Source organism: Phoca vitulina, unplaced genomic scaffold (assembly GCF_004348235.1).
Source record: "Phoca vitulina isolate PV1807 unplaced genomic scaffold, GSC_HSeal_1.0 scaffold3, whole genome shotgun sequence".
NCBI classification, from domain to species: domain Eukaryota; kingdom Metazoa; phylum Chordata; class Mammalia; order Carnivora; family Phocidae; genus Phoca; species Phoca vitulina.
In genome coordinates this window covers 42,604,702-42,893,059 of record NW_022589706.1, presented here as the reverse complement: position 1 = coordinate 42,893,059, position 288,358 = coordinate 42,604,702, and the positions used below count along the sequence as shown (strand labels likewise).

The 288,358-nt window shown below is 34.4% G+C and overlaps 1 non-coding gene and 1 pseudogene across 1 annotated transcript; both read left to right on the top strand.

Annotated features, from left to right (window-relative positions):
* Positions 1-128,873: 128,873 nt before the first annotated feature.
* On the top strand, positions 128,874-128,989 carry LOC116630392. Its single transcript, XR_004298969.1, has one exon. It is a non-coding gene; the product is annotated as a U5 spliceosomal RNA (small nuclear RNA).
* A 7,091-nt stretch (positions 128,990-136,080) lies between these two features.
* On the top strand, positions 136,081-140,110 carry LOC116629069 (annotated as a pseudogene).
* Positions 140,111-288,358: the final 148,248 nt, after the last annotated feature.

Sequence of the window (288,358 nt, the reverse complement as noted above, 5' to 3'; positions counted from 1 at the left end):
AGGTGGTTAACTCAAGTCATAGCAACAGTAAGATTCACATTAGTTTTATAACATTAGTTTTACAATTATGTACATGTGCATACAGATAGACTGAGAGAAAGAGAGAAAAGGAATATATTTTTAGATGAATAAAAGTACACTGTTAATAATCAATAATGATAAGTGCTTATAATTATGATTTTCCATAGACTTACCATAGAGCACTCTTAAGCAGTATTAGAGTAAGATGATTAATGTACATGACTAGATGGTTTTCTTTTTAATGCAGGAATTGTTGAAATACCTTGGAAAAGTTTTACTAGTTTTCTTGGATTATGAGAAATATCTATTTTATGTTTTCATAGTCATGTATGTTTTTTTTTCTCTCAATTTTCTCAGTCACAAATTTCTTCCCTTTTGTATAAATATTTGAATGATATCTCCCCACCCCCCAGTTCTAAGAAGGCAGAAAAAAAGTGTCTGTTTCTGATCCACATTGAATCCCTGCAGTCAGCACCTGTCTGGTACCTAATAACTGCTCAGTAATTGACTGATGAATGAATGAGTTAGGCTGTGAAATTTCTTTTTTTTTTTTTTAAAGATTTTATTTATTTGTTTGACAGAGAGAGACACAGCGAGAGAGGGAACACAAGCAGGGGGAGTGGGAGAAGGAGAAGCAGGCTTCCCGCTGAGCAGGGAGCCCGATGCGGGGCTTGATCCCAGGACCTGGGATCGTGACCTGAGCCGAAGGCAGACGCTTAACAACTGAGCCACCCAGGCGCCCCTAGGCTGTGAAATTTCTTATGGATGAAACTTGGGCACAAGCATTGCATTATCAGCACTCAAGCTCACTTTGATTAATTAAGGAGAATGTTGTAGGCACATATAATAGACATTTTATAAAAAATGATTCTGAAACAAAACTGGAGGGATGCCATGCAAATAACCACTGCAATTGCTTCTTATTTCACTAAGAATATCAATGATGATTCTGAAATAAATTTTTTTTTTCTGAAAGATATTTTTGTTGGTAAATTTGTTTTACTTTGAAAAAATTGTGTATTTTAAATTTTATAATACATCTATATAAATCATAATCTCCTGCCCAAGGGCTCTTTTATATAAACCATTCATTCTCCCTACAACCTAATCTCTAACACTGAATATCAATGTGAAGAGCTTAAATCTTTCTATGGAAGGGAATTACTTAAAGGGTAGGATCGGAGGCTTACATTACCATCTGATTGCCCCTAGGCTCTTGCCTCAAGCTAGTGATTTCTGACAGAGACCTGAACTTTATAACCTTACAAGAAATGGAGAAACTGAGATCAACCAGGGTAAAGTAGATCTTCCACTACTAGGACACACTTGCCGAGAATCATCCAAGGTCCTGGCCTGCCAACTTTTAATATTGTATTAGGAACATTTACTTTTTTAACATATCAAACCAATTCTTCTTTTAGGTTCAGGTGACCTCTGGAGCGTTATCTCCAAATAGTAAGAAATCTGTACCTGTTTTACACTTGAAGGATGTTAAATAATAAGTGGGAGTTTTCTTCTATTTCCACTGTTTTATCATACCATTGTTCCAGTACTTTTCTCTCCTAAAACATGAAATAAAGTCAGTTGAATACTCCAATTCATAACTTGTCATATTTTTTTTTTTTTTACTCAATAACAGAGTGTCTCCCTTCTTTTCTCTTAAATTTTTAAGGAGACAAAAACAAAACAATACATATCTGAAAGTAAGTAATAAGTGGACAAGTAGTCAAATAATGCTAGATATGTTGTCTTCATTTACTTTCACATGCATAATTATTTATCGGGTTTTTGCGTGCTGGGGCCAGTGGTGGTGTTAGATAGGTAGGGGGTTGTACATAAAAAACACATTGTTACCAAACATTTACACTCAATTAGATGAAAAAAGCTATTTATTTAAATATCTATTATAGCAGTGTGCAAATGGTATATGTCTTAAGAAGAATAAGAAATATTTAAGCACTACATACTAACTAATTAGGTATTGTTCTAAGTTCTTTGTGTGTACTGGTTTGTTAAGTCTAACATAAGCTCTATGTGATAAGTGGACATTATTCCCCCCCCACTTTACAGATGAGAAAGCTGAAATGCAGGGAATGTAAACATTTTATTCAAGGCCACACTACCAAGTAAGGAGCCAGGATTGGACAAGAGAGATGGACTCCAGAATCTGGGTACTTAGTAACATTTGGATTGTTTTTAGCATGTTGATAGGATATAGTGAATATTTGATCTCTTGTATTTTGTGTCTTACACAGCCTCATAGTTATATGACATTTAAGACCATGATTGTATAGAACTATTTCCTCATCTGCAAAGGTAGTTCTCCTATATCCAGATGCAGAAAGTAAGAAAGAGTAGACGTGGTAGACATGGAGGAGGCAAGTGCTTTCTAGAAGATGACTGAGAGGTAATCTTTGAATAAAAATAAATTTAGATATTGAAGCCAAGATTTTGAATGAATAAGCATTTCATAGGTTTTAAAATCTTCTTTTTAAGGAGATGTTTTTTAAGGTAATGGTTACAGTTAAAGGCCATGAGTTATCTGAATTCAAATTCTGGTTAGCTAATGGCCCTCTTATTAGCTATGTGGCCTTGGACAAGTTGATTAACCTCTCTGACAGCAACAGTACATACTATTGTGAGGACTAAATAAAAAATATTTGTAATGTGATTAGAGCATTTTCCAGCACCAGTAAAATAATAATAAACTCTTCTCAAATATAACACAAGACTGAATATAAAGGGAAAAAATGAAAACAGACTGAATAAAAAAACATATTCCAAACATGGCTACTTGTGTTTACACTAAATAGGGATCTGTAATCTTTTTTTTAAATTTTTTAAAGATTTTATGTATGTATGTATGTATGTATGTATCTGAGAGAGAGAGAAACAGAGAGAGAGAGAGTGCAAATTGGGGGAGGGAAAAGGAGAAGCAGACTCCACACGGAGCATGGAGCCCAATGTGGGGCTCCATCTTACCACCCTGAGATCCTGACCTGAGCCAAAATTAAGAGTCGGAGGTTTAACTAACTGAGCCACCCAGGCACCCCAACTATTTGTAATCTTCTACCTTAAAATTCTTACATCGCAAATTGTTCAGTTTTTTTGTTTTGTTTTTTACCAACTAAAGGAACCAGTAATTCCTATTTTATATAAATTGTACCAGCAATGAGATAAAAAGAGAAAAATGCTTAATATTCTTATGAGACTAACATATTCATGATATAAATAATGTCATCATAGAGAAATATTATAGGTTGAATTTATGAACATAAATTTAAAATGTCTGAAGAAAATATTAATTGAATCTTAAAACTTATTAAAAATGAATTCTAATCAAGTGTTGCTTATCCTATAAATGTAAGAAGAGTTTTAAGCTACAATATACAGCAATGCAGTATATCATATTAATAAAACAACAAAGTCTTATAATTAAAGAGATTGAACTAATTCATAATGACTCCATTCAACCCTATTTATGGCTAAACAAAAACAAACAAACAAAAAACCTTCTCAGGCAAAAAGAAATAAAATAAAAATATTTTCATGCCTAATGGAGAATCCTTATGTATATTATCTTGAAGAACAAATATATGTTAGCGATGTTTACCATTGTGTCTACCTTTTAGTTCAGTATAAGAGGTTGTGACCAATGCTAAAATAAAAACATCAGATATGTAAATATAAGAAAGGAAGGGGAAAATGTTATTATATGTTGATTATATAATCATTCCTTTAACACAATAGAATGAGGGAACAAAATCTTGTAACCAAGATCAGCAAGTCTGACTAAATTCTTACACGTTTTAGGAAAACAAAACTTTTTTCTTATATTTCATAGTTGTTTTTTTTTTCTTTTTTTTTTAGCTGGTCTAAGAATAAAATTGACATGAGACAGATTAACAGGAGAAAATCAGATTTAATTATGTATTTATGGGGGCTCCATAACAATATGAAACCCACAGGTTGTGACACAATTACATGTCATCCAGACTTAAGAAGAAGGTGGTGGGTGTCTAGAACATCAAAAGGAAGGAAGACAATTCACAGATGACAAAGAGTAACTGTTTTGCAAGCAAAAGTTTACCAGGCCATAGAGAAACAATGGGACTTACAGAGGAATTTTAACAGACTTTGCTAAATTCCTCCCTATCTACCACATCTACTTCATAAGATCCTGTAGTTATCTTTGGTGATAGTTCTTTTCCTGGAGCAAGAGTGCAGTCCCTCAGCTCCCTACATGATTTTTTTGAAAACAGAAATGCACAAAAGCTGCCATAAAAGAATTTATTCCCTAAATAGGATACATTACTCAATACTTTCCTAGCACAACACTACTGCAAATTAATAATAATAACTAATAATAATAATGCAAGCATTCATTGAAAACTTACTAAGTCCATTTTACCTATATATAAAGTGTAAACTGTAATTCCCACTATTTATTGCATATAAAATATTCCAGTTTCCACAGATAATATTATGGTGCATTCATCTCAGTTTAGTCTATAAGTAGAGAGTGATCTTCCAATCAGAAAATGATATGTTTTCTTAATTGCAAACAACAGCAGAAAATGCTAATCTTGCAGACAAAATGCAGCCAGCAGAAAGAACAAATGCACTGAACACTCAGGATATAAAAAAATGAGGAATTGTATCACTGATTAGCCATTTCATTACTCAATAAACAGGTGGCAATTTGAAGAATGCAATCACAGAAAACAAAATCATACATAGAAATAAACTGATAGTACTCTGATACTTAAAGACAAGTCGGGGCACCTGGGTGGCTCAGTGGGTTAAGTGTCAGACTCTTGCTTTTGGCTCAGGTCCTGGTCTCAGGGTCTTGGGATGAAGCCCTGCCTTGGGCTCCGGGTTCTGTGGGGAGTGTGTTTGAGGATTCTCTCCTTCTTCCTCTGCCCCTTCTCTGCTCTCTCTCTTAATCTCTCTCTCAAATAAATAAATCTTAAAACAACAACAACAACAACAAGAATTTAGCAGTCCTATGCAATGACCATGATTAGTGATAAGTGTTGGAAGTAAAAACCCATGCATCAAGCACAGAGCACTATCCTCAGAAGAATATCCAGACAAGGAATGTTTCTTTACACACACTAATTACAGCTTATTTTCTCCTCTAATAGGGAGATACCGAAAGAATTGTATCAGAGAACAGCTTTATATCTTTTTTAAAGTCTGTAATTATACTCATGTCTGCTGCATATTTTACTACAATTTTGATAACTCTGATATTAATTTATCTGTCAGATACACAAAATATTATTTTTAAACTGAGTTTTTGACAATCCTACATAGTTTTTAAAAATTTTAATATATTCCTACATTTATAAGAACTTTAATATATTGTTAAAAAGAAAACCACAGGCCCAAAATGGTGTCAGTTAGGCCAAGTCACTAAACCAAAGCTTAATACCTAATCTCACTGCAATTTCAACCCCCTCCAGAATTTTAAATTTTAACTGGTAAGCCAAGAATTTTCTGATTAGTGTCAAGGAGGTAATCTGTCACATGGGCCTGCTCTATCCCCAGGTCCCAAAGATGAGGAAATCTTCATGATAAGACCCCCTTTTTTTCCCCCTAAGGGAAAGTGACCTTGCCTGGAGCAATTCTTTTCTTTTGTTGAATAAAACTTTCCTGCCTACCTTCCTTCCTATAAAAACCTTCTATCTTGTACAACTGGGAGATGCTCTCTACTTGTTAGATAGGATGCTGCCCAATTCATGAATCATTTAATAAAACCAATTAGATCTTCAAATTACTCTGTTGAATTTTGTTTTTTAACAGTATGTAAAATTACCTCATTCCATGGAAAATAACATCTTGTTTTTGTGTCTCATTTTCCACATTTGCTTTACATTCTATCATTTATATACCTTTGTATTTATTTCTGCATGGCTAAATTTCTTCTTAGTCATTTTCCACATCAAGAAGCTCAGCTGTATGATTCTGGTCAGCTGTGAAGTTGAAGGAGAGCAGAATTTGCCACCTCAAAATATGCCTTTTTGGCATAAGGATTATTTTAAGTTGATTATTTTTAAGAAACAGCAACCACGGTAGACGCTCTGAAAACTGAGAAGTTACCCTTTTGTATTTACATTTATAGGGGAAAGCTTTATTTGTGAGAGTGTCTTCTTGGCTGTACCAGGAAGAGGGGAATGACTAAATCCCTAAACCTCATCAATGGAGAAGACAGAGATTTAAATCTGCATAAATAGCCCCACGCTGCTTTACCATGCTTTGCTTGGAAACCTCCCATAATTGGCCCCCATGCCCCTGCCAACATCTTATTTTGTCTTTAACTGGAGATGTTATTTAAGGTGATGGTTTGGGCCATTTGGGGGAATTACTTTTTTCCTAGGTATCCTTCATGTATACAGAAAGTACACATATTATTAAACTTATGTTTTTCTACTATTACCTCTCTCTCTCTCTTTTATTACAGTGGTGTCTCAGCCAAGAATCTAGAAGGGTAGAAGGAAAATTAGATTTCCTCCCCGACAGTGTTTTGCTATACAGAATTTATCTGGAATCAGACTTGATTCCAGAAAACTTATATTGTTTAACTTTTGGATATCCTAATCTGAGTGCTTGTGTTGCTTTATTTATATTATATATGCTATTTATTGTGTACTTAATATCATTTTGTATAATTTTACCATTTTATATCATTATGAAATTTAAAGTGTCCCAGTTTAGAAGTTCTCACAAGTAAAAAATGTTGAAAAATCTTCTGAAAAATAAATATTTCTAGGAAATTTATATAATTGAAATGAGTTTTTTATTTTTCCTAGGTACATTTATAATGAACTTTAATCAGAACATCTCTTTCTCAGATATTTCTTGGTATTTTACCTCAAGTTCCTTTCACTCTGTTTTATGATTAAATATGTTTATCATATTTTTCTTGGAACAAGTTCATTTCTTCAAACCTTTCCTCATAAAACAGACTTTCTATCCCTGATAAATCTCATAGCTCTCCTGTATACTCTCTTAGGAATTTGAATCATTGTTCTTCATTAGAATCTAAAACTGGATGTAATATTTCAAGCCTGGTCTTATGAGGGCTTTGAGTAATGGAAATACTGTCTCCCCTGATTTATTTCTGACTCTTATACTTCTATAAAATAGGAACCTGCAAGGTGTTCACATTGCTGACTTGCATAGAGGACTCTTCATGTTCTCCCTTCCACCAGAATCATTTTCATCTTTTTAAAATGCAAATTGAGCATCCTAACAACATGTTAATGAGAAACCAAAGCAAGTGTTGGCAGTCCTCTTTCACAACACTGTAATGTAGGAAAATGGAGTTTCCTTTTAGCAAGCAATTCCCTTGATAAGTCTAAATCTCAACCTTCACTGAAGCTGATGTGGAAATAGATCAACTAAATGACATCTTTACTTCTTTAACAAATTTGTTATATTTATTTTTTTAATTTATTTTTTTTAAGATTTTTTATTTATTTATTTGAGAGAGAGAGAATGAGAGAGAGAGCACATGAGAGGGGGGAGGGTCAGAGGGAGAAGCAGACTCCCTGCCGAGCAGGGAGCCCAATGCGGGACTTGATCCAGGGACTCCAGGATCATGACCTGAGCCGAAGGCAGTCGCTTAACCAACTGAGCCACCCAGGCACCCAACAAATTTGTTATATTTAAAAACAATGATTGGGAGTACTCATTTGTTTTTTTTTTTTTCTCTCTTGCTAAAATGTCAGATTGTAAAATCTAACAATAAGATATATTTTATTAGTTGATAATTTTCTATAACAAGAGTCTAACCTAGAAAACTTTTTGTCAGTACCGCTTCTAGTTACAAGTCCAAACTCTTTTTGATTATAATAATCATTTTCTATCTCACTAGAAACCCATTGATGTCTATAGACTCTCTTTTTTATGACTCCCTAGCAATTTCTCTAACAAAAGTAATGAAGTATGGAGTATCATTATCAGTTATTAGACACTTAACTGCTAAGTTGACAAATACCATTATATTTTTAAAATGAAAATCTGGAATACAATTTGTTGCAAAGTTTGCTATTTTGTAACCAAACTAACATGAATTCCCTCCTTGATGAATCACAGATAGGGACTACACCAGATAGAGTTGTCCCAACAAAAGAAACTTTATTTTCAGCAAATAAGAAGACCACAGGAATAACTTCCAAAGCTGGGACTCTCCAGGCAAGGGTGAATGAATTCCTTCTATTCAGGGTTAGGATGAATATTTAGATAGGGGAGCCTTGCCATTGTATGTGGAGGAGGGCATAAGGTTACACAAGCACCTTAAGGAAACATACCCATGCAAATATTGTATGTTATGTAAATGAAGTTTGCACTCCTCTTTGGGCAGATATTGTAGTATAATAACAAGGTAAAGGCAATTGTCTTTACTCCATGGGTCACTCCATGGTCCATCTATGCAGGTGTGATTTGGGGGTTAAGCTCAAAACGGTCTGGGTGGTCTGGGTTGGCCAGAGCTCTTCCTCAGAGTAGTCACTATTGTGTGAGGATTCATTTTGATTTCCATCACAAGATGTTATGACCATTGGGTGTTTTGCCTGAGTTAAGAGATAAGTTGGAAAGAAGAGCTTAAGGAAAAATGTGGGACAAAAGGTGATGGGCACAAGCAGGTGGGAAGTAAAGGTCAGGTCTTGGGGTCTAGCTGATGACAATTTCAAATGAAATTTTTTTTTTTTATTTACTGGGTAAAAACATGTTCAACAAATAAAAATTGTAATGTGGATTTTTCTGTATTATATCATTATTATTTAGAATATTTGAAAATTTTATTTAAATTTATTGTGCTAGGAAATTTTGAGAACATTCAGATTCTGAGTGATAATTATTTTGACCAATAATGTTCACCATAAAATAAGAGTGCTTTTGAAATATATAAATTCTACTATTAGGGTAAACAATAACAATGTTGAGTGGGTGATCATATTTTTCAATGATGCTATCTGGGAGCGTATGAGGGCTGAGGAATACTAAATTCTTCATATGCTATTTATAAATACTTATTTTTTTGTTCACAATAGACAAATATAATTTGTAAATCCACAATTCATATATGCATTTTATTTTATCTCTATCTCATATCAAGAAAATAAAACAGTTTTAGGTTTAACATACAGAAAACACTTGATAAAGGATTCCAGTGGAATTACTAGTCATATTTAAGAGTCAAATCAGTAAGGTCTTCTGGGGCAAAGGTCATTATTCTATTTAACAATACTGACCTGGATAAAATAAGGTAGAAAGAAACACATAGATTATCTAGCTCAACCACCTTATTTCACAGATAAGAAAGCTGTTAGCTGAGACTTACCGAGGTTAGTTTATCTGACAGAAGTTGTTTGGTTATTTATTGGCAGAATTACATTGCAAACCTAAGTTTTCTGAATTTCAATCCAGTATTCTGTCCACTATGTCATGCTGGACTTCAATATAATAAAAAAATATAATATTAATTTTTTAAAACCCTCTAATAAAACTTTTAAAAATATTTGGCTTGTTATGTTAAAATAATTACAATGATATTTTATTTACATAATATAGATTTGTAAATAACTTCATTTAATGAATAGTATCAGATATTTGTCATTTTCAAGTAAAGTTCCTGGTTAATTTTAAGTGAATATTTGAAATACCAACCAAAGGTAAAAGGAAAAAAAAGTATGTTCTCTGATTTTTAAGAAACCAAATAAATTTTCTTCATTTTTTTTTTTTTTTGTGCACATGATATTCAGTAGGGACTGCAAAAGAGAAAGGACAATGAAGCCAGAGAGATAAGTGAGGTTTATGCCATAAGTGGTTTTGTGAATTATACTAGGGAGATTAAAATTTTCCTAAAAACTATGAGGTGCCATTTTATGCAGGAGCATAATAAAGGCCAGTTAAAGCAAGAAAATAGGTGGAATTAACAACTAGAGAATTAACATGGAAGTTTATAAGAAGTCATGTGTGAATAACAAAGCAATAATGGTGGAAACAGAAAGAAAAGAAAGGTTCAAGAGATATGAAATGAATAAAATGCTAGATTTCAATGAGTAAAGGAGAAAATGAGAAGGAAAAATCATCAAGAACGAATTCCTGATGCCTGGCTTTAACTTGTGGATAGCAGTACACTCAGGAAGAGAGAAAATAAAGAAGGAGAATTAAGCATAATTGGAAGTAAAAATAAGTTTCATTTTAGACATTGAGTTTGAGGTACCTGTGAGTCATTCAAATGTTGATAACAAGTAAGTACAATTTACAAATATGGATCTAGAAAAATAAAGTTTTGGTAACTATTAGCATATAAGGGGTAGCAGGAATTTTAGATATAGATGAGACCTCTTAGGATTTAGATATAAATCAAGAATAACATAAAGCTAAGATAAGAATGAAACTCTGCTCTACATTTATTTTTAAGTGTCAGATGGATGAATGGTAACTTGAAAATGAAAGTAACTGAAATAGCAATAAGCAAGGAAGCAGTGATGTGGGCATATTCCAAACCCTAGGTGCAGCTCAAAGTTCCTCTTTATGGATATATTGCCATTAAAGTTGGGGCAAAGGGAAATGTTATTTTTCTGCACAAGATATGGGCACAGTCTCTTCTTTAGGATTTGTTTCTTCGAGTTTTCTTTTAATTTCCCAGGAATATGGTTTTAGAGCTAAACTGCTATCTATCAGCCAAAAAGGGTTGGAGTATATGATACCCACATGAGCTCTAGGCATTAAGGCAAACCAATCTCCACTCCCCACCCCACCTTTGTTCCCATAACTTCCAACACCATGGCTTTCTTGGAGTGATTTGTGAACCACTTGTACTTTAATTACTTAATCCAAATACTAATCTATGGAATCAGAATGAGGTGAGTGGGTGGTGTCCTGGTAAACTGCATTGACAACAAGTACCCTTTTTGATTGTTAGATTTCATAAAATTTAGAACAATTATTTTGAGTGTGAAGTGTAAACATGGGCTTAAGAACACAGGGCCATGAAATCCATAGTCTAACTTTTCCCCATTCAATATGGTAGCTAATAGCCACTACCTAATGTAGCTATTGAATACTAAAATTATGTCTGATGTGATGAACAGAATTTGCAATTTTATATAATTATCATGAACTATTTTTTCTTTTTTTTTAATTGAAATATATTTGACATAGAATAGTATATTAGTTTTGGTTGTACAATAGTGATTCAATATTTATATAAATTATAAAATGTTCACCAAATAATTAACTTAAAATTTTTCCTAACTTAAATTTAAATTTAAAAACTAATACAAAACTTTTAGGTATATTTTATAAAACTTAAATAAGGAGTTACCATTTATGATAAAGGTATAGTATCTGAATTGACATGCTATGTATGAGTACACACTGGATTTGAAATTCTGATATAAAAAATGTATATATATATGACATTAATAATATTTATATTGATTACATATTGAAATGATAATATTTTGACTATGTTAGGTAAAATAAAATATAAATACATAATACATGAATAATACTAAGTATATGATATATATTTACTATTATAATCAGATTAGATCGATTTATATAATATCTAATATGCTATATAAGCATATATAACAACATAAATATATAATATATAAATGAAATGTATTGCTAAAATTAATTTTTCCTCTTTTTATTATTTTTAAAATAACATATGTAGCTGGAATTTTATTTCTCCTGAACAGCACTTGTCTAAGCAAAGGTATATCACATGTTAGTTTTCCGTAGCTGCATAGCGAATTACCAGAAACTTAGTGCTTAAAACAAAGCAGGTTTATTTTCTCTCCATTTCCATGGGTCAGAGTGGAGGCGCAAATTAGCTGTGTCCTTTGCTCAGGGTCTCACAATCATGGTGATAATCCCATCTGGAGGCTCAACGGTAGAAGAATCCCTTCCCAAGCTCATTCCAGTTGTTATCAGAATGTATGTCCTTGTGGCAGAAAGACTGTAAGCTCTGATAGGTGGCCTACAGTTCTTTGCCATGGAGGGCTCTGCATAGGCTGTTCACAACCTGTCTGCTTGCTTCTTCAGAGGCAGCAGAGAGCAAGAGTAAATTTAATGAGATGGAGATTCATGTAACATCATCACAGGAGTGACATCCTATCACTTTTGCCATAAAATGTGACCTAATCATAAGCGAGGAATCCATTGCTCTATTCTATGCGTTAAGAGCAAGTCACAGAACCCAATTTGATTGCACTAGCATGAACATCAGAAGGCAGATGTCATTGAGGGTCATGTAGAGTTTGTCTGCCACATATCTGTGGTGTCGCATGTCCAATTTATGTCCCTAGGAGAGCACATTGTCAGCCAGCACATGGAATTCTCTTGTCACTGAGTTTTCATTCTATTAATTATATTTAACGTAAGCAATCTCATTGAAACAACTCTATATTACATAGAGTTATGAATGGAAATTAATTAATACTAAATATGCAGAGAAAAAAATGAAGTTATTTCCAGCTATTTCACTTGTTGGTTCACAACACTCTCAGGAGCTTCCTGGGTGTAATTTAAAACTGCCCCCAACATGGAGGGGAAGGAGGGACCAAAGAAAGAGGCAGACCACTCTAGGTTGGTAGGTGGCAGTTTTCATAAGCAAACGAAACTTACATATGAGGCTTTCTTGGGCAGCAAGACCAATGGATCCCCACTCCTGCCTGCCAAATCTTAAAATTTTATAAAGAGATCTTAACTGGGTTATACTGTGCAGCTGTTCTCAATACCACATCACCATCTCAAAGCTATGTCCTTGGAGCAGCCTCTGGGAGCAGGAAAGGCAGGGGAACCACAGTCCAAGGACAGGGGAGGGAATGAGGAGCCTCTGAGTGCTGTGGTCCAACTCACAGGTCAACCAGCGGTCACATCTTCTCAATTATATTTCCCAACACTTGTTCATAAAATGACATTCACTGCTAAAGACCATAAAGGTAAATATGAATATGTAAGAGGTTCTGAACTTAAAATCATATTGCTATTGACAAAAAACTAAAGGCCATGTCTCTTTGGCAAAACTAAGTCAACTCAAATAATGGATATATTTAAATTGTATTGCTACTCACTTTCACTCACTGTTTAGCTACTCTAAACTTAAACAGAACCATAGGAAAATTTTGTAGAAAAATTAATTTTGGTATTAAGTTAAACCATCTATGTCTTTAACCCCCTTTTGCTAATAGCTATTTTGTGCTAATATAAATTTCCTAAGAGCAAAATTATATTATTCTAAAAGAACCATGCATAATAAATAAAATGATTTTACATGTAAATAGATCATATTTGTTTAGGAAAGATGAACAAATAATCTCACTACCTGAAATTATATTATGGTACAGTATAGTACAGTGCATAATATAATTTTATTTTATGCTGTTATAAAACATTATATTAGAAAGCAAGCATACCTCGGAGATATTGTGGGTTTGGTTGCGGGCCACTGCAATAAAGAATATCACAATAAAGTGAGTCAAATAATTTTTATTTGTTTCCTACTGCATACAAATTTATGTTTGCCCCATACTGTAGTCTATTAAGTGTGCAATAGCATTGTGTCTAAAAAAATGTACATACCCTAATTTAAAAAAATACGTTATTGCTAAGAAGCGCTAACCATCATCTGAGCTTTTAAGGAGTCATAATCACTGATTACAGGTCACCGTAACAAATATAATAATAATAAAAAAGCTTGACATATTGCAAAAATTACCAAAATGCAACACGGAGACACAAAGTGAGTAAATGCTGTTAAAAAAAATGGTGCCTTTAGACTTGTTTCATGCAAGATTGCTACAAACCTTCAATTAGTAAAAAAAAAAAAAATGCAATATCCGCAAAGCACAATAAAGTGAAGTGCAATAAAATGAGGTCTGCCTATACAGTTTTACTGTTGCCTTTATTTCTGTGTAACTAACCATCCCCCGTCTGCTCACTCAGAATATAAATTCCACAAAGGAGTAACAATTACTGTTCTATAAATTTTTGTTTACAACGTAAGTAGCATTGTTGTGGCACATGATATTTGCTACGTAAATATTTACTGCATGAAGAAATGACAAGAAAACATCCTAAGTTCATGTTAAGTGAAAAAAAAAAGATAAAACTGAATGAGCGGAATGAACATTGCCTATGTGTGTGCGTGCATGTGTGTGCGTGCGCATGTGCGTAGGGAAAGTCTGGAAGAAGAATCACCAGAGTATTACTCTTACTCTTACTCTTTGGATAATGGTATTATTTGGTGAATTTTTTTTATTTCTAGTTTTCCATTTGTTTAAAAAACTAAATATGGATACTTATATAAAATGTGTTATATAACAGCAATTTAAAAACAATTAGAATTTAATATTTTTGTCCTTAAATAATTTTCTTATAATAAGATTAGAATTTTGGTCTCATATTGCTCATACTTTAGGTATTTTGTATGCCAAATGAGTCTGAATTCTAAATTCCCATGGCGTATTTTCACTTAAACCTTTTATTTTTCTAAAGCATACAAGTAACTCACTCTATGGTTTTATGTAAATTAAAGCTAATTAGGTTTGATCAATATATTAGTTTTCTTTGGGGATGCATTCAAGTAATTGTATAAACCATAGAGAAAATTAATACCCACATTGCCCTTGGCATAACACTTTCTCCTTTTGCTATTTAGTAGAAATGGATCACGTAAATGTTAAATTTGTGCTGTTCTGCTGACAGTAAAACTTAACGAAAGCCCCCATGCTATTAAGCTAAAGTTAAAAGAGTAGAGCTAAAGAAATTTCTCTATTGTAAGAGAAATGTGAGCTTTGCAGAAAGTAAATTGGCTAGGAGAAATTCAATGAGGTGCCATCTAAAATGAGTAGATAAAGTAAAGAGAGTGCTTTGTAGAACCTGTGAGAAAGCAATTTAGATATTCCTAGTGATAGCTCAGATGCCTGGATGCCTAGAAGCAATCTAAATCTGCAACTACTTGGAGGATATTGAACAAGAACACTCTGTCTTGTATCATTTTTGTGTTTATCTTTGCCTGTTGATCCGCCATCACTGTTAACCATTCATTATTTATCGTATCATTCCATTAAAAAGGGTAGTAGAACAAAGACTTAAAACTCCAAAGCCCAAAGTCGCTTTCACGCACGAGAAGTTTATATACCCCAGTATTCATGGGCACTGCTTCATTTGCCATTCTGTTCTAAATGGGACTGCAAACAATTTAACGAAATTACTTTCAAGCCTGATTCATATATGTTTTGACATTATGTATGTCTTGACTGTCCAAAGAATTAAATTTCTACATTTAAGTAAGTTTTTGGTAAATTATATATATTTTTTGGTCCATACATGTGTGATCTACATATACTTATGTACATTCTTATTATGTATGAACCCATAAATCCACCTCCTTATTATTTATTGTATACTATCATGCTAAACCACTTATATGCATTACTAATTAATCTCTATAAACACCTAAGAGTTGGAAACTATCAACATCCTTTTAAAAGTGAGGTAGTGAGCCTCAAACAACACTGAACTTGTCCAGACTTTGAATGAATAATGGACAAAGCTGGTATTTGAAACCAGTTTTCCTTAGGCTGAAAGCTAAATGAGTAAATAATTTAAATGTTAAAAATAAGATCATAAATGTATTAGAAGATAGATAAATGTTTCAAATTTGGGGGTTTAAAATGGCTTTCTAAAGCACGAAACATTGCAATAAAATGTAATGATGGATTTGACTGCAAAAATATTTTTAAATGATTGGCAAAAAAAGCAAAACAATAAAATCAGTGTCATATGAGGCAAATAGCAACATTTTTCAGGTATAGGAAACCAATTTTACCAGCTTAAAAAAACACTCAATGGGAACAGGGATAGAGATATGTAAAAGACATTTGCAAGAGAGGAAATACAAAAGAAACATTGATCTATAAAAGGATGTTGAAATGCCTAGTAATTCAGTATGGAAGTTGCTTTAAACTTAAAAAAATAATTTTTTTAAGGGGACTTCTCCCTCTGACCCTCCCGCCTCTCATGTGCTCTCTCTGTCTCATTCTCTCTCTCAAATAAATAAATAAAATCTTTAAAAAATAAATAAATAAATAAATAAATAAATAAATACAACTTCTTCATGTCACTCTCTTTTTAAATTTTTATTTATTTATTTTATTATTTTATTTTTTATTTTACAGAGGGATGGAGGGTGGGGAGGGGCAGAGAAAGAAGGAGAGAGAGAATCTTAAACAGGCTCCATGCCCAGAAGCTGGATCTCACAATCCTGAGATCATGACCTGAGACGAAATCAAGAGTTAGACGTTTAATCAACTGAGCCACCCAGGTGCCCCCTACACATCACTCTTAGAGAGAGGAGTTAAATAAATTTTGGCATTATTTTAAGAAGAATGAGTTTTACTGAATCAAAATTATAATTTCAGTCTCCTGACTGTAAAAAAATACAAAGTCATCAAAACATGTTGATCATAGTTTTAAAAATATTTATACATCAATATAGATATGAAAGCCTATACACCAAATGGTAATCATAATTAATACTGGATAATCTTTTTTTGACTATTTTATATTAAACATTTATTTCTTAAACATAAAGGAATAAAAAATTGATTCCAAAAATATTTTGTTAGAAGCGTGATGATAGATTGAAATAACACAAGATTAGACAATATAATCTTGCTAAAATTTTATTCTCTAAGTTTAAATAATGAAATTTATAATTTCCAAGTATTCCTTATTTTATTCAAATCATTGTTCAAAAATTTCAGACTTAAAATGAGAGTATATCCTTTAAAAGTTAAATAATTTTTGCCAAAATTCCTTCTTTTGAAAATAAAGTGTTAAAACTTCAAATTTTTCTTATGCTTCATAAAATATGCTGTTTTGCTTCTTGTCAGCCTAATAAGAAGAACAATAATAATAGTTTTTTAAGCATTAGTTTCTCTTTTTATGCTTACAGAAAAAAACAGTGAATTGGCATGCAAAAAATTGCAGGTTTTTAACAAACAATATCCTACATTTACCATCAGAAGTAGGAAAAGTGAAGCTAAAATGCTTAATAGGACTTGAGCAATATTTTATTACAGCAGAAACATCCTATATGACAGCATGAGGACAGGTTCTTCTAATAGTCTTTCAAGAATAATCAATAATCATATGCTTTCACTCTGCTCTACTCTGCAAATTCCTTCCTCTCCAGCTGTCCAGATATTTTTTGTTGTTTATATTCACTTAACCTTCCTGGACAAATAAAGGCATTGTGCCATAATAGTAAAAATGAAACACATCTTTTTATAAAAATACTTTAAATTTCCTTGTCCTTTTATTTTCTGTATTATGTTCCTAAAATCATAGACACACCAAAAAGAAACTAATTATAATCTTTCTGAACGTTGTTAGTGATGGGTAGCTAATATTAATATGTTTTCTGATTGCTAGCTTTCCAAATCTGCTGCTTATTTTTCCAAAATAGTTAATGTTGATATAGTACATTTAGCTGTCCAAACCAGAAAGACTGGAGTGCCCCAGGATATAAGTCTAACTCATCCCTCCAGTAGATCATCAAAACATTTCCCATTGGGTTTCCTTTTATTTCAACTATCATGTCATTAGTTGAGAACCTCTTCACTTCACACTGAAATTTTGTAATAACATCATAACCCATGTATATGTGTCTGTATATATATATATATATATATATATATATATATATATACACACATTTGTTTTTCAAGCATGTAAATCTGATCTCATCACTTCCCTATTTAAAAACCCCTTTATGCCACTGGAAAGTGAAATACTTACTCTTTTAAAAATTTTATTTATTTATTTATTTATTTATATTGAAGTATAGTTGGCACACAATGTTACATTAGTTTCAGGTGTACAACATGGTGATTCAATAAGTTTACATGTTATACTGTGCTCACCACAAGTGGAATTACCATTTGTCACTGTGAGTAAGGGACAGGAGGGGCTAGGTAGGGAGAGACAGATAGAGGGCTCTGTGATCAGGCTCACAGAAATCCCCAAACTGCTGAGGTGTGGGGAAGCCAGAGATAAGGGAACAAACTGGACCACCCTGCCCTAGGCATGGGGGGTGGGTGTCTTTTTTTATGATAATCGCCTGTGACCAACAAGGAATAACCAGACCCTAAAATGGAAGTAAGCCACTGAAGGTGTTATCGCTAGTCCTTACTCAATGGTGATATCAATAGAAATGTTAAAAGAATTTAAGTTCCCTGGCTAGCTTTCTATAAAAGACCGACCCTAGAGCTTTTTCTGTATCTTCACTTAATAAACTTCTATCACTTTACTCACTCTCTGCTGTCTATGAGAGATTCATTTTTCAACTCCGTGAGACCAGAATCTATCTCTCCCGCATCAACTGTACTATGCTATTACAATACTGTTGATTATATTCCTTATTCTGTACCTTTTATTCCCTTGACTAATTCATTCCACAGTTAGAAGGCTGTATTCCTCAATTCCCTTCACCTATTTTTGCCATTTCTCCCACCCCATACCCTCTGGCAACTATCAGTTTGTTCTTTGTATTTATGGGTCTGGTTCCGCATTTTGCTTGTGTATTTGTTTTGTTTTTTAGATTCCACATATAAGTAAGACCACATGTATTTGTCTTTTTCTGTCTGACTTTTTTCACTTAACATTATACCTTCTAGGTCCATCCATGTTGCTGTGAATGGCAAGATCTCAACCTTTTTTTATGGCTGAGTAAATTCTTATGTGTGTGTGTGTGTGTGTGTACCACATCTTCTTTATTCACTCATCTATTGATGGACAATTGGGTTTCTATCATATCTCAGCTATTTTAAATAACGTTGCAATAAACAAGGGTGCGTATATCTTTTCAAATTAGTATTTTTATTTTCTTTGGGTAAATACCTAGTAGTGGATGCACTTTTTTGTTCTAATTCAAATATCTTATTCCCTTCCCTCAAACTCTCTATCCAATAGATCATTATTTTACTGTTAATGGTATCTTTTAAATATTACTCCAGTTCCCCTCCTTTATCTATTCCCTTTACCATTATCTCAGATCAGTGTTCTAAAGGCGAGGAGGGAGTGGAGGAAGAAGGTGTTTGCCCCAGGGGACATTTGACAAAAAGACTAGAGATATTTTTGGTTATCACAACAGTGGTGTGAATGATTGAATGATTCTAGCATCTAATCCATAGTAGTCATGGATGCTGCTAAACATCCTACAAAGCACAGGACAGCCCCTACAGCAAAGAATTATCCAGCTCAAAATATCAATAGCGCTGAGGTTGAGAAACTCTGCCTTAGATCAAACCATAATTAACTGTCACCTCGATAACTGCAACAACATGATAATTGATCTCTCTCCATCAATCTAGCTCCCATTCACATTTTCTAAATGGCAACCAAAATGGTCTCTCTACAACTTAAATATGAGCCTGTATTTTGTACTCAATATTTCAACTTATGTTCCTGATCATAAAGTCTAAAACGTCTTACAAGATTCTTTATGATTTGTTTTCTGATTAGCTCTAGTTTCTTCTGTCATCCTTTTCCTTTCTCCTACAAGGCTTCAGTCCTAGTGAAGTACTTTCTATTCTTTGAACAGGCCACCTTCTCTCTTTTCATTGTCTGGCTTCCAGCATTTTAGCATGTTGTTCCTTTGGTCTGATACTATGACATTCAAGTGTCAAGCCTTGTTCCTTTAGGACAGGTGTCTGCCTCTAAGGATAAATGGAATGTAGTAAAAAATATTGTATCACTGGAATTTCTAAGAGAATGATTTGAACTACTTTGAAACCTAAAACAGTCCATTTTCTACTTTAAGTGTTCAATAAATGTTCATTTTCATTGTTATTGCTGCTACTATTACTGCTTTATTTAACATGCTCTAAGAATTTTGAGGATGGGGCGCCTGGGTGGCTCAGTCGTTGATCGTAGGACTCTTAATTTCCACTCAGGCTGTGATCTCAGCGCAGAGTCTGCTTGTCCCTCTCCCTCTGCTCCTCCCCCGACTTGCTCTGTCTCTCTTTCTAATAATTAATTAATTAATTAATTAATTAAAATCTTAAAAAAAATTTTTGGGGTGCCTGTGTGGCCTAGTCGTTAAGTGTCTGCCTTCGGCTCAGTCATGATCCCGGGGTCCTGGGATTGAGCCCTGCATCAGGCTCCCTGCTCAGCGGGGAGCCTGCTTCTCCCTCTCCCATTCCCCCTGCTTGTGTTCCCTCTCTCACTGTGTCTCTCTCTGTCAGATAAATAAATGAAATCTTTAACAAAAAAATTTTTTTGAGGACAAAGATTTCTCTCCTTTTGTTTTCGCCTCGGAACCTGGTGTTATCCCATCAAGGCAGAGCAGCTAGAAAAATGTACTTCCCTTTATTTGCAGACTCCTTGGGATCAGTATGCCATCCTGCATGTATATATTGGGTCATGGGTGCATTCTATTTATTTAATAGCCAGGAAGTCACAAAAAAATAGAGAAAAAGATGGCAGGTCTTGAGACATCCAGGAATTCCTCCTGCAAACTTAAGGGGCAGAGGGAGAAGCAGACTCCCCACTGAGCAGGGAGCCTTATGCCGGGGCTCCATCCTGGGATTCAGAAATTATGACCTGAGCCGAAGGCAGACACTTAACTGACTGAGCCACCCAGGCACCCCACCTCCTGCAAACTTTGAGCCAGAGGGAAACATCAATAGGAACAAGATTTGTGGTGATATTAACTGGTATAGAAAGGGTAGGTAATAATGTTTTTCCTTTTACCTTGTTTTCATGATACTGGGATGAGAAACAAGTCACTTAAATATCAATGTTTCTATTTTACATTTTTAAGTATTTTTATGACAAAGAAAAATCAACTATTTTGCTAATCTCAAAGACAGGGTTTTGTTATTAAGAATAAAAACATTTCACTGACTACACAAATCGAACCCACATTTGTCTTATATCATACTACTTGATTTTTTTTTGACACTACTGCCACCTTCTCTTAGATTATTTATAAATCCTCTTATCCAGTCTATGCAAGTAAATTCACAGCAGGTTGGACACATTTTTGTTTTCCTTTTATGGTACTATGGAAACAAAGATCATGAAAATATACATCAGCAATATCCATGAAATTTTTTAAAATAATTACCATTTTCATGTTTAATTTCTAAAAAAAGAAAACTCAAACAGATGTTATTCCTTATAAAAAGACTTCACACATTGGAAATTTGAATTTCTATGATTCTGCTGTTTCTTTCAGTTATCCACAGTAAAAATAGTCATTTCCAGAGGGGAGAAAAAAATAAGCTTTTATCTTACTGACATATTGAAAAGAGAAAATAAAATGAGTTCACGTTTGATAAAAAAAGTCATTTTCAGAAAATGTGTAAGTTTAGTTCTTCTAAACACTAAAACCAAGCATTTCTAAATGATTGCACTTAACTCTTTTATCTTTTAAAATTATTCCCTAGATAAAAGTAGGCACTTGCAAAGCACTCCCCAAATCCACAGAAGCATAATTTCTCACTTATAAAACTCAAGTACTTTGTATTTCTTTTCTTTCTCTTTATTTTTTTTTCATTGCCTATTAGAGAAGGATGGGGATATTAGCTTTGAGAAAAAAGGAACTATTAGGTATATGTTATGTGCAGTAGAAGTATTTAAAATTGTATTTCTGCTTGTCTTTAAAAAACTGCCAATTTAAAAAAGTACCAAGTGAACTTCATTCTAATTGTATCCTATTTAAGCAGAAATTTATTCAAGGATATTCAGAAATGATCTATCTAATGGATGATTATATTGGTTAAGAAATAGAGTATATTACAGGGAAAATCAGGTTTTTTTTAAAGGTGTGTGTACTTGCAATGTGGAATTACAGAAAAAGAGTGCATTGTCAGAAAAGTATACATAATAAAAGAAGAATATGATAGATTTGATCTTAGATATGATACTAAGTAAATATAATTATCATCATGAAGGAGTTCATAACATAAGGAAGATGTCAATTGTGAAAACTGAGAGAAGATGTGCTAAATTTTATAATGAAAGCTTTTATGAAAGATGGTGGTATGCAGATTAAAGAAGCTATTACTTCCGTTAGGATGGGAAAAGAATGGTGATACTGAAGAAACTTTTTCCAGTGATATAGAATTAAAGCCATCACTTAAACAAGGTAGAGGCATTATGTAGGCAATACTGGCAGAAGGTAAGCATGAGCAGGGGCGGGGGACAGTGGAATTCGGCAGGGGGAGGGGAAGGAATTAATGAAAGAAGCATAAGGTATACTCTAAGTGGAAATGTGGTGGGACAGAATTTGTTACTTGGGAGAAGCTGGAAGTTTATTTGAGATCATGTTTGATGGGTTTTGAGGGCCATACAAGTATTTTGGACCTTCTGACACGAATAATAGAGTGCCCTGTTGCCTTTTAAAATAGGGTGTAGAATGACTAAACATTTGTTTTAGAAATGAACTCTCTTGAGATGGGGGGGATGGGCTACTGGGCAGAGAAGCTAATATCAAGGATAACAGGTAGGAGACAGTCACTGTTATTTAGACTAGAAATAGGAGGAGGACAGGCTGGAAGCCCTAGCAATGATAATAAAAGGAGAACATATTTGGGAAGCAGAATAAACAAAACGTTGGCTTATTAATGTAAAAGACAGATGAGAGAAAGCAAAGAAGGAGTTACAAATGTCACTAAATGGTCCAGGTATTTTTGACATCTGATCCTGGAGAACTACATATTCTAATCTCAGATAGTTCCTCTGAAGAAAGTTACATGACTTCACTTTCTTTACAAACAATTCAATTCCTCCTTCTTCTGGGTTATGTCTATACCTTATAGATGATTCAGTTGTCCTAAACACATTGCATCGCATCCCTCTCAGGAGGGATGGAGGTAAGAATAAGTCAAAATAACCAAAATTCCTGAAGAAGTCAAAGTGAAATTATCTAAACTATTATTAAGTAAGAAATTACTTAATAATAGAGACAATTCTTCAGCAACCAAACTCAACGTCATGGAAGATTGGAAGCCAACTGACAGAGAATTCAAATAGGTCTTACGAAAGAAATTCAGTGAGCTACAAGAATACTCAGAGAGACGATTCAACGAACTTAGGAATAAAATTAATGAATAGAAGGAGTGCTTTATAAAGAAATTGAAATCTTAAAAAGGATCCTAAACAAATTCTGAGGCTGAAGAACTCGATAAGTGAGATGAAATATGCATTAGAAAGCACTGGGAATATAGCCAATCAGATGGAAGAGAAAATTAGTGATCTGAAAGATAAAAATCTAGAAATTATTGAAATGGAAGAAAAGGGATTACTAAGATTTAAAAATGTGAAGAATCCCTATGAGAGCTAACAACTCCTTTAGGAGAACCAACATAACAATAATGGGTATCCCAGAAGAAGAGAAAGAGAAGGGGGCAGAGAGGTTATTTAAAGAGATAAGAGCTGAGAACTTCCCAAACCTGGGGAAAGAACTAGACATAAAATCTGTGAAGCTAATAGATCACCATAGTATCACAGTGCAAGAAGATACTCTCCAAGACACATTATAATGAAGTTGTCAAAAGTCAATGATAAATAAAGAATCATAAAGGCAGCCAGGGAAAATAAAAGAAAATAACCTATGAACAGATTTCTCAGCAGAAATCTACAGACCAGGAGAGAGTAGAAGGATGCCTTCAAAGTACTGAAAGATTAAAAATTGCCAGCCAAGAATATACTACCCAGCAAAGTTAATTTTTTCAGATAGGAAGGAAAAATAAAAGCTTTCCCAGACAAACTAAGGCTGAGGGCATTTATCACCATTAAACCTGTATTACAAGATATGTTGAAAGAAGCTCTTGTACCTGAAACAAAAAGATAAAAGTACATGAAACTTTGAATAAGCTGATAAGCAGCCAGAATTAGAAAACTGTAACTGTATTTTAGAATAGGATGTTGAATACACAGGTATAGCATAAAGGTTGAAGGAAAAGAGCATTAAAAATAAATATAGCAGGGCTCCTGGGTGGCTCAGTAGTTTAAGCGGCCAACTCTTGGTTTAGGCTCAGGTCGTGATCTCAGGGTCATGAGATTGAGCCCTGTGTCAGGCTCTGTGCTCAGCGGGGAGTCTGCTTCTCTCCTTCTCTGTCTCTCTGGCTCCTTCTGCCCCTCCCCCCAATCACATGAGCGTGTGCACACACATTCTCTCTCTAAAATAAATAAATAACTCTTTAAAAAAATAACGATAGCTATTATAATTTGGTAACAAACTTAAAACATAAAAAGGAGTAATTTGTGACAAAAATATAAAAGGGAAGAGGAAAATGACAGAACCTGTAAAGGCAAATGGAGATACATTGCTATCAATGGAAAAAAGGACTATTTTATGTATGAAATGTTTTATACAAACCTCATGGTAGCCACAAAACAAATACGTAGGATAAAGACACAAAATCATAAAAAAAGAGAAAACCGAGCAAATCATCATAGAAAATCATGGAACACTACATCAAAAACTAATGATGTAATGTATGGTGATTAACATAACATAATAATAATAATAAAAAAAAAAGAAAATCACCAACGTAAAATAGTAACAGAAACACACAGAAAAAGAAACAATGGAGATACAAAGCAACCAGAAAACAAAAGTAGTAGTAAGTAGTAAGTCCTTACACATCAATAATCACCCTAAATGTAAATAGATTGAATTCACCAATCAAAAGGCAGGGAGTATCTGGATGGATTAAAAAACAAGACCCAACTATATGCTGCTTGTAGGAGACTCATCTCAGTTATAAAGTAAGGTATAAAATCAAAGTAAAGGGATGGAATATGATACTCCAAGCATATGGTAACCAAAAGAGAGTGGGTTAGCGATACTTATATCGGATAAAGTTGACTTCAAGCCAAAAATGGTAACGAGAGACAAAGAAGGTCATCATATAATAATAAAGTGGTGTGTTGGATAGATGGAGTTTTCTGCAATGGACTACTCTGACCTGCATGGTACACAGGCAGGCTAAAGAATGTTGTTTGTGAGACTTGTGCTGCATAAGTGACTTTGGGAGCCTGGTTAGTTGACATTAGCTGGCCTCCAGATCAGAATTGGCCCTTTTGGTCTGGACGCCAAGAGCTGTCAATCTTGTCTTACATCCCCTCTGGCTCCAGGCTGGGCTGGCCCCCAGAAAGGAATACGGGAGGGGAGGCAAGCACACCTTGCCCAGGCTCCTTGAATATGTAAAGACATGGTAACATAGAAATGCAGCTCGCTCCAAACTGCACATAGGCCAACAGATGTTAACTTCAGACCCTGTCATTTGCCCTATAAATATGGCCCTTAGGGGGATGGTCAGGTGGAAGTCTCACCTGAGTGGGGAATGCTGTGCCCAGGCCTCTCCATTGGGAGTCCATCCTGGTTGTCTCCATGGGGCTTCCCCAGCTAACGAGGTTGGATGCTGTAAGTACCCGATTTGATGTAACTCTGTCTTATTTTCCTTTACTGCTTACTATTGCCCTCATCTATGCATAGATTTTTCCCTTTCTTCTTTCTGTTTCTATTAGATTTTTCTAATACCAGTGAAGTGTTTTTTAACCCTCAAAACTGAGAGTACGGCTGCTGTGAATCTTTTCTTCAGAACAAGTGGTCAATACATCAAGAAGATATAACAATCATAAATATATGTACTCCCAATATCTTACCAAAATATATTAAGCAAATACTAATAGATCTTAAGGGAGAAATAGACAACATTACAACAATACAATAATATTAGGGAATTTCAATACCCCCTATCAGCAATAGATAGATTGTTCAGACAGAAAATTAATGAGGAAATGATGGAATTGAACCACACTGTAGAACAAATGGACTTAATAGTTATATATACAACATTCCATCCCAAAAGAAGCAGAGTATGCATTCTTCTCAAGTATGCATGGAACGTTACCCAGGGTAGATCATATGATAGGCCACAAAACCACTCTGCAAATTTAAGAAGACTGAAATCATACCAACTATCTTCACTGACCAAAATGGCATGAAATTAGAAATCAACAAGAGGAAAGTAGATCTTCAAATATATGGAAATTAAACAAAAACTCTAAACAATCAATAGGTCCAAAAAGAAGTCAAAAGGGAGACAAAAAATTATCTTGAAACAAATGAAAATGAGAATACAACATATCAAATTTTGATGCAGCAAAAGCAGTTCTGAGGGGAAAGTTTATAGCAATAAATACATATATTAAAATATCAGAAAGATCTCAGATAAACAACCTAACTTTACATTCAAGAAACTAAAATAAATAAATAAATAAATAAATAAATAAATAAATAAATAAGGAACTAGCCCAAAATTAAGCAGAAGGAAGGAAATAATAAAAATCAGAGCAGAAATAAATGAAATAGAGAAAAAATAAATAAATAAAAAGAATCAGCAAAACTAAAAGCTGATTCATCAAAAAGATAAACAGGGCGCCTGGGTGGCTCAGTTGGTTAGGCGACTGCCTTCGGCTCAGGTCATGATCCTGGAGTCCCTGGATCGAGTCCCGCATCGGGCTCCCTGCTCGGCAGGGAGCCTGCTTCTCCCTCTGACCCTCCCCCCCTCTCATGTGTTCTCTCTCTCTCATTCTCTCTGTCTCAAATGAATAAATAAAATCTTTAAAAAAAAAAAATAAAATAAAAAAAATAAAAAAAAAAAGATAAACAAAATTGACAAACCTTTAGCTAGTTCAAATAAGAAAACTGGGACAAGAATCAAAGAATATTAGAACTGAAAGAGGAAACAGTACAAAAATACAGAGAATTATAAGAGACTTCTATGAACAATTATATGCCAACAAATTACATAACCTACAAAAAACAGATACATTTCTAGAAACACACAACCTACTAAAATTAAATCAGGAAAAAATAGAAAATCCAAACATACCAATAACAAATCAAGAGACTGAGTCATTAATAAAAAACTCCCAACACAGAAAACTCCAGGCACGGTTTCATTGATAAATACTACCAAACCTTTAAAGAATTAATACCAGTCATCCTCAAACTCTTCCAAAATTTTGAAGAAGGAACACTTTTCAATTCATTCAATGAAGTCAGCATTGCCTTGATATCAAAATCCTTAAGGATATCACAGGAAAGCAACAGACCAATATCCCTAATGAATATAGATGCAAAAACTCTTAACAAAATATTAGCAAACGAAATTCAAGAACACACTGAAAGGATTATACATCATGACAAGTGGGACTTATCCCTGGGATACTGCAGAAATAAGACATTGCCCACACTCACCATTTCTATTCAATATAGTACTAGAAGTCCTCACTAGAGCAATTAGGCAAGATAAAGAAATACAAGGCATCTAGATTGAGAAGAAAGAAATAAAATTGTCACTATTTACTGGTGATATGATGTTATGTATGGGAAATCTCAGAGTCGATCAAAAAGCAGTTGGAATTAAACAATGATTTCAGTAAAGTAGCAGGTTAAAAATCAATTTACAGAAATCAGCAGTATTCTTTTACACTAGTGATCAGAAAAACTATCCCAATCACAATAGCACAAAAATGATAAAACATGTGGGAACAAATTTAACCAAGGAAATTAAAGATCTGTACAATGAAAACTACACGATTTGGCTGAAAGAAATCAAAGAAGTGCAAAGACATCTTGTGTTCATGGATGGAGAATAGTATTGTTAAAATAGTCATACTATCCAAAGTCATCCACACATTCAGTGCAATCACCATCAAAATACCCAAAACACTCATCACAAAAATAAAAGAAACAATCCAAAAATTTGTGTGATACCACAAAAGACCCCAAATAGCCAAAGTGATCCTGAGGGGGGAAAAAAACAAAACAAAACAAAAAACCAAAAACAACAACAACAAGAAAAAAACAAAGCCAGAGATATCACACTTCTTGATTTAAACTATACTACAAAACCATAGTAATAAAAACAGTATGGTAGTGGCACAAAAATAGAAACATAGACTAATGGAACAGAACAGAGAGCCCAGAATTAAATTCTGGCATATACAGTCAACTAATATTTGACAAGGCAACCAAGAACCCAACAGGGGAAGGATAGTCTCTTTAACAAATGGTGCTGTGAAAATTGGAGAAACATCCAAAACAATGAAATTGGACTCCTATGCCATACCACTTACAAAAATTAACTCAAAATGGATCAAAAACTTAAATGTAAGACCTAATACCCTAAAATTCCTAGAAGAACGCGTAGGAAAGAAGCTCATCAATAGTGGGCTTAGCCATGATTTTTTGGACATGACTTCAAAAGCACAACAAAAGAAAAATCAACAAATGGAATACATCAAATGCAAAAGCTTCTGCACAGCAAAATAAACAATTAACAAAATGAAATGGTAAATTACAGAATGGGAGATATTTGCAAACCATACGTCAGATAAGGGGTTAATATTTAAAATATATGACGAACTAATGTGGGGCTCCCAGGTGCCTCAGTCGGTTAAGCATCAGATTCTTGATTTTGACTCAGGTCATGATCTCAGGGTCTGGGATTGGGCCCCATGTTGCTCTCTGTGCTCAGTGGTGAGTCTGCTCGAGATTATTTCGCTCTGCCCTTCCCTGTGCTCACTCTTGCTCTCACTCTCTCTCTCTCTAACATAGATAAATAAATCTTTAAAAAAATTAAAGAACTAATGAGATATAATAAAAAAAATGTGATTAAAAATGGCAGAAGAACTAAATAGACATTTTTCAAAAGAGGACATCAAAATAGCCAATAGGTACATGAAAAGATGCTGAGTGTCATTAATCATCAGGGAGATGCAAATAAATACCACAATTAGATATCACCTCACGCTTTTTAGAATGGCTATTAACAAAAAGACAAGAGACAATTGCTGGCGAGGATGTGGTGAAAAGGGAGCCCTTACACACTGTTAGTGGGAATGTAAATTAGTCCAACCACTAGTGAAAACGATATGAAGTTTCCTCAAAAAATTAAAAATAGATTTACCTTATAAGCTAGCAATTCCACTTCTTTGGTACCTAGCCAAAAGGAATGAAATCAGAACTTTGACAGGACATATAAAATCCCATATTTATTTCAATATTATTCATAATAGCCAAGATACGGAAACAACCCAAATGCCCATCAATGGATGAATGGCTAAAATAGATGTGGTATATATGTATATACACAGTAGGATATCATTTAACCACAAGAAAGGAGGCTATCTTGCTATTTGTGACAACGTGGATGTACTTTGAGCACATTATGCTAAACAGCATAAATGAGGCAAAGACAAGTACTGCATGATATCACTTAAATGTGGGATCTAAAAAGGTTAAGCTTGCAAAAAAAAACCCAGAAAACAAAATATTGGTTACTAGAGGATGGGTAATGGAGAGATAAGACTCATGGTATTTAAGGGTATAAACTTGTAACAAGTTCTAAATAAGCCATAGAGATCTAATGCACAGGATAATGAATATAGACTATAATATTGTACTATGATATAATGTGCTAAATATTGCCTCAATGGCAATCAGATCACAATATATAAATGTATCAAAGTAACATGGTGTATACCTTAAATTTACAAAATGCAACATCAAATTTATCAAATAAAATATTTAAAAATTTTACTATGGAGGCTTTTAAATTAGAAATTAAAGGCTAGATTTATATATGACATTCAGTTTCTAAGTCTATAACGCATAAGGAACTAGAAAGAATTAGCAGTAGGAATTTGATTTTTATCAGGAATATTATGGATATGAAAAATATTTTGTATTCAATGCTATCAGTTGAATGTTCAGAGATTAAATACTCGTGAAACTATTTTTCTTTCTTAAAATACAATGCTTATGTTTATAATTATAAAATTATAATTTATAATTATAAAATACAATGTTTATGTTTATAATTATAAAAATTATAAAATAATAATACATACTTATAGAAAATTTAAAAAATATATATATATAAAGGAAAATAGAATTTAACATATAATCCCACCACAATAGCCATTAACATTGCATTACTAATTCTTATTGATCTCTCTCTATATTTATATTACCTGTCTTCTTGTATATGTGTATATGTATGTATGCATATATGTATTTATAATATATATATGTCTTCTTTTATATATATATATATATATATATATATATATACATATATATGTCTCTTTATTGATTGATTAATTACTGAGAAGAATTTGTCTACCATCTAGGGGTAGATGCCAGTAAAATAGTGTCTCATAAGATTCTACGTTTTGTTACAGAGTATGTTTGATTTAGAAATTTCTTAGTTAAAAAAAAAGTGTTTACAGACAGAAGTGCCACAAATACAGGGACTATTTATGGTGAGGCTTTTTGTTAGAATCTATACTTTATACTTTTTTTGTGGGGGTAATATTTATAACATATACAGATAAGAATTGGGGATCCACACTTAAAAGTTAATTTGGGTAATGGAAATATTTCAAGACTTTGAAAGTTAGTGAAATGTCAATTTAACATTTATTAAAATATTTAAAGGTTGTGATGTCTAGATTGAAAAATAAAAGACCCAAAAATGGATGTGTGCAATTTCCAAATTGTTCTGATAAGTGGGAAAATTGACATTAAAATTTATAGACGAGGATTGGTTCCCTGGAGAGAGGCTCTTATAATTAGAGCTCTTTTCTCTTTAACAAGCTGAGCAAGAAATGATACCATTAGTACATAATATTTTATTATTATTATTGTTGTTGTTTTCAGAAATTTGGGGAATGTAACAATATTTAACTTTTTGCAGCAATTCTATTAAAATTTTTAGTATTATAGATTTGAATTGTTGGAAAAATGAACAATAATATAATCATTACTTAGCTCATGATCAAAAAGTAAAGAATGCTCGGGATTTTATCCCCCCATCTAGTTTTCCTCCACAGTCAACTTTAAGCTAATTGAATTCTTCAAAAGTGTTGAATGGTATTATTTATATTATGTTTAATTATATAATTAAATTTAATTATACATAAATTGCTATTTTATTTTTATTATTTTTAAACCTCTCACTTATTATTGCTATTAGACTAATTTCAGTGTTAACAGCACTAGCAAGTCATATATGAGAAATGTCAGGTATCAAGTTGGTTTAAAAAAAAATGGTGTGGGGAGAGAAAATTGCCTTTACCGTGAAATTTCTAAATAGAACCTACCACCTTGTGCTTTAATTAAATTGCAAATGTGTTTTTCCTTTGAATACTAAGTATTAATAGCTGGTGAGTTGTTGGATTAGTAGAGCTATATATGGTAGGGGGAGAGGGAAGTTAGCCATTTTTCCATAATGTCTCATTAATTTTCAATACTTCTTAGGTCATTTAACATACATGCACATAAACATATGTATATGCCATGTACTCGTATGCTCCTCTTTTTATTGGAACAGGAGTACTAGATATTCATTTTGAAGTTTTGCCCAGAGCTATATCTCCTGTAGAAAATGGCCAATAATTTGTGGGACCTCCCTGAGGCTTTTATTAACACACTGCTAGATCTCTATAACTGCATAGGGAGATGTTGCTGGTGGTCCAGCTGGCCAATTTATTGAAACCAGGACAAAACCCCAGTTTCTATTTAATTATCTGTGACATTGCTACAACCCTAAGAAATTGGGTTGCCTGGTAATTTTGCTGCATTGCTGAATCTGTTACAAGGTGAAAATGGTAAGTTCAAGAAATTCATTGAGTTAGTTACAGGCCTGGAATGAAACTTTAATGCCTACTTCATTCATCTCCCCACCTTAATCCTAGGTCTGCAGTAAAGTAATCCCAAGAAGGTAGACATCTTATTTTTATCTTTAAGGAATGAGAATCTGCAATCTTATTGGGAACTCAAGTCTCACATCTCTCCATCATCCCAGCCAGAAAGTTCTTTCAGGCATCTGTATAAGGTTTAGCCAAATCATGATTTGTTACTTCTCATTGAAAATAGATTGAACTTTCCCTGGTACAACATCCAGCAGACTTAATGTCTATTACCAGAATAAAGGCTAATGTGTCTATTAAGTTTTTCTTATAGTCTTGCTGTTTAAACTCCTATATTAGTGATGTGGGAAAGTTCCAAATTCCATCGATTCTTTCCTGAACACTGGGTTTTAGCAGAAACCCCTTTGTTGTCGAGATAGAGAATTATGTGCATAATCTAGATTGCATCCCAGTGCTATCTTGTCTTTTCTTAAAACACTACCAAATGATTCTGTGGTTGAAAGGTTGTTTTACCTAATTGAAATACCAGTCATAATTATATCTACCTTTTTAATTCATCAAACTATTTGAACTTCAATTGAATTCTCTTAAGTGTCGATTACCCTGCCCAAATTTGGCTCAATTCATAAATACAGTGAGCACATCTATTTAAGTCCATTTAAAAAGTATTGTTATGTTTTGCATTGAATTGAGATGTGAAATTTGAATTGAAAAGCCAGAGCACTTAATAATAGCTACTACTCTCTATTTTGTAGAACAGGGGACTAAAACTCAAGAGTGATTAAGTAAATTGCTGAATGGCTGTATCAGAGAACAAAATCCTTCTTTTACCTTTATATCACAATAATGTGTTCTAAAATTTGGAAATGTAATGAAAAATACCATTCTAATTAAAGCAGTCTTTATTTCACCTTTTGAACATACAGGTTCCCCTCACTATCCGAAAGTAGAGTGATTCTATGAAAAATTTCACGAGCCAAAACGGTGTAGAGAAGCAGTTATCAGTAATTTATACTAAAATTTCTTAGCATTCCTAGATCCCCCCAAAATAACATAGGCTTTTCTGATACCTCAGGACACATCTTGCTAATAGATTCACAAAATAAATCAAGATAAAACACATAGGCTCACAGACGCAGTTCCAAACTCTGGCAGCTTGATGCTGAATTCCCCGGGAAGGACCTGGTTCCACTCTCCCTGCTCAGGTAAGCATGCCTCTATAACTGCTCACTGCCAAACAAACCCTGAACACTATTTTTGGTTTTCACCTTTTTTTCTTTTTTCCACCAGTGAAACTTCTCTACGGATTTCTTTGTTTAGTGAAAACAGATACTAATAAGGCCTTTTGTAAAAGCAAAGTGTCATAATGTGAACTTTCAGAAAGTGAAGTATGCTTGTACTTGGGTTTAGTAAGAAGAAACCCCCTTTGTCCCCAGGAGGCACATACACAATGACATGCATTAAAAAATTCTCTTTGGTGGAACAGATTTAGTTGTATCATTGGCTTCCCTGGCCATGAAAATTAAAAATGTGTAGAATCCACAACAATGTACTAGGCTAAAATAATAGCAACAACAAAAGCAACGTGAAATAATGAACCAAAACCAGAGAAATGAAAATGAAAATGGTGACTTGGCCTGTACGTATGGGTAGCACAGTTACCTCCTCCCACACTACTGAATACGGGTCAAGGAGTCAAACTGGATCCAGAGAGGAGCCTGAGATGCTCGCAACTACTGTGAGGGAAAGCACGCAGGTTCCTGATGTTTAGTTTAACCAGTGTTTGCTCCATTGTTGTTCAGTTCCGTCTAAACTCTAGAATGTTGCAAAGAGGGGACCTTTCTAGGAAGTCAGAAATAAAGATGGAGAGTCACTAATTACTGAAAAAAAACATTGGGTGCAAACTCTGCTTTCCTGCCCATCCATAAGAAGGCAGCTATGTGGACACAGAGTTAGAGCCAACAAGTGAAGAGTCCAATGTTTATAAATATTCTCTTTAACAGAAGCAGGTAGAAGAAATTGTCTACATAAGTTTTTGAACGGAATTGTAAGTTCTGAAGGGAGGGGAATGATAGGGATCAATGGTGTTCTTAGAAAACTAAGCTTTTCAGCCTAGGCAAGACCCTGACTTGTACGGAAGGTATCAAGGACAATTGCACAGTCTTTACTAGAGAATCTGGGGTTTGGGTCAAAGAAATGGTGATGAGATATTCTGTATCAACTGGCTGCTCTGTGGGGCCACTGCATGGATGCTAAATTTCTGTATCTTTGGCTAAATTAATTGAGAATATATAATTTAGGACATACTCTTTTTAACCAGTCTACAGAACAACAACGCTATCCCTACCAAATGAAAATCTACATAGATGTATACACACACTGAATATCAATGATAATATAACAGAGAAAATGTAAAATGAACATTTTAAACATTAAGAAATATATGCCAGTCCTGTGTATGTACTTAAGACAGTGTACCTAAAACTAAAATCCAATGCTAAAGATGGAAAATCATTTGATGTGAGAAACTGTGTGTGACAGATTTGTGAATTCCTTGAAGAAAAAGCATAAATTTCTTATAATTGTAAGGAAGTTATTTTATAATATTAGCCATTTTTCTTTTTGTTCAATTTATACTTTTTAAAAGTTTACTAAAATAGTTTGACCTGATAGGTTATACCTTTGGCATTAGTAGTGAATTTAATAAATACTATAAAGATAAAAGAGACTCATTTAGCTATTATATCAAATGCCTTTATAAAAGTGCAAACAATACTCAAAATTGTCATCACCAGTATTTATATTGCACTTCCCTAGATGGCTTAATCATTAACTTACTTAATTCTAACTACAACCCTGTTGGAGGAGGTCATCAAGATGACATGACCTCCGGTGACCTAAGAGCTGGATCCATGCAATAGGAGGCTCTTCACCCTTCCCATGTTCTTGGAATGTATATTCCGCCCACTCTGCCCACAGTGTGAGCCGATTTCAAGAATGCAGCCTTGAGAGAACAATGTGTTGGTGAGGCCATTGGGACAGTATGCTGACCAAACCTCATTAAGCCCTCTGTATAAACTTTAGAATTCTGGCAGGCAGGTGCAGAGATCTACCCGTCCTCGGGCTGCCCAAGAAAAACCTCTTGTGTAAGTTCCCTTGCTTACTAAACTTGCCACCTTCTAATCTGGGATGCCGCCTCTTCCTTCAGCCTCTCCTAGCCCTCCAGGTGTGGGGAGCAGTTTCCGAATGAACAAACCCTATGTGATATGTACTAATGTTATCTCCATTTTACAGATGAACAAACTTGCTCTGTGAGGTTAAACAATTTTTTCCCACAGCCAATGAATGTAGAGCCAATATAACATACTAGGTGCTTTGGCTTTAATGTCTCTTTATTTAATCACTACAGAATAATTCATTCCACTGGTGAAAAATCACACCCCTGCATGGATTGGAGACACTATAACTATATAATGTTTAATCTAAACTGTGCTTTTAACCTTGCCAGGAAAATCTGTGTGTAACTGCTAGGTTGAAAAGAAAAATACAATAGAATGTAATGATAAAGTGATTTTATTCCTCCCACAACTGTCCTTTTAAACCTGTTATGTTTAGCTAGTTCTTCTCTGTCCCTCAGATGATATCTGGGGCAAGATCTATGACTTTTCCACTCACTCTCTCAGACAATAAAATGTATTCTGGTTACTTTAGACATAATTAAGTCTTATTTCTGTATGACGGGGTTCAGGATATGCTACTCCATAATATGACACTTTGGCATAGTGAATATTTAAGCTGAAGGAATCTGAGAAATGGCAGGTGCATGAAGGACTCTCTGATGCCCCTTGTCTCTCCATGTACGTCATAAGACCCCCGTGTCCCTGAAGTAGGTGATAAGGCCCTTGTGTGGGGTGTGGCCCACCCTTTACCCAGAGGAAAGGAGTATCCTTATTTCTAAAGACTAAGGGATGCTGAGAGAGGAGTTCAAATTAACAGACCTTGCTAAGTTTCCCTTTGCTCAAATCCTTTTGTCTTATTCCATTTTTCTACGACTTTCCACCATTCATCAAACCTAGCATTCAAATGCTGAGGTTTAACAGCTCCACTGGGTTTTCATTTCCTTATGAGGGCTCCCTTGTGACATATTAAATAAATTTGTATGTTTTTCTCTTGGGAATCTGTCCTTTATTACAGCCCTCCAGCTGGGAACTTAGAAGGACAGAAGGAAAAGATTTTTCTCCCCCCCCCCTTACGATTATTAGAATATTCTCGTGTAATAGTGAAAACTATAAATTTTTTAAAAGATTTTGTTTATTTGAGAGAAAGAGAGCAGGAGTGGGGGGAGGGGCAGAGGGAGAGGGAGAAAAATTCCCCATTGAGCAGGGATCCTGATGCAGGGCTCTACCCCAGGACCCTGGGATCATGACCTGAGCCAAAGGCAGATGCTTAACCAACTGAGCCACCCAGGCATCCTGTGAAAACTATAAACTTTAAAAATATATGTACATCCTTTATTTCTCCATATGTCAGCTAGACGCCTGCAGTGGTTGGAGACAGTGGTCAGCCTCTTCAGCATTTCTTTTGTTTTTCCAATTTGTATTATAGAAACACTAAAATATGTATCAAAGTTGAAAATATTGTATAGTAAACATTCATAGGCACAACCCTAGATTATATGACAAACCTTTTGCTTTTCTTGCTTTATCAGATGTCCAGATCCTTCACCCATACCCCTACCCATCAATCAATCATCTTATTTTTTGATGAATTTAAAACTAAATCACAGGCATCAGAACACTTCTAAATATTTCAGCAAGCAGATCTTAGATAGAATTCAATATTTAATGCAGTTCTTTTCTTCTAATATCATTTTACACAATGAATTGCACAAATTACAGTTATGCTTTCAGAGTTTTGACAAACACACATAGCCATGTAAAACAAATCAAGATATAGAATATTACCAACATCCCCAAAAGTTTGGCCATGCCATTTCCACTCAACTCATACCTCCTTTAAGAGGTGACTATCGTTCTGATATTTTTAGATCATATAATGCCCGAGTCTGTTTCAGAACTTAAAATACATGAAGTCAAACAGTATAATCTCTTTTTATTGGTGAGCCGTACTTCATTGTATGGATATACATCAGTTCATTAATACATTCACCTGTTCGTGAACTCTACTGTTCCTAGTTTTTAACCTTATGAGTAAAGCTGCTTTGGAACATTGGAAATTACATCCTTTTGTGTACATATGTTTTCATTTTTAGGGTTAGTTACCTAGTACTGGAATTGCAGGACCATTGGTAAGTGTATGTTTAGTTATACAAGATATTGCCAGAACTTTTCCCAAAGTGATTGATTGCACAAGTATGAGAGTTATGTTTGCTCCACACCAGCTTTTGGTGATATCTCAGTTTAATCATTCAGGAAGGTATGTAATGGTAGTTTATTATGGTTTTATTTTTCATTTTCCTAATGATTGATGATGTTGAACACTTTTACATGGGCTCACGGCGTATTTTGCTTGTGTGGATTAGAATGTTCTATGAACGTCAACCGAGGCACATTGCTGGGATTGTTTTTAACATCTGTCTCATATCTGAGTCTGGTTCTGATGCTTGCTTTGTCTCTTCAGAATTTGTTTTTCCTCGCCCTTTGGTATGCTATAGAATTTTTTTTAATTGTAAGCTTGAACTTTTGTTGTATGAGATAGTGGATACTGAGGTAAATATTTTGTTTCGCTTGTGAAACCAAACTCCTTTCGTTCTGCTAGGCCTGTGGCAGGTGGGCTTGCGGTGATCCCGTCCAGGTCGAGCTGGGTTGAAGGCCCCTTGTTGCTGTGCTCACTTTCCCTGCACCATAGTCTTCAAGGTTCTCTGGTGTCAAGTTGGCTTTGGCAGTAGGTTCATTTAAAGAGATTTTGTTTGTTTGTTTTCTCATTTTCTCCTCTCTTCTTGGCCACCGGTTTCCTTTTTGTGCTGTGGCCTAGAGAGGCTCTTTCTCTAACAGTCTCCCAGCTGTGTTCCATTATTGTATTTACTGAGTGACAGGTGAGGGCAGAGGCGTTGGTTGACGTTCTGGTTTACCCTCAGTCTTGGCGGGAACTGTGTCCTGCGTCTCTGATGCACAGACCTCACGAGCACCACGTGCGCTCTTGCCGCGGTAGTGCCCGGCCTGGTACGCATTCCCCTACATTCCCCTAGCGACTGTGCGGGGTTTTATTTTTGATTGTTTTGCTTTGTTTTCTGTTCTTTCCCCAGCTGCACTGGGTTTTCTCTCATGTTCTAAGAGCCCCAGGTAACAGTGTTTATTGCTTTTCCCCTACCATTAAGGTTTGTGATGTGTAAGGAAGATGGGGGAAACTCTTCTCTGCAACTTTCCATGGCAGCTGGTGTGTCTCTCCCCCACCATGGGAGAAGCTTCTTCTGGTTTTTCTTCAGTCTTCTCCGTGAGACCCTGGTAAGGTTCCTGGAGGAAAAGTCTGCAAAAGGTATGACCCCCACAGCCCTATATCTGTCACTTCCACGGGTTTCACACTCTTATTCGACCCCACTTGACTCTTAGATATTCTTGAAAATGTTATAGCTGTAGCTTTTTATCAGTTTATGTCGTGCTACGTGGCATCTGTCCCAGGTAAGCAAATGCTGGAGTACTGATATCTTCAGGTGCCAGTGTTTATCCAGATTTCATGTTATTTGTTTGCCCTGCAATTTCTGTTCTTTGGTGGGTTCACAAGAGTTGTCAAATTGAATTGTGTACAGTGTTTGCCGTTTTGTAAAGTTTGGAGGGATATTTATAGGCCTCTCTACAACTCTGAGCTGAATCTAGAAGTCTCCCAGTTTTATTTTGATTAATTGTATCTTTCTCAGAATATTTCTTTCAAACTGTGTCATTATGCTTAAAATAGATTTTTTGTAAGTAGCACATAGTTGGGTCTTGCTTTCAATTCCCGACAATATTGTGCTTGTTTGTTTTAATTGAGGAGTAACCAATTAATGTCATTATTGATATCCTAACATTTAAATCTACCATCTTGCTATTTGTTTTTTATTTGTACCATCTATTTTTTTTTTTTTTACCTTTTTCCTCATTCTTCCTTCTTTTGGATTAATATATTATGATTCCATTTTCTTTGTTTATTAGATGCATGTCTTTAGGATTGATACAACTCTTTATGTTGCCTGGAGGTTTATAGCATGACCTTTTAAAATTATTACTTTCAACTGATACTGTGCTGTCTCCCATACAATGTAATGATATTATTACAACAATACACTTCCATTTCTCCCCTTACGGACTTTATGCTATTGTCATAGATTTGCTTTCTTTCTATGAAACTCACAATACATTATTGTTATCTTTGAACAAGCAATTATATTTTGAAGAGATTTAAAAAATAGTCTTTATTCATGTAGTTACCAATTTTGACAGTTAGATCGAATACATCAGGTTTCCATCTAGTATGATAATCTTTCTACTTTAAAAAGTGTCTTTAACATTCTTGTAGTGCATTTATGCAGGCTACTAATTCATTTGGCACATTTGGCATTTTGTATATCTTTAAAAGCCTTTATTTCTGAAAGCTATTTTTTGCGGGCTAAAGAATTATTGATTGACAGGGATACCCCCCGCAAAAATTTTGAAGATGTTTCTTCACTCTGTTCCAGCTTGCTTTTTTTTTTTTTCTATAAGAAATCTTCTGTCATCCTTATTTTTGCTTTTCTCTATGGATTGTGTCTTTTTGCTATAGCTGCTTTTAAGATTTCTCTCTTTTTTGAGCGCCTGGGTGGCTCAGTCGTTAAGCGTCTGCCTTCAGCTCAGGTCGTGATCTCAGGGTCCTGGGATCGAGCCCCACATCAGGCTCTCTGCTCGGCGGGAAGCCTGCTTCTCCCTCTACCACTCCCCCTAATTGTGTTCCTGCTTTCGCTCTCTGTCAAATAAATAAAATCTTAAAAAAAAAAAAAAAATATTTCTCTCTTTTTTAAAGCCCTTGAGGGCGAAGGTCATGTCTATTGCTCCTTACTATTTCCCCAGCGTTGTCATATTGACTGATGTTCAGTAAGTGTTTAATAAATACTAAATGGATGAAAGGCATATAATGCTTAGTATGGTTGTTTGCCCAGGGTAAGCTCATGAAAAAGAGTAGCCTGAATAAGATGCCACTGTATAAATAAAGATTAAGTTCCATTGTGAGTGACCAAAAACATAAGCTGGAAGTCTGTATCTCTCTCACAATAAGGAAATCCAGATATAAGCAGCCCAGACATGCTGTGGCAACTCCATGATCAATAAGAACCCTAATTCCTTCTATTTTGTTGCTTTACCTACCATTCCCAAAATGCAGTTCACACCTCATATTCAAGATGGCTGCTCTAGCTCCGACCATCACCTCTGCATTTTAATCTGTGGGAAGAAGTAAAGGAGCTAAGAAAAAGAGGGCAAAATGAATGTAGATATTTCTTAGAGAAGGTTCTTAGAAACTGTCGCATGATACTTTCCCTTGCATGCCGTTGTTCAGAACTTAGTCACATGGCCACACCTAATTACAAGATGGGAGCTAGAAATGTAGTCTTAATCCAGATAGCCATATGACCAAATAAAAATCAGAGAGATGATTTCTTAGGGTAGTAGGTGGGTAGGACTGGTGTTGGAAGACAATTAACTGTCTCTGCCACAGTCACCAATGACCAACATCTATCCTCTCGGGGTTTGGAGAGGAGGTGAGGCAAGTAGGTATCCATTAGTTAGCTATTGTCACACTAGTGCTACAAAGGACTTCATAGCTCAGTGGTTTAAAAAACAATAATTTATTCTCTGTTATGCTTCAATAGGTCAGCCAATCCAGAAGGAGCTGGGAGGGACTTGACTCCTTACTGTGGGCTGGGCTCAGATCTACTTCAGGTGACCTTTCCTCCTCCTCCTCCCTGTACCAGGCAAAAGGGTCAGCATCCACCTGGGGAAGGTTCTCACTGAAATGAGAGCAGTTTAAGGTTTTTTTTTTTTTTTTTTTCAAATTTTGAAATAATTATGTAGTCGTAAGAAATTGCAAAGATTGTATGGAGAGAGCCCATGTACCCTTAACCTAGTTTCTCCCAATAGTTACATCTTTCATAATTATAGTACAAATTAAAACCAGAGTCTGGCATTGGTACAATGTGTATATATAGTTCCGTGTCATTTTATCACATATGTAGATTCATGAAGCCATTGCTGTAGTCAAGATACAACACAATCTCACCACAAACACCTCCTTTATGCTCTTTTGTAGTCATACTCATCCCCAATTCCCACCATCTCTAACCCCTGCCAACCAATAATCTGCTCTCCATCTCTATAATTTTCTCATTTTAAGAATATTATACAAATGGAATCCTACAGTATGTGATCTTTGAGATTGTCTTTTTTACTCATCATGCTGCCCTTGAGATTCATCCAAGTTGTTGTGTTAATCAGTAGTTCAAAGCTGTCTATGGCTGAGTAGTGTTCTATGGTATGGATGTACAACGGTTGGTTTAACCCTTCATCTAATGAGGGATACTTTGTTGTTTCCAGTTTTAGGATATTGCATATAAAGCTGCTGTGAACAATTGTGTGGACAATTTTGTGTGGATGCGAAGTTTCATTTCTCTGGAAATATCCAGGGTTGCAATTACCAAGTCATATGATAAATATAGGTTTAACTTTAAAAAACAAAACAAAACAAAACAAACTGCCGAACTATCTTCCATAGTAGTACCAAGAGAGATCCAGTTCATCTGCATCCTTGTCAGCATTTAATATTGCCCCTATGTTTTATTTTAGCTATTCTAATAGGTATGTGAGGATTTTCTCTTTATCATTACTTTTAAGTAATTTATTTGTAATATGCCTGGTGTAGTTTTGTTTCTTGTATTTGAGGCTGTTGAACTTATTATATTTGTGTATTTATATATATTTTTTTAACAAAGTTTGGAAAATGGTCTTTATTGAGGTGGTTTTGTCACTCCTTTAATTCAGTAACTCTAACATACATATTTCTAGATGCTTGAAGTTATCTCAGAGTTCACTGATGCTTTCTTCTTTATCCCCAGAAATTTTTCTTCTTTTTTTTTTTTTAATTTTTGGAGAGTTTCTATTATTATGTTTTCAAATACAGTAATCTGTAATGTTTAATTGGCTATTAATTCCATCAAGTATATTTTTGATCTTGGATATTATGTTTTCTTTCCAAGCTTCATTTTAGGTATTTATTTTTCTATAATTTTGATGTCTCTACTTGCTAATTCATTCTATATCCTTCAACGAATAGAATATTGTTATAATGACTATTTTAATTTCCTTTTCTACTGACTCCACCATTTTTTTATTTTAAATTTCTTTTTTATAGCAGCTTTATTGAGATAATTCAAATATCACACAATTTGCCCATTTAAAGCATATAGCTCAATGGTTTTCAGTATGTTCAGAGTTATGTGATTGTAAATGGTTTTTAGTATATTCAGAGAATTATCAGCACAATTTAATTTTAGAACATTTTCATCACTCTAAAAAGAACCCTCACTTATGTCAGCATCTGTTTGCTTCATTTAGCATAATGTTTTCAGGGTTCATCCATGTAACAGGTAATGACTTATTCACTTTTATTGCCAAAAACATTTTATTATAGGGATATATAAAATTTTCTTTGTTTCTGTAGAAGAGATTTTGGGCCTTCTACTTTTTGGTTTTATCGACAATGCTGCTATGAACATTTGGTATAAGCTTTTACATGGGTATATGTATGTTTTCATTTCTAGGTAAATACCTACAAGTAAAATTGCTGGGTAATATGGTAATGTGATGTGTAACATTTGAGGAACTGGCAAACTATTTTCCAAAGTAGTTGTACCATTTTCCATTTCCCTCACCAATCCATGAAAGTTCAAATTTTTCCACCTCCTTATCAACACTTGTTATTGTCTGACTTTTTAGTTATGCCATCCTAGTGGAAGTAAAGTGATATTTCATTGTGGTTTTGATTTTTATTGGTATAATAAGTAATGATGTTGAGTATCTTTTCACATGATTTATTTCTCAAGGGAAAAAAATCCTACATTGTTTCAATGTCTTGAGAATAATTTTTCCATATAGTAACCTGATTTTCTTAGCTGTTTCAGAAAAGAGGAAAAACCCAGTCCTTTTTATGTCATCCTCCCCAAAAGTGGAATTACTATCACTTTTAAACAAAGTGATTCTAATGACTTACAAAGGTCAACTGGAGTTACATTACCTTTGTGATTGTTTTGAAACAAACCTAACAACTGCATGTATGTCTTGCAGCCCAAGCCACAGCAAAAAATTACTATCCCAATGGGAGTGATCTAAATTACAGATTTAGGGCAAAAGATAAACAGGCAGACAGACCCACAAGATTCACCTTTAAATCCAAATTTACAAGTGCATCCAAATGTCTCACTGACCAAAATAGGGTTACCATTTTGACCAATATTTTTTCACATATGATTAATAGTTAACTGTAATTTTCTTGGCTAATTACTTAAATCACATACATAACATGAATCTATTGGTAAGAGTGACCTATTGAAACTATAGTTTCAGGAAACTCTGGGTAAAATATTTCTCAGTGTTTCAAAGTGCTATTGGTTGAATCGTGTTCCCACCAAATTCATATGTTGAAAGCTTAACCCCTGGTACCGCAAAATGTGACCTTATAGGGATAGGGTTTGTATAGAGGTAATTAACAGGTGGGTGGGCCCTCATACAATATGACTAGTGTCCTTATACGGGAAATTTGCACCCAGACAAAGGTATAGAGGGAAGACAATATAAAGACCTAGGAAAAGATGGCTATCTACAAAGCCAAGGAAGGAGACCTGGAACAGATTCTTCTTTTGCAGCGCTCAGATGGAACAAAGCCAGCTGACACCTTAATCTTAGACTCCTAGCCTCCAGAACTGGTAGTCAATAAATTACTATTGTTTAAGCCACTTTGTTATGCAGCCCTAACAAACAAACACAATGGAATATAAAATGAATTAGTTTATTTCAGGAACTCAGCCCTGATTTCTCCTCCATTACTTTGTCCTTTGCTATCACTCTGCTAGACTTGCCTTTCATTTTTGTTAGTGTTGCAGTGAACTACAGAACAAATGTTGACTTTTCCACAATGCTGACACCATGTTAAGCCCCCATCTGCTTCTGACAGGTATTTTCTTCCCTAGACAAGAACATTTTACCCAGTGACAGAACCTAACACAAAGCAGAAACCTGCCAGAAGCTTTAATATGTCTATGGCAACAAGATTGGAATGCCATTTACTGCTAAAGTTCAAATCAACAATTCTGTGGAGGGAGAACAGGATGCTAAAATCCCAAATAGCTCTTTTAGCCAAAGAATAAAGGAGCCATGGCCTAACCTCCCCCCTTTTTTCTTTTATTTTCTTTTTTTGTGTGTGTGATGACTTTTCTTCAATGAATTTTTGAAAGCATCTTTATCAAAGGCTGTATTAACAATTCTTTCTTGAGTAAATGCCAATATACTTCTGCTTAGCAGAAAAAGGAGACATAAATTTAATAAAATAGATTAGAAAAGGATTTCAAAAAGAGTAAATAGGAAAACACATATTACTTTTTGTCTCTCGCATGTTTGTATGTCTACTTTCAGTTCAGATGTCTGTTATCTCTCAAATCATAAATTGTTTTTGCCAAGAATTCAAGTTTAAATAAGTGAATATAGGAAGAAAAAATAGGTTCTTTTTCTTAAACATGTTAAATATTTTATTTTTGTTTGTATGATTTCTGAGGAGTCCATTACAATTCTCATCCTTATTCCTCTAATGGTAAGGTCGGTCTTTTTCTTTCTGTCTGTCTGTCTTTTTTCAAAATTTCCTCTTTGTCTTTGGTATTCAGCAATTTGAATATGGTATGCCTTGATGTGCCTTTTTGGTGTTTATTTTGCTTGGTGTTTTCTGAGCTTTCTGGATCTTTGCTTTGTTTTCTGTTATTAATTTTAGAAGTTTCTGGGCCATTATTAATTCAAATATTTCTTTTTCTTTCTGTCTTCTCCACTAGAATTCCAGTTAGGCATATATAACATATTTTGAATTTGCTCTGCAGTTCTTGGACGTTGTTTCTTTTTTTTTTTTTTTTCCCACTCCCCCCCCCATTCCTTTTACTTGTTGAATTTTAGTTTAAGTATCTATCAGCCTACATTCAAACTCAGTCATTTTTCCTCATCAGTTTCATCAATTGATGAGCCCACCAAAGGCATTCTTTGGTTTCTGTTACCATTTAAAAAATATTTCTAGCATTTCCTTTCAATTCTTGCTTAGAATTTCCATCTATCTCCTTACATTGCCTTTCTGTTTTTGTATGTTGTCTACTATTTCCATTACAGCCCTTAACATATTAATCAGGATTACTTTAAATTACCTGTCTAAAAATTTCAACATTTGTGTCATAAGCGTCTGGTTCTGATGCTTGTTTTGCTTCTTCAGACTGTTTTTGCTTAAAAGCTGGGCATGATGTATTGGGTAATAGGATCTCAGGTAAATTGGCCTTCTCTGTAAAGTTTTATACTAATCTGGCTAGAATTTGACTTGTGTTTAATGTTTGCTGCAGTTATATATACCAAAGTCTTCAAATTCCTCTAGTGTAATTTTCATTTTTCTCCTCTTTTGACTTCGGGTTTTCCTAGGTACTTTTCCTCAAAACTTATGCTTTTTAAACTTATTTGAACTGTGATCCACTGTTATGCTAGGGCTTTGTTGGTTTGGTAGTAAAGTGAAGAGGAAAGGATGCTTTCTCTAATTTTATATCTAATTCCAGAGGACCTGGCATGTGAACTTGACAAGACTTTCTTACCCCCCCCCCCCCACCGTTAAGAGGGACAAGAAGTAGAAGCTGGAGTGGGAGAACTGACTTTCACCCAGGTGGAATAAAGTTCTGATGAAGCCTTCACTCCTAGAGAAGTAGGCCTTTTATATGAAGTATGCTCGGTCCTATTTCATGATTACTGTCCCTCTCTCCCGTCAGAACCATAGGTGATTTTTCTTAGCGCTTTACTGTGAAAACTTGGTGTAGTTCCTCAGGGTAAAATCTATGGAAGTGTTAGGTCTCCCCTAAGACAGTGGCCCCGGGAGTTTTCCATTTATGCTGGTACTACTCAGCCTCCAGCAATTTGTCAAACTTACCATTTAAGTATTCCTACTCATGGCTTCTGTACCAGATAAGCAGGTTTCAGTCATGACTCTCTGGATTCACTTGTCTCTTCAGATTTCCAGGTAGTGGTTTGACCTGTGACATCAGTTCTCTGATGTGTTCAAGAAAAGCCATTGGTTTTTACTTTGTTTCACTTTTTCTTATAAAAATGAGAGTGATAACTTCCAACCTCATTTCATTTCAGAGTTGAAATGAGAGTTTAATTTAAACATTGAGAACCATGGAGGTTTTTTTTTTGTCACAAAGTATCTTTGCAAGTTATAATAGTTGTGCTATTTAAGTTCAGATTAGTGTACATTTAAATATAATTAGATAAAAGTGTTTCTGACACTGTAGACAAATCTACAGTGCTGTAGTTGAGTATTCTAGATATTTTTTTAATGTCTCTAAGCATGTAGTTTTGATAATATTAATGCAAAATATTTTGAATCTTTTTGGAAAATGTGGTCTGTTTTATTGCAGAGATGGAATGTTCCCCTAAGAAACAAATTCATAGGTTACCTGTATAATGTTGATCAATTCTGACCAGTTTCATTTTCCCTTTAGTAGAACAAAATTTTCCCCTGATTATCAGTAAGCACTTTATTAATATTTTAGAGAACATAAAAATACTTACAACATTTTATTTTTTAAGATTTTACCCATGTATTTGAGGGAGAGACAGAGAGAGAGTTCACGTGTGCACACAGGCACACAAAGTAGGAGGCGGGGCGGGGGGGGGGGTCGTCGAGGGAGAAGCAGACTCCCTGCTGAGCAGGAAGCCAATTTATTGTGATTGCAGGGCTGATCCCAGGACTAGCTCACAACCTGTTGCAACCTGAGCTGAACGCAGACGCTTAACCAACTGAGCCACCCAGGTACCCCACTTATAACTGTTTTCTAAAGAAAACAGTCTTATGAAACAAATATGTACAACTTCTTTAGTTATTACTCTTTCTTTGTGTATCCCTATTTATGTTTCTGTCTCAGACAATACTGTCCCAGTTTTATTATTTTTACAGATTTGTTATGCCTATATATAGGAACAGTTGTGATTGAGGTGACTATTCTTGTTTGCCAAGTACACTATTCATAATGCCCCCCACCTTTTCAGTCAAGACTTATTCTGGTTTGGATGATAAGGTATTTGTTCACTGTCTTATCCATATTAATAGTGATACTCAAATATTACCTGTATTACTATGAATATCATTGTTAATGAGATAGGTATTAGTCACCAATTTGATTTAAAATAATAGGACAAATTGGAGATGTTGAAATGGAAATTATGGTTTTTCAAAATTCTATTTGGCAAACTAATCAGTGTTCATTTAGACTGTAGTGTGACACTTATAGGATTTTATATTTCAAAAATAAGTCTTAGACATAAAAATGAAGGGCTCCTCTATTAACTCTTCACTGGATAAAATATTTGGTTAAGGAAGGTACATGTTGTGATGAGCACTGGGTGTTATACGCAACTAATAAATTGTTGAACACTACATCAAAAAATAATTATATACTATATGTTGGCTAACTGAACATAATAAAAAAAGATTTGCTTACATAAAATACCAATGGAAAATAATTCTAAAAATAATTATCCATTATGATTGAAAATCAAATCTAGGCTTAAAGATGTATCAAGCTCCATAGCCACAGTTTTAACAGCACAGTAATTTGTCACATGGAGTATTTAAAAAGTAATATGTATTTTTAAATCAAGTATTTATTACTGAATATCTGCAGGGAACATAGAAATTCTACAAAATGACAAAATTATTTAAGAACCTGAAATATAAGCTTTCTATGTATGTTACTACAAATGATGCAGTATAGGGCGTCTGGGTGGCTCAGTCGGTTAAGCATCTGCCTTTGGCTCAGGTCATGATCCCAGGGTCCTGGGATTGAGTTTTGCATCAGGCTCCCTGCTCAGCCAGGAGCCTGCTTCTCCCTCTGACTGCTGCTCCCCTTGCTCGTGCTCTCTCTCTCTCTCTCTCTCTCTGTCAAATAAATAAAATTTTTTAAAAATGATGCAGTACTTATTTTTAGTTACTTTGTAAAGAAAAATTTAATATCACTTGTATTCTAGGTTACTCAGATGTTTATCATTAACTTATCATTATTCAATAGATTTCTTTTAGTCCAAGATTCTTCCTAGGTGTGTGTAAGATATTTATTCTTTTTGCACTTTGTGCACTAACAATTTTACAGGTTGAAATTCAAATGAGGTTGCAATCCAAATCTCACCATCTAAATATTCAACTGCCCAATTTCATTCTAGGCAGCAGTTCTTTAAAGCCCTTTCTTTTGACTGCCCATGCTTATGTGGTTCTATGGCAGAGGAGTTGTACCCTGTTGTTACTATGGTTGCTTTCTGCACTTTTTGACTCTGTTGACCACAACCATTTGTCTCACAAATTAAGTGCTGTATCTGCATTGATTTATCTGCTATAGCACTTGTCCTGGTTTAAATTTAATCATTTTTATGTATGCAGCTTGTGTTAGGTTTCGTGTATTTACTCATCTAAAATATATTTTGCCATGTATTGCTGGAACACCTGGGCACTCTAAAATGAATGAATTAAACAAATTTATAAATAAGAAACCTATCCATTTAGCCAGAAATCTATTTCCACACTAACAGCTGTAACCACCTGCTAAATAAGATCACACTTACACCTGACTCTGAATCAAAGAACTCACAAAGTAAAATTTATTCATATTATTCACAATTCAATTTACTTAAAATCCTAACTTTCGTAGTCATTACTTTATCAACATAGTTGTAAAGCATGTTTTTCAAGTATTTTGAAGTGAAACCATAATGTTTCTTGGAGTACAGCTGCTAAATAGTGGTTTAAGAAAGTGCCTTGTGCTGAACACCTTCTGTGATTGGTTCTTTCTAAAAATATGGAGATTGGTGGTATAATGGCAAAGAGCTCAATGAGTTGTTTAATCCTGATGGGAGTTTTATGGCTTATTCTCACATGCAGCTGTTGTAGGTTTCCTGTAGCATGATGATGAGGCTAAGATTATGGCTTTGATGTGGAGTTCTCAGGACAGGTATGGGCGTTGTTAACTCCCAGATGCTGGTAGTCAAAAGCCTATTAGCTTCGAATCACAGATATAGCTTATCCTGGGGGCCCCATAGTAAGGGTTTAGATAGGATCCATCCTGGAGGGACTATATGGTAGAGTACTTCTTGCAGTGGGGATTTTTGTGCAACTAAGAGAAACCTGCTTCTAATTTTGGGCTGTGAAGCTATGTGAATTAACCAGCTTCACATGCCATATTCTATTTCTTGATAACAGGGATGAAGGAAAATTGAGTAACATAATTTATATGTTATCTTTAATTTTAATGAGGAAGCCCATAAAGCAACTCAGGATAGACCTTCCTGGTCTTGATGCCAGGCCCTTTTTCCCTGAAAACATTCTCTCCAAGAGGGTAAATGCATTTTCAGAGAGATTGTAGGTGATTGCAAAAAAACCTACAAGTGCACTTGATTTGTGGTTATAATTTATAATTTCATGCATAAACTGGTATTCATTAATTTATAAATTCATTAGTTTTCAAAAGTTCAATCGTGTGAAACTTAAAAAGGTTATAACAAGACATGGGAAAGTTGAAAATGATATTTGTAAACTGTGCATCAGACTCTGACGATTATATATCTATTGCTTTATTTTTTCAATATAGTATTTGCATTTGAGGTAGATGATTGGCTAAGCAGGGTCGGGCCTGGTTAGTACTTGGATGGGAGGTAGATGATTGGTACACATGTTTAGGCCAAAATATAGGAGGTTTGTCAATTAATGGAAAAAGCTTTCAGGATGTAACAGAATTTTAAAAACTGGCTCTTTCTCAAATTTGAGACCCCATGATAGTAAATGAAAATTGAGGTGATAGATTTTCTAAGAATTGTGAGAAAAGAACATGTTCAAAATCTGGTTTGATAACTCAGCCTCACGTCAAGGGCATAACACCATTCAAATAGAAAGGGAAGTGGTAAAAATTGAGGTAGGATTTATTTGCAGAATTTTCTCTGTGCTCCATTCCATCATCTTGAATGACCTAGTTCTTTCCTCTTATCTTGATCTAAGAGAGACTTTAAAGAAATTATTTGGGGAGGTCATATTTTTCCCCTGTAATTTTAGTACACATTGAATTGGTTTTAAAACTACCAATTGTAAAAAGAGCCTCAAAAGTGGGCTAACGTGGCTTGAATCTGCCTGGCTTTGGTCATGTTTGGAAAATAATTGTGACCCTTCACTCACTTGGTCAAAGGTGCATGATTTCCAGGGACTAGCTCTGGAATCCATAGTTGGACTAATAGTAAAAAATTGGTTTTTGAAAGATTATGGCCAAGAAGGCTATGACAGATGCAAAACAACTCAGCAGAATGAAGGTAGATAAGAACTTTCAGATGCAGGAGAATTAAGATGACAAAAGAGTTAGAAGAATTAAACAATGAATTCAAGGAAAAACACTGTCTCCCATCATTAGAGTTGCAGGAGGAGGAATCCAGGGAACCCACTAAAACAACCAGGAAAGAAAAAGGGTAAGCTATCAACATCTGCCAAAGTAAGAGTTTTTATGCTTATATTTTCAAATGATCAGTCTTAATTGGGAGTATATCAGTAATCTCTTGATGTGTAACAAACCACTCTAAAACTTAGCAAGTTAAAACAATATTTATTTATCATGACTTAAATGTGAACCTGATAGTTCTCGTGTAGCTGAAGGGTAATGTTAGAGTCCAGCTGGCAACTCTGCTCAGACTGGATGATCTAGGATGGCCAGATTGATTGGTGGTTGGCTTGAGGTCAGTCAGGGCAAATGGGATGACTTGGCTACACATCTCATAATCTAGTAGGCTATTCCTGATACATTCACATAGAGATGGTCACAGTGTTCCCAAAGCATCAAGAGGGTACAAGCCACAGTGCATAAATACTTTTGAGTCTCTGTGTGTATACCCTACTGTCCTATTGCCCAAAGAAAATCACATGGATAACTTCTAGGGTCTGGTAGGGCTATGGACACGAGGAGGGAAAATATTGTGACAAATTTTGCAAACATTCTATGAATATTTTTGAAGCAGTCTAAATAAGCAGGCCAAAATGAGGGGAGGAGGAAATCTTCAACTTTACATAAAATATATAGTGTTGACTATTTTTGCAGGACTGTACTTTTCTAGTGACTAAAGCGACTAGTGCTTTTATTATCAGAGAATAACAAGTAAAGACACAATTGTCAGATTTCATTCAAGCTTTAGAGTAAGTCTACCAAATGCATTTGAGTAGGTATGGGAAAGGAGTAACAATATCATTTTATGCCTAACTATGGTATTCAAATTATCCTTGTTCAACATATTGATCAGAGCTGAGTAGCAATCTTATAATAGAGTAGACCCTTAAAACCATTGGATCTAGCCCACCACTATGTTTCATTTAGTCTACTTAATGTTAGTAACAAATATTAGTTGTCCAGATGTAAAAATGAGATTAAAAAAAAAACTCTGAATATTTGGCATCATTGAAAAGGTAGAACATCTGACTTCATACCTCAAAGCAATGGTAAAGTATCAGCTGGAGAAGTTTCATCACTTCTTTCTTTCTTTTTTTTTTTTTTTTTTAAAGATTTTATTTATTTATTTGACAGAGAGAGACACAGCGAGAGAGGGAACACAAGCAGGGGGAGTGGGAGAGGGAGAAGCAGGCCTCCCGTGGAGCAGGGAGCCCGATGCGGGGCTCGATCCCAGGACCCTGGGACCATGACCTGAGCCGAAGGCAGACGCTTAACGGCTGAGCCACCCAGGCGCCCCTCATCACTTCTTTCTATTAAATCCCCACTCAGCTTACTCAAGGTCACACAACTAATGGTAAATACATACATACATATATGTACATTTCTGTATGATTGCAATACTTAAACCATATATATTCCACCAACCCAACCTCATCATGTTGATATTGTATAGAATTTTATTTCTCAGATTATAGCTATGCTTCCTCTGATTTTATTCAGTTTTTCTCTTTTTAAAATTTTTGGTATTAGGTTTTTTTTTTGATAAGACAACAAATTTATGAAAGTATTCAACCATTTGCTTTATATATTTCCTGCAGAATTTTCTGGATTTTTTTGTGTGTGTGTATTTAAGTTGTACATACAAAATAATTTTTTTCAAGTGGGCCTTTGGTACATGTCCTGAGGTCTTGTGTTTCTGAGATCTTTGTTGATTCAATTGAATGCTAATATGTTTGTATCTAATTTAAATGTTTTTATTGGTTAATACTTTAAAAACAACAATTTACTGTGTTTCACCTAAAATTGCAATTGAGAAATTTGATATCAACTTATTCTTATTTTTTAATAGTGGTCTATTTATTTCTGGAAACTCATAATTTTTCATTGGTATTTTTGCATGCACTACAGCTTTTTGAGGTATTTTGAGGTACGAGATTTTCTTAATTTCATTTGTTTGGTAAGCCAAGAATGATTTCAATCTAATGTCATTTATAGATCCTTAAGTTTTAAAAATATATATCCCATTTTATAAAACAGCTCAGCTTCCCCATTTTAATTTTTTTCCTTTTTATTTTTTTTATTTTTTTATTTTTTTTTAAAGATTTTATTTATTTATTTGAGAGAGAATGAGAGAGAGCACATGAGAGGGGGGAGGATCAGAGGGAGAAGCAGACTTCCCGCCGAGCAGGGAGCCTGATGTGGGACTCGATCCCGGGACTCTAGGATCATGACCTGAGCCGAAGGCAGTCGCTTAACCAACTGAGCCACCCAGGCGCCCTTTTTCCTTTTTAATATTCATGTATCAATGCTGCTAATTCTATATTTTATATCTCTCTTTTTTTTTTTAAGATTTTATTTATTTGACAGAGAGAGACACAGCGAGAGAGGGAGCACAAGCAGGCGGAGTGGGAGAGGGAGAAGCAGGCTTCCCGCCAAGCAGGGAGCCCGATGCAGGGCTCGATCCCAGAACCCTGGGATCATGACCTGAGCCAAAGGCAGACGCTTAACAACTGAGCCACCCAGGCGCCCCTATATTTTATATCTCTTAACCCATTTTTTTATTTACTTTTCTTTCTTTTATGCCTTCTTCGTTTTATTTTTAAAATATTTCTTCAGGGAAATTTCCTCAATCTAGTTTTTCATTTGAAATTCAGGCAATTAATTACTTTCAGTGTTCACTTAATTCAGGTAATTGCAGTGATAACTTAAAATCAGATAAACTTGAGAATAAATTTGTAAACTATTTTACAAAATTTATTCTGCAAAAAATAGAGTATTCACAAATAGGTAATGGTCAAACAATACCTTTTTTAACAATTATTTTAATAATAATAAACAATACATCTATAAAATGAGATGATACCCAAACTTATGTAAAATATTTGGGTATTAAATGAAGCACATAGAATAATTCTGGGCACATACTAGGAACTCAATGTGAATCATTATTGTAATTATTATGTTATTATATAGTTATTAAATATGGTAGTAGCATGTTTATAAAATTGGGGTATGTTTAGGCTAAAATGTTAAGTTTTGATATCACTGTAATATATATTTTATAGTCTTTATATCACAACTGAACAGATTTACCCCTTAATTTTAAGCCATTGTCCATACTATTTTCTGTGTCTGGAAGACTATTTCCTCTATTTACCAGGTTATTTGCTTCTCATCTTTTGCCTAGTTTTCATTCAAGAAGTGTCCTCTAGTCTCAAAAAAATGTAAATTAAACTGCCTATGTAAGTTTTCTTTTTACTTTTTAATAACTTTATCATAACATTTATTAACGATTGGATACTAGTCCATTGATTTTTCTGTGTACCAATAGAATATACTCTTAGCTGAGAGCAGATTCAATACAGATTTTAAATAATAAATATAAAGGAAGAAAGGAGTAGAGGAAGAGGAGGAAGGAAGGAAGGAAGGATCAGATTATAGGAGATTTTCATTTTCATCTTCATGGATTTTTTTTTTTTTTAACCTATGTACTCTGGGATTGTATTTCTTGTGCTGACTATTATTTCTGTTTGCTTACCATCCATTTGATACTGTGAGAATAAATAAAGTCCTTTAGGACTTCTCCTTGGAGTAGTTGATAAATATGACTAACTAAGAAATATATTGAATGTCATAATTTCCTAGGCAGTACATTGAACTTTTATCCTTCCTGTTCTGTAGGAGTTGGGGATCATACTGTTTAATCATTTTGGAATCATCACTGTTCTATTATTTTTTCTGATATAGTCTGATTGTATTAGGTGATACCAGCATATAGATTAATTCCTAGTACTATTTTATGATAACATTTTGTTTTTAATAATATTAGAATTTCTTGGCTTATTAATTTTTTATTTATCCTATTTAATAATGTCATTAATAAAGACGTGATTTTTACAGAGATGTTGAAATCTGATAATACTTAAAACTATGATTAAAACAAATTAAGTTAAAATTACGAAAATATTTAAAATATTTTATATGCTTGCGATATATAACAGGAAACTCTATAGAAAATATTGTGCATTTAAAGCATTGATTTGTAGGTGGAATATGTTTATATTTATTCTATCCATATGTGTGAAAAAGATAATGCTCACTTAAGCTTCAAAAAGTAATAGACCAGGGGCATCTGGGTGGCTCAGTCGTTAAGCGTCTGCCTTCAGCTCAGGTCTGGATCCCAGGGTCCTGGGATCGAGCCCTGCATCAGGCTCCCTGCTCAGCGGGAAGCCTGCTTCTCTCTCTCCCACTTACCCTGCTTGTGTTCTCTCTCTGGCTGTCTCTCTCTGTCAAATAAATAAATAAAATCTTAAAAAAAAAAAAAAAGTAATAGACCAGAGGTTTTCTATAGGAAATGAATTAATGGGTCCATTGTGCATGAAATCCCATTTTGTTAAATGAAACAAGCCCATCGGTCTTTATTGATCTTGTTCCTTTTAGATTGGTTATGCCTTCTGGTTTCCTTTTATTTAATCAAAGCTACTATGTGAATGTAAAAAACATAGTCTTGAAAACTTGCAATGGTCAATTGTCTTAAAGTTAATTTCAGATTCTAACTGCCCCCAGATGTCAACACATCTTTACTTGATACATATATAATATTGAAAACAATATAATAATTAGGAAGAAATGAAGAAATGATGTAGTATCTGATTACATAAAAGCAGTGAATTGGATTGAATTTTACAGGGTTGAATTTTTATAACCAGGATTGTACATGGAGAAATATTCAAGGTTTGGTTACATGAAAGTTTGTCACACATGCGCTCACACATAAACATAGCCATGCACACATTCCTTATACATTTTAGGCCTTAACAGACTAAAATAAGGAGAGAGGAAATTATACTAATTTTTAACTTTATACCCAAAACGTGATAAAAGGCACTGTTGAATGCAAAAATCTGGCTTGCTCATAGTTCAGCACCTTTTTCAAAATATTGTAAACTTCTAAGAACAATCTTTAGTGGGTACTTTTCTGGACTCAATAAGTTGAATAAATTTAACATGAAGTATAGTTTCTTCTTAACTCTTTCTAAGTCTAAATTTATAAAAAATATATACACACCTATATGCATATATGCATATACACATACATATTTACAGTCTAAAGAATTTCTCCATCATATCAGAAAAACAAAAAAGTCACCATACAGATTATTTTAAATTACATTCTTGGAAGACAGTATGTAATCCTTTTCCAATCTTCAAAAGAAACAACACAATAGGAAAACTTACAATCATAATTTGGACCCTCAGTGTAAAAAATGATCAGGAAAATACAGCTTTCTTTTTTTTTTTTTTAGATTTTATTTATTTGACAGACAGAGACCCAGCGAGAGAGGGAACACAGCAGGGGGAGTGGGAGAGGGAGAAGCAGGCTTCCCGCGGAGCAGGGAGCCCGATGCGGGGCTCCATCCCAGGACCCTGGGATCCAGACCTGAGCTGAAGGCAGACGCTTAACGACTGAGCCACCCAGGTGCCCCCAGCTTTCTTTTACTGGGTTGTTTATTTTTCTTCTTAAGAACTAACTTAAATTTTAGTAGTCCTCTTTTTATGTTGCTGTTGTACTAATTCAGTTGTCAGAGTTTTGTCATAACATGGTATTATTAATTTAACCTTTAACAAATATATTGTAAAAACCATGGGGAGGTCAACAATTTCCATGCAAAATTCTTGGGAAATTAAGAGTGACAAATCTGACGTGGTCTTAACTATGGAGACATTGTCTTTATATTAACTATTAACTAAGTTCAAAATACTTCTGTAGTATTGAGTAAAGTTTTTGAAGAAAATTTTAGTATATTTTAGAAATTCAGAAATTTTACTTTTATTAAATCACACATCTAAGTTTCCTGTTTCCTTACTCATTTTTTTAAGCTAACTTTTAATTTAACTCTGAATTGTTGAATTTTTTTTTTTTTTTTTTTTTAGATTTTTTTTTTATTTATTTATTTGAGAGAGAGAGACAGCGAGAGAGAGAGGGAACACAAGCAGGGGGAGTGGGAGAGGGAGAAGCAGGCCTCCCGCCGAGCAGGGAGCCCGATGCGGGGCTCGATCCCAGGACCCTGGGATCATGACCTGAGCCGAAGGCAGACGCTTAACGACTGAGCCACCCAGGCGCCCCGAATTGTTGAATGTTTTGCAAACACTATATTGAATCTTTGAAATGACCAACTACAAGAGACACATGAAAACCTATTTCAAAAATTATTTTTACTATAAATATGAAGACCAGACTGATGGTTATCAGAGAGTAGGGGGGTGGGAGGATGGACAAAATGGGTGAAGGGGAGTGGGAGATATAGGCTTCCAGTTATGTAATGACTAAGTCATAAGAATAAAAGGCACAGCATAGGAAATCTAGTCAATGATAGTGTAGTAGTTTTGTATGGTGACAGATGATAGCTACACTTGTGAGCATAGCATAATGCACAGAGACATTGAATCTTTATATTGTGCACCTGAAACCAATGTAACAATGTATGTCAACCATATTCAAATAAAAAAATTATTTAAAAATGTTTTTTATACATAAATCATTATTTCCCTAAAGTACAGTTAAAATAACTTTAATTCCCATGACCAATTTGAGTTATGAATGTGTTTTTTGAGTCTAAGCACTGTATATAGTTTCATTTGAATATAACATTTATATAAGCATTTGCTTTAATTAGTCTGAAATTCAGTGTTAATTTTGACAAATGGATATTTTCAAAATATTCCCTCTATCACTATTAATACTCTAAACAGAAACATGAGAAAATATAATATGGATTCTATTATACTATTAACTCTGAAATACTTGCTATATAACCATCAAGCCTATGGTATGAAACCTGAAATGCTTATTCTTTTTTAAAAATCACATGTATGCCATCATTTATCCATCAAATGAGAATGGAAAACTAGGTAACATTAGGTAATCAGAAAAATTGATTCTGAAAGTTAACTCTTTCTCAGTTGACTTATTTGTAAAAAATACTTAACAGATCTATTTTTCCCTTATCACTTCTGGCATTATTTTGTCAAGAGTGCAGGGATTCTTTGAACAAAAAATTAAGATTAATTTTTACTTCATAATTCATTTTTCTACAGAAATATCCAATATATGTGACTTAAAGGCTAACAAGTATACATTTATAGATCTTAGGAAAAAAAACAAATTTTTAAGTCAAAGTTCCTGAATTTTTAATGTATTAAACATTTCATCAAATATTCATAATTAAATCTGATGTTGGCTCATATTATGACCTTCATGATTGGAAACATCCTTTTATAGCACTTTCTTTTACATGTACATGTTAGTTGGGACTTGCCTTACTGTAAGGGGAACAATCCCTTCTCCAAATGAGCTCATGCATAAAAAGTAATTTACTGCCTTCAGGCATAGGTTTATTCAGGACTCATATGGGTCACCAGAATCCTTTCTCAAGATTTTTATTTTTTACCCAGAAGTCCTAGGTTTAAATCATCACAGTATCCAGTTTACTGTTTATTACATTACTATGTAATGTAGGATCTGATGGCACACACACAATTCCTTCTTGATTGCTCCAAATTAGGTCACATACCAATCTCAGAATTTATCTCTGAGGCTGCAGGAATGGAATGATTTGATGGGTTTAACATAGGTCAAAGATTACACTCTTGGCTCTTAGAGGTACAGTCAGGCTTATCCATAAGACATGGACTAAAAGGATAGCTTCCACTGGAGTGATATCAGAATTAGATGTCTAGGAGGATAAGAGATTCCAGGAGACAAAGACAATAGATAGCCAAGATAGTCTTGATTTTCATTTTTATATCATTATCAGGAACTTAGGTTAAATATCAATGTCTAGCCATAAATCAGTGTATATAATTCAAGTTTTAATTATATTAAATTAACTTTCCATTGATCTCCAGTGAAGACTAAATACGCATGCCATACGCAAGGACCAAATATGCTCTCTTTCATTATAAAAATATTAAAGTACTTACAAAAGTAGAGATAGAGGAATGAGTCTTCTGTACTCATCTCTCAATTTCAACTTTTTAAAAACTCATAGCAAATCATGGTTCATCTCCACCCCATAGTTCCTCATCCCTACTCCAAACTCAGGATAGTTTTCATGAAAAGCCATAGAATAATTTCATCCACAAACATTATATAATTTATGTAATTTGGCCTATAATAATAGTGAAATTTTACTTTTAGGGAATTTTTAAATGTTTAAGTATGGTTATTCAATACTCATAATTAATATTAAACAAAGCTAGAAACATATACATTTTATAATATTTCTTCAGATTTCACTATAGTCTTTTTAAAATGAAGCTGACTCTGATTTCTGATCATGAAACATTTAAACTGGAAAGATACAACAAACAACATTAATATTTACTTGGTTCTTTTTAATAGATTTGGAGTCCTAATGTCTGGAATAAATAAGTATTGCCAAATTCTTAGATGCTATTTAAATTTCTTCAAGCTAACAATTGAAGTTTAAATATATGTGCATAGTGATCACTTGAGATGTATTTTTAAACATTTATTTTGAAAGATTAAAATATAAAATGCTTCATCTTTATTATAAGTAAAGTGGTTATTGTGATTCACGGTTGTAATCCCATTAGCTGTGTAGTCCTAGGAAAGTCATATAAAGTCTCTGAGCCTTGGGCTAGTCTTTTATTAGAGGAATATTATGAGGATTGTCTGTAGAACTAAGAATATATAAAGAAACTAGAAAAATATCCAGTTGGAAGCAGTTTATGAAACAAAATGTATTTCCAAATACAGTTGTTAAATATCTGGGTTCATTAAAATATTAAGTAAACAATAGTTCATTTATTATGTAAATATTATATAAGATGTTATCAAAATAATTAATTGGGAATAATGCATTAAACATTTATAGAACTGGGGGGAGAAGGCGGATGGAGAAGACTGTCGTGTTGAAATGGTCAAAGTTCTAACCATCCTTCTCATTTTCCACAAGGCTATTTAATTTGGAAATTCTAATGTAAAAATGGTAGACATGAAACTTTCTGCTTTCAGCTCAGCTTCTCTCAATGTGAAACTCAACCATATGCAATATTTCATGAAATGAATTATTTTAAATATTCTTCAATAATAAGAACAAAAAGGGGAAGAGCAATGAAAGTAAGACTATCCATTTCTAAAGCATATTTGCATATATGATCCATGATACTTGGTCAATAGGAATGCATTCATAAATATTCAGAACTGGGAATGACTTTAAAATTTTTATTGCTACCTAATTTTATCAGTATAAAATGCAAAGCTCAGAGAGATTAATTTGCCTTCAATCATGTCTCTAGTATAAGGTAAAAACTGTAATCAATCAACTAATTAATTAAAATGAAACCATTCTTCTAACATGTGTACTGCAACCAGTTTACAATGAGAATAACATTAGCCAGTACTAGAGAGCTTTTGTTATGCTCAAATGAGTTAATTAGGACATACTTAAAAGAATGCCCGGCTCATAGGAAAATCTTAATATACATTTGAATTGACAATAGAGATGATGAGGATGATGATCAAAATGCTGCAACATGAGAAACAATCCTTCAAAACAGAAATCCTCCTGTTATTACCAGTATACGTAATGCCAGTGTGTGTGGTAGTTTGCTTCATGACCACAAATTCCTTCCAGTCCAGTATACATGATACTTTGTGATGTAGTTTGCTGATCTTCCCAACCAACAAGCAACCCTTGTGATTTTCTTTGATCAACTAAATGTTTGGAACTAATTCCCTGTGAGTTCTGGAGTCTAGGCCTCAAGAGACCCCCTTGGAGCCCCCACATATGGTATCTTTAACATTGCCCTGAGATGGCTGCATATGGAAGACCACTAGCTTAATGGAGAATGAGAGGACATGTGGCACCCCAAATAGCAGCCAGTTCCGCCTGTCAGTATGATTGAGTCCATCTTACATGTTCTATCATTCCATTCAGCTGACTGCAGTCACTCAGCCAACCAGCAGAATTAATGAGAAACATTTTCACTGTTGTATAAACCACTAAATTTTATGGTACTGTGATATATATAACAATAGATAATACATACAACACAAACTTGATTTTCATTCATTTTCTTTTGCTTATTTTAATATGATCCTTAAAGTCTATGCATTTTAAAGCAGAAAATTATGTTTATCCCCTCTAAATATCAGTGACATAGTGAGCTGAATAAAATTCTATATTTTTAGCAAAATGTTTACTTATTCAGTCTGGCGTGACTTATAAGTCTGACTTATAAGTCAATAATAAATACATGTAATGTAACACTTTCTAAAAATCACTTTTTCAACTCAAAAATTTATTGAGTTAAACTTAAAAGTTTTTCTACTATATCACATAACTCATACCCAATTTCCCATATTATGAATATCTTCTGTTAGTAATTTCCATCTTTCAATTAATGAATCAATATTGATATATTAAGGAAAGCCCATACTTTGTTCAGATTTCTTTCATTCTCTAATTTCCTTCTGTTCCAAGATTCCATTTTGGATATTACATTACATTTGGTCCTTATATCTCTTTAGACTTTTTGCTTTTTGACCATCCCTCAAACTTTAATTGTTTCTGAAGTTTGGAGAAGTACTGGTCAGGTATTTTATAGACTGCCCCTCAATTGGAATTGCTCTGATGTTTTCCTTCTGATTAGTCTGGGGTTATGTGTTTTTAGAAGGAAAACTACAGAATTAACCATTTCATCACATATCAAGAGTAAATACTCTCAAGATGACCTATCACTGTTGGTGTTGAACTTGATCACCTGACATCTTAAGATAGTGTTTTTCTGATTTCTCCACTGCAAGGTTACTTCCTTGCCATGCAACACCCTCATGCCCTTTTATATTGTACTCTGAAAAATCAGTCACTATGCACAGTCCAGATTTAAGGAGTGGAGAATTATGCTCCTCTATCTTGAGGGTAGAGTATTCAGACAAAATATTTGGAATTCTTCTGTACTTGAAGTTTGTTTCCTCTGCCTCATTCATTCACTCATTCATTCATTCATTCATTCATTATCGTTCATCAGTATGGACTCATGTATATTTATTTTATACTTTGGACTATAATCCAATGCTATTTTATTCATTTTGTTGCTAAAATTGTTCCAGCTTTGGCATTGGGAGCTCTTTCAGTTGGCTTCCGCTTCCCTTTAATGTACCTACAATAATGTAAGGTTTATGTTTTCATTTGGTTTTTTGAGTACTATCTTATTTTCTGGCACTATAAGATATTTTAAACTCATCTTGTATATTTCCTGTTCTAATACTAAAATCAGCTATTTTGCAAGGAGTCCTGCTTTCTTTTATTGGAGGATGTTATTAGAAACCAAGTTCTGGGCTCTTGGTGTATTTGTTGCTATTACAGGATTGTTGCTTCTAGGCCCTCTCAGGTGACAGAACAAGGAAATACATGTGCATGTACTAACCTGTGTAGCCCTATATAAATATTTTATATGTGACTATCTTTTTCTATATCAAGCTAAACTGAATTCATATTGATATCTCCAACTGTAACTCATTTCTGCATGGATCATCCTAGCCTTTTCTTATTTTTTACAAATAACTACCACCCCAATAGTGAGAAAAGTGACTCTCATCATCCATGATTCATTTACATTCAGTTACAGAATACATGTATAATCATATCAGAATTGTTAACCTGTACCCTTATGGGAAATAGGTTTATCAACTAGAGTATAGTGGTTATGAACAACTATCTTAATTAACTTATTTATTGCCTTTGGTCTTAACAGATTTAACTCATTCCAAAGTGACTTAGACTTAAGTCTGAAGCTTTTCTGCCACCCCTCTTAGTTGGCAAGGAAGAAATTTTCTCTGCTCTATAAGGTGCTCTAGCTGGACTAATCAAATTTACATGAAACAGATTAATAGAAAATAAAATTTAATATCATACATATGGGGAATCCACACAGATGTGAAATTCCAAAGACATTCAGGCAACATGAGGCTTATATGACATCTTGAGCTACTGAGAGGGGCAGGGTCTGAGGATACAAAGGAGAGGAAGATGATTAGCAAGAAGATGAGAGAGAGGTTTAGAAAGTAAATGTTGCCCTGTTGTGCGGATGAGTTTCTAAGTAAAGTGGAATCTCAGTTAATAGCTCTCTTCCTGCTACAGACACTCATTTCCAGTGTAAATTTAGGCAGTTAAAGGGCAGGTAAAGAGCCTTTCCTGAATTTTCTGGGTTTTGATTGCTTTTAACTCAAAGTAATCTTCATGCCAAAGTAGCCCTTTTTGGGTTGGCCTGCCCTTGGGCCCTACAGTTTGTATCATACATTTGTAAAAGATCATTTTATCACATACTGCATTTCCTACTGAGATCCCCCAAACTCCTCACTGATTTTTTTTTTTAATTTGGTATACACAAAGGTTCACCCTTTGTGCTGTGGAGTTCTTTGAGATTTGAGAAATTGATAATGATATATATCAACCATTTTAGCATCCCATACAGAATAGATTTACTACCATAGAAGAAAATCCCTTTGCACCTGAATGACCCTCCCTTCTCCTTTGAACTACTAGTGACTTCTTATCTGACTACCATTTCTGTGGTTTTGATTTATTTAGAATCCCATACAATTGAAATCATATAATATATAGTGTTTTCACACTGGCTTCTTTCGTATAGCAATATGCACTTAAGACTCATTCATGTCTCTTTGTGAATTGATAGCTCATTTTTAAATTATTTAATACTATACCATCATTTAGATGTACATCCTATATGATAGAATATTATTTATTCTTTCAACTATTGAAAGTTGCTGGATAGGAAGAATTTCTTGTCCCCTTTAAAGTCCTTTTAGCCACACTAAGAATCAAATTGACATGGGATGGATTGACAGGACAAAAAATTTAATTTTGCACATATGGGGAATTCACACAGACATGGAATTTTTCTTAATAATTTTTTTTAAGATTTTATTTATTTGTCAGAGAGAGTACATCAGGGGGAGCGGCAGGCAGAGGGAGAAGCAGGCTCCCCACTGAGCAAGGAGCCCGATGAAGGACTCAATCCCAGGACCCTGAGACCATGACCTGAGCCAAAAACAGATGCTTAACTGACTGACCCACCCAGGCATCACAGACATGGAAATTTTAAAGACAGGCAAAATAGGATATATATGTCATCCTGAACCTTATCAGGAGAAGAAGGTAGGGGTTTGAGACTTCAACGGAATGGAGTGCAATGCACACAAAGATGAAAAAGGGTAAATGTTTGGTAAACAAGTGTTCCCTGGGCTGCTCAAACAATTGGACATAGAGGACTTTTATCAAACAGATCTCGCTAGGTTCCTCCCAGTCTATCATACCTAGTTTATATCTTAGCTATTCTACTAGGTTTTATGATATTAGTATCTGACTCTTGTAATACACAATTGTCTCATGAAAAATAATGTTGGACATCTTTTCATATGCATGTTTTCTTTCTGTGTATCCTCCTTGTTGAAGCATCTGTTGAGGTTTTTACTCTTTTTTTTTTTTTTTTGGTGTAAAACGGTGGTTGAGTTTTTTGTCTTGTTTTTGAGTTTTAAGAGTTTCTTATTTGAGACAGGAAATAATGAGCTGTCTGGAGTGGGAGAACGGATTTCATGAGGTGGGAAAAGTCTGTGGTGAAATCCATTCTCCTGGAGAGTAAGGCTTTGCTTTCAAGAATGTTTTGCTTATTTCACAATAATACTTTTCTCCTCTTCCAGCCAGAGCTATGAGGGCTGAGAGAGCAGGAATCTTTCTTTGCTTTTTAGCATCATGTGCTTGTAGGGTTAGTGGAAATAAAACCCATGAAAGTAAAACCAGTGACATCTGTGGGAGGTAAAGCCCATAAAGTATGGGAGATTGTATCCCCCAAGGGTTTCTCACTCTCACACTAGTCCATACTAAATCTCCATCAATTTGTGAAAATTATCACGTTAAGTATTCTTGTTAGTTTGTGGCTCCAGTAACTTCTTCTTTAAATAAGCAGATCTCTCCTGTGACTCTCTAGATTTTCCTCTTCTTTTAGAATTTGAGGGGGTTTTTGGTGCTTTCAAGTCAGTTCTCTGAGTAGTCCGAGAAAATTTGGTGAATATCAGTTTGTCTAATTTATCTTGTTGTAAAGATGGGCTTGATAACTTTAGAGCCTCTTACATATTAGAGCTGAAATCAGAAGTCTAGTGTTGAAATTTTGAAGAAAAATACTGATACCATTTACCTAGTTGATGAAGAGAAGAAACATTAAAAAGTATTGTTAGAGTACAAAACATTTTATTTCTATCTTTTAAAATATATAATCCCATTAAAATTGTTCAAAATGCCTTTTGCATTCATAAGTTAGGTTATATAGTTTTTATTAGATTATTTGCATTTAGACAATGAAAATGATTATTCATACAGTAATCATTAATCAGCTGAATTTAAAGAAACTGATTCTTTTAAGACCAACTACTAATTACATCTACTTGACTAGCCAAACTGCATAAATAAATTCATTTCAATTGTTTTTTCATTTAAGGAATCCATTTGTGACAGCAATGCAAGGCTAAGATATGTCCTTGTAGTTTGTGATTTTTAATGCCTTATCTCCATGTTGTCAAGGCCATTTCAGTATTATAATTGTTTTTTTTCTTAAATGTATGTCTTGTAGAAGAATTACTGTGGAGAACATTTAGAAATGCATTGCTGATATTTCCAGATTTACTTTTTATTATATAAATTTTTGGTATTCAGATGTTCTAACCTTGTGCTATAACCTTTACACAAATAATTGCATGGGTTGGAAATTTTACTAATTAGGAAAAATTCAATGATCGTTGGATATCTTATAAGAAGCAGAAAGACTATACAGGTGAATAAATTTTGGCTTAAAAATTGAAGCTTATAAATTACAGCTACAAAAAAGATAGTAGATGCTATTCTTGAAATCCTTACTATAACTATAAAAATAGTGTATGCTACTCTTGAAATCCTTACTATAACAAGTTCATAAAATTTTTTTATTAATTTATTCTCTGCAGGTAGAAATAGGTTTTCTTCAGGCATTTATCAGTTTTTTCAGTATCTCTGATAAAGTGTAAGAAGAATAAATCAGGGTAATAACTTACATGAACCAATTCAGATTACTGTGTGAGCTAAATGAATAGAGACCAAATCTTTAATCTTTGAATATTCATATCTAGTGAATCATTATTATATGGTATGTCTTTAATAAATGTTGATTGGATAAGAGAATGAACTGATAGAGCTATTAGAAAACATATTGCCTTTCCTCTATCACAAAATGAGAAAATTATTATAGCAAACCTAGAGTTCCTAAATAATATCATTATGAAAGTTAAAATACCCAAACTGTGCTATAATTATGAGAGCATATTAAGAGTCATGTTTCTCTAGAAACCATTAAATTAGTTCAAAAAATTACCTTTAATGCAAACAAAATGAAAATTATTAGATTCCAAAAAAATGGAAAATTAAAATTTTAAGGAGAAAAATGATCATCAAACACAAGAAGATTTTCTTATGAAAAACAATATGGTGAACAATAGAAGAAAATGATCCATATGGAAAATTGGTATTTTAAAATCTCTTAGCAACTAAGACGGGATGCCTGAGTGGCTCAGTCGGTTAAGCGTCTGCCTTCGGCTCAGGTCATGATCCTGGAGTCCTGGGGTCGAGTCCCGCATCGGGCTCCTTACTCAGCAGGGAGCCTGCTTCTCCCTCTGCCTGTTACTCCCTCTGCTTGTTCTCTCTCTCTCTGTGACAAATAAATAAATAAAATCTTAAAAAAAATAAAATCTCAGCAACTAAGAGAGCAAATAGGTTAAAAAAAATGAGCTAAGAAAATATTTTAGGGCATTTTCTCTAAGGTGTAAACATATTTAATATCTTTCTTTTCCTGGAAATAAAAGGAAATGTCTTCCTATGGCCACATAATCATAGATTTCTCCTATGGTAAAATATTCCCATTGTCCATTTACTGTTATTGATTATCATAGTATGTGGTCAAGTGGGAAGAAGGTATAACCCTTATCTGAAATAACAATTATTATATCTGATAGTATACTAAAATGAAAAACTCGAGAGTTTGAAGTGAAGGTATTGGTTTAAATAGGGAGGGCTCAATGAGAGAAAAGAAGGCAATCCTATTATAATTCTTATTTTATAATGTTCTCAGTCTAACTCCTATTCTAACTATTATTTGGTATAATACTGTTGTTATTGATGGTATAAATTAGATTTTGATAAAACCATTAATACTGATATTAATGATCAAATATATTGGAGAATTGAATTAAAACCTTCACATAAAGCTTTTTCAATAGAAGCTTATTGGACAGTAGAAGACCTAGAATTAGTTAATAATAGATTAATTGAATATAATAATTAATTGATACCTTTCATAAAATTCAAAATTAAAATAAAAATTGTCAAGCTTTTATATGATTATGAAAAAAATTGTAATGGTAAATTGAAATCTTTCTTTAATATATGTACCTCGTTTGATGATGCAAAATGTTATTTTCTTTAGTATCTTTTTGCTTTTCATATTGTATAAATTGTACAAAAGATGATAGAAAAGAAGTAGTTCTGAGTGTATTTACCAAGAGTCAGAGCTTGAATTGTAGAGAGGCAGAGTATTTACCAAGAGTCAGAGCTTGAATTGTAGAGAGACCGTTAATTATCTTAATAGGAGAAGTTCTGTCTTTATCTTTGGACATGTCTAGATGTCTGGTTATTCTTATTCAAGGTAAGGACAAAGGAAATTATGATGTGCTGCATAAGAAGCTAAATCCCCCTGGTGACCTCAAAGGTCAATATTTTCACTGACGTTTTGCAACTGGCCTACGTTCCAATTGTACCCATGGAATTTTAACTTATAGGGGCAACCAAGTGGGAACATGGGTCAATGCCATTGAAAGAAGAATGCATTATTTATACTTCTCCAAAGAAGGGAGGACACCATGCCAGGCAGGACTGACTGCATGGGGAAGCACCTGGTGTGATCGCAAAGCAGAAGGAATAAGAGGGAAAGCATGATGCAGAACTTTATTATTGTGTTTTCCATAGGAAAGGAAAGGCAAGGCAAGGCAGGGCAGGAAAACAGTTTAGGATTGGCTAATCTGAATAATATCTGTGGGCTCTGGGCTAAGTAGTGGTCTCTAGTGTTCCAGTGTCTGGCCCTGGGTTGGCTTAGGGCAGGGGAAGTATTGGTGTGGTGTGTGAAAGTTGGGTAAAGGAAGCGGTTGAGGATAAGGATATAAACTTGGGATTGGTTGGTTTGCCTATGAATATCATTCTCAATGGGGGAAAAACTGAGGGCTTTCCCCCTAAGGTCAGAAACACAGCAGGGATGTCCACTATCACCACAGCTATTCAACATAGTACTAGAAGTCCTAGCCACACAATCAGACAACAAAAAGAAATAAAAGGCATCCAAATCGGCAAAGAAGAAGTCAAACTCTCACTCTTTGCAGATGATATGATACTTCATGTGGAACACCCAAAAGACTCCACCCCAAAACCGCTAGAACTCATACAGGAATTCAGTAAAGTGGCAAGATATAAAATCAATGCACAGAAATCAGTAGCATTTCTATACACCAACAACAAGACAGAAGAAAGAGAAATTAAGGAGCTGATCCCATTTACAATTGCACCCAAAACCATAAGATACCTAGGAATAAATCTCTCCAAAGGGGCAAAGAATCTGTACTCAGAAAACTATAAAATACTCATGAAAGAAATTGAGGAAGACACAAAGAAATGGAAAAACGTTCCATGCTCATGGATTGGAAGAACAAATATTGTGAAGATGTCAATGCTACCTAGAGCAATCTACACATTTAGTGCAATCCCTATCAAAATACCATCAACTTTTTTCAAAGAAATGGAACAAATAATTCTAAAATTTGTATGGAACCAGAAAAGACCCTGAATAGCCAGAGGAATGTTGAAAAAACAAAGCAAAGCTGGTGGCATCACAATTCCGGACTTCAAGCTCTATTACAAAGCTGTCATCATCAAGACAGTGTGGTACTGGCACAAAAACAGGCACATAGATCAATGGAACAGAATAGAGAGCCCAGAAATGGGCCCTCAACTCTATGGTCAACTAATCTTCGACAAAGCAGGAAAGAATGTCCAATGGAAAAAAGACAGTCTCTTCCACAAAAGGTATTGGGAAAATTGGACAGCCACATGCAGAAGAATGAAACTGGACCATTTCCTTACACCACACACAAAAATAGACTCAAATGGTTGAAAGACCTAAAAGTGAGACAAGAGTCCATCAAAATCCTAGAGGAGAACACAGGCAGCAACCTCTTTGACCTCAGCTGCAGCAACTTCTTCCTAGACACATCACCAAAAACAAGGGAAGCAAGGGCAAAAATGAACTATTGAGACTTCATCAAGATAAAAAGCTTTTGCACAGCAAAAGAAATAGTCAACAAAATCAAAAGACAAGCGACAGAATGGGAGAAGATATTTGCAAATGACATATCAGATAAAGGGCTAGTATCCAAAATCTATAAAGAACTTATCAAACTCAACACCCAAAGAACAAATAATCCAATCAAGAAATGGGCAGAAGACATGAACAGACATTTTTCCAAAAAACACATCCAAATGGCCAACAGACACATGAAAAAGTGCTCAACATCACTTGGCATTGAGGAAATCGAAATCAAAACCTCAATGAGATACCACCTCACACCAGGCAGAATGGCTAAAATTAACAGTCAGGAAACAACAGATGTTGGCGAGGATGCGGAGAAAGGGGAACCCTCCAACACTGTTGGTGGGAATGCAAGCTGGTGCAGCCACTCTGGAAAATAGTATGGAGGTTCGTCAAAAAGTTGACAATAGAGCTGCCCCAAAGATACAAATGCAGTGATCCGAAGGGGTACATGCATCCCAATGTTTATAGCAGCAATGTCAACAATAGCCAAACTATGGAAAGAGCCAAGATGTCCATCAACAGATGAATGGATAAAGAAGATGTGGTATATAGATACAATGGGATATTATGCAGCCATCAAAAAAAAAAAAAAAAAAACAAAAAACACCGAAATCTTGCCATTTGCAATGACGTGGTTGGATCTAGGGGGTATTAAGCTAAGCGAAATAAGTGAATCAGAGAAAGACATGTATCATATAATGTCACTGATATGAGGAATTCTTAATCTTAGGAAACAAACTGAGGTTTGCTGGAGTGGTGGGGGGTGGGAGGGATGGGGTGGCTGGGTGATAGACACTGGGGAGGGTATGTGCTATGGTGAGCACTGTGAATTGTGTAAGACTGTTGAATCACAGACCTGTACCTCTGAAACAAATAATACATTATATGTTAAAAAAAAAAAAAAAAAGAAGATAGTAGGGAGGGAAAAATGAAGGGAGGGAAATCTGAGGGAGATGAACCATGAGAGACTAATGGACTCTGAGAAAGAAATTGAGGGTTCTAGAGGGGAGGGGGTGGGGGGATGGGTTAGCCTGTTGATGGGTATTAAAGAGGGCATGTATTGAATGGAGCACTGGGTTTTATACGCAATGAATCATGGAACACTACATCAAAAACTAATGATGTAATGTATAGTGATTAACATAATAAAATAAAATTTAAAAAAAGAATATTAATAGAAAAAAAAGAATGCCTTATGCAAGTATGTTTCATGAAGTTGGTAGGTCATATTAAATATATGAAATAAAGTCATTGCAGCTCCACAGCATATTAAATAATGTATATGATAATATAAGTGAACTTAAAAATAGAGGATTAGAAAAGATCCAAACTGAGGTTCAAAGAAAAAAAGAAAATTAAAGATCCTCAGTCTCATGGAAAAAAAAGTCACGCAACAAATGGAATAATTGTATAATTAGAGACCTAGAAGGAGAGAAGAAAGGAGTAGGGGCGTGGGTTGCAGAAAACAGAAACAAAAACAACTTAAATACTGCTTAAAGTTTTTGCAAGTTTAATGAATAACAATAAGGTGAAAACCAAGAAGCTCATTGAAACTGAAATAAGACAAACAGCAAGGCACAATATATTTGAATTATGGAAAACCAGTAATAGAGAAAGTCTTAAAAGAATTTAGAGATAGATTTATATAATCCTGGAAATGAAAGATAAATCTCACAGACTGCTCAGAAACAATCAAGATAGAAGAAAACAGAATTGTATCTTTAAAGAGTAGGAACAAAGATATAAATCAAAAAATAACATTTACCCTGTAATTCTATATCCAGCCAAATAATCTTTGGAAAATGAGGTGAAATAAAAATATTTTTGGAAAAAAAGCTGATAAAATTCATCATTAGCCACTTCCACTATAAAAAATAATAAAGATAGTTCTCCAAGTGAATAAAAAGAATACAAGTGGAAAATTAAGTATACACGAAGGAATAAAGAGTACTAAATAAAGTAAATATACAAGAAAAGATTTAAAAGGAATTTTTGTAATTTTTGTTATTTTCAAAAGGTTATTGACTATTTAAAGAAATTAAAACAACATGTGATTTGTAACATAAGTAGAAGTGACAACACAGGACAGGAGGTGAAAACTGAGGAATACTGTTATAACAATATTAAAATAGACTGTTAAGTTAAAGATGCATCTTGCTGATCCTTTGAAGAAAATCACTATAAAAAAATGAAAGAGATATAGTAAATAACTCTAAAATGGAATACTAAAATTACTCAATCCAAACAAAGTTAGGAAAATAAAATAACAAAGAATGGATATGGAAAATTAGGAATAGCCAGATGGTAGACTTGAACCCAAACCTAGACAAAAGTAAAATTTAAATGGTCTAAACACTCCAAATAAAGGGTAGGTTGTCAAATTGGATAAAAAGCCAGATCGAGCAACATGCTGTCCAGAAGACAAACACATTAAATATAAATATGTAACTGGGTAAATAGTAAAAAGATGAAAAAAGTATAGGATGTTAAAAATGATCCTAAAAAGACTGGGGGGGGGGCTATATTAATATCAGACCATGTATTCTTCAGGACAAAATATATTTGTTAAGAGAGACATTTATTATAAAAGGGATAATTTATCAGTAAGACAAAATATACTTAAATATGTAAATAAGAAGTATGTACTTAAGAGTTTCAAAACCTATAAATCAATTACTAATAGAACTGAAAGGAGATATATCCACAGTTATAGTTGAAAGCTGGAACTCCTATTTCAAGTAGGCAGACTTTAAATACACATGGAATATTAATCTATATAGATCATATGTTAGGCCAGAAAAATATCTCAATAAATTTCAAAGAATTAAAATCAAATAGTTTATATTTTCTGACCACTGAGGAGTAAGTAGCCTAAAATATCCAAATAATGATCAGTTAAATAATAATTATACATAGCCCATGGTCCAAAGAACAAATCACAATAATAATTATAAAATATTTTTAATTGAAAAATAAACATCAGAACTTGTTGGGTTCACCTAAAGTAGTGCTTCATGGGTAATGGTGTGTATATATGTGTGTATGTGTGTGTGTGTGCGTGTGTAACATATAATTTTAAAAATAAATATACAAAGTTTAAAAATTAAATCTAGAAGAAATTTCTAATGATATCTAATCATATCAATGATATAAGTTTTACCTTAGAAAGCCAGGATAAAAAGAAATAAATAAATGCAAAGTATGTAAAAGGAAAGAATAAAATAACAATATGAATAAAAAGAGAAAACTTACTAATCCAAATGATAGATTTTAAAAAATCTCATTAAAATGGATAATTTCCGGGGCGCCTGGGTGGCTCAGTCGTTAGGCGCCTGCCTTCGGCTCAGGTCATGATCCCAGGGTCCTGGGATCGAGCCCCGCATCGGGCTCCCTGCTCAGTGGGAAGCCTGCTTCTCCCTCTCCCACTCCCCCTGCTTGTGTTCCCTCTCTAGCTGTCTCTCTCTCTGTCAAATAAATAAATAAAATCTTAAAAAAAAAATAAAAATAAAAATAAAAAAATAAAAATAAAATGGATAATTTTCTGACTAGACCATTTCATGTCAGCCAGGATCTTTGCAAGATTTAAACCTTAATTTTTATATATTTTCTATATCTACTCACATACGTCTATTATTTTACAAACTGTATATTATGTTTGGGAGAAATACTCAATTTTTATAGGCCTTGATTCTCTTAAACATGTTTGATACAGTCTAACTTAAATTAATGGCAAAAAAGAGTAAAAAGTCACACCAGCAATATCAGAAAGAAATGAATCCTCTAATTGGTCCTGCAGATATATTAAACAACTTCTTGCTACTGATTTAGAGAAATGGGCATAGAAATGTAAATTGGTGCAGCCACTATTGAAAGCAGTATGGTGATTTCTCAAAAATTAAAAATAGAACTACCATATGATCAGCAATTCCACCTCTTGGTATTTATTCTAGGGAAATGAAGTCTCTATATTGAAAAGATAGCTGCACCCCATGTTCACTACAGCATTATTTTCAACAGTAAGAACATTGAAGCAAACTAATTGTCCATTGATAGTGGAATGGATAAAGAGAATGTGAGATATATATATATCTCACATATATATATATATGGTTAATAATTACAGCGGTAATTATTGATCCGTAAAAAGAAGGAAATCCTGATACTTGCAGCAATATTGATGGACCTTGAAGGCATTATGCTAAGCAAAATAAGTCAGAGAAAGACAAATATTGTATGTTCTCACTTATATGTGAAATTTTAAAAAAAGCCAGAAACAGCCACAACATCCCATAAATAGGAGCTAGTAAATAATTATGTGTCAAAAAACTACAGTCATTAGAATAGAGAAAGGTCTCCTAGATACACTATTTAGTGGAAAAAGCAAAGTGCAGAACAATGTTAAACCGTTTGTGTATAATTTTTAGAAAAGGATATGTATCTTTTTCTTTTTTCTCCTTTGGACCCATATTTAAGAAAGTACTAACAGTTACAGGGGTGCCTGGCTGGCTCAGTTAGTAGAGCATGTGACTCTTGGTCTTGGAGTTGTGAGTTCAAGCCCCACATTGGGGGTACAGATTACTTAAAGTACTAACAGTTGCCACTTTTGGAGAGATTGGAGATTTGGGGATCAGCAGGTAGGGAGAAAGAGTGTATATTGTTTCTATTTATATGAAATTCTAGAACAGACAAAGTTAATGTAATATGACAGAAAGGTAAGTACTTGGACAAATTGGATGACAGTTATCATGAAGGAAACGTCAGGGAATTTTTTGGGAGTAATGAATATGTTCTATATCTTATGATGGTGGTTACTTGATTGTGCATATTTGTCAAATATATCAAATTGTAAACCCAAAATATTTGCATGTGACTGTGTGTCAGTTATACCCAAATGAAACTGATATGCTGCTTATTAAGGATATCCCATATATTGAAGAAATTTGATACTATTTATAAATGTCATAGTATCACCTTGAAGACTGATCAATTGTGGAAAATCCCATAAGACAAACTATAGATTTATCACTTAGTGGCAAGTAAATTGCATTTTTATAATTTCCTAAGGATGTAGGGTTTTTTTGTGTGTGTGTGCTCACTAATAGATATTTTTATGTTCCTCTGAAAACACAAGAAACACAAGAGACTATTTCAGACTCTCAGAAAAACCTCCTACAGTAGAATAGTGCTTATTGCTGTTTTAGATAGAACAGTGATACCACAGCAGTTCTTACAATCCATTCAAGTTGCCATTGCTTTAGAAGTTGCTGTCTATTGCTTCATACTCCAGTAACTTGGTCTTATTTATTAATCAAGTCCTCTTTGAATCTGCTTCTTTGCTTGTGCGTTTCCACCACTCTTGTCTTCTAGTACTAAGGGCTTCTTTTACATTTACTTATATCTTTTGTTGTCTATGTCTCATATTTAAAATACCCCAAATATATAACTGAGTTGTTTAAAATTATTATTTAATATGCTTATTATTGTTGATGCCTTATTTATATTTGTTTCATTCCATAGATTATGTCTCAATGTTGACAGCATTGTCTTCTGTATGATTTATGTATATATTAACATATACATATGATTTTATATATGATACTTAATACAATTTTATATATGATACTTAATCATATACATATGATTTTATATATGATACTTAATATGCCCAAAGTTTAGAAAATAGCATAGCCTATTTGAAAATTCTCAATTTTTATGTAACTATTTGCATAATAATGAACTGATTTCACTTTTGAAATTCTTACAAGGTTTAACTTTTTTGTTTTATTTTTAATAAGAATTACAAGTTATGCTGAGATATATCCACACAAATACAGATACACATAGATAAAACTCACAAGCTTGTATAATTAAAAATTTTATATAGGTATAATATATACATATATATACATATATTTTTTATATATATTATATATATATTTATAGTAGAAAAGTCATATAGGTTGATATATAAAAGAATATAAAGAAAATTGAGTTTCCCAAATTAAAATAGTACTTGAATGCCTTGTGGAGGACTTTTTCAGTTAGCATGTGTTATATTTTCAATTMGAATGGAGTCTCTAGCCTGAAAGGAATCAAAATCTTTTTCAAAATATCTTTTAAAAGGATTTCTATTTGTATTGGATAATGCAACATCGCAGAAACAAGTTGTGCTATTCCTCCCAACTTCTGCAATTTTATTTCAATGTAAATTATTTTTTCACTGGAATGTCTTCTATTTCTGGCTAGTTTCCATCAGCTCCTGTGAGTTTTGATGATTCATACATTCCCTCCAACCCATGGAGCAAACATAAAAAGAAATTAAACGTCAGAAGCAGGCTAAAACCCATATAAAGGCAACATCACTTTTGTTTAAGTAATAGTTCATTATCACTCTTCAAAGTACTTTAAAAATGTGACTCAGTAAAAAACTCATAATTTGTATGAGGAAGGGAAGTATTGCTAAGCCCTTAACAAACTGAAAACTAAGGCTGAGAGTTTGAATCTTTAAAAAAAAGAAAAAAATGTAATAAAACTTGATTGTATTAACAGACATCTCAAAGCTTATATTCTTTCTGAGTATGATACACAGCCTCACAAAATTTTGTGTAAGTGGTAGAGCTTTACATAAGTACATAGTCTTTGATTTGTTTTATGCCAATTAAACTCAACAAACATTTATTGAGTCATAATATGTGTCAGACACTGTGAAAAGTGCTAGGGATAAAAAGATAAATATGGAACACTATTTGTTCTCAAGGGCACACAGTCGAGGGATGAAGATAGTGATATACGTAAATCATTGGAATAAAATGTGATAAGTGCAATTTTGCAAGTATTTCCAAAATAGAATATTGACACAAATCACAAGTCATCAACTTGAATGCATAAGGTATATTCTCAAAGAAGAAATGTTTTATATGGATCATAAAATAGGAGTAGGTTTTTTTCCAGATGGGAGCAGAGTGAGATTGGGAGTTTGGTGAGGAAAGAAAAGTATTTCAGGAGGCAGAACAGCATGTGCAAAACTAGAAATATATTAGAGAGTTAAGGGAACTGCAGAGTTTTGATCTTAATTGAAATGTAGACTATATTTATGTAACAAAGGCAAATTAGGCAAAGGAGAAATTTTTGTGCATATCTTATGATAGTCTAATAAGCTCTGACACAGTGGAATCCACTGAGAACATTAAAAAGAAATAAACAGGAGTAATACGGTCATATTTATATTCTAGCTTTTGAAGATATGGATCAGGGACGAGTGGAGCTTACTTTGGTTCAGGTGGGAGATGATGAGAAAATCCTTAGTAGTTAGGCAGGGGTTGATAGTTAGAGATAACTAATGTAGTAAAATCAATAGGATTCAATGACCTGTGAGATGAGGTAGGAGAAAAAGAGGAGGGAGGTCTTGGGGGTCTCCTGAATTTGTGAGTTAAGTGATTAAATGGTTCATTCAAAATGGGAATATAGAAGGATGAGCATGTTGCAAAGAAAGATTTTAAGTTGGATTTTGAACATGTTGACATGGAATCTATGCATTAAAAATCATTTTGATAATTGGCAGTTAGTGTTTGTGCATTTGTGGATGAAATGCTTGAACAGTTTACTGGATTTGAAAGCGTTAGAGTATTGGCCTTAGTTTCATTAGTTTAAAATAGTACAATTTGATAAAGCAAATTATTTTTAGTTTGAATTATTAGTGCTGTTTAATGTAGGTATTTAGATTATACTGACCCTACCAAACAAGATTTTTATTGTCTGATTTTATTGCTTAATTTTTCTTTTTGGTATGTAGTTATAGAAAAAAAAATTTTTGTGAAGGAAAATCATATTTGTTTTCAATGATTTTGAAATTATTTGGAGCCACATTATCTCGGTTGGATTTGAAATAAAAGTAAAATTTTAGAAAGCCTGATGCAAGTGAGAAAAAGGAGCATTTTGTTTCCATTAAAATCAGAAATGCTAGTTTTTAAAGTTTGATATTGGAATTGTCTTCTCACTTTTTTCCCAAAAGGCAATTACATTGCATCCTGTGAATGCAGAAAAGTGCTGATTTCATTTAATTAAAATGTGACATTGAAAGACTTTACATGTAAATGCATTGCTGAATATTACTATTTTAAAAAGCAGAACTAAAGAAAGAAGTTGCCTGTGTCTAATATGGCCATGCTCCCATTGACCATAATATTAACACCTCATTGAACTGACAAAGTTAAGGAAAGGCTGAGTTCACTCCATTGCTACCGTTATTCAGCCAGATATGAGTTTCATTAAAATCATTATTGGTGAATTTTATTTATATAAATCATTGAAAAGTAGGCTTTCTCCCCACATACAATGTAATTTCCCTCATCTACCAACGCATTATAGGCAAAAAGCAATAACCTCTCTCTTGACCTAACATCTGGAGTGAAAGCACAAATCTATTTTCATACAGGATTCTTTTAAGATAAAAAAAAAACTATGTAATTTGTCTAAAATCCTAAAATTTCTTATTTTCCTTATGATGGCATTGTTTTAAGTAATTGATGCTATATTAATAGAGAAACAATCATTTGGTTCAATAAAATAGTTTCTTTTATTTTTATTTTTATTTTTTTAGTTTTTATTTAAATTTGAGTATACATACAGTGTAATAATAGTTTCCGGTGTACTATTTAGTGATTCAACACTTATATACAATGCCTGGTGCTCATCACAAATGTACTCCTCAATCCCCATCACCTTTTTAACTCACTGCCCCCCACCCCCGGTAACCATTAGTTTGTACTCTATAGTTAAGAGTCTGTTTCTTGGTTTGCCTCTCCCCTACCCCATGATCATTTCTTTTGTTTCTTAAATTCCACATATGAGTAAAATCATATGGTATTTGTCTTTCTCTGACTGACTTCTTTCATTTAGCATAATACTCTTTAGCTTCATCCGTGTCTTTATAAATGGCAAGATTTCATTCTTTTTATAGCTGAATAGTATTCCATTGTGTGTCTGTGTGTGCAGTATATATGTATATATACTGCATCTTTATCTATTCATCAGTCCATAGGTAACTGGACAACAACATGCAAAAGAATGAAACTGGACCACTTTCCTATACCATACACAAAAATAAATTCAAAATGGATTAAAGACCTAAATGTGAGACAGGGAACCATCAAAATCCGAGAGGAGAACACAGGCAGTAACTTCTTTGACATTGGCCTTATCAATTTCTTACTAGATGTGTCACCTCAGGCAAGGGAAGCAAAAGCGAAAATAAACGATTGGGATTTCATCAGAACAGAAAGCTTCTGCACAGCAAAGGAAACAAACAAAACTAAAAGGCAACCTATGGAATGGGAGAAGATATTTGCAAATGATGTATTTGATAAAGGGTTAGTTTCCAAAATATATAAAGACTTAAAAAACTCAACACCCATAAAACAAATGATCCAGGTAAAATATGAGCAGAAGATATGAATAGACCTTTTTCTAAACAAGACTTACAGATGGCTAACCGACACATGAAGAGATGCTCAACATCACTCATCATCAGGGAAATACAAATCAAAACTCCAATGAGATAACACCTCGCACCTGTCAGAATGGCTAAAATTAACAACACAGGAAACAACAGATGTTGGCAAGGATGCAGAGAAAGGGGAACCCTCTTACACTGTTGGTGGGAATACAAACTGGTGCACTACTGTGGAAAATAGTATGGAGGCTCCTCGAAAAGTTAAAAATAGAACTACCCTATGACCCAGCAATTACACTAGTAGGTATTTACCCAAAGGATACAAGAATGCTAATTCAAACAGATACTTGCACCCTGATTTTTATAGCAGCATTATCAACAATAGCCAATTATGGAAACTGTTTTAAAACTATGAATTATATGTTTTATTACTGGAAAGTTACATCTGAGTAAATGAAAATAGGAATGTGAAAAGTGCCTTGTGGTATCATCATAGTGCTATGATTGTGATTGAATTTCTTTAAGATTGAGACCTGCTTAATGCTCTATCTAGGTGTGCCTGGTACTCTTGAGTCATTGTGGGACACTTAAAACTCACAGTTGAAATCTCTTTGTAGGGAGGAGATTGGCTTCCTTCTCTACAGCCTTCCTTGAGGTGGCACTCATTCTTCCAATTAAAATTAATCTAAAAGTGTTTCCTTTGGTTTGCTTTAATACTTTGACCTACCATAAAAACCGTGTAATTTGTACTGCAATGACTCGTTTTTCAAATATCTATTGTTTCTTATTGATAAGTAAAACTGTTACCCAAATTATGGAAAGAGCCCTAATGTTGACTGATGAATGGATATAGAAGATGCAGTATATAAACACAATGGAATATTACTCAGCCATCAAAAAGAATGAAATCTTGCCATTTGCAAGGACATGGCTAGAGCTTGGGAGTACTATGCTAAGTGAAATAAGTCAGTCAGAGAAAGACAGATACTATATGATTTCACTCATGTGGAATTTAAGAAACAAATCAGATGAACACAGGGGAAGGGAAAAAAAAAGAAAGGGAAGCAAACCATAAGAGATTCTTAACTACAGAGAATAAACTGAAGGTTGATGGAAGGGAAGTGGGAGATGGATGGGCTAAATAGGTGATGAGGATTAAGTAGGGCACTTGTGTTGAGAACTGGGTGTTATATGTTAGTGATGACTGACTAAAATCTATTTTTGAAACCGATATTACACTATATGTTAACTAACTATATATAATTTATAACTATATGTTAACTAACTATAAGTTTATATAAAAAAAACTCAAAAAAATAAAAAATAAAAATATTCATGTAAAAAAAGATAAGTAAAACTATTACTATTCATAAAACACCCACATTCCTCAGATGAAATTAAATGATGGGATATCTATACAACTATTGCAGGTCTTTGAAAAAGGACCTAAATAAACCCATTCCTTTTTTTAACCAAAAATATATATAAACACATTTAAATTATTCTTGGTTGTAAAAGCCAAAGAAACTCAATCTACACTCATGTCACTATGTGGACATTATTTTTTTTTTCTTTCCACTCCATAAAACAATGCCTACAGTTTAAGAAATCAGCAGGTATATCCATAGCCTGGAATAGAATCCATGAATTGCCTTAGATTTCTTTATCTAAAAACCACTCACACATTGTCCAAGACATCCAATCTTTTCTTTAACAAAAGCACAAGCAGCCAAACAAAAGTTGATACAGAAATCCACAACGAAAAAATAAGTCCATTAGAGTTGGAAAAAAGCTCATCATGCATTTTCTAGCTTCTGTGATAAGTTTCAAAATAGCGGAAGTTAAAGAGAAAAAGTCAAAATTCTAAGATACAGATCATCTAAACAGAAAGTCAAGAAGGAAACAATGGCTTTCAAAGACACACTGGACCAGATGGATTTAATAGAAATATTCAGAACATTGCATCCTAAAACAGCAGAATACACATTCTTTTCAAGTACACACAGAATATTCTCCAGAATATATCACATGACCTACAAAACAAACCTTCATAAATTCAGAAGATTAAAGTCATACCATGCAACATTTTTGATCACAACACTATGAAACTAGATTTCAACCACAAGAACTAATCTGGAAAGGCAACAAATGCATGGAGGTTAAATAACATGCTACAAAACAATGAATGGGTCAACTAGGAAATAAAAGAAGAAATTAAAAAGTACATGGGAACCAATGAAAATGAAATAGTCCAAAACCTTTGGAATCAAGCAAATTTGTCCTAAGGGTGATGTTTATAGCATTACAGGCCTACCTCAAGAAGCAAGAAAAATCTCAAACCACCTAATCTTATGCCTAAACGAGCTAGAAAAAGAACAACATACAAAACCTAAAACCAGCAGAAGGAAGGAAAAAAGACTCCCATAAGAGAAATAAGGAACTATAACTATAGGCAACAAACTGAGGGTTGCTGGAGGGGAGGTGGGTGGGAGAATGGGGTAATTGGGTGATTACCATTAAGGAGGGCACTTGATGTAATAAGCACTGAGTGTTATATGCAACTGATGAATCACTAAATTCTACCCCTGAAACTAATACCCTCTATGTTAACTAAACTGAATTTAAATTAAAAAAAATAATATAAAAAATAAATGCATTCTAAAAAAAAAAGATTAGGGCAGAAATAAATGATATAGAAACTAAACAACAATAACAGCAACAACAAAAATAGATCAATGGAATGAGGAGATGGTTCTTTGAAAAAATCAATAAAATTGATAAACCTCTAGACTGACTTATCAAAAAAAAAAAAGAGAGAGAAACAAGAAACACCACAGAAATACAATCAAAGGGAATATTATGAAAAACTACGTGCCAACAAATTGAACAACTTAGAAGAAATGGATAAATTCCGGGCGCCTGGGTGGCTCAGTTGGTTAAGCAGCTGCCTTCGGCTCAGGTCATGATCCTAGGGTCCTGGGATCAAGTCCCGCATTGGGCTTCCTGCTTGGCAGGGAGCCTGCTTCTCTCTCTCCTTCTGCCTGCCTCTCTGCCTACTTGTGCTCTCTCTCTGTCAAATAAATAAATAAAATCTTAAAAAAATGGATAAATTCCTGGAAACATGTAACCTACCAAAACTGAAATGGGAAGAAATAGAGAATTTGAACAGACCAATAACCAGCAAAGAAATTGAAACAGTAATCAAAAAACTCCCAACAAACAAAAGTCATGTGAAGCCATGGTCAGATGGCTTCACAAGTGAATTTTACCAAGCATTTAAAGAATAGTTAATACCTATTCTTTTCAGACTATTCAAAAAAAAAAAAAATAGAAAAGTAAGGAGTACTTCCAAATTCATTCTATGAGGCCAGCATTACCCTGATACCAAAACCAGATAAATACACCACAAAAAAAGAGAAATATAAGCCAATATTCCTGATGTACATAGATGCAAAAATTTTCAACAGGATATTAGCAAAGAGAATCCAACAATACATTTAAAAAAATCATTGACCATGATCAAGTGGGATTTATTCCTGGGTTGCAAGGGTGGCTCAATATTTGAGAATCAGTCAACATGATATATTATCTCAATAAGAGAAAGGAGAACCATATGATCATTTCAGTAAACACAGAAAAAGCAATTGACAAAGTACAACATCCATTCAATGATAAATGCCCTCAACAAAGTAGGTTTAGAGGAAACATTCCTCAACATAATAAAGGCCATATATGAAAAACCACAGCTAACAACAGCCTTAATGAGGAAAAACTGGGAGATTTCCCCCTATGGTCAGAAACAAGACAAGGATGTTCACTTTCACCACTTTTATTCAACATAGTGCTGGTAGTCCTAGCCATGGCAATCAGACAACAAAAATAAAAGACACCCAAATTGGTTAAGGAAGAAGTAAAACTTCCATTATTTGCAAGTGACATATTATATATAAAAAACCTAAAAGACTCCCCCAAAAAACTGCTAAAACTGATTAATGAATTCAGTAAAGTTGTAGGATACAAAACCAAGGTACAGAAATATGTTGCATTTCTATACACCAATAATGAAGCAGCAGACAGAGAAATTAAGGAAACAATCCAATTTATAATTACACCAAGAATAACAAGATATCTAGAAATAAACCTAAGCAAAGAGGTGAAAGGCCTGTACTCTGAAAACGATAAAACACTGATGAAAAAATTGAAGATGACACAAAGAAATGGAAAGACATCCCATGCTCATGGATTGGAAGAACAAGTATTGTTAAAACGTCTATCCCTCCCAAAGCAGTCTACACATTCAATGCAATCCCAATCAAAATACCAACAGCATTTTTCACAGAACTAGAACAAACAATCCTAAAATTTGTATGAAAACACAGATGACCCCAAATAGCCAAAGCAATCCTGAAAAAGAAAGCAAAGCTGAAGGCATCACAATTCTGGACTACAACTTATATTACAAAGCTGTACAGTATGGTACTGGCACAAAAATTGACACATAGATCAATGGAACAGAATGGAAAACCCAGAAATAAACTCACAATTATATGGTTACCTAATCTTCAACAACTGGAAAGAATATCAATAGGAAAAAGACAGTGTTTTCAACAAATGGTGTTTGGAAAACTGGACAGCAACATGCAAAAGAATGAACCTGGACCACTAGTTTTACACCATACACAAAAATAAATTCAAACTGGATTAAAGACCTAATGGTGAGACCCGAAACCACAAAAATCCTAGAAGAGAACACAGGCAGTAACTTCTTTAACATTCTTTAACATCGGCCTTAGCAACTTCTAGCTAGACACGTTTCCAAAGGCAAGGGGGAAAAAAAAAAACCTGAACTATTGGTACTTAATCAAGACAAAAAAGCTTCTGCACAGCAAAGGAAATGATCAACAAAACTAAATGGCAGGCTATGGAATAGGAGAAGATATTTGCAAATGACATATCTGATAAAGGGTTAGAATCCATAATATATATAAAAAACTTACAAAACTCAACACCCAAAAAGAAATAACCAATTAAAAAATGGGCAGAAGGGGTGACTGGCTGTCTTCCTTGGTCGAGCATGCAACTCTTTTTTTTTTTTTTTTAAAGATTTATTTATTTATTAGAGAGGGAGAGCACAAATAGGCAGAGCGACAGGTAGAGGGAGAGGGAGAAGCAGGCTCCCTACTGAGCAGAGAGCCCAACATGGGGCTCGATCTCAGGACCCTGGGACCATGACCTGAGCCAAAGGCAGACGCTTAACCAACTGAGCCACCCTGGTGCCACCTGAGCATGCAACTCTTGATATCAGGGCCATGAGTTCAAGCCCCACTTTGGGCATAGAGCTTGCTTAAAAAAAAAAAAAAAATGGGCAGAAGACATGAACAGACATTTCTCCAAATCAGACATACAGATGGCCAACAGACACATGAAAAGATACTCATAATCACTTACCATTAGGGAAATGCAAATCAAACAACAATAAGATATCGCCTCATACCTGTCAGAATGGCTAAAATCAACAACACAAGAAAAAAACAGGTGTTGGTGAGGATGTGGAGAAAAGGGAACCCTCTTGCATTGTTGGGGGAATGCAACCTGGTGCAGCCACTCTGGAAAACAGTATGGAGTTTCCTCAAAAAGTTGAAAATAGAACTACCCTATGATCCAGCAATCACACTTTTGGATATTTACCCAAAGAACACAAAAACACTAATTCAAAGGGATGCATGCACCCCTATGTTTATTGCAGCATTATTTACAATAGCCCAGATATAGAAGCAGCCCAAGTGTCCATCAATTAATGAGTGGATAAAGAAGTGGTGTGTGTATGTATGTATGTGTGTGTGTGTGTGTGTATATATATATATATATATATATATATATATGCAATGGAATATTATTCAGCCACAAAAAAAGAATGAAATCTTGCCATTTGCTAGGACATGGATAGAGCTGGGGAGTGTTATGCTAAGTGAAAGAAGTCAGTCAGAGAAAGACAAATACCATATGATTTCACTCATGTGGAATTTAAGAAACAAAACAAATGGTCATGGGGGAAAAAAGAGGCAAATGAAGAAACAGACTCTTAACTAGAGACAACAAACAGGGTTAACAGAGGAGAGGTAGGTGGGAGGGATGGGTTAAATAGGGGATGGAGATTAAGGAGTGCACTTGTGATGAGCACTGGGTGATTAAAATAAAACTTAAAAAAAATTCTAAGTCTCTAGAATTAGAGTTAGTGGTGTGTCTGTAACCAGAAGACAGTGTTTTCAACCAAATGTAAATGTTTGTAAACACAGTAATGAAACATATATTTCTTTTCACAGAAAAGCAATGAACTGTGGCCATCACCTTCCCATTCCCTCCCCCCCCCCAACGACATGTCCACAGAAATATATATTTGGCTACTTACTCTCTACTTTTACATGAATAAAAATCCTTAGAGGCATCATTTTTTTTGCTAATATTTCATAGAAGTTCAATGAGATGAGCAAGTCTCCCTCCATTCTTTCTGTTTATCTTTCTTGAATTGAGTAATTAATCATCAGTACAAAAGTACATCTTCTAAACTAACAAAGTCCACAAATGCATAGACATGAAAGAATAATTTTTGAAAGAGACACAACACTATTGACACCAATAGAAAAAAGATTTACAAATAAACTATTTGAAAAAATATATAAATATTTTTGTTTTAAGCTGTCCTTAGACAAGGTAAGTAATAACTTTGAAATATCTGTAACCCAAAACAAGCCCTTATCAGTTGGAAGAGAATAATTAGCCGGTAAAACCATCTTCCGGAATGTGGAATCTAAAAGATTTTAATGTGGATAAGAGAAAACCAAATACACTATTTCATAAATGTGTTCTATTCAGAATGGATATAGATACTTAGTCATGGGGTAAATAGTTGGATCAAAGTGGAAGGTTGAGAAAAAACTTTTGACTTATGTGTCTCTGAGGAGTTGTTGTCGGGTGTGGCGTACCTCATGCAATTCAGAAAAGTTCACCTTTGAACAATAAGGCCAATTCCAATCAGACTGAAGAAAGAATGGCCAAAAACTCTCAGAGTGCATGACATCTGGAGACAAATTACCGTGATCACAGAGTCTACCATATAAGTGCAGGTTGTCTCATAAAGCAAACCAAATGAGAAAAGGTTAGGTATATAAATTTAAATAGTGTCAACAATTAAATGAAATTGAAAGTTCTGGTTAAGTGATTGTGGTGTTTCAGAAAGAGAAAAACGTTGAACAATTTAAGCATGGTGGAAGCCAATGGTTTGGATAAATTATGAAAGTTGACCTGAATTTCTACTTTGCACCATAGTAGCTACTTTTATGTAGGAGAACTGGATCACATCATAATGAAAAGTCTAATTTCAACCTTATAATCTGTTATTGTTTTTACTACATCATTTGGGTGTGAATCATAGATTACTGCAACTCACACAGTTGGTATAAATTTTATAAGGCAACCAGAGTTGCATGAGTATAAAGATTTTGAATTAGGACAATATAGATTTTTTTTTTTTTTTTCATTTCAGGTTGTTGTTAGTGGAAGGTGGGAGAGGTGACTGGTACTATTTCAAATTTTTCATTTATAAATATCCAATTATTTGAGATCTTTTACTTTTTAAAAAAAAATTCCCATTCAAAATGTGGCCTAATTCATTTGAGCTACATGAATAGCCTAGGGAAAATGATTCAGACTGTCAAGTATTGGAGTAAGTTCAAAGAAGCAGTTTTACAAAAGTTCTAGATGAATAAGGCCATAGCCTTTGCAGGGAAGCAGAGTTTAAGTACAGGCTGCAGTTAAGCCTAGAATGTACAATAGGTCCAGGCTCTTCCTCAGACAATAGGCTTCCACTATGTGGATGGGACCTGTCCTAAGCAGAAAAAGGTGTCTCCCCTCCCTCATCCCTTCCCTCTGTGTTGCAAGATTTGAAAGTGAATTTGAGTGGTTGCTACGGTCTTGCTTTCTTAGTTAGGAGTGTCATAATGGTGTGCCCCTCATGCAAGGGGGCTTGAAGGCAGGCAGGAATAGCAGTTGGGGGTTGTGCCCATATGGCCAAATAATACAAATTATTAAAATCACATGTAAACGTCAGACTTGCTAAATTTATACCAGTCCCAGGGACTGCTTCACTTATCAGTCTTTCACCAGAAAGCTTTTTGTATGACTGAGATATAGTTAAGCTCTAATACATTACAAGCAAAATGTCTCTCATTTATTCATTCCTTTGTAGTTTCCTTTCATGCTTGGAAAAGAATGGACAGAAAGCATATCTCCTTTTGACCAGCATGGTGGCAACGGTATTCAGTTAGTGCCATTGAGGGAAACATAAACTTTATTGGAAGAAATTAGTACTTAGAAAGCTAACTGATCCTCATCTCAGAGAGCATCCTCTGTAAGTGACAACGATAAAAACTTAAATATATTTAGGGACACAGAATTGCATTACTGCTTAGTGGTTTTGTGTTTGAAAATTTAAAACTCTCTAAGCTCATTTAGCATCTAAACACAGATTACTACTGTATAATCATCACTGGTACAATTTAGACAGCACTTTCAGACATTATGTAATTTGATCCTCAAAAAATATTTTTTTGATAGGGCAGATGAAGAGGGCTGTACTCTCAGAGGTCATTCAGTGTGGTTAGGCATTTAAGTCCTGTTTCTCTCATACCAAATCTCAACTAGATGAAATTTTCAAATAGAAAATCCTAGAAGGAGGAAACTTTTTTCTAAAAATCAGAATCAAACAAGAAAGTAGACAACTAATTTTCTTTGGTTTGTGTATCTCTAAGCATATCAAAATGCCCAGTAAATATCAGTGATGATGATTTCTAATGTATAGTTATCTAACAGGAAGGTATTTTTCTTTGTAGATATTACTACTTGTGGTTCCTTGATTTTTAAAGAAGACCCTTTTTTTCTATTCCTTATTTTTATTTTTTTGACGTGCTTTAGAAATAAAAAAAAAACTGCTAATTTTAGCTTACATAGCATAAGACTGAGACTCAGTGGTAAATAGATTGTGGAAGGAAGTAGCACTGAACCACTATAATGATATATAAATTGTTCACATGTGATAATCTATTAGACACTCTGTAGGTAAGTAGGGTAACAAACACTGCAAACAAAATAAAAATACTAAACAACAAGTCACTAAAATATTAATAAACTGAATTAAGAAAATGTTCTTAGGAAAATTAAGCTTAGTATTTCAATTTTCTGGTCTTGATTTAAATTCCAGAAATTAGGCCAAAAGCAACAAACCAAGCTGATATAATGAAAAGTCATTTTGTAAAGTTCATACTGAGACTAACAAATATTATTTTTTTAAATATAAGTTTACTCTAAAAGGAAATTAATTTTCAAGAAAAAATGGCACTGCTATTTACAGCATACAGACATATTTTTTAAAAGGAGGAGGTCTGTAGAAAAGTAGCAGAGAGAACTATTAGATAATCCCTTTCTGCCTCATCAGTAGTCTCTCCTTTTGCCAGTTTTTTTTTTCCCCAAGAAAGACGTAGTGTTGTATATATGATAAAATGTGCAATTTCCTAGAAAGTATTTATTTTTCCCCATAAACTTCAACTATATTTCCACATGGTAAGCACTGCCTTTGTAATAAAATTGATAAAGTTGAAATACAGATTTTATCAATCACTGCAAAAAATGTGTTTGGATTTTAGATGATCTGTGTTTAAATAATTTCTGTTAGTAATATGGACTAGGATGGGTATATTCATTTCACTAATGCAGAGTGCAGGCTGTTCTTTTAGAAGTAAAATAATTTATATGAAGCTACCTCTAAAACATTTTAAATTATTTGTCTAAAAATATAATGCACATTTGTTGAAATAATTCAGGTAATGAAGTCCTAGAAAAAGAAAAAAACAATCTCAAATTCTGCCTATCAGAATTAAGTGCTGATTACATTTTGGCTCATTCTGTTGCATTCTTTTACTTATGTCTATATTAACATATTGCTTTTTAAAAATTAGGATCCATGTATATAGTAGTTGACCCTACTTTTTCACTTCATGTTATTTCATATATTTATTTCTATATTTATTTCATATATTTATTTCTATATTTCATATATTTATTTCTATAATTGCAGGGTATTTCATTAGATAATTGTAGGGTTGTGACGTATTTTTAAAATCTGAGAGAGTCATATCTTTGGGTAATTTTTTTTCCATAATAAATAATGGTAAGATAAAAATTCTTACGTGAACTTGTGACAGCAATCATGATACACATCTCAATGACAGTGATCAAGAACGCAGATATTTGGAGGTAGATTACATGGATTCTAATTCGAGCTTTACCAAATAACTAGTTGGATGATCTTGGGTAAGTTCTTTATCATCGCTCAGCTAATAGAGCTTTTTACTAGGTAAAATTGAACTGATAACAATGCTTTCTTCATGGGCTTGTTACAAGTATTCAATAAGTTTGTATTTATACAGTATGTAGAACATTGTCCAGTGTATTGTGGATCATATGTGTTCCATACACAGAGCATTCTGTGTAAACCTTATCCTGTTAACTCTGGTAAAAATCTTGTCCCAAAGACCTTTTACACAATCAAAGCTTTTTGATATATTTTATTAATCTCTTAAAGTATTTAATATAAATGTCCACCAGCACTATTTGAGAATGTTCAGAATTCTGTACACATATCAGCATATTATTTGAATAATTACTTCCCTATTTGGTATTCTGAAAATATCCTTTTTTCCCATTTTCCTGATTACAAACTAGTTTACTATTGTATCATATATTCTTTTGACATTTGACTTTATTCTCATGTTTTCTAGATAGGAAAGCAATACATTTGTTAAGTTATTATTTTATGTATTCCTTAACTTACCATTTACAAAAAGTACTTTATTTCCTTAGCTACAGTGTTTAGAACAGTATAAAAAGTAGACTGTATTTTAGAAAAATAAATGAAAATATCTCTAGCTTCACAATTAAGGATTATTTGTTGTTTGACATGCTAACAAAATGTGCTTCCATTATCCATTTTGAAATTCTTCTAAGTTTTTATTAGATAACTGTAGATTCACATGTACTTATAAAAAATAACAGAGAGAGGTCTCATGTACATTCCACCCAGTCTCCCACTGTAGTAATATGTTGCAGGATTATAGAATATTATCACAACTAGTATACTGATTTTGACACAATACACAAATCTTATTCATGTTTCTGAACTTTACTGGTACTTATTTGTGTGCTTGTATGTGTGTGTGTGTGTATGTGTAGCTAGTTGTATATTATTTTATCTAATGTCTGTTACTGTAACCACCACCAGAGTCAGGAAACTGAGCAGTTCCATCACCATAAGGATCCCTATTGTACTGCTCTTTTATAACCACAAACACCTCCTTTCCAGCCCCTTCCCTCCCAATCTCTAAAAACCACTAAGCTCTTCATTTCTAAAATTTTGTCATGTCAAAAATGACTTATAATTGGAACCTAGAGCATGTAAAATTTTGAGTTTGTCTGTTTAAATCATAACTCTCCAAATGAATCATCATGTATCAATAGTGTATCATCATGTATCATAAGTTATAAAACTTATTGTTTAGTGGTATTCTGTGGTATAAATGCACCAGTTTGTTTAACCAATCATCTGTTGAATGACATTAGAGCTAATTCCAGTTTTTCATATTACAAATAAAGCTGCTATGAACATTTGTAGACAGGTTTTTATGTGAACGTTAAGTCTTCATTTCTCTGGGATAAATGTTTAGAAATGAATTTGCTGGGTTGTTTGGTGGTTGCATGTTGACATTTATAAGGAGCTGCAGATTGTTTTAAAGAGCGGCTGTACCATTACACATTATCACCAGCACTGTAAAAAAGTGATTGTTTATCAGCATCTTCAATATTAAGTTTTATTAAAATATTTTTCAGGGCACCTGGCTGGCTCAGTCAATAGAGCATGCAACTCTTAATCGCATGGTCATGAGTCCAAGCACCTTGTTGGGTGTAGAGGCTACTTAGAAAATAAATATACACAAAATAAATAAATAAAATAAAACACTTCTCAATCATTGAAACTTCTGTAATTGTTTACATTTTTAATTGAATGAATTTTTATTCATTTTCCTTATATTAAACAATCTTGCATTTTTCAGGTAATATTACTTGGTTTGACTATACGTTGGGCTTTGTTTCCCTCAATTGTTTATTTTCTAGCACAAATGAACAGAAGAATATAAATATATGTACATCTTTTTTGGGATGAGTTTACTTTGGTAGCTTAGGCTACTAATACATTTTAACTTCTTTTTCTATGCACTTGAGTGTCTTCATAGTACAAAAGCTGTTTATTAAACTCTACCTATAAAACTGGAGCATTATTTTAGTAGAGACAATATTTTACAGTTTTGGGTAGCTTTTTTTCCAACTTATTTAATGGATATTTGTCTAATTTCGTTGCTATTCTTTATTGTATATTGTTTATATGTCTGATCCATTTACTTACTATGTTTAATTTATTAAATTCAATTATGTTATCCCAGAAAATAATACATTTCACTGAGCTTTGAACCATAAAGATAATTAAATCTTTAATTTTCAGTAATTTACATAAACACCAATGTAAGCCTATGGTGTTAGTTGAAAAATTTGTCATTAGTGTATTTTTTGTGTGGAATCCATTTTATCTTATTTAGAATTCTATTATATTCACAATTTAGCCTATAATTTTCTTCTTGTCATAATTTTTAAATGTCTAAAATAAATTGGAGAACAATCATTTTGCGGTCTGCCATAATTAAAATTAGAGTTACCAGTCCTGTACAATCTAGTTGAAAACACAAGTGTGACTTCAAGAAGTTCTCATGTCTCTTTTAATATTGACCCAGGCAAATGGTCTTCTTGGGTTTATTTCTGAAATTTGTATTTCATCAGAAAATCAACCATTTTCTCTAAGTTTTCAACTTCGTGACCTAGAGTTACATGTAGAATTATTTTTTATTTTTTTTTCCACTGCCTTTTTCTTTAGTTATGCCATCTGTATGATTCATAAATAACTTTTCCTTAGTCCTGTTAAGAGTAATATGTTAATTATTATTTTTGATATTTTCAAATATACAGGTTTGGGATTATTAATTGATTTGTATGTATTTGTATATTGATAATTTATTTTACATATTTTTTTAATTTTAAAGGTCTTTTGTTTTATCATTTTTGAATGACATATCATGTTTATAATCCATTTGTTGCATGAAGACGTTATCTTAGTTTTCTCAGTATTTTCATGATTTCATTATTTACTTTTAAAGAGTTGGTCATTCAGAATTTATCCAAGTATAAAATAGATGGTATGTGCATTAATTCTTCACAGTTCTCCCAACTATAGAATTATTAACTGATAATTCATTTTCCCCCATTTGAGTAGGCATATATATATTTTATTCCTATAAATATTTTTTATTATTTCAAGGCTTTTAAATCTCTCCCAAATATCTCTATATCCATTTTTTTGCTAATAATGCACTTTTAATTATTTAGGCATTAGATACGTTTTAATACTTCTTAGTTATTTTTCATTATTCTTATTTTCTATATAAATTCTAGAATGTAAAAATTTTAAATTTCTCATTTTTATTTATTTATTTTCAGTTTTATTTATTTATTTGACAGAGAGAGGCACAGCGAGAGAGGGAACATAAGCAGGGGGAGTGGGAGAGGGAGACGCAGGCTTCCTGTGGAGCAGGGAGCCTGATGTGGGGCTCGATCCCAGGACCCTGGGATCATGACCTGAGCTGAAGGCAGACGTTTAATGACTGAGCCACCCAGGCGCCCCTCATTTTAATTTTTTTTAAATTTTTTAAAAGATTGTATTTATTTGACAGAGAGAGAGTGAGAGCACAAGCAAGCGGGGGCAGGAGAGGGAGAAGAAGGCTCCCCACTGAGCAGGAGCCTGATGTGGGGCTTGATCCTAGGACCCTGGGATCATGACCTGGGCCAAAGGCAGATGCTTAACTGACTGAGCCTCACAGTCACCCCAATTTCTGAGTTTTAAAAAAAAAATTTCAAAATGATAGAGCTGTTTTTTGAAAAGATAAGCAAAATTGATAAACACAGACCAAGAAAAAGAGAGGACTCAAAGTAAGAAAGAGCAGACATTGTAACTGATAATACAGAAATACAAATGATCATAAGAGACAACTATGAAAAATTATACTTCATATAATTGGATAACCTAGAAGAAATGAATAAGTACCTAGAAACACATACCCTGCAAAGACTAAACCATAAAGAAATAGAAAATCCAAATAGACCATGATAAGATTGAATTAGCAATCAAAAGCCTCCCGACAAACAAAACCTCAGGACCAGAATTCTACCAATCATTTAAAGAAGAATTAATGCCAATCCTTTTCAACTCTTCAAAAAAGCAGAGGGGTCAGGAACCCTACCAAACTCAGTTCACAAATCCAGCATAACCCTAATAACAAAGTCAGACAAGGACACTACAAGAAAACTATAGGCCAGTATCCCTGATGTATATAGAAACAGAAATTCTCAACAAAATATTAGCAAACCAAATTCAGCAGCACATTGAAAGGGTCATATACCATGACTAAGTGGAATTCATCCCTTGGGTGCGAGGATGTTAACAACATAAGCAAATCAATAAATGTTATACACCAAATAAATAGAATGAAAAATAAGTGTCAGGGGCACTTGGGTGGCTCAGTCGGTTAAGCGTCTGTCTTCGGCTCAGGTCATGATCCCAGGGTCCTGGGTTCAAGTCCCGCATCAGGCTCTCTCCTCAGCAGGAAGCCTGCTTCTCCCTCTCCCACTCCCCCCCTTGTGTTCCTTCTCTCGCTGAGTCTCTCTCTGTCAAATAAATAAATAAAATCTTTAAAAAAAAAAAAGAAAGAAAAATAAATGTCATATAGTCATCTCAATAGATACAAAAATTTCACAGATTTCAGCATCCTTTCATGTTGAATCAACAAACTGACACAGAAGGAATGCATCTCAACATTATAAAGGCCATATGTGACAAGTCCACAGCTAATACTTGGCGAAAAAAGATTTAAAGCTTTTTTTCTAAGATCAGGAATAAGACAAGAATGCTTAGTCTCACCACTTTTATTCAACATAGTACTGGAAGTCTTAATCAGAGAAATTAGTCAGTTAAAAAGAAAAAAAAGGCATAGAAGTTGTGAAGGAAGAAGTAATTTTTGTTTGTTTGCAGATGGTCTTTAGAAAATCCTAAAGACTCCACTAAAATAAAAACAAAAAGCTGTTAGAACTAATAAAAGAATTCAGTAAAGTTGTAGAATACAAAATCAATATATAAAATTCAGTTGTGTTTTATACACTAGCAGTGAAATATTTGAAAAAGAAAATTCTATTTACAAAAGCATCAAAAACAACATACTTAGGAATAAATTTAACTAAAGAGGTGAAAAAATTCTGTACACTGATTATTATAAGACATTGATTAAAGAAATTGAAGAAGACATAAATAAACAGAATGATACATCATGGATTGGAAGAATTAATATTGTTAAAATTGTCCATACTACTCCAAGCCATTTACGGATTCAGTGCAATCCCTATCAAAATTTTAATGGCATCTTTCACAGAAAGAGAAAACAACTGTAAAATCATATGGAATCACAAAAGACCTAGAGTAGCCAAAGCAATCCTGTGAAAGAAAAAAGCTGAATGCGTCACACTATTTCAAGCTATATTACAAACCTATGGTAAACAATACAGTATGATTCTGTCATAAAAACAAATGCATAGACCAATAGAACATAATAGAATTACATGTCCATCGATGGATAAATGGGCAAAAAAAAATGTGGTATATGCACACTATGGAATATTATTCAGCCTTCAAAAGAAGGAAATCTTTTTATTTGTGACAATGTGGATGGACCTTGAGGGCGTTATGCTAAGTGAAATAAGTCAGAGAAAGACAAATACTGTATCATCTCACTTACATAAAGAGTCTAAAAAAAAAAAAAAACCTCATAAAAACCGACTAGAAGGGTGGTCATCAAAGGATGGTGGGGTGGGGGAAAACATGAGATGTTAGTGAAAAAGTACAAACTTCCAGCTATAAAATGAATAAGTTCTGGGAATCAAATATTACAGCATAATGACTATAGTTAACTAAATGCTTGAAAGTTGCTAAGAGAATAAATCTTAAAGATTCTCACCATATGCACATGCGCTCCCAGAGATAATTATACGAACATATAGAGATGTTAACTGACCTTATTGTAGCAATCATCTCACATTATATATGTACCAAATCATCATGTTGTGTATCTTAAATAGAATGTTATATGTCCATTATATCTCAGTAAAGATGGAAAAAAATTAAAAATATAAATCAGAAATCTTTTGGAAAGAGGAAATAAATATTCCAGAAACATAATTAGTTATTTCAATTGAAAGCTAAATTTAGTTTCTTGAAGGCCAAGGAAATAAAGAAAACATGACAAGTTTTACTTTTCTCATTATGTCATAAGACAAAACCAACATAGTTTTTGGAGAGAAACATTTTCCTGACACTAAAATCTATGTGGAAATCCATTAAATTGATCCTCATATCTTTTCATAGATTTAAGAGAAAAAAGAGAGAGTGGATGGGTCTTGATTTTCTTTTTTCAATCTGTTTTTTCATTTTCTATCAAAATGATAATGTATTTTCTTAAATATATTAATAAGATAAATATTAATAAATTTCCTGATACTGATAATTTATACCCTATTGACCATGTATTAATATATTATTTATTTAATGTGCTGCTGAATTTGGTTTGCTGATATTAGGATATTTACAGCAATGTTCATACATAAAATTGATACTGTATTTATTTTATTTGTGTATAATAGATATTTTTAAGTACCACAAATATTTTCTTCTTTTTATATCCTCTGGAATACTGTTAATGGAATTAGAATGATCCCTTTTCCCCCAAAATTTGGTAGAACTGTCCTGGTACATTTTTGATGGATAGTTCTTTGATAGTTTCTATGCCTTACCTAATCATAATTGAATTACATATTTTTTCCAATTATTTTGCAATCAGTAAATTTCATTTTCCTGGAAAATTATCCATTTGTTCCATATTTCTAAATTCATTTTTATGGAGTGCACCTTTGATTCTTTTAATATTCTCTTTATGTGTAGTTATTTTTATCTTAGTATTTCTTATTTTGTGTTTTTTTGGTCTTTATCGGGTGACCTAATTATTACTTTACCAAAAGAAAAAAAAAGCTGTACACGTATATATACACACACACACACTTGTATGTATGTATTAAATACATATTCTGTCTGCTCTCAGAATGTGTGTGTACGTATACATATTTCTATGTATATATTTATATGCATATTCTATTTTACCTCATTCAAATGCATTAATGATTGCTTTTATCTTTATTAAATCATTCTTTTTGTCTTTGCTCAAATAATACCTTTTCAAATACAATTTTACTAATAAGCCTATTGAGACAGCAATTCTGTGGTTAGCTTCTTCATAGCACCTAACTATTTTATCTATTTATTAATTTAATACAATAAATCTAGATATCTATTGAGAACACTTTTGAAACATTAGTGTGAGGAATAAGCATCTATCTTTTTTCATCATTATACATTTTTTATTTTATTATATTGACTATATTTACCTTAGGGAATATACCATCAATTAAATTTTCTTTTTTGGCTACCAGGATTTATTTTTTTCTGAAATTTCTACATTAAAGTCTCCTTCTTCTGTGTAATGAAAGCAAATCATTTTTTATCTCTCTGAGAAAATTAGTATTTTTTTATTGAGACAATTTTTTACAGTAGTTTTAGATTTACAGCAAAATTGATAGGAAAGTATAAAGATTTTCAATATACCCTCTCTCCCAACTCATGCATAACATCCCCCACCAGAGTGGTATACTTGTTACAGTTGATGAACCTACATTAGCATATTGGCACATCATAATCACCCGAAGTTCATAGTTTAAGTTATGGTTCACTACATTCTATTGGCTTGGACATATGTATAATGATATGTACCTGTAATTATAGTATCATGCAGAGTATTTCACTCCCCTAAAAATCCTCTGTGTTATACCTATTCATTCTTCCCCCCACCCCACAACCCCTTACAACCACTGATCTTTTTACTATCTCCATAGTTTTGCCCTATCCAGAATGCCATATAGTTGGAATCATACATTAAGTAGCTTTTCAGGTTGGCTTCTTTCATTTATCAATATGCGTTTAAAGTTCCTTTGTCTTTTCATGGCTTGGCAGCTCATTTCCTTTTAGTGCTGGATGATATTCCATTGTCTTGATGTGCCACAGTTTGTTCATTCATTCATCTACTGGAAGACATCTTAGTTGCTTTCAAGTTTTGGCAAATATGAAGAAAGCTGCTATAAATATCTATTGTATGTTTTTATGTGGACCTAAGGAGCATGATCACAGGATCCTATGATAAGAATATATTTAGTTCTATAAGAAGCCACCAAACTATCTCTCAAGTAGCTATGGCTGTACCCTAATTAGTATAATTTCTATTGATTTATTTCTCCCTTTATTTCCTTGGAATTGAATTTCCTTCTTTCTTTCTCTCTCTTGCCCTCCCTTTCTGTCTCTCTGTCTCCTCTCTCTCTATATATGTATACACACATGTATATATAGAGAGAGACATACATATATATGCATACACACACACACAAACACGAAATTTCTGCAAATATCTGATGATTCATGATGACTAAATAGGAGAGAAGTAATAAAAATTTAATTGAAATCTGCGCTCTGTGTATGGGGGAGCAGTATGTTTAACTAGTAGACTTTTCTCTAAGGTGATCTAGTTTTGCCCTTTTATTTAGATAACTTCAACTCTCAATATCTATAGCTCTTTTCTCTTGAATTAATGTTTCCCTAGAAAGAAATTTTCCAATCCCCTAAATTGTGTGTTGAAGTTTAACAACTCAACATTCTTAGAGCTAAGTGAGAGGATGGGCCTCAGTTCTTAATTTGCAGTTTGTGGAATTTTATTCCATGTTCAGATATTGAGTAGAGTGCCCCGTAATCAGGTTAGGTGCCAATACAGCACAGCCTAATACAGGAATATAGATGCTTATGACTTAGTGGGGGAGGTTATCGTCAGCACAAACATAAAATAAAGTGAGGGAGGTTGAATAAGGAAGCAAAATGACTATGGTCAGAGATAAATTATAGCCTAGACCTGATCCATAGGAGAGAAATGGCGGTGATCTGGAACATAAACCTCACCATAGGATGATTCTGTACCTTTCTATCAGTAATACCTTGCATTCCTTCTTTGGGGTGGAGGTAATATAACTCCCAGGCATCTCTGGGTGAGACAAAGGAAATTCTCCAGAGAGGGGCATAGGAATAAGCTATTACTGCCTCTGTGGGATGAGAGCACAGCTAAGAAAAGGACCTGACTGGGTGGGATTCCCACATGATTGTGTCCTAGTGTCCAAATTCTTTCTGCCTCAGTATTTCCAGGGAGTAAACTGGCTGGGTAAGGGATGTTCTAGGGTTTAGATTATGTCCTCTACACTTTTAAACCAATAATCCTACCTTTTTTATACCAATATGTGTTAAAGGCAGCTATACTTTGTCAAGAATCCAGTGCTTCCAATTTCTTAGTCTTTTTAGGATTCTGTGATGTGATTAATCTTACACATCAAATTCCCCAATTGCTGGCTTATGGTTTAATTTTCTTTGCTTTTCTAAGTCACTTATGACTTATTTGATTTCCAATTGTAAAAGCATTGCTGTCATGCTTTATCTATTTTCTTTATTCTTGTATATTTTATATGCTTTTGTTCTTTTTATCCATTTTACTTTCAGAGTGCTTTCAGAAGGGAGAGGTTGTAAACATGTGATTTAATCTGTTATATTTAAATAGAAGCCACAATGGTTTATTTCTGCAGAGTATTCCTATTTAAGAAGAGTGCTCTAAGGAACATAGAATAATGACACAGATTAAGGTAATATTATATAGTAATTAAAATGTACTGTGTGCTAAAGCCTAATTAAGAATTTTGTATATATCATTTAATCCTGATACCATCCCTATATTTAAATGTGATATTCCGAGATGCTTATTACTATTATGTTCAGTTGAATGATCTGTAAAGTGGAGATAATAATACCATACATATAGGTTCCTGTGAAGATGAAGTACATAATCCACAGCTTTAATTTATGAGTTTTAATTCATAGAAGGATGTAGAATAGCTCCTGGCGTGTAGAATGTATATGTGGTTGGCAGAATAACATGCCCTCCCCACTCAAATGTGCACATCCTAATCTTCCTGAAAATTGTAAATATTTTATGTTCTATGACCAGGGGCAATTAAGGTTGCAGATAAAATGAAGGATGCTAATCAGAGGATAAGTAGATTACACTAGATTACCCAGGTGAAGCCAGTGTAACCCACAAGTGTTCTTTAAACATGTAAGATGGAGGAAATGGGAACCATGTGATGGGAAGCAAATTTGCCAGGACTCAACCTGGCATTTCTGGCTGAAAAGATAGAATGAGACCACAGGCTAGGAGCCCCTAGAAACTAGGAATGGTTATGGAAAGGGATTACTTCCTAGAGCTTTCAGAAAGAAACAGCCCTGCTGACAGCTTGATTCTGTTGAGTGAGGTTCATTTCAGGTTTCTGATCTTTGGAATCTTAAGATAAATTTGTGTTCAAGCCATCAAATTAGTGGCAATTTCTTGAGCAGCAATAGGAACAAATACAGAGTATAATAAGTATTACATTTTATAATTTTAATTTTAAAGATGAAGAAAATGAACAAAGAGACATGTAATATTCCAACGGTCATCTTATAAATTTTAGAGAGAATTTAAACCCAAATTGTCTCAATTCTGTTCTTGTAACTACTATGCTAAAATTTTAATGCTTATTACACTATAAGAACAATCAAGAGAAAAATACAGTTCAGCTTTTCCTGCAGTCTTTATAATTATCATTAATTATAGTGAAATAATCCATTCATGTATCAAATAAACATTTTTAATTCCAAGAAATCAAAAAGAATTTCTAATTAAATTCTGAACTCTAACTTGTAGGTCCATTTCTGGCAAGTAAAAGTAATGATAAAATAAATTATAGACCATAGCATGTTTACAGATATTTTGTTGTACTCAAAGAATAACTTTTTATTCTATTAGATATACTTATCATTCTTCAGTACAAACAAGAATATTTACATTTTAATTCCTGACATAGTTCACATGCTATTATATTCATATACGAGTTCAGCAACTTCAGAGTTGAGTTGAATATATTCAAGTTGCTGGTTTTTAGTCATATTTATATTAATACAAATATGTCCAGATTTTAAAGTTTCTAATATAATGCAATGTTCATAGTATACAACCATACATATCATGAGGTTTTTTTTTTTTTTTAATGTGAGGAGTAAATATGAAGTTTCTTTTTACTCAATCTGTGCTTTGCTGAAATTTAGTCAAGTATAACAAGAGCCTGTGTGCTTAGAAAGTAGGAAGATTTCTGAGAAAAGAGTGAGTTTAAGCATAAAAGAGCACCCAGTGCATAGGTACTAGATAAACATTTGTTGAATAAATTTAAAAAAAATACAGGTGCTAAGGACTGAATTGTGTCCCTTTAAAATTTATGTGTTGAAGCCCTATCCCAATGTGATGGAGAGGTGGCCTTTGGGATTTAGATGAGTTCATGAGGGTCCAACCTCATGATGAGAATAGTGCCCTTTTAAAAAGAGACACCAGAGAGCTTATTTTCTTTCTCTTTGCCATGTGAGAACAACGCAGGAAGAGGGTGCTCACCAAAACCCAATCGTGATGGCACCCCGATGTCTCAGACTTCTCTCCTCCAGAACGGTGAGAAATAAATTTCTGTTGCTTAAGCCCCCCAGTCTATAGTATTCTGTTATGGCAGCCTGAGCCTATATGCAACTAATGAATCATTGAACACTACACCAAAAACTAATATGTTGGCTAATTGAATTTAAATTTTAAAAATAGAAAAAAATAATAAAATGGGTATTTTCTGTAATTAATTAAAATCTTTATATTTCACATAGTAATAATTGCTTTCTGAAATAAGAGAAATATAATCTCTTAACTCAGCTATATAGCCTGATTGATTAGATTAACTAAAAACTTCCATTTTCTTTTTTTTTTTCAGAAATCCTAGTTGTCTCACAATCCCTGTTCTTTATTTTTTTATTTTTTTTAAATTTTATTTTATTGTGTTATGTTAATCACCATACACTACATCATTAGTTTTGATGTAGTGTTCCATGATTCATTGTTTGCATATAACACCCAGTGCTCCATGCAGAACGTGCCCTCTTTAATACCCATCACTAGGCTAACCCATCCCCCTACTCCCCTCCCCTCTAGAACGCTGAACCTTGGCAGGAAACCACAATCTCTATGAATTCCCTTCTAGACAAATGTCTCTTATTTATGAAGAACATTAGCAGATAATAAAAGAATCAAATACTATTTTGAAGAATGGAAGATAGATGTGGAGAAAGATTTTAACTTTAGTTTTAAGAGGACAATTATTAATGCTTATTTGTAGTATAAGATCTTAGAAAAAGGAATCATTGGGAAGAAAACTAAATATTTAATATGGTCACCTGATACAATATGCTATGTCTATACTTTCACCAAAAGGAAAACATGCAACTACTGTTCAAGGAAAATATATTGAAAAGTGGGAAAAGAACAATGTACTCTCATTAAATTGAATTTAAAACTAAAAAAAAAAATTCCCCTCTATGAGAAATATATAACACTCACACTTTTTAATTTTTTTGTACTTTGTTTCACATTTTCTATTATTTTCCTCATTCCAACTCCCTCTGTTTCTCTCTCCTCTGTCTCTCTGTCTCTGTCTCTCTGTGTCTGTCTCTCTCTCAAACACACACACAGAAGAGACACCATTAGCAAGGAGAACATGAGCATTCCCAGTGCCTCTGTCAAAATGCTATCAAAATCTAGTCTATATTTTTTGTTGTTGAAGTAAGATTGACATACAATGGTATATTAGTTTCAGGTTATTGATTCAATAATTGTATACATTACTCAATGCTTACCATGATAAGTGTAGTCACCATCAGTCACCATACAATGCCATTATGGTATTATTGACTGTATCACCTACACTAAACTTTTCATCTCTGTGACTTATTTTATAACTGGAATTTTGTACCTCTCAGTCCCCTTTATCTATTTTGCTCATCCCCCTGATAACCCTCTGATAACTACCAGTTTGTTTTCTGTACTTAAGAGTCTGTTTGATTTGTTCGTTTGGTTGATTTTTAGATTCTATTTATAAGTGAAATCATATGGTATTTGTTTTCTCTGTCTGACTTACCTCATTTGGTATAATACCCTCTAGCTCCATCCATGTTGTTGCAAATGGCAAAATCTCATTCATTTTTATGGCTGAGTAATATCCCATTGTAATATATAGCACATCTTCTTTATTCATTCATGTATCCATGGATATTACAGGTGCTTCCATATCTTGGTTATTTGTAAGTAATGGACAAATACCAGTTTGGAATTACTGAATTATATGATATTTCTATTTTTAACTTTTTGAGGAAACTCCATACTGTTTTCCACAGTGGTTGCACCAATTTACATTCCCACCAAGTATGCATGAAAGTTCCTTTTTCTCCTCATTCTCACTTAAACTTGTTATTTCTTGTCTTTTTGATCTAGCCATTTTGATAGATGTGAGGTAATACTTCATTGTGGTTTTGATTTGCATGTCCCTGATGATTAATGATTCATCTTTGCACGTGTCAGTTGGCTATCTGTATGTCTTCTTTGGATAAAGGTTTATTCAGATCATATGCCCATTTTTTAATCCAATTGTTTTTCACTATTAAGATGTATGAACTTTATACATATGGGATATGTCCCCCTTATCAGATATATAATTTGCAAATATTTTCTCCCATTCAGTAGGATGTCTTTTCACTTTGTTGATGGTTTCATTTGCTGGGCAGAAGTTTGTAGACATAATGTATTCCCACCTGTTTATCTTTGCTTATGTTGTTTTTGCTTTTGGTGTTAGATTAAAAAAAATCATTGCTAAGACCTGTGTCAAGTAGCTTACTACATACATTTTCTTCCACAGGTTTTGCTTTAGATCTTAGGTTTAAGTCCTTAGTCCCTTTTGAGCTAATTTTTATGTATGGTATAAGGTAGTGGTCACACCTTGTTCTTTTGCTTGTAGTTGTCCAGTTTTCCCAATACCATTTATTGAAGTGACTGTTCTATCCCCCACTGTGTATTCTTGACTCCTTTGTCATAAATTAATTGACCACATTTTTGTGGCTTATTTCTGGGCTATCTCTTCTGTTCCATTGATCTATGTCTGTTTTTATGTCAATAACATTGTTTCAATAGCTATAGCTTTTAATATAGTTTGAAATCAGGGAGTGTGATGCCTCCAGCTTTGCTCTTAATTCTTAAGATTGCTTTAGCTATTTGGGGTTCATACTTTTAAAAAATTCTAATTAAAATTAAAATCTCTATATGTTATATAGTTGATTTTGATTTCTACATTTTGTAGATTTTTTTTACCCTTCTAATTACATTTTCTAATTTGTATTTAATAAAAAAAATATTTGCTAAATAATTCTCACTATGGATATTTTTCTCCATACTGGTTTCCTTTTCTTTCATGGTGCTTTTGTAGAAGTTGTCACTATGACTTGTTGCTCTTCCTAATCATCCTTCAAATATCAATTAAGCTTCTAACCTTCCTGAAGGAAGACACTAATTTCTCCAAGTCCATTGCCCTGGATCTCACAGTACTATATCAAACCTGCTCTTTAGAATTTTTATAAAAGTTGCAATTTTACATGAATGCTGTTTACACTAGTAATTTCTAAAATATTACTCTGTTTATTTCACTGAACTCTAAGGTCTGTGAGAGCAGAACCCATGTCTAATTTTTTATTCTTAGGACTTTTCTAATATACTGAACACATGATAGGTACAACAGCCCATATTTGTTGAATGGATGAATAAACTGGGCTGAGCTACCATTTTATTTTGAAGGCAGAAATGGTTCATTTGAATTATGAAATAAATTATAAGATACATAAAGGGGATTATACTTTAGGTTTTCCAAGGTCCATATTTTCATGCAATGTGTTTTCATCAGGAAAAGTATGGCTAGAATTAATTGTTATGATTATATAAATAGCTCATTACTAATATATTCTATTGTCTAAACATAGGGGGTTATAAGATTAAAATTAATTTACAAATATGTAAGCAGATCAAACTACATCTTAACACACAGATTTTTTTCCTTATATTATTTTCACTCCATTTTGTTTTTGGCCTAGTTTTTATATTCTTTACTAACATAGACATTTATTGTTAAAAATCCTGTCTATCCATTATTGTAGAACATTTCTATTCTTTTTGTTATTATATTCACATTGAAAATATTTTCAGCTTTTATAAAAAATATTCAGACATTGCCATAAATTTAAAAAAAATGTTCAAAAATTTGACACATAAGTACTGAATTGCCTTCTCTCGGCTCTTAGTTTTGTAACCCAAGGAGTAGAAATTATTTGAAAAAGGAAAAGCTGGAATAGTCATTTTTTTCTGATAGAATAAAAATAAAGTCCCAGAATTATAATTTTGAAAGTAACCAAAGCCTTACTGATTCCAACTGTATAAAGAAATGTTATATAGTTAAAAGTATTTTTTAATAAATTTTTAAAATTTAATTTAGTCAGATGAGTTACTTAAATTTTATCTTTTAAATAAATGCAGAGACTACACTAGCTATTATTTTTTTTATTCATAAGATTATAATCTTAATTTTTTTCCAAGAAAATCCTGAGGAATAAATATGTTCTTTGAGTTAGCAACTTTGTCTTCCTCAGCTTCACAATCAGATTTACAGTTTAAATTTCTCTGTTGGATATATATGCCAGTAAAATAGATTTACAGAGTTATGTTTCAAATTTCTTGATTTGGAAATGAGAGAATAAATACATGGCTTTTTCTGCTTATGATTTTCTGTACCTATTCACAAGAACAATTCAACAAATTATGGGTCACTATATAGACATTTTATCACACTTTGGGCAAAAAATATAGAGCTGAAGAATATTACAGACACGTAGCAGTCTCAACTGTGAAAATCTAAAAAGAGGTGTAAAACTATGAAAATATCTGTAGCTTCTGAAGTGTACTGTTAAAGGAAGTGGTGATGGAGATGTTGATAACAGGATCAATCTATCTAGCACATTTTTGGGGGGTCAGCAGAAAGTCTGTGATATGCACATGTGGTGAGAAGATTGATCTCCTGTGTCATTGTCATAGTTTTTTTTTTTTTTATAGTATCACCAGTGTATTAAAATTTTAACTTTAAGGGGCACAAGAGATTAAAACAATAACAGTTTTGTGGATCTGGATCTAACATCCAGCAGTGCTTTTCTTTAAAACTCAGTAATGCTGGGCTGAATAATTGTAGAGAATAAATGCAAACAGTTATTGCACCCTTAGTAAGTGCCAGGCACTATGATGGACACTCAGAATGTCCAATCTCTGCCCTTACATCCTTATCAATCTGAACTAACAAATAACAACACATTATAATAACACATAATAACACATTATACATAACAACACCAGGACATTATAAACAACATAAGATATTTTCACACAAAGCTATGGGGACATAGAGAAAAGGAACCTCATCCAGCTTGGAGACAAGAGAACAATTTTTGGAAGGTTATCGATTTTTGTTGTTACTGTTGTTGTTTTTAGAAGAAATAAGGCAAAGACAATATAATAAAAAGGGAACAGTATGTGCAAACTACAGAGATGTGAAAAAATCTGGTGCATTCAAATGAGTACGAGTGGTTTGGTATAATGAGTTACAAAATATATGTGGGAGGACCAACAGAAGATGAGTAGAATTAAAAATTTGATGCCTTCCTAAGGGGTTTAGAATTTAATCTCAAGATGGAAGGTCATCACTGATGCAATTCTAATAAGGGAATGATAATCGATGTATATTCTGGAAAGATAATCTGGTCATAGTTTTTGACAGAGATATAGAGCACAAGCAGGCAGAGCGGCAAGGCAGAGGGAGAGGGATAAGCAGGCTCCCCGCTGAGCAGGGAGCACAATGCAGGGCTCGATCCCAGGACCCTGGGATCATGACTTGAGCCCAAGGCAGATGCTTAACCGACTGAGCCACTCAGGCGCCGCTGGTCATAGTTTTTGAAGTATATGGAAGAGGAAAACTCTGTGGAGAAAGGAAGCTTCTGTATTAAAATTTGTGAGTGTTGGAAAACCTAAGGCAGAGGAAAGTACAGTGAAAGAATCATCATTTAAAAAGCAAGTCTATAAATTATAACTGATTAGATGAGATGACTAAAAGAATACATATAAGAAATGATGTAAATGATATGTGTTAAGTGCTCTATAAGAAAGGATATATGTTAAGTACTTTATATGGATTGTCTCCTCTAATCCTTAAAATAGCTGTAAGAGCACTATAATTATATGTTAAATTTGTATATGAGGAGAAATACTCAGAGTGCTGAACTAACTTGTCCAATCCCCAAACAGTAAATCTTCAAATTTGGATAATCTAACTTCAAACACCAGCCTTTTTAAATCTCTATTATACTGAAAACCTATTCTAGAATGTTGGTTTGGGCAATAAGGTAGACAAGTGTCATTCATTAGAGTAATTTTTTTTTTCTTTTTTTAAGAAATGGAAGTGAAAAGAAAGGTAATTCAGTTTAAGATATGTTAAGTTTGAGAATTCTTCAGAACATTCAGTAAGATTTATAAATGATAGAAAATTCAGTATATACACCTGAAAAACAAAACAAGGAATCCTGCACTAAAATATAGTTAGTTTAATAATTTAGAATGCAAGTCATCTACCTTAGAGAATTTCTAGTATAAGAGAAGACCCTGAATGAGATCTAGAGAAACAAAGTAACATTAAAGAAATAGACTTCATATAAGGCAACAACACCATTTATGCAAAGCTCTAATGGAAAACAGTCTCTTGAAGATACTTTTTCCATGCAAATATACCCAATAATTACATCTTTATAGCAATTCAAAACAAATATGTTTTCTACTATCAAAGATTCTTTTAAATATTTAAAAATAACCATCATATATTACTTAGGTTTTTCATTTTCAGGGCATTCCCCCATTATTATAATATGAATCCTGAAAATTAGCACCATCAAAAACACTTTTTGGATTAAGTTATTGACTCTTGAAGGCACCTGTTAAAACATCTCTTCCTGGCTAGAGAAAATTACATTTACCTTTAGCATAGATTAGTTTATTAGATTAACTTTATTGAAAAAATTCAAATCCCTAAGTAAAATCAACATAAACTAAGGCAGTTTTTACTACAGAGTCAGAAGACAACCCAGAGAATGGGGTACTCTCCATGAAGAGTATCCTTAGTGAGACACTGAAAGGCACAGTCATCATGAACATCCTAGAGCAAATCACTTGGATGAAAATTCAGAACACAAAAAGGAACTAAAGGCCTATTGTAGTGCTTTATTAAATATTCCACTGTTGACCTTGTATGATAAAGGGTAAAGTTAAAGTTGGTATCAACCATGTTTGTAAAATATGTTCATAACAGGTTCTATGGCATGGTTTGAATATTTAGTGTTGATGCTTAGTACTATTACATAGTCTGATTTCTCTTAATTCAGAGTTTTCTTCATATATTCATTAACAAATTCCAAGACATTTGCTATGCTCAAAGCACTGTGCTGGTTACCAGAGACATAGAGATGGGTGAGATTCATTTCCTATCTAATTTACAAAACTGATTCACATTTTATTTTATGAGATTATTGACAGTTCATATTAAATATAAATCAATGATTTTAACTCATAAAATATAAAATGCTAAATAGCAGTATTTTAGATATTATTGATGAAGTTGAGTATTGAGTATATAGAATAAATCTGGAACTTGTTACAACATGCTACAGGTAACAGTCGAGCTGTATGTTTTTAACGATTTATTTATTTATTTTAGAGAGAGAGAGTGTGAGCAGGGGGAGGGGCAGAGGGAGAGAGAGAATCCTGAAGCTGACTCCCCGCTAAGAGTGGAGCCTAACATGGGGCTCAATCCCAGGACCCTGAGATCATGACCTGAGTTGAAATCAAGAGCCCACCACTTAACTGACTGAGCCACCTGGGGGGCCCAAACTTATTTTAAATAATTAGCATCTCTTAATAAAACATAGAAATCACACAAATTTTAGTGTTTACCTCCACATTTTTCCAAAGTAGAGACATGGCCTGGTGGTCATTTAAATATTGAAAACTCTGAATTAAAAAAAAAAGATTTATTTTTGCAGATGATAAATATGTTCCTGGCTATAACCCAAACTATGAAACTTAAAGATATAAAGCAACAAAATGGATTTTAGCAATTAGTCTGTTAGCACTAATATCAAATACCACATTAAAAAGAAGCAGCATTACCATAAAAGCTTTGACACATTTTTGATATTGGACAAAAACAAATTATTCAAAAAAAGAAATATATCATGATCAAAACCTTTACTTATTTTGCTCTTCTCTCTGTACCTCAGTAATATTTTCCCAAATTGGTGCTATCAAAACATTCAATAAGTATGCATGATAAGTTTGGAATTATAAAACAATGAAGTATTTATACTTTAAAAATTATGTCTAAGCAGTTATAAAGATTAAAATGAAATTATATAGTCCAATTATAAAAACTCCTTTTGTAATGATAATTTTCTTGCAGAACAACTGTTGTATAATAGCAAGGATTGGTTTTTCCATTGTATGCTTCAAGATTAATTAAAATACTTGTTCTTGTACACTACAAATGGATATCAAACATGTCACTGATGAAGGTTGGTTGAACTGGCGATTATAATTATAATCCTTCTTATCTGGCTTTCTCATGGTCATAACTACATACTTCACCTTTATTCTCATCAAGCTCTTCCAAAACCACCAAAAAAATTCCATAACTATATAATAAGCCCATATCAATGACTGTATCATCAAATAAAGTATTTCACCACCACTGTTCCTGAAAAACTTTATTGTAGCAGTATATTTTATCTGCTCAAATATGATTTGCTCACAAAAACCAAAATATATTTTGGCAGTTGGATTTATTCAAATCATCGATGATTTGAATCCAGATTTCTTAGTTTTCTTGACTCATATTCTAAATAATTTTGCCTTAGATTTATAAATTCTTTCATTTTTCTGTACTTTTTAAAAATGATACTTGGTTTAATTGGATTGATGAAGAATCTAACTCCTTGTAATATCATCCCATGCTCTTGCTCAGCTCCTCTTTTTCTCTCCCTGATTTTATCCCCCAGCTTTCAATCCTCAACTCTGTGCTCACCTTAGTCTGTATATTTTGTGGATGACCTCTCTGCATGAGTGGGTGTCCTAAATAAATCTCTAATCCAGAAATTAATTGAGTTACAAACCTTCCTTTCCAACTGCTGTCTAGATGTTTTTACATAGATAACACACAGTGACCACAAAATTAATGTGTTCAGATTTAATTCATCATCTTTTCCTCAGAGTGCCCTTCCCTATTTTTCATAACATACCCCAGCATCTCCATGTTCTTCAAGACCACTTAGACTCCATACTTCTCCTTGCTCCTTAGATCTAATAAGTTAAAAGTTGAACAGACTCTATCTCCTTAATATCTCTTAAATTCACTCCATCTCTCCATAACTGCTCTATAGCCTTTGTTAGGCTTTTATCATATTTTCTTGGATTATGAAAATCACCATATACCTTTTCTTCTCTCTTCTATTAGAATTCTTTAAGACCTATCCCTCTCCATGTGCCCCCTTCAGGTATAGGATCTCAGATATAGGGAACTGATTTGGTAACATGATCTGAAGTGAAAAGAATGAAAAGGGAAGGGGGGAAACAAAGGCACAGGCGAGTTATCTAGCTGGTCCTGAGGGCCTCAGAATTATCTGCTGGGAAGATAGAAAGAGGAATATGTATCCACTGGCTTTTACCTCGGACCAAGTGTTACTCCAAGGAGTATTTACACTCTAGAATTTCCAGGTGTATGCACGCATAAGTGCTGAGTGGTTTCTCAGGTATCCAAAGGCTTCAGAGAGACCCTAAGATAGACAGCAAGTGATATAGTGATACTGAGGCAAGGTATTGTCCATTACACACAATCAAATCTGTTTACTGAAACAACGACTAGAGATGAGCTCAGAAGCAGCCACAGACAGGGTCTCGTGTAAGTGCTCTTTCTATGACCTAAATCTGATTATGCAGTGCCCATGCTTATTCATCTTCGTGGCCTCCTAAATATTAAGCTCCTTAGCATAGCACACAAATATTCCCTGGGAAGCTGTAAATGTCCTTCCAAATCTGAGTTAACTTTCTTCTTAAGTGATCCTGTGCCTACCAGAGTATCTGAAACAGGTACATGCAGGAGCTTCTCATTATCAAAGGATGTTTGGTATAGGAAAAAGACACTTGAAGTAATTCCATTTAAAACTGGAATCAAATTTTCATAAGGAACAGTGTCAATGACAGTAGTGGAGTGGGATGGTGACAATGAAACTAAGAACTAAAAACTCAGGTTACTACATGTTTATTTTAGCAAGAGTTAGCACATAGGGCAACTGTATTCTGATTCTTAAATACATTTTAGAAGTGCTACTTTTTTGCATAGGTTTTTTTCTAACATTTCTAATAGTGTGAAATATATCCTTTGTCAAAATTTCAGTTTTACAAAAGGATAATAATGTCTTTTTTATAAAATATAGGAAGTTTTCATCAGTTTCTCCAAAGAGCTACATTAAATCCAGATTTCTAAAACATTCTTTAAAAAAAATAACTAACATATAACTTTTATCAATATTTCCTTTTTTTGTTAACTGCTCAATTTTTTAAGATCTTCATTTGGCAGTGGCTTTGTATGTGATTGAAATAGTCCACAAACATAATTTTATTGACATAATGAAAATGTAATTCTTGCAGGATATGCACATTCACTTTCTAATTAATTTGCATTGCATTTGCATTGCTTTGACAATGTTTACAGAACACTATAATAAGTGAACAGAGTTATTGATAAAGAATTTGAGAAGAGGAGCAGGGATACTCAGTAACGTTAAGTGGCTGGCAAGGGAAAGAGGGAGGTATTTTCTAGAGAATAATCTCATAAACTATCAGTTCCTTAGTGATTATTTTCATGCTATAGTGAATTTTGTTTATCCTTAACCTCATAACTGTGAGGATTCAGAGAAGGATAATGAGAATACACTGTATATTTATCTTTTGTTCTTTTATTGTTCTCAGAGGAGCCTTCCTATTCTCTTAAAATTGCCAGTGAACTCCTCTTTCCCCAATTAGACTCTAAATCCTCTGAGGTTAGCTAATTTTAATAACGATAAAGCATTAGCAATAATAATTATTGATCATGAGATTTACTTTTGGACAATAGTTTTGGTAAGACATTTACTTGAATTATCTCACTGACTTCATTTCAACCCTAGAAGACATTGTACATTTGAGTGGCTATTCAATTTTATGTATCAGAAAACTAAAGTATAAAAGGTAAGCACAAAAGTACAAAAAGAAAAGTTATTTTTTCTTTTTTTTTTGTTTTTTGTTTTTTGTTTTATTTAAATTTTTTATTGTTATGTTAATCCCCATACATTACATCATTAGTTTTAGATATAGTGTTCCATGATTCATTGTTTGTGCATAACACCCAGTGCTCCATGCAGAACGTGCCCTCCTCAATACCCATCACCAGGCTAACCCATCCTCCCACCCCCCTCCCCTCTAGAACCCTCAGTTTGTTTTTCAGAGTCCATCGTCTCTCATGGTTCTTCTCCCCCTCCGATTCCCCCCCCTTCATTCTTCCCCTCCTGCTACATTCTTCTTCTTCTTTTTTTCTTTCTTAACATATATTGCATTATTTGTTTCAGAGGTACAGATCTGAGATTCAACAGTCTTGCACAATTCACAGCGCTTACCAGAACACATACCCTCCCCAGTGTCCAACACCCAGTGACCCTATCCCTCCCACCCCACCCCCCACTCCAGCAACCCTCAGTTTGTTTCCTGAGATTAAGAATTCCTCATATCAGTGAGGTCATATGATACATGTCTTTCTCTGTTTGACTTATTTCGCTCAGCATAATACCCTCCAGTTCCATCCACGTCGTTTCAAATGGCAAGATCTCATTCCTTTTGATGGCTGCATAATATTCCATTGTATATATATACCACATCTTCTTTATCCATTCATCTGTTGATGGACATCTTGGCTCTTTCCACAGTTTGGCTATTGTGGACATTGCTGCTATAAACATCGGGGTGCACGTACCCTTTCGGGTCCCTACTTTTGTATCTTTGGGGTAAATACCCAGGAGTGCAATTGCTGGATCATATGGTAGCTCTATTTTCAACTTTTTGAGGAACCTCCATACTGTTTTCCAGAGTGGCTGCACCAGCTTGCATTCCCACCAACAGTGTAGGAGGGTTCCCCTTTCTCCGCATCCCCGCCAACATCTGTCATTTCCTGACTTGTTAATTTTAGCCATTCTGACTGGCGTGAGGTGGTATCTCATTGAGGTTTTGATTTGGATTTCCCTGATGCCGAGCGATATTGAACACTTTTTCATGTGTCTGTTGGCCGTTTGGATGTCTTCTTTGGAAAAATGTCTGTTCATGTCTTCTGCCCATTTCTTGATTGGATTCTTTGTTCTTTTGGTGTTGAGTTTGATGAGTTCTTTATAGATTTTGGATACTAGCCCTTTATCTGATATGTCATTTGCAAATATCTTCTCCCATTCTGTCAGTTGTCTTTTGGTTCTTTTGCAATCAAGCAACAAAAAGAAATCAAAGGCATCCAAATTGGCAAAGAAGAAGTCAAACTCTCACTCTTTGCAGATGATATGATACTTTATGTGGAAAATCCCAAAGACTCCACCCCAAAACTGCTAGAACTCATACAGGAATTCAGTAAAGTGGCAGGATATAAAATCAATGCACAGAAGTCAGTGGCATTCCTATACACCAACAACAAGTCAGAAGAAAGAGAAATTAAGGAGTCGATCCCATTTACAATTGCACCCAAAACCATAAGATACCTAGGAATAAATCTAACCAAAGACGCAAAGGATCTGTACTCAGAAAACTATAAAATACTCATGAAAGAAATTGAGGAAGACACAAAGAAATGGAAAAACGTTCCATGCTCATGGATTGGAAGAACAAATATTGTGAAGATGTCAATGCTACCTAGAGCAATCTACACATTCAATGCAATCCCCATCAAAATACCATCCACTTTCTTCAAAGAAATGGAACAAATAATCCTAAAATTTGTATGGAACCAGAAAAGACCCCGCATAGCCAGAGGAATGTTGAAAAAGAAAAGCAAAGCTGGCGGCATCACAATTCCGGACTTCCAGCTCTACTACAAAGCTGTCATCATCAAGACAGTATGGTACTGGCACAAAAACAGACACAGAGATCAATGGAACAGAATAGAGAGCCCAGAAATGGACCCTCAACTCTATGGTCAACTAATCTTTGACAAAGCAGGAAAGAATGTCCAATGGAAAAAAGACAGTCTCTTCAACAAATGGTGTTGGGAAAATTGGACAGCCACATGCAGAAGAATGAAACTGGACCATTTCCTTACACCACACACAAAAATAGACTCCAAATGGTTGAAAGACCTCAATGTGAGACAGGAGTCCATCAAAATCCTAAAGGAGAACACAGGCAGCAACCTCTTCGACCTCAGCCGCAGCAACTTCTTCCTAGAAACATCGCCAAAGGCAAGGGAAGCAAGGGCAAAAATGAACTATTGGGACTTCATCAAGATAAAAAGCTTTTGCAAAGCAAAGGAAACAGTCCACAAAACCAAAAGAAAAGTTATTTTTTCAAGTATATACGTAAAATGGTGAAATGGGGATTCAAATCCAAGCTGGGCATCAGAGTCTTGGTATGTATGTATATATGTATTCATTTTTTATTTAGGTTTATTTATTTATTTATTTGAGAGAGAGAGGGAGTACCCACAAGGAAGGGCAGAGAGAGAGAAGCAGACTATAAATAAATAAATAATAAATAAATAAATAAATAAAGCTATATCTATGTATACCTCTATATATCTATCTTCTTAAAAGATACACTCCCTGAAGACTGGAATAAAAACAGAGAAGAAAGATATTATTTCTTAAGTGAGTCCTACTTACTAGACACAATTCCACCTAATCCTTTCCCTATAGTGCCTTTAGTAGAACAGTTACAGGTTAAATATTCCCTAGAGCTGTGCAGGATAAAGAGAATCATCCATACAGTTTGTATATGGTTACCAGTAATGTGCCCAAAAGGAAAGAAGCAGTGCAAAATTAGGAAGCCAAAATTAGGAAGCACAGAAGATGTAGGTAGAAGATAAAAAGGTAGTATTTCAATTTAGGGTTGAAAATCAAAACCCTGAAATTAATATGTTATATTTAAGTGGATCAAGAGCTTAAATCTTCTTACAAAACGTATACTAGTTCTACAGTCTAACAGTAATTTTAGGGATAAATATTGAGAATGCCTCAACTCCTTCATTAAATAAAACCCAACTCCATTTTATTTATTGGCACTAGAATAGATTGATATTTTTTTAAAAGATTTTATTTATTCATTTGACAGAGAGAGACACACAGCGAGAGAGGGAACACAAGCAGGGGAAGTGGGAGAGGGAGAAGCAGGCTTCCTGCGGAGCAGGGAGCCTGATGCGGGGCTCGATCCCAGGACCCTGGGATCATGACCTGAGCTGAAGGCAGGCACTTAAGTTTTAAAACCTAAAAAAAGAGAGAGAGAAAATATCATGTATCATTAGAGCACTTTTAAAAAATTTTGATATTTGGTATTATTTATTAGAGTCAATATAGGAAAAACTACTCAAAAATATTTATAGAAAGAAAAATCTTCGGTTTGCATTAGATGTGTTTTTTTTTTTTTTTTGATGAATTGTAAAACCTATTCTCTTCTTTCACCAAATAGACAGTTTTTTTTTATTATGTTATATTAATCACCATACATTACATCATTAGTTTTTGATGTAGTGTTCCATGATTCATTGTTTGCGTATAACACCCAGTGCTCCATTCAATACGTGCCCTCTTTAATACCCATCACCAGGCTAACCCATCCCCCCACCCCCTCCCCTCTAGAACCCTCAGTTTGTTTCTCAGAGTCCATAGTCTCTCATGGTTCCTCTCCCCCTCCGATTTCCCCTCCTTCATTTTTCCCTTCCTGTTATCTTCTTCTTCTTTTTTTTAACATATAATGTATTATTTGTTTCAGAGGTACACGTTTGTGATTCAACAGTCTTACACAATTCACAGTGCATAGAGTTTTAAATTGTAATGCTTTCTTCCGTCTTATTAGCCAACTGTGAAAACATGTGTTTGTCTTATCCACATAATGTAGGATAAGGAAACTTTGTTTAACATAGAGTGATTACATAGTGAAACATTCTGCCTCCATTTAAAGAAAAGAGTAAAGTTGCTAAGTTATTTCCCAAAGACAACCAGTCATTAAATTAGAAACAGCTGGGGCAGACATCTAATCATCATATACCACCCCTAGAAAAGGAGGAGACAAATGAGAAAAGTGATTGAACCAAAACAGAAAGGGAATTCCGAAAGGACAGCTTACTTTTAAATAGAGAAGGGCCAGTTGTTATGAAAACAAGAAAGCGTGGGATCATGTGCATTTCAAGTGCCTTGCTTAGTACAGAGCTTTCCCAAGCAGTAGTAGTTTCATTTCAGCAATGGAATTTTTATTACTTTTGTTCTAAGATAGAAGTTAAAATAGAGATTCTAACCTTATCAAAATCTACGAAAAATAACTACAAAATAATGTATATTTAGTACATTATTTATATTTATTTTGATTTGGTTCTTTGCCCTGCTTTATATTAAGGAGTTTATAAAATTTGAAAGTGAATTTGTTACTTTCTATTTTAGTTATACTAAAGTTATATTTCCTTATATAATGCTAGTAAGCATAATATGGTATATCCTTTGGGTGTTCATTTTTCCATGCTCCAAGTAGTTATTGCTTTAAGTAAATTATAATATCCATGATATCACAACCTAATACTACCATCAGTCACCTTGTAACAGAAACTAGCTGGCAATGGATTTGTGAACACAGTATTCTTTGACATGCACTTTAGGACCTCAGTCTTAGAAAGTAACATCACATTTCCATCATCTCTTTGAGATTATTCTAACTCTGAACAATTGCACACTTCTTCAGGTTAATTTAACATTATTTTCTTCCTCAAATATTTACTGCATGCTTAAGGATGTGCCAAGTACTATGTCCTAGCTACATTTCTCATTACTCTTGAACTTAAACAGTTCATGAAAAGAGGCTGATCTTATCCAATAGGCAATGTGATAAGCATTGGGGACTATATTAAGCTACATTAATACAAGAGGATAATAACAACAGCTAGCTCTTTTGTTAAATGCTTACTATGTGCCCAGCATGATTATTAGTGCTTAACATCTATTAACCTATTTAATTCTTATAATAGCTATATCTGTTGACTGAAACAGAGTTTAAATAACTTGCCTACTTATGTAAAAAGTGACAGAACTAATATTCAGAAGGTGCTAGTTTAGCTTCAGCTGATCATGAACTATGTTATATTCTACTCATTCCCCAGTAATCAGTCAAAACCTTGGTCTCCTATTTGGAATTTAACACCAATCCACTGTGATGAGCTATCATTGTACACACACAAAAATAGAGTAAAAACTGACACAAGCATAAGTCACAACCTTGAAAATTTTTCAATGCTAAAAATATTCAAATACCTGACTTACTATAGAAAGTCTTAAAAAACAAATGGAACAGTGAAGTTAAAAATGTGGCATGTATCAAGTAAGTTAGAGGCACTCTATTTATATCACTTCTGATGTCAAAGAATAAAAAGAAAGCACAAGTTAAAGTACAAAGTTTAATAACTCAGCTCTAGTGAAGCAATTCACTGAGAGTTTATTGATAGAAAATAGCAGGATTTTTTTTTTTTTTTTTTTAGTGCTAGAAAGGAATATGATAGTCAAGGTTGTAATGCTAACTAAGGATTGAAAACTCTATTCAGATAGGATAAAATGGGTGCACAGGTCTGTGTTCATTTGATTAAAACAAATTCCACTATTTATTGATCAGGAAAATGTTTCCAGACATGTCCAGTAATAGTATGATATACTCAGTCAACTCAGAGTTTAGTCTCATTATCGGATTCAACTGCTCAGACCCAGGGTGATTATGAAATAGAACATTAATTATTTTTATATCATTTAGGCAAGTGCTGTTATAATCATAAAATTTCCTTTTATACTCTCACAGGGTTACAGACATAATCTTGCATAACCTTAATTTGAGGTAATTGTCTTTCATTGTTGGAATGTTTTAAAGACAGTTGTTTGTTTATACAAGCAAATGGTTTTTACTTCTATATCTTCCTGAAGACTGGGACTGCTGGCATGTGCTCAGATTATATAATTGTGTACTTACTCCTGATTTTATTAATTCATTTTTCATTCAACCATTCTTTCACTCAACACTTGAAAACATGGTGTTAAAAACTGGTGAGACTCACAATGCATGATCTTGTTTTTGCCTTCTAGTTATTTTATTCAACCCCACTTCTACCATTTAGAAAGAAGGGTATTAGGACCCGTGGGGAAAATGGCATAGGATTTCTTCATTTAGTTGCTTAAAAAAAGAAAAAAAAACTGTAATATTTTATTTAGATTGACCAACTAACCCTTCTCATCAGTGATCTTGAATGTATTTTGGCTTCATTGAAATGACTCAAATATAAAGGGACAATAGAGAGCTCTGTTGGCAGGACATGAATTTTGGATTGATGTTTGGTAGACCAGTCTTCATTCTTGACTTCTGCAAAATAAAAATACTATTGCATGTGATTTTTTTTTTCATGAATTGCATCAGATAAAATATACCTTGATTTTTATGGTATGATACAGAGACCGTATAGGCTAATCCTAGTGAGTATCCTCAAAAGCAAGACATATAAGCATAATTGGCAAAAACAACGAGTACCCTAAAAGATATGGTTGGCACATCATGGTACTAAAATTATGAGACCTTCTGTAGTGTGTACAGCACAGTTGCTGGTTTTGTATTTTCATAATCAGTCCTGTTCATAGATACTATAGTAGAACACATTAGTTCATTCTTAGGGATTGGCCTAAGAGAACTTCAACAAAAATGTGAAGTAGATATGCAAAATACCTTAAATTCTTTCATAAGGGCCTAGAATGCACTGCTTAAAGGACCTCTGATTCGAGGTGGGCACTGGAGCATATGTTTAATAGTTCTCTAAAAATAATGGTGAAAGCAAGGAAAATATTAAGAAAAAGATGGGAAGAAGAAGGAAATGGAAGAGGAGAAAGGGGAGGTTAAGGAAGAGGAGAGAAAACTGAATACTCAGCTTCACCCTTCAATAACTACCTCCACAGCTATGATAGTCTATCCCACCTCAACCTGCCTTCCAGCTTCTTTAGAGAGAAGACTGCAGGTTGACATGTTCTGCTATTTTTTTAGAGTAGCCAAATGCAGAAAAGATATCTAGCAGGGAAACAAATCTGCACAACTGTAGAGGAAAACAAACATTCCAAACTCTCATCCTTTAATACACGTACGGATAAGATGAACAGGGTTTAATAAACATGTAATAGGAGTTCAAAGAGGACTGAATCAAGATCATGGTAAGTAGGATAAAATAATAATAGAATTTATTTCATAATAAAAGATAATTATGGGGTGCCTGAGTGGCTCAGTTGGTTAAGCATCTGCCTTCTGCTCGAGTCGTGATCCCGGGGTCCTGGGATTGAGTCCCACATCAGGCTTCCTGCTCAGCAGGGAGCCTGCTTCTCCCTCTCCCACTGCCCCTCCCCCTGCTTGTGCTCTCTCTCTCTCTTTCTGTCAAGTAAATAAATAAAATCTTTAAAAAATAAAACAAGAACATTTAAAAAAATAATAATTAAAAAATTCCATGGTTTGAATAAAGTCTTTGCTTTTTGCTTCAAAAAGCTCTGTGAAATACTAAGCAATGAATCTTCTAAAAACTCGTATTCAACTAAACCCTAATGTTATAAAAATCAAGAGAAAATCTTAAAAATCAATAGAGATAAAAGGGAAGCTAATATGACTCCGCTACTATCAACACTAGATGCTAGAAGACCATAAAACAATGTTTATCAACTTCTGCTGAGTGATTTTGAACATAGAATGTAGAGCTAATCAAACTTTAAGAATGAAGACAGAATTATAAAATTTCTAACTTGCAAGTTTTACTACAATGCATTTTCCATGTATTCTTTCAAAACTAAATTAATCAGATATATCTTCTTGTAAAATGTAAAAAAGATAGTAAAATTAGAAATACCAGACTTAGCAATAAAATGAAATTAGATGAAGATACAAGAAGCTCTGTGAAGAATGATTTCAGAAGAAATTATAAATCATCTTGTAAGCTTAATAAATGATCTGGAAGTACAAATAAGTAATATATTAATGAAATGAGGGTACATAAGTCTTCTGATACATTAAAATGTATATTTTAAAAAGGAAGTCAAAACTTTGGGAAGAAATGTGGAATAAATAGGTCATGGTGATTGATACTGATGTTCAGGTCAACTTTATCCTTACTGATATTCTTCCTACTTGATCTATCAGTTACTGAAAGAAGGGTGTTGAAATCTCATTTACAATAATGGATTCATATATTTCTCCTTGAAGTTCTGTCAGTTTCATGTCATAGATTTTGACACTGTTGTTAGGTGCATACACATTTAAGATTGTTATGCTTGTTGGAGAATTGGTGTCTGTATCATTTTGTAAAGTCCCTCTTTATCCCTGAAAATTTTCCTTTTTCTGAAGTCTGCTTTGTTTGAAACTAATACAACTTATTCTAGCTTATTTTTGCTTAATGTTACCATGATATATCTTCCATTATCTCTTTCCTTGTATTCTGAGTCTTGATAATTAAAGTGGATTTCTTTTAGACAACATACAGTTAAATATTATATATATATATATATGTTACCCACTGTGACAGTCTGTATTTCGAATATACAGACCATTTTTTTCTTGTTTCTCTCTCTCCTCTAGTTTTAAGTGAGTATTGTACTAGTTTGCTTGGGCTACCATAATAAAATATCACAGACTGGGTGGCTTAAACAATGGGTTTGTCTTCTCACAGTTCTGTAGGGTAGAAGTTTCAAGATCAAGATATGGGCAGCGTTGGTTTATTCTGAGGCCTCTTTCCTTGGTTTTCAGAACTACCTTTTTGCCTGTTCTCATGGTTTTTCTTCTGTGCACATGCATCCCTGGTGTCTCTTTCTAAGTCCAAATTCTCTCTTCTTATAAGGACACCAGTCAGATTGGAAGAGGGCCCGTCCTAACAGTGTCATTTTAACTTAGTCATCTCTTTAAAGGCTCTATCTCCAAATGCAGTCACATTTTGAGTTACTGGGGTTTAGACTTCAACATATAGATTTGGGAGGTGGTGCATATTTCAGCCCATTGAGAGCACATTATATGTTTCCATTTTCTCCCCTACTTAGATATAACTTGTTCTTTTAAAACATGTTATTAGTTGCTCAGAAGTTTAAAATATTTTTTTTTAAGTAACCTAAATTTACCTTCAAATAACACTATACTGCTTCACTTGAGTGCAGGTAACTTATAACAAAGCATTCCCAGTTCCTTCCTCCCATCCATTATGACAGTCCTATCATTTATTTCACTTGTCTATATGCTATAATAACCGAGCGCATTATTACTTTAAATAAACCATTATATTTTATTATTTTTTTTAAGATTTTATTTATTTGTCAGAGAGTGAGCACAAACAGGGGGAGCGACACAAACAGCTCCCCGCTGAGCAAAGAGCCTGATGCAGGACACAATCCCAGGACCCTGGGATCATGACCTGAGCCGAAGTCAGACGCTTAACCAACTGAGCCACCCAGGCGTCCCAAACCATTACATTTTAGGTCAATTAACAATAGGCAAAATAGACTGTATTTTACTTTCAATTGTTTCTTCTCTGATATTATTCCTTTCTTAATATAAATAAAGTTTCTGATTTATATAACTTGCTTCCTCTTTGAAACATCTTTCATCATTGATTGCAGGGAAGATCTGCTAGTGAGCATACCTCAGCTTTTATTTCTCTGAGACAGTATTTCTCCAAGAAAAGTATTTCTCCTTCAGTGTTTAAGAAAAATCCCATTGTAAATAGGATTCTAGGTCAATAGTTTTTTTCAACACTTTTAATATTTCCCTCCACTTTCTTCTTGCTTGCACAATTTCTGATGAGAAATATACTATAATTTTTTTCTTTGTTCATCTATAAGTATCTTAGTGTTTTGCAATGTACTTTTAGATACAACACAAAGGCACTATCAAAAAATACTTACTAAGGTTTAAAATTTCTGTGTGAAATACATGGTTTAGAGAAGCAAAAGATAAGCCATAGAATGGGAGGAAATATTTGAAAAGCACACAGTTAATACTTACATTCACAATATACAAAGAACTCTTATTACTCAACAATACAAAACAAACAGCACAATTAAAAAATGGGTAAAAAATCTGAACAGACATATCACTAAAGAAGATATACAGATAGAAAATAAGCATATGAAAAGATAACCAATATTATTTATAATTAGAGAGTCACAAATTAAAACAATGTGACATACTAATAAAATGGCTAATACTGAACAAACTGATAATACCAATTGCTGGTGAGAATGCAGAGTAACAGAAACTTTTATTCGCCGATGGTGGTAATTCTAAATGGTAAAACCATTTTGGAAGATATTAACAGTTTATTACAATGCTGAGCACAGTCTTACCACATAAGTAATTATTCTCCTGTATATTTAAACCATTTGGAAATGTAAGCATACTTGAAAATCTTCACATGAATGTCATTATCAACTTTATTCATAGTTACCCCAAATTGGAAGCAACATATAAGCCCTTCAAAAAGTGAATGGATAAAAACATCTGTGGTATATCTGTAGAATGGAATATTATTCTTTAATAAATATAAATGAGCTATTAAGCTACAGAAGGTATAGATGCATATTAAATGTATATTAATAACTAAAATAAACCAGTCTGAAAAGACTATATAGTGTTTGATCCCATTTATATGACATTCTAATAATGGCAAAACTACAGAGATGGTAAACAGATTAGTGGTTGCTAGTGGAAATAATAGGTAAGGGTTAAATACTTGAAGCACAGGAGATCTTTTAGGGAAATAGAATTATTCTGAATGTTACTGCAATAGTCAATAAGTGACATTCTATTAGTCAAAACCTATAGAATTTTAGAGCATGAAGAGTGAATCTTAATGTATGTAACTTTAAAAAATAAATTAGGATTGGGGAGTAACCTTGTTTGGAATAAAGAAAGAGGCAACAATCTGTTTTAAATACTGAGCCACCCTGAAGAGGGTGGGGAAAGAAATACTAAACTAGATAACTTCAGAAATGAGTGAAGTTTTTAAGTCTTTAGTTGATTAAGCTATTTCTCATGATGTACTGGTTCCGATGCTGCTATTCACATGTACTGGGTATATGTGTACTGAAATTGAGCAATTAATAAAGGAATGGCAGATGGTGAGAGTCAGGTTTCTCACTGTTGGAGTGGGAGTTTACAGATAAGAAATGAGAGGAGGCTAGAATGGCCCATGGGGTAATGAAATAGAGTTGGCGATATCAGAAGGAAACCATGTTTAATTTAATATAGATACAGATGGTTATATATGGAAATACTTATATACGTGTGCATGTACCCAGGGTAGTACATGCACATACATTTCCTTGTTCTGTCACCTGAAAGGGCCTGGAAGCAACAACCCTGTAGAAGCAACAAACACACCTAGAGCCCAGAACTTGATTTCTAATAACATTCTCCAATGAAAGGGAGCAGAACTCTTTGGAAAAATGATTGATTTTAAAACTAAAGCAGGAAATACACAAGATGAGCCTAGAGTATCTTAGAGTATCAGAAAGCAAGATGATACTCATAAAACAACTCTATGCTGATGTGGGTACATCAAAGGGAAACAAAAGTCAACTGAAAGAGCCTCCAATGCCAAAGCTGGGACAATTTGAGCAACAAAATGAATAAAGTAGTATTAGATTATAACCTAAAGTTTAAAATAAATATCCATGAGTCCATACTGATATAAATGCTTGAGTAACTAAATGGGGAAATAAATAAATCTCATGTGCAAAAGAATTCCATGTAGCTATTTTGCCCTTAAATTAGATAGCATGAGTTCTCTATGAGGTGCAGTTCCTTGGTCAGAGAATTGGGTAAGGTGTTAGGTACAGAAGCAAACTCAGGTGAGAAGGTTCCTTAAGGACTTCCGCATAAGGAAAGTTTTAGTCTCTGACTTAACAGAGAACACCTCCAGGGAACACTGAGGGTTCTTAGCTCTTAACTCCCCACAGAAACCAGTCCAAAGATGAACTAGTCCTGGACCTTCCTGGACCAATGTTTATCTTTGTATTGATAAAATGTTACTTTTATTTATTTACCTTTCATTGAGTAAAATTAATACAACATAAAGTTAACCATTAAGCATGTTAAAGTGCATATTTCAGAGTTGTTTGATACCTTCATGATGTTTACAACTACCACCTTCATAGTTCCAGGATATTTTTATCACCCCACAAAGAAACCCTGTACCCATTAAACAGTCACTTACCATTCCTCCTTCCTCCCATCCCACCCCCCAGCCACTGGCAACTACTAGTCAGCTTTCTATCTCTATCAATTTACCTATTCTGGATATTTAGTATAAATGAAATGTGCATTAAAATGTGAACTTTTAGGTCTGATTTCTTTCACCAACTTTGATGTTTTCGGTTCATTGACACTGTAGCATGTATCTGTACTTCACTCCATTTTATGGCTGAATAATATTCCATTGTATGAATCTACAACATTTTATCTATCCACTCATCTGTTGATGACATTTGGGCTGTTTCCAATTCTTGGCTATTGTAAATACTGCTGCTAGAAACAATGGTGTATATGTATTTGAATATTTCTTTTCAATTCCTTCAGTGTAAACTTAGGAGTGGTATTGTTGGGTCATATGGTAATTCTATACTTAACCTTTTTAAAAAACTGCCAAACTGTTGTCTAGAGTGGCTATACCATTTTACCTCCCCATCAGCAATGTACAAGAGTTCCAATTTCTCCACATCATGACCAATACTTTTGTTTTTAAAAATATATATATAGCCATTCCAGCCACTATGATATGGTATCTCATTGAGGTTTTGATTTGCTGTTCCGTAATGACTAAGGATATTGAATATCTTTCATGTGCTTATTGGCAATGTGTATATCTTCTTTGGGGTACTGCCTATTCAAATCATTTACTATATTGGACATTTGTTTTTGTTATTGAGTCGTAAGAGTTCTCTATATATTTTGGATATTAGACCTTTATTAGCTTTATGATTTGCTAACATTTTCTCCCATTCTTTGGGTTGTCTTTTCACTTTCTTAATAGTGTCATTTGAAGAGCAATTTTGTTTTCAATTTTTATGAAGTCTAATTTTTTTTTCTTTTTCTGCTTGTGCTTTTGGTCTCATATAAGAATACTAAATCCTAGATCATGAAGATATACTTCTATATTTTCTTCTAAAGGTTTTATAGTTTTAGTTCTCACATTTATGTCTTGGATCCTTTTTTTAATTTTTTTTTATTAACATATAATGTATTATTTGTTTCAGGGGTACAGGTCTGTGATTCATGAGTCTTACACAATTCACAGCGCTCACCATAGTACTTACCCTCCCCAATGTCCATCACCCACCCACCCTTCCCTCCTACCCCCCTCCCCTCCAGCAACCCTCAGTTTGTTTCCTGAGATTAAGAATCTCTTATGGTTTGTCTCCCTCTCTGGTTTCGTCTTGTTTCATTTTTCCCTCCCTTCCCCTATGATCCTCTGTCTTGTTTCTCAAATTCCTCAAATCAGTGAGATCGTATGATACTTGTCTTTCTCTGACTTATTTCGCTTAGCATAATACCCTCTGGTTCCATCCACGTCGTTGCAAATGGCAAGATTTCATTTTTTTGGATGGCTGCATAAATAATCCAATCAAGAAATGGGTAGAAGACATGAACAGACATTTCTGCAAAGAAGACATCTAAATGGTCTTGGATCTATTTTTTTTTTTTTTTTTAAGATTTATTTATTTATTTGAGAGAGAGAATGAGACAGAGAGAGAGAGCATGAGAGGGGGGAGGATCAGAGGGAGAAGCAGACTCCCTGCTGAGCAGGGAGTCCGATGCGGGGCTTGATCCCGGGACTCCAGGATCATGACCTGAGCCGAAGGCAGTCGCTTAACCAACTGAGCCACCCAGGCGCCCTTGGATCTGTTTTTAATAATTTTTGTATGTGGTATGAAGTAGGGGTTAGACTTCATTCTTTTGCTAGCTTTGAATTTACCTTGCTTTTCTTTTTCTAGTTCCTTAAAGTATACAGTTAGGCTATTGATTTGAAATCTTTTTCCTTTTCTTTTTCTTTTCTTTTCCCCAGTATAAATGTTTATAGCTCTACATTTCCAAATGAGCACTGCCTTCACTGCATCCCAGAAGTTTTGGTGTGTTCTGTTTTTGTTTTTATTTGTCTTAATGTATTTTCTAATATCCCCTGTGATTTCTTCTTTGGCCCATTAGTTAAGATTGAATCTCAAGTATAATCCAAGCTTGTTCCAAATGTTATTCCTTGACCCAGACTGCTGTAACCAATATCTGTAAGTTTAAATGCTTCTGGCAAAAGCCACTGGGGAAGTCATCCCAGCCCTGGGAATGCTTCAAGTTGGGTGAAATAAATGTTTTCCACTGTTCGTTGAGAAAGGTAGCAGATGTATGGAGACCCATAAACACAGTTCTTTGAGAATAAAGTACTTGTTGCTTTCTCTAGTTCTAACAATTTGCACTAGAAGAGCAGCTGCTGATTTTTAATTTTTTGAGGAATCTCCATTCTGTTTCCCATGGGGGCTGAACCAATTTATATTCTCACCAAGGGTGCTCAAGGGTTCCCTTTTCTCCACATCCTATCCAATACTTGATATCTTTTGTCTTTTGGATGATAACCATTCTAACAGGTGTTAAATGATATCTCATTGTGATTTTGACTTCCATTTCCCTGATGATTAGTAATATTGAATATTTTTCATCCATCATGTTGGCCGTTTGTATGTCTTTTTTGGAAAAATGCGTATTCAGGTCCTCTGCTCATTTTTTAGTCTGACTTTTTTTTTTTTTTTTTTTTGGCTATAAAGGTGTATGAGTTTCCTATATGCTTTGGATTTAACACCTTATCAGATACATGATTTGAAATATTTTCTCCCACTCCATAAGCTGCCTTTCATCTTATTAGTTATTTTTGGGGAGAGATGGATTGGATTCCCTATTCCACCATTTTCAGTAATGTCACTCTTAAAATACTATTTTTATAGCAGTACTCCACAATGAATCTAATTTCTCAGTTTGCTTGCATTTCCATTCATTTCCTCTCTCTCCGTTTCTTTCCTTCAGTGAAGGACCTGAAAGCAGAGAAGAGCACATTATTTTACTTTGTTTACAAAGGAACTAGTCAAAAGTCAAAATGCAGAACAGTTGGGAAAGGAATTTTTGATAGCTATATATCCTGAAGAATATGACCTAGCCACAAATAAATGGACAGGATAAACTAGATGCAGGGATACAGCCAGAGGGAGAAAGTAAATTACTTCTAAAATTATTCAGCACCCAGGAATGTAACTTCAGTCTTCTCTCCTTGCAAATGGCCATGTAAGATAGTTAATTTTTTGAAGCAAACAAATCACCTTAATTGAACACAGTTTTCATTTTAAAACAAGTTGTAGAGCTTAAGGCTGAAGTCCTCCAGAGAAAATAGCCTTATGATTTATATCAGCACTGCTCAAATTCAAAGCAATTTGTGAGGTTGCATATGAATAATGCAGAGTGAGAACAGCACAGGAGGAAACCATTGAAAGAAAGTAAATGAAGTCCCTTTAAAATGGAATATATAGGAAACTATTTAATTTGAATTATTCACCAACACTTGTGATATTACAGGAATAACCATAGATCAGTGAATATTTCAATTTTTAAGATGGGGTCATGCTGTTCCTTTTATATATTAAAAAAAAAAATCCCAGAGACCAAAAATGTTAAAGTGAATGAGAAGTGCATTACAGCCTATGAATATGCACGGATGTGCTAGAGTTCACCTGAAAAGAAGGGATGAATGGCCTTTGGAACTCTGTGACACACAGCTAGAGATGGTGACTCAAGATCCACAGAGGCAGTTTCTGCCAGCTTGAGAGAGTGTTCAATGATCAGCAGAAAATGCACCTTTTAGATATATTTTAACTATTTCTGACTCTAATGATGAGCTGTATGTTTTGGAGAAATTCCAAGTACCTGAGTAGTACCTTATTTCTTTTATATATGGAATAAGTATAAGTGTTGCTTCTTTTCTCTTTTACATAATCCTCAATGTATAGTGTTGAGTGGTTTAATATGTAATTATTTCAAGAGAGTCAAATGAGAAACTAAAAGGGTAGATCGTTCAGTAATGTTTTAATAACTGCACAATTAAAATACCATATAAAGCATTTGGTATTTACTCCATTAAAATCAAATAGAAAACCTTACCAATTGTCATATCAATTAATCCTATTTAATGTTGTGTATTATTTTTAGGCTTAGCAGTTCCTTAGTAATATACTCACTATGTGTATTGACACTGTTTTAGAATCACAGAGTTGAAAAGTCACCTGATCTATAGAAGTTTAAAATCAATAGTCTTTTAAATTTAATAGTATAAGAATTCTAAATGATCTGGGAAAATAGCCAGCTGACCAATATTAAAGTAAGTGACTAGGCCTGGTATTTGTATGGAATATCTTTAACTAGAAGTCAAGTAACCGTGGCTAAAATCATTTAATTCAAAGAGATGCTAGACCACGTTTCATAAGGAGGTATGGAAACAGCCTAATACCATCTAGTCTATCCAAATATTTCTGCAAATCAGTAGCTGCTGAGAGACCGTAATGTTGCATAGCTGGGAAAATAAAACTGTAAAAAAATTATATCCTTTTGAGCAATATCATAGAGAATAACATGAATTTGTATAATGCAAGTTAAATGATAGAGGGAAATGAGAAACATTCAAATTATTCAACTGGATAGTGCGTTTATATTCAGGCCAAGCCAATATTTGATTTCAGATTCTGGTGAACACTACTGATCAATAAGAATAAACGAAGTTCTTTCACTTTGAATGTCCAAGTCTGGTCTGTTAGGATAAACTAAGTTGATTTGGCTGCTTTTAGCATTGACTTTAATTTCAGGCGTGCCTTGTAATTGGCTAATGCTTGGTTAGCATTCTGAATAGGAACTTCTTCCTCATGTTCATATTTTAAGATCTCTATGTATGTCTGGGTACACCCTGCTGATTTCCTAGAAACTGTATTTTGTTTACCTGGATCTGGACCTTTGGAGGTGGTACGGGGTAGGGATAGGCATTGTGGAGAATTTATAGAGGACTAGTCCAAAAGGACCATTATATTTTAGAGCTTCCCAGAATGCTTTCTAATGACCTGAGAGGATTCTGGATTCCCTTAGACCTAGTCACAGAAACATTCTCAAATGTTATGAAAGTTCTTTAATCACCCATTTTTTTCTGAAAGTAACTTAAGTTCTCTGATAATTTCCATTAACATGCATGCCTCACATTTTCTTTGCCCAGTAATAACTCTTAAATAGGTCACCTGTGAGATATGTAGAAGGCTACAGAGAAGTGATATTTTTAAAGAATCTAAGAATCTGTATCTATCTATCATCTATCTATCATCTATCCATGCACACACATATATATATACACACACACATTTATTTAGGCATAAATTAATATACACATTTATATATATATTATACTTAAACATAAAATGAGAGAGTTTTTTTAAATAGGTAAGATTCTTCACATATGGTAGGGTATATAATGAAAGCATGATCTTTAGTATGTATAGTGTGCAGAAGACATCTTTGTATACAAAGTATTATATATTAGAGTGGCAATTAAATTGATAAAATCATCTTCAAATAATAGAGAATCTGTGATATCTGGATATGCTATAAAAGTTAAGAGCCCAATATGTTCTGTTGTCTCTTCAAATCATATAAGTCTTTTACCTTCCACTAGAGATTTCCGTGGAGAGGAACAACTCTGAGTCTTAAGTCAATTTTTTGAGGGCTTGTTTTACCAGGGCTGAAAAAAAAAAAAAAAAAAAGTTAAGAGCCCAGGCATTAGAAACTGATTGCCCGGGTTTAAATTCCAATTCTATGACATACTAGCAGTAATGATCCTGTGAAAAATCACTGAATATCCGTAAAATATAGTAATCATTACACTTAACCTTGGTGTCATTATTGAGATGAAATATAATAATCAGAGGTTATCACTGTGCCTAGAACATAATAAATGCCCAAGAGATGTCATATTTTTCGCATTAGCTTCTATTTCTGGCATTGAAAATACATAATAATATTTTACATTTTCAACAAGAATACTGATTTCCTAAATACTTTATTGAAAATTACTGAAAAGTTCTACCTACATTGTAATCAACTTGCTTTATTTGTTTATTTATTTATTTTTATTGCAATCGTGCTTTCCACATCAGTTGATTATGGCTCAATAATGCTACATGGCAGAACTCCTCAAAACTGACTGACTTAAAACAGCTGTCATTGTTCTCTCTCACACATCTGCAGTTCACCTGTGCATCAGGTCATCTTGGCTAGACTTACCTGGGGGCCCTGCTTTATGCTGGAGGGCAATCAGCCTTGGCTCCTCCATACGCATTGGCCTCACGTCTGCTCTATGTGAGGACATGCTGAGACCCAAGTTGAAGGGAAAACTTTTCCCAGGGCCAAGACAGACTCACAGGTGTCCTACTGCACAAACATACTTCACACCTTAATTCGCATCACATTTGTTAGTATCCCACTGGCTAAAGCAAGCCATGTTGCCAACCCAACATAACAGGGCAGGGAAGTACGCTTCTATGAAGGTGAGGACAGCAGTGAATATCTTTAAACAGCATTCTAATCTACTATGTTACTTTGAAAACTATGTAATGGATCAATTAAATTTTGAACATTTTAAAAATCTGTTGATAGCTATTAGTATGATTTTAATATTAACCCCTAATTTTTAAATAATCATTGTCTCATAAATGTTCCCTAATTTTTTAATAATCATTATCTCATAAATGTTCACAACAGTCCTTCCAGGCAATTGATGTAAAATTGTGCACATGTTCTCCACAATATTTGGTAAATTTTCAGACATAAATCTTCGGATCTATATTAGCCTGCTTGGGCTCCCATAACAAAATACCACAGCCTGGGGTGCTTAAAAAACAAAGATTTATTTTTTCACAGTTCTGGAGGCTGGAGGTCCAAGATCAGGGGATTGGCAGAGTTGGTTTCTTCTGGGGCTTCCCTTCTTGGTTTGCAGATGGCCACCTTCTTGCTGTGTCTTCACATGGTCTTCCCTGTGTGCATGTGTGTCTAATGTTTCTCTGTGTGTACTTGAATTGCTTCTTCTTATGCAGATACCAGTCATATTGGATTAGGGCCCACTGTAAAAACAAAGCAAAACACGACTTAATTTTAACTTAATCATGTCTGTAAAGAACGTATTTCCAAATACCGTTACATTTATTTATTTGAGAAAGAGAGAGAGCACAAGCAGGGGGAGAGGCAGGAGCTTGACATGGGGCTGATTCCCAGGACCCTGGGATCATGACCTGAGCTGAAGGCAGATGCTTAACTGAGCCACCCAGGCAATCCACAACAGGATTTTTAAAAAATATCTTTAAGATGTTAGGAAACTCAAAAGATTGATCGTTTCTGTTTAATATTAAAATGAGAAATAAAGGAAAGGTATATATCCCAAGGGTCAGAGCAGTAGAGTGAGAAGAGCAATGATGGTGCTGAGATTGGGATTCAGAACCGTGCTTCAGTCCAAATTCTATCACTAATTAGCAGATTTGTGTGGACTCAAGTAACGATAATCGGATTTTTTTAAAGTATAAATGCCAGTAAAAGTGATTTGAAAAAAAAAAATGAGGTATTTAAGCATAGACATTTGTGTCTACTATCCATTAGAAGAAGGTCTTAATAATTAGGGAAGTTACTTAAATGTCTTCTTTGAGACAGGCTATTTTACAACCAATAATTCTTTTCAAGGTTTATTAATTAATTTTTTCCTAGTTTCCAAAGATCTCTGAGCAATATGATCAGTGTTTGCAAATTTTTAAACAAAAGGAATAAACACGAAGTAAAATAGTATTGCTTTCGTGTTTTTTCATTCTTATTTAGGGTAATATATATATTTTTTTCTTTTTGAGCTGTGTTTCACTTATCCCTTTTCTGAATTTAATGTTTTAAATGTGTAACCGAATCAGTTCATGTTCATGCAGTGATCTCTAGGGCCAAGGTAAAATGTCCACCATGCAATGTATGTCTAGCTCTCTGTCGTTTTGAATTTCTTCCAAGATTTTGCATATTTTCAAATTTAACCACTGTATTAAAGCTGTGGGTTTCCTCTCTCATTTGCTTTTTCTGAGTAGGAAATGGGTTCCCAAACCTCTTCTGTACACAAGTCACAAAAATGATAGGTTTTTTCTCCATATGTCCATCCTTCCTTTTCTCCCTTCCTTTCTCTTTCTCCCTTTCTCTCACTTTGTTTTTTTTTTTTTTGTATGTTTGTTTCTTTCTTCATTCTTTTCTGTCTCTATACATTTTAACAGATAAATCAAGAGGCCTGTGAAATGTTGGGAGGCAGATAAAGGAATAAAGAAATCTGAGATCAGAAATTAGATGTTAATATTACTACTTACTGAGCTTATTTGCTAAAGAATTAAACATGGCACAACTTTCTTCTTTTGTCATAATCCTATCTGAAAGGAATAGCTGAAAAAACATCCTGGGAAGCCAATTCAGTGTAATATTTTAGATACTTGGGAGTCAACATTAAATATTTTAGCAAATGATTTAAAATATAATTCACCTAAAGTAATCCTGGTTTAAAGACTCTTTTGGGGAATTACAATAATGAACCATATTTTTTTTCTCTTTCTCTTTGAGGGATTTCTTTATTAGAGTTTAGAAAGTTAAATCTTAAACTATAAGAAGATAAAATAAATCTAGCTTTGTCAAATATTTGATCTTGAGATAATAAATTAGAGTTGACTTCCTTATAGTGTGGCCTCCTTCCCATGTGTTTCATATTCTCGTCTCAGTGTTATATCATCTATTCAAATATCATCTATTCAAAATAAAGCAAAACCAAAATGCAGGTAGGGGAAAGAAATGTATTTAGGTATACATTTATATACCACCCATCGAGACATAAACATCCTGAATGCTAAATTTTTTGCTTGTTTGATATATCCACAAATAACTAGTATATATGCTGGGCCTTAATTGATTATTAAAGGATCTATTGTCAGTTTGAAACTTTCCTGTTTCTATTCTTTCTTTAATAATGGTTCTACTGTGTCCAAGACCATACAGATTTATAGCTCAGACCCAGAAAGTCTGAGAGGAACAATTTGGATGAAGATACCATGAATCAGTTCTACATACTTTCTTCTTTTTAGCCTAAAACAAACAAAATGGAAAGAAAAAAGAAAGAAACAAATTAGTCTAGCAATTGAAGATAATTGGTTTGTTTCAGAATTAGAGTAGTTAATCCTAGCTTCCATAAAAAATAGAAAAAAAATTCTCTTGGCTTACATCAGAAAGACTTAGTTATTGCTTACACAGCCTGACACAAGTCATGTGGCCTTTCTGGGTCACTTTTATGTAGCACTGACTTCAGATGCTAGAAGTCTTTCATTTTGTTGCTCCATTGTCCTAGGGCTCAATGATTCCCTACTTCAGGGTGACTGGGGAGCCAAAAAGGTCCATTAGGTTCTTCAGGATGTTTTAAGTGTCAGGCCTGAAAGTAATATAATCCTTTCCCCAAAATTTTCTTGGGAAGATGTCAGTCACAGGGCCTAATTATTTGCAAGAGAGTCTGATAAGTGAAAAGAAGCACATACTTTGGTACAGTCATAATCTCTGCCAGTTTGGGGAAGTAAGAAAGCAACAAACATGTGTAATGGAGATTGAGGTCAAAAAAGATCAACAATAAGTATGTACAAAGTGCTTTAATATATCAATAGAGGCAGAAATGACTGAGTTTAGGGCTAAGAAGAATCTTACATTCAACTAAACCGAATTCCTTATATAAATCAGTAAATGGATGTCCATTCATTCATTTCTTCTTTCTTCCACTTAGCATTCATTTACTAAATGCTTTGTGTACGTCAGGCTAGGCTCTCTGTTTATGTATTGGGAATGAGATACAATTTCTGCTTTAAAGAAGTTCAGAGACTTTGGAGAATATCACTAATTAACAATGCACTAAAAAAGTGTATGTGCTGGGTGCTATGGGAGCATAAAAGAAAGAGCACCACACTCTACATGAAGATTAGGATTCGAGACCTTGGAACTAAAAGAAGCAAGTTCATACAGAGTCTGTAGGAAAACTCAGACCAACAGATTTGGATTGGGCAAGGGAGGAGGAAATACAGGTAAAGCAAATCCCATTTTAATTTATAAGTGAAACTGGAATAATCAGAGAAAGGCACATCTTTCACAAAGGTTACTCTGAATCAGATGAAGTGATTTGATTAAGCTCCAGGATTCAGTTTGTAACCTGAAATTCAGTGGTAGTCTCTAGAGTTCCAGCCCATTTCTCCTTCTTCTTGGAAAGATATATTGTAGGTAGGTTAAAAGCCTTGGCTGTGAAACTGTTATGAATTCTCTGTTCCAGTTTTAACTGTGTAAATGAGTTATTTGTTGAGCTTTTGTTTTTCTCATCTAAAAAATGGGCATAATATATATATTATATGTATATAATATATATAAGCTCAACAACTTATTTACATAGTTAAAACTGGAACTATGTAAGTTAGATTAGTTCTTGGCTTGCAATAATCATTCAATAAATATTTGCATACATTGATATTACTACCTGCTTAAGTATATAAGATATTGACTATTTATAAGGCCTCAATGATTTAAAGACTAATTCACTGATTCATTAGTTCACTAAAACTCATTACATGGAAAGCCGAAGCCAAAGTCATATTACATTGGATTGTGTGGTTTATTGGTTAAAACAGCTTTGGTTGTTCAGTCCCATGGTTGCTTTGACAGTTTGTCCAAATGATCAAAACATTTTAAAGCTATTAAGTAGAAGGTACTATATTTGCCATAAATATCATGACATGGAACATTTAAAAAACATTTATTGAGATTTAGGAGTAGAGAAGCAGTATCTTTTTCTTAGTAATCATGACTTAAGAATATGTTAAAAATCTATTGTTTGGTTACACCAGGGTCTCTTTATAGATTGTGACATACAGGTTATTAAATAAGAGTCATGAGAGGCAATTCTAGAAGTGAAACAGCAGTGGGACATCATCATTACATTACATTACAAGTTGCAGTGAACTCATAAGAAGTGGAAATCTGTGGGGCGCCTGCCTTCGACTCAGTTCATGATCCCAGGGTCCTGGGATCGAGCCCCACATCGGGCTCCCTGCTCGGCGGGAGGCCTGCTTCTCCCTCTCCCACTCCCCCTGCTTGTGTTCCCTCTCTCGCTGTGCCTCTCTCTGTCAAATAAATAAATAAAATCTTAAAAAAAAAAAAAGTGGAGATCTGTAGGGAGAAGATGGTTCATCGATAGCCAGACAAATCTGATTCTGAATTCCGACTGTGCTATATGTTAGTTTTGTGCTCTTAGGGTTGTTACTTAGAGTTCTGTACTAATTTCCTCTATTATTTTATTTTATTTTATTTTATTTTATTTTATTTTATTTTATTTTATTTTATTTTATTTTAAAGAGAGAGCATGGGAGAGAGAGTGCGTACAAGCAGGGAAAGGGGCAGAGGGAGAGAATATCCAAGCAGACTCCCACTGAGCGCAGAGTTGTACTTGGGGCTCAGTGTCACAAACCATGAGATCATGACCTGAGCCGAAACGAGGAATTGTGTACTTAACTGACTGAGCCAGCCAGGCACCCCTAATTTTCCCCAGTTTAGGAAGAGAACTAAAAATTCATCCCATGTGGTGTTTTTGTAAAAATCAAATGAATGATTTCTACATTTGTTCTAAGTACATATATTTAATATTATGATATCTCTAAAATTAGAATCTGTTCTACCATAGGTAGCATGCCATAGTTTAATTGGTAATGTTTATTGTGCTTTCTTACGGGTACATGAATTAATGATGTGTCTTACAATTGATGGATTTGACAAAGTAGAAAATATGCAGTTCATCCTAGTACTTAAGGGTGACATAGGTTTTATTTTCCTTTTCTTTTTTTCTGGTTCCTCTATGTCACAAATTATTTGGTCATATAAGAACATGCCTAAGAGCCTGTGCAAATAAAGTAAATGAACAATCAGGAGAATTACCCAGATATTTAATACTAAGAATAAAATTTTAGAAAAATTAAGCTGTGCAGAAGGGATGTTTGGATTTTAATTATGGAGACCAAAAGTCAGTTTGTATTATGTCATTATTTATATAAAAGAGATAGTAACAGATATTACCTTTTTGAGGGATGTAACAGAAATGGTAACATGTTAGCATTAAAGATTCCTTGACCTTCTCAGGGAAGATTCATACTGTGCCACCTTAAATGGACTTAACTTCTTTTCTCAGCTGGTGTGTGTGTGTGTGTGTGTGTGTGTGTGTGTGTGTGTGTGTGTGAGAGAGAGAGAGAGAGAGAGAGAGAGAGAGAGCATACACCTGTATGCCTAAATGTTATTTCCCAACACATAAGGCATTGTATTTCCCATAATCTTAAGAGAATTATTGAAACTATAAAGTAACTGTATTATAAGGGGAAAAGTCACCTTTCATTTAAAGTTAAAATTAGACGCATACTATAGTGGCATTATTTTTCCAACTCACTTAGATGTTTTAATCAAAGAATACTTAATTTAAAGAAAATTTTCAGAAATCTAATATTTAACACAGTTGAAAGCAGAGCTGCTCACAAAAAGGAGATGGCATGATCCAATGTCATCTCCTTGGTTCCTCCCTTACAACCTTTCTCCCAGGAGAGACCCAGGGGAGCTGGCTCTTTGGAACTGCCAGGACACAATTTGCAAACTACTTCCACAGAGTATAGGTGAGTGGAGTATGAGACTGCATGCTATCCTGTAAAGGTAGAACTCTCTATTGGAATTTGGAAACAGAGTAAGAATGGTTCTAATATTTTTTTATGATGATTACATCTGTTTCTAATTTCAATAAGGATTCAGTTACTCTATGCATTCAGAAAAAGGTAAGATATGAAAATGTTTTAGAATATTGTACCGGTTAAAAGAGTTCTTACTGATTGCTCATTCACTATAAATGTAGCTATACTCTATTTTGACAATTCAGAAGAAAATATGTTGACCCCGCAGCTCAATAACGAAATATATAACAAAAGCACAAGAAAAATCATTCATTGTTTTGGACTATACTTTGATAAAGTTGATAGTACTGAAACTCTCTGCTTTTGAATTTAAGGATGGTATTAATTCTTTGAAACCTTGAAGGCAATAACCATTTTATACTGAACAGATAGTGATACTCTCTCTAAAGTATTAGCTACAGTTACTCAATATCCAGTATACTTAAAAAAAAATACTGCTTTATTTTAGTGGTAAGATTTATTTGTAAAACAATTACCAATATGCATTGAACTCTAGTAGAAAACAAACATGTTTTATGGATTTTTATTTTGTATTGGTATATGCATGCTACACTACACACAATTAGTTATTTTCGTTTTGTCTGCAATTTGTGATTACTAACAGAATATCATTTTGTAACTTATCACATAGGTGTTTACTAACATTATTCAATATCTACCTTTCATGTGTAAAAGAATGTATTTCTACTTAACAGCTCTTTGTTAACACTAAGCATACAAATCACATAAAAGAAACTGTTAGAAACTGGATTAGCAATAGCCAGAATAATGAAAATTTTTAAAATTTGTATAATGCATATGATTCAGAATGTTTTATGAAAATCAAATGTAAAGCATTGATTTTTTGAAAGTAATGTTTGATCTATATCAAAATATGATGTGGTATACTTACACATATAGGAACATATATAAATAAATATATAAAATAATTCAAAACTAGATACACCATCTGGAGATATTTTTAATTGCAAAATTAACTGATTTCCTATCACCTTTCTGTTTTAGAATAAAAGCAATTTTTCCTTTTATTCAAATATGTGACATAAAACATTGTGTAACAATTGTTTTGATTTCTTTATATATTGTAATACATTTGTGGTTGTAGCATTAGCACTCTCTCATGGTACATAATTATCATTTCTTGTCTTAGTGGAAATAATTTAGATCTAATCGCTTAGCAAGTTTGACGATTATAATACAATATTATTGTCTATATTTACTGTACTGTGCATTAGATCTCCAGGACTTATTTATCTACTAGTTGTAATTTGTACCCTGAAACAACATCTCTCCTATTCTTCCACCCTTCCCACCCGCTGCTAACCACCGCTTTACTCTGTTTTTACAAGTTTGCATATTTTAGATTTCACATTTAAATGATACCATACAGTATTTGTGTTTGTCTGATTTATCTCACTTAGCATAATGCCTTCAAGGTCATTCCATGTTGTCACAAATGACAGAATTTTCCTTCTTTCTCATGGCTGAATAATATTATACACACACATGGGGCCCCTGCTTGGCTCAGTCAGTTAAGCGTCAGGTTCTTGGTTTAGGCTCAGATCATGATCTCAGGGTCTTGAGATCAAGTGCCTTGTCTGGCTCTGTGCTCAGCAGGGAGTCTGCTTGAGATCCTCTCCCCTGCGTGCACGCACTCTTTCTCTCCTCTCTCTTAAATAAATAATAAATAAATAAATATAACTTTTAAAAATATTATACATACACATTTTCTTTATCCATTCATACTTTGATAAACACTTATCTTGTTTCCATTTCTTGGCTATTGTGAAAAATGCTGCAATAAACATGAGAGTGAAGATGTCTCTTTCAGATAGTGATTTCATTTCCTTCATATATATACCCAGAGGTGGGATTGCTGAATTATATAATAGTTCTTCCTTTAATTTTTTTTTAGTAAAAGTAAATAAATAACATGTGCATGCACATACTATATAGTGAAAGAAATAATTTTATTTTTCTTAATCTTAGAAATTCTCAGATATATAATGATAGGTGGCTGTGGGTAACAGAGTTAGTAATATGTTTCTGTAATTTATTATTAGTGAAAACTTATTTATAAAAATTATGTGAAATAAAAGTAACATCTTTATATTTACTACTGTTAAATTTACTACTATTAAAATCAATAATTTAAGTATTTACATGCATATTTACATATACATAAATAAGGCAGAGACACAAGAGAAAGGCATTAACAATTTAGAAAGAACAACTATGCATACACATACATATTCAACAAGCATTTTTTTAAAATGGATTTCAGAGTTTATAAATATAGGGATTGTTTGGGATTAGAAAAGAGGCCTTAAAATAGAATATTATAAAAACTAAAATATATGAGGAAATATTTAGAGATTTCCCAAATAATAGGATGTGATAAAGTTGCTTTCTTCTCTTTATATCTGGTATACATTAGCAATGTATATTTTCGCATGTTAAACATAGAAGAGTTCTTTTCCCTTCTTTGTCCTTCTAACCATTAAGCTTAAATATGAATGGCTTAATATGAAAATGTGGTTCTATGTTCCCAGAGATTTTTTATTTACTTTCTTACTATTTGGAATCTCTTAAAGAATTTAAATCTAAACAGTAATTATTTATTGCTGAAATCATTACTCTAAAATTAGATGAGAATTTTTCAGACACCAAAGTGACAATTCTTTTATTTTTGGTAAAATGCTGTGCTATTTAAAAAATCAACATTAAAAAAAGCAATATTAATAGGTTCTAAATATTGTGTTACTTAAACATAATGGCTTCAAATACTATTTTCCTGGAATGACGAGCAAGGCAGCTTTTTTCTGCTGTTGAGAAACGTACTATTATCCCTACACGCTGTAAGCAAGTCCTCCCTGAAGCAACCACATTCTTGCGGAGAAGCTGACTTGAGTTAGGGCAGAACAGTCTTTGTTATACCTCATTTACTTCATTTATCTAAAAAAGTGTCAGTAGCAACTTTCTATTCTTACAATATATGTGAAGGGGTCATTAAAATGAATTATGCTGGATTATACTGGAGAGGTCAGAGAAACATCAAGGGTTGCATGCCGCCTAACTAAATCCTGAACAAGAATAATTACTTTATGTGTTTTCCAAGTAACATCTATTGATACATGAGATTTAGGGGTTAAAAATGCACCAAACTGACACCTGATAGTAGACTTCCAGCCTTCAGAACTGCGAGAAAATAAACTTCTGTTGCTAAGGCCACCCGGTCTATGGCATTTTGTTACGGGAGCCTGAGCAGACGAAGACAAAAGGTTATATAGCGCATGTAGACAAGAATCAGACTAATAATTAAAACAGTCACTTACTCAGTTAAGAACTTACTTGCTGTTCCACGCGGAAGGGAGCACATGAGTGGCCGGTGGAGCCTCCGGCATCCCAGACTCAGCTAGAGGTGAGCAGGGCGAGGCAGGAGCCCACAGCAAAGCAGCTAGCACAGATGGCAGCCGAGAATAAGGGTGAACACTGGCTCAGCTAGGAGCCCCCTGCCCAGAAGAGCATCCAGGAGATCCAGGAGCTGGGCAAGGATGATGAGAGTCTGCGCAAGAACAGAGACGCCCTGTTGGGCCGTGTGGCAGTGTGTGCTGACCCCCGTGTCCCCAGTGTTGTTGTGACCTGCCTGCCCCTGGTGTGTAGCCTGGCCCTGGCTCCCCTGGAGCTGGACCTGCCAGGTAACCTGCAGAGCTTCAAGAAGCAGTCCTTGTACTGAAGTAGGGCGTGGAATACCGGAGAAAATCTCTTTCCATTGACCCGGGAAACTGTCTGGCGTGGAGTACGTCCAGCACACATACAGGGAAGGCATCAAGATTGACAAGGCCAGCAACCTGGTGGGGAGCTATGGGCCCCAGGCCGAGGAGTACAAGTTTCTGACCCTCATGGAGGAGGTGCCCAAGGATATGCTGGCTCGTGGCAGCTACAACAAGTCCTGCTTCACAGATGACAAGACTGACCACCTGTCTGGGAGCGGAATCTTACCATCAAAAAGGAATGGAAGAAAAAAAAAAGGGGGGGGGGATGGAAGGACTGAGTCCTGGCCTGGGAGGTGAGCAGCCTTTGGACAGATGAACGGACCTGTCTGATGGGCCCCACCCCTACCACCACCACCCCTATCCCAACAGCTTATCAAAGTGCTAACAGGTCTGCTCCCTGGCGAGCCCCACCCACCCCTCCTGGCCCTGCCTGTAGGCCCCAGCCTCCTCGATGGTCTGGTCTTCCTGCTTCTGCCTGTACAGGGGGAAGTAGTGGGAACAGGGAACCTCCAGCACAGGCCTCCACCTCCCCCTCTGTACCCCTTCAGGTTCCTCCACCTGTCCTAACCTGACCTAAGGCCCTAGCTTTTCCAAGGGAATCATGGGGTTCTTAGGTCCCTGTGGGTCTTTGTAGCTGCCTTGAATCCTCTTCTTTCTCTTCTTCTAGGGTGAGGCCTCTTGGAGGCCAGCCACCCTCCTGCTTTCACCTGTCCTCAGTCAGTTCATCCATAGCTGTGGGTAACCGTCTAACCATGATGCCTTAACATGTGGAACGTGTGCTGTGAGGGCTGACATGAACCTCTCATCCCCTGTGTCTGCATGAGCATGTGGTCTCCCCTGGTCCCTGCCCCATTTGCAATCCCTATGGCCTGGGGAGGTGTGTGGGACACGCTGCTCCATCTCCCCTGCCCACCAGGGACTAACCAGCCCCCTCCCCAGGCCAAGGCTGTGGGGATGGCTCCAGGGGCTTGCGGAAAGCCAAACTGTCAAAACTGAAGTACCTCCCATTCCCATCTGGGAGGCCAGGTGTCCTCACGCCTCTGCCTTCTTTGTTCCAGTGGGCAGTACCAGAGCCCACAACCCCAGCAGACAGCCCTCACCAGACAAAGCCAGCACCTGAGCCTTACTTATCTACCTGGGCCTGCCGGCCTGGAGTCATGTGCATGGCCTGTCAGTATTTATTGCCTCCATATGGGCTGTCCTCCTGGCCCCCTGGCCTGACACCTCTGTCCCCAGGCTCGGTGGCACCATTCCTTGGCAGGCCCTCCCCGGATCCAGCCAGGACAACTGTAGGACTAAGTGTCACAGTTGGAGCCCTCCCCTGTGCCCCCCTCCCCTTGCCCCACCTTGCCTAGAATGCTCAGGTGCCTGCCCTTGCTTATCCTTTTCTGCCAAGAAATAAACTCCCATGAAGGGAAAAAAAAAAAAGAACCTTGCTATCTTACATGAGAATAATGGCTGTTGCAAGTGTTTATTAAGTATTTACACCAGAGAACTTACAAAAGAACTAATTTAGATCAAACTAAACACACTCATGGATAAACATACTCTTTTTTTTTTCTTTTTCCAAAATTTTATTTAAATTCCAGTTAACATACAGTGTAATATTAGTTTCAAGGTATAGAATTCAAAGATTCATCAATTACATAAAACACCCAGTGTCCAGGGCACCTGGGTGGCTCAGTTGGTTAAGAGTCTGTCTCTGGATCTCATCTCAGGTCTGGATATTAGGGTCCTAAGTTCAACCTAAGTTGAACTTAGTTTTCTGTTTTTTTTTTTTTTTTTTTTAAGATTTTATTTGTTTATTTGATGGAGAGATAGAGAGCGAGCACAAGCAGGGGGAGCGGCACTGGGTTCCACCCTGGGCATAGAGCCTACTTAAAAAAAACAAAAACATACAGTACTCTGTGTTCATCATCACAAGTGTCCTCCTTAATCCCCATCACCTATTTTAACCATCCCCTGTCCACCTCCCCTCCAGTAACCCTCAGTTTTTTCTCAGTAGTTAAGAGTCTGTTTCTTGGTTTGCCTCTTCTCCCCCCTCTACCTTCATTTGTTTTGTTTCTTAAATTCCACATATGAGTGAAATTGTATGGTATTTGTCTTACTCTGACTGACTTATTTCATTTAGCATAATACTCTCTAGCTTCATCCATGTCATTGCAAATGGCAAGATTTCAATCTTTTTTTGGCTGAGTAATATTCCATTGTATACATATAACACAACGTCTTTATTCATTAGCTGTTGGACATTTTGGGCTCTCCGTAATTTGGCTATCGTTGATAATGTTATAAACATGGTGATATATATATATATACCTTTCAATCAGTATTTTTGTATCCTTTAGGTAAATATGTAGTAGTGTAATTGCAGGATGGTAGGGTAGTTCCATTTTTAACTTTTAGAAGAACCTCCATACTGTTTTCCAGAGTGACTGCACTAGTTTGCATTCCCACCAACAGGGTAAGAGGGTTCCCCTTTCCCCACATCCTTGCCAACATCTGTTGTTTCCTGTGTTTTAATTTTAGCCATTTCTGATGAGTGTGAGGAGATATCTCATTGGAGTTTTGATTTGTATTTCCCTGATGATGAGTGATGTTAAGCACCTTTTCATGTGTCTGTTAGCCATCTGTAAGTCTTGTTTGGAAAAATGTCTATTCATGTCTTCTGCCCATTTTTAACTGGGTTATTTGTTTTTGGGGGGTTGAGTTTGATAAGTTCTTTATAGATTCTGGATACTAACCCTTTATCAGATAAGTCATTTGCAAATACCGTCTTCCATTCTGTAGGTTGACTTTTAGTTTTGTTGATTGTTTCTTTCACTATGCAGAAGGTTTTTATTTTGATGAAGTTCCAATAGATCATTTTTGCTTTTGTTTTCCTTGACTCAGGAGACATATCTAGTAGGAAGTTGCTATGGACTATGTCAAAGAGGTTACTGCCTGTGTTCTCTTCTAGGATTTTGATGGTTTTCTGTCTCACATGTAGGTCTTTCATCCATTTGGAATTTATTTTTGTGTATGGTGTAAGAAAGTGGTCCAGTTTCATTCTTTTACATGTTGCTGTCCAGTTTTCTGAACACCATTTGTTGGAGACTGTCTTTTTTTCCATTAGATACTCTTTCCTTGTTTGTTGAAGATTAGTTGACCATATAGTTGTGGGATGATTTCTGGGTTTTCTGTTCTGTTCTCTTGATCTATGTGTCTGTTTCTGTGCCAGTACCATGCTGTGTTGATCACTAAAGTTTTTTAATACAGCTTGAAGTTTGGAATTATGATGCCTCCAGTTTTGCTTTTCTTTCTCAAGATTGCTTTGGTTATTCAGGATCTTTTGTGGTTCCATACAAATTTTAGGATTGTTTGTTCTAGATCTGTGAAAAATGCTGGTGGTATTTTGATAGAGATTGCATTAAAAGTATAGATTGCTTTTGGTAATATGGACATTTTAGTGATATTTGTTCATCTAATCCATGAGCATGGAATGTTTTTCCATTTCTTTCTGTCATCTTCAATTTCTTTCATCACTATTTTATAGTTTTCAGAGTATAGATCTTTTTCCTCTTTGGTTAGGTTTATTCCCAGATATCTTACGGTTTTTGGTACACTTGTAAATGGGATTGATTCCTTGATTTCTCTTTCTGCTGCTTCATTAATGGTGTATAGAAATGTAACAGATTTCTGTGCATTGATTTTGTATCCTATGACTTTACTGAATTTGTGTATAAGTCCTAGCAAATTTTTGGTGGAATTTTTCAGGTTTTCTATATAGAATATCATGTCTTCTGCAAATAGTGAAAGTTTGACTTCTTTCTTGCTGATTTGGATGCCTTTAATTCTTTTTATTGTCTGATTACTGATGCTAGGCTTCCAGTACTATGTTAAATAACAGTGATGAGAGTGGACATCCCTGTCCTATTCCTCACCATAGAGGGAAAAGCTCTCAGGTTTTCCACACTGAGGATGATTTTGCTGTGGATTTTTCATATATGGCCTTTTTATGTTGAAGTGTGTTCCCTCTGTCCCTACTTTGTTGAGGATTTTTATCATGAATAGATGTGCTTTGTCAAGTGCTTTTTCTGTATCTGTTGAGAGGATCATATGGTTCTTATCCTTTCTTTTATTGATGTGGGTGTATCATGTTGATTGATTTGTGAATATTGAACCACACTTGCAACCCAGGAATAAATCCCACTTGATCATGATGAATGGCTCTTTTAATGTACTGTTGGATTTGATTTGCTAGTATTTTGTTGAGAGTTTTTGCATCCAAATTCATCAGGGATATTGGTCTGTAGTTCTCTTTTTTAGTGGAGTCTTTGTCTGGTTTTGGAATCTGGGTAATGTTAGCCTCATAGAATAAATTTGGAAGTTTTCCTTCCATTTTTGTTTTTTGGAGTAGTTGGAGAAGGATAGGTATTAACTCTTTTTAAATGTTTGGTAGAATTGCCCTAGGAAGCTATCTGGTCCTGGACTTTTTTGGGGGGGAGATTTTTGATTACTGATTCAATTTTTTTTGCTGGTTGTGGGTCTGCTCAAGTTTTCTAATTCTTCCTGTTTCAGTTTTGGTAAGGTGTTTTTTTTTTTTTTTTTTTTTTTTTAAGATTTTTTTTATTTGACAGAGAGAGAGAGAGAGAGAGAGAGCACAAGCAGGGGGAGCTGCAGGCAGAGGGAGAAGCAGGCTCCTGGCTGAGCAGAGGCCCTGACATGGGACTTGATCCAAGGCCCTTGCGATCATGACCTGAGCCAAAGGCAGATTCTTAACCAACTGAGCCACCTACACACCCTCAGTTTTGGTAGTTTATATGTTTCTAGGAATTTATAGATTTCTTTCAGACTGTCCAATTTGTTGGCATATAATTTTTCATAATATTCTCTTATAATTGTTCGTATTTATGTGGTGTTGATTGTGATTTCTCCACTCTCTTTTGTGATTTTATTTATTGGCTTCCCATCTCTTTTCTTTTGGTAAGTCTGTCTAGGGGTTTATCAATTTTTTTAAAGAATTCATTCATTCATTCATTCATTCATTTATGAGAAGAAGAGTACAGAGAGAGAATGTGAGGGAGAAACAGACTCCCTGCTGAGCAGAGAGCCCAGTGTGGGGCTCCATCCCAGGACCCTGAGATCATGACCTGAGCTGAAGACAGACGCTTAAGTGATTGAATCACCCAGGTGCCCAGGCATTTATCAAATTTCTAATTTTTTTTTTTTAAAGAACCAGCTCCTAGTTTCATCGATCTGGTCTGTGTTTTGTTTCTATTTTATTTATATACTTATTTGTTTATTTTTTATTTATTTATTTTGCTTTTAATTTTTATTATTTTCCTTCTTCTGCTGGCTTTAGGCTTTGTTGCTTTTTTTCTAGCTCTTTTAGGTGTAAGGGTAGGTTGTTTATTTGAGATTTTTCTTGCTTTTTGAGGTAGGCCTGTATTGCTGTATACTTCCCTTGTGTGATCACTTTTGCTGCATCCCGAAGGTTTTAGACTGTCATGTTTCCATGTGTTTTTTTTTTTTTTAATTTTTATTTCTTCTTTGATTTCCTGGTTGACCCATTCATAATTTAATACCATGTTGTTTAACCTACATGCTTTTGTGGTCTTTCCAAGTTTTTCCTTGTGGTCGACTTCAAGTTTCATAGTGTTGTGGTCAGAAAATATGTATGGTATGATCTCAATATTTTTGTACTTTTTGAGTCCTGATTTGTGACCTAGTATGTGATCTATTCTGGAGAATGTCTCATATGCACTTGAAAAGAACATTCTGCTGCTTTAGGATGAAATGTTCTGAATATATGTTAAGTCCATCTGGTTCAGTGTGTCATTCAAAGCCATTGTTTCCTTGTTGATTTTCTGCTTAGATGATCTGTCCATTGATGTAAGTGGGGTGTTAAAGTCCCCTATTATTATATTATTATCAATTAGTTCCTTTATGTTACTGATTATTTTATATATTTGCATGCTCCCATTGTTGAGGGCTTAAATGTTTACACTTGTTAGTTCTTCTTGTTACATAGTCCTCTTTATTATGATATAATGCCCTTCTTCATCTCTTACAGTCTTTGGCTTAAAATCTAGTTCGTATAACATAGGTATGGCTGCTCCAGTATTCTTTTGACTTCCATTTGCATGATAAATGTTTCTCCATCCCCTCAATTTCAATATGTGGGTGTCTTTAGGTCTAAAATGAGATTCTTGTAGGCAGCATATAGATGTGTCTTGTTTTTTTTGTTTGTTTGTTTTCTTTTTTGTTTTTAATCCATTCTGATATCCTGTGTCTTTTGATTGAAGCACTTAGTGCATTTTCATTCAAGGTAATTATTGATAGATAAGTATTTGATGTCATTTTATTACTTGTTTTGTTGTTGTTTCCTGGAGATTTTCTATGTTCCTTTCTAGTCTTGGTCACTTTTGGTCTTTCTTTCCCACTCAGTGAGTTTCTTGCAGAGCTGATTTAATGGTCAGGAACTCTGTTAGTTTTTATTTGTCTGGGAAACTATTTCTCCTTCTATTCTGAATAATAGTCATGCTGGATAGAGTATTCTTGGCTACAGATGTTTCCCATTCAGCACGTGGAATATATCATGCCACTTTCTTCTGGCCTCCTAAGTTTCTGTGGAAAGATCTGCTTCTAACCTTATCTGTCTTCCCCTGTAAGTTAGGGGCCTCTTTTGTCTTGCTGCTTTTAAGATTTTTTTCTTTATCTCTATATTTTGCAAATTTGACTACAATATGTCTTGGTGTTGGCCTAATTTGTTGATTTTTATGGGAGTTCTCTGTGCCTCCTGGATTTGGAAGTCTGTTTCCTTCCCCAGATTAGGGAAGTTTTCAGCTACAATTTCCTCAACTAAACCTTCTGTCCCCTTTCTCTCTCTTCTTCTTCTGAGACTCCTATGATATGAATGTTATTATGTTTCATGGAGTCACTGATTTCTCTGAATCTACTCTCATGATGCATAATTCTTCCTTCTCTCTTTTGTTCAGCTTCATTATTTTCCATAATTCTGTCTTCTATATCATTTATTCATTCTTCTGGTTCTTCTATCCTTGTGGTCATAACATCCAGTTAGTTTTGAATCTCAGTTATTACATTTTTCATTCTGACTGATTGTTTTTATCTCTTTTATCTCTGCAGTAAGGGTCTCCCTGATCTTTTCCATGCTTTTCTCAAGCCCGACGAGTAGCCTTATGTTGTTGCTTTTAATTCTGTATCAGTCATATTACTTATGTCTGTTTTGATTGGATCTCTGGCCATCACCTTTTCTTGTTCTTTCTTTTGGGATGAATTCATCCATCTTGGCATGTTGTCTAAGTCTCTGTCTTCTTCTCTGTGTTAGAAAAGCCTGTTATGTTTCCTGCTCCTAAGAGTAATGGCTGTATTTTAAGGTTTTATTTATTTATTTGAATGGAAGAGAAAGAGAACGAGTGGGGCAGGGAGTGAGGGGCAGAGGGAGAAGGAAAAGCAGGCTCCCCGCTGAGCAGAGAGCCTGATGCAGGGCTCGATCCTAGGACCCCGGGATCATGACCTGAGCTGAAGGCAGACTCTTAACGACTGAGCCACCCAGGCACCCCAAGTAATGGCTTTATGAAGAAGAGGTCATATACTTTCCAGGGCCTGACGCTTCAGGGAGTTTCTCTGATGTTTGCTGCATGCACTCTGCTGCCGTGTTTTGACTGCTCTATCCTTAAGGCTAGTTGTCTGCACAGGCTCTCCTTGCCTACAATGGGGAGTGTTTGGACCTTGGCCAGAGTATGCAAGTTTTAACTAGGTGTGTTCTGGTCTGCTTGCTAAATGAGACCTGATGCTACTTCCATTAGAACTAAAGCCTTGTTGGGCGTCTGGGTGGTTCAATTGGTTAAGTGACTGCCTGTCATGATCCCGGGGTCCTGGGATGGAGTCCCACATCAGGCTCTCTCTACTCTGTGGGGAGCCTGCTTCTCCCTCTCCTCTGCCTACCACTCCCCCTGCTTGTGCTCTCTCTCTCTCTCTCTCTGTGTCAAATAAGTAAATAAATAAAAAATCTTTAAAAAAAAAAGAACTAAAGCCTTGTAGAACTCTCTGGTCTATAGATGTGGTGTGTTTGGGGGGTGTTCTGCTGGTCTTCTGGGGAAGGAGCCTGCTGTGCTGGTCCTTAGGCACACTTGCCCAGGAAAAGCAGTACTAGCAGAGTGCAGGTGGGCAGGACTTGGGGGAAGCAGGTTAGGCAGCCAGTGTGGGCACTTTGCTGTTTACTGAAGTTGGTTTATGCTGAAAGGCAGGAGAGGGAAATGGTGTCAACCAGCTCCTTTGTCCCTGGAGAGGAGTCTCTGTGCTTGCTGCTCTCAGAAAAGCACTCCCAGAAGAGTGAATAATTTCCCCTTATGTGTCCCAAGCATCTTTCAGATCACTGTTTTCATGCTGTCTGTCTCTGGGTTTCTCGGCTACCTGGAGCAGGGCAATGTACTTTGGGCTCTATCTCAGCCAAGCCTGTGGACTTTTAAAACTCGATACTTTAGGGCGCCTGGGTGGCTCAGTTGGTTAAGCGACTGCCTTCGGCTCAGGTCATGATCCTGGAGTCCCGGGATCGAGTCCCACATCGGGCTCCCTGCTCAGCAGGGAGTCTGCTTCTCCCTCTGACCCTCCTCCCTCTCATGCTCTCTGTCTCTCATTCTCTCTCTCTCACAAATAAATAAAATCTTAAAAAAAAAAAAAATTAAAACTCGATACTTTAGGGAACTGGTGTGGCAGGACTTGTGCTGGTCTTCTGGGAGAGGGTTTTGTTGGGCTGGGACTGATGCAGGTTTCACTAATAATGGCAGTTGTGCCAGTGCACAGGGGCATGGGATTTGGAGCAAAGCAGGCTAAACAACCAGTGTCTGGGTTTGCATCCTCAGCAGGTGTCTTTGTGCCGATGGTAAGGGGCAGAGGAGGGAAATGGCGTCCACTGGCTCTTTTGTCCCTGGAGAAGCATCTGTGTGAAGGCCACCTTTCACGGATGCACTCCAGGAAGAGGGAATAGTCCCTCCCCGTGGGCCTTATGTGATCCTCAGATTGCACTGTCTGCCTTCTCTCCAGGCATAGGGCTGTGCCCACAGGGCTCTGTCCCAGCCATGCACAGTGACCTCTAAAATTCCAGTCTTTGAGCCCCACTGCTTGCAAAAACTTATGAAAATCAGCCCCTTGTTTTCCCAGCCAGTGGCTTTGGGGAAGTGTTCTCCTTGTGTGTTCTTCTGTGTACTCCACTTTCTCTCCCCTCCCACACACTCCTGTACACAATAGGTTTATGTTACAGCATAGCAAAAATAAGGTTCAGAGTAAAATGTCAGAATGTATATTAAAATACAATGTTCTTAATTTCTTTATTGAGTTTATATGAACTTATAATTCTTTGTATTAATATCATTAAAGAAGAAATTGAAAATATAGAATCTTTTTGAAACTCACATTGAAATAGAGCATCAATTTAGGGCGCCTGAGTGGCTCAGTCAGTTAAGCATGTGCCTTCAGCTCAGGTTATGATCTCAGGGTCCTGGGATCGAGCCCCATATCAGGCTCCTTGCTCAGTGGGGAGCCTGCTTCTCCCTCTGCCCCTTTCCCCTCATGCTCTCTCTCTCAAATAAATAAATAAAATCTTAAAAGAAATAAGGCATCAATTTAATTGAACCTATAAATATAGCTTAAATTCCTATTTAGAAATAATTAGGGAATATTTATTTTTTAGGGGAAATTTATTTTTATGCTAAAATAATAATTTCAACATCATGGAGGAAATTTTTTTTCCAAAATAATGCATGAATTAAGTATGTTTTGTTGTGTGATTGGCTTATATGCGATATCTTGCAGGAACAATAGGCATGAAATCAATTTATGATTAAGACATAAATTTAAAAACTTTACCAGGGGCCCCTGGCTGGCTCAGTCGTTAAGTGCCTGCCTTCGGCTCAGGTCATGATCCCAGGGTCCTGGGATCAAGTCCCACATCGGGCTCCCTGCTCCACGGGAAGCCTGCTTCTCCCTCTCCCACTCCCCCTGCTTGTGTTCCCTCTCTCGCTGTGTCTCTCTGTCAAATAAATAAATAAAAATATTTAAAAAAATAAAAAATAAAATAAAATAAAAAATAAAAACTTTACCAGATGAGTTGCCCTTCTCAATGGCAGCAATGTAAGGGAAAGAAGAGTGGGAAAAGAAAAAAAAGTGTAAGGGGCGCCTGGGTGGCTCAGTCGTTAAGCATCTGCCTTCGGCTCAGGTCATGATCCCAGGGTCCTGGGATCGAGCCCTGCATCGGGCTCCCTGCTCCGTGGGAAGCCTGCTTCTCCCTCTCCCACTCCCCCTGCTTGTGTTCCCTCTCTCGCTGTGTCTCTCTGTCAAATAAATAAATAAAATCTTTAAAAAAAAAAAAGAAAAAAAAAGTGTAAGAACAATTTAGGAAACTAGAAATTAGATATAGCCATTGTGGACTCCACATATTCAAACTTTGCTCTTTGGAATAATTTTGATAACATTCAATATAAATCTGATCAATGTGAAAGTTACAAAGTGGCCCTTTATGTAACTAGGATCCATATAATAATATACTGTAATTATGGATTGCCTAAAAGGTGCAAATCCAGTAGTACTCAGTGGCCCAGCAACATCCAAAGGCAGCTTCAGGTTCAGGACTGATCCAGCCCCACAGAACTCTTAATTATTAGAAATACCAAGTTACTTATTCTATGTTATCTTATATATTTGGAAAATTTTATTTATTCTCTTGAGAAATAGAGATTCCAGTTTACAGCTAATTGAGTTCTTCAGCTAATGTTCTGCTAATATATAGCATAAAAATGGTGGTTTAAAGCTAAATTCTTGTTCTTTGACTTTGGATTATGTGAGTGGGAATTATCTAATGAAATAGGATTCAGACTGACTTGAAATTACTTTAGAGTTGCTGTGCTCTAGTAGGAAGATCTCTTTTTGAGAAATTATTTTTCCCAGCAAAACCAAACAATATACATATTTATTACTCTGTTGCAGATATTTTATCCTAAAATAATCAAGTGCATTCTAACATGGCCCTTTAGTTGCTTTATGGGTAAACCACTGTATGCATTTTTTATTTCTGCATAACAACTTGCCCCCAAAATTTAATAGCTTAAAAAACACACATGTATTATTTCAGTTTTGGGGGTCAAATTTCTGGATACATATTAACTGAGTTCTCTACTTCAGGGTTTCTCATGGACTGCAATAAAAGTGTTGGCTAGGCCAAAGTCATCTCAATGCTTAACTGAACAGGATGTTAGCAGAAATCAGTTCCTAGTAATTTGTTGGACTGATGCTGCCCTTAGCTCCTTGCCAAGTGGGCCTCTGCAATATGGCAGCTTATTCATTAAAGCATCTAAACCAAGAAAGCAATAGAGCAAGACTGCTAGCAAGAGATAAAAGCCACAATCATTCCTAACCTAATCATGGAAGTTATGGCTTATAACCACAGTGGTAGTCTGTTTAGAAGTAACTATGTCTGGCCTACACTTAAGGAGAGGGGGGTACACAAGTCGGTGAATATTAAAAGGTGGGCATCATTGAAGACCATTTTTCAAATCTGCATACCACAATACCTATTAAATTTATCAATTTTCTTTCACATGTTGATCACTTTCATGCATTTATAGACATTAAAATAATACTATATAACTGATATTGTTGAAGGAGTTACTGAAATTAAAGTAAATATATTGGGTGGAATTTATACTCAATAAAAATTTTGTATAGGATTTTTTCAGTGAAATAATGTATTAACAGTTGTACAGCGAGCTATTGAAACTAAGATATTGTCTCTAGCAAAGGGAACTAAATGAAATAGTTCTTTTTCTTTCAGATTGTGAAAACTATGGCAATATAGATGTCTAAAAGCCTTGAGGGACTAAACTTGTGCTTTATGTGAATTTAGAAGAACTATACTCAGAGAGATTACTCTAAAGTAACATGGATTCTGCTGAGGTACTCTTAATACAGCTGAGCTGGCCAAAGGTGAGGAAAGAAATACAAAAGTACCATATATTGGCCTGTGATTAATGAATTTATTATTATTATTATTATTATTATTATTACTATTTAATGTAAGAACCACATACTATTTTCCATGTGTTGCTCTAAGTATTTTATAATCAATTGATTTTTATTCAAACAATAACGCCACGGGGTAGATAGTATTATTTTTTGCATTTTACAGAAGAGGTAACTGATGCAAAGGGAGGTTAATTCATTCACTAAGAAGTGACAAAGCTGGACTTGAACTCTAGCAATATGGCTCTAGTCTCTGGAAAACCACAGATACTGCCTCCACTTAATAGCAATTAGCAATAACTTATTATGTGCTCAGTTGTATTTCTGGTTAATCCCAATATCCATATGATATAGGAACTATTACTGTATTGATAAAACTGAGGCAGGGAGAAGACAAGGAGCATTCCAAAGTTCGACAGTCAGTAAAATGTAGTAGAGGAACATAGAAAAAATCTAAAAATAGAGGACCTATACCACTGAATTGAAAATGAAATTAATTGTAATTGTTCTAACTAAGCAGTTAAATAAAAACAATAGATGTGATAGATTAGATTATTCTGGCTTTATAAACATAACTGTTGCTGGATTGTTAACATAAAGGTTCAAATAAGAGAAAGATCGACACATATAGCTTGACCTGATTCAATAATACCAAGATTGCTTGTGAATAATTAACACTTTAAGTCAGTAGAAGCCACTGTTAATCTATTTTTATTGTGTCTATGGAATTTGCTAAGATAAAGTATTTTTTGGGTATATAAGTAAAATATTTAAGTTAACTGAAAGTAATTCAGTAACTTATATTTCATGATTCTCATACCATTTTGCAAACTTTTATTTTATTATAATTTAAACATGCAGAAATCAGTTATGCACTGCTTGAGATTTAGTTGGAGATATTATTTTCCTTTCAGATTGTGAAAATCCCAGAGCACATTTTCTAAGAATAAGGATGTTTTCTTATATAACCATAACTGAAATTTAAAGATTTAATATTTACAGAATTCTATTATCTAATCAATAATACTTATTCAAATGAACTATCAATTATTAATTGTGCCAATAATATAATTTACATTTTGTTTTATCTTTGTCCCAAATCCACTCTAGGATGACATATTGCACTTAGTGATTATTTTCTTTATCCTCCTTTAGTCTGAAACATTTTTGTTTCATGGACTTTAAAGGCTATGTTTTAGTTTCTTACAAAGTTATTTTGTGAAATGTCCTTCAATGTGGGTTTGTGTGACGTTTCTTCATGGTTAGATTTGAGCTTCGCATTTTAGGCAGGAATACTACAAAATTGATGCATATCTCTCAGTGCATGATATGTACATGTTGGTGTTATTATCCCAACATGGGTGGTATTAAATGATCATTTGCATAAAGTAGTAAATGCTAGGACTTTCCACTATAAACTTATTTTTCTCCTCATAATTAATTATTTTTCACATCTTTACAAATTGTTTTCTGGCTCATCTATCATTTGATGAGAGAATAGTGTTTAAAGTTTCAAAATAATATTATTGAATTTGTCTACTTCACCTTTTTGTCAGTTACTGCTAGATTATATATATCTATATCATCTATATTTATATTTACTTAAATGGTTATTTCTTAAGTGAAGTATAGTTGACACATTTATGATTGATATATCTCTGATGAATTAGCCTTCTATCATTATAAATATTAGTCTTTAGCTGTGATATACTCCTTGTCTTCAAAGATATTTTGTCTGCTCTTATTATAGCCGTTCCATTCTTATTCATAATGTTTGCATAGTATTTCTATTTCTATACTCTTACCTTATACCTGTCTGTGTTTTCATATTTAAAGAATGCTACCAGGAGAAAGTTAATAAGGTTTGGTTTTTAATTTTATCCTGTCAGAAAATTGCTGCATTTTAATTAACTTATTCCATTTCTATTAAATGTAATTATGTTTGGGTATGGTGATCATTTTTCTAGATGTTTTCTCTTTGTTTTGTTGGCTTTTACTGCCTTTTACTTGTCTCTAGCACTTTTGGGGTTAAATTTTTTTTTTTCCTACTCCAATTTTAATTCTTTTATTTTTTTTATAGGGATACCTCTTTGCATTACTTTTTCTAGTTGCTTTAGGAATTATACCACACATCCTTAAATATCATATTCTATTTCCAGTTAGTGTTTTATCACCTCACTTAGAATCTAAGAACCTTGTAACAATATTGTCATCCCCCCCTTGATTTTTGTGCTAGTGTTGTAATGTACATATTGGATCCTCCTATGTTAAAGACCCATATTATATAGTTAATTTTTTCTCTACCTATCATTATATTTTTTAAGATATTAAGAGATAAAAAGTATGGTAGATTTTATATTTACCCATATATTAACCATATCTAGTGTTCTCCTTTTAAGCCTGTGGATCTAATATCCATCTGGCATCATTATCTTCCAGCTTAAATAATTTTCTCAAGCAATTAAGAAAAGATAAATCTAGTATCAAGTACTCCATCATGGATAGTGGTAGAAGTCTTTTATACTATTTTTGAATTATAAAAAGTAGGGTATTGCCATTTATTTTTGAAATAGGAACTAAATTCATAATGATAAAAGGGGTATGCCATCAGAAAAAAATAGATATGATGTGCAGATCATTTGATATTAGGATTAAATTTTTTATTTAACATTTGTGTATAAAACCTTGTATTGCAAAAAATAAAAATTAAAAATTAAAAAAAAAATCTCAGTATTGCACTTCTGCTTTATAAATGCCCCTTCCATTCATTTGAGTACTGGCTAAATTGTCGTAGCAAAGAAACTCAATGTACAGTAAATTAAATATTTCATGCCCCCAATAACAGCCTAAACATAAGCAACTCATGGCTAATGGGAAATATTACTGTCCTTAAGCCAAGGCTTCCAAGGTTTTCTCAGTCGTTGTAGGCCAAAAACAAGAATAAGAAAAGAAACAACTTTGTCATTCAGAAGTATACTTTAAATTGCCCATATCCCTTTCACAAACATCTTTGGCTCTGAACTTAGTTATGTTATATGATAACATTAACTGTAGTACAGGATGAGAAGTATAGCCTTTATAAGGAAGTTAGTGTGTCTGGTTAAAAGTCAAACGATCCTGGTAATAAAGAAGGGAAAAATGAATAATGGGGACAAACAGAAGACTATATCCTATCTCTATATTTGCAGATTCGTGTATCTGACCTTGCAGTGTCCTAGATGGGTTGTATTTGGTTATTTTTTCCATTTTCTTTATGTAGAAAGAAAGGAAGCACTATAGTACCATAGAAGGGTAAGAGGGATTTGGATTTAAATACTAAATTGCTGGTTCTGTATATGTATGTGCTCATGAAAAAGTTATTGAAAATCTACAACCCTTATTTTCCTTATTTTTATAATGCATATATGACAATCTAACTCAAAGATTTGTTTTGAGAATAAAACGTACCTGAATTATAATATAGGACTTGAATTACAGTAAGTACTTAAGATCTTCCTCTGTCATTTCCCTTTTTCTCATCCTGGCCCACCTCTTACATAATAAGCGTTATGAAATTTTCAATCAGAGAGGCAAAGTTTGAATTAGCTAATTTTATTATCTGTTTTCCTGTTATTTATTGGGCTTTGATGATATTAATTAATTATAAAATATTTCTGTATTCTCTGTTGGTTTTATAAATATAGGTAATTATCCCAATTGAACTAGATTTAATAAATATTGTTTATATTATACTGACAGTCTCATACTTTCCAATGCAATATGAACTGTTAATTATATATTCATATTACACATAACCACCCTTAATAGCTTTAATAAAGGTGGAATTTAATGAAGAATATATCTCTCCTTCTATTTCTAAGTCTGACGTTAGTAAACACAGAAGGGAACACATATTTCCTCTCTAAAGAACCTGTATTTACTACAGACAGTAGTTCTCAACTGGGATTATTTTACCCCCAGGGAAATTTGGTAATGTCTGGAAACATTTTTAGTTGTCAAAAATTAAAGGTGATATTGTTGGTGGGTAGAGGGTACAAATACTGTTAAACATCCCACAATACACAGGACAGCTATCCACACCCAAAATTATTCAGTGCAAAATGTCAATAAAGCCAAGGTTGATAAACCCTACTATAGAAAAATGTCTTTTGTTATTCTATAGGATATGAAAGCAGCTTCCTGAGAAAATGTAAGGAAACAAGTTTAGGTGACATAAAAATGGAAAGGCTATTATATATGTTTTGTGGGAGCTTAACATGTATTAAAATAAATGTATTTAAGAGGAAGTTTGTCAAATGTTTTGAGTTACACAGTAGTAAGCATGGGTAGTGTTTGTTGCAATTGATACAACAGTTACTTATGTGCAAATAATGGTTCCTAAAATACTTTGAAAGTCCACATTTTACTAAGCATTCATTCCATTCCATTCATTCCAAGGCAGAGATCATTGCTTTCTTATTATTTTTAAGATTTTAATTTTATTTATTTGAGAGAGCGCATGGTAGGGAGGGGCAGAGGCAGAGGGAGAGAACATCTCAAGCAGACTCCATGCTGAGCATGCATCCCATTGCAGGGCTCAATCTCAAGACCCTGAGATCACGACCTGAACCAAAACCAAGAGTCAGACATGTAACTGATTGCGCCCACCCAGGGCCCCATTGCTGTCTCATTCATACTTATGTCCCAATTACCAGTTAAGTGCCTAGAAGAGAGAACAAAAGAAAAATTGATTCATGTAAGTATGAGTTAGTTCGTAGATAAGCATAATTTTAACAATCATATTTATGTTACTTAGTTGAATAAAATATTTTTACAAATGATTAAACACAAAGGCCAAGTTAACATGACTGAGTTACAAACTGAAATTTTAGGGTTGATTTACTAAGATGTTTCCCTTATGCACAGATCTTTGAATAATTATCAGCTATCAAGGAAAATTACTTTTATTCCTATGACCAAAGAACTTTTCAGTTGTTTCCCTGCTTGTTGGGAGGCAAAGAATAGAGATTATAAGCTATTATACTCCTTGAAAACAATATTCCCACACTGGTGGCATTATCTTTCTATTGTCTTATGTGATAATATAATATTGGGTACTCCTGACATTATGATTGTAGAGTTTCCTGTCATTAATGCATATGACTCCTTATCATCCAGTCCATTTGTCTTCAGAATGAGCCATCAGATTCATAAGATAATCTTCTGAGACCTCTCAGTATATTGGTCCCTACTGGTTATACCTAAAACCATAATAATTTATGAATTTTAAGTCTTTGTGACAAAGCATTGTTTCAAAATATACCTTCCAAGCATAGCAACATATTCCCTTGTCTATTTTGACGTATGCTTAGAATGTTAAATTTCCTAGCCTTTTAACATTACTGCTAAGATATTTTCTTTTTTTTTTTTTTTAAGATTTTATTTATTTATTTGACAGACAGAGAGACACAGCGAGAGAGGGAATACAAGCAGGGGGGGCAGCAGGCTGAGGGAGAAGCAGGCTTCCCGCAGAGCAGGGAGCCCGATGTGGGGCTCGATCCCAGGACCCTGGGATCATGACCTGAGTCAAAAGCAGACGCTTAATGATTGAGCCACCCAGGTGCCCCCTGCTAAGACATTTTCTTGATAGTGATTAACACAAAGTATATTAAGACTCAAATTGAAAGTTTCATTTTTTTTTTTACATACAATTATTTGAAGCCATTTTTCTCTGATGTAACAGTGGTTGTCAAATATTTTAGCAAAAGGATTTTTTTATTTGAAATAATATCTTATTAACTACATATATATATAAGGCACTATTGTATTCTATACTATTTTGATTTAAAACATAATACAATGATTATTTAACATCATGCATTGAGAATAATAAAACTGTTTTGGCATATGTAAAACCAATATCATGGTTTTAGATAAAAATTCTTTTTGTCTAATTTATTGCAATATATCAATAAAATGTTTAGATCCACAAACTATTTGTAAATAAAAGAGTGTTTTTAAATGTTTTACTTTAACATCTTTAACATCTCATTCTGTGGCCATTGTCATTTTCGAAAAGCAGGCACAGAAATAGTTCTAGTCCCAAACAGCCCCACTCCCCCCAAAAGTACTGGAACTTATTTCCCTTTCCCTTGAAAATGAACAAGATTTTATGGCTGCCTCGATAAATACAATGTAGTGGAAATGACACTGTATAACTGAAGCTAGGTCAGAAAAAGTAGGGTTGCTTCCAGGCGATATTCACCGTATTTCTGGAATATTGCTCTTGAAATCCAGGCACCATGCTGTAAGGAAGTCCTTCTTGGTCCATACAGAGTCCCATAGTTTGAAACTGAGATGGCCAGCTTACAACAAGGATCTACTACCATTATGAGTGAACAAAACTGCAGTTGAATTTAGCACCCACGTTTCAGTTCTTCTTTATGAGGCCCATCTATTATGAATCAAAAAGCCATTCCTGCTGTTTCTTGCCTTAATTCCTGTATCACAGAGTTATCGAAACAACAACAAAAAGTTGTCTAATGCTAAGTTTGGGATGATATGGTAATGTGTTATGCAGGCAGAAAAACTTAAACAGATTTGGGTTCCCAGAGTAGGTAGTGCCATAACAAAAAACGAAAAACACGTCAGGGGTTTTCAAGCTATGGTTCTGAAGAAATTATTAAGTGAAGCATGATAACCCTTGAGGAGATTGTCAGTGAGTACTTAAATGAAAGTGAAAAAAAATATTATTGGAAATTAAGAAAAAGTGTTCCTTATATGTGATGGCTAAAAGTTTAGCAATACTGTTGACTGTGGTGGCCTGGAAAATAAAAAAATGAATTAAATAAACCTAATGATCTAACCAACAGGAATAGACAGTGGGTGGAAAGTGCTGTTTGGCATTTTCTTGCTACATATTGGATAATATGAGAGGGATCAGATAAATCAAAGAAAGACGTGTTATACAAAGGAGCCAAGAAATGATAGTTTTGAAAACAAAACTGTCTCCTTTCCAGTCTCTTCAGTATTTCCAAATTAAAAGACTTAAGGGCAAGCATCAAATCCAAGATAGGACAATTAGATTCTTTGTTAGGATCCCAGAAAGAAATGGTGTGGTTGTGCTTCAGAGTATCATTCAGTGAGGCAAAGACCCTCTAAAAATCTATAGTCATGACTCTCAGTTTAAGTTTGAAATCCTAGAGCATCTGTAAAGGAGGCCAAAATAAAGAAGAGCTTCTCTTGGTGAGATTTATAGGTGTAGGAATTGTGTCTAATGGTTATAAATCAATTAATAAGACATACCAAATATTTTTAAGAAATAATTGTATTGGAGAGACTATAATAGGAATAGGTATTTGAGCCCCCAAATTTCATATGAAGAAACATGTTGGGAAAATAGCTTAGTTGCAAAATGATCTACTCTTTTTATGGAAAAGGAAGTATGACTCAGATGATAGATCATAAGCCCAGAGGATGGAGCCAAGAGCTACAGTGAATCATTTGCAGGCAACAGATCCGATCATTAGTCAATAAACTGCCAACATATGTCCATCTGAGTGTACCGTGCATATGGAGGAGAGTTCATTGTTGTTGCCAGAGGGCGGAATGTGGAAGATTGTATTTTCAGAAAAGGGTCACAGCAATATGTCTGGCTCCTCTTGCAGAAAATTGATATTCCCCATTAAAAAATAGGATCTGTTCCTCCTCTCCTTGAACCTAGGAAGGACTTTGTAACTGTTCAATGAAGATAATATGGTGAAACTGTGTTACTTCAGGCTAGTCTAACAAAGGCAGTACAATTTCCACTTGGCTACCCATTTCTCTCTTTGGGACATTTACCTTTGAAGCCCAGTTACCATGCTATGAAGAAGCTCAAATTAGCCAATGTGAAAATACCACATGGCAAAGTCCCTGTGCAGAGTGACTAAGACTCTCAGCTCGTAGCCATTATCAACCATTAGACCTCTGCGGAAACAAGACATTATATGATTCCAGTCCCAAATTTTCACATCATCTACCGAAGCTCCAGATATTACGATGAGAGACAAGCTATCCCTGTTACGCCTTGTACAGATTCATGACCCACAGGATTTTTGAGCATAATAAATTCATTTTACATGCCCTCGTTTTGGGTAATTTGTGACTCAGCCAAAGTAACAGGGATAAACTCCTTTAAAAGTATAATCCAGAAACATGGAAGAGAGAATATGAGAAGCTTTCCCCCCAGCTTTGTGGAGATATAATTTACATGTAACACTGTGCAAATTATGGTATACATCATGTTGATTTGATAATTTATGTATTACAAAATATTTACCACCATAGTATTAGCTAATACCTTCTTCCTGTCAATTATGATCATGTAAATTTGAATACTTTCACCAATATCTCTCCATTTTCCCACCTCCTCCAATCCCTGGTAACCACCACTCTACTCTTGCTTTCTCTGAATTTGGCCTTTTAAGATTTCCCATAGCGGTGCTTGGGTGGCTCAGTTGGTTAAGCATCTGACTCTTGATCTCAGGGTGGTGAGTTCAAGCCCTGTATTAAAAAAAAAAAAAAAAAGATTCCACATATAAGTGCAATTATTTAGTATTTGTCTTTCTCTCTCAGACTTATTTCGCTTAGCATAATGCCCTCAATTTCCATCCAAGATGCAAATGGTAGGTTTCCTTCATTCTTCGTGGCTTAATAATAGCTCAGTGTATGTTTGTGCATCTTTATCCCTTCATCCATTGACAGACACTTGGGCTTTATATTTTCTGCAGTTTGATACACCACTGTCATAGTTAGTTTTATGTTTAAACTTGTCTAGACTATGGTGTACATTTGTGTGTTCAAACACCAATCACGATGTTGCTTTGAAGATATTTTTTCAGTGTCCCCTTTTCCTCTCCCCCTCCCTCTCTCTCTGTCTCTCTCTTTATACCAGTATCATATCATATCAGATCTCTATCTATCTATCAATCATCTATCATCTATCTATCTATCTATTTACCTACCTACCTATCAATCATCTATCTGTCCATCCTATTGGTTTAGTTTCTCCAGAGAATCTTGATGAATCCAGCCAGTCAGCTTGATTTAGGATTGGCAAATTCTCTTCTATTAAGTTTTTCATTCAAGTTAAAGCACCAAGAATTTTTCTGGTTTTGTTTTTAGGACGACTAGATTAGTTGAATTATTTTAAACATCTCTGTGTATAAAAATAAAAAAAGAAGTGTATATGTGTCAGAACAATGATGCTTCTGGAATAAGAGTGAATGATGATTTTATTTCCTAGTCTGCTTAGGTTTGCCTGCCGGCATTACCAATATGCCTTCATGAACTCCATAACTTCCTAAAGGAAACAAGTGAGCTTTTATCTGTGTGTTTTATAACATCTGTGCTTGATTATTTGGATGGATTCTAAGTCTTAGACATGATATTCCCAAAAGGAAACTGATATACAGGTGCTCAAGAAATTGCTTAAGTGAAGTCACTTCCTCATCTTCATTCAAATGATTTCCAAAAACCCAAACAAGTCTAATTCAGTATGATTTTTGGAAGATCATTTGAAGATTTTGTGAATCTGTTTACTTGATACGGACTATAATAGGGCCTCCTGGTGTCACTTTATGGTAGTGCCAGCTTTGGTCTTAAGTGGAGGGCGCAATTATAAGCAGGCTTAGCTTCTAATTATAATCATTTCTAATTTGTTCTTCTGTTTCACAGCTGGTGTACATCCCAAGAGTATTCTGAAAGGGGATAGTACAATAGACAGGATGTTTCTTTCCAAGGAAAATAATAATACATTTTAAAGACAAGCAATACAATTTATAGTACAATCATAAAGAATTAAAGTATGAAGGGGAAGCCCCATTTACCTAATAACCATTTAAATCAAATTTAAAATGTTAAAGTATTTTTATGAATGTATGACACTGAAATACAAAAAAAGAAAAATTATTAGTCACAATGGATACACTCTTAATCCAAGATCATATTATTTTTGGCAGCCATGAGGAAATGAATTGTAAAAGCTCAGAATGGCATGAAAGTACCATTCTAAGACTCACCTGTCGCTAGTATTAAAACAATTTCAACTATGTATTCTGGCACTAGCACAGCAGTTTGATATTGTTTGGAATATACAAGGTTCAAGTGTACCTCTAATCCTCAGGATTCTTAGAGACCTACATTTCAAATGAGGAATGTCACTGTTTTATAACTTTAATCAAAGTTACTGGACAAACTATAAAATTCCAATGATAAAAGTAAAAATATTAATTGGATGCCTATGTGCTTATAACTGCAGAAGAAACATATCTGGCTAGATTTTATTTAAAACTTAAAATTCTTGGGGCACCTGAGTGGCTCAGTTGGTTAAGCATCTGCCTTGGGCTCAGGTCATGATCCCAGGGTCCTGGGTTGAGTCCTGCATCAGGCTCCTTGCTCAGCGGGGAGTCCGCTTCTCCCTCTCCCTCTGCCCCTCCCTCCTGCTCATGCACTCGTGCTGTGCTCTCTCTCTCTCTCTCAAATAAATCTTTAAAAAATTTTTTAAAAATTAAAATTCTTATATAAAAATAATGGAAAAATTAAAATCAAGTGAAATATTTTCCCACAGTTCAAATAAGCTGTATTTGAAAAAAAAATATTTGCCACTCATAGCATTTTACTTATATAATTGATTTGTTACCTCAAAGACCCTTTTTGATATATTTCACAATTTAATTGGCTTTTATTTGGGTCCCAAAATATTTAGTGACTTAGCTGGTGACAAAATTTAACCCACTAACAGTATAAATTTCTTTTAAAAAGTAGTATAAATTTCTTTTTTCTATATATTTCTTTCTTTCTTCATGTTATTCTTAAAAATGGAAGCTAAGGTTTTATTCTGCCTAACAACAGTTTCTGTGTGAAGAAAATATTCAGTCAAAATAACAAGTGGAAATTTGGAAATTGTATCAAGTTGAGGGGAATAGCTCTATCACTTTAGGTATTACAAATTAAATTTTACCTCTGTAACCTGTTAGCTGATGAGAAAGTAAGCCAACTGCATAATATAGGTTTAGTGCTGTTATTTTTTAATCAAGTTTGTCAATTCCTTTAGAATCAGAATAGCTACATTTTCTGTAACTTCTGCTCTTTAGTCAAACAGGCATTATTTCCACAACTCATGAGGAGTGAAGGAATGAGAGAAAATAGAAAGCACTGCAAACTTGCACTAAATTTTAAGTTAGTATTTTAATATACACAATTTCATAATGTAATTTTGTTTTATGTTTATTTTAATGAAAGACTAATTTTTCATTCATACCCTGAGGCAACATAGTTGTGAAAGTTCTAGCTTTATTACTCAAATAAGTAAAATCAGATGTAAAAGTGACTTACATTATTGTTCCTCAGCTTTCTAAATTATTTTTAGTTTGATCATAATAAAAGAATTGTAAAACACCTTAAATAATAAAAATATATCAAACATGACAAATTAACACACTTAACACAGAAGTATTTTTTCTGAAACACAAATTACTTAAAACCAATATACTTTGTGCTCTAAAGCATATATTGCTTAAAATACCACAGAAAATATTATTGGAGCCATTTGATTAAAAAAATAAATGTAAACTAAAAATTTTGTTTATAACTAACTATCCCTGGCAAATTTCATACCCCAGTTTTTTGTTTTATATTCTATCATCATAATACTAATAATAGGTTTTTTAAATTAAGACTTTATTGTTCTAGAGCAGTTTTAGGTTCACAGCAAAATTGAGGGGAAGGTACAGAGATTTCCTGTATACTCCCTATCCCCACACATGCGTAACAACCCCACCAGACTGGTATATTTGTTACAGTTGATGAACTTGCGTGACACATCATAATCTTCCAAATTCACAGTTTACTTTAGGTTTGTACATTTTATAGGTTTGTACAAATGGAAAAAAAAAAGCATGTATCCATCATTATGGTATCATACAGAGTATTTTCACAGCCCTAGTAATAATTTGTACTCTGCCTATTCATCCCTCCTACACCCTCCCCATCTCCCACCTCACCAACCCCTGGCAACCACTGATCTTTTAGGTGTCTTAATAGTTTAGTCTTTTCCAGAATGTCATATACTTGGAATTACATAGTGTGTAGCCTTTTCAGATTGGATTCTTTTACTTATTTAAAATGCACTTAAGGGACGCCTGGGTGGCTCAGATGGTTAAGCGTCTGCCTTCGGCTCAGGTCATGATCCCAGGGTCCTGGGATCGAGTCCCGCATCAGGCTCCCTGCTAGGCGGGGAGCCTGCTTCTCCCTCTGCCGCTGCCTCTCTCTATCTCTCTCTCTGACTCTCATGAATAAATAAATAAAACAAAACAAAACAAAACAAACAAAAAAAAAATTTAAAATGCACTTAAAATTTCCTCCATATTTTGTCATGGCTTGATAGCTCCTTTCTTTTTCTTACTGAATAATATTCCATTGTCTGGATGGACCACAGTATATTTATCCAGTCACCTACTGAAGGACATCTTGATTGCTTCCAAGTCTGGGCATTTATGAACAAAGCTGCCATACACACCCAGGTGTGTTTTGTGAGGACATACATTTTCAACTCCTTTGGATAAATACCAAGGAGTGCAATTACCATACATATGGGAAAAGTATGTTTAGTTTTATAGGAAACCACCAAACATCTTCCAAAGTGACTGTACAATTTTCCATTCCGACCAACAATGAACGAGTGTTCGTATTGCCAACATCCTGCCCAACATTTGGTGTTGTCAGTGTTCTGGATTCCAGCCATTCTAATAGGTGTGTAATGCTATCTAATTATTGTTTTAAATTTACATTTCCCTGATGAGAGATGATGTGGAGCATCTTTTCATATGTTTATTTGCCATCTGTATATCTTTTTAGTGAGGTATGTGTTAAGATTTTTGGCACATTTAAAAAAAATCTGGTTGTTTGCTTATTATTGAATTTTTTTAAGAATCTCGTATATTTTGGATGAGTTCTTTATCAGATGTGTCTTCGGCAAATATTTTCTTCTAGTCTGTGGTTTGTATTCTAATTCTCTTGACATGTCTTTTGCAGAGCAGAAGTTTTTAATTGGAATGATGTCCAGTTTATCAACTGTTTATTTCATGGATCATACCTTTGGTGTTTTACCTAAAAAGTCATTGTCTTTACCTACAAAGTCAAAGGTTCTAGATTTGCTCCTTTATTATCTTCTAGGAGTTTTATAGTTTTGCACTTTACATTTAGTTCTGAGATCTATTTTTACTTCATATTAATGAAGGTCTGTGTCTAGATCCTTTTTTTTTTCCTTTGGTATGTGGATGCCCAGTTGTTCCCGCACCATTTGTTGGAAAAACTATTTTTGTTCCATTTTATTATCTTTATTCCTTTATCAAAGATCAGTTAACTGTATTTATGGAGGCCTATTTCTGGACATTCTATTGTGTCCCATCGATCTATTTGTCTTTTCTTTTGTTAGTACCACACTGTCCTGATTATTGATTATTGTAGCTTTACAATAAGTTTTAAAGTGAGGTAGCATCCAAGTCCTCCAATTGTTCTTTTCCTTCAATATTGTGCTGGTTAGTCAGGCTGTTTTGTTTCTCCGTGTAAACTTTGGAATCAGTTTGTTAATGTCCACAAAATACCTTGCTGGGATTTTGATTGGGATTCCACTGACTATCTAAGTCAATTTGGGAAGAACTGACAACTTGACAATATTGTGTCTTCTTACCCATGAACATGGAGTATTTCTCCATTTATATAGGTTTTTTTTTTTTTTTAATTTCATTCACCAGAGTGTTGTATTTTATCTCATATAGATCTTGCACATATTTTGTGGGATTTATATATAAGTATTTCATCAGGGAAGGTGCTAATGTAAATGGTATTGTGTTGTTAAACAATATATTTTTATAACAATTGTTTATAACAGTTGTGCTAGTATGGTAGTAGGTACTCCTTATTGAATAAAATAAACTTCAAATATATCTTTTAAACCTTACATCAGCCTTATCTTTTTTTTAAGATTTTATTTATTTATTTGACAGAGATAGATACAGTGAGAGAGGGAACACAAGCAGGGGAAGTGGGAGAGGGAGAAGAAGGCTTCCTGCTGAGCAGGGAGCCCGATGTGGGGCTCGATCCCAGGACCCTGGGATCATGACCTGAGCCGAAGGCAGACGCTTAACGACTGAGCCACCCAGGCACCCCTCATCAGCTTTATCTTTAAACTTAGATATTATGCTCATTTTAGACATGAAGAAATGAGAGAAAATTTCAGCATTGCTAGAAACAATATGTATCACCACTTACTGATAAAAGCTGTAATCAACTAACTAGAATGTGAAAACTCATTTTATTCACCAAAAGTTTCAATACAATAAAGCAAAAATTGTCAGTTCTCCAAAGGAAAGATCAATTATCAGTGCTTTAGCAAAAAAAGACTTAAGTTTTTCCACAGATATATAGATCAAATCAATTAAAAAACAGTAACAAGAACAAAACTTACATAACACAATTGGAATGCTTGCTATAATGGACAAAGTGCACGAAATGAATGGAGAATACATGTCGTTCCAAATGTAGAGAGAGTATTGAAAAATGAATCTTAAACTATGAAGTAAGCTTCAAGCAAGTTTTAAAAATGTAATCATATCTATTAACACTGAACATATTATGTAAAAATCATATACATAAATATAAATTAAAACTAAAAATACCTATAGAAACAAATTTTTAAAAATTTTCTAAATATTTCACATATTAATGAATAAGCAGAAAGTAAAAATTTTAAAACTGAATGAAATGGAAATACAAATTATCAAAGCATACTGTTTTAACTAATTTCAAAATAAAATTATATAAAAACCTCCAGACTGTAAGTTAAAATGTAGTTACTCTTATATGACAAAATCGTGAATATTGAAAATCCTAGAGTCAACAAAAATGATACTAAAACTAACAAGTAAATTAATCAAGATCACAAGGTAAAAGTTCAATATACAAAATCAGTTGTGTTTCTATATACTTCTAATGGACAAATGGAAACAGAAATTTAATACTCAGTATTGTTGAAATGTCAATCTCCCCAAAGGGATTAGTAGTTCATAGATTCTACATGGTCCCTATCAAAGTCTAGCAGGGTATTTAAATTGAGAACTATTTCTTTTTTTTTTTTAATTTTATTTATTTATTTGACAGAGAGAGACACAGCAAGAAAGGGAACACAAGCAGGGGGAGTAGGAGAGGAAGAAGCAGGCTTCCCGTGGAGCAGGGAGCCCGATGCAGGGCTCGATCCCAGGATCCTGGGATCATGACCTGAGCCGAAGGCAGACGCTTAACGACTGAGCCACCCAGACACCCCGAGAACTATTTCTAAAATGTAGAACATTTGTAGACAAATTAATAAAAAAATAAAATAAAAATAAAGTAAAATAAAATAAAATAAAATAAAATGTATGTCAGTAGACAAAGAGTCTATAATACTCCAAAAACATTTGATAAAGAATAAAGCTGGAGAATTCACACTAATGATATTTAGATTCAGTATAAAGCTACAATAATGAGGACAGTATGGTGTTATCATAAGGCAATATGATAGATATATCTCATAATTTATACACACACACTGTATACTAATAGAGTAGAAATATAAAGTATATATGCCCATCTGATTTTTGACTAAGGTGCAAATGCAATTAAATCGTTAAAGGATGACCTTCTCCATAAATGGTGCTAAAGCAATTGGACATATAAAGACAAAAAGTAAATATTGACCTTAAAAATTATACATTTTATAAATAGTAACTCAAAATGGATAGGTGACTTAAATGAAAAAAGTGTATATATATATATATATGTTAAATGTTATATATATATATATATATATATATACATTTAAAAAAAAAAAGGAGAAAATCATCAGAGTCTAGAGTTCTGCAGCGTTCTTAGTCTTGATACCAAAAGAGCAATCCATAAAATGAAAAAAATTGTTAATTTGAATTTCATTAAAAACTTTTGCTCTGTGAAAGTCCCTATGAAGAGAGTTAAAAAAAAATCTAAATTTGAAAAAAAAAATTACTTGCAAATCATATAACTGACAAAGGAGTAGAATCCACGTTATATATATATAAAATTCCCCCAAATCAACAGTAAACATAAAAACAAAAACTATCCAATTGGGAAAGGGAAAAATACATGAAGGGCCTTTCAGTGAAGAAGATGGCAAATAAGCACTTGAAAAAATGTTCAACATTACTAGCCACTAGGGAAATTCAAAATAAAACCACAGTGAGGGTGCCTGGCTGGTCCAGCTCATAGATCATGTGACTCTTGATCTCAGGGTGGTGAGTTCAAGCCCCATGTTGGGTGTAGAGATTATACATAAATAAGCTTTAAAAAACATGAAAAAAATAAAGCCACAGTGAGATATCATTCTATAGCTAGCTAAATAGCTATTTTTTTAAATAGGGGGAGAAAGTAACAGTTGCAAATACTGGTAAAAACATAGAGAAACTGGATCACTTACACATTGCTGGTGAGAATGTAAAATTGTACAATAACTCTGGAAAATATTTTGGAAGTTTTTTTATAAACTAAACCTGAAACTGCCATATGGCACAGTATTTGCATTTTGGGGCATTATCCAGATAAGTGGAAACATGTTCACAAAAGTTGTATACAAATACTCAAAGCAGACTTACTCCTAATAATCAAAAGACTGGAATAAACCCAGATGCCTTTCAAAAGGTTAAGCAAATCATAGAGCAACCATACTGTGGAGTATTACTCAGCAATAAAAAGGAACAAACCATTGAGACATACAAAACTGAGATGACTTTATGTTGAGAGAAAAAAATTCCTAAAGATTAAATACTGTCTGATTCCACTTATATAGCAATGTTAAAATGACAAAATTATAAAAATGGAGAAGGAATTAGTGATGTCTAGGGATTAAAGAAATGGGGGTGGGATACTGGGAGGTGAGCACAACATGAAAAATCCTTGTGGAGATGCAAGTGTTCTATATTATGGCTCTATAAATGTCAGTATACTGGTTGTGAATATTTTACTATAGTTTTGCAATATGGAACCATTGGGGAAACTGGATAAAGTGTACATAGAACCTCTCTGTATTATTTCTTTTTTTTTCTTTTTTTTTTTTAAAGATTTTATTTATTTATTTGAGAGAGGATGAGAGGAGAGAGAGAGAGCACATGAGAGGGGGGAGGGTCAGAGGGAGAAGCAGACCCCCTACTGAGCAGGGAGCCCGATGCGGGACTCGATCCCTGGACTCCAGGATCATGACCTGAGCCGAAGGCAGTTGCTTAACCAACTGAGCCACCCAGGCGCCCCTGTATTATTTCTTACAATTGCATATGAATCTACCATTTTCTCCAAATACAATTTACTTTAAAAAAGTAAATGTAGCAAGGTTGTAGAATATAATAGCAATATATGAAAACCAGTTACATTTTTGTATATTAGCAGCAAACATTTGCAAAATAAAATGTTTTTTTTAAAAATCCATTTTCTATAATATAAAAAAAGGAATTTTATGCCTAGGAAAAGAAAAACAGAACAGGAGGAGCAAACAGGGACTTTAAAGACTCTTCTACAGTTTTGTGTCTTGAGATAGAATGTGGGTTCATGGCATATATTTTACTAATATTCTTTAAGCAGTATTAAAAATAGGGGCACCTGGGTGGCTCAGTTGGTTAAACATTTGCCTTTGGCTCAGGTCATGATCCCAGGGTCCTGGGATCTAGCCCCACACTGGGCTCCCTGCTCAGTGGGGAGTCTGCTTCTCCCTCTCCCTCTGCCTCCCCCAACCCCTGCTTGTGCTCTCTCTTAAATAAATAAATAAATAAAATCTTTTAAAAAAGTATAATTAGCTTTATAAGATACGATATACTTCCCAAAATAATATATTGATGGCAAATATCAGAACCCTAGATTTCTATTTATTTCATGTTAAGATTTAATTTTTTATCTTACATAAGTGCTCAGGAAAAAAGTTCTCTAGTTTTGAAACAAAAATGATTTTTTTTTGCAAAGATGCTTTTGCCATTTTCTATCTGCCTTGTTTTCTATTTTTAATCTAGGCTCCATTTATTAATGGTAGCTTGTTTTGTAATGATTGTAGAAATACACAAATAAATATGTCATTGATCATTTTAGTTTTTTTTTTAATAAAAATACATATGAACTGTCATGTCCCAGTGTCCCTTGACTAGAAATGGCAAAGGATATAATTTTCTTAAAGTACTTGATCTTGCTCCAGGATGATCTAATAAAGTGTCCTCATTTGAAAACACATGGAAAAAGTTTTATCAGTATTTTACTTATATAAAAAATAAAATGCCATTTTTTAGGTCAGTAGTTCTTAAAATTAGTATGCATATGATCAGCTGGAAGTCTTGTTAAAAAAAATTATTGGACCAATCCTTACAGTTTCTGATTTAGTAGATCGGATGTGGATGAGACCTGATAATTTTTATTTGTAACATGTTTCCAGAAGAACAACTATCCAAGATCATTGGTGTGAGGTATCTATGATCACTGGTGTGAGAGTCCATTAAATTTATTTATTTATATATGTGTATTTATTTGTATATGTAAATATATGTATTTGTACTTTATATATACATATATGTATATTTACTTATATGTATTTATGTGTGTGTTTATATGCAAATATGCATAAGGATATATATAGATAGATACATATACAGGCATATGTACACACATGTGTGTATCACACACATACATGTACACAAACATAAATATGTGGATGTACCACACACATAAATATTGACTCATCCAATAAGTTATATCCATTTTTGGTTAATTTTCAATCAGACTAACTTAATTTTTTCTTCTGCATGGGCACTAATTGGGACTTTAATGGGATTTGTTGATCTGTTCAAAGAATTTACTAAGAGGAAGGAACTAAATGAATTATATGAATAACTTTATAAATCCTAAAATCTTATTTTTACATATAATAATGCACTTATAATATGCACAGAACATGTAAATCTATTTGAGTTTTATAATATGGTCCCTGTCTTTCTAGTCTTTACCTCATGTGCCCTTTAATTGTAATAATATGACTACATCGTATTTTCTCATCTCATTAAGCTTTTATGGAGTCTTTCCTGTAACTAGATATTATCACTTACCCTCTACTTCTCTAAGCCTCATTCAATTTTTTTTTTTTTTAAGTTTCAGCTTTTCATTGAACATCTTACAAAAAGGGTTTATTCAAAAAGAAGAAAACCGTTGTCATCAGGGAACTCCTCAGATCATCTTCTTTTGTTTCCACTTCTCAGCTAGGGCAGCAGTGGTGGAGGAAGCGAAACCTCCTGCTACTTAAGCACCAGCTGCTGGACAGGTCTCCCAGCCCTACCTTGTAGATGAGGCTCCTGATACTGATGTTCGGCAGGGCCTTTGCCAAAAAAAAAAACAACACAACAAGCCAGAATGGCTTTATTGAGTGTATTGATCTTATCCAAAATATCAAGTTCTTTATACTTTTTACTACTTTTACTTTATACTTTTTACTACTTTTACTACTTTATACTTTATACTACTCTTTATACATAGTAGGGACACTTTCATTGTTTTTGAATGAATTAATAAGATAAGTTGGTTGATACATACTAATTGTATCTGGAAATTTTTCAAATGAACACTAGATTTTAAAAATCTAATTAAAAAGGTTTAATTAAGAGATGATCCATAAATCTAAAACAAATCAACTTTCCTGCCTAAAAGCGAATGAAGTGTCCTTGATTTTACCCCAAATAGATGCCTTGTATTTCAAAAGTGTATGTAGGACATGATCTAAGAAATTAAGCAAGATTTGCCCTATTGACTATTAATGAATTTATAACCTGTCTGGTTGCACTTGTTACTTCCTATACATTCATTCAGAGACACCAACTCCCATAAAATGGCAGTGTCACAAGTAGAATATGGCTAGCATTTATGCATTTAATTCCAGGAAATATAGAATCAAAAGATACACAGTGCCTGGGATGGAGTGAGGTTGAGAAACTCTTGGGGCCAGGTATAGATCTAGCAACTTGCATGATAAACATATGTTTAGACTGAAAGAGAGATAAGCTGCAGAAACAGAAAAATCTCCCCTCTCAAAAAAGTTGAGCCACAGTAGATGAAACTCTACTAAAATCATGGTTGAGAGCTGAGATGAAACACAGGTGTGAAAATTAGTAGCTGAAATTATGGAAACCACTTTTAAATTCTGCCTACCACTCAAACTAGGGAAACTTGGTATCATTTTTGTATTAGCTGGGCTGGTTTCTGATTTACCTTATACTGAGCTTTAGTAAAACTACAATAAGTATTAAGCTTCTGCTTCCCACTGAATGATCTCCCCCCAACCCCTGTTATGTAAGCGTACATGTATATAATTCAGTCCTCCCTACTCACACATATGTACATGATAATATGGAACTATAAGAAAAATATCACATCAAATTTCTCTGTAGTACATATGTGAAAGTTATTGCTGAAATATGTACAATTTTAAAGGCAAAACTTGACTTTGGAACTTCACACCTGGCTGCAGAATTGGTGTCTTTTGTTGAAAATAAGAAAAAATATTCTCAGATAGGTAATGAGTCAGAATAACAACCGTTGAAAAGCCAAGTAGAGTTTAAGAAGCAATCTTGATAAACAAAGGATAATTAAAATCAATAACTAAACAGTAGGAAAGAAATAGAATAATAAATGAGATCAATAAAGTAAAAGTGTTTAAATGGCCTGTATTTAATATGGTTACAAACAAATAAAAACTAAAAAATAATATTGAGCAAGAATACACAGAATATAAAATTAATTATTTGGGTCTAAAATCCAATTATGTCAATTAAAACCTGCCGTAGGGAGCAGCAGAAACATATTGAGGAATAAGTGAGATAATTCTTTCCAATTTCAAAGTTTAAAAATACTTACTCTTCGCAGATGATATAATACTTTATGTGGAAAACCCAAAAGACTCCCCCCAAAAAACTGCTAGAACTCATGGGGGAATTCAGTAAAGTGGCAGGATATAAAATCAATGCACAGAAATCAGTGGCATTCTTATACACCAACAACAAGATAGAAGGAAGAAAAATTAAGGAGCCGATCCCATTTATAATTACACCCAAAACCATAAGATACCTAGGAATAAATCTAACCAAAGAGGCAAAGAAGCTGTACTCAGAAAACTATAAAATACTCATGAAAGAAATTGAGGAAGACACAAAGAAATGGAAAAACGTTCCATGCTCATGGATTGGAAGAACAAATATTGTGAAGATGTCAATGCTACCTAGAGCAATCTACACATTTAATGCAATCCCTATCAAAATACTATCAACTTTTTTTCAAAGAAATGGAACAAATAATCCTAAAATTTGTATGGAACCAGAAAAGACCCCGCATAGCCAGAGGAATGTTGAAAAAGAAAAGCAAAGCTGGTGGCATCACAATTCCGGACTTCAAGCTCTATTACAAAGCTGTGATCATCAAGACAGTATGGTACTGGCACAAAAACAGACACATAGGTCAGTGGAACAGAATAGAGAGCCCAGAAATGGACCCTCAACTCTATGGTCAACTAATCTTCGACAAAGCAGGAAAGAATGTCCAATGGAAAAAAGACAGTCTCTTCAACATACGGTGTTGGGAAAATTGGATAGCCACATGCAGAAGAATGAAACTGGACCATTTCCTTACACCACACACAAAAATAGACTCCAAATGGTTGAAAGACCTAAATGTGAGACAAGAGTCCATCAAAATCCTACAGGAGAACACAGGCAGCAACCTCTTCGACCTCAGCCACAGCAACTTCTTCCTAGACACATTGCCAAAGGCAAGGGAAGCAAGGGCAAAAATGAACTATTGGGACTTCATCAAGATAAAAAGCTTTTGCACAGCAAAAGAAACAGTCAACAAAACCAAAAGACAACTGACAGAATGGGAGAAGATATTTGCAAATGACATATCAGATAAAGGGCTAGTAACCAAAATCTATAAAGAACTTATCAAACTCAACACCCAAAGAACAAATGATCCAATCAAGAAATGGGCAGAAGACATGAACAGATATTTTTCCAAAGAAGACATCCAAATGGCCAACAGACACATGAAAAAGTGTTCAACATCATTCAGCATCAGGGAAATCCAAATCAACACCTCAATGAGATACCACTTCACACCAGTCAGAATGGCTAAAATTAACAAGTCAGGAAATGACAGATGTTGGCAGGGATGCGGAGAAAGGGGAACCCTCCTACACGGTTGGTGGGAATGCAAGCTGGTGCAGCCACTCTGGAAAACAGGGTGGAGGTTCCTCAAAAAGTTGAAAATAGAGCTACCATACGATCCAGCAATTGCACTACTGGGTATTTACCCCAAAGATACAAATGTAGGGATCCAAAGGGGTACATGCACCGTGATGTTTATAGCAGTAATGTCCACAATAGCCAAACTGTGGAAAGAGCCGAGATGTCCATCGACAGATGAATGGATAAAGAAGATGCGGTGCATATATACAGTGGAATATTATGCAGCCATCAAAAGGAATGAAATCTTGCCATCTGCAATGACGTGGATGGAACTGGAGGGTATTATGCTGAGCGAAATAAGTCAATCAGAGAAAGACATGTATCATATGATCTCACTGATATGAGGAATTCTTAATCTCAGGAAACAAACTGAGAGTTGCTGGAGTGGTGGGGGGTGGGAGGGATGGGGTGGCTGGGTGATAGACATTGGGGAGGGTATGTGCTATGGTGAGCGCTGTGAATTGTGTAAGACTGTTGAATCACAGACGTGTATGTCTGAAACAAATAATACATTATATGTTTAAAAAAAGAAGAAGAAGATAGCAGGAAGGGAAAAACGAAGGGGGGGAATCGGAGGGGGAGATGAACCATGAGAGACTATGGACTCTGAGAAACAAACTGAGGGTTCTAGAGGGGAGGGGGTGGGGGGATGGGTTAGCCTGGTGATGGGTAATAAAGAGGGCACGTACTGAATGGAGCACTGGGTGTTATACGCAAACAATGAATCATGGAACACCGCATCAAAAACTAATGATGTAATGTATGGTGATTAACAAAACATAATAAAATAAAAAGAGTAGGCAAAAAAAAAAAAGAATGTCTGAGAGGATACAGTTAATCAAACTATAGTTATTCAAACTTCAAAATAGCTACCATACGTATGTTCAAAGAATCAATGGAAAGCATGTTTAAAGAATTAGAGCATGCTGGGCACCTGAGTAGCTCAGTGGGTTAAGCATCTGACTACAGCTCAGGTCATGATCTCGGGGTCCTGGGATCAAGCCCCCTGTCAGGTTCCATGCTGGGCATGGAAGCTGTTTAAGATTCTCTCTCTCCCTCTACTTCTGCCCCTCCACCCTCCATGCTCACGTGCACTCTCTCTCTCTCTCTCTCTCTGAAAAAGAAAGAAATAACAGCCCAAAGCTCCCCACATTTGATGGAAAATATTCATCTACACATCTGAAAAGCTCAACGAGCTAAACTCAAAGAGATTTACCGCTAGACACACTAAAATCAAACTGTTGAAGGTAAAAGAAAAATCTCGAGTGAAAGAACTCATTCATGACTCATCAGGGACAAGTAAACCTCAGTAAGATTTACAGCTAATGTCTAATCAGAAACAATGAATGCCAGAAGGCAGATATTACAAGAAAAAGGGAAGTATATGGATAAACTTGAAGTAATGCCCCCAAATTAGGAAATGAATACTTATTTTCACTGTTGTTTCAGTGAGAATTCCTAGTCCTTTGGCCGAATCGTTTGGGTTTTTTTCACATTTCAATATGAATATTCTCTCCCAAATATATTTTGCTTCTTAATAATAATGATTAATGGCTGACTTTTGAAACTAAATGTTCTTTTATAAAAAAAAAAAATGCCTTCAAAAAAAAATTAGTGCAGATGAAAAGTATCTATATATAAATATATGTTTAGTAGTATATTTCTTAGTTTCACTGAATTTTCTTGTTAGCTAAATGTCATCAGAACATGCTAGGGATGTTAGATTTGCAATGACTTTGTGCCTGTCCACCTACCTACCTTTCAAAACTCTACTCAGGCTTAACAACTATTGTAAGAATTACCAAGACTAGGCTGATAATATCGCCATGTAAAGAGTTAAAACATAAGAAAGGTAACAAAGAATATGGACATTATACCTGAATATGTGTTAAAAATATTATATATGTTAATAGGTATAAAAATAACATTTCCCTTTTTTTTTTTGTAATCATGATAGAATCAAGTAGCTCTTTATATTAGACCATGGATCATACTGGGAAAAATAATTGCCTTATAGATTGCATATAGAACACATCTACTTGGCCTACGTACGTAACTTTCTTTTTTTTTTGTATTTATTTGTTTCATTTCATACAGTTTCTTCCATTGTTTTTCCCTGTTCTATTTCAAAATGTTGATGGAGCTTTAGCTCAGTTTGACCTATTCTTCACTCTTGATAACTCACCAAATAAAGTAATAAAATAATTTCATATTGAAATGAGTCATACTGACAAATGAATTTCACTGCAAACTGAGATTTATTTTTTTGTATTATGGAGAGATTGTGATAGGACTTATTGGTAAGATCCTTTAATCTTTACCTACTTTCACTATTAAAACAGGTTAAATTTGCCTTTTTAAAGCTTTTTTTTAACCATAAATAAATATATGATATATAACATTATGAAATATAAAATATGAGTAGCAAACATTTTCTGTTACTTTTCAATAAGAGTTTAACAATTTAACTATATTTTAAGTGAATCATGGTTTTTGGTCTGACCGTAAACATGTTAAAATAACACGTTAACAAAAGTGCCAAAAAATATTGAAAGGGAAAGCAACATAATCAACAAAAACTTTTTTTTAAGTTACCCTACTGTATATAAAATTCTGTCATATGTAGGATAATTTTTATTTCTTCTCAATATCTGATTTAACTTTTTAAACCACAGGCCATATATAAATTTAGTATGTCAAATATTAAGTTTAAACAGCCAATCAACTTTTCAATTATTTTTAAAACATATTCCCTTCCTTTGAGAATAGAAAGGTGATGTCAGCCCTAAGTCTTGATATTCTTAAATTCAAGTATAAGAGAAAATTTGTATTCAATTTAAATGAATAGAACATTTTTTTCAGCAGAGAGACTAGAAAATCGTCAGGTGGGAAATATCATTGCAGGAATGCTTCATAGAGATAAGTAAATTCCACAAAATCCCTATACCACAGTACTACTCTGGGAATTTGTCCACAGATTCTGCAGAATGCAGGATGATCACAAAACAACACATGTCTCAAGTCTGGTTGAAGTGAGTCTAAATTTAGAATTTGTTCTTTCCTCATTCAGACCCGGATACACCCAATATATCCTAGAACCATGTTGCAGATATTTACACCTCCCAAACTTGGAAATAAGAGATTTATGGGCTTTCTATGATTGGATTAAAAGTTTCCCCAGCAGTAGCTAGATCAACTTGATATTTAGTGGTGTATTTTCAGTTTCAGATCAATGGGGTTTACTTACCATTTTTTAAATATTTCTATATATTTTATATTTCTGCTTTTTGAAAATTTCAGTACCTGAAACAGATCTAGTATTAAAGGTGTTATGTGTTATGAATGCATGTAGATTTCAGCTTAGACTTAAGCTTTGTCTTGTTGTTCAGAAAGAAGTGTGCCTGTGCCTATCTGGTGAGTTGGTGGGGAAGTCTAAGCATAAGTCCACTTGTGTGGAGGTTTGAGGCTCTCAGAACTCACAGGAAGAGAAAAAAATAAAAACTAAAAACAAAGGTTGTTTGAATACACAAAGTGAGAAGAGAAAACATGAATTTGAAGAGATTGGTCATTTAGACACCTCTCCTCTAAAAGGAAAGGGAAGCCTGTCAGCAAATAGAAAAAAGCATTTCAACAAAATGCTACATTTCAGGACCTGGGCACAAAAATTTGGTAGCTTACATACAGGCTCTGACACTGAAGAAATAGTAAGACACTCTCCCATTTGTTCTACCAAAGAGCTTATGGGCATTTTTGGTGCCTTCATGGTGTGCTCTGAGAGACAGTGAATGGAGTGGTGTCCAGTGGAAGAAAGAGCATATGCAGCAGTCAGAAGTTCCTCTGGAGGGCTTTTCTACAGTGAAGTGAACCTCAGTGAGTGACAGGAGTAATAGTACCCCACAAAAGTGGCAGTAGCAGTCAGAGGATGACGTTGTCTGGACTTGTTCCACATGCGAGACAACTTGGGAAATCCAAGAAGTTTAGGTGGAAAGAGCAGGGACCAGAAGGGAGGCTGATGTTCTACATTAGCCAGTGGGGAAAAGGCTTGAGAAATAGAAATGATTTCTGTTAATGGTACCCCATGGGCTGGTGGGGTCTGTGGAAATTCTACTCATGGCAGTGGTGCTATTCTTAATCTGTTTTGACAGAAATATGAATACACACATACACTTGACCTCCTCGGAGAATTACACACTGTGTAATTTTTATTTTACTTTTTTTTTTTTTTTTTTTTTTGGTCACACATCTGTATTTTATCAGTTTACACATACTAAGCAGGGCTTATTTCATGTCCCTGTTTAATCTCTGCCTTCACATTCCCATGTTATGTTTCTGTCAACAGTAAAGCCTTTTTTACCCCAAAAACTATAACCTCTAAACTGCATGTTGTACCTCTTGTATTCATTTCTTCCAAATGGAAATCACTTTCAGGTTGGTTTTAACTAAATCATTATCCTCAAACAGATGCAACAAAACTGATGCAGATAATAGGCATGTTTCTATGTATTTTGTAACAGTGACATTCTATATTAGAGATAGTATATAGATCCAAGTGTCAGGTTTAATCTACAGTTGAATGTTAAAAAAACAATTTAGATACTCAGAAATTTTCTGAAACAATTTTCAGAGCATATGTATACGTTTATATTAATAAAATCATTTTGAAATAAAATATTATTTTTCACATGCAGTTATTCCTACGAGGTGAACTTGCTTTTTCTGTATTCCAACTAGATTGGTCTAAACTGCATATATTTGGTACAAAACAACCATATAGGATATGAACTTCCAGACATTTCCAAAAGATGCATTAAAATGTGTCCCTTTTATCATACATATAATAATATGAGAGTAAGCTATCACAGCTAAAGTTTTCTCTGCATAGGAAGTTTCAATCATTGTTATTCTTACTCTTAGCAGATGTGGTAGGCAAAATGACAGGCACCCAAAAATGTGTATGTACTAATTTCCAAAACTTGTGACTATGTTTCTTTACTTGGCAAAAGGAACTTTGTAAATGTGATTATGGGTATGGGCCTTATGATGGGGACATTATCCTGGATTATACGGGTGGGACCAATGTTACCACACATATCTTGTGAAGTGGAAGACAGAGGCAGAATAGAGATGAGACTGTAGGAAAAAAAGTCACAGAAAAATGTAAAATTGTTGGCTTTAAAGATAGATGAAGGAGACCAAAGAATTCTGGAATTCTCTAGGTGCTAGAAACCATGAGGAAACGGATCCCTTAGAGTCTCCAGAAAGGAGCATAGCCCTGATTTCACCTTCATTTAAGCCCAGTGTGTTGGACTTTTAATTTACAAAGTGTAAGATAGTAGATTTAGGTGATAGTAAGCCACTAAATTTGTGACAAATTGCTATATAAGCAACAGAAAAAATAGCGGATAAAGTAATTTTTATGGAAACATTTATTTTTTAAAAAACAAGGTTGTTATTATTATCATATAGTAAATATCTAGTTAAAATATATGCTCCCCCATAATCCCATGAATGTCACTACCTTCCAAGTTTAAAGAGGTGAACTTTGGGAAATGATCTTAATTATAAGTGGTCTCAGTTTGGCTTTTACTTTTCAGATGACCACCAATAGCTGCTGATCTCAAAATACACTGAATTTGTCTCTATCAAACTCTTAACAGTCTTTTAGGATATTCCTGCACTGTCCCTATTTGACTTCTCTTTGCCAAATTTATTCAATTTATTTATTTTTATTTTTTTTCCATTGGAATAATTGTTCTTCCTGCCAGAACAGAAATACCCTGTAAGGTTGGGAATATATATGTTTTTTCAGGGAGTAAATATTAATATAGTATGCTGTTACATTATATTTAGGATATATTTTATTCCTATGTGGAGATTATACTGGTTAGAAGTAACTAATATTAATATTAGACATTCAATCTAATATCTTATGTAAACCTTCATTCACTACAAGGTTGAAATTGAAAACCTACATTTCCCAGACTCCCTTTCATCTAAGATTTTGAATGCAAATTAGATTTCACCATTTGGATGCCTTGGTGTAGCAAGATTTGAAAGGCAAGAGTTAAGCAGAAACTATCCTTTTGTGGCTTTTGGCTGTTACTACTCTGGATATGTGAGGACTCCCAACAATAGCGTTGCAGAGTCCAAACCCCAACATTCTTTCTCATTAACAAGCAGAAGGATGCAGTGGCTTAATCTGGTGTCTCATCCCTGGAGAGCAGCCTGAGGAGTACATTATCCTGCTTCCTGACTGTTGGGCTGTGTGAGCAAAGGCAGAGAGTCTTGTTTCTGGCATCTTTTCAGTTGGGACCTCAGAGTTAGTGCTCCCATAGTAGGTCAATTCTGTAGATGCAGGAGTTATTCCAGGATACCCCGGCTTCAGAACTGTTCCTTCAGCCCTGGCAGTGCTTTCGCAACCACATAATTTCCTGTATGAAATTTCTTCATATTTAAAACTGCCTACAACGATTTCTGTTTTCTGCACTGATCTTTGGTAGAAAAGTCCATTCAGGAAATCTAAAGATATATTACCCATAGAAAATTGCTGTGCTATTTGTGACAAAAACGTGACGTCTTCTCTATTATTAAATGGAGAATTAATTGTAAGGCAATTACAGCATCTTAATTACCAGACATCTGCCTCTATAAATTTATGAACATAATTTTCCTAGAATTTGAATATGTGTATTCATTTCAGGGGCAAGGGTTATACATATGTCTGTCATTATTCTGAAGAATATATTAAATGAAAAAATGATAATTGTTCAACAATACATCAAGTATCATTCTGCTTATATATGGGGAGAAAAATCACAAAATTGATATATATACATGTATGTAGGAGTATATACATATTATATATTAAGTAGTGATATAAATATGTGTATATATGTAAAATATATATAAATACATATATGTATATATCTCTGTATCATTCTCTATCACTGTAGATATATAGAATATTCATATAATTAGATATAGAATAATATAACAGAATAATATAGATATAGTAATATAAAATATAGATTTGATATAATATACAATATAGATATACAGATTTATAGAGGTAAAGATATATAGATAAGAGATATACTAAATGTGAAATGACAATTGGATCTGCATTTTTACAAGTTGTGGGCCAAATAATATAATAACTATCTCTCTAAATTTCAAGAGAAAAAATACGAAAAGGAGATGTGTATGAATATTCTGGTTCAATCCATTCATAATCAGTTCTGTCAGCACTTCCTAACTTTAATGGCACTTTCTTCCAGGAGTTAGTCTTTTATTTTAGTGGAGATTTATGAAACCTCTCCTGTTTAGTCATTAAAATTGAGACCACCTCTCACTGCAGCCCTGTCATTTAGTTTGCTTGCGTTATTAGCTGGGCAAGGCACTGTATGTGGTAATTATGTTCTCAATAATGGAACCTACTCAGCACACATTAAGTTTCCATTCGGAGTCACTCTTTTTGAATTTTAACATGAAGGAGTTTGCAAATAGGTAGGCACAGCAATTTAAATTGGCAAATGAAGCCTTTATTGCATTGATGATATTTTTAGATCTGAAAAACATTGTGCATTTAAGCAATAAACTTTTTTATACATCTTCTTCAGCCATATGTATTTTATACTTTAGCTTTCACATCAGGGACAAAGCTTATTAATTTGGAGAGAGATATTTTTACTCTCTGAATCCATTCCCTAACATTAAGGTATTTCACAAGCCTGTTTCTATTGCCTTTGAGTAATATATTTTTCTACTAAATGCTGGAGAAATTTCAGCAAGATGTGTCCTTGCAATATTGAGAAATCCTAACAGTAAGTAGACAAAATTTTTCTATGATATAGTTAGGCGCAGGAAAGATGATTTTCATTTTGTGAGTCATGTTACGTCTTAAAAAAAAAAAAAATCTTTGGTGAATAAAGGTTGTAAATTTAAAGCACAATGTATTGATTCACTCATTCATTTCCCTGGACAGAAATTTAATGATATCCCCTCCTCAACCTACCCTATTCACTACAACTTTTAGTTGCTCATAGCTAATAACGCTACATAACAATTTTATTCTGTGACCAGGCATAAAGTTATAACCAGACAACATTCTGGAATAATTAGAAAGTTTTATTTTTCCAAGAGAGATTTTATTAATGTACTTACACATATAATTTTTGTATGAAGGTGGGCATTTGCTGTCAACTACTTTTTAAAATTTTCAAAACAAAAATTTTGCACTTACAAAAAGTTCTTTGAGATAAACTTATAATTTCCTGCATCTATTTCACTGGCTCACTTCTTAGAGAAGCTGAAGTGAACTTCTATTAAGTCATAAGTCCCTCATTAGATCAATTTTGTAAGAGAATGCCAAAATCTTCATCAGTTTAGTTCACTTTCAAGGCACATAGTAATAATATTTATTAGCAGCTAATATTTTCTGAAGTTCAAGAATCTGTCAGAATACAATCTCAAATTTACTGCCACTCTCTACAATAGAAATCTCAAGTAAGAGAAACAATATATATTTTCTAATTAAGTATCTGTTATTTTGGACACTCTAAAATCTCTCTATAGATCATTCAGATTGTCAAAAAGATTAGAACCTGGTCTACTTCTTTGACATCTTCCATTAAACCATGGCTTACACTTAGGAGTAGATTAAGAATTAGCTTTTTGAGACTACTTGTTATATTTATTTTAACAATCCCTGTTGAGGATATCATTTCAATTACATCTTTAACAAGAATGAAATATGAGAGGATCATTCTGGTATCCATATAAGGAACAATTATATTTGTCAGTAACTGCTTATTTTTAGCTTATGAGCTAAAAATTTAGCTTATGTAACTGAACTATTACCTACTTTGCCATGGCTATTCATGACTTTAGAACCAAATTTATGCGCCATTACTCTGCCATATTTTTTGTTCTAATGTCATTTCTGACTTCTATTTTCCCTTTACCTCTCTTCCACCATTATGTTGTATTATTTTTCCCCTTTTTGTGCACATATTCTTGCAAACTGTCCTAAACTGTTTTTGGATCAATGAACATTACGAGTAAGACACATATAGGACATCAAAAATAGTACTCTTGTAAAATTTAAATGTACCCTATATTCAATGTATTTAATATAGAATTACTAAAAGTATAAATAGGACTATGTTTAAAATAGAAAGTATTTTAAATTTTTTATCTTTATGATTCTTAATTCTTCATTTCACCTAATCTAATTTAGTGTTAGTCTCCAAAGCATTAAAATTTAAATGATTAACTTTTGACAGTGTTGTACATTACATGGCTGCACATTCTTTAGTACAGTCCTTTGGGAGCAAGGTTACTTTTCTGTTTTGTAGATGGATGAACGAAGTACTGAAAGATTATTTGTCTCTTCCAAAGCCAAAATAATCGAAAGGCATATATAGTAATCGAAATAAAAAGATCATATGGTTTTATTTTTGCTTGTATGAGGAGACTTCTGTGCTTTTTTTTATGATTTATATAAAGCTAATAACATCCACATTCTATTAAAATTAGCAACAAAAAATTGCTTCTACATTATCAATAAGACTTGAATAAGAAGTTGTAAAACATTTTCCCTCTATTTCATATGTTTTCTAACGTAAGAACAATAGTAAAGAGGTTTGATTTAAGAACACCTGACTAGGATATAGGAAACTTCAGATGTAGTTAAACTTTAGCTACTAATACGTAATGCTTTCTCAGGTAAGTCATTTGACCATATTTATGGTTTAATTTTTTTCTTTTGTAATATAAGTGAGATCAACTCTTTCTTCCAGCCCTAAAAATTATTCTCTAATTTTTTTTTAGTGGTTGAGATCTTCCAATAATTCATACCCGGGTATTTTTTCAAATTCAATGATAAGAATAATTTTGTATATACTACATTTCCTTTCATATCATCTTTTTAAAAAAGTTAACATAAAGTGGTAGATTTCATCCATATTGAAAAAAATAACTATATAAGAATACACAATGGCAAGTAAAATCACTAAGTGCCAATGAGAAAAAACAAGTCCATTATCATATAATAACTTTTCCATTCTTATCCCTTAGCATGCATAGTTAGTATAGATACAGTTTTGTCTTCTTCCTTCTAGTTATGAGGTTATCCAATGCTGTCACCCAGTTGGTTATGTAATTTTCATATTTTTAATTATACAGTATTTGATTAAGTAAATACATCATGGCTATATGTACTGCATACCTTAATGTATGATGATTATTAGTGTTATTACAACAAACATCTTTATGCATGTGGTTGTCATTTTTTAGTTTTGTTATTTTTAAAACTAAATTTCTAAGTCAAGAGTAGAATGACAGTTTCTTGCAATGATTCACACTTTTTAACAAATTGTTTAGGATTATGATATTAACCTTATTAATTTACATATAGAACATTGCATTGAGAAAGTTATTTTGGAATAACATTTATTCCAAAAGACCTACTAGTAAAATGAAAAATTCACGGCTCTTAGAAAGAACCTGGGAGAATTTGACAAAATTTGGAATTGCTAGCTTTTAAATATTATCTCAACATGTAGCTAGCATGTGCTAAAAGAGTCAGAAAACTTTTTTTTGAAAGATTATGTATTAGATATTTCAGGTGTTGAGGGTGAGACAAGCTCTCTTGCAGCTACCATTGTAGCTTGAAAGCTACTGTAGAAAGCAGCTGTAGATAATGAGTAAACAAATGGGCGTAGTTCTATTCTAATAAAAGTTTACATACAAATAGGAGACAGAGTATATTTTGCTAGCTCCCAATAAAGACAATGTCCAGTTGGAAGAGAGCTGTTACTTTTTGAACACTTCTATGAGATTAAGGGGAAATACATTTTTATTTATTATAAATGGGAAGAATTTGGCCGTAAACAAAAGAATTCATAATTTTAGTAATTTTCCCTAAAATTATTTTTTCTTATTGAATGAGATTTCTATAGATTCATTCATTCACTTGTTCATTCATTTAACATTTATTGAGCTTTCATTTTGTGCTAAGCCCTGTGCTAAACATTGAGATCTGTGAATAAGCCATTCACAGTTTTTACCAACAAAGAACTATGGTCTAGGGAGACATATACACATTAACAAATAAAATTTATGAACAGTTGATATTCATGATCTATGAAGACATACAAAATTGTATGGGACTAAGTAACAAGGGCCCTACTTAGTTTAAGAATCAGTGTGAGTTAATAATGACATAATTATCTGAAACACAGGGCTCGAGCGCCTGGGTGGCTCAGTCGGTTAAGTAGCTGCCTTTGGCTCAGGTCATGAACTCAGGGTCCTGGGATCAAGCCCTGTGTAGGGCTCCCTGTTCAGTGAGAGGCCTGCTTCTCCTTCTCCCTCTGCCCCTTCCCCACCATCTGCATGCTCTCTCTCTCTCAAATAAACAAATAAAATCTTTAAAAAAAATGAAATACTGGGTTCTCATTCCATATAAACTATATTTGTATTTTTTTAAAGATTTTATTTATTTATTTGTCAGAAAGAGAGAGCACAAGCAAGGGGAGTGGCAGGCAGAGGAAGAAGCAGACTCCCTGCTGACCAAGGAGCCCGAAGCAGGACTTGATCCCAGGATCCTAGGATCATGACCTGAGCCGAAGGCAGACACTTAACCAAGTGAGCCACCCAGGAGACCCTATATTTGTATTTTTATATAAAAAAATATATATACAGACTTTTCTATAGCATAAATGATTTGGAAATGGGAGTAATATGATATATCCATTGCTTTATTTATGTGACCATTTTTATTAGAATGACATTCTTTACCAATTGCCTAATTTTATACCAGTCATTTCAGCACACATTTGGAAAAATTGCAAAAGACAGGAAAAATATATACTCATATTTAAATGTATATTTACACTTCCACTTCCAATCTCCTTGATCTTTCAATTTGCCGGAGGTCCTTTACGTGATCTTTAAGTAGTGGGATTAGTATATCTAAGCTCCCTTTAAGCTTGTGACTGAGTGTGACTCCTTTAACTTTGAATGGACACTGTTTAGGTGTTACTCTTTTTAGAATGATGAGTAACAAAAGCTGGGTTACAGAACATAACTCATGAAAAATGTTGTATTTAAAGTTGCCATTTAATTATGAATGTGCCAATGGACAATGAATTTATTTACTGTTCTATAAAATACAGTTGTCTAAATGTCCACAGGGGGAGAAAAAAATCTGCACTATAATACACTGAAATTTTTATAGCTGTAAATCAACAAATCATGCTCACTGTGTGAGAAGAATCACTTTCATTTTTAAGATGCTTTGTATTGTTTTTTCTTGCAGTTACAGTTCTCTAATCCATATTATGTAATACTATATATATATAAGAATTGGTGGAGAATTATATAATTTTTCATTCCCAATTTAAAATGAATCATTATAGTACTGATTGCCCACTTATAATAGTGTCCGCCCAAATGCTATTAATTTCCTTAAATTAAGCCTCAATGTATTAAAAGCAAAAATTACATGTAAAAGAACAAGAACAAAAACAACACCAAAAACCCCTTTAACTTCTCTCATCCAGAGCAATAGGAGGAGACTTCAAGCAAAGTGGAACGAGAGGGGCCCCTTACAGTGATATAATATTGCTAAGCGTTCACAAAGTCAATTACCGTCAGTCAAATGAGGCAAATAGGAAAAGTAATTGTAGACTCTGTTGACACTGACTACTGCAGCAAAGGAGCCACAACTAAATAGTGATTTGTATCTAAAATACTCAAGCACATTTCCCCTGTCAAGAGTAAATAAGAATGTTTGTTTTTTTTCTGTAAGTTTCAAGTCAAGCACTGTTTGAGAGCTACATTTACCTGGTTTCCTAAAAAAACCCAGAGGCATTAGAAATAAGAAACATGATGTTCTAAAAAGGACAACACCAACAAAGTAAAAACCGGTTGGTTCAAATCTTAGTTTTGCCATATACTAGCTAGGGGGTGTTAACACAAACTACTTAATCTCTGTTTTACCTTAGTTACGTCAAATGTAAGGAATGAACCCAAATATATTAGAAATTTTTGTAAAGACTGAATTATATGATGAAAATAAAGTAGCTGTTATTGTAATGACAATCAACAGTAAAATTAGTAATAAAAAATACTCATAAGTTTTATATATGTAGTAAAATATGCTTATATTTTTTTAAAAAATTGGCTTATTATATATAAACTTTAGATGGTGAAACACAATTTATTTTCATAATTGGTTACTCTCCCAGCCATATGAGAGAATAACTATTGATTAATTCAGTAATATTTTTTTGTTCATTATTTATTGAGCACCTACTGGGTTTCAGACACTGGTAGGCAGTGAGATAGATTAATCACTCTTAGAAACAAAGTTGAGGTCTTAGATTTATTTTCCCAATATTTCAGTAATGTTTTTTAGAATGTACAAAAAATTACAACCAGTGCTCATTTGCCCTCCACCTTGAATAACAATGTGTTACATTATTCCATAGTTGATTTATATTACACACATATATAGACATACATACACATATACACCTATATCTGAATCCATTTGAAAGCAGCTTATTGATAGCCTGACTATTCACTCAAGTTTTTTCAATATGCATCACTGAAAAATTCAGTGACATACCGATGCCAACAAAGGTAGCAATAATTCCATAATATTTTCTAATATCAAGTCTATATTAAAATTTTCTCCAGTGTCCTCAAACTGCTTTTCTAGATTGCATCTTTAAAAATAAGGATCAGAATTGCTAAACTCAAAAAACTGGGTGTAGAGAAAACATACCTCAACACGATAAAGGCCATATATGACAAGATACAGTGTTTACTATTTTCAAAATCAATAGAAAAAGTTTTATACTCTATATATCTGAAAACTATCTTGTATAAGTTTCACTACTTGTTTATTCTCTCAACTTGCCAAAAGTGTCTCTTCCATCTTTTCAAATTGTTCTATGAATAATTTTTTTCTTCATGATGAAAAGTCATTCATCAGGGGATTAATCCTTTCTCATATGATAGGATAACTAGTAAAAAACTTGTCATACTGTCATAAACAGCTATGACCTTGAATAAAATGCATATGGGGCCCTGTTTTCAAATTTTGAACATCTAACAGGGCAAGACAATGATTCCTGAGAAAAGATTACTTATGAGCTAAGTCCCAATATTGCTACAGCCCTTGACCTGGGGATAATTACCCAATCACAATGGAAATTATGAAATATTAAAGTCTATAATAATTAAAATATATCAAAATTATAGTATGCAGCTAAAGCAGAGCTTAAAGGAAATGTTTTATTTCAAATAATGATTATATAAAAAAATGAACAAAGGTGTAAGATCAATGATAAGTTCCTACCTGTAGAAACTAGAAAAAAAAGATATGAAAAATGAACCCAAAATAAGTACAAAAAATTAAATGACCCAATGCAATATACATCCAGACTGAAAGTGAAGGGATGGAGATCCATCTTCCATGCCAACGGACCTCAAAAGAAAGCTGGGGTACCAATTCTTAAATCAGACAAATTAGATTTTAAGCTAAAGACTATAGTTAGAGACACAGAAGGACACTATATCATTCTGAAAGGGTCTATCCAACAAGAAGATCTAACAATTGTAAATATCTACAGCCCCAACATGGGAGCAGCCATCTACATAAGCCAACTGTTAACCAAGATAGTCATATATGAGTATAATGTTAATTGTAGGAGACCTCAATACTCCAGTCTCAGCAATAGACAGATCATCTAAGCAGAAAATCAACAAAGAAAGAAGAGCTTTGATTGATACACTGGACCAGATGGACCTCATAGATATATACAGAACATTCTAACCTAAAACAACAGAATACTCATTCTTCTCGAGTGCACATGGAACTTTCTCCAGAATAGACCACATACTGGGTCACAAATCAGGTCTCAACCAATACCAAAAGATTGAGATTATTCCCTGCATATTCTCAGACCACAATGCTCTAAAACTGGAACTCAATCACAAGAAAAAATTTGGCAGAAATTCAAACACTTGGAAGCTAAAGACCACTCTGCTCAAGAATGTTTGGGTCAACCAGGAAATCAAAGAAGAACTTAAACAATTCATGGAAATCAATGAGAACAAAAACACATCGGTCCAAAACCTATGGGATACTGCAAAGGTGGTCCTAAGGGGGAAATACATAGCCAAACAAGCCTCATTCAAAAAAAAAAATAGAAAAATCCCAAATTCACCAACTTTACACCTTAAAGAACCAGAGACAAAGCAACAAACGGTGGCTAAGCCACTCATTAGAAGAGAAATAATTAAGATTAGAGCAGAGATCAATGAATTAGAAACCAGAAACACAGTAGATCAGATCAATGTTCTTTGAAACAATAAGATCAATAAACCATGGGCCAGACTTATCCAAAAGAAAAGAGAAAGGACCCAAATTAATAAAATTATGAATGGAAGGGGAGAGATCACGACTAACACCAAGGAAATAGAAACAATTATTAGAAATTATCAAAAACTATATGCCAATAAATTAAGCAACCTGGAAGAAATGGATGCCTTCTTGGAAACTATAAACTACCAAGACTGAAACAGGAAGAAATTGACAACCTGAATAGGCCAATAACCAGTAATGAGATTGAAGCAGTGATCAAAAACCTCCCAAAAAACAAGAATCCAGGGCCTGATGGATTCCCTGGGGAATTCTACCAAACATTCGAAGATGAAATAATACCTATTCTCCTGAAGCTGCTTCAAAAAAATAGAAACAGAAGGAAAACTGCCAGCTCATTCTACGAGGCCAGCATTACCTTAATCCCCAAACCAGGAAGACCCCATCAAAAAGGAAAATTTCAGACCAATATCCCTGATGAATATGGATTCCAAAATTCTCAACAAAATCCTAGCTAATAGGATCCAACAATACATTAAAAGGATCATCCACCACAACCAAGTGGGATTTATCCCTGGGATGCAAAGGTGGTTCAACATTTGCAAATCAATCAATGTGATAGAACACATTAATAAGAGGAGAGAGAAGAACCATATGGTCCTCTCAATTGATGCAGAAAAAGCATTTGACAAAATGCAGCATCCTTTCCTGATTAAAAATCTTCAGAGTATAGAGATAGAGGGAACATTCCTCAAGTTCATAAAATCCATCTATGAAAAACCCACAGCGAATATCATCCTCAATGGGAAAAAGATGAGAGCCTTTCCCTTAAGATCAGGAACATGACAAGGATGCCCACTCTCGCCACTATTGTTCAACATAGTACTGGAAGTCCTAGCAACAGCAATCAGACAACAAAAAGAAATAAAAGATATTCAAATTGGCAAAGAAGAAGTCAAACTCTCTCTCTTCACAGATGACATGATACTTTATGTGGAAAATCCAAAAGACTCCACCCCCAAATTACTAGAACTCATACAGCAATTCAGTAATGTGGCAGGATACAAAATCAATGCACAGAAATCAGTTGCTTTCTTATACACTAACAATGCAACTGTAGAAAGAGAAATTAGAGAAACAATTCCATTTACAACAGCACCAAAAGCCATAAGATACCTTAGAATAAACCTAACCAAAGAGGTAAAGGATCTATACTCTATGAACTACAGAACACTCATAAAAGAAATTGAAGAAGACACAGAAAGATGGAAAAACATTCCATGCTCATGGATCGGAAGAATAAACATTGTTAAAATGCCTATGCTGCCCAGAGCAATCTACACCTTCAATGCCATCCCGATCAAAATTCCGATGACATTTTTCAAAGTGCTGGAACAAACAATCCTAAAATTTGTATGGAATCAGAAAAGACACTGAATCACCAAGGAAATGTTGAAAAAGAAAAACAAAGCTGGGGGCATCACGTTGCCTGATTTGAAGCTGTACTACAAAGCAGTGATCACCAAGACAGCATGGTACTGGCACAAAAACAGACATATAAACCAATGGAACAGAATAGAGAACCCAGATATGGACCCTCAACTCTATGGTCAAATAATCTTTGACAAAACAGGAAAAAATACGCAATGGAAGAAAGACAGTCTCTTCAGTAAATGGTGCTGGGAAAATTGGACAGCTATATACAGAATAATGAAACTTGACCATTCTCCAACACCATACAGAAAGATAAATTCAAAGTGGATGAAAGACTTCAATGTGAGACAGGAATTCATCAAAATCCTAGAGGAGAACATAGGCAGTAACCTCTTTGACATCGACCACAGCAATTTCTTTCAAGATACATCTCCAAAGGCTGGTGAAACAAAAGCAAAATGAACTTTTGGGACTTCATCAAGATAAAAAGCTTCTGCACAGCAAAGGAGACAGTCAACAAAACAAAGAAGCAACCCACAGAATGGGAGAAGATATTTGCAAATGACACTACAGGCAAAGGGGTGGTATCCAAGATCTATAAAGAACTTCTCAAACTCAACACCCAAAAAACAAATAATCAAGTCAAAAAAATGGTCAGAAGACATGAGCAGACACTTCTCCAAAGAAGACATACAAATGGCTAACAGACACATGAAAAAATGTTCATCATCATTGGCTGTCAGGGAAATTCAAATCAAAACCACATTGAGATACCACCTTACACCAGTTAGAATGGCAAAAATTGACAAGGCAAGACACAACAAATGTTGGAGAGGTTGTAGAGAATGGGGAACCCTCTTACACTATTGGTGGGAATGCAAGTTGGTATAGCCACTTTGGAAAACAGTGTGGACGTTCCTCAAAAAATTAAAAATAGAGCTACCCTATGACCCAGCAATTGCACTACTGGATATTTACCCCAAAGACACAGATGTAGTGAAAAGAAAGGCCATATGCACCCCAATGTTCATAGCAGCAATGTCCACACTAGCCAAACTGTGGAAAGAGCTGAGATGCCCTTTAACAGATGAATGGATAAAGAAGATGTGGTCCATATATACAATGGAATATTACTCAGCCATCAGAACGGATGAAATCCCAACTTTTACATCAACATGGATGGGACTGGAGGAGATTATGCTAAGGAAATAAGTCAAGCAGAGAAAGTCAGTTATCATATGGTTTCACTTATTTGTTGAACATGAGGAATAGCATGGAGGACATTAGGAGATGGAAGGGGAAATTGAAGTGGGGGAAATCGTAGGGGGAGACAAACCCTGAGAGACTATGGACTCAGATACAAAATGAGGGTTTTAGAGGGGAGGGGGTGGGGGGGATGGGTTAGCCCGGTGATGGATATTAAGGAGGGCATGTATTTCATAGAGCACTTGGTGTTATATGAAAACAATGAACCATGGAACACTACATCAAAAACTAATGATGTACTGTATGGTGACTAATATAACATAATAAAATAAAATAAAATTTAATATATAGATATATATATATGTATAGATACAGATATGTTTATGTATATAGATATGGAACTCATACAACTAAATATCAGAAAACAAGCAATCCAATTTAAAAATGATCAGAGGACCTGAATAGACATTTCTCTAAAGAAGACATACAGATGGGCAACAGCTACATGAAAAGATCCTCAACATCACTAATCATTAGGGAAATTCAAATCAAAACCCCCTTGAAATATCTCCTCACACCGGTCACAATGGTAGTATTTAAAAGACAAGAAAGAACAAGTGTTATTGTGATGTAGAGAAGAAGGAAACTTCCAGCATTCTAAGTGGAAATGCAAAGTGGTGCAGACAATGTCAAAAACAGTATGGAGTTTTCTCCAAAAAATTTAAAAATAGAAGTACTGTGTGATCCAGCTATTTGACATTTGTGTATTTATATGAACATTAGTTTGAAAAGATATATGCACCTTTATGTTTATAGCAGCATTATTTACAATAGCCAGAAATGCCAGACTCAGCAGTTACACACCAACAAGTTAAGCCAGCAGATCAGCAGCAACATGCACAAGTTTCAGTACATCTAGCACCCTGTATCAGCCCTCCATACATAACAGCCTTAGTCAACTGAGCCAACTTTAATCTAGCATCATATAGGGAAGGCCATTCTGAAAAATGTAGTTGAAGTTTACCAATGTTGACACAGAACAAAGCCAATACTGTCATACAACTATCCCAAATAAAATAAAAATACACCAACAGTTTCCCCAAAATAAATAGACACTCTTTTTATCCATATTAGCTAATGATCAGTCCTCTTCTACCTGAGTTGCGTTCACCTTTAATATACTGTACTTAAAATACTCAGATACAAGGTTGACTACTATTAGTATCTTACGTTAGCAGGTAGGGAAAGAAGACTTCTGGAAAGTGGTAAAGTAGTTATTTAATATGTGCTCAAATGTTTTGAGGTCCTCTACGTTGAGAAACCATAAAATATTTCTGAACAAAGATAAATGAACTTTCACCTACTTTAGGCTTTTCACTTCTGGGTTTTTACTCCCACATGACCAGAAGGGCTCTTGACATGACAGTTGATTTGACTGACTGACTTCTTAACTTTCAGGATTCTGCAAAAATATCATTCTTCAGATATATCATTTCTAACCATAGATTTAAGTATTCTGCCCCTCAAGTTACACTTTCTCATTAAACTCTGCCTTTACATTTAGCCTAGGTTATAATTGTATCTAAGTTTTCTTGCATATAATCTCTCATGGAGTTAAAAACAATACTTTTTTTCTGGTTGATCACTACAAATCCAGTTATACACAAAGACTGAAACATACTAGGTTTGCAAATATTTGCTGAAAAAAGGAATCCAAACTCTTCTTCTCAACCCATCTTATTTTCTTTTATTTCATATACTGTAAGCTTAAAATCTATTCACTTGATCAAGCTATGTTTCATGACCTCTCCTTACTTACCTTCTGACTTTAAGAAGACTTTAAGACTTACTGATTCATCATCCTTATTCTCTTTTATGTTTCATTTCCCATCGTCTCTCTGCTATTGTCTTAGTTCAGACTTCATTACTTCACATGCATTTTATTAACTACACTACATAGCAAGAAACTCTTCACATACTTTTCACCTAGTGTTGCATTACCCAATGGGTAAGCTGTGGGTACACAAAAAAGTCACAAACAATAGCAAAGTTTTTTGAAAAGAATGAAATCATTTTCTACATTTTTTTATTTGATGTGTTTGCATCAAAGTGTTTAATTTGGGTGAAAATCAAAGTTAAGTAATTCTTATCAATTTTTTAAAAGATTTTATTTATTAGAGAGACAGAGAGAGCACGAACAGGGGGAGGGACAAATGGAGAGGGAGAGGGACAAGCAGACTCCCCACTGAGAGTAGAACTTGATGACTGAGGGGTTCAGTCCCAGGACCCTGAGATCATGGCCTGAGCCAAAGTCAGACATTTAATGGACCGAGCCACCCAGGCCTCCTCTTATCAATTTTTTCAAATGTAATACAATAACTAAGAGCATGTTATCAGTAGTTACTTTGTCTTAAGTCGAGGTCCTGATTCTACCTCCTATTAAGTGTCTGTAACTGTCCTTTACATCTTCATAAATTAATCCATGTAAAACATTTAGAATAGTGCTAAGTGCACATAGTAAGTGTTTAATAAGTGTTGCCTACATTTATTTATTATTATCAGATATCATCTTTTTTTGCTTGTTTGTTTAGTTACTAGGGTTTTACTTCAACGTTGTATATCATGGCCTTATTATAGCCTATAAAATAGTCCCTTCATAGGCTCTCACAATACTCAGAAATTACTTCTTTCATGCTGCATCACAGTTATCTGTTTATTTATTTGATTCTCCACTAGATATGAAAACCTCGAAAGTAGAAATTCTCACTTCAATCAGTACAGTTGCGTAACTTTGCTGTTTCATCCCACATATAACTAGCAATTTCATTGATATGTCCATCAGGCAGAACTAGAGGAATCCTGAGATGTAGGATGAAAACAAAATAAAGAGATAAATAGCATCCAGAATGGGTCCAATTTAGAAAAGAGGATCCATCTTGAAATTGAAGACCATATTAATAAATACTAAATTTTGGAAAGAAGTTAAGCAAAAGGTCAGGAAAGAAAGAGAGTAAAGAAGGTCCTCATATAATCTGCTAAATAATAATGTGTTGTTTCAGTTCTACTGTATCCATCTGACCTGCCCACTCCTGGGCTTACCATGATTGCTAAAGATGTTCTTGCCAGCTTTGGATGCCCTGAAGTACTAAGAAGCATACCATATGTTCAGTAGATGTTCACCTAAATTTGGGGAATTGTATTACTAAACAGAATTGTTATTTTTCCAGTCATTAATTTCTATCCATAATAAAATAGGAAATGAATTTAAACCTTTAAAGATGTGTATCTCATATCTGTAATAAATTCTACAGCCCATCATTAATTCTTTCACATTTACTCTGCTGCTTTTTCATGTAAGTTGCCACCTGCAGTTATTGCATTTGATAATGAGAATTCATGTCAAAATTTATAAACAAATCTGAATTTGCTAAAAAAAGATATTGGCAGCATTTTTGATCATATTTTTTTCATAGAAAATGTAAATTCATATAAGCCATATGAAACAATTTAACATTTTTAAAAATAACATAATGAGCTATAACATATTGAGTAATATGTTGACATAGTTTATATAAATACTTTTATTTTAGTAAATTTAGTTTTGAAAAAATAAATATTAACCATAATTATAGTTTTTAATTTAGAGTATGCTATCTTTTGACAAATTTAGGATATTTCTTCTCATTTTTTTCTTAAGCTAGCAAGCAAGTATAGTTTTTTGTTTTTTGTTTTTTTTAATCTATAGCTTACTACTGGCTGTATTTAAACAGTTTCATGACTTAACCAAAGTTACAGAATATATCAGTAAGGAACTATGATTAAAATAGCAGGCTTTCATACATGGAAGGCTGCATTTAATGTTTACCTTAAAGTATAGGTAATCTAAATCCAGTGTTGACCTATGTATCCTCAAGAAGAGAAAAAAAATATTCTCCAGATATTTTCAGAGTAATTTACAGAGAGTTTTGTTGTTGTTGTTTTTTTTTTTTTAAAGATTTTATTTATTTTTTTGACAGAGAGAGACATAGCGAGAGCAGGAACACAAGCAGGGGGAGTGGGAGAGGGAGAAGCAGGCTTCCGCAGAGCAGGGAGCCCGATGTGGGACTCGATCCCAGGACCCTGGGATCATGACCTGAGCCGAAGGCAGACACTTAACGACTGAGCCACCCAGGCGCCCTTACAGAGAGTTTTGTAATTTACAGTGTTCAATAATTAAGTACAGATGACTGTCCTGTATTCATTTTCATCAGTCATCTCTAGTGTTAAAATACTTTCACTGGGTACACATTGTGGGGCACAATGTTTAAACCCTAGGAACACAATTTTGAGAGAGACATGGTTCCTTCTCTCAAGATATTGGCTGAAAAATAAAAAGAAACATTATGTACATTATTAAGTAAAGTAAAAATGGTCCATAGAGATGTGCCTATGCAAAGTCTAAGTGAAAGAAGAAATGAGCTTGCAAAGATGATGATGGTCTAGATGATATAACTGATGAAGTTTTTTCTGCTCTATTGGAAAAGGAGATGTTAAAAAAATAGAGAAATGGGAAGCCTGGGTGGCTCAGTCAGTTAACTGTCTGCTTTCGGCTAAGTTCATGATCCTAGGGTCCTGGGATTGAGCCCCACGTTGGGCTCCCTGCTCAGCGGGGAATCTGCTTCTTCCTCTCTCTCTGACTACTGCTCTGCCTACTTGTGCTCCCTTTCTATCTCTCTGTCAAATAAATAAATAGAATCTTTAAAAAAATAGAGAATTTATTTCAGTCTAGAAGAATGATATGATAAAAGACACAAAGGCAAGTATGTACTGTTCCCCAGTATATACTGAGAAAAGTATGAATATTAATTTTGATGTAATAAAATTTGGAGTAGTATAGAGGGAGATAAGATTGGCAAGGTAGATAAGGAACATATAAAAAAAAACAAAAATTATTAGAAAAAAGACTTTAGCAATGTACTGAAAAAAATTTAGTCAAAGATTGTTGTGAGTCAAGCAATGTTTTTGAGAAAACACTCTTAAAAGTGTATTAGATGCTTGAGGTGCCTGGGTGACTCAGTTGCTTAAACATCAGACTCTTGGTTTTGGGTCAGGTCATGGTATCATGGGTCATGGGATCGAGCCCTGGGTCTGGCTGTGCTCAGTGGGAGTCTACTTGAAGATTCTCTCTCTCTGTCCCTCCCCCCACTCATACTCTTTCTCTTTCTCTCAAATACATAAATCTTTTTTAAAAAGTGTGTTAGATGCTAAAATTATTCTAAAATTTAAAAAAATGTATAAGAAAAGGATGCTAGCTGAACTAGATGGGAAAAGTTGGAGTCAGGACTAAGTCATTAGAGTAGGCTTATAGATGATGACAGAAGTCTATAACAATGAGGATGACAAAATAATCCGTAGATACACTGAATGAGAGATAATGCCTTATTGTATATTAGGGTGAGTGAAATAAAATAATGTATCCTTTTGAGGCTGAGTAACTAGTAACAGGCATGTCAACATAGAATCTGGATTATGGGAAAAGATGACAAATTGAATGCTAGGTGATCCTAGGAATCCAGGTAAAATATAAAGCTGGTGAATGACATTAAGTTATCTCCAAAGAAGTAAGATTTCAAGTCATATGAATCAGTCAGCTTTATGAGCAACATATACCAATGCAAGGAGAACCAAGTGTATCTGATACCGTTTCCTGAGTTCTGCATTTACAGTCAGTACTAAGTTGAGTGATTTTTTTTTTTTAAGATTTTATTTATTTGACAGAGAGAGACAGGCAGAGAGGGAACACAAGCAGGGGGAGTGGGAGAGGGAGAAGCAGGCTTCCCGCGGAGCAGAGAGCCCGATGCGGGGCTCGATCGCAGGACCCTGGGACCATGACCTGAGCCGAAGGCAGACGCTTAACGACTGAGCCACCCAGGCACCCCAAGTTGAGTGATTTTTGTGAATTATTGGCAAATATGAGTACTCATTTCATGCCTTATGTCATAATTTCCTGTCTTTCTGACACAAATGTTGCTAGATCATATCAGCAGGCTCTTCAAAGCTAGTTAAGTTATATATCTGTTTTAATATTAGGTAAATTAGGACTCTACTTTTACTAATTGTATATATTTTCTCAGCTACCCAAAATGATTATAGTAGCTAGGAATCATTTCACAATATCTCAGTTCAATATCCCACTTCAAATATTAATTTTATTAAGGGATTTTATTAAGGGTTAGTAAGATCAAGCATGGGTGATGCTAGAAACCTAAAATAGACAAGAATTATCACTTTACTGTGCATCTTGAACTTCATAAATATGTCTTAATTATTACATTTCTCTTCATGTATTCTGAATCTCCTTTACATAATTATAATCAATAGTTCCTGGAGGGTCTGTACCAAGTCTTATTCTTAGTAAGTTTCCAATTATCAACACAATTCCTTTGAAAGAGTGGTTGATAGTTAATTTATGAATGACAGGGTGGTTAATACAAAAATTAGAGTAATATTCTGGGGTCCTCACATAAGCAGTTGTGGTCCAGGAAGACACTGTTTTTACTCCTAGTCATGCTGATTTAAGTTTTCCAGCTTAATTTTCCTTGAACAACCCCTGTCTCCAAAGCTAAATAATCTTCCCCTTGATTTAGAATCTTGTTTATCTTTTTACTTGCCTCTCTGTGTTCTAATACCCTTCTGGACCAGTAAAAGGAACCCACGCACCAGAATCTTGAATGCCATTGTTGACAAGGCTAAAATGAAAGAATCTCTCCTAGGACCAAAAAAAAAAAAAAAAAGTATCTGGAAAGTCGTGTTATCCAGTCTCTCCTGATAATATTCCTCTCACTCTGCCACTCCATAAAGGTAATGGATGTTATATCAGTAAGAGGCTGAACTTGAGAGAAGCTTATTTAATATTCTGTTGGAAGGAAAGTCTTGTGAGCTAAGTGCTGGGGAAAACAACAACAACAAACTTCACACACATGTTTGAGACAAGCGTAGGACCCTGGATTGCCTATGTTCTCTGAAAGTCTATTGCTGTAAAAGGACAATAAAACCATCTATATTAACAATTACCAGGTTGATTTTAATTCTAATATATTTATAGATTTAAAATGGTCACAGTTAAAAAAGAAAGTGACAATGTTTCTATTACTAAGAAACAAATATTGATAGAGTGGATAGATAAATGATGTGCAGGTATATGAGGAAGATGATGTTATCTTGCAATTAAATAATCTGAATGATATCTAAATTCAAAAATCAATGCTTCAGAATCAGTGTGGAAAAAACAATCTTTTTCTGAACTATCGTTATGGCTCTAGATACATTTAATCTAAAACATTTAAACCACTCAGACTGGTAAAAAAGAGAAAATGAATTAATTCATACTTGTAAATTCCTATCATATACTGAATTATTTAAACATTTGATGACATAGTCTCATTTAACAATTCAAAAACATGTAAATTGTACAATTTTTATGATTGCCAATGTATCAGCTACATCTCCACCAAAATTAACTTAGCCAATAACAATATCATCTAATAAATTTCATTTTAAATAATCCAGTCAATGGAAATTCCATTATAGAATTTTTTTAATCATTATAGTTGTATGATAATTTAAAAAATAGTAATGTAGATGCTTTCAAAATCCTGGACTCAATTTAAAGTACTAAAAATTTTAACATATCTTCTGAAGCATTTTAACTATACAATTTATGTTAAGGCAATAGCAGTTTGTAGTCACATTGAGACTGTAGAAAATAATTAATGTATTTTAAACAGAGAAGCACATACTTTTATCTAAAGAGATACTATTTTTTGCTTCATATTTAGCTTCTAAATGTGTCACTTACTTACAATTAGAAAGAAAAAGTTAAAAAATATAGATAGGTTGGAGTACTTAAGTTTCTCTTTAAACTCATGCATCAAAATTACAAACTGTTTTATGCTATGGTTCACCAAAATCACATATCTCTTAATGATCAGAAAGTAAAAGCAAGACTACTTACTATGTTCAAAAAGCAAATGAAGAATTATTTTCCGTTTGAACATTAAATTAAGATGTATTTAAATAATGCTTTTCTCACAGATACCTCAAAGAAGTTTACTTATGCTGTCATCACATATTTTAGACTTCCCATTAATTAGGTAGAATGTGCACTTATTCAGGGAGCTACCTGGGTAAGACAGGACACCGTCATTGGTAATAATATCACCACAACTGGCCCATTCTTGTGTAAAAATTATTCTTGTGTACATGCAAATTTATTTTGTCCCTTTGCAACATGAATATGCTCATGTTATTCATCATATGGTTCCTTAAATTTACTAGAGGTATGTTTATTTTTTAAGATATTAAATACCATGTCTCCCTGCTGAAGACTGTAATCACTAAAAGAGTTCATTCAAGCCATAAATTGCTTATTTGTAAGCAAATGGAACAAATTCATGATTTCAGTTACTGCTGTGGAATACAAACTAAATTGAACTCATAAAATTTTCTGCTTTCTATAAAATAGAGCAGTATAAGGTTATTGAGCTGTAAGAAAAAAAAATACTATCAAGGAAACTTAGTCCAAAATGTATTACTTATGCATATGCACATCTGCCTCAACATAAAACAGGGATTTAGAGAAGAGGGAGACTTGATAGTGTGATATATTTATGAAAAGAATATTGAAGGTCAAAACATAACTGGGGAGAGTATTTCAAGATGGCAGTGTAGGAAGACCCTTCCTACTTACATCATCCAGTCAGAAAATCAATAAGGAAACATAGTCCTTAAATGACACAATAGATCAGATGGATTTAATAGATATATACAGAACATTCTATCTTTCAGCACAACTGCGTGTAGATTTTGTTCTTTATATTTCACTTCTAATTCAGCTGGCTTTTGATTTATAAATATTTTAGACCTTCCTCTGAAATGAGAACAGAAAACACAAGTATGCAAAGTTTCTTTCAGGTCTACCAAAATAATGATGAATAAATGCCTCATAAATGAAAGTACAATTTAACTGTCAAAGTTTTATAATTCACTATGAGTGATTAAATTGTTTTTGTTTCGTTTTGTTTTAAAGATTTATTTATTTATCAGAGAGAGAGATTGAGCATGAGAGGGGGGAAGGTCAGAGGGAGAAGCAGACTCCCTGCCGAGCAGGGAGCCCGATGTGGGACTCGATCCCGGGACTCCAGGATCATGACCTGAGCCGAAGGTAGTCACTTAACCAACTGAGCCACCCAGGCGCCCCGAGTGATTAAATTGTTTTAATGTTTTCAATTAAAACTCAATGCAAAAAAAAAAAAAAACAGAACATTCTATCCCAAAGGAGCAGAATACACATTCTTCTCAAGTAGCCATGGAACTTTCTTCAGGATAGATCATATGTTAGGCCACAAAATAAGTCTCAATAAATTTTAAGAATGCTGAAATCATATCAATATTTTCAGACCACAATGTTATGAAACTGGAAATCAATCATAAAAAGAAAAATGGAAAAAATCATAGTATGTGGGATTAAACAACATGCTACAGAACAACCAATGCGTCAGGGAAGAAATCAAAGGAGAAATTAGAAAATACCTTGAGACAGATGAAAATGTAAATATAACATACCAAAATCCATGGGATGCAGCAAAAGGAGTTCTAAGAGGGAAGCTTATAGCAATACAGGCCTACCTCAAGAAATAAGAAGAATCTCAAATAAACAATCTAACTTTATACATAAAGCAACTAGAAAAAGAAGAATAAAGCCCAAAGTTAGTTGAATGAAAGAAAAAAAAGATCAGAGTGAAAATAAATATGGGATTGAGACTAAAAAAAAAAAAAAATAGATCAATGGAACTAGTTCTTTGAAAAGAGAAACAAAATTGATAAACCTTTCACTAGACTCAGTAAGAAATAGAGACATTTCTCCAAAAAAGTCATACAGGGATTCAAGAGACACATAAAAAGATGTTCAGCATCACTAGTTATCAAGGAAATGCAAATCAAAACCACAATGAGATATTGCCACATACCAGTCAGAAAGGCTAGTATGAAAAAGATAAGAAATAACAAATTTATTGAGAATGTGAAGAAAAAGGAATCCTTGGGCATTGTTGATGGGGGTGTAAATTGGTGAAGCCACTATGGAAAACAGAAGAGATATTTCTCAAAAGACATTTAAAAAATAGAACTACCATATGATCCAGCAATTCTACTTCTGAGTATTCATTCAAAGAAAAGGAAAACACTAATTTGAAAAGATATATGCACTCCTAGGTTTATTGCATTATTTACAATAGCCCATATACGGAAATAACCAATGTCCACTGATGGATGAATGGATTTAAGATGTCCTATACACACACACACACACACATACACACGCACACACAACACAACACACACACACACTAGAATACTATTCAGCCATAAGAAAGAATGAAATATTGCCATTTGTGACAACATGGATGGACCTTGAATGTATTATGCTAAGTGAAATAAGTCAGACAGAAAAAGACAACTACCATATGATTTCACAAACAAACAAAAATCAGAAACAGACCCATAAATAAATACAAAGAATAAATTGATGATTACCAGAGGGGAAGGAGTTGAGGATGGGCAAATGGATGAAGGGGAGTGGGAGATATAGGCTTCCAGTTGCAGAATGAATAAGTCATGAGGATAAAAATTATGACACAAGGAATATAGTCAAAGGTATTCTAATAGTGTTGTATGGGGCCCCCTGGGTGACTGTATTAAAGCCACCATTAGATTTGAAGCATGACTCCTGGTTTACTGTTTTCCCACCTTTTGAAATTTGCTACAGCTACTTTTATTACTTTTATTTGTTTGTTCCTGTTTTTATTTTTTTAAAGATTCTTTTTTTTAAGACTTTATTTATTTATTTGACACAGAGAGAGCATGAGCAGGGTGAGAGGCAGAGGACAGGGAGAAGCAGACTCCCTGCTGAGCAGGGAGCCTGATGTGGGGCTCGATCCCAGAACCCTGGGGTCATGACCTGAGCCGAAGGCAGACACTTAACCGACTGAGCCACCTCGGTGCCCTGTTCGTTCCTGTTTTTAGTTGCCACTGTTCACTCCTTGAGAGAGAAAATAATGATGGAGAAGTACTACATCTGATGGCTATCTAGCTATATCTAGATCTATATCTATCTATCTATATTCCTCTTGATGCAGAAATCTGATAAAAACATATTTGTTTACTTGTTATATTCATTCAGTAGACCTAAAAGATGTTTCCTCCCTGCTCCTGACATCTTTTTTCATGTGCAGACAGTTCAATAACTCTCTCCACCCTGTCACTCACTCTGCATAAGAGAAGGTGAGAAAACGTGCCAGACTGGTAAGTTTGGGAGAACAATTTGGTCACATTCAGTCTACCTTCCTCCTTTCTTCTCTGTGGATCCAGTCTGTTTGCAGAGAAGAAAACTTTTCTTCTCCTTTTAGGAAAGCCCTTACCTGCCCCACATACCTACCTTCACACACAGGAGACTTCACTGGTCTAGCGGTCCCTGTGATTCTGTGGGTGAATTTACATAGTCGTAGTATGTAGTAGCCATTTATTCACATTATAAGCCCTTTCTCTAGTACTGCAGCATCCACTATTGTTGATATTATAACCCAACTTTAACCCTTGCATTACTTTTCATACTGTTCTTTACTGAACCTCCTCAAATACCCATTAATTCAAAGTGTGATGTTTTAGAGATCACATAATGTGTTAGGTATTGTGCTAAACATCATAAAATGTATAAAAATTATTACAGACCATTCAGCATGCATTTGATAAAATTCTAATAATCAGACACTGTGCTGGGTAGGTAGATAGACACAGGTCTAGACAGCTGAATGAATGAATTAGATCACTAATCACATTTTAGGTGGAGGTATCATAGTCCCTAATGTGCCAGATACTATGTGTCATGCCAGGGATAGAATGGAGTGAAGGTCTTGCCTGGAAAGTAATCACAGCACAACTGGGTTAGAGACTGCACAGGTAAGAGACTGCACATTACAGAATGACCTGTGCTATCAGATATACAGCAACTATGGGAGTGTATCTGAGAGGCATCTAGCATAGGCTGGGGAAGGGGAGTGATTACTAGTGAAGGCTTTCTGGAGGATAATATCTGAGCTGCTTCCCCCAAACTTACAGCATATGAGAAGAGATGTTAACTGGAGAGATCATAAAATACCATGAACAAGGGGTGCCTGGGTGGCTCAGTCGGTTGGGCATCTGCCTTCAGCTCAGGTCATGATCTCAGGGTCCTGGGACAGGTACTTATTGAGTACCTTAGTACTTATTGAGATTAGTGAGGTACTAGTTAATTACAAATTGCACTTTGCATTCCTCTCTGAAAGAATACAGAAAAAGCTAGTGTGTATATGTAATGACAAGGTAGGGAAGAATCATGAGCAACCAAATATCTGTCATGGTACCCTAATACAAAAGATAAGAGACAACTCATGCCATCTGCAAGTTTAATATCTAGTAGGCAAAACAAAACACACAGGAAATTAAATTAGTATGGCATGATTTAAATAAATGCCATCCTGTCATCTATGATTCATTTACAAGTGAATGGGAAAGACAAAAAGTCTTTTGGGAATTCAGAGGACTAAGAAATCACAGCTGACTGGAGATGAGGCAGAATTTACTGGAGAAACAGAATCTCAAAGGGGTCCTCAGCAAGACCTTGAATAGTTATTTACGTCTATGAATGCTTTTGTTTGTGCAAGTTAACCACACATTATGAGTGATTTGAGGATCAATTATCCTGTTTTAAAATATACTTTGTTAGTAATATCCAATCATTAAAATTAACCTCATCAAAATTAATTCACTTTTATTTGATAATTTGAATCAAGTTCTTTTCTTGGGTCATTTTGTTTTCATCTGCCACAAATTTTCACATTGCATGTATATTCATGCTTTTATTCTAAAGATCATGATGTTTCTATAGATGTAGGCAAAAAGTTAGATCCATTTTTTCTTAGGCTGTGGTAGATAGGCATAAATGCAAGAGGACATGTTGTTAACAGAACACTTTTCAACAATAAACTTTTTTTGAAAGATAAATTTTCCAAAAAGTTGAAATCTACTTTTATAGTCAAGAGGAAAAGAAAATAATGCATTTTTTTCTATTCAAATTCTATTGAGTTGTCCATTTTAACACTATTTACTTCAAAAATATTTCAATTCTGTTAGCTCTAATTCCACTATTAAGAAAATTTTGATCTACTCATTCTTAAAGTAATGATCTATCCATATATAGACATAATAGAGAATATCATGCTGACAATAGAAATTTCTCAGTGCCTCAGGAAAGTTGATAGATTTTTATGGGCATATTACCTTGTTAGACATTTCTGTGTGCTCTATTTATTTTTTATACTACCTTGGCTGAAAACCATCCTGTCCTAATTATTTACAACAGTAGAGTTGAAAGTTATTTGATAACATCTTCTTTAGAGACACTTGGTAAATCTGAATAATTATGTCCAATAAAAAGAGTCCTTGGAATTGATAATTTACCATCAGCCATGGTAATAAAGATTAATGTTAGGAACTCATTTAATCTTAAGACAAAACTGTCATTTAATTTTACTGACTTCTCTTCTCCTTGTATTACATAATGAAGTTATGGGTTAAAATCTTTGTACTGCTTTTTGTAAGATTTTGAATTGCAATTTTAATCTCATGTAAAATTATTTTTCCTCAGAAAAATGAGTAAAGTGTTTTAAAATAACCGTATTTATTAACACAAATAATATGGAAGGAGAAATATTTGACTATAACTTTTCCTGGCAAATGAAAAAGAGGGTTTACTCCTTCCTACAATGGAACCCAACTGGCTAATAAATGTTGTAAATTACATATTCTCCTGTCCCAATGAATAAAAGTGATCTCACATAACACATTGCATTTAGTCTGAGATAGGAGAATGTATTATAAGGTTTTTATTATATGGACAGGAAATTTTAAGTAAAATGCTCCTAGCTGGAGTGCATAAGATTATGTAGTTGAAACACGCACACACACACACAGACACACACACACACAGACACACACACACAGAAACACACACACACGGACCTGATTTTCTAATTTTTATTCTGAAAAAAAAAAAAAACTCTTGTATGTAGATGACTTCATTATTTTTCCATCCTTTCTTTCCCTCACTGTGTAGCTTAATAATATACATATAATAGGATTCAATAGATACATTATATTTGTATATGAATTTCTAATTAATAGCATCTACCTTTGTAATATAGTTTTATGGATTTCAATTAATTGACTATATAGAAATAGATAAAAACACTATTGAGAAATCTACAAATATATGATAACTGTACTTAAATCTATATTTTTAAATTATTCATATCCTTGTTCTTGGAGCATCTTTATTTATAATGGCAACCAATACTAAAGAAGAGCAATCTAATTTCCAAGATACAAAATCCAAAAAGAGCATTTCTTCTAAATTTTTATACTTGTTCTTTTTCTACCTTGTTTTATTCCTCTTGGTAAAAGACATTCAAAGTAGAACTAATAATTTGTATTTTTCCTTTCCAAAATAATTTTTCACTCTTAAATCTATTACGGGATAAAATATCTTTCAGGTTGCTGCTGTCTTCTCATCCAGATGCAATTTGCCTAAACTCTAGTCTTCTGAGTTATGTAATTGTTTCACTTCTAACTTATGCAATGTCAAAATAACTTCATCTAAATATTTTACTGAGAAAAATCAAATTCCTAAGTAAAAAGTCATTCAAATTCAACATTGTGTCAGCTGAGAGACCAGTTGGTTTATTATCACAGCCAGTCTTGCAGAATAGGAGGTTATATAGGTACCCACAGCTTTAGGAAGTGTTTCTTGCAAAGTTGAACAATAGAGATGTAGTGAGAACAAGACATTGCAAAGAAGTTGCATTACTTTCTTCTTTTGTGAACTAAATCTATAATCCCTCATTTAAAAATATATATATAAACCCATTTTATTTTTGTAGAGAAAAAAAATGTAAAAATTCAGATAAAACAGAGTTGCACATATAGAGTTTAATATGTTTAATATGTGACCGATACTGTTCTCAGTTTGGTCCTGTGATTAGTTAGAACTTCTAGCTACTAGAAAGAGATTCTAGGCGTTCCCATTTGATTGGTGCTAATTGTATTAGCCTATCCAAGGAGGACTGACTAGGTGAATATTGAGGAAGCAAGAATCCACATTTAATGTCCCTGTTTCCTGATAAGAGGTTTCCTGCAATTTTTCCAACCTGCATTGCCTTCCACTCCACACCCTAACATTCCCCTCCTTTGCCTTCCCGATTCCAGTAGTTGTAAGAACTTTAGTCTGTCATCATTTGGGACATGAACATGGGCAAAAGATGGAGACCAATAACCATCAGTTGTTCCATATCCGAATATATTCCTGGTTATATCTCTGTTTTTTCATTGGACTTTACAGAATGGAAATGTTGTTTTATCTTTATCAAATTGTTTTTCAAATATGACACTTCATACATACTTACCATAAAATGGACACCTATATGTGTAAAGATGACTCCTTAACATCACTGCCCATAAAACTAAAAGTGATCAAGACTTCTTATTAATTACTTTTCATCCAAAGAGACATTTTGCCCTAAAATGAGCAGCAACTCCTCCTAATTATATTTCTTATTTTGGTATAGGCTCAGCCATGTTTTCCTATTATATTCAGAGACAACAATTCTTTTAGACCACATTCACAGAGGTACAAATAAATCATTGATTATTTTAGGCATAATTATTAGATAATATTAATTTTTTAAGATTTATTTATTTATTTTATAGAGAGAGAGTGTGCAAGCACAAGTGCGTGAATGGGGGGAGGTACAAAGGGAGAGACAGAGAAGCCAGAGTGGGGAGCCTGACATGGGACTTGATCCCACGACCCTGAGATCACAACCTGAACCCAAATCAAGAGTCAGATGCTTAACCGACTGAGCTACCCAGCAACCCTGATAATATTAAATTTTAACATTCTAATTATAGATGTTGAAGAGAAGGTGTTATATAATCCCTGTATTTCAGAGTTATAGAGGGATGTTCAGTAAGGGTGTATCAGAGAATCAGAATCATCATGAATGAGGTAGAGTAAGAAATCTATAGTAGAAATGAGACCTTACCAAATTTTTGAAGCTAGTTAGAGTCTGTATGTAAGACTGATGCTTTTGTGTCTGATATGGGACCTAAAGTTAGCAAGCTGGCAGCTGGGTGGGAAAGATGGACAAAAAGTAAGGGGCTGGGGAAACACTGACATTTTGGAACTCAGAAGTTCGAAGTGGAAATCACATCTTTCTCTGACTAACTCAAATATCAATAATATTAATGATGGGCAGGAAAAGCTTCACCATGAAATGACATACCCACTTGGCTCAGGATTTGGAGAACTTGAATAATGTGATTGAGTGGGAAGTGGAGGAACTTCAGGCCTGGCTGTGGTTCCCTGGCAACAAGGTTAGCCCGCAGATCCACAGCAGTGTGTGGCCCTGACAAACCTTCAGTGCAGTCGCAGCTCCTCTAGCTTCTGCTTGCAAAGAACACACACCAAAGAACTCTTAAGAATTCTGAAGTTTCATTCTTATATGTATTTCTTACCGTCTTGATGAAGGGAGCCTCCTCTGTATCCTCTCAATGAATGCAGTTAGTATAAGGTTGGAGAATTTATGAATAAGTCTTATATGATTAATCCATTATAGCTTTTCAAACATCCTAAGCCTTTTGATAACTTCTTCTATAAAATACCAAGGAAGTTCTAGCATTTCATCTCCATTGGTCTCTGTCTGTGGTCTGTTTTGGTCACCTAGGTACTGTGCTAGAACTGTTCTCAGCCCATCATGATAATATCTCAAAACAGAATCTCTGCCTAGTATCATATGAAAGAATTCAGCCCAGTCCAATGTTATATTTATTCCACTCTGTTCCAATACCATTAAGATTCATCCCCATGTATATTCTCAGAATTTCTGCTAATACAAATTAGCTAAAGTCTTACAGTTCTTTTGATGCTTATTGTACCTTCCCATGTGTCATACTTTTGGGTTTACCTCTTCCGGCCTGCCAGGACTTGAATCTAATTATAAGTTCAGAAACAACAAGAGGTGATGGAATAGTTATTAAGGAGCGTCAGCAGTTCATTATAAGTCAAATACTTCAGAGGAGGCCATTACGGGTATTCAAGCAAAGAAAAAGTAACTTCTTCATAAGGAAGGTAAATCCATTTTTAATGGTAAAAGCATTTCAGGATAATTTATGAGATCAAAGTCCCCAGCTTCAACAGACTATGCTCATAAGGATTCGTACTAATTTTGAGGGTCCCTACTCTTCCAAATCTCTACCTAATTTTAACAAAAGATACCTATGATGTTACAAATGTAATTTGCATTGTAGTTTACTCACTTGTAGGATAAGACTTAGGTTTGACTTTTAAAAATCTTAATTCTATGGATAGAGGAGATAAGCATTTCATTTGAGGAGATCATAAAAGGGTTCTTGTCTCTTACCTGGACCCAAAATTGAGATGAGATTTTAGTACTAAGCATATCAGGTTTTTTTTCCCCAAACCGCTACACATTTAGAAACCAACCAACCCCCTTGCACTCCCTTATTTTCACTACAGGATTCTGTGGCAGCAACTACATAGCCATCCAAAGACCTGCCTTCTATAGCACTTGATTATAGATATCTCCAGATCATAATTTAAATAACTCTTTTGTCAGGGCATGCCATGAACTACCATGAACCCAATTACTACTGGAATCAGTCATTAGTGTTTTCAAAACTAATAAGACTGAAGAAACAATTCTGTATAACCTACAACCAATTCAGAGAACTAATTCTTAAGGTCTGATCCCTTAAAACCACTGTGGCACCCAATTCTGTATGATTTCAGGTTTGACCAGAGAATAACAACCACGATGAGTGATATAGAGTAAGAGACTTATAGGGATTAGGCCTTACATAATTATCAGAGAAGATTAAGCAGTTTATTTAAAGCTGTTGCTTCAACATCTGATGTTGGACTTGAAGTCAAGGTCAGGATATGGAAAGAAATACTGGATGTCAATTTGTGAGGAAAAACAGTAACTGATGAGGATAACTAGGAACCTATGAGATAAACAGGAATCCATGAGGACAAAATGAAACTTATAAAAACAAAGTAAAACCCACATATGTTGCTCATTGCTTCCAGCTTTAACGATGTGAGAAACCTATGCTGTAATCTGGGCACCCTTTACCAAAGAGCTGCACATGTGCCTTGGCCATGATGTGCAGAGGCTGAAGCACGAGATCTATCAAGAACCTTAGAAACCAAGGGCCCAACTACTTCCCCACACCAACAAAGTAAGCTAGTGCACTGATGAAAATTTACATAAGCTGCAAAAGGTCTTGGCTCTACTTTGACCTTCAGAATATTAAAAAAAAAAAAAAAGTTATTCACTTTGGCCTTGGCCTTCTGGATATCACACAAGTTTCTCTTATGGCTGACTTTCCCCAGAACTATATGAGAAAGGGAAATCTGAGAAATTAAGTTATTTCTTAATTGACACAATACAAAGTTACCACATTGGGAATAAGATTCCTATGAGTAAGTCAGGAAGAACAGAAACCAAGTAAACATAAAAATTATTTCCCTTCTAGTGAGCAGTATTGAAAGACCACTTGTGTTTATTGTCTCTGTTATAGCTAAGTTTTAAGGGAATCTGATGAAATACCAATTCAAAATATGAAACATACATTTGGGCTTCTGGTATGCAAAGAAACATAGGGCTACATGAAAAATATATGAGGACAGTCTGTAGACCAAAATCCTTACCTTCAAAGAGCTTAGGATGTACATCATTGCCCTATCATCAGAATTATTCTTGTACTCAATTTAGTATTTCCCATCATCATTACCAATGGAATTATACCAAGAAAAGGGGGGAAAAAGTTTTGTTTTGTTTTGTTTTAATTAGCATCACTCTTATCCAGTTTCCACCTATTTACATGAAATGGCATTTAATGATTCTATTGATTTTGCTTCCACTTTTTTTTTTGAGGTGCTGAAATATGGGGAAATACCCAAGTGATACAAGATAAAATTTCATGCTAAATTCTCTAAGAATAGGTATCACACACAGAATTTTATATATTTAACATATAGATATAATATTAATGTACATTATTGGATTAGTTAATACTTTGTTGAATATCACAGTGGTGTGCCTTTTTCATATGTCAGGTCTTATTGACAGCAAGAGATAAAATTGAGCTAGTGAGAAGCCATGAAAAATGTTGTAGACTAGAAATATCAAACTAACAAAGACAGAAGAAAGTTACAATGAGACAGTTAACCAGCATATGGCTTCTCAATTTAGAATTCTAAAAAGGTTTCATCTTCATAAATATTTATTATCCATGAGTCTAGATTTACTTTGTGGCAAAAGACAATCGTTGAATGTATATGATTTATAAATCTTGAACAATCTATTCTTGAATTCATTCATCCTGCACAGCTTATAAAATTGGTTGAAAACAAGGTCTGTGCACCAAGAAAAAGCCATATTTGCCATGTTTCAGTGAAGAAATGCCATATGTCATTCACTAACTGAATATTTAATTCAATATGTCAGGCAAACAAATCCAAAATCAACAAGCAACAGATCTTTTTTAATTATTCAAAACACATAATAGTTCTACTCATGGGTAGAAGCAGTAATAACCCAATGAAAACAACCACTATAAAAAGACATTGTTGTTCTCAGTCCAGTTGGTTTGCTTTAAAAAAAAAAAAAATCATGTTATTAAAAAAAAATCTTATGATTCTGCAGATTATTTTTTAAGATTGACTACAACTTGAGATTTTAACAAATCTGCTTGGGAACAATCATCAAGAGTTACTCACCACTATGATAAAAACAAATTGCAGGTCAATATATCTCTGAAATATTTTTAAAACAATTCTGTTTCAATTTAAGGAAATTGCAAAAAATAAGTGAAAGCAGATTTCCTTTGCTGGCTATGTTGGAGTAGCTTGTAGTAGGCATTGCTTCTGCCAAGAATAACAAGAAAAGTCATAAATTAATTTAGAAAAAGGTTTGGTTCAGAAGTGTCATAAGGTGACAAAGCAGCCAATGCTTCAGAAGCAAGATCCTTGCAAGAAGGGAGGCTCCTGGAAGGCAGGAATAGAGAATCTGTGAAAGACTGAGGTGAAGGACAGAAAAGTGTTTGGGAGCCTTATGATTTGATCAGGAGGTCAAGAAAGAGGGGCCGTAGTAAAAACATGAGGCTTTCTGAAGAGACTGAAACAAAATAAATGTACACTGAGCCTTGTAAAGACAAGCCACCGACCTTGACACAGACAGTCTCTGATGGCTTAGAGGTGATTCTCTACACTCGCTGTCTGAGAGAGGAAAGGGGTGACAGTATCTTCTTAAAGAGCCTTAATTATTTTTTTCTAAAATCATATAAAAATTACCGACTATACCAAGAAAGTGGAAGGAAGGAAGGAAGGAAGGAAGGAAGGAAGGAAGGAAAGAAAAGAAAAGAAAAAGAAGAAAAGAAAAAAGAAAAGAAAAGAAAAGAAAAAGGGAAAATAAAAGAAAGAAAATAGAAACCTAGCCATAGAAAATGTAGAGGTGGAAAAATCTTCCCTTCTTCCCTTCTAGGTTCTTTGTCTGTCTATAAGACAGATTAACAGGAGAAAAGCAACAGTTTAATATGTATACCTCCTGCATACATGGGAGAAACCCAGGAAAACTGAGTAACTCTTCAAAATAGCTAACACCTTAAATAACATTTTGAGCTAAAGGCAAAAGAAGATATTGGGGGTGAGGAGTCAGTTACAGGACGTTACCAGGAAAAGCACAATAAACAGGGTAAGGTTGTTAAGCAGATTTAAGTCCATGTCTTCTCTATTGATAATACTCCACAGGGATTGAGTCAACCTTTCTTGGTATAGAGAGGTTGACAGACACTCTTACAAATGGAGATTTCTTTTATAAATATAAATATTCCTTATAAAAGGGTAATTTCTGCTCAGTTTTCAAAGCTCCACCTGTGTCTGCTCTTTCTTAAAAATAACCAACTTAAAATAATCAACATGCCAAAGAGGTATATTTTGGGGTGATAAATTTTCTCCCCTTTAATATTATACAGACACTTTGAAATTACTGTGTTTAAAATGTTCAAGAAAACAAATGACAAAATGCCGTATTTCACTAGGGAAGTGGAATCTACTTAAAAACCAAATGCATATACTAGGGCTGGGAAACAAGATAAGTAAAATCAACAATTTAATATATGTGTTTATCAAGTTGATTAAGCATAACTAGAGATGACAATGTTGAAGTTTATGGAAACCCAGTGTTCCCAGAAACCAGTGAAAGTTGAGAAATCTCACTGTACTTTCGTGTTCGGAGAAAAGGCTAACCAGAAAGAACCACTGTTTTCACATATCCCAAGACCCAACCCCAATTTTTTTCATTGACTCATGTAAGGCTTGCCGCTATTCTTCCTGATGATGCCTATAAGACTCACTGATGACTTCCTTGTAAATTTGCCTCTAAAAATCTCTAGTTCCTCCTCCCTTCACTGAGATGGTCCTCATTAATGAATGTTCTCCCTATCTCATAGTCTGAATAAAATTATCTCCTTAACTGGCTGTGTATTTTACCTTTTATAGAGAAAACCAATTAATTGAAAAATAGATTAGGAGGAAAAAAAAGCATAGGGAATATCAAAAAGAATGTAAGGGATATATATGGAAATTTGATAAAAAGTTTTTATGTATTTGGGGTCCCAAAATGGGAAGAACAATAGAAAAATGAGACAGTGACAATATTTTATGTGATAGCTGAAAATATTTCAAAGTAGACAAAAATATCAATCAACAGATCCAAAAAAGAACTACAAATCTGAGCAATAAAATTACAACAGAAACACTGTTGACTGAAAGAAAGCCAGCCTCAAAGTAGGTTAGTAAATCCTTTATTCATTGTCTTGCCGAAGACTGTAGCCTGGGAGACAATATTTCAGATTGCTTGTTAGCTGCAAAACTTGTTAGCTACGGGGGATTACATATACAAAAGGGGAAAAGGAGTATAAATGCTTGAAAATAGTTCTCCAAATACCTATGCATCACAAGGTATAATTTGTTACAGTTGTAAAAATTAAGATTTTCTGATTTGCACATAGACTCAAGAAAGACGCTTAGGTCCACTTAATACATTGTTTCTCTCGTATCTGATTGTTTAAAAATATTACTTGTATGCCTCTTCTTAACTATATTCTGATTCTTCCTGTTTCTGATTTCTCCTTGAGATCACTTGAGATGGTCACAGAAGGCTGACATCAGCCACCTACTGCAGTTTTAGTACGTAACAGTTTTGAGGCATATCATATGAAACATGAAAATGAAAGACAAGAGGAACATTTAAATGAAGCCAGAAATAAAAACATCCTACAATCAAATAAGCAGTAATTATAATTTAGCTGATTTCTCAAAAGAAAAAAAAAAGTAATCCGGATGACAATTGATATATCAATGTTTCAAATACTGTAAGAAAGTAAATTCAACCTATATTTCTACATTCTGAAAATATATTCAAATGTGAAGCAGGAATGAAGTACTCATCACTAGCAGACCTGAAGTAAAAGAATACTCTAATTAGTCAGTCATGTACATTATAAAGTCTAGGGTAATCACGAAAAGAAAAGTAAAAGGATGAAAATGAATATATTAATAAAGGTGGGTGGAATGAAAATACTGGATTAATGAGAATTTGGAACTAGCTAAACACATGGTTAAGTAAGACAACAATGCTCCAGACTATCTAGTTTACTCAAGACTTCTGACTCCACTTGAAAATTTGAGGGAACCAAAACGACCTTCCATTTTGATAATTGACTAGAGTGACTCACAGAACTGAGGAATAAGATATGCAAATTATTATAGTTTTATTATAGCAAAATGATACAAATTAGAATCAGCCAAAAGAAGAGATGCGTAGGGCAAGAATCTGAGAAATTTCTAAACATAAAGTTTCCATTGTCCCTTCAGCTTGACTAAACATTAAATAGGTTTCTTCTTGAAGGCTCTGTCCCTTAGAAAATTTACTTTAGAAAACTTGTAATTGCCAGGCCTTTATTGCTTTAAAATGCAAATCTTCTCCCAGCCTATTGTCAGTTTATACCATAGGAATGTCTTTACAAAGGACCGGGGAGACATCCCTTTAAAATAAAATCATCAAAAAGATAATGCCTCTATTTTCCAGGTTCTGTAGGAGCCTATCTTCAATGCCAATTTAGCAAACAAGATAGCCTAATCACATTGACCAGCCTCTCTAATGTCTTCCAGTACTTTTCCACTAGTTCACCCAGTGCTTAGAAACTCTTCTTCCTTTCGTTTCATGGAAGTGAGTTCAATCTCCCCTATGGCAGTAGCCTTGAACAATGTCTTCCTTGCTTTTTTATTCCATTTGATGCAATTTTTCTTTGACAAGAAGGAAAAAAGGAAACATTGCAAGAAGGAAAAGTTACAGATTTATCTCATTCTTCTTTAACAAGTAAGAATAGAAAGGAAATTTCTTAATCTGTTAAAAAGTAGAAGAAAAAATTTCACTTCCCCTGGTTTGCATTGCTACAGAAGCAAAAGCAGAGGCAAGCATCCAAGAATAAATGGGAAGTAGTTTATTTAGGTGTTGTAGGGAACACCAGTAAGAATGAGAGAAATCGATACAGGGAAGGAACTCCATAAAGAGATTTTGAACTGGCTACTACATGGCTATTTGAAGCTTAATTCAATGAAGAAACTCCAGGAAATGCTTCAAAACACATGCCTCAGGGAAAAGAAGTATTTATATACCACTGTGATTCAATAAGTAGTTAAGGGCTTCTTCCTTGAGGTGTTAATTTCCTGGCATTTGGAAGCCTACCAAATGGTTAGGCTTGGTGACTTTTAATAGAAAAACCATCCCTATTAATTATACAGGTATTGGCTGTTGGAATTCTAATGGACCACAATGCTAAGGTTAACATTGTAGGATAAGGACATAGTAGTTGCAGTGTTGGTTACAAAGTTTAAGGGCAAAAACAGTGAACTTTTTTTTTCAAGATCAGGAGTAAGAAAAGCATCTTCTTTCTCTCTTCCTTTTTTAAAGATTTTATTTATTTGGGGTGCCTGGGTGGCTCAGACCGTTAAGCATCTGCCTTTGGCTCAGGTCATGATCCCAGTCCTGGGACTGAGCCCCTCCTCTGGCTCCCTGCTCAGCGGGGCATCTGCTTATCCCTCTTCCTCTGCCTCTGCCCCAGCTTGTGCTTGCTCTCTCTCTCTCTCTCTCTCTCTCAAATAATCTTTTTTAAAAAAGATTTTATTTACTTATTTGAGAGAGAGAGAGAGAGAAAAGCACTAGCAGGGGGAGGGACAGAGGGAGCCTGATGTCAGGCTTGATCCCAGGACCCTGGGATCATGACCTGAGCTGAAGGCAGACACTTAACCAACTGAGCCACCCAGGCACCCCAAAACATCTTCACTATTGACACTTTAATTCAACACTGAACTGGATGTCCAATTCATGGAAATAAACAAATAAATAAATAAAATGTAAAACAAAGATCAAGTAAAAACATTATTACTGCTGATAACATTATTATTTAATAAGAAAATATTTTAAAATTATACATTTTTAGAATTAATATGAGTCCTTAAGGTGACAGAATACAATGTCAATATTTTTAAAATTAGTCATATTTTTATAGATAAGCAATAAGCAATATCTTTGGTGATACCATTTCAAGTAATATATAAACATCAAACATTTGAAAATGTATTTTTTTTAAGATTTTTATTTATTTATTTGACAGAGAGAGAGACAGCAAGAAAGGGAACACAAGCAGGGGGAGTGGGAGAGGGAGAAGCAGGGTACCCGCTGAGCAGGGAGCCCAATCTGGGGCTCGATCCCAGGACCCTGGGATCATGACCTGAGCTGAAGGCAGACACTTAATGACTGAGCCATCCAGGCACCCCAAAAATGTAATTTTTTAAAAACATATGACAGACAGACAAAGACAACTACAGAATATTACTGAGAGATTTTAAAAACCTAAATGAATAAAATGAATCCAAGTTCATAGGTTGGAGAAATCAAATACCATAAAATGTTAATTATTCTCAAATTGATCTTTAGATTAACTGCAATCCCAAGCAAAACCCAAGCCGTTTGTCTGTGGGTGATTTTAGAGAGGCAAATGTCTTGTGTAGTTTTTGTGGAAATGCAGTGGGCTAAGAATAGCCAGAATGTCTTGAAAACCAACATACTTGGAAACTTTATACTAACAGAAATTTTAATATAAGTTACATAATAAGCAGAATGTGGTTTTATCATGAAAATAGGTAACAATTTAGTGGAACACAATAGGGATCTCAAGAATAAGTTTTACAGATATATTGACAGTTGTTTTATGACAAATATGCATCATAAATGAATTTGGGAAGAATACTGTTTTTAATAAACCGTGTTGGGTCAATTAAATAAATATTTATAAGGCGGGAAAAGTGATTCTCTACAAACACAGAAAATTTCTGATGATGGAAACTTTCTATGGTAGCCATTAGCCACATATGATTGTTAAGCACTTGCTTGTGTGAGAATATTCAGAAATATTCAGAAAAACTGAATTTTTAACTTTAATTACTTTTAATTTAAATAAACATAGTGTCTGTGGCTACTATATTGTATGCCTTAGTTCTACTTTGCACCATGAGTACATATATATTAAATAGGTAGTACATATAAATTGGAAAGAAAAAAATGGATAATATAACATAGGTGCATATCTTTATGTTTTTGAGAAGGCAAAGATTTCTTAAACAGGACAAAAGAGTATTGACTAGAAAGAAAAAGATCGATATGTTGGAATATATTTAAGATAAGAAATTTTTTATCACAAGACACCCTTGAGTGTGAAAATGCAAGTCAAACAGTCACAAAAATAATTTCTAAAACATACATCTGACAAATGATTCAAATACAGAAAACATAAGAGACCATATCAATATCAAAAAGAAAGCGAATCCAATAAAAATGGGCAAAAGGTTGAACAGGCACTTTATATTTGAAAAGATAAAATTCAAATGGCCAGTGAACATGTGACATTTGTTCAACCACATTTGTTACCAGAGAAATGCAAATTAAAACCACATTGTATTACAATCTTAAAAGGAATGGCTACCATTTTAAATGGAAGCTTTGCCATTATTGGCAACATGTAGAATAAATGGCACTTTCATATACTTTGGGTGTTAAAATTGACACAAACTACCTTGGAAAATTCTTTATCTTTTTCTATTATACCAGATTTATGAATTGCCTATGACCCAGTAAGTCCAATCTTAAACTAAAATGTGTGTGTGTGCACATGTTCTAGAATGTTTATAATTGGATTATCCATATTAGCCTCAATCTAGATACAACTGAAATAGACATTCAAAGTGAAATGAATAAACAAATTGTGTTATTGTTAGGCAATGAGTACCATACAGAAATGAGAAAAAAATGTTGCTACTTTTAATGATCTGTATAAATCTTACAAGGTAATGTTAAGTTGTTGAAATCAGACATGAAGTATGACATAATGTAGGAGTCCATTTATTTATAGTTCAAAAACATGTGAGCTAATCCATGGTGATAAAAGTCAGGAACGTGTTTACTTTTGTGTGTAGTAATAACTCACCAGAAACACAAAGGAACTTCTTGAGGGCTGCCAACATTCAAATATTTTATCATAGTTGTGGTTTCATTGGTGTGTTTATTTTGTAAAAACTCACTGAAGTTTGCACTTATAATTAGACTAAAGTAAAATACCATCAAATTTTACTTAGAAACAATAAGACAATCTTGAAAAATAGTTAGTGGAAGTACATGGAAAATGAATAACCTGACACGAAAAGATGAATATAGAGATACAGTTAGTAAGTAATTTTTCTGAAGACAGATGATTATTTTGTTTCCTTTTACTGTATCCTCTGAAAACAGTGACTCACTGTGTTTTAGTATTTTGCTACTTCTTTTTTTAGTGATGTCTGTGAATCTGTGGAGAATGTGAAGATAATTTTTTTTTTCTTGTGAGATAGGAGAAAGTAGTATAGATGATGTAATTTCTTTGGTGTTTAGGATATATTTCAGGTTAGGGTGCACAAGGAAAAATGAAACATAGTACAAATAGTTGAAAGATTTAACAAAATTGATCAAAAATATATTAAGAAGCTAGTATTTATGAGACATTTATGTTAGCAAAGGAAGTGTAGAAGAGTATGATGAAAGGTAACCATTTCCTTTCTGATTCTCATTTCCCTTAAGGGAGTCAAAATTTCTGAAGCTCAAGGTCTCCCCTCAGAGTTTCACAACAGGGTGGATAATACTCAAATTGCCTCTAAAATTGAGTGTGAAATGATTTTAAAGTACCGTACCACAGACATGGATGATACTGCATGCTGTGACAAATGATGTGTCACAAAATTTGTTTTTCTCGTTGATTGGAGATCTATTTAAATCTTCATAATGGAAGTTAGTAGCTCCCTTTAAATAATTATAGCTACATTATTAATTCCACTATTCTGCAAGTATTAATAATGTTTCCTTCATGTTAGATGTGCTGTCTTGTGTACTGAGCATAGAGAAATAAATATATTACCACAGTAGTCAAGAGACTCATTCTCCTGAGTAGTCACATACACTGATGTTTATAGTAGAAAATGGGTGTTTTTAACCATCCTGGGGAAAAGAGGATGGGGTATTAGAGGATTTCCTTTTGAAAGGTGAAGATTGGGTCTTGTAGATAATTGGAGAGTGACTGAGTGAATTCTAGCAGGGAACTGACATGATCAGATTTGCATTTTTAATAACTTGTTCAGTCAACTATAAAGATGAATTTGAGTGGAATAAGAAAGTTACTGGGAAAGCAGCTAGAATGCAGTTGAAATAGAAGAAGTAAGAAATAAGAGTCTGAGAGGTGGTAGAGACAATGTGCCTAAATGAACAAGGACATTCAGCATTTCTTTATGTGGTTATTTTGATGAGATGAATCTCAAATGACATTTGTCCTCCAGCAGACTTTCTGTTATATCAGAATAGGTAGAATGGAAAATGAACAACTTTTTCCAAAAGGTGTGATATTGCAATGACTGTCTTAGACTAATTATGATTTCTTTCCCGAGGCTGGGGAAAATCTCGTCTTCTCTGAACTCATTTGTGCCTGACACCTGAGCAACACGGAGTTCCTGCAAGTTTAGAAATAGGGGCCAGGGAGGCTCCTGGATAAAGTCACAAATAGTGTCTGCTGTGGCACTGAAAAGTTAATAATTTCTTTAAATATTGTCCTAAACTGTAAATAAATTCAAGTTCATCTCAACGTTTGGGAAAATTTAACCATTTCTTATTTAGCTTCAACCTTTTTATACATACTTGGAATAAATTGAAATGGAATTAATTTCATGCATATAATGTAATGTAAATTCATTTTTATGCCCTTATTAGTCTTTAGTGTTTCTCAATTTTTAATTATGTTTAAGTTATGTTTAATTTAATTTTTTTCTCTGTACATGACTTCAATTTGATTAATGGCTTTCTCCCTATGTCAGAAGACTTCACGATCACTTTTTAGTTAAGCAAAATAATTTGTATTTCAAATTACATATTTCTACCAGCCTAGAATTTCTAAGATATCAAGCAAAAAATATGCATTTTATATTAGATTACACTTTTCTACAAGCCAAGAATTCTTGAGATATCAGAAAAATTGAAATATTTAATGATTTTTTCTTTCTTATTGTTTTTAATGGAGGTAGAAGACCAACATATAGATCTATGCTTACTCATTCTGTTTGTGCACTTGATTCATGTTAATTTGCCTTGATGCCACTGTGGTTGGAAAAAACTCCCACTCCAGTGAGCCACAGAATTGACAACTAACTGGAAATACATATTTTTGCAAGCCAAGAGTATGTTTAAAGAAAGTTATATTCTGGTGAATATAAAAGAAACTGATAATGAAAACTTAGTTAACATATGGCATACCTCATGGTCCATCCAAAAATGTCCCCTAATCCATTAAATCAAGATTCTTTTACCCAATCACAATTAGGACACTCATGTGTAGCATAGAGAGCTTTGCAGAATTTAAGCAACTCTGAGAACAGCTTCCATTTAATTTTGTACTTTCCTACCTCGAAGATTTCTTTTTACATCATGCTAATCAAAACAATGACCTCTCTTCACTTTCTTTCATTTACTTTAAAGATATTTCCTCAATAATATCATCAGCAGACTGTTAATAAGATTAGCAGTTTCTAAATTTATGAAATATTATAGAGGCATTAGTTGGTTGTCTTATTTATTGAGTAACAAAAATTACAATTGTCCCTGAGTCATATGTGTTCACTGCTATAGCAGAATGAACATCCAATCCTTAAGTTGTATCATTTTCTCTTGCTCCTGATATATGACTTATCACTGTCAAGTTTAAGTGTGAGGAGAGATAGTCATATATCTGATTGTGTCTTCAAGATGTTGCAGAGTGTTTAACCTAAAGTATCTTAGTGAAGGAGTTGAGTTATTTTTTTTATAAATTCACTCAGGAAAAAAGAGAGTTAAAATAAATTTTAAAAGTTAGTTTTATAACTTGTATGTGGTTACTTAATAAGTTATTCACATACAATAATTATATATATATACAATATAAATGATAGGAATTTTTATTTTTATTTATTTTTTTAAAGATTTTATTTATTTGACAGAGAGCGAGAGAGCACAAGCAGGGGGAGCAGTAGAAGAAGAGGGAGAAGCAGGTTTCCCGCCGAGCAGGGAGCCCCATGCAGGGCTCTATCCCAGGACCCTGGGGTCATGACCTGAGCCAAAGGCAGACGCTTAACCATCTGAGCCACCCAGGCGCCCCAAATGATAGGAATTTTTAAACAACTAACTAATTATGGCAAGTAAACAACATAAGGAAGTGATATGGAAGGAGAAGAATAAGGTATTCAAAGAAGTACTAAATATTTCAAAATTCTACTTAAATATCATTTCAAATTTTCCTATAGAAAGAAACATTTGCACTGAAGTTAAAATATATATACACAGATAAAGGCAAAATTAAGAATTTGAAATCAGGGAAATTTGCTACATTCCACATCTGATTTCATTATTCATAGGTTTGTTATCTTATAAATATTTGAAGCACTACCTGTCTGGCTTTCTTTGTGTTCTGACAGGACCTAGAAGGCTTGGGGGGAGTGCTTTTCCATCAGTCTTTGGTTTTAAGTGATGTCATAGTATGAACCACTGATTTATGGTATTATTCCAAAAAGATATGTGATGTGCTGACGACTTAAATCTAATACTGCTTACTTCATCACAGTAGTTATTCTTGCCATTTTCATTAGTCTTATATCATATTTAATTTCCTTAATAATTATCAGGTCTTAACAAGCACGGGGCAATTCATTGTATTAGAGGCTGTAAATAACTGTTTAAAATAATTCTGAAGTTTATCCACAACGTATTGACTACTTTTAATCTGCTTCTCAGGACTCAAGAGTGTTATAAGTTTTATTTGAGATATTCTTAGATACAACTATGGGGAGAAATGCATGCTCTCTTGAAAACAACACAGAAAATGATTGTCTTTATTATAATAAATTCCAATTCACTGATGAGTTACATATGACCATTCACTGCAGGTGTTCATAATTACACAGTATATGAGTGTATTAAGCACCTAAAAATTATTGTATTTTTAGCCTATTTGCAGATAGTGTATTAGCATACAATATGAAGTCATACAATATGAAACTTTGGGGACAGTTAAATTCTTTCTCACATTCTCACTCTCACATCTCTCTCTCTCTCTCTCTTTCATTCTTTGCCTACTTTGACTCAGATTTAAATGCATTCTATCATAGTCAGTATACTTAATTAGTTCAACATTTGGTTTACGTATTTTTTGATGTTGGGTAAAGGATTATTGTTTGTGTCTACTAATTGTAGTAAGTTATCAGATTATAATCACATTGGATATATGTGTAGCTCCGTGTCACTTTTTCTAATAGTGAATATGAGTGAATGGGTGAAATCCAACTTCATTTATTCACAACAAGTCATGCATGTTCACAATTAGTCAAATGTTTATCAATTTCTTGGGAAACATGGCATTCTCACATTTTATTCTTTATGTAGGTTTAGTTGTCGACCTCAGAGAGTCAGGGACCTGGGGCGGCAAAGGAACTGAGAAAAAGAGACGACAGTAAAGCGAGGCTCAGGGGATCCCAAGCTAACAGCCCGAGGCACCGAGGTTTATTTTCCATACTCTTATATACCTTCTACAATGACATAGATCTATAATGATTTACAGCAGGGGCTTAGTAAGGCACATTCTTCCACGTACACAGGGTTAGTTAAGTGAAGCAGTGGGAGTGGAGAAGGAGTAAAGAAATCTGTAACTGGCTGTGATCAATTAATTGTAAACACCACTGTACTCGGACCTTAACACAGGATAAGAGAACAAAGAAGGGAGCGCGCAGTGTGCTGTTTACAGCGGGCTTCTATCTACAAAACATCTTCTGCTGTGTACTTTAGAACAGACCACACACATCCCAAGGGCATTTCACTCTGATCCTTTCGGGTTATTTTTAACCCTGCAATCTCGAGTTTTCTCAGAGATCTCGGAGTCTGAACGAACACGCACCAGTGGTCCTTGTGGCGTTCTGTTTCCCACATTTAGTAATAGTTTTCATGATGAGAAGGAGTTTCTGCTATGACTAGGACTTTGAGAAAGTCTTTCCATACAGATTCATTTGTAAAAGGAAACCATATCTACCTGGTCACTATACTTAAATTCTCAGACCTTATTGGACAAACCATTGTAATATGTATGTATCATTTCAGTGTATCCTTACTTTGTGTGAAAAGCTTGGCCAGGTGAGTTTAGTGGTTTCATCAGTAAATACTACATTTAAGTCTGGATTTATATCTAGTGAGAAATTACCGTTCTTTTCTTCATTGCTTTCTTGAAATTCCATTGAATTTAAATGACAGGTTTTTTGTTTTTTTTTTTTAAGATTTTATTTATTCATTTGACAGAGAGAGACAGCAAGAGCAGGAACACAAGCAGGGGGAGTGGTAGAGGGAGAAGCAGGCCTTCTGCTGAGCAGGGAGCCTGATGCGGGACTCGATCCCAGGAACCTGGGATCATTACCTGAGCCGAAGGCAGATGCTTTTGACTGAGCCACCCAGGCGCCCCGACAGGGTTTTTTTTGGTCAATTTCAGAATAAGCAAATATTTGGATGCAAATTAACAGTGAATTCTTTCTTGTTTGCCTACGATTTGCACAAACAATGGCATTCAAAGAGGACAGGATAAAAAGCAAACAACATGATGTTTCCATATTTCTAATATTGGCAAATAAAAGACAAAGAATGATTGCTTTCTTTTTTTCCTGATAAAAATAAGATTTGTTAATTCTCTTTCTTTTTTTTTTTTTTTTGATGTAGTGTTCCATGATTCATTGTTTGTGTATAACACCCAGTGCTCCATTCAACAAACAGAGTGAGAAAAGAAATATAACCAAACAAAAAGCAATCAAGTTCTCCAGGGTTATAGTAGATTCTAAGGAGTCAACTAGTATGCATTTATAAGCTCATTTGAGAAAAACAATTCAAAGCCTTTTCAGTTATCTCTATGGATGCCTTTTATATGGTGCTTTAATGTTTCCACAGATTAGGACATTGGAAATCATGTTTAAAATAAAGATTAAAGGATGAGCTGAAGTTAGACTTGTAGCATTACCTATATACAAAGTTTGTGGGCAGGCAGGACACGTGATACAATGTGGAAATATGTGGGGAGAATTTCAGGCTGAGGAAGCAACATAAAGAGATATAATGACACAGGTCATGCTGAGAACAAAGAGTAAATCTAGAATGCAAAAAGTCAGAGGTGTACCTTTTATATTTTATCTTAAATCCCGGGGAGTAAAATATAAGGATATAAAGTTTGGAAGTGTTTTGTGAATATGCAGTAGAAACACACATTATTGACATTAAATAAATGATAATTACAATAGAAATTGCATCCTTAGGCAGTAACACAACCAAAAATTGCAAAGAACATCTCTGTATTTGACTTCCCAGGATATTTTACATTGCTTCCATGGCTAACTTCAGGAGTTATTCCTAGGTCACTTACATGTCTCACACAAATAAAGACACCATCACAACAGAAGTTTAAAACAAAGAAGAAATTTTCTTTAGCATATGTGTAGAACAAAAGGAAAATTCCCCCTACCCCAAAATCTAGCTGCTCATTCTTATCCCTCTTGTCCTATAAAACTCTTACTGGACTATGGATATCTTGTTTGTATTTCCTCGTGAACCATGGTTTAACTGGATAAGTTCTGTGGTAGGCAGCCACTAAAGTGGCGCCCAAGGACACCCCTCCTGTTTTTTACACCCAGGTATAATACCTTCCATTGAGTAAAAGCTTGGCTTATTGACTGGCTTTTATAAATATTATATAGCAGAAGGGATTGGATGTAACTTCTTTTTTTCAAGATTTATTTATTTATCTCAGAGAGAGAGAGCGCGCACAAGTGGGGGGAGGGCCAGAGGGAGAGGCAGACTCTCCTCTGAGCAAGGAGACCGATGCGGGGCTCTATCCCTGGGCCCCAGGATCATTACCTAAGCCAAAGGCAGACGCTTAACTGACTGAGCTACTCAAGCACCCTGGATGTAACTTCTGAAATTAATTTATATATATAAAAAGAACGTGACTCCTATCCTGACTGCTCTCATTTTCTTTTGAAATCATTCACCATAGGAGAACCCTGGTCCCGTGTTGTAAGCCATTCTGTCGAGAAGCCCCTATAGCAAGTGATCAAGGCCAGCAAACAATTGTATGAATGAGTTTACAAGTATGCTCTCATGGTCAACCCCTCACATGGAACAAGAGTCTCAGCTGAATTCTGAATGCTACTGCCTGAGAGACCTTGAGCCAAACATACTCAGTGAAGCTGTGCCCAGATTTCTAACCCATTTAACCTGTAAAATGATAAGTATTTGTTGTTTATGCCACGAAGTTTTGGAGTAATGTTTAAATTTAGAAATAGATAACTGATACAAAGTTTGGTACCAAGAGTGGAGTATTATCATAATTAAAACTAAAATATAGGTGTCCCTTTGCAACTAGGCAGCCATGTGAGAACAGGGTAAGTTGAAGCCTAAAGTACCTTGAAAAAATCATTACTAGAAGCCTCATAGTTTTCGATCAGGTGGCCAGTATGGGCTTTCCAGAAAGTAAAGAAAATCATCTTAAAAATTGGAAGAAGGGGATCATTGTTAAATAGTAGCAGAAATTTTAGCCACCCTCTTGCCTCCAGGAATGAATAAGGTAGAAAATGTGCCTTATTAAGAGGGTAATCTGAATAAGGGGTTTTCTTTTTTTCTTTTTTCTTTTTTAAATTTTATTTATTTGAGAGAGAGAGCACACAAGTGGGGGGAGGGGTAGAAGCAGACCCCCACTGAGTATGAAGCCCAACATGGGGCTCGGTCCCAGGATCCTGGGATCATGAGCTGAACCCAAGGAGGACACTTAACCAACTGAGCCACCCAGGCGCCCTTGAAGTGGTTTTCTAAGCAGTGTTGAAGGTGCTGCCTAGATTCTTTATGCTGCTTCTAGGAAAGTGTGAGATGAGGCAGATAAACTGAGGGATAGACTGTTAAGCAAAAAGGAGAAAGGACTCAATGGTTCTAAAAATTCTCAACCTCTACAGATGGCAAATGATGCTGAAAATAACAAATTGTTTTGAAGCAAAGATTAAATCCAAGACATTCTTTGAAAACTGTGGCCTAAAGATGAGATGAGGATGACTGTAAAATCCTTTGTTAAAATCTCAGAATGATCAAAGATGATCCCTTACAGCACTGAAACAGAAAATACCCTTTTAAGGACTTTAAGGATATGCTTCATGGGTCTCTCAGTTAAGCAATAGCTCTTCTAAGATGCTTAAGGGTGCTGTCCCTCAGCTATCTCAGGAGAAGGCAAAAGTAGATTTGTGGATGTAGGTTTGTCAAATGGAGTGAATACCAGTAAGATTCCCAGAATAACTGAGAAGTTTTTAAAAGAATTATATCAGCAGAAACACCACTAGCTTGGACTGAAAGGCACAGATAGAAGGGCACAGATGGAAAAGGGGCTGTTGCATGCCCTGAATTCTACTAGCAGGTCAGAAAACTACTCACCTCCACACATGTGCTATTTCTGATGAAAAAAGGAAGCATGCCTCCCTGAACTAACAGCCATGGAGAATAACTCCTGAGCAGAAGAAGAATTGAGTTCTCATTAACAAGTATCCAACATTTTCCTAGCTAGATTTCAAATGTACTATGGATAAGTGATTCCTGTGTACCTACCATTTCCTTCCCTTTTTAATAGGAATGTTTCTGGTGAAAATCCTAGGCCTATTTTACTGAGATATGTTTGTGGTGTGTGTTTGTGTGTGTATGTGTGTGTGGTATATTGTCTCCTTAGTTCCTAGGTTTATAAATTGAGAGGAATTTTACCTAAAGAACTATACCTGAGAGACTACATCCCAAAAAAAAAAAAAAAGCCACATGTGACCTTTGACCTGATTTGATGACAAGATTCTGGGCATTGAGTTGACCTTATAATAGGATTACTCTCTTGTGGGACTTGGAAGTGTCGATTGAGAAGGATCACTGGGAGGCAGAGAGTAAATGGTGGTATTAACTTTCTTTTTTTTTTTTTTTTTTTTTTTTAAAGATTTTATTTTTTTATTTGACAGAGAGAGACACAGCGAGAGAGGGAACACAAGCAGGGGGAGTGGGAGAGGGAGAAGCAGGCTTCCCGCAGAGCAGGGAGCCCGATGTGGGGCTCGATCCCAGGACCCTGGGATCATGACCTGAGCCGAAGGCAGACGCTTAACGACTGAGCCACCCAGGCGTCCCAACTTTCATGATTATTCTCAATGATCACCACCTCTGTGTATTCCTCTATCACATACTATGGTTTGTATGAATAATAGAATGTAATAGATGTGATGTTATGTAACTTCTGAATTAGGTTATAGAAGTCATTTTGGCTTCTGTCTTAGTAACTTGCTCTTTTTCTTTCTTGGATTACACATCTGGGAGGAATCCATTTGTCATATTATGAGTAGCTCTATGATAACTCCACATAGTAAGAAACTGAGGCCTTTTATCACCAGCCATTTGGGTGAGCTTGGAAACAGTTCCTTAAGCCCCAAGCAAACCTTTAAATAACTACAATTTAGAGGTGCCTGGGTGGCTCAGTCAGTTAAGCATCTGCCTTCAGCTTAGGTCATGATCCCAAGGTTCTGGGATTGAACCCCATGTTGGGCTCCCTGCTCAGTGGGGAGTCTGCTTCTCACTCTCCCTCTGCCTCTCCCCACCATTCATGCTCTCTCTTGCTGTCTCTCAGTAAATTAAATATTTAAATTAATTAATTAATTAATAACCACAATCTCAACTGACGATTTGACTCCAACCTAAAGAGAAATCTTGAGCCAAAAACAGCAAGTTAACCTGACTCCAAATTCCTGAGCTTCAGAAATCTTTTGAGACAATAAATGTGTTTGTTGCCTACAGCTAATAAGTCTTGGAATAACTTGTTATACAGCAATAGATAACTGTAATAGTCAGGTTGAACAGAACCAGAGAAACAGAACCAATGGTGATATGTATAAAAGAGATTTATTATGAAAGTTAGCTCATGCAATTCTGGAGGCTGAGATATGCCATGGTATGCCATCTACAAGCTGGAGAACCAGGAAAGCAGTTAGTAAAATTCAGTTCAAGTTTAAGGCCTAGGAACGTGGGTGGGATATGGGAGAGGGGTGCTGGTGTCAGTTTTGGAATCTGAAGGCCCAAGAACCAGAAGCTCCAATGTTTCAGGGCAGGAGAAGATGGATACCTCAGCTCAGTAGGACAGGATTCACCCTTCCTCTGCCTTTTTGTTCTATTTTAGCCTTCATTAAATGGAATAAGGCTCCCCCAACCCCCCAACATTGGTGAAGGGGATCTTCTTAACACAGTCTACTGATTCAAATGCTAATCTCCTCCAGAAATACCCTCACAACACACTGAGAAATAATTTTTTACAAGCTATCTGGGTATCTTTTAGCCCAGTCAAGTTGACACATAAAATTAAACATTATAATAACCATTAGAGGTACTAATACAGCCAGTTACAGGAAAGCCAGAAAAGTAGAATTGTCTTGATATATTATTCAAATGTATTCATGTATTTAACTTTCCTTACCTTTTCGTCTCTTTTCTTCCTTCTTTCCTTCCTCCCTCTCCCCCTCTATCTCTCCCCAGCCCCCTTCCTCCTTATACTCCTTTTTGCTTTCCTTTCCTTTTTCAAATTTATTTCTGAAAATAGTTTTGAGCTTCTTCCATGTGTCGGAAGCAGGAAATTCAGCAATTACCAAGGCAAAGATATCTTAAGCTGCTGGGATTCTGGTGGTGGGGGGGGGGATATACACAGACTGCTTTCACCCTAGTGAAGAAAATGGAAAATAAATACATATATACAGTAATAAATAATGTGAATTTAAATGGCAATGTATTATGAAAATCAATACAACATGAAATGTTAGTTGTGGTAGCACACCTAGAGAAGTTGTAGAAAGACCTATTTAAATAGGTAGGAAATGAATTCATATCTGAGTAATACAGAGGGGAAATGTGACAGCCTTGGGAAAAAGTGCTCAGACAGAGGAATCTGCCTGATTGTAATTCTCTCCCTTTTATGTTGTTGTGGTCATCAACAACCTCTAGGCCTTCCTCCTGGTAAATGTTACTGGTTCAGGAGTAAAAATGTGACTTAGCCCAAATGATTTGGGATCTGTCTTCTCTTAGGCGTGAACAAGAAAGCACACTACCTTATTTGTTGCTAGCAGTCTTCTTAAAATCATGAGAGAAATCAGGCTGGGAACAAAGCCAGCATGGTGGGCAGGAAATCTTCATGGTATTATACCCTAAGCCCACATATTTCTGAACCTTCTTTTTTGGGAGATAACTAATCATATTATTTTCTAGAACATGTTTGCATGTTTTCAGCATATTTCTGTAATGTGGTCAAAAGTATCTATATACCTGACTCATTTTGGGTTCATTTATTCCACTTCCATAAATTTGTCATATGAAAAGTATTATTTCTTGAAGTATATGATTATAAAAGATATAAACAGAATACCAAGAAATAATTTTAAATATCTATATAGGTAAAATAAATACAATTATGAAAACAATTTAAATGTGTTTAAAGTGTAAATTATTTAACTAGTTATAATTTATTATTATTATTTTAAGAGTTTATTTCTTTAGAGAATTTTAAGGTTCACAGAAAAATTGAAGAGAATGTAGCAAGAATTCTCATACACCCTGCCTTCATGCTTAGCCTCTCCATTATCAACATCCTCACCAGAGTGGTACATTTGTTACAATTGATGAACCTATACTGACACATCATAGTCAACCAAAGCCCATAGTTTGCATTAGGGTTCACTCTTTGTGTTGTATACTCCAAAGATTTGGGCAAATGGATAATGACATGTATTCATCATAATGGTATCATATATTTTCACTCCCCTAATATAATTATATTTTCAAATAGTGCTTAAAGACAGGATATGATGCTTATAATCTAATGCTTAAAAAGAAGATACAAAGTACTATATATACACAGAGACATATACACATGCACACAAATACAAATATTGGGAAAAATATACAGAAATATTTATTAAGATGATCCATAGGTTCTGATTAATTTTTATACTTGGTATATTTTCCATAGTGTCCACTTCCCCAATTAGCTCACATTACTTTATAATCAGAAAAGCTCAATACCATGCATAAATGGAGAATACTACATTCACTAAACATAGCACGATGTTAACTTACTATTCAATTTAATTGCAAGTATAATGGATGCCTTGCTAATTGTAACAAGTAGGCTCATTTCTAATGCTCTTGTAGTAAAAATAAAATTAACTTTGTTAATTCCAACACTTACAAACAAATGGTATTCATGTCATAATCCATCCTTTATTTTAATAATTATTTAATCACTTTGTATTTTATCTTGAATAAGTAAACAGAGTCAAACTCTTATATAACTATTCTGAACATAGAAATCAGAGGGAACTGGAAAGAGAAAGAAGTAGAGGATTATTTTCAAGATATAACAGAAATATAAGCCATGAAAAATCTTAACAAGCTAAGAGAAAATGAATCAGCACATTTCTGAATATTATGCATATGTTTAGACCTCTCATCTTTTGGCTAATATTAAATTATGATTCTTTAATGCTTTAATTGTATGAAAATTCCTCCTGGGGAATTTTTGTCCCAGTTTTCTGAAATGATTTGGGTGTATAAATTTATAATTACATATAATTTTGCCTATTTCATGGATATAAAAGTAAACTATATAAGAGCCTTGAAGTTAAAAAGATGAAGAAAATAAAGTCAAGGGATTAAAATGTTAATAAGCAGAGGAGAAAATCAGAAACTTTTTTTTCAAAAAATCTGTAACATTTACATTTCTTTAGAATAATTATTCACCCTAAAATGGAGTGATTTAGGGTGGTGAATTGAAAAAAGTCATCTTTCTAAAATAATTTCGGGGCGCCTGGGTGGCTCAGTCGTTAAGCGTCTGCCTTCGGCTCAGGTCATGATCCCGGGGTCCTGGGATCGAGCCCCACATCGGACTCCCTGTTCAGCGGGAAGCCTGCTTCTCCTTCTCCCACTCCCCCTGCTTGTGTTCCCTCTCTCGCTGTGTCTCTCTCTGTCAAATAAATAAATAAAATCTTTAAAAAAATAAATAAATAAAATAAAATAATTTCTATATATTGTCAACTTTATTCTCTTTGTCATTTAATGTTAATTCCACCTTTGCCCCCCCCCCACACACACACAATCTAAAGCACAATTTGTAAAGAAAAGTGAATAATAATTCTAAAGTTGTTTGTACCACAGTGCAACAGCTAAATATATAAAACAGTCATTCAGAAATCAAAGATGATTGGAATAAATGCAACTACATTTTTCTATGACTGGTACAGACCTACTAGACAAAATTTAATATTAAAACATTTTAGTTTTTTAATCAATGTATTTGATTTTATAAATTTACACATACCCATAAAATTGAGATGCTCTTATTGGGGCGTTTTTTTTTTTTCCCCACCACAGTTAGGTTTAGTATGAAAGGTATGAAGGGTAACAAAGCCTAAAAGTTAGACCTGCTTACACTAAAGTCTACACTTGTTTCAAAAATCTTTCCTTCTCTGGGCCCCATCCAAAACTGGTAGCCTTCCAGTTCATCTAGTAAAGAGGTCAGGACAGTATTCTCCAATTTGGAATGCATTCCAGAACCCAGTATGGCCTTTTAACTACAAAGCTGCCTTCTTAGGAGTTAAGAGTTGCAATAATTTGTTCTATAGTTTGGAGGGGGATGTCAAGCACGCCCCAAACCGCCAGACCCCTAAAAACTTCACTAGTATGATGTATCTCTGAATTGAAAATGTTTATCTCCTACCTTCTCAAAACTCTGTGTCTTACCAAGGCTTCCAGTGTACTTGCAAATTCTTGTACTCTGGTCTCATTCATGGGTCAATGTGATGCTCTGTGAATTGTTCATTATAGTCCAGGTCTCTTTGGATATTTTACAACATTTTCCTAGACCAAGACTGTAAATTTATTCTATTGTCCATCACATCTAAATGTGAATTGTTCCTTTTCATCCTTCCTAATAGGAATGTAAAAGACTGCATATGCCAGATCAATTTCAATCTACCATGTGTCAAAGACTGTGTTAAACTGCTCTTTAAGAAGATAGCCCTTCTCATAAAGCAGCTACAGTTAGGGCCACTGCTTGGTTAAGTGTGACGTAGTCCATGACTTCTAACTACCAGGCTTTTGTATCTTCGTAAGTGGGGGGGTCCTAGGTAACAATGTCAAATCAGTCTCTTCACTTAATAATTTCTGAAAGATCTGGGTATTCTCTTTTTCCCTAATGAATGGTTACCTGGGTAAATTTCCATAAATCCCTTTGTGGAAAGACAAAGGTAGCAACTTCTCAATGCATATGTCGTAGTATTGCAGGGTACTTCCTCAAAAGGGCCTGTTTAGTCCAAAGGGTTCCAGATTGGAGAAATAACTCAGATCTAAAAACATAGCCAGAGACAGTGACTTTTCACTGGAGTTTTCAGCTACCTGATCATTCATCCTTGATGTCTTTTCATTATATAAAGTAAATAGTACTCTTGTTGGCTGCCCATCTGTCTTGCCTTGGGGGATTGCCATGCCCTTTTAATGATTTCATGTCTTTCTGCATGGCAGCCCCTAATGGCTACCCTCTGATTTTGCTGTTTTATAATATTTGTAACCACTTTGCCTCTGATAGATAAGTGCCACCACCTGGCTTCTGTTATTTAGGGCCTTATCATTCCTTTGCAATCAGGAAATCCAGTTTTATAATATCATCTCCTATTATCAGCCATGGTCTCCAGAGAGTAGTCACCACTGAGCTGCTCAATGATACTGATATATTCCTTACCATCATGGTAAACGGATGCTCCTTTACTTTCTCTTATAGAACTTTGACAGCTGATTGTTTTCCCAGCCTTCCAGAGTGTACCTGTTCTGGTATGCTCACATCTCTGAGCTTTTTGATCCCATCCTCCACCATCCACCACCACACTTATGATATTTCAATTTTACTTAGTATGGTCTATATTTTTTTCCAAGTTCCCAAGATCCATCTTGTCATCTTGCAAATACTACTTGTCCCTGACAAAGATCAAATCCTGTTCCATGGGATGATGTTCTCTTATTAATAAACTCTTCCTTATCCATTTTGATTCCTCCCTACTTTTTGTGGCAGCAACTTTAGCTCCATATATCATTTCTCTTCTCCTCCTGGCACACATTAGCCAGACCCTGCAGCTATCTCAAACACTCAGTACATAACCCCTCTTAGCAGTCCTGGCACAGCCTGAGGAAGGCATTGAAAATACAGGAAACTTGTTATTATTCTGGTTACCAGGAGGGGAAGTGGAAATAGGTGCCAGGAGGTTAACAGAAAATTTCATATAATACCTTTAACTCATTTGTACCCTCATTTGGTTTCTAAAAATAATTTTCTTGTGGTCCCCTAACTCATAACCCTCAAGTAGCAAGGTGGAGGGTGGGTAAATTCTACCTTTCGAAGGGAAAGGTAGTAAGTAAGCCACATCTGCAGGCCTAATTATTCCTGGAGAGTCTGTGAGGTTAAGGTTCTCATTGGGATCTCACCAGATATCTTCAACCCAAGTCTAAGGGTTTCACCCCTTCTCTGTTAGATCCTGATTTTGACATCAGAGACCTGCTAGGACTGAGAATTCTTAATTCTCTAAAGATCTATTACATTTAGATTTTAATCCTGAGCCTAGCCTTCTTCTCGGTAGGAGATTGCAATTTCCTTACCCGCTGCCAGGGAGGCCCTTATGCTTTCACATTTTGGCTTGAATTGGTGATAATTTCTCTTCAATAAATCTGTGTTGCTTGGCAACAGTCACTTCAAGTCAATTTTCCTTATAGGTAACATTTCCCCTCATCCTTATCAGGAGATAATAACATTGCACCAATTGGTACATCTCTTTATACTATTATCCCATCACCACTGATAAAAGTTTTAACAGTTGCTGGGTGTCATTCCCCCTCCACGTTATCAAGATGAGATCCTCACTGCAAGATGGGTAGTAAGTGATCTATCTCCAAAGTCCCATATTAGATTCTATTTCTCAAGACCACTCCAGGCTCCAAATGTCTTAGACTGATTTCCCTAGAAACAGACTCTGGTATTGAGAGTTGTGCACAGGTGGTTCATTTAAGAGTGTCTCGGAACATACAAGTGCAGGGAAGTGAGGAAGGTAGGAGAAAGTGGAAAGAAGAAGAAGCGGAATGATAATGCAGTTGCCACAGAGGTTGAAGCCAATCAATCCTGTGTGGAGCTATGGACCTGGGAGGATCCTTTGGAATTGTCCAAAATTGACACAAAGGGGCTGAGACTTTGTTTCCCTGCTCCATCCCAGTACTTGTCATCCACCATTTCATGAGAAGGGACATAAGCTTCAGCAAGACAACATCCTGTGTCTGAAGACAATTTATAGTGAGGAAAATATCTGTCAACTTTTAGAAGGTGCTGGATGATTTTGTTGTCTCTGAATAAGAGGACTGGTTGGAACAGCACAGATATCCACTACAGCAAGGAATTTGAGAAACTAATGGAAAATATGGCTTCCTAGAAAAATGATAATAAATAAAATTAAACCAAGAAGTGGAAAACTTGCTTAGGACGACCACTATAGAGTGATTTAGAAAGCTGATTTAAAACATATCATTGAAAGACACTGGAATAGAAGGTCTTAGGGCTGTGTCAATGAACATTTAAAAATTTTTATGGAAAAATTTGTGATGAAGAAGAGCCACAAAAAAAGTAGGAAAAAGAGAAAAATGAAAGAGCCTGTTTAATATGAATAAAATTGCATTTTTATAAAAAAACAAAAAATATATAAGGATATGAATAGACAATTCATAGAAGTTCAAGTTAAAAGACATAAAATAATGCATACTCAAATCTACACTTATTATTAGAGAAGTTACAAACTAAAGCAGCAAAGATGTAATTTGCACTCAACAAACTGGTAAAAAATTAAGAGCCTGAATATCTTAATGATTTGGGCCTTTTTTTAAAAAAAGATTTTATTTATTTATTTGAGAAAGAGAGAGAGAACAGGAGATGAGGGAGGGCCAGAGGGAGAAGCAGACTCCCTGCTGAGTATGCAGCCTTGCTCCTGGATCATGACCTGAGCCTAAGGCAGATGCTAGACTGAGCCACCCAGGCACCCCTTTTTTTGACCTCTTATTCAGATATCTATATGGAACCAAATGACTGAATGGTTTGACTTTGTTAAAAGAACAGGTCTTTTCAGAGGTATCATTTAATCTGCCTCTTACTTGTCATGTCTCAGCTCTGCTGACCTGTAGTTTGATATTTTCCATGGCTTTTTACAACACTTTGTGATCTCATTTCATAGAGAGGTAAGGGAAATAATTTAAGTTTCATGTAAGTTCTTAGCATACCAGATGATTTTATTCTGTTCTTACTTTTTCACACCTTAATATTTGTGTATTGTATATTGCAAATATTATTTACCACACAGTCACCAATTTACAATTTTTCAGAAATAATGAAGTAGGGGCGCCTGGGTGGCTCAGTCATTAAGCGTCTGCCTTCGGCTCAGGTCATGATCCCAGGTTCCTGGGATCGAGCCCCACATCGGGCTCCCTGCTCTGCGGGAAGCCTGCTTCTCCCTCTCCCACTCCCTTTGCTTGTGCTCCTGCTCTCACTCTCTCTCTCTCTGTCAAATAAATAAATAAAATCTTTAAAAAAAAAAAAAAGAAAGAATGAAGTAATTCAAGAAAGCAAGTGATTGTTTAGATTTTTTTCTGAACATGAAAAACAGGAAAACTTCTCAATATACTTCTCATGTTTCATTACTATGTTTGCGTTATCTTTCTAACTAAAAAGAATGATTTTATTCTCTTAAGAGTCAGAGAAGAGAAAAATCTATTCATTTAAATTGACTAATATTATTTGGACCAGGAGCCATAATTTTACAGAGAGTAGAATTAGTTCATCAATTTAAGATGAACTAATTTAAGATGAACTACCCAAGAGGCAACTGTTTCTCATCCATCATGTAGACAAAAGTTTGTGGAGATCAAGGCAGTACTCTTCTTATTTTGAATTCTCAGTAAAGGGAACATACAGCATACAAGTGCTTGTAATATTAGTTACATATTTACATCTTTAGCACAACAAAATATTCAAGAGAGTTGTACACTAAGTCCATGATTGCCATCTATGGTTTATTATCAATCCAATGGTACAACAGGTATTCATTCATCAAGGAAAAAATCAATTATGTTTAGTGTTATGTTTATTATTTTTTGTTTCTATCTTTCTCCTTTAATTTCTTTCAGCTATGGGAATCTGATAACTTGGACAATCTTCCTCAAAAGTTTTCTTAATCCTTCTTTTCTGCTTAATGTTGACATCTAATTCCTTAACAAAACTGTCAATGCCTTGTAGCAATTTCCATTAAAACAGCATGTGTTTAAACCCTTGTATTTTTTTTCAGCTTTGTTGAGGTATAATTGACAATCCAATTTAAGATATTTAAAGTGTATGTGATGATTTGATACACACATACATTGTGAAAAGATTTACACATCTATAAACTCTAGAACATTTTGCCTGTGATGTATTTTATTTAAAAATGCATATATGATCGGGGTGCCTGGGAGGCTCAGTTGGTTAAGCTCTTGATTTTGGCTCAGATCGTGATCTCAGGGGCATGAGATGGAGCCCCGTGATGGGCTCCATGCTGGGTGTGGAGCCTGCCTAAGATTCTCTCTCTCCCTCGCCCTCTGCCCCTGCCTTCCTCTCTCTCTCTCTCTTTCTCTTAATAAAAAAAAAAAAAAAAAAATGTGTACATGATCATATCACCCAATTATTCAATCTTTTCTAGGGGTTCCTGCTACCAATGATGAATTCACAAACTCTTTAGCATGAGAGAAAAGATGCTCTAAATGACGTGACCTCTCCCGACCTTCCCATTGGCATTTCTCACCAATCCCAATACAGAAGAAGACTGAATGCAGTGCCACTTACACAGAGTTTTTCTCTACCCTCAAAACACTGAGGGTTTGCATCATTGTTTCACATTCAAGCAGCACCCAACACCCCCCTTGCTTTCTGAGGCATTTCATCTGAGAAACCTTCCCTGATGACTCACTTCCCTTTCGCTATTTCAGATAACTTTCCACCCCATGGCCATGCCGCTCACCTATATTTCTATCATAACAATTGTTATGGTGCGTTACAACATTTAGTTGTCTTGTCTGCGTCCCCTTTAGATTTGGAATTTTTATTTTTATCTTGATAGTACTAGTGTCTGGGCACAATAGCTAGAAATTGGTAAGTACTCAGTATTTTGAGTAATAGGATGAAGGGAAGAAAATAGTGTATCTAGTAGCACACCTATAATTTCTTAAATGTGTACCTTAGATATATTCATTCATTTTCTTAGTCATTGTTATATATTTCATATGCCTATGAAGAATAAACAAGAGAAAATATTTAAAGGCTAAGCATATTAATGATAATAGCTACCTTGATAATGTTGATTTTGAACTTTTTAAAAAATTTTTTACATCCTAATTGTTACTATTGGCATTTTACAGATTAATAAAATGAGGTCTAGTGATGTTAAATGCTTAGCATAGTGCTAACCACATACATCCATTCAGAGAAATTAAGATACTCCCCTATGGTCACATTTTAGTTTGTGTTTCAACTGGAATTTGCTTTCATTAACTTGGAATCTATAGTCTAAGGTAAAATTTGGTAAAAGTAGCAAATGAATTTTGTTTGGATGGAAAATGGGAAGATAATTTTTATAAGCAGTTAGAGTTATAAGTAAGCCACACTTAATATAATATCAGCTAACCTGGGGCTAAAATTTAAAAGCTTAATAATCAGATGATTATTACTATTTTCTTACATGTTGTCTACCATTTCTGTTTTAGGCATACACTAAAGAATATTCTCCAGGCTGTATCATCAAAAGGGCAAAAAATAAAGGGAGGATTCTCTCCATTTCTAAAAGATATATGCTAATATTTACATAGGTATTTGGACAAATGCATGAAGTATTTGTGTATGCACACACAGTCCACACACACACACACACACACAGACTTGTGAGCACATACAACTCTCTGAGGCATAGAGAGATCCAGAACATTGTAATTTTATCTGGAGCAATTAAACTGGTTTAAACTTATCTCTCTCTCTTCCTCTAAAACCCAATCTTCCGGATTATAAGAATTCTTAGATACAAATTATATAGTAAAATAAATGTATTAATTACCCAGTTGACTTCTAGATGGAAAAAAATCTTTAATATCTTTGGAATCTTCCTTTATAAGGGATATTAATATGATTTTTTGGTGTCTTTGAAACTAATAGAAAAAAAGTGATCAAATAGAAGAAAATAAAAAATTATTTTTGTGAGTCAAAAAATTGAGGAAAATGACATTCAGGTATTATAATAAAAAGTATTTCTCTGAACTTCTGATTTTGCTGTATACTCCCAATCTATTAATTATGAATAACATTTCGGCTTCTTCCACAGTTTGGCTATTGTGGACATTGCTGCTATGAACACTGGGGTGCAGGTGCCCCTTCATTTCACTACAGCTATATCTTTGGGATAAATAGCTAGTAGTGCAATTGCTGGATCATACAGGTAGCTCTATATTTAACTTCTTAAGGAACCTCCATACTGTTTTCCAGAGTGGCTGCACCAGCTTGCATTCCCACCAACAGTATAAGAGGGTTCGCCTTTCTCTGCATCCTTGCCAACATTTGTTGTTTCTTGTCTTGTTAATTTTAGCTATTTTGACTGGTGAAAGGATAAGGAGGGCACGTGATGTGATGAGCACTGGCTGTTATATGCAACTAATGAATTGTTGAACACTACGTTTGAAACTAATGATGTACTATATGTTGGCTAATTGAATTTAAATAAAATAAATATAATTATAAGTACAATTTAATTTATTATTTTAAGGATATATTTTAATGGTACATCTTGTATTTTATTATTATTGATAATATCTTTCATTTGTTGATTCTGAACATCTTTTCTTGCATTTCATTGTGGTGTACCATTGACTATATGGAGATTAAAGCCTGGGGTCTATTTACCTTAATTTTAACTATGTTATCTTACTAACTCATGTGTCATCATTTTCATACAAATTCACTATAAAGTTAAAAAGTTTAACTGATATTTACATGGAAAAAGTGAATGACTTCCAATTCAAGAAATCTTTAAAACCAAGTATAGAATGGCAGTAGAAAAATTAATATACTCTAATTGTTTATTTTCTCAAGAAAATTATGTCAAAATTTTCCTGGTTTTTGGTCACTTCCAGACTCTATGTTATCAGTCAACAGATAGTATTTTTAAGGTTCAAAGACAAAATTAAGCCTAAAAGCAATACATAAAGTAACTAGAGTATATTATATTTTCTTTGGTTCACTAACTGACATTGAGATTAAGATTTCAAATCAATTTATTTTTTTAGGTCTGCAGTATAGAAAAAATTAACTAAAGGACAGGGATATAGCCTCATTCTCCTTGAAGGTAAAACATGCCATAGCGTTAATATACATCTCAAATATTTAGAATGACATTCCAGTTCTGGAACTCCTCACTATTTCCACTTTTCCTAATTCTTGATGCAACCATATAGCTAAAATATGTAATTATAGTAATAGAATATTTTTGCAGATCAGTATCTATTTATATATTTTAGATAATTATGTTCATGTAGGCAAATATTTTTTCCTGTAGAAATTTTAAACATTTTTATGGTATAGCACACATATTGAAAGACACAGAAATCATAAGTATACATACCTATGAATTTTTGAAAACTGAACACATCTGTGTAACCCATACACAGATAAAAACAATAAAAGATAACGAAACACCTAAAATTAAAACAATACAGAATATTATTAGTATCCCAGAAAGTTCCCCATGCCACTTTCTAGTCACAACCTTCCCCCAAAGGGAACCAACCTCTGGACATATTGTAAAAGCATAATTTTTCTTGTTTTTGAATTTTACACAGATTGAATCACACAAGTTCCTCTTTGGCTTCTTTCATTCCCATTTTGTTTTAAGATTCATCTGTATTATTGTATGTAGATGTGGTTTTTCATTGTCATCGGTATATGTCATTTAACTGTGTGATTATACCACAATTTATCTCGTTTTCGCTGGTGGCATTTGGGTAATTCCAAGACGGGGACTATTGTGAATACTGTTTGTGAACATTCTTCTGCCAGCCTTTTGGTGATATTTTTGTTAGCTGTATACCTAGGAATAGAATTTCCAGGCTTTAGGGCTTGCATATAGTCCCATTTCAAACATCACCAACATTTTTTCCAAAATGGTTGATGAATTTACACTCCCTTTAGCAGTATACATGAGCGTTCTTTGTTTCACCTCATTTGAACTTGGTATTTTGAGACATACTCTTGTGGATTCCCACAATGAATAATAAAATTTAGTCCCAGCTCCCTTAGAATATCCTTGTTTGTGAAATACCTATTCAAGTATTTTGTCTATTCTTCTGTTAGGTGGCCTGTTTTGTTCTTAGCTGAATTTGTACTAGTTCTTTATATATTTAGGATAAAATCCTTTATCAGATATATGGATTGCAAATGTCATCTCCATGTCTGTTACTTGCCTTTTCATTGTTTTAATGGTGTCTTTTCACAGTTCAATATATAATTTTGTAATCTCTGTGGATAGTGTTTATTGTATCCTGTAATATATCTTTGCCTACTTTACGATTATGCAGATTTTCTCTGGTGCTTTCTTTTTTAAGCTTATTACTTTACTCTTACCCTGAGATCTGCAATCTATATCAAATTATATGCTGTTTATATTATGGAGTAGGAGTGAAGATTTTTTTTTTTTTTTTTACATGAACATCTATTTGCCTTGTACCACTTGCTAAAAAGTCAATCCATTCCACATCCCAATGCACGGTTACCTTTGTCATAAATCCCATAATCACATTTTATAATTCAATGTATATTGAACATTTGAGATGACTGATTCACCATTACAGATGCTTGAGGGGAAAGTTATAAAGATGAAATAATAATAATCCTAATGAGAAAGTCATATTAAAAAGTACATTTAATATAAGACACACTAATAAATGTTATAACAAAATCATTACAGAAGTGCTAAAGAAGCACCGAAGTTATTTCTAGTAAATAATAAAAAAGGTCCTTTTGGTGTTCTCTGATGTATAAGAATGGGGAAGGGCATGAAGCTAGTTGCCTACTGCACCTTGATTAGGGTGCCTGTCTAGCAGGACGTAGAAGAGCCACAGGGAATGAAAGATTAGATAGCATAGACAGCAGAGCATCAATGTGATGCCAAGTCTTCTAGACTTACTTTTGTAAGCTACCTTTGAAAACTTGTAGTAGTTACAAATAATACATAATGTTAATAAAAAAAAAACTTGTAGTAGTTAAAATAATGATAATTATGTTTTAGGGGTATTACAGTGGACAGTAGATTTCAAAGAGAAAATAGAAACAGAGTGATCAGCTAGGAAGTTTTCCAACTGACAAGAGGAGCCAATTGGCCAGGACACAGAAGTACAATATAAAGGAACATCTTAAGGCCTTGGTGACTGATCAGTTGTGAGAATGGGAATAATGGAATTTCTGGCTTGAGCAATTGGTAGATTTAATGCCATTAACGAGAGAGCACTGAATTAAGGAAAGTGCAGAAGGGTGGTGACAGGAGGACAAGGATGGTCTTGGTGTGGCATTTTAATATGAGTCAAATTTGGAAGAAAGCCTATAGTAATAGTGCAAAATTTGATATCATCTTCAGAGTTAATCCTAAAAATTAGAATGAGAGCACAACAGTGTAAGAGTATGTGTTTAATTTCAAACAAGAGTAAGCACTGAATCTTTTGTTACCTTTAACCACTAAGCTTAAGAGTGGTTTGTTTTGCAGCAGTAAATAAACATAACAGTTTGTGTCTAAGGAAAGTATATTGGTATGTGTTTATAGAATAAGGAGAAGGAAGGAGCTGAAATAGAGGCAGACTATAGTCATCAGTGGAGAGTTGAGAGGAGATAGTTGTGATCTCACAAGTAGAATTCTTAACTCAGTATTCTTAGAAATCAAGTTATTTTCCTAAACATTTAATGCTTCTCTGTACAAAAATACATAATATTTGTGGATAGGTCTCAACCTGTTGAATTGGAATCCGCTGTCATTTCAGTCTAATGGGAATTTCTCCTGCTGATTCATAGCAGTGATGGAGCAGGTGCTCCTGCTATCTGCACATTAACGGATAAAAGCCTTTCTCCAATTTAGTTATGACCTTTCATTTCCATCATAGAATGACACTTAATGGGCCTATATTCTTTCTGCAAGTGGATAAAATGGAAACTTATTTTTTTTTTTTAAATTAGCATTTGATCCAGTAGCTCTTGAAAGAGATGATATTTGAAATGTTCAGGATAATTATCTTTTTCTGCTTATCACTAATTATTTCATCCTGCTTATCACAGCTCTTTGCTCTTAAATCAATAGTTCTTGTCAGTGTCACATGAGTAAATACCATGAGGTGGAAGTTGAACTAGTGACTTTCTTAAGAAATTTGAGGTAAGTGTTTGAATAGATTTAAAAGGAAAACTGGCCTTTACCTAAGAGAACCTTACTTATCTGAATCATCTTTGGAACCATAAATTTGTAAGGCATTATTCTGATAAATAGGTTTTTCTGACACAAACTGTTGAACGTAATGGTAATGCATTTGAGTCTATATATATAGCTCACTTAAAACCAAGTTGTTTATTTTCTTTGTTTTTCCCATGAATAATTTTAAAATGAGGTTTAAGTTACTTTATGTATTTAAATAAAATGTAACATAAATAGATGAATTAGAAGTGAACATTCATCCCTTTCTTCTGCCTCTGCCTCTTCCTCTTCTCTTCCCTTCCCAATAATTCAATTCAAAAGAATTAGATAGAATAAAGTAAGCATTAGCGCATTAAGGTTTGGGGAGCAGAGGCGGTCCAGAGCTGGGTGTCAGAGTACAGGCAGGCTGAGGAAGTATCTACAAAGGGGGTTTGAAGCACAGCTTGGTATGGGGTGTTAGAGCATAAGTTAGTGTGCAAGCCTTCCACACAAGAGACAGCCTAGTAGGCAGTATCAGAGCCTGTGCCTCATGAAAGAATATTCACATAAGATGGCTGCCCAGCACAAGCTGCTGGATCTTGAATGGGATAAGAATAGCATCCAATGTGCCAGGGAGAAGGGCTGGCACAGAGCGTAGAAGCCTGAGAAGGGTGATGAGGGTGACAATAGAGGGAAGTAAATCATGCTGGGTGTTGGAGCTTAGTTGTGTCAAAGAGAACAATGCATGAGAAGGGCAACTGGCTTGGCTTGTTGAAGACAGAGAGGGCATCTGACTGGTAAGGAAGCCCAGAGTGCAGCGTCAGGACCCAAGTGGGGGTGGGTGTCCTCATGGTGGAGAGTTGGCCCCATAGGGGATCATGGAGTCCATGTTTAGTAAGGAGAGCTTTCATGGGGCAGGGGATAGCCTGATTTGGAGCATCAGAATCCAAGCAGTGATTAGGGCTTTCATATAGGGGACAGACTGGTGTGAGATGTCAAAACCTATTAAAGATTTTTTAAAAATATCAATGCAGGGTATTAAGCCCATGCACGTAGTCATGTCAGCTTGGAGTGTTTGAAGTAGACTGGAATGGGGTAAAAAGGCAAACAGCGTAAGAGAGGTGCCATTTCAGGAGCCAGAGTCTGAGAGGTATAAGGTCATTCACACAGTGAGGTAGCCCAGTTGAGAGGGTCTGAACCCAACTGAGGTGAAGAGAGCAATCACATGGGGTCAGCTATATGTGAAGTGACACAGTATGAGGGCTGTGAGGAAAGTATCCATACAGGACAGTGGATGTTGGTGTACAATACGGGAGAAGAAGGACGAGCTTCATAGAAACTGAATTACATGATCTAAGGGGATCTCTTTAGTAAGAGGAAAACTGAAGCAATGCCACCTGATAGGATGAAATAAGAAGTCCTTTCCTGCCAAAGGTGTATAACTTGTATCTAAATATGGGGAAAATCAGACAAACCCACATTGAAGGACATTCTACAAAATAACTGGCTTATAATCCTCAAAAGATGTCAAGACCATTAAAGTCAGGGAAAGTGAAGAGTTTTCCAGATTGATGGAGCTTAAATGAGATTAAATACAGCACACTAGTTAGAACTGGATTTTTGTGATAAAGGTTATTACTGGCACAACTGGAGAGACATGAATGGAGTTTTAAGAGTAGGTGTTAGTAATGGATCACTGATACTTTTCTGATTTTGATGGCTGAATTGTGGTTACATAGGAGAATGTACTTGTTTAAGGAGATTCACATGAAAGAAACCAAGGATGATGTGGCATCATGTCAGCAAATTTTCTCAAATGGTTCAGAAAAAAAATCCGAATTGCAATCAATCTTTTGTTAATTTTTAGATTGTTCCACAATAAAACAAATGAAAAGTAAATAAGAAGCAAAGAGAAACTAAGGATAAAATGAAATATTGTGCTAAGGGTAAAGATATTTTTTAAAATCCATCACTTAATATGGGTAACTCTCAAATACAGTTTCATTGTTCTAGCCAGAACAGAAGATGAATCTGATTGTTTTAAGTACATTCTAAGGTTTTTCTAGTTCTCCTTAATTTGTCTTTGTGTTTCACTAAAGTGCTGTAGATTTGTGTGAGCAAATAATATCTAATTAATTTTTCAGGAATTTCTAAACATGGTGATCCAATGTACAGAGCTGTAATTTGTTCAGACTCTTGAATCACATTAAAGGGATAGTAGGGCAATTTTCAAATAATCCTTATATTTCTGGATAAGTAATTAATACCATGAGTATATGATTATAATATATGAGGATCTCTATTCTTTATATGTTCATAGACAATCCCTAGACTTAGGGATTATAGAATAGATTAAAGAATAATAATTGATTTGGATATTTTTTCTTTACTTTCATTAAAAGATTGTGATTTGTATATAAGAAATAGGAGAGACAATTTCACATAGTAGAGAAAATACAATAGAATCATGAATGCAGATGGACAAAGTTTGAATCCCAATTCAGCTGCTCTTTTTTATTATTATTTTTAAATTCTGCCTTTGGACAAATATCTTATTGTCACTTAACTTTCATCTCTTCCTTCATAAAATGGAAACAAACATATCCAAATACCAGAATTTAAAGATAATTAGCTATGGAGAGACAAACACATGGATCTATAATGTGGACATGTACAAAGAGATAGATTTGTATGGAAATATTAATATATAGAGATGTTCATAGAGAGAGAGAACCTGTGATGCGATGTTCTAGGAGATGGAGGTATATCTATCTATCTCTCTATGCAGATATAAATACAGATATATAGATATATAGGTATATCTATCCCTTGGGTGTATCACATCACAGACTTCCACAACTCATATTTAATTGTTGCTATTTTAAAGGATTGAATTCTGAAAAATACTGAATGAGAGTACATGCAGAGTAGCAGACAATTCTGAGCTATTATTAAAACATAACAATTGTTAAAACATCTCCCTGAAGTCTGTATAGGAAGTCTATGTTCAGGAAGGTGTGATTGAAATGACTAATATCCTAGCAAGCTTTCCATTATATTTTTCCCAGGGACAGATGGACTATGTTGATTGGAAACTGATAGTTAGAATGACTCTCAGAGCTTAATCCCAGAGTTGTGGATTTTATGGATAAAAATAACATTGACATTTACGTGAATATATACTCATCTTTGAAGATATATGCCTCATTTTAAGGTGAGTGTATTATGCTAATAGATAGTATATTAGTCATCATTTTGAAAATAGGCTTATATTTTAAATTCTAACAAAGGGGTTGTTTTGAAAAAATCCCTTTGTTTAAAGTCAATAATAATGTTTTAAAGTATCCAATGCATAACATAAATCCAGATGTTTATATACTGAGCTCATATAAAGTGATGTAAGCCAGGATCTATTCTGACGAAAAGCAATTTTCAGAAGATTAGATAGAAGTAGATACTAATCAGATTATTCTTTTTACTATTAATGCATAGTACAGTTATAAATTTTAAAATAAACAATTGTCCATTCTTTTTATTCATTTCTTATTCATGTATAAAATTAGATCATCTTTAATTATATGCCAGGACTTAGGGCCTTAGGGTACAAAGAAAAACATCCCTGACTTCAAAAACTTTGCTATGTCCTGGAGAGACATTCCAGTAAAGAGACATATAGAATCAATATACGTGCCTTGAGAGAGATATGGAACATACACAAGGTGCAAGTAGAGGCTATTAGAGACATCACCACTGACCAGGGGAATAGATAGAAGATTCCAGGGAGACAGGGCAGGGAAGCTTCTCCTCGAAAAACTGGTAAAAATCTCACAGAAAGGAGAGAGGTTTGTAGGGTGATCCGTAGAGAGGGAGCATTGAGGAAGGTGATCCATCTACGAGCAAAAATACAAAGTTGAGAGAGGATCTCACAGTTAGGTAATAACAAGAAGTTTGGTTTAGCTGGATTGCTGGAAGGCAGGGTTAGTGATAGAAGATATAGAAGATGAATCTGAAGCATTAGGCAGGGTCAGTTCATCACAGGTCTTTTATGGCACAGTAATAATGATGCCATGTAACTTTTCATCCAAATAAGGACACATCTTAAGAGTAAATGGGGCACAATTAGTGATAATACTGACATAATAAGCTTAAATCAGGGCAATCTTCAGCAAACTAGACAAATGATCGCACAACCTGTTAAGAAAGTTAGGCATTATCCTAATGAGAAACCTTCTAAAAGTTTTAATTGGGAATCAGATTTTTAAAGAGTATCTTGTCTACTCTTGAACAACAATTATGCTGGAAATATATGCATAGATCTTAGACTTTTTACAAAGTTGCCATAAACTGGGAAACATCTGGAGCAATTTTACATGAGCAAATTCTCCAGCAGCTTTAAAAGGTTGATGGGACTTGTGCCTTCAAATTGAAGAAAGTCAGATATATGGGAAAGCTACTTAGCCTTTCAGGCCACCAGAGTAATATTGGGGAAATTGCTGCACTAAAAGAGTTAATGCAGCTTTCAAACTTGCTTAAAGGGAATGTTTTGGGTAGTTAGATACTGAGAAAATCTGGCCTATCATCACTGTTCTGAAAAACACTCAGACCTTAGAAATTGAAATTGTGTGAGTGAAATTGAAGAGCCCCTTGGTTTATACTAGAGTTGTCCTATCATCACTTAATATTTTATTCCGTTTTGCCTGGTTAGTACTGAAAATTCACAAAAGGCAAACCACAAAGTCAGTTCTTCCTATGTTTCTGCCAATGTTAACTGTGAATAGCTTTAAAGTTTTATTTTTAAAGGGAAGAGATAATTTGACTTAAGAGTTTTCCTCTGGCAGCTTGCTAGCACCCCTATAGCCTGCTTCATAATTCACTGGTGAATCTTGATTTTAACTTTAAGCAATTAAACAGATTGTGGGTCTCTCAGGGGCATTATGTGAGAAATCAGAGAATTTGGTATTGTTTTCCCACTTATTCTATAGGCACATTTATTCTGGTTTCCAGATTCAGTTGGTAAATTTGTTGGCTTCCTAGCTAGACACTCTCCATAAAGAAGGTTGACAAAGCTACTGAATGTATGATCAGTAGAGGGTTTATAGACATGGCATATTCCATTTCATATATCAAGAATTGTCAGGATGGAAACTTTTCCAAAGGCTCTATGAGAAGAGAAACAGCTGGTGACCCAGAGTTCTATTTCCCTAACACAAGTGTGAAGCAATTTCAAGAAGCTTCTTCAGATGTATGTTTTTAAAGAACCATGCTGCAGATAGTTACCATTATAGGCTGTTAGAGAGAACCCATCGTGACTCACAGGAGGAGCTGCTGAAGAACTTCTGGTAAGAATTTCTGAGATCTGTGACCCCCAGGGAGCCATACCACCGACAGCTGTAGGAAATGTCAGGAGTAGCAGAAAGAACTAGGAAGAGGCATCAGAATAGTTGCAGAGAACAGCTGATATTTTGCTGGAAGTGAATAAAAGGACTGATGAAAACTGCCATCACTGAAAGAAGAAACTTAGGTAATCAACTGCTTAAGGGACGATTTTGGTTAAACACTGATGGAGTGTGAGACTAGAAACTCTTGGTGGGAACATAAACAAAATAAAGGCACTTGACTCCTTATAAAGCATAGAGACTCCTTATAAACCCACACAAAGATAGTGAATTACATATGAGTTTTACTTTGTCAAAATTATTGCCCAGCTTAGGAAAATTCTCCTATGTTGGCTTTGTTCAATCTAATTATGTCTATGAAATCATTGCTAAACAATCAGGAATACCAAAGAGATTCACATGTGAAGGAAATAAATCAGTATTTAAATAGTGTTGTAACTCAATTTTACCTTCCGAAGAAATAGCTTTAATAACTTCAAGCATATAAACCATTAAACTTAATTTAAAGTTATAGCAATAACAATTCAATTATTCTAATATTCAAAAACCTTTTCTTGTCTCATGACTTTTGTACTCATGATTCTTGTGTTGAGAGCATTCTTTTTCTCTATACTACCTGGTTAGTTCCCATTCATCCTTTGTGTGTCTGCTTAAATAGCACTTCTTCACTGAAGGTTTCCCTCACCATAATTATAACTTGGCACTCTTTTATTTCCCCTCAAAGCACATATCAAAAATATGTAATTACATACTTATTTTACTTATATTTGCTTTCACTAAATTGTTAGCTGAATTAAGCAGGCCCATCAAGTTTTTTGTTTGGTAGGGTTTACTTAATGCCTAGCAAAGTGTTTGTCTGACTTGGTCCTGGATAAACATTTATTTGACATATGAATAAAATATGTTCATAGAGATGCCGCAAAAGTTAAAAATCATCTTTAGAGATTTAGAAAAATATATATGAATGGTAAGAATATAGTGCTTTTTGGTGAAATTGAACATTCTAGACCAAAGAACTATGGGTAGGTGAAGCATGTTATAGAACAATGTTAGACTCCTCAGCCCTCAAATCCATAATTTCAACAGCTGGCTGGGCTCTAAGAGACTTACCTCTAACTGAAGAGAGAGAACTGCTAATAGCTGGACGGGACCTTCCTATGAAGGTTGACCCTGTTACAAATATTTTACTCAAGCAGACATGAGATTTTGGGTGACATCAAAATTTTCCCTTATTAAAATCTCCTTATTCTAGCTGAGGAAGAGACAGTTGGAGGATATATGGTTTGGTCCCTCACCTTCAGCATCCTCCTCCAATATCCAAAATAAATATCATATGTATAAAAAAAAAAAAAAAACCTTAATGAATTAATTTTGTTATTTTTACTAAAATATTTAATAAAGACCTGTCTTGGGAGAGGGTGAAAGAAAACATGGTATGGGAACCATCTCTACTAAAATATAGGGAACTGTGAAGTTGTTTCTTTTCATGGGTTTTTACATTCTCTTACTTTTTTTTTTTTTTTAAGATTTTATTTATTTATTTGAGAGAGAGAGAGAGAGAAAGCACATGAGAGGAGGGAGGGTCAGAGGGAGAAGCAGACTCCCTGCCAAGCAGGGAGCCCGATGCGGGACTCGATCCCGGGACTCCAGGATCATGACCTGAGCTGAAGGCAGTCGCTTAACCAACTGAGCCACCCAGGCGCCCCAACATTCTCTTACTTTTATTAGCACATATTTTCTCAGAAGAACTTTGAGATTGAAACACTGAGTTGGATTTAGAACATTGAACAGATGAGTTATTACTGAGGAAATATGATTACATTGAAACCACTAAAATAAATCGTACATAGAAATGTATAAAAATGGATCTTTACATTTACATATTGGGGATGTGTCTGTGCCTGAAACCTGATCATGAAACAGTGAAGGTTAAAGAGATGGAAGGGTTTTTTTTTCTGTTTTATATTATTTTCATCCTGTGCTAGCGTTGTTGATTAAGTAATATTTTGAGACTCATAAAAGTAGGAAAATATATGTAAATCAAGCTCAGTTTTATTCTCCAGCCCCGATTTTTACGCTACCTATTTTATCAAAACACTACCTTTGTCACCCAAACAAGTTCATCACTTCCATAAAAAATAGCAAAGAACACACACTTCAAGATTTTCTTAAAAGAAAATAAAACAAGATGAAAAAATCCCTCAACCCTTTTTAATTCTTTTTTTTTACATTTCTCTAATTGTAATTGTAAAGGGGAGTAGAGAGATAATTCTAAATTATTTTTCATTTGCTCATAAGTATAAATGTCCATATAAATGAGATTACTGAAGAGGTTCATAACAAATCTGAAAATCACTGAAGCATATTAAATAAATACAATCAATACTGAAAATTAATATACTAATTATCAAGTTATACAAAATTTAAGCCATTTGATAATATACAATTATAAATGGAAATTTCAAAATTTTGCATAAATTTCAGGAGGTCACTTAACCTCGCAACAATCCAGGAAAAAAAAATCTGTGTTTATAGCTGGCTATAAGATTAAATTGAGATATGAACATGATATAAATGGTACAAATTAAATATGCAATTAAGTTGCATTAATAGAAGTATAAGATGGAGATATGGGAAATACATTTCCCATTATATTTGATATGAATCAGCATACATCTAGATTGCTATATTTAATTTGAAAATCCACATTTTAAAAATTATACTGTATAAAAATGAGAGCAGTATGGTTGGTGAGGGTTAATACGTTTGAAGGATTCAAGAATTATTAGCTTTAAAAGAGTAAGGCTAAGGAGAGATGGCTTTTTTCATACATTTGAAGGGCTGCCATATCAAAGTGTGCAGTAACTCATTATCCATTGTTCTCAAAAGCATTATAAGGATTGGCATATGAAAATAATTAGGAAGCAAATTTTTGGTCAAATTAGGAAAAAAATTAAAAACCTATAATAGATTTTTAACTTCTTGAACACAGAGCCATGTCTTAACACATCATTATGTCCTCTTTAGTACTTGGCATGTTGCCCTTCACATAAAAGTACCTCAAAAATTAATGTTGAATCAATGAGTGTATTAACAGACATGACTGACCAATAATGAAATAATTGCCAGTGGAAGGAGTGAGCTCTCTGCTACAGAGAGTATTGTACAAAGGCTAAATGACTATGAAATTGGAATGCAATGCAGGTTGCAGTTGTAAAATATGCCTAGTTACCATTTGTGCCTTCTAATCCCCATCTAAAATCCATCTTATTATTGTATAGTGTATTATGTTGTAGAACTACTTCTATTAAGTGGGAGGTTGCCATAGTTTGCTTCTCTGCACCTTAAAATAGGAACATATATTGGTTATGAGCACAGATGTTGGCATGAAGGTAGAGTTGGTTCCAAGCCTGGAATACCACATAAAGATGTATAATCTGCAGTTTGGTTGTTTCCGTCTATAAATGTGGTATAACCGTAGGAAACTTTCTAAGGTGTTGTGAGAATTAACTGACATTATATTTTTAAAGTCTCAGGCACTACCTCTTATTAATTACTTTCTGAATTTATGGGTATTTTAAATTGTTCACTTGATAATATATGCTTATTTTTTATCATATTGTCATTATAAACCCATTTATTTAGATTGTTATTTCAAAGTGCTTAGTAAAAGTGCTATGTACAAAGCATGTGGTATTATATGAATGGATTCGTGGACACTCAATACACGGGGTGTCCAGTATGACTTATGGTAGTGTAGATCAGCATCAACAAGGACACTCTTACGTGTCTCTTCTATGCCCACAGACCTTAGCAAGGTCTGAAGACTAAGTGGACTCTTAATAAATACCTGTAACATCAGAATCCCCTCTTTCTGCTTTGCCATTTCTTAATTAGCTATTATGTGGGACAGATTAAAAAGATGATAGGGTAAAATGATTAAAAAGATGATGGGATAAAATTGCAGTAGAGAGGAGGAGATTTTTCTCAGAACTGGAGTCAGGGTTAATAGCATACTGGAAGTTTGATAAGGCAAGAGAGGCAATATAGTGTCAGGCCAAATGATGGCACACTTAATGGGAGAGTATCTAAATCAAAAGAAGAAAAGGGCAGAGTAGTCTGAGTGGGAAAAGAAAAAGAAATTAAAAAAAAATGAGAAAGCCAAGGATTGGGGAAAAATATTTAAATCAGTGAGAGAAAATGTTGGATATTATATTTTCTTCCAAAAGCTATGACACCATTCGACATGCTATCTAAAACCACAGGAGAAGATGAAAGTACTTTGTAGATGTGGCAAGTCAGAATTTACAGTTGGATTTTTTAAAATATAGCTTGCAGATTTATATCTGCTTAAACATCATAGTTTCAGATTTTCTAACAATTTGGGGAATTACTTGTATTTACTTTTAGCCACTGGAAATGGTGTCAGTAAAAGATTAGTATAGAACTGCCTACAGTAAGAGTATATATAGTCCTTCTACAACCATGTATTTAAAATTTATTTAAAAGAAATGAAATATACAATGAGAAAATGCTCTTCAAAAACACTCAAGATTTAGAATAGAGAAGAAGAAGGGTTGGGGCCCAATCAAGGATTCAGTTGAATTCAAAATGGCTTCAAATCTGAGAAAAAGCAACATTTATTGAAACCGCACCACTTAAGTATTTGCATTGTGTTACAGACAGCATTTTAACTTGAGATGTAATGATAAAGACATAAAATTTTAATTGGATAATTTTTTCCTAGCTCCTTTCAGTGGCTACAGGAGGAAACTGATGATGTTAAACAACAAAACAGTGAGGAAAAGACCAGTACATGTGATTATAAAAAAAACATTCCTCTACTGTCTGGCTACCACTTTGAAACACATTAGTTGTTTGAGAGGTTCTCAACTAGACAATTTTCCCCATTCTGTTCTTCCTTTAATCACAAATACAATCCATAATAGTGAGGTAATTTAAGTGAAGGGAAATCAAGTGAGGTCCAAAATGGGCTTGGGAATACCTAAGAAGTTACTTATCGTTATCACTTTGAAATGAATGCCATTAAGCCACGCATTTTTTTTTATCACAACGAACATAGTTATATAGCAAAGAATGACTGTATATACTTTTTCTTTGCAAATGCATAATATTTACATTTCTTAGAGTGATGAAAATGTTACATAATATTTCACTTGAAGCCTACTTAAAATAAACATAGAAAATACACTCACTGAAAAGAAGGCTTGTGTATAGCATGAGGGAGACTATGGTGATGGAACAGTTGTGTTTCATGTTTGTGGTAATGATCACATGAAAATATGTGTGACAAAATTTCATAGAATTACACATACACAGTTACATAAAACTAACGTGATAAGATTTCATAGAGCTACAAAATAGACACACATGCATGTGCACACACACACAGGAGTACATAAAAAACATGTACATGGAACCTGAATAAGCTCTGTGGATTATACTAATGTCAGCTTCCTGGTTTTGACATTGTATTGTAATTTTGCGAGAGTCTAACATTGGGGCAAGCTTGGAGAAGAGTACATGCATCCTCCCTGTACATTTTTTTGCAAATTCCTGTGAATCTATAATTATTTCAAAATGAAACTTCAAAAAAGAAGGAAAAAGACTTAACATAATATCTAGCAGAAGCAAAATTTGAGTTCTTATTCATGACTTAATTTATATAATAGCATTTTAAAATAACCAAAAGCACTTATATCTTAAAAATTAGCATCAATACCATAAAAGCAAATTAATCAATATTAAGTTTTCACAATCACTTTCATAATTTCATTTCTTTTCTTTTTTTTCAGTTAGTTTTAGTCAGGTTCAAAACAAGGTCAAAGTTTTGCTTCTGGTGGATATTATCTTAAGTCTTTCTCCCTCTTTTTTGAAGTTAAATAGGTGATGGGGATTAAGGAGTTTACTTGTTGTGATGATCACCAGGTATTCTATGGAAGTGATGAAGCACTATACATTGTACACCTGAAACTAATATTACACTGTATGTCAACCAACTGGAATTTATTTATTTAATTAGTTTTTAGAAAGAGAGTGCATGAGCAGGGAGGGGCAGAGGGAGAAGGAGAGAGAGAATCTTAAGCAGGCTCCATGCCCAGCACAGAGCCCATCATGGGGCTGAATCTCACAACCCTGAGATCATGACCTGAGTCAAAATCAAGAGTTGGACGCTTAACATATTGAGCCACCCAGATCCCCCACCAACTGGAATATAATAAAAACTTAAAAAAAATAAAAAATAAGAATTATTTCCTTGGAATTAATAGCTAAATTAAATTCTAAAACTGAAACAAACAGAGGAAAAACTCCAGCCCTTTATATATTTGAAGATTCATCAAGTTCCCCTCAAAAGTCCATGTAAGTCTAATTTGAGACTAATCAGACCCACGTTGATTCCCACCAATATTCCTGACATTTCACAGCATAACTTGTTTGTGTATTTGGGGCGGTTAGCAACAATTGAAGGATCTCTTTCTCTCTCTCTCCCTCTCTCTCCTTCTGTCCCTCTCTCTCTGAGTTATTGGCAGGTTTCTCCTACCTTTTGCTTATGGACTTGAAATTTGCTTTGGACATGGTTTAATTTTTTAATTCAGTTGTTTACTATTACACTCTAATTTTTTTAAATCAAAATATTAGCATCTTATTTATTCATTCTTATTTAAATGTAATTCTTTTGTTGTTAATATTGTCCTTATAAGTTTATAACTTCTGAGGACTAAAGAAAATATGTCATATAAAATATCTAGCCCAAAGACTACAATAGTGTGTGTGTGTGGGGGGGGGCAATTAAGTTTCAATATACTGTGCAGAACCAGTTCTCATCAGTCTTGGATAGGTAAAGTTAGTAGGTTTGTCAACACAGAACAGAAAGAACCACTGACCTGAAATAGGCAATCATTCCTATTGGCAGATGTTATGCTTAATCTTGTATGTCAGCCTAACTGGGCAAGGGATGCCCAGATAGCTGGTAAAAGAATATGTCTAGGTGTGTCTATGAGGATGTTCCTGGGAGGGATTGGCATTTGTTTCTAGACCAAGTAAAGAAGATAGATGTGAGTGGGCATCATCTAATCTGTTGAGGGCCTGAATAGAACAAAAGCTGGAGGAAGAGAGAATTTGCTCTCTTTGAGCTGTGAAATCCATCTTCTGCCCACATTGGCCCACCTAGTTTTTAGGCCTTCAGACTCAGACTGAATTATACCACCGGCTTTCCTAAGCTTCTAGCTTATAGATGGCAGATTATGGGACTTCTTGGTCTCCATAATCACAGGAGCCAATTTACAGTAAATCTCTTCTTATGTAGATCTCTATATATCCTATTGGTTTTGTTTTTCTGGAAAACCCTGACTAATATAGCTGAGAATAGTAATAATGAGTTTAAACTATGTATATTACTGTGCCTTTGCTTGAAATACCAAAACCAACCAAACAAACAAACAAAAAAAGATATTATTGCTATGCCTGGAAGCTCTCAACAAAACATTCAATGAGGGTAATTGATAAAACTAAAATCTTACAAGAAGTGAAAGTAAAGTCTGGCCTTTCTTTTAGTCCATGAAAATGGTATATGCACAAAATAAATAGCTATAGCAAGGTGCTATACTAGGATATATATTCTAGTACCTCATAAAATTAAACATACATCCCCATACGGTTGAGAGTTTTAGGAAGACTTCATGCAAGAAATGGAATTTAAAGATATCTGTGGGGAAAAAAATTACTTTTTCTTCATAAGAGGCCAGTGTATACTATGGTTGCTCTGTTTTATTTATTTCTTTATTTTTCCTTTTCGTTTCTACTATGATTTGCTTCAGGGAAGATGAAAATAACATTTTTTCTATATGAAGTATAGTAGAGGACAAGTCATACTTGCTTTACTGGTGAAACATAAAGGACAAAAAATGATCAAAATAAGAAAAGCTAAAATAGACTTAGTGAACTAATTATAGCCATTGCCTTTAGCAGGTAATACTTCACATTTACAATGTATTCATCTATTTATCAATATAGCTATAGATTTTGGATGACCTATGGTATTTTAATATGAAAAGATATTATTCTTTCATAAATATATTTGTCACATTTCCTGTAATGTGATTTTTTTGTATTGATTTTTAAATAGGAAGAACTGAGCCTAATGCTTGACAGTACATCTTGCTAAGATAGATTTTTCTCTGCATATCAAATGGATTTTGGACTGTAAGATAGGATATTTGGTGGACTTAGATAATCCTTAAGGATTTTTTTATCATAATTTCTATAAATTTATTTTTTAGGTAGGATATAAAGAGCTTCTATCATATATGAATGGATAGCATTCATGCATTGTTTTTAACTTTTAAATGATTGGAATGATTAAGGAAATATACCTACTATGTTTCTTAGCACCATATTGTTCTTATCAGGCCAAACATGAGTGATACAGAGAAGCAGGCCATCGTCACTTTCTTCACAGAACTTACACTTTAAATAGGGAGACATGATTATCCCAGAGTCCCAGGATCAAACCTGGCATCGGGCTCTCTGCTTTCAGGGGGCCTGCTTCTCCCTCTCCTCCCTGCTCATGCTCTCTCTCACTATTCCTCTCTCTCAAATAAATAAATAAAATCTTTAAAAAAATAGGGAGACGTGATTAATATGCTTGGATCTCTATTTTCAAAGGACATCAACCCAAACTTGCCTTTCTTCCTACTCCCCAGTGAACAAATAAAACTGTTTTGTGACTCATAGAAAAACAAGACACTGGGCATAAGTCTTTAATTGCCAAACAGTGACCCCTAATCTTCGATGTCTATCCATAAGTCACTCTCACTTCTCCCTTATCTCAGTGGAAGAGATATATCCCTTATTTGCCAGCCTCTCATTGACCCCTGATGCTGTTCCCTCTGTGAGTAAACTTTGAAAGAATCCCCAAACATAAAAATATTTGTCACTTGCCTCTTCTAGATACAATATTTTTCTCCTCTTTCAGATAAACTTCTTGAGAAAGGAGTCTATGCTTATGGATAGACTTCCATGACTTCCTAATCAATGTCGATCTTTTTTTTAAATTTTATTTATTTATTTGACAGAGAGAGCATGAACGGTGGGGAGGGACAGAGGGAGAAGGAGGAGCAGACTCCCTGCTGAGCAGGGAGCCCAATGTGGGGCTTGATCCAAGGACCCTGAGATCATGACCTGAGCCCTGAGCTGAAGGCAGACCCTTAATCGACTGAGCCACCCAGGTGCCCCTAATTAATGTGAATCTGATAAATGGTCCCATTCACTAATAAAATTGTTCTTACCAGTGTCATTAATAAATCTGTGTTGTTGAAACAAAGGAAATGTTATAACTTTATAATTAATATTGTACTTGCACTTTTAGTAATATGTAAAGAGTTGACCATTCCTTTCTTGAAACTCCTTCTCTGTATCCTTTCTTGGCCACTGTTATTGCCTTGATTTATCATTGAACTAGTATCTGAAACCTCTTGCGGTATCTACACATTCTAGTCTTTTGTACACAACTTTCAGAATCTTTTTTCTAAAGTCAGATCTAATAATTTCACTTACTTGCTTGAAATTCTTTAAGGATTTCTCCATAGTCTGAAGGGTAAAAACCAAATACCATGCCAAAGAAAATACTTTGTGATCTGAACCATGTCTATCATTCCAGCTACATCGCCCAAGACTCCCTTACATTTACCCATACTCAAGCCTTCTTAGACTATGTTTCACAGCCAAATACATCAAACTATATAACAACTTTATTTTATACATTGGAGAGTTTTCATTTCTTTTAATTTTCTATCCATGATTTCCATCTGGACCTCATTAGACTCTGAGGCTCTCAATGCCCAGAAATATGCTCTATCATTTTTTTATATCTAATGTCTTGCTTAGTGTGAATTACATAGTACATTTAAAGTACATGTATATATAATATATACTATATATATATAATATTCAATTGAAGTTAATACATGATGCAAATGCTATGCATAAACATGAATTTTTATTCCTGATTTCTTTTTCCAAATGAAACTGCTGGTAACATTATTTTGTCTTATTGATACAAAGTCGATGGCAGATTTATAGTAGTAAACTTATATATTAAAGTTACAGCAGTGAAATTGCTGAGTGAGTGTGTGTATGTGCATATTTATGCATACTGGCAAATTTTTCTCTCCCAAAGAGGAGTTTGTACCAATGTACTTTACATTCCTAACTATAATTTCTTTTCAAAAAAACAAAATCTTGCAATTATTATTTTTTTTTAAAGATTTTATTTATTTGACAGAGAGAGAGAGTGGCAGACAGAGGGAGAGTGAGAAGCAGGCTCCCCACTGAGCAGGAAGCCCATCATGGGGCTCGATCGCAGGACCCTGGGATCATGACCTGAGCCGAAGGCAGACGCTTAACCGACTGAGCCACTCAGGCGCCCCAAAAATCTTACAATTATTATACATAACAATAATAGCAACTTTTTTTAGATTCATTTAAAATTTATGTTTCCTTATTAGAAACATATTATTCTTCAGTATTCTCTTAGATTTTATTTATTTATTATTGATTTATAAAAACTTTCTGTGAATAGTGGAATTCAGAACTTTTATCCTTCGAATGATTTTCTCACACAGTTAATCATTTTTCCTCTGACCTTAATATATTTTGTTATTTGGGAAATTGTGATATTCTTGAGTTTATCAATATTGTCCTTTTTTGTTTTTGAGGTAAGTGTTCTAATTAAGGCTTATCATATAAATGAATAAATAACTAAATAAATTAATGAATTAAATAATTACAGAGGTGGATAAGCACAGTATATTAGTCGGGGTTCTCCAGAGAAACAGATCTAATAGATCAATAGAAAAAACAGAGAGACAGAGAAACAGAGACACCAAAAAAGAAAGACAGAGAGAGAAATTGATTATAAGGAATTAATGTAAGTTCTAGTCCGAAAGCTGGCAGCCTTAAGATCCAAGAGGAGCCAGTGTTTTAGGTCAAAATTTAGAAAGACCTGTGACAGCAAAAAGCAGTCAGGAGGAGAAGTTCCCTCTTAGCCTTTTTGTTCTATTCAGGTCTTCAGTTGATTGGATAAGGCCCACCTCTATTAGGGAGGGCAATCCGTTTTACTCAGTCCATAATTCAAATGTTAAACTCATCCACAAATACCCTCACAGACATATTGAGAATGTTCTTCAATGCCTGGGCACTTCATGAAATTAAATATTGTAAGGTTAACTATTATAAATAACAAGTGTATATTTCTATGCCCCAGTAAGTTCACATGGTCTTTCTAGGTTTAATTCTCAATTGCATATCACTTATGTTCTTACAATATTTGATGTTATTTAATCCCCCTGGCCACAGATTTTATATCTGTAACATAGAGATAATATGAGAAATCACTATCCTATAGTCTGTTTGTGAGAACCAAATGAATTAATTTGTGTCAACTGCTTAAAGCCATACCTGCTTAACACATAAGTGATCAATAAATATTAGCAATTAATATGTTTTTTCACAGTGATATTGCAAATTGCATGCAACAGTAACCTTTAGCATATTAGGAAAAGCTCAAAAGTTAATTGAATACAGCTATGACATGTAAAGAGCTTGGAATTGTCACTTATACCCTTACAATAAGAAAAAAGCTGAAAAAATTAAAAATCAATGACTTCACTTGGCCCATCTGAGAATGGAGGTTACAGGGCAAACCACCATTGGGAAATATGGAGAGACAGGTGAATGTAGAGATCATAGCCAAAATTTGCTTGCATGAAGCAGAAGTTGCTGGAAACATAAGCTGGTCAGAATACTTTAATAGTATTTTTGATAACCTACTAAAAGCTGAGTGTAGACAACAGTGAGAGAGAGAAACTCCTGGAGGTATAGTCTTAGTGGGTCCTCATACCTTCATGAGCTTATTCCAAGATGAAGAGGCTAACATTGTGAAGGGCCAAGACAGACACCCTCCGGGCTCTGGCATTTCTAGGGAGTTCTTCATAACAAAGACCTGCACTTCAAAGAAAAAAAAGAAAAAAAGCTTTACCAGGGCCTTATTCCATGTGTGGAAAGAGCATTTTTTCAATTTATTTCTAGCCTGTCTGTCTCTCCTAAGTGGAGGCTGGGGGGTAAGCTAAGAAACAGTTGTCAAGGTCACAGCCTAGTGACACAGGCCCACTAAAAAACTGAGATTTAATTATAAGATTGCTTTGTAACACCACAGAACTATAGTATGCTTCCCTTTCCCCAAGCTTTACCACATTAACAAGGATCTAGTATAATAACAATGGATTCCTTCCTCTTATGAGAAGGAGCATGTAGGGAAATGTAAATTCAACAGAGGAGAGAAAAATAGTCACTAGAGGGATTTGAAGCCTTTGGCACCTACAACTATAACAAATACCAGGCACAGCTAAATTAACCTCAGCTAGATTAACACACAACCTCACACCAAAGGCCTATTTACCTATGTTCCTGTTACTTGGTATGTCACAATCAGCTTCAGAAGAGATTATAAGATATAATAAAAGGCAAATCAATAAAACAAAAAAAAACAGTTTTTAAAAAGATTAATAAAATTGATAAAACTTAGGCAGGATAACAATCTAAAAGGAAAGAAGACACAAATTACCAATATCAGAAATGATGCAGGGGTCTGTACTGCTGATCCCATGGATAAAAAAAAAAAAAGGATAATAAAGATATACTATGAATAACTCCTTGATAATGTACAGGAGATGGATGATTTTATTTATTTATTTGAGAGAGAGAGAGAGTGGGGGAGAGATAACAAGCAGGGGGAAGGGTAGAGGGAGAAGCAGACTCCCTGATGAGCAGGGAGCCCAATATGGGACTCGATCCTAGGACCCTGGGATCATGACCTGAGCAGAAGGCAGATGCTTAACCAACTGAGCCACCCAGGAGCCCCAAGAGGAACACTTTCTAACTATGAGATCAGCATTATCCTAATATCAAACACAGATAAAGCTATTACAAAAGAAAGAAAGAGAAAGAAAGAAAGAAAGAAAGAAAGAAAGAAAGAAAGAAAGAAAGAAAGAAAGAAAGAAAAAGAAAGAAGAAAGAAAGAAGAAAGAAAGAAGAAAAGAAAGAAAGAAAGAAAGAGAAAAAGAGAAAGAAAAAGGGAAGGAAAGGAAAGGAAAGGAAACTATAAAGGCCAATATTTCTGGTATGAATGGATGTAAACATCCTCAAAAAATATTAGAAAATAATTCCAACAATGTACACAAAGAATTATATGCCACTAACAAGTAAGATTTATTCCATGTATGCAGGTCTGGTTCAACATTCAAAAATCAATCAATGTAATCTACCACATAAACAAGCTAAAGAAGAGGGGCATCTGGGTGGCTCAGTTGTTAAGCGTCTGCCTTCGGCTCAGGTCATGATACCAGGGTCCTGGGATCGAGTCCTGCATCAGGCTCCCTGCTCCGCGGGAAGCCTGCTTCTCCCTTTCCCACTCCCTCTGCTTGTGTTCCCTCTCTCGCTGTGTCTCTCTCTGTCAAATAAATAAATAAAATCTTAAAAAAAAAAAAAGCTAAAGAAGAAAAATCACATGATCAACAATTGAATCAGAAAAAGCGTAAGTGATATTACAAGTTCTCAGGATACAAGGTTAATATGCAAAATTCTGTTATTTTCTTATAAAGTGGCAAAGAAAATTTGGAATTTAAAAATTTTAAAAATATCATTTACGATAACCCTCCAAAAATGAAATATATGGGAGTAAATGTAGCAAAGTATGTACAGAATCAATATGTGGAAAACTACAAAATTCTGATGAAAGATATCAAAGATCTAAATAAATGGAGAGTTATTCCATGTGTATAAATTGGAATATGCAATATTATTAAGATGTGAATTATTCTAAATTTTATCTATAGATTCAACACAATAACTATCAAAATCCTAGCAAGCTATTTTAAAGATAATGACAGATTATAACATTTATAGAGAAAAGCAAAGACCCAAGATAGCCAATAAAATACTGAAGAAAAAGAAAAAAAAATGGAAGACTTACACTACCCACTTCAAGACTTACTATAAAGTACAGTGAAAAAGGCAGTATGGTATTGATGAACAAATAGACACATAGAGTGATAGAACAGAATAGAGAGCCTATAAATAGACCCACACAAATATAGTCAATTGGTCCCTGACAAAGAAAAAAGACAATTCAAAGGAGAAATAACAAATGTTGGAACGATTGGAAGTCCCTGTGCAAAACTTAAGTCAAAATGACCTAAATGTGAAAACCAAAATTATAAAATTTGGGGGAGAAAAATCTATGTGACTTTGAGTTTGATGGTAAGTTTTTAGATACAAAAAGCATAAACTAAAATTATAATCTATGAAAGAAAAAAAATCAATAAATTGAGCTGTATTAAAATTAAAAATGACTGCTCTCTGAAAAATGCTGTTAAGACACTATAAGCAAGCCACAGACTGGGAGAAAATATTTGTAAAAACTTATGTGTGTTAAAGGAATTTTATCCAAAATACATAAAGAACTTTTAAATATCAACAATATGAAAACAGTGCTATTAAAAATCATTGAAAGATGTGAATAGACACCTCATCAAAAAAGATATAAAGATGGCAAAAAGCATGAACATATTTCTGTCTTATTTGAATGCTCACCAAAAAGTGACCTCAGCAGAAGAGGATTTCAATCATCAAGTGAGTAGGATGGCCTGTTCTGTGGATACCAGTCAGCCTCTTCCTTAGGCACCCCGTGATTACCTAGCTCATGAATGAAGTGGCTGTGGTGTCAGAGATAGATGCACCCCCGTGATTGCCTAGCTCATGAATGAAGTGGCTGTGGTGTCAGAGATAGATGCATGGAGTCTGCAGTATGGATCCCTACTCATCAAAGACTGACCTGGCTATGACTTTTTGCTGAGTGTCCAATCTGCCAGCAGCAGAGACCAACACTGAATCCCTGTTATGGTACCCTTCCCTGGGGTGATCAGCCAGCTACCTGATGGCAGGTTGATTACACTGGATAATCTCCATCATGGAAAGGGCAGAATTTTGTTCATCCTAGAACAGACACTTAGCTCTGGTTATAGATTTGACTTTTCAGCACACAGTGCTTCAGCCAAAATTACCACCCATGGACTTACAGAATGCCCTATCCATTGTCATGATACTCTACACTGTATTGCTCTGATTTAGGAACTCACTTCACGGCAGAAGAAATGAGACAATAGGTCCATGTTCATGTAATCACTGGTCTTACTATATTTCCCATCATCCTGAAGCAGCTAGTTGGATAGAATAGTGGAATGGCCTTTTGCAGGTTCAGTTACAATGCCAACTAGAAACAGCTTGCGGGCCTGGGAAATGTTTTTTAGAAGGCTGTATGCGTTCTGAATCAGCATCCAGTATGTGGTACTATTCTTCCCATAGCCAGAATTCATGGGTCTAAGAATCAAAAGGTGGAAATGGAAGTGGCACTATTCATTATTACCCCTAGTAACCCACAAGCAAAATTTTTGCTTCCTGTTCCCATGACCTTATGCTCTGTTGGCCCAGAGGTTTTAGTTCCAAAGGCAGGAATACTTCCACCAGGAGACAGAGCAATGACTTCACTGAATTGGAAGTTAAGACTGCCACCTGGCCACTTTGAGTTCCTTATAATTTTGAATCAGCAAACAAAAAAGGGAGTTACTGTGTTGGCTGGGATGATTGATCCTAACTACAAAGGGGAAAGTGGATAACTTACTCCACAATGGAGGTAAGGAAAAGTATATCTGGAATACAAGAGATCCCCTGTACTTTGCTTAGTATTATCACACCCATGGAAAACTACAACTACAACAACCTAATCCAGGCAGAACTATTAAAGGTCCAGACACTTCAGGAATGAAAGTTTGGGTAACCCCAGGAGGAAAAGCACCATGAGAAGCTGAGGTGCTTACTGAAGGTAATGGGAACACAAAATGGTTAGTGGAAGAAGGTAATTATAAATAACAGAAATTAGGACTGTACTTGTCATGAGTATTGCTTCCTTATTTTATTATTAATACATTTGTGTGTGTGTATATGTATTCGGTATCTTTGTTTTCTTTCCTTTTATTCTCTTATCATGTAACATAATGTATGTTGACTTTTATGATAGTATTTAAGTATTATTAATTTTATATCATAGTATTTAAATTATAGGATATCAAAATGACTTTACTTCCTTTTTGGGGGAAGGGGCTAATTTTTTTTTTTTTTTTCTCTAAAGATTTTATTTATTTATTTGACAGAGAGAGAGATAGCGAGAGCAGGAACACAAGCAGGGGGAGTGGGAGAGGGAGAAGCAGGCTTCCCGCCGAGCAGGGAGCCCGATGCGGGGCCCAATCCCAGGACTCTGGGATCATGACCTGAGCCGAAGGCAGACACTTAATGACTGAGCCACCCAGGCGCCCGGGAAGGGGCTAATTTTTGATACTAGGCAGAATAGATATATCATGTTAGGTGAAATTATGACCTTGTTATTGTCTTTAAGTATTGTTCATTTTATATCATAGTATTTAAATTACAGGATATCAAAGTGACTTTACTTCTTTTTTGGGGGAAGGGGCTAATTTTTGATAGTAGGCAGAATAGATATATCATGTTAGGTGGAATTATGACCTTGTTATTGTCTTTAAGAGTTAAATATGGTTTAAGAAGATGTGTATGAGTGCCAGGTTGAGGTGGGATTTTGATGGTTAATTTTCCATGTCAACTTGACTGGGACATGAAGTGCCCAGATTAAAATTATTTCTCAGTGTGTCCCTGAGGGCATTTAGCATATTATATAATAATAAATTTTACATATGAGTATAAAAATTGAGGAATTGGTGAATCTGGGAATAGTTTAATGAAGTTATATGATAATTATATAATTATAAAAATATTATTCTTTGAATTACACTTGCAACTTTCTGTAAATTTGAAATTATTTCAAATTATATTTTAAAATTTAGTTGAATTATTTGTGATTGTTTCCCAATTGGTAAATTAAAGGTCAAGAATCAAACTTTAGTTTTCTGATTTGGTTCTAATGCACTTTTTGTCACACTTGAGTTTTTTTGTTGAATTTTCTACTATAGGAAAAACAGTCTATGTAACAATAGGGGAAATGTTTTTAAAGATGTTGATTTAAGAACAATCTCAAATTATCAAAATAACATTTTAATGGAAATGGCAAGGAAGCTCCATTGGGTAGAATAGAATGAAATATAATTATATACGTATTGAAATCAACACAGAGGCAATTCTTTAAGGAGAAACATATTTGGTTAAATAATAAAATTCATTGTATTGTTAAATTTGATCTACTACATGGTTAGCAGCTGAGACTGAATGATTTACTGCCTTAAGAATGTTTATCTCACACCTCATGTGTATCTCATATCTCATATTAGGTCTTAAGTGGTCATGGAAATGAATAGTGATTTGCCCAAATAGTTTTAAGAGCATATATATTTTTTAAATCTTTTCAACCGACATTCCATTTCCAGACAACTTGTTAATTTTGCATAATGTTTAATGCACTAGATTAACAAGATGCATAGTGTTATAGAATGCATGACTCTTGCTCTCTTTGAGTTAAGAAAGCACATTGTTCACTCATTCTACTCCATTGTAGTTTAGGGAAAGGATAAATAGATGGGACATCAAGGGACCTGAGTCCTATTCCCACTACAGCTCCTTCTACCTGTGGGGTCCATACTTGCTCATTTCCTTTGAGATATTTTGCTAATTTGTAAAAGAAGATGTTAAGGTTGAAAATCATTTTAAGTAGTCTCTGTCTTTTTCTTTTCTTCCAGCTTTGTAAAATTATGCTTTAAAATTGTGAAAACAAAATTGAGATCAGATTCTCAGTGCATGATCTATTTGAATAGAATATAATATCTAGGTTCTCTGGAGTGATACCTATTAATCCAAGCCTCTAAGGAAGAGGATGTTGTTGGTATTCTTGGTATGCTTTCTGTTATGGATTAAATGTTTGTGTCTCCTTAAAACTAATATGTTGAAATCCTAAAAACAATGTGATGATATTAGGAGGTTATTAGTTCATAAGGGTGAAACCTTATAAAGAGCTTATGTGCCTTCATAAGGAGAGACTAGAGCTTGCGTCCTTTCCATCTCTTTATCTACCAAGTGAGAAAACCAGGAAGAGGGTCCTTACTATAACCCAACCATGCTGGCATCCTGATTTCAGAATTCTCAGCCTCCAGAACTGTGAGAAATAAATATTTGTTGTTTAAGTCACTCAGTCTATGGTAATTTGTTATAGCAGCCTCAAATGACTAAGACACTTTCCTTGTACATTTTGGGATTGTTTTTGTTAATATAATTTAGTTGATTTTAACAGCCTTTATATGAGTTATACAAATATATGGTTCTATCCATTTACGTTTTAGAAAGCTGAAATAACAAGGAAGATATTCCCACATCTCTCACGATCAGTGCAGCTGACTTAATCCTTATTTTCAACTAAATCAGAATGCAGTGAAATCACCTGATGTGTGTGTGAATGCATGTGTGCACACATATGCCCCCATGTGTGAAACTAGGTATACAGTAGAAAGGAAGATTGATAGGAATTCCTCTCTTTTAGGGTTTACATTATAACAAAGAGCAACATTTATACAATAAGAACATACAAGTGCCATGAAGGAACTGGAGGTCTATTTATTTTGGGTAGCAAGGGAAAGTTTATGCGAGGAGACGATTTTAAGTGTTAGATACAAGGATTTAAGAGATAAGCTATGCAAAGGTCTGGATGGTCAGGTATGGAAAAGGGAGTATAATGTTCTATGAAGAGGGAACTGCTAAAGTTTAAGACAAGAATGAATAAGTTGAATAGGGTTAGGAGTGGTACAAGATAAGGCTGAAGAGATAGGCAAAAACCATATAATATACTCTACTGAGGATTATAACCATTACACTATATTTTAGCCTAAGTATGATAGTAAGCCTTTCAAGTGTTTTAGGCAATAGAACAATATTTATTTATCCAACAAATATTTATTGAACATTTACTATATACTATATACTAAACCTCATTTTGTAAATTAGGAATATAATAATGACCAAAGTCAGGTAAAACTTATAAGATCTAATTTATATTTTAAGAAGACTCCCCTGTCTGAGTTATGGAAAGTAGATTTTAAGATGTCAAGAATGGGAAAGGGAGATATTTGGAAGGCTTTAAAAATATGCTAAGGGAGGCGTGCCTGAGTAGCTCCGTGAGTGAAGCATTGGACTCTTGATTTTCTTTTTCCTCATTAAGTCAGGGATATGGAAGTAGTTGAATCTTTAAATCTTAACTTTATTTTCAAACATTTGGAGAACTGCCTTCATTTTTTCAGTGGATTAGCTGATAATTTTTAAGGTTCTATGCATGAGAATTAGATTTAAATCAATCCAGTATTTTCCTCATTTAGCCAACACTCCCCAACCAACCCACACAAGTCCTGCAGCACACCCCTTCATAATCTATTCTAGCTTCTAACAATTTCATCTCTAGTTTGGGCAGAAGTAAACATTGTGTTTTTGAATATTAATTTTCACTGAATAGAATGATATGTTGCAAAAACAGATCCCCTTTCAAGACTGAAAGAATATTCATCTAGCTTCTGGGAATGGTTTTGCAGGCCTGCAGTAGCAGTCTTCTCTGGAAATTTCCTTTGACTACACAGTCATTTTACCTTCTTGGGACAGCCTGCTTAAAAGGACTGGTCTTTGCGGGAGCATGTAGGCTTGGTCCCCTTACCATCTGAAATAACTCGGAAGGGCTGGCTATCTTAGGTTCACAGATTCTTGTGGGGTCACTTGATGTATTATGACTACATTGTAGCCCAAATTTTCTCTCTGCCCAATTTTGCTTCTTTTTCATACCCCTCAGGTGTTATTTCTGAGAATATTTCTAGGAAAATCCACCTATTGAGGAATCCAGATCCCAACAGCATTAATTAAGATTTTGCAATAGTAATTTATTTAAATAACTTTTTCTCTATTTATAAGCATCTCTGTGTAAGACCTAAGGTGAAAACAGAAGGTCTATAAACTAAAACAGTTCCTAAATTCTGAACTGAGCTAGTGCCTCTCCAAATTAGCTGTAATTTTGAGTAAGAACCATCAGTCAAAGGCAGTAGGCTCAGAATATGTGGATTTTAATGAAAGGAAACTGGTAACCTAAGGGTCGGTGCAGTCATTCCTGCCTTGTCTTTTCTGGTCTTCTGTTTCTCTCACGTGGTCTCTGTTGACTTGCTCATTGTAGGTCTGTGGTCTGCATGTTTGTTTTCTGTTCTTCCAAAAGGATGGCAATATTGGGAAAGTAAATTGTGTGCTTGCTTGAGACTACAACTATCCTCTTGTCATTTGATTCCAGGAAATGGATAAGGAAACTCTAGGGACAAGGCATAGAGTGTTCTTTTTTTTTTTTTTCTTTTTAACAAAATGCAAGATTCTTACCTTATTTTCTGTGCCTCAGTTTCTTGGCTATTTTTTTTAACAAGTTACATAAATAAAATATTTATTTTTTAATATTAAATCCAAAGTGATATAAATACAAGACATTCAACAAGGGATATTTTTCTTAACTTTTAACATTGCCTCACTGATGGACATATTTCACAGTGTTTAAGGTGAAGTTATTTCACAAAAATACTCTTGAGAAATTGTCAAGCAGGAAGACTGAAGTGTATCAACATATCTGAATGTATTTTGAGGTTTTCTGCTAAACAGGAAAAGCTGCCAAAATCAGGGCTTGGGGGGAAAAGATCTATAAATTTAAGGCTTAAACATATACAGGGATACAACATGTGATTTGACTGTTGGAATGCTGATAAAAATATACCCAAGATAGATTTGTGTCTGCACAATCTGTAAGAATCAGTCTTTGACCATGATACCCTTCTCGCCTTAAATATCCCTTCAGAAGAAAAAAAATATTAATAAATGTTAAAAATTTAAGCTGTGGATGGGGGAAGTGGTGTTATACCTAAGATATGAGGTGAGCTGTTTTACATTCCGTGGCAACTGAAGTTTAGTTGTAACCAGATTTGTAAGAAATTTGTGAAATGTTTCCTTGGGCTAATTTCAATTAAACAAATACCTAATTTGTTGTATAATTATAATCAGTTAAATAATGCCACTCAACTATGATGAATAATGCAGTACATTTCATTCATATGCACTGCAATGAACTAATTTTCTCTGACTTCTCCCAATAAGCTGATTTTTGCCAGCTAAGAAAAGCTTCAAAAATATTATCTAGATTTTAATTTAGAAATAAGAACAATGCTGAAAACATTTATATTATGAGAAGAAAACTTTATTCATTATATCAGTCTTTAGATTTTGAGAACAGGAGTTCTTTCCATTTTCTCATTTCATTCACCAATTTTATGTTCTAAAATTGAGTACTCTGATCATTTCTATGTGGCTGATCACCTCAATCACTTACAAGTTGAGATCTGAGCACTGGATAAGTTTATGAAATGGGCAATTTGAGTCATGAGGTAATCAAAATAACTGGACTGTAAATGATTGGTCTGGTTATTAGGTCATCCTAGCAACCAGATTGGATAACCCAATCAGCAATCAAATTTCTCTGCTCAACCACCCAAGCAATTGGGCAAAGCTAATCAAGGATCTCAATGACCAATTCCATGTGCTTCATAGATACCTGCTGTGTTTCTAATCATGTATAGCAGTATTGCTTATATTTCTCTTTCTATTCCTTATTTTTCATGTGGTTCATTTTTCTACCCTATTTATTTTATTGTACTTTGATTATTTTGCTTAAATATATAAGGGGATGTTTTAAAAAGTAAACCATTAGTTTAGTGTTTTAATGTCTTCATATAATAGCTCTTTATTTTACAACATTCTAGGGAACATTTAGCATTCAGAATAATAAAGATGACACTTTGTATCTAGTTGAAATTTACCCACTTAAATAAGATGCCCAACAAGGCTGATATCCAAACAAATACTCTGTTTGCTCAAGGGAGTGCACTGATGGTAATGCAGCACTTTGGGGATCTCAGGTAACTTGATCTTTTTCATTCATTCCCAGAAGCAAACACACTGACAACCTGAAGTGATAAACTTTTACCATCTCCACACCAGGAATTGTCAATGTGATTTATCCTGAGAAGGTTTTGCTCACTGCAACTTTCAGCACTGGCAAGGAAAATGGAAATGCATCTTATGTTCAAATTATTTCTGGTCTGCTAAAAGTATTTTCTTTGCTCCTTGCCATTTTATTTTCACAGCATACAAAGAAAAATGGATAGCAAATAGAAAACACAAATAAATAGGTACAAAAAAGAAAGAAGAGGAATTAAAAAAAAAAAAAAGGAGAGAATGTGATCAGGCAGGAGACTAGAACAAAGCCATACACTTGAAATTTAGGGTATATTTTAGTCTGTTAGAAGAAACTATATCCCAAAATTTTAAAGAGAGAACAACTTATATATATACCAAAAATAAGGTTAACTACTATGAAGGGATAGAATATGACTCTAAAAATGAAAAATAAAAAAGATTTTTAAAAAAGGAGGGATGGGGTGGCTGGGTGATAGACATTGGGGAGGGTATGTGCTATGGTGAGCACTGTGAATTGTGTAAGACTGTTGAATCACAGACCTGTACCTCTGAAACAAATAATACATTATATGTTAAAAAAAAGAAGATACTAGGAAGGGAGAAATGAAGGGGAGGAAATCGGAGCGGGAGACGAACCATGGAGACTAATGGACTCTGAGAAACAAACTGAAGGTTCGGGGTGGGGGATGGGTTAGCCCGGTGATGGGTATTAAAGAGGGCACGTACTGAACGGAGCACTGGGTGTTATACGCAAACAATGAATCATGGAACACTACATCAAAAACTAATGATGTAATGTATGGGGATTAACATAACATAATAAAATTTAAAAAAAACATAGGTACAAGGTATATATGTGAATGTATATATTCCAATGGCCAGTTAAAAAAAAAAAACTTTAACCGTTTATTAGGTTAATATAAGAAAATTGTTAGATTCACCAAGACAATGATGAATAGTATCGTCTTGTATTATTAGTTTCTCAGTGCTTACTTCCTAGACTGATGTATGTATTTTTATACCTGAATGTTACTCTCCCAGTAGAAAACTTTTGTTGTAAGTAGGGGTGCCTAGGAGGCTCAGTGGTTGAGCATCTGAATCTTGTTTTTGGCTCAGGTGATGATCTTGGGGTCCTGAGGTCAAGCCCCACCTCCAGCCCCAAGTCCGCACTCAGTGGGGAATCTCCTTGGGATTGTCTCTCCCTCTCCTTCTGCCTCCCCCTTTGCTCTCTTTCTCTAAATTAAATAAATAAATCTTTTAAAAAAAGAGAGAAAACTTTTGTCATAAGTAGAGACAATTATTTTGGGCATTTTGCATTTTTTCAATTCTGTCCTGTGTTGGATCAAATTTGATGAGGCGTGATCACTAAACAAATCACATTCATTGATAAATAAATGTTTCAAGAAAGTTGTGAATAAACGAATATCATTTTCTTTTTAAGCAGTTGTTTGGTGGTCTTTCATTAGTAATGAAAAGTTAAAAATTAACCATCATAATGACTGGCCTGATTGGTTCTAGAATTACTATTGCAGTAACTAATGGTTCTAAAAAAATACACCTATTTTTTTTTTGTTTTTCAAGTTCTTATTTAAATTCTAGATAGTTAACATATAATATAATATTGGTTTCAGGAGTGGAATTTACATAGAACACCCAGTGCTCATCACAAGTGCCCTCCTTAATACCCATCACCCATTTAGCCCATTCCCGCCTACCTCCCCTCCAGCAATCCTTAGTTTGTTCTCTATAGTTAAGAGTCTCTTATGGTTTGCCTCCTCTCTTTCCCCCCGACCCCCATGAGTGAGATCATATGGTATTTGTCTTTGAATGACTTGTTTCATTTAGCATAATACACTCTAGCTCCATCTATTTTGAAATCTAGTGATTTATATATTTTTTTTATTTTTTGTCTGAAATTTCTAAACTATACATTTAAAATATAACAATAATATGCAATAATAATATTAAAAAGAATACAAGGAACAAAATGTTGCAAAACCCTGAGATTAATTTGGGTTGTCATGTTTATTTTCAAAATGATTTACTGAAGCTTGCTTCAGAGATGACTACTTCTGAAGGATTGTGATTCTGTCTATAGATGGAAAGGGATATCGTGTTTTTTGCCTATAAAGTCAGAGAATTGGTAAGGAAATAATTACCAAAATAATTAAGATAGTTCTTTAAAACATTTGACAGTTTGACTTATCTTGAAAACAGAATTCCATGGAATATCTTGAAAATAAAAAAATAACCCATAATAGCTGATCAATATTGATTTTTAAGAAAGCTACTAAGTTGAACATCAATATATCATCATTTCCATTCTTCTTTCTCACCCCTCCTTCCTCTGTCAAAATAGACACAGACACATACCCCACATGACTAAATGATCATTAATTTAAAAATAATAATATAAGTGTGGAGGATTAAAATAATCAGAATGTCATAAATTCATGTCTTGAAAATTTGCATTCATTCTGTATATTTTGATCTTTTCAAATTCTCATCATATTTTAATCTGTTATCATCATAGAACATTATTAAGGTCTTTTAATGCCATAAATCATAATGAGTTCTTTTTTTAAAAGATTTATTTATTTGAGAAAAAAAGAGAAAGAGGGAGAGCACATGAGCTGGGGGGAGGGACAGAGAGAGAAGGAAAGAATCTCAAGCAGTCTCCCTGCTGAGTGTGGGGACCAACATGGAGCTCAAACTCAGGACACTGAGATCGTGACTCTGATATCACGACCTGAGCCAAAATCAAGAGTCCGACACTCAACTGACTGAGCCACCCATGTGCCCCTATAATGAATTATTTTTATATAACAAAGCCACAATAAAATTATTTAAATATCATCATGGCTACCATGAACACTTTGTCAGATTAGCTATGAAAAATTAGTTATATAAATATAGTGTCCACCAGGAATTAAAAAGTACAAGTTATTATGTCTTGAATTATTAGATGCTCTGGAAAGAATTATTGGCTGCATAAGAGCATAATTTGGCACTTGTTTGTCACTATTTCAGGCATTTTGTTTCTGGTCTTTTTTTTTTTTTTTTTTTAGATGTGGGGGGGCAGAGGGAGAGGAGGAGAAAGACTCTTAAGTAGCTCCACACCCATGTGGGCTCCTTGGGGGCTCAATGCAAGGGCTTAATTTCACAATCCTGAGATCATGACCTGTAATGAAATCAAGAGTGGGATGCTTAACTGACTGAGCCACCCAGGTACCCCTTGTTTCTGTTCTTTAAAGAAGGCTTTTGGGACTATCTCTTGTCCCTTTAATATCATGAGATACTTGCATAATTAAGTGACTTTATGCTGTTATTTATTTCAAGGCACAGAGAACATATTTTAAAAGATGTAAGTGTATGATACATATATACTAAAAACAAATTTAAATGCATCCAAAAAGTTATGATAAAAACTGTAAGAATTAGTCAGAAGAGTTTGTTGAATCACTTATGTTTTCCCAGAAAGGCATCCTAGAAATTCAAATTATACTATCTGGTGGAAATTAAGTGAGAAAATAAAATACATGAGGTGTGAGGATAATTAACATAAGTGCTTTCTTATTAAAATACTTTCCTTTTCTTAAAATATTATATTATGCTTTTATCTCTTCTCATATAAAGGTATTAGTACATATTTGTGAATTTTATGTAGATTGCCCTCATCATTTACTCCTGAAGCTTTTTCAATAAGATGTCCAAATAATATTAGGAACATTTGAGCACCCAACAGCAACAACAAAATCATCTAATATGCTGTATCAGATAACTTCTTTGGTCATTTCTTTCACATAAATTCAATTTATGTTTAATCCATAGCACATAATTACAATCAAAGTTGTAGGTTTGGATCCAGGAATTGTTTTCATAGGAGTACCTAGCCTATTCTCTTTGGTTTTGTGTTGTGACTCTCAAACGAAAGAACAAATTCTTTAATGAGGGTTGATTTATTTTTGCCTTTGTAATGGAAAATTTAAAACATGTACAAAAGAAGAAGTAGTAAAATAAACCCTATATAACCTTTACAAAACTTCAGAAATTATAAACTCATAAACTATATACTTTCAAAAGCAAAAACAAAAACAATATACTTGCCCATCTACCACCAGCCACAAGCCTCTCAACATTATTGAGAGGCGAATTTCAGAAATTTTTATATTATTTTATCAACAAAGTGGCTGTCATATATTCATAAGTGACAAAGATCCCATTTTGTACACATAACCCCAATGCTGTTTTGGTTCACAAATCAGCAATGAAACAATAATACCTTATTACCAATTTCCACAATATTACCAATATTCACATTATTCAAATTGTTCTATAAAAGTTTTACTTTTGGTCCACATATTAAGGTTAGTTATTATGTCTCGGAGTCTGTTTTAATTCTTCACATTCCCTTCTTTTTATTCTTCTTGCAATTTTTTATTGTTTTTGTTAAAAAAGCCAGGTAGTTTTTCTTGTAAAGTTTCCTACAATTTGGATTTGCTTCCCTATCATAAGGCTTCACATGATTTTTCTTAATGTACTTCCTAAAAATTACCATTTAAATCGAGAGAAATGATCACTGAGTTTAAGATTTTGCAAAACTACTTCATAGATGTTATACATTTCCATTAGAAGGTATAAAATATTTATTTTTATGTTCTTAGTAGCCTTTGATAATCATTGTCCAAATGTATTAATCCATTATGTGGTACAAAATTCTTTCTTCAGTTATGAGGGGGAATATTTTTATAAAGAGAAACTTCCTCTCTTCAACTACTTTGCCACACTTAGATAAAGTTCATAAAGGATAAACAAGATAAATGGTTTATCCTAATAATTTGTCAGTTTTCCAAATAATAAGTTGGTTTCCTAGTATATTACAAAAGTGATCAAGGAACAAGTGTGTGTGTGTGTGTGTGTGTGTGTGTGTGTGTGTGTGATTATGAATTTATGTGTTTAACATGTTTAATGCAGTATAATCCATTGCATTTACAAACCTTATTGGTGATCAAAATGTCCCGTCTTTAGTCAGTAGGAACCAATTCTATTTGGGTCCTATTAAAGTACTTCAGAAAAGATTGAAAATATAAGGGTTGGGAAAATAACATTTTGAAACTAAATACTTGTCACAAAGATACTGCCTTAAGAAACTCTTGAATTTAAAGATAGTAAAAGAATGCCTTAGACCACTGTAAAGAAGGTAGGCTATAATGAAAATAAGTATATGAAAATATAATAATAATATAATGAAAATAATTTCTTTTTTATAATATCAGTCAGTGCTATATAACCTACAAAGTCCTTAAGAAAAGAAAGTCACCCAAAAACTGTGTGCACATTCAAACTATCATTCATGTAAGAGGCAATAGATAATACATTTTTGACATACAGTAGTTGAGGAAAGCATATAAGCTTTCCAATGTGTTCTGAAAAAATATGTAAAGTTCAAATTTTAAGCAACTAATTTGTTAAGAAGAGCACTAAAGCAAAAAGACTGAAGTTTACCCAAAATAAATTTAAATATAGAGTATTAAATAAGAATTTAAACAATATTAATAATATTGTTATACTTAAAAAAAGTTAATGTGTTAATTGAATAAGAAGATTAACTAAAAAGTATTCAGAGGAAAAGGGGAAGTGAAAGTGTGAGATAGTATGATTATTTCCCTGATTATATTGCCAGAAATAAAGGCAGTTTCTCTGCAGTGCATATCAACTATGTTGAAGAAAATTAAAGTAAAAGATAAGAAAGCCAATATAACTAATTAAATCTGCATTTTTTTTCCCAGAGGAAAGTAATAGGAAAGCAGTGGGAAAGAAAATATACTAAGTGTACCAATGCTCATATAGGAGGTTGATAGATACTGTCTAAAAAAAATATAGAGGATTAAAAGGCAAGATGAAAAATTAGGTTTATGAGTTAACTACTAGTAAAACAAACAGTAGAAACCAAACAATCTAGAAGAGTAAATGTAAAAATATTGAAACACAAAGGAAATAACTTTTGTGAATTTTTTAAAGATTTCAAAGGGGTCATTATAATAAACCTTTAAGACACACTAAAACAATGTCTATCAGTGAACATATGTAATCTGAACCCACCTATTAAAAGTTTGCTTTCCATTTTTTGTCTCAAAGCAAAATGTCAGTTTTCCTCTGGTTATAATATTCTGAAAATCCTTCAGAAAATATTGAAAATCTAAGGATTGGGAAAAGTACAGTAAGCAAATATAAAAAAAGAGAACCAAAACCAAAACAAAACAAAAACCATCATTATTCATTACGTTAAGATTGGACAAAAATAATAAATGCTTTTTAAAAAGGGCACTTTATGACATGGATAGAACTGGAGAGTATTATGCTGAGTGAAATAAGTCAATCAGAGAAAGACATGTATCATATGACCTCACTGATGTGATGAATTCTTAATCTCAGAAAATAAACTGAGGGTTGCTGGAGTGGTGTGGGGCGGGAGGGATGGGGTGGCTGGGTGATAGACATTGGGGAGGGTATGTGCTATGGTGAGCGCTGTGAAATGTGTAAGACTGTTGAATCACAGACCTGTACCTCTGAAACAAATAATACATTATATGTTAAAAAAAAAAAGAAGATAGTAGCAAGGGAAAAACGAAGGGGGGGAATCGGAGAGGGAGACAAATCATGAGAGACTATGGACTCTGAGAAACAAACTGAGGGTTATAGAGGGGAGGGGGTGGGGGGATGGGTGAGCCTGGTGATGGGTATTAAAGAGGGAGCACTGGGTGTTATACGCAATGAATCATGGAACACTACATCAAAAACTAATGATGTAATGTATGGTGATTAACATAACATAATAAAAAATAAGAAAATAAAAATAAATAAAATACGTTTTTAAAAATTAAAAAAATGGCACTTTATAATAATATTTGCGGAATAATTTGTAATTGTATGAAACAGTCGAGGATATCTATGCCACACGCTATAAAGCTTTAAATTACATGAAAAAAAGATAAAAATGCAACAGAACATATTACTAATATATTTAAAAACAACTATCATGATCCTTAATAGATAAAACAAGCTAAAATGAATAAAATCTAAAGGACATAAGATAACATAGTTAAAAGTGTTGACTTCATTAAAATATACTAATGTATGCATCTTGAGAAAAAAAAATATGCTATTACATTTCATCATAAAACATTAGCAAAACACTCAATACACTCAATATATAACAAAAATTAGACATTATGTAAACAGCATTCTTTGATGACGATGCAGGAACAGTGATAATTATACTTATCAGTTGTAGATCAATTGTTGCCTATCTTTTATAGTATCCTGGGTCCAACATATTTTTCCTAGCCCTCCTTTAGAGAAAAAAACAAAACACAATGCAACAAAACAAAACAAAACAAAAAACATACAAATCAGAAGCAATGGATTTTTGCCCTATTTCTTGGGGCAGAATACCCACCTTTTTCTTGATGTTCAGATGGATATGATATTCTTGAGATTTCTATATCCTAAGCAGAAGCAAATCTGTAAGCAACTATGTTCAGCTTCGTTTTGAAGAAATAGGTGACAGAACTAGTGTTGAAAATAGAGAATGGATAGTGTCATAATGAATTATTTTGGTTACCGCATTTTTCTTAGTATGCTATCCCTACATTTATTATTCATTCATTGTGTAGTCATCCTATGGAGTCAGGATGACCCCACCACCCAAAATTTGGATCAAGTATCAACACTGATGATAACACATACGCACAGGAGAGTATGAAAAAGTTTATTAGTCATAAAACGAGGCTTTCTGGGGAAAATAGAGCAGGCTTTCAAGCAGGTCTGAAAATGGCTTGAGAGAACAGGGAAGACAGACTGACTTAGGTTTTATTTTGTCCCAAACGGGCTGGGTTTTGCAGGTTTGTATTTGCTGACACCAATGGAGGGGTGTGTGGGCTTTCTTAACAGCTTGTGAAGGTATGGAGCAAGAGCTTTTGAATAAATAGTCTAGTCTTCTCTGTATTAGCTGTTATTTTAATGTTTTTTTTTTTTTTTTAACTTAAACCAAACGGCATTAAGTAAATGACATTATAAGGAGGATCTTTATAAATACCTCCAAAAACTCCTACAAGAGCTTGTAACATTCCATTATGATATTTATAAGAGAACTTGAACATTCTTCACAAGCATCTTAGGTACACCAGAACTATTCCAAATACATCTGTAAAATTTTATTCATATATTGCACCTTGAGGTTTTTGTGGATGATTCCAGAATACTGTGGGGATGCCTGAAGTTTATGAAAGAGTCTGTGTACTTAACAACTTAGATGACTATCATAAATTCCCATGGGGAATCTAAATTCTAATGTAATTCTGCCTCTTATAGGTCACTGACTTAAGATACCTCCTACCATTCTGACATGATAGAGTTTTATGGTTAGTTCTTAGGTGTTTAAATATAAGAATATTACAGAGACGTCAGTGGTAACATGCAAGTCCATCATCTGATTTTTTTAAAAGATTTTATTTATTTATTAGACAGAGAGAGTGAGAGAGAGAGCACCTGAGTGGTGGTGGGGGGGGGGCAGAGGGAGAGGGAGAAGCAGGCTCTCCACTGAGCAGGGAGCCCTACATGGGGCTTGATCCCAGGTTGCTGGGATCATGACTGGAGCTGAAGGCAGCCGCTTAAGTGACTGAGCCACCCAGGCACCCCCATCATCTGATTTAACTTATTCTATTTTTTAGGTTTTACCATTGTTTTATTACATATACATGCATGTGGACCAAAAGCTTGAATAAATGAATTTGCCAGTTGTCATAGAGATATGACTTAAATTTGCTTCTTAATATTGCTCATAAGTAAATATTACTCATTTATAATTTGTATTTTAATAGCATGGAAGAATTGAATGAGTATTTAACTTATAACCTTAGAATCACTTAAGTGTGTTCACATTAAGTATAGCAACTACAGAAATCACTTGAAGATTAACTTCATCTATTTCCCAGAGAGGAGGTTATATTAAGAAGTTCAATCAGATGGATCAAATGAATAGTATTGATTTCATCTGTAGAGATACATATGAATACAGTCATGATTCATTATAATATTGTCTTTCATTTGGAAATAAGTTTAGTACAGTATTTTTTCTTTACTAGATTATTTCTTAATCATAAGCATTGTTATAATTTTGGGTTTTTCCCAACCTCGGTATTGTTAATCTTGCTTATGTAAGTATACTCAATTCGATTACTATATGAAATTATAACTTATTTATCTAAATTTCCATGGAACTAATTTATTTGAAAAAAATTTATGTTGGATATCATACAAAAACACATTTGGGAGTGCATAAACACCATGCATAATTTATGAATGGGTAGTGTTTATTCTTTTTAAATACACAGGGTGGGATGTACACTACGTAGTAAGTGATGACAACACCCTCAGTATATTCTCAATCTAAACAAATATATGAATTTTTTTATCTGTCTTGTGGCCCTGATAGATGACATATTCCAGAATGTTTGTTATCATGTGTTTAATGTAAGTTTAAGAAATTGCTTTTTCAGTGTCCTTCTGTTATAACTATTTCAATACTACCCAACTATAAATAAATCTCATCATTCATTTTGCCTTTTATTTGTTGAGTACTGCTGCATATTGTTGGAGAATATTATAAAACTTTATTTTTTTTTTTCCAAAGTAACTTTATACTTACTGTAATCATCCACTTCCCCCTCTCCCCCAAAGCAGCCAGGCAACCTTTTCTCAGTTATTAATCTTTATTTAACTCTTGGTCTTATTTCCTATAGAATATATTTATTGCTTTTTTATTTTTTTATTTTTTTCCTTCTCCTTTGTAACTGTACTTGCTAAAAGCGTTGGTTAAATTCTGTATAAGATTGGCTGTGTGAGTGTGTATATGTGTGTGTGTGTTCATTCTGATGATCTTTTATTTGCCACTGAAAAGATTCCCCACACTAAATAGTATGAGATGACTCAAGACACAACACCCTACACTGGACAAATGAGACTGGATGCAGTTTTTTAGTCACAAATATTCATAGTCTGGGGGGGACAAGAACACTGCATGGCAATAGGGGGATTGTACTCAGGATTAGATGAACCACCAGGGGTGGTGTAAGGCAAGCTTACATCCATCGTCCTGACTACTTATACCTCATCAAGTCCTACACCTAATGGGCTTTACCTCCCTGTTATTCAAACTGAATAGGAAAAATCATCAGCCAAAAATACTCTATCCAGCAAGACTATCATTCTGAATAGGAGGAGAGATAAGGAGTTTCCCACACAAACAAAAACTAAAGGAGTTCCTGGTCACTAAACCAGCCCTGCAAGAAATATTAAAGGCAACTCTTTAAGTGGGAAAGAAACACCAAAAGTGACAAAGACTAGAAAGGAACAGAGAAAATCTCCAGAAACAACAACAAAGCAAGTAATAAAATGGCACTAAATTCAGGTCTACCAATAATTACTCTGAATGGAAATGGACTAAGTGCTCCAATCAAGAGACATAGGGTGTCAGAATGGATTAAAAAAACAAGACACATCTATATGCTGTCTACAAGAGACTCATTTTAGACCTAAAGATACCTGCAGATTGAAAGTGAAGGATGGAAAACCATTTACTATGTAAATGGACGTCAAAAGAAAAAAAGATAGTAGGAAGGGAAAAATGAAGGGCTGGGGAATTGGAGGCGGAGACGAACCATGAGAGACTATGGACTCTGAGAAACAAATTGAGGGTTCTAGAGGGGAGGGGGTGGGGGGATGGGTGAGCCTGGTGATGGGTATTAAAGAGGGCATGTATTGAATGGAGCACTGGGTGTTATATGCAAACAATCAATCATGGAACATTACATCAAAAACTAATGATGTAATGTATGGTGATTAACATAACATAATAAAATAAAATTAAAAAAAAAAAAAGCCTGAGTAGCCATACTTATATAAGACAAACTAGATTTTAAAGCAAAGACTATAACAAGTGATGAAGAAGGACACTATATCATAATAAAGAGGTCTATCCAACAAGATCTAATAATTATAAATATTTATGCCCCCAACATTGGAACAGCCAAATATATAAAAAAATTAATAACAAACATAAAGGACTCATTGATAATAATACAAAAATTGTAGGGGATTTTAACACCCCATTCATATCAATGGACAGATCATCTAAGCAGAAAATCAACAAGGAAACAATGGCTTTGAATGACATACTGGACCAGATGGACTCAGAACTTTTCATCCTAAAGCACCAGAATATATATTCTTTTGTATGTACATGTCCCATGTGTTCATGGGACATTTTCCAGAGTAGATCACATACTAGGTCACAAATCAGGACTCATCAGGTACAAAAAGATTGAGATCATAACATGCATATTTTCTGACCACAACACTATGAAACTTGAAGGCAAAAACAAGAAAAACGTGGACTGGACCACTTTCTTACACCATACACAAAAATAAATTCAAATTGGATGAAAGACCTAAATGTGAGACAGAAAACTATAAAAATCCTGGAGGAGAACACAGTAACCTCTCTGACATAGTCCATAGCAACTTCTTACTAGATATGTCTCCTGAGTCAAGGAAAACAAAAGCAAAAATGAACTATTGGTACTTCATCAAAATAAAAACCTTCTGCACAGCTAAGGAAGCAACTAAAAGGCAACCTCTGGAATGGGAGAAGATATTTGCAAATGACATATCTGATAAAGGGTTAGTATCCAGAATCTATTAAGAACTTATCAAACTCAACACCCAAAGAACAAATAATCCAATTAAAAAAATGGACAGAATACACAAAGACATTTTTCCAAGGAAGACATCCAGATGGCTAACAGACACATGAAAAGATGCTCAACATCACTCATCATCAGGGAAATACAAATCAAAACTACAATGAGATATCACCTCACACCTGTCGAAATGGCTAAAACTAACAATACAGGAAACAATAGATGTTGGTGAGGATGCAGGGAAAGGGGAACCCTCTTACACTGTTGGTGGGAATGCAAAATGGTGCAGCCACTCTGGGAAACAGTATAGAGGTTCCTCAAAAAGTTAAAAATAGAGCTACCCTATGACCCAGCAATTGTACTACTAGGTATTTACCCAAAGGATACAAAAATACTGACTTGAAAGGACACATGCACCCCAATGTTTATAGTAGCATTATCAACAATAGCCAAATTATCAAAAGAGCCCAAATGTCTATTGACTGATGAATGGAAAAAGAAGATGTGGTACACACATACAATGGAGGGGCACCTGGATGGGTTAGTAGGTTAAGCGTCCAACTCTTGATTCTCCTCAGGTCATGATCTCAGTGTCTTGAGATTGAGCCCTGCCTCAGGCTCCATGCTCAGCAGGGAGATTCTCTCTCTCCCTCTGCCTCTCCCCCTGCTCACTCTCTTTCTCTAAAATAAGTAAATAAATGTTTACACACACACACAATGGTATATTAGTCAGCCATCAAATAAAAAGAATGAAATCTTGCCATTTGCAACAACTTGGATGGAGCTAGAGAGTATTATGCTAAGTGAAATAAATCAGCCAGAGAAGGACAAACACCATATAATTTCACTCATACATGGAATTTAAGAAACAAAACAGTTGAATATAGGGGGGGAAATGAAGAGAGACAAACCATAAAACAGACTTAACTATAGAGAACAAACTGAAGGTTGATGGAGGGGAGGTGGACAGGGGATGGGTTAAATGGGTGAGGGGTATTAAGGAGGACAGTTGTGATGAGCACTGGGTGTTGTATGTAAGTGGCTAATCACTAAATTCTACCCCTGAAACTAATATTACACTGTATGTTAACTAACTGGAATTTAAATAAAACTTGAAACTACAAAAAAAAAAAAAAAAAAAAAAACCTTGAAGACCCTTGGAGGCTGAAAGATTTCAAGGCAATACTCACAATTTCAGGCCTAATACAGCATGTACGTGTCTTCAATGATCCCTTCTTTCAGTTTATGTACAGATGAAAAACATGGGATTTAAATTCAGAAGACAAACTTTCATGAAATAGCCCACAAGTGACTAGGTAGGTACAAGACCTCATTTTTCATTTCAACCTTGGCTATTCCTCAGCATGGGTAACCTGTGCTACTGGAAGAATAACACACCTGACAAACATGGAGAATCACTTACCCTGAAGACCAATTCAGGTGTGATTGATGAGAAATCTCCATCCAGTGATCTAGATAGCCTACACTCCCTCCATTTGTAATGACCAATCCTAACATGCGGCCTACCATGTAGAAAGAATAAATGAGAAAAATGAAAAACATGTCATGTTTTGTAAACCATATCTGCCAATCAGTGACACACACCACTTGTATTCCTGGTCTATTTGCCCCAAATAGAAACCTGATTCTAGCCTAACTAGAATGGAGGTTATGACACAGGGAACACCGGACATATATGCTCAGTGGTAATAGTGCATGTATTGTTTTCTATTGTAAGTGCGACTCTAGAGATGATCACATCCCTCTAGATGTTGAGTTTTTATCTGCTTTTTATAACATCATATTTTCTAGAAGTTAAAATAAGACATGACAGGTGGCGCCTGGGTGGCTCAGTCGTTAAGCGTCTGCCTTCGGCTCAGGTCATGATCCCGGGTCCTGGGATCGAGCCCCGCATCGGGCTCCCTGCTCCGCGGGGAGCCTGCTTCTCCCTCTCCCACTCCCCCTGCTTGTGTTCCCTCTCTCGCTGTGTCTCTCTCTGTCAAATAAATAAATAAAATCTTTAAAAAAAAAAAAATAAAATAAAAAAAAATAAAATAAAATAAGACATGACATTATATAAGATTCTTGAGAATTTTCCCAAAGAACTAAACTATACTTTTTTAGTTAAGACAGACACAGTGGAAGCTATGGATCTGTAAAAGGCTTACTTCAATGGAGTGTTTAACACAATGTTATCATTGATAATAAAAAAACAAATGCTTTTTAGGGGAAAACATGATTGATTGATTATTATGATGATGGTTGATTATCTTCCTTGACCTACAGATCATATGTTGACTCATTTTACTGATTAATTTTAATGTGGATATTGTAGAGAAATTTAAAACAATATTTCTTTACACATATTTATTGTTTGTTTAAAAATTCCAAGGGAAATATTTTATCACAATGCCAGAAGAGGACAACAACAGTCACAAAATGGGACTGTTTTCATGAAGCAAAAGATCAGTACATTTCTTGCATCTTGCTGAGAAAGCTTTGTTCCTCAAACTGATTTCAGAGTTACTCGTTTATCAATCTCCTTTAATTTACCACTGAATCAAATATTGTGGTTTTAAAATATAGGTATTTGAAAGTGTTCCATTTTCATTATGGTTTGGACAAAGATAGAGCCTCAGGGGGCACATAAAATATCACCCAAATCTTATACTTAAATACAACTCATCCTCATACAACATCGACAAACATTGTGCTAAAATAACCTAAAATAAATAAAAGTCTCCTGTCACTCGCTCAATTGCACATGCTGTTTGTAAGTGGACCAATGCAATTAAGTATCCCAAATCATCAGGGTTTCAGTGCACCATTGAATGAATAAAACATAACTCTTAGTGAAGTGAGTCTTTTGATGAAACTGGAAAATTTTCCAAATATAAATCATGTTGCTGGGTCAATTATTGCATGTTCATGTTTTCACTCAATTACGATGCTCACTGTTTTCCAGATTAATTGCTTTATTCATTCTAATTAGGTACAACAAGGCAAATTATGTTTTTCCAAACTTCTTACAATCATATGTACATCATTTTGTACAAAACATTTGCGTTTTTCTTGCCTTGAAATGGACAATTTAAAATGTGTGCCATCAAACTTGGCTAATAGTGAATATTCACTCTTGATAACAAAACTGATGGATTTCTAGTTATCTTCTTTCCTTTGAAGTTCACAGTCAATTATTTTAGCCAGGATAAGATCTTAATACATTTATTAGAACCAATCACAATAGTTTCAACACTGTTTAGTTTGGCTTTTTTCATAATATAAACTTAATCAGATCATTCAACATATACTGAGTTACTGTGTTGGTTTTATTGTATTTTCTAGAAATCCACCATGTGCCATTAGTCAAAATTAAATAGAGACTTGTTGAATATGTGGTTCACTCAATTTATTCAACATTTTAAGCATACACAATCTTTTTTAAAGATTTTATTTATTTATTTGACAGAGAGAGAGAGAGTACAGGCAGGGGGAGCAGCAGGGAGAGGGAGAAGCAGGCTCCCCGCTGAGCAGAGAGCCTGATGTGGGGCTTGATCTTGACCTGAGCTGAAGGCAGACGCTTAACCAACTGAGCCACCCAGGTGCCCCTAGGCATACAGTTTTTAAGATACTTTGCTAGGAACTAAAAACTCCAGATATGTATGGCATATGTTCAGTATCCTCAAAAATTTCACCATTTAGTGTAAGAAATACTTTGTGAACAAATAATCACAAGAGAATATGGTAAGTCCTATACTAGCATTCAGGACAAACGTTTATGGTAGGACAAAGAGTGGACATGGGATCTGTGACACTTCAGATGACACTTGAATTTCATTTTAAAGAATAGAGAGTAGGAGTTGACCGTGCTGACAAAGTCAAGATGTGTTTTGCTCAGGAAGAAGGTACATATGAGAAATCATAAAAGAGTACCACAGCACAAGTGAAGGGATGGATACTTATTGAAAAACTGTGTTTTGTCATTATTAGTTGATTTCATTGTCTCAGAAGCACCAGAATTTTTCACCTATGTTTTAGAAAAAAGTAACTGATCTTGAGAGATAGTAAGCAACCTTCCCAAGATTGGATGCATTGGTTGGATACTTAAGAGCCCTCACTGTCTGACTGTAGAACTCCTGGTCTTTCCACCCCTGCTTCCTTCCAGGGATGACTCATTTTTGTCCTAATCTACAAAGCATTTACATAGGTGTTATATCATTTAATGCTCTTAGCACCCTTTACAAGGCAATCACTCATGTTTCCTCTACCTCTGGGGCTGCTTGTCCTTCTCCTTCTGAGGAAAGGCTACCAAATTGCCATCAGGCTCATGACTTTTATATTCAAGGGGCCTCTGTAACGTGATCTGAAATTTTCTCTATTCATGACACAGATTTCCAAATTTAGGCCACATCACTCCTGATATATTAGGCTACAACTTAAAACAGAAGTCCTCTGTTCAGCATCCTCTTATAAGCTCTGCCTTTGCTCTTGACTAAGGTTTCTTTGCACTATTTCTCTTTCATTCTGGTGCACTGTGCCATCTGGAACCTTCAATTTATAGTGAATTTGTGAAATTCACTCTTAATAAGTCCCATTCCTCTAACTCCACAGTACCATTCCTTTACCACTTGTGCTTCATGTAACTCCCCTCAAGTATTGCTTTTACTGCAGCTCTGAAAAGGCCAATTATTTTTCTTAGAAGCCCCTTAAGAATGGACCAGGAGGTAATTGCAACAGTTTATTTTATTTTAGCTCACATTGCTACAACAAAGCTTTCTAAGAAGAAACATGCTACCTTTTGGACATTAAGATCATCTTATACTAGTTTATATTATCTATATATTTTGTTGTTTCTCTGCACACTTAGATAGTTCGATACATTGTGTTTGTGACTCCTTATTGACCATTATTCTCAATCACCTACCCTCCATTCATGTGTACTCTTTCATATCTAACCTATTTAAACTATATCTTCCAAATATTCACTGGATGATTTTACACATTGCCATAAATACATTTTTAGCAGTCAGATAAAAGTTGATACCATTCATGATGAAGTTTAAAGAGAACCAGGAGAGGGATGCCTGGGTGGCTCAGTCGGTTAAGTGTCTGCCTTCAGCTCAGGTTATGATAGCAGGGTCCTTGGATTGAGTCCCTCATTGGGCTCCCCGCTCATCGGGGAGCCTGCTTCTTCCTCTGCCTGCCACTCTCCCTGCTTGTGCTCTCTCTCTCTCTCTGACAAATAAATAAATAAACTCTTTAAAAAGAGAGAGAGAGAATCAGGAGAAAAAAAAATGTGTATTTGGCATTTTATGTACTACATTGCCTAGAAATACACCCTCTGTTTCAGATAAATTTGTGTGAAATTTT